This window comes from Phascolarctos cinereus, unplaced genomic scaffold (assembly GCF_003287225.1).
Source record: "Phascolarctos cinereus isolate Bilbo 61053 unplaced genomic scaffold, phaCin_HiC Scaffold_7;HRSCAF=346, whole genome shotgun sequence".
Taxonomy (NCBI): domain Eukaryota; kingdom Metazoa; phylum Chordata; class Mammalia; order Diprotodontia; family Phascolarctidae; genus Phascolarctos; species Phascolarctos cinereus.
Window position 1 is genome coordinate 70,005,766 of NW_027556180.1, and position 238,512 is coordinate 70,244,277.

Below are 238,512 nucleotides of genomic sequence, written 5' to 3' on the forward strand. Positions count from 1 at the left end.
TGACTCCATTTGGGGTTTGCTTGGCAAAGATACTGGAGTGGATTGTCAATTCCTTCTCCAGTGGTTCAAGGCAGATTTAAATGACTTGCCTAGAGTTACACAGCTAGATTTGAACTGAGGTTCAGATGACTCTGGCCCAAGCACTCTATCCACTAAACCACCTCATTGCCTCTTTACAATGTTGCCCAGTGGCTATAACTAGAATATATGTTGGGAATATGCAGTAAGTCTCCTTCTCACACACATAAACTTTCTTCTTGTCATAGATAGCTTCAGAGTAGGTAACAGCTGTGACGATAAGGTGCCCAGGCTGAGAACAGCTCATGGGCACTTGTAGTAACTAATTATCCCCCAGGCAGTGAGTGGTCAGGTTATTCTCCTTACATTGGTAATCAATGGTGTAGGTGTGTTGGAAGCCATTCCTTAAGAGTTTAGGAAGGAGTATGGAGCAGCTGAAGGACAACTAGGTGGCGAAATGGATAGGAATGCCCAGCCTGGAATCAGGAAGACTCATCTTCCTGAGTTCAAATCTGGCCTCAGACACTTACTAGCTGTGTGACCCTGGGCAAGTCACTTCACCTGTTTGCCTCAGTTTCATCATCTGTAAAATGAGCTGGAGAAGGAAATGGCAAATCACTCCAGGATCCTTGCAAAAAAAACTCCAGATGGGGTCATGAAGAGTCGAATATGCCTGAAATGGATTGAACTGTCATCATGGAACAGTTGTGGAGTACATAAAGAGAAAGGGAATAGAATCAAAATGAGGAGAGTGATTAAAGTGGCATCATTTTGTGGAAGTTGAGAGAATGTGGTCTAGAATGTTTGTCTTGGGGGGATCTCTGGGGGTTAATCCTGCCAACTGGCTAATTTAGGAATAGTATTCAGTTGCAGTCCTCATAGAAAGACTTAAGGAATTCTTACATCACTTCAAATAGTTCAGAGGGAAGATAGAGAAAGGTAAGTTCAGAAGTCCAGTGCCTCTTCTTAGACCACTGGCATCAATGCTGCTAGGGTCCACAGCAGCCATCCATGCCCACAAGATAACTATATTTCAATATAATTGATTTCTTTGGTAATGCTATGCATTTTATTTTGTTTTATTTATTATTCTGGAAAAAGCCCCATCAGTTTCATTAGATTTCTGAAGGGCTCCATGATGCAAAAAGAGGTTACGAACCTCTGGACCAGAGTCACAATATGGTGGCTCCAACCTACCTTTCCAGATTCATTTCACATTATTCTCTGTCATCTTAATCTCAAAATAAAGAAGGAATTCCAAGACTCCTTGAGACTATTCAATTCCTACTTCATTCTTCTTTTTTGCTTAGAAAAGGTAACCTCTTCTCAGTCACCTTATCACATCCTGGAAAAACACATTTCATGTATCAGACTCTCCTACCCAAGGGTTGACCTCTGACTCAGGGTTGTTGCATTATCATGAACACAAGCCCCAGCTTTTCAGTGCTGACACTTTGGTGTGGGGCCTCTGCTTAGCCACCAAAGGTCCAATGGAACCAAGGAGTCCATTGCTCACTACTCAGGAACAGGTCATCCAAGGCTTTCCCTCCACAAGTATTAACAAAAGTACACCTATTGTTATCACCAGAGCAAAGATATCTAATAACTACTTTAATTTCAATTTAAAAATATTTATTGAGTGTCCACTATGTACGAGGGGTACAAAGACAAAAATGAAATAATCCCTACCCTCAAGAAGCTTATATTCTCTTGGGTAGAGAAATACATGTAAAGAGGTAAGTAAATACGAAATAATTTGAGGCAGAGGGGAAAGCACTAACAAATAAATGGGGGTAGAGGTGGAAGGAGGTGTCAGGAAAATTGTCTCAGAAGAAGTGGCAGCTGAGGAAATAGAGACGGAGTAGAGACAGGAGCACATTTCAGGGATGGTGGGTGGGAGGTGGACACCAAATTTAGGGAATATCAGCTATTGTTGGTACCCCAGTTTGGCTGAAAAGTAGACTGTACCTAAACACATGACAAAAATAATGTAAAACAAATCTGGAAAGGTAGGCTGGAGCCAGCACATCGCGACTCTAGTCCAGGGGTTCTTAACTTTTTTATGTGTCTTGGACTGTTTTGGAAGTCAGGAAAACCTCTGGATCTCTTCTCAGAATAACAAATAAGACAAAATAAAATGCATAGCATTACAAAAAAAACCCCAATTATATTGAAATACAGTTATCAAACTATTTTTAAAACCGAGTTTACACATGCCAGGTTAAGAAGCCCTGTTCTGGTCTGCCTCTATGACCACACATTTATGATTCATAACTGCCTCAAGCGTCTTTCCTAAGAATAAGCCCATGCCTTGAATTAAATCTCTACATATCTAGCCCTGGAGCATTTGCTCACTGCTTATGCCTACATGCTTGTCCACAAGCCTGGAAGGGCTCTCTACTGGAGGCCGAGCTGTCTGCCACTGTGATTTCTGATTAATTTGCTGGTCTTCCCCTAGAAATTTAGAGGTTAGAAACACCCTCTGACTTGCTTCTTTAGGTTGATCAAGGCATGCAATTAGTTGTGTAGGATCACAGATTGACCTGTCTTCACCTTGTGTAAAGGAGGTGGCCAACAGAAACAATGCAGAGAATTCAAGCTGATTCTAAGCTGTCAGTACTCATTTTCTGCGTTGATGGGGAAGTCCAACTGTCATTCCAGGAGGCAGGCATCATGCTCTCCTGTCTGCACTATATGTACCACACCTAGGAACTATTCATGTGGAAGCATCAATGAGAAACTACATCTGGTGGCCGGGAAATTATTCAGGTAATGAAAAGATGGCACAGGAGGGTAATGTATGTCAGCCTTCTTGGCATACCTGACAAAAGTCTTTATCTTTACATGTGATATGGCCAAAAAGATTTGGTCAAGCATCCAAGTGGATTTTACAGCACTATTCTAGGATAAGAACTTCTTGACTGGTAGACTTCTCTGAATGATCCAAAGTGTTCCTCCTCCCATCTTAAAACTGTGTTACAATACCCATGAGGCTAGGCTGGTAATTTGTAGCACTGTTCCTGCAATTAGGGAGACATTGCAGGTCATCACATTGCAGGGGAGAGAAGAGGAAGAAGGCAGCAGCTGTTGCCAACAGGTCTAACAAGAATACAGTTTCTAACCCATTCTGATGTTGCCTGTAGGGAAAAGATAAAAGCAGGGAGAACTAGGTCTCTAAACTGATATTTAGACCCGCCTATTATGTTACAGGAAGGCAGCTAAGTGGTTCAGTGGGTAAGAGTGCCAGGCCTGGAGTCATCTTCCTGAGTTCAAATCTGGCCCCAGACCCCAGACACTTACTAGATGTGTGACCCTGGACAAGTCACTTAATCTCCATTTGCCTCAGTTTTCTCATCTGTAAAATGAGCTGGAGAAGGAAATTGCAAACCGTTCCAGTATCTTTGCCAAGATGGGGGCATGGAGAGTCAGACATGACTGAAATGACTGAACAACAACAATATTATGCTGTGGGGGCAGAGCTATGTGGGTTTGAAAGAGAGAAAATCTAGAGAACCAGTTGAGACCTCATATTGTCAGAACCATGAAAATCTAGGCATCTTCTCTTTTGGTTAATGTTTCCCTGTATTGGGTGTGTCCCTGAGAAAGTCCTAGAGTACACTCAGTGAATATTGATGACCTTGTGTCATAAGGTCAGCCACAGCTATATCCTTGACAAAATCTTCTAAGGCAGGAATTCTCAACCTAGAGTCCATGAGCTTGATATACATACATACATACTACATACATACATACATACATACATATGTACATACATACATATACACACACATACTGATATACACATATAAGTATATGCATGTATGTATGTGTGTATATACATACATATATTTTTGATAAGTGTATTCCAGTATAATTGGTTTCCTTTGTAGTCCCATGTATTTTATTTTGTGCATTTAGACACATTATTCTAAGAACGGATCCAGACTGCAAAGACATCTATAACACAAAAAAGGTTTCGGAATCCTTGTTCTACCTTTCATTTTCACCCATGTGCCTGAGTCAGAGGTCACAGGATGCTTGTGATGAGCAGGTGTGAAACTCTGACAAATATATGGGTTGCCAGGCACTTCTAAACTCTGACTCCGGGTCTGCATTTACCTCAATTGAGCCTAAAGTTTTTGTCTAAAGGAATCTTATCTGAGCTGTCACTATTCCAGACCTTATCACCCTTGAGCTAATGGTCAGGCTAAAAGGATGGGATTGAAAGGATGCCCTGAAGCAGATCTCGGAGAAGATTGGCCAGTAGGACTACTCAGATTTCTTATCACTCAACCACAACAGGAATCAGCCCAATGGAGAAATATCGTAAGACTTTTCTTGACAATTTCTACCAAGACTTATTTGAGAGTTGCAAGCCTAAAAAGAATGCATTCTAGATAATGCAGTGTCTTTGATATAAGTGACACAGTGGATAGAGTGCTGGCCTGTGAGTCAGAAGGAACTGAGTTCAGATCCAGCTTTAGACACTTACTAGCTATATGATCCTGTCACTTCACCCTGTTTGCCTCAGTTTCCTCATCTACAAAATGAGCTGGAGAAAGAAATGGCAAACCACTCTGGTATCTTTGCCAAGAAAACCCCAAATGGGGTCATGGAGACTCAGATATGTCTAATCAACAACTCTCTCTACACACACACACACACACACATAAAGCACAATATACATATATATTACATGTATGTATATAGTATGTGTATATATGCATACATGTATATATTTCATTCAACAAACATTTTAAAGGACCTACTATGTGCCAGCGACTCTACTTGGTTCTAGGGATACAAAGACAAAAAACAAAATGATTCCTGAAATTCAAGAACCTATAATAGGTAGACTAGGAGAGGCCACAAAACATGTACCCAGTAATCTCCAGGGGAGAGTACGCTATCCATTAGGGGGATCAGGATAGACTTCCTGTAGAAGGGGGCACTTGAACTGAGCTTTGAAGGAAGCTAGGGGCCCTCTGGGGCATCAAGGGGGAGAAGGAGGGCTTCTTTAAAGACATGGAAGTGAGATGGAAGATCTCTGATGAGACCAGCAAGAAGAATGCAATATATCTCTTGCCATACATTACCTTGGAGTCCAGAAAGAAACTCAAAATCACTGAGAAGGAGCCCTGTGAGGGAAGCACAACAGGGCATTCTCTCTCATTTGGCGAGAGCATCGACATTCGGCATAGTGAATTTAGCCATTTTGCCTCCAGAGATTGGTAACACTTGGAGACAGGGCAGAGACATTGGAACCAGGGCAGTGTGGGCTTCTGGAAAGTGAAAGACAAGGCCTGCGACCATCTCATTAATACCTGGCACTGTTCTTGATCCCATACTGTTGTAGACGTTAGATTTATGAGAGGCAGCCTGGGACACACGGGTGTATCCTCTGGTGCCTTCTTATTAAGCCTTAGTCGCTGAACGGGTGTTGCCTCAGTCAACCAGAGACTGTTAAAGACCTTAGTCTGAAAAGACCAAGGTCCCCCATTGCATCCTGGGCCATCTCCAGCTGTCTTGATCTATATCTGGCCACTGGACCCAGATGGCTCTGGAGGAGAAAGTGAGGCTGGTGACTTTGCACAGCCCTCCCTCACTTAAACCCAGTTCACCTGCGTGTCCTGGCATCACTGCCCTGATGTCATGGTCCTCTTTGACAACGAAGGACAAACAAGAGCAACAACAGCAACAAACAGCATTTCAGGGCTGGGATTGCAGAGCCATTTGAATAAAATGAATGAATGAATGAATGAATGAAAAGACATTGTCAAACACAGCAAAGCAAAGCACAGCAAAATTTCAGTGTGGGGAGCTAAATTCCCAAGCTATGAGGGAGTAGCTTCTTCCTGTCCAGTTTGTCTATATAGCCATGAGCAGAACAGGTATTCAAGTTTCTACAGTGACTTTTAAACCAGTTAGCTGATCTTAGAAAAACTGAAACAGGGATAGTTATAACCAGATACAAATTCTGACCATCCTGTGACACAGACCTTGGTTTGTCATGCAGTCATTTCACACTCTTTATGACCCCATTTAGGGTTTTCTCGGCAAAGATACTAGAGTGGTTTGCCATTTCCTCCTCATTTTACAGATGAGGAAACTGAGGCAAACAGGGTTAAGGGACTTGCCCAAGGTCACACAGCTAATAAGTATCTGAGACCAGATTTGAACTCAGGTCTTCTTGATTCCAGGCCTGGTGCTCAATCCACTGCATCACCTAGCTTGCCCCCAGACCTTGCCTATACCTGGGGAGAGGTCCATGGGGAAATGGACAACTTGAAAGGGATTTTTCTTGCTTGTGAGGTTGGAGGAGGGACTGAATGAAAGTCACGTATTGTGACACATACTGATAAAACCTTGATTAGAAACACTTTGAGTCGATACTTTAATGAGATGCAGCTGGAAGGGATGAAACAGGAGTAGCTAGTAGCTGGGGTGGGGAGGGATAATGGGACTGAATCACGGGAATTGATTAGAAGATGCGTTGATAGACACTGCCCTAGAGTCAGATATCAGAACCCAGTATGACCCATTCAGGGGTCCAGGACTCCTCCATAGAAGCCTCCCCATAGACAGCAACAGGTGGCTTGGTTGAGACTAACAGAACCTCTGATTTGGGGTAGTGGTCATTACAGAGGAATGAGAAAAGATGGAAGTGGATGGAGCTTGGAAAGAAGGATGGATGTTGCATCCCTATTCTCTCTAAGACCTTGATTCATTCACAGGGCAGCCAGTAGGCTAGGTTGAACTGGGCAGATATACCAGAAAGGGAGACTTGCCTAATAAAGAGTTTTAGAAGAAAGAGTTTTTGTCAAGATTGAGGCTGAATTCACTGCCACCGTGGCAGCTTTCATGAGATGCCAACATCTTGATGTGGGAGCCCAGAATGAAGATTTTCCTCTAGCTACCCCCAGGATTGAACTCTTGCTATGTAAGCCCAGATCCTGGGGTGCTGGGCCATGGACTGGAAATAAACATTAATTAAGTGCCTACTCCAGAAAAGCACTGTGCTTTGGCATAATGTCCCTGGAGACACCAAGACAGAGACAAAATTTCCTCTGCCCTGAAGGAATGTACTTGCACTGGAAAAATACAGTATGTCCTCAAATAAGTATAGTACAAAGATAATCAAGGAAGGAGAGAATATTAACTGGGCAATTAGGGGAAGGCTTCATGGATGAGATGGCATCTGAGTTGAGTCATAAATTCATGGGGTATGTCTATGTGAAATGTATAGAGTTGGGAAATGGAGTATCAGAGTCAGCCCAAATGTAGCTTTTAAAGGAGTATAATAGTAAATAAGTCTAGGAAGATAGGTGAGAAGGTTGGGAAAGGCTTTAAATGCCAGGCTAGAGATTTTGTATTTTATCCTGAAGGTAGAAGTGATGTGGTTAGACCTGGGCTGTAGGGGGAAAATATTTTGTCAATTTTCAGAGGACACACAGGGAAACCAGCTAGGTGGCTGTTATAGCAGTCCAGTGAAAGTGATTAGGGTTGGGAGCAGCTAGGTGGTGCAGTGGATAGAGTACCGGCCCTGGACTCAGGAGGACCTGAGTTCAAACCCAGCCTCAGACACAAATCACTCACTAGCTGTGTGACCCTGGGCAAATCAACTCAACCCCATTGCCTAGCCAAAAAAAAAAAAAAAGGAAAAAGAAAGTGATTAGGGTCTGCATAAGACTAGGGACTATGTCAATAGAAAGAAGGGGGTGGATGTGAGAGAGGTTGTGGAGAGAGAATTGACAAGATTTGGCAGAAGGAAGAGTAAAGCCTCTGAATCTCTGTAATTCTCTGGTGACATTTTCGAAGTTCCCTGCGTACACTCTCGGAGCCACCTATGCTGGCCATGTCATCTTCCATTCCTGAGCCTTTGCAGTCGTCCCTGGTGCCTGGAATTCTCTCCCTCCTCATCTCTGCTTTTTATTTTCCCTGGCTTCCCTCAGGGCTCAGCACAAATTCCATCTTTGGCTGGAGGTCTTTTCTGGTTGCTGTGGTTGCTAGTGCCTTCTCCTTTCAGGTTACTTCCCCTCTACTCTGAATCTATCTTGTATATAACTGGCTATTTACATGCTCTCTCTGCCATTGGAATACTGCCTTGAAATCACAGCCAAGAGCACAGTGCCCATCATATGTTCAAACCTTAAATACTTGTTGACTGACCAAAGGTAGTTTGAAATTCTCTCATCTGTCTAAAGAGGCAAAGAACACCTAGCTACTTTACAGAGGGACTGTGAGCTTCCCTCGTCTATTCTGGCCATAGTGTCCCTGAATACTCTCTAGATCCAGTCCCTTGAAGCCTCCAAGGGTCTTCTGTTCTTGGTACCAGGTATAAACCTAGGATCTGCTCCAGACAATAGACTGCCCTGGCTGAGAATCACTGTGACAGTGAGCTGTAGCCGGGCACCTTTGAGGTGGAGCTGCCTCTATCATGGGCTCAATGATTGCCCAGAAGATGCTGCGGGCAAAGCTGACAGGTACAGAGCCAGAATTTCTTCTTGAAAGCAATTGTCAGGATTTGGGCTTTTTGTTGTTGTTTTTCGTTTGGTTTTGTTTTTACTTTTTCTTCTTCAACACTCCAATCTCCCCCCTCCCGCCCCACCCCCACCGCCGCCCCAGGGTTTCCAAGTGACTACAGGATAGAGCCTTCTAGCAGCTGTACTTAGAACAGCATTGCTGTCTGCTGTCTCTAGCCCCCAAGAGCCATTTGGCCCTGGAGATGGGTGATAGTCACCTCCCAGCTTGGGGACATGACAGTTGGAGAGGCTCACCAAAGATTCCTGGTCACCTCTGCCAAATGCCTAAAGCTACCTCCAGGCGCCAGTACTGGCTCCCAAGCCTGCCAGACATCACTTGATAAAGCCAGTTAGAGAGAGAGTAACAATACGGAGCTACTGACAATAGTCAAGGTCAGAGTCTCTTTCAGAAAAGCTGTTCTAGTGTAACAGAAAGAACACCAGACTTGGAGCTACAAGATCTGGGTTCAAATTCTGCCTAATGATATGAACCAAGGCAAGTCATCTTATTTTTCTGAGCCTCAGGGTCCTCCTCTGTAAAATGGGAATAATAATATCTCACAAAATTGATGGGAGAAAGATTGGGTAAAGTACTGCAAAAAATGAGCTGTTATTATGAATTGGGGGTCTCTACTGTGACCCAGCCACATGGGAAGCGGTGAGGGCACAAGGCTTGTCAGCTTGTACTGTACAAGTGGCTAGTGCCTTCCCCTTTCAGATTACTTTCCCTCTACTCTGTATATATATCTTGTATATAACTGGTTAATTACATGCTATCTCTTCAATTGGAATATGAGCCCCTTGAAGTCAAGGCCAGTCATTGACTTTGTTTGTGTGCCCAGCAATGACCACAGTGCCCATCATATATCCAGTCCTATTCAGTCAGCACAAGGTGTTTCCCCTTCCATCAGTGAAGACTGACCCTTCTCCAACTTTGCAGACAGTCTCCATGAGTGTCTTCATCATCCTGAAGTCCCCCTGATTACGCTGTGCTCCAAATTTAGCGAGGTTGTTGCTCAGATGACAGATATTCAGTTCATCACTAGGCCTGGGCTTGAAGCATTCTTTTATTTAATTAAATGCATTATTGATGCTCTTTTAAAAAATGTTGTCACTTCCCAAAGACTGTCCACCCCTTTCAGTAGAACACTCCTCTGCAACAAAGAAACAGAGACCTGCAAAATACATCAAAACATCGACACTGACTGGGACAATGTATGCCTCATTCCACACCTGTAGTCCCACACCTCCCTATGAGAGGAAGGAGGCACGCTTCACCATTGACTGGAATTCAAAGCTTTACTAGTTTGATAGGAATCTGCCAAACCTTGCACTCTACTAGCATTTTTGTTATTTTGTGGTTCAGTCCTGTCTGACTCTTCATGACCCTATTTGGTTGTTTGGGTTTTTTTGTTTTGTTTTGTTTGTTTGTTTGTTTTTTGGTGAAAATACTGGAGTGGTTTGCCATTTTCTTCTCTAGCACATTTTACAGTTAAGGAAACTGAGGCAAACAGGGTTAAGTGACTTGCCCAGCTGGGGTCAGACAGCTAGTAAGTGTCTGAGGCCAGATTTGATCTCAGGGAGAGGAGTCTTCCTGACTCTGGTCCTGAGACTCTATCCACTGCACCTAGATGCCCTATTGGCACAGCCTTTAGAAACCCAAAGTCGCCATGACAAGGAACTAGACGAGGACATCAGTAAAGAATTATATAAGGATATGGCAAGACTTATATGGTCTGATGCTGAGTGAAGTGAGCAGAACCAAGAGGACTCTGTACACAATAATAGCCACGTTATGCAATGACTAAGATTGTTAAACTGAACCCTTCTCAGCATTACGAGGATCTAAGACATCTCCAGAGGCCTCGGGATGGAAAATGCTGTCCACATCCAAAGAAAGAACTATGGAAGTCGAATCGCTCTCACTTATTTTTACCTTCTGTTGAGTTTTGTTTCATCTTTCTGATGGTTCCTCCTATTGGTTTTAATTTTTACTTACAACTTTACTAATGTGAAAATATGTGTCATGGGTATGTAAATGTAAAGCCTATATCAGATTGTGCGCCGTCTTGGGGAGGGTGGGGGGGAGGAAGGGGGAGAAAAATTTTCAACTCGAAAGCATATGGAAGTGATTGTTAATAAATCAAAATAAATTAATAAAATAAATACATAAATACATACATAAAAGGAAAAAAAAGAATTATATAAGGATAGAAAGAATGGATAAGAAAAAAGAAAAAAAAATCCATTATCTTTAACTGTCTGAACCAATCGACCATCCCCCAAGACCCAAAGTAGTCCAAGGTAGACACAAACACAATTCAAGGTCTGGTTGGAGTGTAACTACCCAGAGGGAATACAGCCCATTCAAGCCTCATTCATTTTGCGGACCCAGCCTGGTCTTGCCTCATTGACTTTCACTGCTGATTGAGTGAGGCTCATTTGTCTGTTTGTCATAGGTTGCTATGTTTCCTTCATTCCTGTTCATCCTTCACTTCGGCTCTAGCATGTGGTGCCATGATAATCACAATGGCAGGGTGACAAGTCAAGCCAGCGGCAGGTGGAAGCCAGAATGGAGCCAGCCAGATCTGATTCCCTCGGCTCCCCTGTCTGCCTCCTGGACAGGATTGTGTGGTAGGAGAGGAGAAACCAAGAGTAAACACCGTTTTGTTAATAAACACTGTTGACTGAGCAGGTCACAACCACACAGTGGGATTTTGGGTCCCAATGACTTCCTCCTTCTTGCGCCCTTGGGGCCAAATGCCCGTGGAATGGTTTCAAGGTCCGTTACCAGTAGCCTGACCCTGCTCACAATTTGATAATTCGTTTCTCCCAAGCTCTCCTGTCCTTTTTCCAATTTGAAATGACTCCCTATCAATATCACTCCTTCCATTGTCCTCCTCGACTCTTTTTTTTGTTAAAGATTCAGTCTCCCCATCACACACAGGCCAGAAATACAACAAGCATCCCAAGGCTCCATCACAGTACTAATTAGCACAAAAGCTTTAACCTGCTCCTTTTTTCTGACCTTGACTAATTTGCCCCTCTCAGGCAGCTGAGTGGTCCCCTGCTCCAGGAGCTTATCATGGCATGTGGTGCCAGTCTTTCTATAGCCCTACTATAGCTCAGAACTCTTAAACTCAAAGTGATCCGCCAGCCTCAGACTTCCCAAATTGCAAGCACTACATGTGTATATCACCACACTCAGCTCCCCTCATCTGCAAAATTCAGTTTCACGTTCTCTGACGCCTTCCTAAACCAATGACAATTGGCTCTGATCACGCTAATGCTGTCAAAATTCCCTAGCACTACTGTATTGTATGTTATTGTATGTGTGTATTGTATTGTATGTGTTGTATGTTATATCATATATTCCATTGTTGTTTTATATATATATATATATATATATATATATATATATATATATATATATATAAACACTCTATTTATTCATTGTGCCACCTAGCTGCCCGTGTAAAATAATACGTATGTATATAATGATATGCACAACTAGGAGACCCAGTAGATAGTGTTGGGCACAGAGTCAGGAAGACTCATCTTCCTGAGTTCAAATCTGGCCTCAGACATTTTCTAGCTATATGACCCTGGGCAAGTCATTTAACCCTGTTTGCCTCAGTTTCCTTCTCTGTAAAATGAGCTGGAGTGGGAAATAGTAAACCAATCCAGTATCTCTGCCAAGAAAACCTCAAATGAGGTCACAAAAACTTAGGCACAACCGAAATAATTGAATGATTATTTTACATTATATAACATCAATATTGTTTTACATATTACATGTCATATATAATACATGTATGTATTACATAATATAATAGCAATAATTTATATAGTACCTTAAAGTTTGCAAAGCTCTTTACACACATTATCTTATCTGCGCCTCATAACACCCCTGAGAAACAGGTGTTATGGGTATTATCCACACTTTATAGATGAGGAAACTGAGGTTCAGAAAAATTAAGCAATTCACTCATAGTCACTGAGGTAGGTATAGCAGGTATTATTATCCCCACTTTACAGTTAAGGAAGCAAAGTCTTTGAGAAGGTAACTGACTTGTCTGTCCATGGTCACATGACTAGCAAACATCAGAGGTGACATTTGAACCCAGGACTTCCTAACTCTAATTCAGCACTCTAGTCCCTACACTGAATTGCCTCTACTTCACTATAGATAGGTACCTGTTTCAGTTTCTATTGTTTCAGATGTTCTTCTGTGTATGTCATGGTCCCTGGCACCCCATGCCATTAAAAACAAAGGTCACAGCATCTCCACAGTCATCTAGTTGGGTTTGCTATGTGCTTTCCTGTCTCTCCTCATCACCTCACAAAAGGCTATAGGCACCAAAGGATTCAGTTATTCATTTGTGCTCCAATTATGGCACCTGTGACGTGGGTGACTGACTTACAGTTTGGTAGAGGACGTGCTGAATTTTTTAGGCCACACTCCCCAACTCTGTGCCTCAATGCTGTTACCTAAAAAACTGGAAAAACAGCACCTACCCACCTACATGCTTCGTCAGGATTCCATGACAATGAAAGAGTTGTAAAATGACTTGAGATATTTGGAATAAAAAGATTCATCATTGTTTCTAAAAATGATCAATAATGGGAAAATCTTACTTCATTTCAATTACTTTCACGTATGTTCCTTGCTCCTTCTTCCTTGGCTCTGCCATATAACTCTACCTTCTCATGATCGATCACCATTGCATTGCCCTTCCCCTCTTCCTCTTTTTCTTCTTCCTCCTCTCTCATACTTTCCATCTGTTTTATTTTTTGATTCCATACACATATATATTCATGAGGTTATGTAACTATCTCACAATTCTATTTAATCAGTTCCAAATGTATTGTTCCAAGTTCTTTCCTTAGCTAAGTATGTCATTCCCTGAGCACTTGCTCTGTATGTGTGTGTGTGTGTGTTGGTGCAACTGGGATGAGTAAAGTAACTTGAAGAGTAACTAGCAGCCTCTCTAGATCAATTATATTAATGAATTTGGAGACTTCGAAAGAGTCATTGCCAATTATCTGGCTTTTTTTCTAATACCATTATCATAATTGTGAAGGCACCCAAAGGCCTTTTTATTTTAAGTTGGGGCAGATGACTCAAAGGACAGTTGTATTGCTTTTCTGTCTGCATTCAAGAGCCTTCCACGCTAATGGCTCACCCACTGAACTTACAATGAGTATGAGATTGGGGGCAAAGGGGGTGAAGAAGAGGCCTTAATTTTAATTGTAGGGTCAAGGTCAAGACAAGGCCTTCAGGAAGGAAGAGGGATCTATCATAAGACCTCAGACTGGAGGGTTTAGAGCTCAATGAGACCTAAGGGATCGTCTAGCTCTAGTCTAATTTTCTCATTTTACCAGTGAGGAAACTGAGGCCCAGAGAAATGGAGCAACTTGTTCATGTCCTTATAGGTTGAAAACAGCAGAGGTTTGGGTCCAGTTCCTTAGACTCCATATCTCATGATCTTGCCATGATCCCATCCAGAATGGAATTTCTGTGACCTTACGATTCATCTTCAGCTGACTGCTTGCCTACTAGGTTAAGTCCTTGTGCCATAAAATCAATATAAATCAAGTGAAGTGATTCTTATGTAACATGCTTTCCTTTCTATATATAAATCCAGACAATTATGACTACTTAAAGAACAGCCTGTGCCCACGGCCAGACAGAAATCACTTGGGGTCTAAAAGAAATCAGAGATATCATGACTTCAAGAAAGTGTCATCAATTGACTTTTCTTTTCCCATTTTTTCTTTGTCTCCAGACAGTATGGAATGGAGCATGGGATTAGGAGTCAGGAGGCCTGGGTCTAGCCACAGAGTTGCCACTTACTAGCTCTGTAGCCTTGGATCAATTAAGTTGGCTCTCTGGATTGGACAGCTAGGTAGCACAGAGGATAGAATGTTGAGCCTGAATTCAGGAAGACTCTTCATGAATTCAAATCTGGTTGTAGACACTAGCTGTGTCTACCATTAACTCTGTTTGCCTCAGTTTCCTCATCTGTAAAATGAGCTGGAGAAGGAAATGGCAAACAGCTCCAGTATCTTTGCCAAGAAAACCCCAAATGAGGTCACAAAAGGTCTGAAATGACTGAGCAACAACAACTCTGGGCATCAGTTTTCCTTCTTTGCCTTATGTTTCACCAAAATAAAATTGTAGCCATTGACAGACAGATCCCTCTTCAGTACTGCTCTCATCTCATGTCACTCACCAGCTCTCTTCCTTTATCCTTGTCTCACATAAAAAAGCAGTCCTTTCTCCTTGCCAAGGCAAACTCTTCTGTGTACACGAGCGATCCCACTGCATCCCTTTTTCCAGCAAATTCCTCCTCTGTCACCCTCACCTTCTCACTTATCTTCAATCTCTCCCTGTCGAATAAAATAGATGCTTCCCTCCAGCCTACAAACATGCCAATGCCTCCCTCATCCTCGAACATCCTCCCTTGAGCCATGCAATTCTGCTAGCTTATTGTGCTAAATCTCTCCTCCTTTAGGGGAGGGATAACTCCTCAAAAAGGCAGTCTACAATAGGTGCCTTTACTTCCTTTCCTTTCCTTCTCTTCACTTGTAGTTTGGCTTCTGATTTCATCTTTACACTGAAACTGCTTTCTCTAAAGTCACTAATCATCTCCTAATTGCCAAATCTAAGGGCCTTTTCTCAATCCTCATCCTTCTTGACATCTCTGAAGGGTTTCACTGCATCATTACTCTCTTCTCCTCTAGGTTTTTGTGACTGCTCTCTCTTGATTCTCTTTTGATCTGCTGGGTCTTTATCCAGGACATGCCTACTAATTGTAGCTGTCCTCCAAGGCTCTGTCCTGGACCTTCTTCTCTTTTATACTTTTTTATTGGGTAATCTCATCAGCTCCCATGATTTCAGTTATTATCTTTATGCTGATGACTCTCAGATCTGTTTTTCCATTCCTAGCCTCTCCCTGTTGACCTCTCTCACATCTCTGTCTGTTGGATGTTTTGAATTGAATATCATGTAGCCATCTTCAATTCAACATGTTCAAAACTGAACTCATCATCCTTCCCCCAAAACCCTCCCCCTTCCCAAACTTCCCTGGTACTGTCCAAGGTAACACCATCCTCTCAGTTACCTGCTGGACTTAACAACCTCAGTGTTTCCTCAACTTCTCCCACTCCCTCATTTCCCATAACTAATCAGTTGTCAAATCCTGTCATTTCTTCCTTCACAATATCTCCCATACATGCTTCCTTCTCTCCTCTTACATAGCAACTGCTCTGGTACAAGCCTTTATCATTTTACACTTGGAATGTTGCAATAGTCCTCAGGCCTGCCTCGTCTTTCCACTCAGTTCCATCCTCCACTAAGCTGTCAAAATGATCATCCTAAAGTGAAGGTCTAACTATATTGCATGCCTTCCCACCCGCATTCAGTCAACTGCAGGGCCTCCTGTCAAGTCCAGGATTAAATATAAAATTGTCTTTTTGACTTTTAAAGTCCATCATGACCTGGCCTCTTCCTACTTTCTCAGTCTTCCTACATCTTACTCCCCTCCACATACTCTGAGATCCAGTGGCACTGGTCTCCTAGTTGCTCCATTTTTCAACTCCCCAAATTTTCACTAGCTGTCCCTCACTCCTGGAAGTCTCTCCTTCTTCATTTCATCCTCCTGGATTCACTGGCTTCCTTTAGTTCTCAGCTAAAGTCCCATCTTCTGCAAGATGCCTCTCCCAGTTTTCAAGAATCTTAGTGCCTTCCTTTTGAGACTACTGCCAATTTATCCTGTGTTTATCTTCTTTGTACATAGTTTTGGCTGTTATTGTTGGGTTTTTTGGTTTTTGTTTTTGGTGTGTTTCTTCCTCACTAGACTTCGAGCTCTTTGAGACTAGGAATCTTTTGTTTGTTTGTTTTTTAACTGTCTTTGTATCCCCAGCATTTAGCATAATGCCTGGCACATGCTAAGCACTTAATAAATGCTAGCTGATTGACTGACTGATTGTAAAATGGAGACAAGGAAATGGGCCTCACTGTGTTATTATGAGAACTGGATAAGATAATGGATATGAAAATGCATTGAAACTTCAACAGCAATGCAGGAGCTATTCTCAAAGCAAAACCTATCTGAAAGGGACAAGGCAACGGGGAGCAGAGGCTGTCCTGGCCTTAAGTAAGCCCTTCTTACTTAAGTAAGAACTTCTTACTTAAGTAAGAACTTACTGCTGTGAAATAGCTATTGTCAATCTGCAACTGATAGGTGAGATTGTCGAGCCACTTTCAGTGGTCTTTGAAAGATTGTGAAGAATGGGAAAGGAAAAAAGGAAGCAAGGGAGAAAGGAAGGGAGGGAAGGAGAGAGGAAGAAAGGAGGGAAGGAAGAAAGGAAAAAAGGAAGGAAGGAGAGAGGGAGGGACAGAGGGAAGGAAGGACTTGCCAGGGTTACAGGAGAATGCTGCACAAGTACTTTACAGCTAGGTCCAGATGAATACAAATAAATTTCCCTGAAGTGGTCTCATTATTTGAATTTGCATTGCATATTTTAATTGAGCTGTAGTCAATTACCATATTTTATGTAATTATAACTTCAAATACTCTGAATTCTAATACATGAAACCACTTCATGGAACCTTCACATTAATTGGGAGCTAGACTTACCTACATTTTAGCCAAGAATTTGATAGTCTTTCACGTTGTTCTTGTGGATGATACACAGAGATGTGCTTTAGATCAATGGTATCAGACAAATAGGAATGGGGGCCACTAAACTGTACAGAAGGACCCCTGCAGGCCACATATTGACTTGAAAACCATATATTAACATTACCTACGTTCTATTGTATTTCTATATAATATATTTTGTTCATTATTTCCCAGTAACATTTTCATCTGGTTCCAAAGCTCTGGGGACTGTTGTGGTCTACCAGAGTGTTGGACATCTCTGCTTCAGATAAAAATACAGTTAAGTGGTTCAGAGTTGGTTGAATGGCTAGATCCAAAGAGTAATCATCAGTGGCTCTAGGTAAGCTTGAAAGGTTAATAGCCCAGTGCTCCAGGGATCTGTGCTTGGCCCTGTACCATTTAATTCTTATCAATGACCTGGATAAAAGCATAGATGTCACTCTCATGAAATTTTCAGTTGACACAAAACAGAAAGCTAACACACTGCATGACAGTTGAGATCTAAAAAGGTCTCAAAAGGAAAAACTGTCCAGGAAAAATCTAATAAAATGAAATTTAATAGTGATGAAAGCATCACACAGTTTGGTTATAAATTTTTTTTCTTTTTTTTTACAAATGCAATCTATGGAAGAGATAGCCAGATGGCATTTGTTTGAAAAAGACCTTGGGGTTTTAGTGGACAGAAAGCTCAGTATAAATCAACTGTATGAGACAGCGGCCAAGAAGCTAATGACATGGCGGGCTGTGTTAAGAGAAACATAGTGTCCATGATTAAGGAGGTGACTGCCCTGCTGTACTCTGTGCTGGTCAGAATACACCTGGAGGATTGTTTTCAGTTTTGGGCACCACATCTTAGGAAGGGCATTGATAGCCTCCAGAGGGCAACCAGGATGGTGAATGGCCTTGCAATCATGCCATCTGGGGATCAGCTGAAAGATCTGTTTGGCTTCGAAAAGAATAGACGTAGGTGGGGTAGGATGTCTGTCTTCAAATATATGAAAGGGGATTCTGTGGAAGGGGGATCCAACTTGCTCTGTTTAGCTACAAAGGGAAAATCTGGGAATAATGGGAGGAATACATATTCCTGGGATATAATGGGAGTAATGTACAGAGGTTGCAAAAAGACAGATTTAGGCTTGAATGTAAGGAAAACACTTCCAGACAGTTTGAGGCCCTAAGAGGTTAAGTGACTAACTAAAGGTTAGTATTAAGGGGAAGAGACTGGATTTGAATACAGAATTTATTGTTCTAAATGTTTGGCCATCCAATTAGGAAGTGTCAGAGGTAGGATTCAAACTCAGGTCTCTTCTGGCTTCAAGATAAGTCAGTGGTAGAGCTGGCCTTTGAAACTAAAGTCTTCTGTCTCCAAATTCAGTGTTCTCTTGTCTCTGCCACATTATCTCCTAAATTCCCATAGGGAGGTCCTCCAGCCTCCATCCCTTACCTTCAAGAGTTTATGAACTAATGCATCCCAGGGGCCCTGTCCTGCTTCCAGATCATATCCTTCTAACCTTCTGGCTTTCCCAACCATTTGTGAGGGAAGAGAGGCAGGCTCAGACTCAACACCAAAGACTTTGCGCTAATAGCCCCTTTCCCTGCATCTCTCAGCAACAAAGGGACCTCCTAGACTCGATTTATGAAAGGCCATAAAGCAGAAGATCATCAGAGATTTCTCTAAAGCTGGAAATGTCCTGGGCTTTGGCAGCAGGACCCGCTCTTTCTTTTACCAACAGCCTGGGCAACCTCCCACTGAGGGAGCTGTATAATAAATGAGTTCATTACCCTGGCTGCTGGGGCCCAAGACAGCCCATCTGCTGCTGTGATTAATTAAAACTTTGACTGACGATGGAGGTGCCATCTCAGAGCCGGAAAGCAATTAATCGGTGGCATCTTCCAGCCAGCCATGTCGGATGGATCCTAGCAAGACAGATGCCAGGAAGGAGAGAGCATTCTTTCCTTCCACGTCGGTCATATCACATTCTATCATTTCTCCCAAACTCTCTGCACAATCTACTTCCTCTAGGAAGTTTACCCTAATTTAGTGGGGCATGTTGAAAAGGCTTATCCTCTCACATCTACTGAATGAATGAAAAGGCATTTATTAAGTGCTTATTATGAGCAAAACATTATCATGTGGTTGTGGACTGACACCTAATTTATTGGTTTTCAAAATTTAGGTCTCTTTCCTGATGAATAGCTAAATAAGTCTCACGAAGATAGTCTCTTGTCAATCAATCAATAATCACTTATTCAGAAGCAAAGAAAGTCCCCAATCTCAAGGAGGTTACAGTTCTAATACGGGGAGACATCACACATGAGGGAGTGGTATTCAAGAAGAGTTATTTTGGTCTAGAATGTCCTAGGTCTCACGAATGGAGTCATAGAGGGACAGATTGACATACTCCTTCCAGGAACAATGGCAGAGTTGATTTGATTATGGCTCCAGATATGGAGGTTTTGGCGAGGGGGTATGCATGCAGTGGCAAGGCTGCTGCTGAGGCCAAGATTGAAGAGATGGCAGTCAAGGAGTGAAAGGAAAAGTGAAATTTGCCTGCAGTTGTAGGTGCTTACAGGTCTGGACAACATAACCTTTAGGGCAGAAATTCTGAAAGTCAAAGGATTAAAACCTCCAGTTTCTGGTTTTTGGTCTGCTCAGCAAGGCTGCTGTTTTTAGAGAAGAAGCCTGGAGAGTAGGGAGTGAAGCAAGATAGTGCATGGCAAAGTCTCAGTAGGGGTACAGGCTCAGAGATGGAGTCTAAGCAGGGAAGTTTATACCTTGGAGGTGGGCTTGGTTGGGACGGGCAATCAGCGCCAGATGTGGGAGGGGCATTCTTAATCAGAAGTGGTGGGGGAATTCCCCTGGCTTGCCTACTATACCAAATTCAGCTGGAGGGAGTTTCTAGTCAGGTCCAAAAATTGGGTGATGGTTTGAGTTGGCAATTAGGGATTCCAGAAGTGGGTGTTAAGTGAACAGCCATTTTACATCCATTCTGTTGCTAAATTTTATAACAGCCAGTCAGCTAAGTCTTGTCCAAACAGAAACTGAGGCTGTTCCCATGATCAGAATGAGCAAGGGGTAGTGGGAAGTACAGGCCGTCTGACATTGTTTATGGTCATTTGGACCACTTAGTCTAAGGGACACCATATTGGAGTCCTATCACTTATGACTACAATACATTAAAAAAAAATAATTATCACAGAATCCTTGGCATCTTCTGCACTTCCTGTGAAGGAGATAAAGGCTATCCCATTCTTGAGACCCATATTGCACACTGAATACTTATATGAAAGTTGGGGACCTTGTTATCCACATTTGGAGAAACCTAAGCATGTGATATAGGGAAACCTTGGATTAACTCTACATGGGGATAGAGTCAAAGAGAGAAACTGATCTTCTTGAGTATTTGGGATTAGGCTGTATGTGGGCCCAGGGTCATTGGGTGGTAGGTCCTGGTCCATAGGTTACACATATATCAAAAGAACAGAAATCTATAACCTTTTATCTTCATGTGTGCAGTTCACTCAATGACTCCAATGACTAATAACATTTGGAAGCCTCAGCCCTCTCCAGGGATTTCATCAGAGATCAGACCCGAAGGTGAAAATGAAGCTCTGATGATGGAATGTCAGACATCAACCAGCAGGCGTGGATGAATTTGGAGGCAGCAACCTGGACCCCTTAGAGCCCAGTTCTCCTTGCCCCCATTTCCCCATCCCTAATTTCTTTCTTGAGAAGGCAGTCAAAAAACCTACTACTTTTCTAGAATGCTTTCTTCACCCCCTCCCTGCCTCTGCCCTCCACAGCTCTCACTGTGATTACTTTTTGATAAGTCAGTTCTTTTTGGCCCCCAAATGGCATTTGTACTTTGCTGAACTCTGCACAAACAATGTAAACCTAAGAGGGTTCTCGGATGGGAGCATGAACCAACCAAGTCTCACTGCTCTTCCACGGATGAACATGGAGACAATGAACAGAAAATTGAAAAGAGGGCAAAATGAACCCCAAGGAGGTGGGCATTGTTTCCAAGTACAGAAAGATGCATTTGAGGTATAATGAGGTAGAGGGTGAGTCATTGCTATAGTTGAATGCTTAGCAAAGGTTAAGGATGCCCTGCCTTATAGAATCATAGGTTTTGTTCTTAGAACAGAATGGAACTTCAGAGATCATCCAGTCCAATCCACCCATTTTATGGATGAAGAGACTGAGACCCAGGGATTGGGAGCCCTGCTAAGGCTGTGGCTAGATTGACTCAGCCCAGTCTGATGGTTCAGGTTCAGGATTAGAAAGAAATGAGACACTCGTAGGCCGCATAAGAGTTAACAAATGAAAGTTTACTTAGCCATTGCATGAAAAGGATATTCCAAGGGATTCAGTATTGATTCAGTTGAATACAATTTCTCTGACTTCCTATTTGCCAAAGTGGTAGTAAAATAACAATAATAATAATGATAATAATAGCTAGCATTGATATCATGCTTTAAAGTTTGAAAAAACACTTTATATATTTTATTTATTTGATCCTCACAAAACCCCTGTAAAGTAAGTACTATTATTAGCCCTATTTTTTTTGGGGGGGGGCTAGGCAATGGGGTTAAGTGACTTGCTCAGGGTCACACAGCTAGTAAGTGCCAGGTGTCTGAGGCTGGATTTGAACTCAGGTCTTCCTGCAGGTATCTGAGGCTAGATTTGAACTCAGGTCCTCCTGACTCCAGGGCCAGTGCTCTATCTACTGTACCACCTAGGTGCCCCTATTAGCCTTATTTTAAAGACGAGGAAATTCAGGCTGATAAAGGTTAAATGACTTGCCCAAGGCCACACAACTAGTAAGTGTCTTATGTCATATTTGAACTGAGGACTCCAGCACTCTATACATTCAGATGCCTATATGCATTATGCCATGGTCACACAATGAGTACTGAGCTGGCTTTTGTACTTAGGCTGCCAGGAAGGCATGTCAGAGGTTCAAGTCCCCTGGACCAGTTAATCTCCAAAAATGTTTCAATATCTTTTAAGGCAAAACTAGCCATGCCTAGCCTGGGGATGGGGAATGTGTGGTGCTCCTCTAACACCTGAGGCCACAAAGTTAGTATGTGGCAGAGCCAGGATTTAAGGCCTCTGACTTCCCACTGTGCCCTGACATACACCCCATTCCTGGGACCCTCCCCCTTGTCATCTCAGCCTCCTAACTTGCCCAGCTTCCTTCAGGTCCCAACTAAAATCCCACCTTCTACAAGAAGCTTGCACCAGTCCTCCATATCTAGGGCTTCCCTCTTCTGGTTACCTTCAATTTATTTTATATACATATATACACACACATACATACACATATACATATATAATATATACACACATACATATATACATACACATAGTCTCTATCCAACTATCTATCTACATCTATGTCTCTATCTTGTTTGGACATCATTTGCATGTTGTCTCCCTCATTAAACTGGGAGCTCCTTAAGAGCAGGGATTGTCTTACCTTTCTTTGTATCCCCAGCACTTAGCATAGCATCTGGCACATAGCAGATGCCCAATAAAATCTTCTTGACTGACACCTGGCAATGAATTTGGAAAGGCTTCAGGAAGGAGGTGGAATTTCTGGAGCCACTTGAAAACGGACAGAAGATCATTAGTCTGGTGGCCATGGGCTGTGTTGCCAGCTTGGGGAGGGCCGCAATTTCAGAAATTTGATGTAGTTTGGGAGATTGTTTGGAGGAAAGAGAAGGTGACTATAGAGGGGGAAGTTGGGGATGTCCAGGAAGAGCAGAGGAAGTGGGCTGGGAATCAGAAGAAGGTGGGAGAGGTATGGTTGCTTGGGACTGACATTCAACCTGCCCCAAATGGATAAAGAGTTGGATTACAAAGTTAAGTTGTATTTCCTTTTGTGATTCACTGAGACTCTTGGCAAAACCCTTTTTGGATACAATCTCCCCTGTCTTTCTCCTTCCTTCCCCACTGGGATATTGTGAGAACATGGGGAACATGGACTCTTGGAACTCTTCAGGGAAGGAATGACTTATGTCAGTCCACATAGCAATGTAACTGAAGTGAAAGACTCAGAGGCTGGGGGTCTCCTGGGGAACATAACAGCACCATTCATAAAGCCATAGACAGTTAGGAAGGGAAGGCAGTGTTCATATTTCAGATGGGGAAACAGAGAAGTTAAATGGTGAATCCAGGTAACACGCATATTCTGTTGTAGTGAAAGAGTGTCTGGTACTATGAGAGGCCTGAGTCCAAACACAGCCTCTGGCATTTATTAGCTGTGAAACTGTGGATGGTTCCCTCAACAATAAACTTTGTAAAACAAGGTGGGTAATTCCAGCTTTACTTAATTCATAGGGCTGTTGTGATAATCTAACAAGATAACGAATGTAAAATGGTTTGCAAACCTTAAGGCCCTGCACACACTTTCCAGTTATTATTTTTACTATTGCTAAATGGCAGGGCTGGGAGGAGAAGCAGGTGCTGCTTCACCTTCCAGCGCTGTGTCTCCTTCCCCTATGCCACACTGTGGGGGAAAGCAGGGGCTAGGTAGGTCCAGATTCAGCAGGAGGGCAAAGCCAAGTGACTAGACCCAGACTTAAAATATGGGGATAAGACCATCAATCAATCAGCAGGTTTGCAAGTGCACATATAAAACTGGTGATGCCTATGGGGCCTTCCAGAGATACCCAACAGGTAGCTGGTAATCGGCTCTAGAGCTCAGGAGGGAGACTGTGATATGTAGATCTAGGAATCATTTGCAGGAGATGATAATTGAACCTATGGGAGCTGATTAGGTCACCAACAGAGAGAACATGGATGTAAGAGGGTCCAGGACTATGCCATAGGCTATGGTATATCCACAGCTGGAGAAAAGTGAGGCCCAGAGTCAAAAATGATTTGCCCAGGATCATACAGATTAGTAAATAGAGTGAGGAGAGAACCCAGGTGTCCTGCCTCCCAGAATTTGTTCCACCTCACTCTGCCTCCTCTCACGATGCCTACCGAGAAGTATAGACACACGTGTCTCCTAGACATACTGCACATGACTTCAGCCATACCAAGCAGCTTAGCAGCCCACTGCTTCCCACTTATACTGTAGGAAATCTTTTGCAACAGGTACACACACACATACACACACAGAGACACACACGAGTTCACCTATCTCCCCACGAGCCCTGACACCTTAACTGTCCTTTCTGCTAGGGCTGTTGATAAAGAGTCTTTCCTCTGGGCTGGAAGGCTGTTTATGAGCAGTGATAAAGCCTCTACCACAACACTGATCAAGGTTACTCATAAAAGGCATCTAACCTTGACACTACTAGGGGAGCTAGAGACTAGAAGGTTCAAAAAAGGGGGGGAGGTGAGGGGAGAGGCTATAATCATCAGAAGGAAAGAGTTAGAGGGGAGAAACTCATTTAGGTGTCCCAGATAGGTGGGGAGGATTTCAAAGCATGAATAACCATGTCTCCTCCCATTTGGGATTAAGTGGCTTTTTATCTCTTCCATTACCAATTGTTCATGCTCTCAACATTCCCAGAGAGGCTAGTGATTGAGTCTCCTTTTTATAGATGAGAAAATTTAAGAGAACTTAAGTGATTTGCCTTTGATCACAGTGAAGATGAGAGAAGGTGATGAATTCAGATGTTGGGAAGGCAGAATGGCCAAGATTTTGAAATTGATTGAATATGAAGAATGAGGGAGATGAGTCGGAGGATATGAAGCTGGGTGACCAGGACAGCCGTGATCTTGACACACATAGGTTTGAGAGGGAAAGAAAATGAGTTCTGTTTTGCACATTCTTCTCTAGGCTACACTCTGGACTCTTCCAGACTTTCTCTAATAGGTAACCCTAACTTTTATCAGCTTCTTTTTTATATATTATCTTCTCCCAATAGAAGGTAAGCACCATGAGGGCATGGACTGTATTTCTTTATCCTTGTATTACCCAGCACTTAGCACAATGACGTGCATGTATTAAGTAAATACTTAATAAATCCTTTTGATGTTGATTGGCATACTGAGTTTAAGATGCCATTGAGGCATCCAGTTCAACATGTCCAATAGACAGTTGGTGATGTGGGACTGAATTCAAAAAACAGAACCCTGGTGTGTGTGCTCCTTTATTACCAGTTCATCCACTTAGACTTCCATTTCTCAAGTATCTAGTCACAGAAAGCCTTCAATCTGTACTTGGATGGTAATCTCTTCCATGGCATCACTGGCCAGTGTCCATCTATTCTAGTTCCACCTTGAAGAGCTCCAATCCATTTGCAGAGGGGAAGAAGAGAACATTATGGCTGCATTGGAAAACAGGGGCAAGAAAGCAAATTAAATGAAGGTTTGTAGAAGAAACCAAGGGAAAGGGACATACCAGTCTTGAACCCCTGGTCAAGCAATCTGTGACAGCACCCAATCTCAACTCCAAGAGTACTTGTAACTTATTGATTTGAGTGGCAGTAGATCTAATTCCAAGAATGGTTCAAACTCTGGCTCCGGCACTTCCTACCTATATGGGCAAGTCATTAAACATCACAGAACCCCAGAAAAGACCTCAGAAGCCAGATGACCCCATTTTTCTGCACCTCAGTTTTCTAATGAGGGGATGCCTTCCAACTCTCAAATCCTATGATCCCAAGTCACTTAACTTCCTTTGTTTCCTCATGTATAAAATGGAGATAACAATACTTCACTCCTTCCAGACCAGTAGTAAGGAGCTAAATTTGGGCTTATCTAAGAATAGCTTCTCCTCTCCAAAGCACTTATGTCAGCAAAGGAAGCTAGGACTGGCAAAGAAATGGAGTATCTGATATTTGTGGTCATTTACTGCAATCCAAAGCTAAATATATGCAAGTTGTGAATTATCCATTGGCTCCATCTCCAAAGCTGGCTCTTCTCACATTTTGTTTCTCTGCGCTCATGGGGCAATCCAGCCCACTGGCCTACTTGAAGTTTCTTGAACATAACTCTTCATCTCCTTTGTGCTGGCTTATTCCCCGTGCCCTCTCACTTTCCTGGCTTCTCTCTAGTCTCAGTGCCTTTTACAGAAGGCACTCCAAATCCATCCCTTTCCCGTTCCACTCAGCGAGTGACGAGCTAACAATGTCCGTGAACCCAAAGAAGGAGACCTTTCCTGGTCCCCCCTCCCCAGCTGCTAATGCCTCCCACCCAGGATTACCTTCCATCTTCTCTCTCTCTATTTTGAATGGACTAAGTTATAAGGGCATTCCAAAAATCTTAGTAGTTTTAAACTAGTAAAGCTTTTGGGTCACCCTGTACATACATTGCCTCCTCAATCAGAATGTATGATCCTTGAGAGGACTCGATTTTTTGATTTGTTTGCTTTTGTGTTTAGCTTGGCATGTACTGAGGGCTTAATAAATGCTTGCTTATTGACAACCCCACAGTTGGGATATGGCACATACATGCACATGCCAAAATGATTCAATAATTTTAACAGAACAGAATAACGAAAAGAGGAAAGTGCTGTGCGAAGTTCAAGGAAGGAAAAGTGGCTAGAGGAAAATTAGGAGGAGGTAGCATCTGAGTTGGCTCTCAAAGGAAAGGTAGAATTTCTCTCACCAGAGGCAGCTGGGGAAAGGACATTTTTGGCAAAGGGAATAAATGAGATGGGTAAGGATCATAGTGGTAGAGGAGACTATAGAAGCCACTTAGTTCGGCCTTCTCATCTTACATATGAGATAACTGAAGCCCACAAAGGTGGAGTGACTTTCCAGGGTCACACAGCTATTAAGTGTTTGAGGTGGGATTTGAACTCAGGTCCTCTGACTCCAGTGCCAGAACTGGCACTCTTTCCACTTTACCACGCTGCTTTGAAGAGCACAGAAACAGAAAAATGCTGTATGCATTAGAGTATCCTGTGGATAAAGAACCACGATTTGGAATTGGAATGGGCTTTGAAAACACCTAGCCCAACCCCTTAATTTTTATTTTTATGTTTCCTTTTTTCTTTTTGGTGAGGCAGTTGGGGTTAAGTGACTTGCTCAGGGTCACACACAGCTAGTAAGTGTCAAGTGTCTGAGGTCAGATTTGAACTCAGTTTCTCCTGACTCCAAGGCCAGAACTCTATGCACTGAGCCACCTAGCTGCCCTGCTTAATTTTTAAAAATGAGGAAACTGGCCCAGAGAAGCTACGACTTGCTTGAGGTCATACTGTAGTTATGTAGTTAAGTGAGGATTTGAATCCTTGGTTCATCTGGCTCTAAATCCAGCCTACTTTCTGGCTCCACTCACTGAATGATGAACTAACAGTGTTCATGAACCCAAACAGGGCTGTTAAGATAACATGAGATGACAGAGGTGAGGGTTAGAGAATTGGATTAGTGTTAGGGGCTTTTGAATCCTCAAAGGCTATTCTGAATACCTCCTTCCTCTCTTGATGATCTAGCAAATGTCAATTATTATTATTGATATGATAGTGACTTTTCATTAGTGAAGCTAAATCTTGCCCCCCAAAACAACAGGCATCAGGGAATTTCCTGCCACATTTTCAAAACTCAAAGACATAACAAACATAGATGAGGAGCAGGGACACAAATGCCCAGCTGGCAAAAGATAATTCCTTCCAGTCTCTCACTGTTTGCACAGACTTTAACTAATAAAAGGATGCATTTTGCAATCTCTCTCTTTTTTTCCCCTCAGGCTGATTTAGGAAAAAACAGTCCTTTATAGGAGAAATTACAGGTCAAGAGGCTTCTAGAATTACAGGACACCTTTCAGTATCTCTCCCACTGCCCCCAGGCAGAATTGCCCCAAAACAACTGAGCCTCACAGAAGGGGTGGGAGACTTGGTAGGTTTCTTGTTCTTAAAGTTCTCCTGGGAATGAGATGCCACAGCAGTGACTAGAGGACAGAAATACAAAGGAATAAGGTGATCATCACAATATTAGTGACAGAATACCAATCAAGTATAAAGAATACAGCAAAGTGTAGAGTAAATCACAAAAGATGGTGTAGCCAAATAGAAAAATATATGTATGGGAATGCTTGGTTTTATTTCTTCAAAAAAAATTTTCCTCCTGGCCTAGTTTCTCCTTAATCTAAATCAAACTCAAATCACGTAAAAGTCATGAGCAGTGACAAATACGTCTCATACACTCCCCCTTTGTGACTTCCTGGCTCATCTGATATGCTCCGGATCAACCCCTCGTTTCTGACAAGGGCATCTACCAACATTCTATCCATGTTTGTTGAATTAGATTGGGCTGACTTATGTGGCGGCTGGAAGCTGGCAGGTGGGGGGCTCATTGTGACCTAATGGAATTGAGTTTGTTTTACTTGATTTTGACTGGTGTGAAGTGTACTCAACACAGGAAGTCTCGGACTGCAGGTCAACCTAAACGAGGGCAACACTTCCACCACTCAGTGGTTTAGAAATTCAACAGGGGGATCTTTTCCAAGCCAGGGGGATGCTTACATTGTGCTTATAGAATTTTCCTTTTATCAAGATCAAATCCACCTTGTCTCCACCTTTAGTTTTCCTTTAAGAGTCGGTGAAGTCTCACCTTCGACAAGAAACCTTTCAGATCCCTTTCCTCTGTCGATCACCTCCATTTTTATCTCATATGTATCTTTGTACATAGCTGTTTACATGCTGCCTCCCCATTCGTCTATGAGCTCCTTGGGAGCCTTTTACCTTTGTATGCCCAGGGCTTAGCAGTCCCTGGCACATGGTAGGTGCTTAATAAATGCTTGACTATTTGTAATATCCTTCTACTGCTTCCACTCCTGCCCTCCAGTGTCAAGCAGAATACAAAACAGATTTTTCAAGTATTTGAACACATCTCTCACGTCCTCCCCATGGCATCTCTTTCTCAGGATAAAGAGAGCAGTTCCCTCAATAAACAGATCCTTGTATGGTAGAATCTCAAGAGCATTCACCTACTGACTGGCTTGCCAATATGTGTCATCCAGAACTGAATTACACTCCACATGTGGGTGGACCTGGTTAGAATATGACAGAACTATCCCATCCTGCCTGTAGGATCATCATGCCTTTCAATGAAACCAAACACCATGTTAAGAGATTTTTGTGTACTGGGTCACACTGTTTCACACATAGTGAGACTGAAGACCTTAAACTCTCCAAATCTTTAATGAGACAAGTGAACTCATTGCCAAAGTAGCAATGATGGGAAGTGGGGAGGAAAATGACCAGTCAGTCAGCTAACAAACATTTATTACATGCCTACTCTATGCAAGGCTCTGTGGTAAGCCCTGGGGATACAAAGAAAGGTAAAAGATTTTACTGCTCTTAAGCAGTTCATAGTCTACTGGGGGAAATAACATGCACACAACTATGTATAGTTTATATATAGGATAAACTGAAGATAATTAACCAAGGGAAGGCACTAGAATTAAGGATTGGGAAGGGCTTCTTGTAGAAGGTGGGAATTCATCGGGGACTTTGTGACAAGAGAAGTGAAAAGGTGGCTCAGTGGATAGAGCCCTCAGCCTGGAGTCAGGAAGACCTTTTTTCAAATCCTATCTCAGACACTTACTAGCTACGTGACCTTGGACAAATGATCATAACCTCTGCCTCCATTTGCTCATCTGTAAAATGGGAGTAATAATAGCACCAACCTCCCAAGATTATTGTGAAAATCAAATGAAATAAGTGTATATAAAGCACTTTATAAACCTTGAAAAGCCATATATGAACGTTAGCCTTGATGTTGACACTGACCAGCTAAAATCACGGGCCCAATTTAATGAGAAATATATTAGAGACAGATCCTGGGCCGGTGATTTCATTGGTAGAGAGAGCTCTGCAGGTCACCACCTTCTTTGCAACTTACAGCCTTGGAGAGTTGACTCAAACACCGAAAAGTTCAGTGCCCAGAAACTCAGAGGTGAGATCTCTGTGACAAGAGTTGGGACTTCTTGGCCAGTTCTCCACCCACTGCACCACAAGCAGCCTCTAAAATGGAACTGAACAATGATAAATACGAAGTTCTACACTTTGATTTTTAAAAAAATCATTGTATATACAAGATAGGGCAGGTATGGTGAGATAATAGTGAAAAAGCTATAGGCATTTTAGTTAACAGCAAGATTGCAGAATCTCAGAGATAAAAGGGACCATCGAGTGAAATGGTTCTTGAACAAGACTCTCCTCCGTGACCTACCCAAGTCATCATCCAGTCTTTGCTTAAAGACCTCCAATGAAAAGACTGCACAGTCCAGTTTGGGATAGTTCTCATCATTCCCAATTTTTTCCTTACTTTAGCCTAAATTCAGCTGTTTGCATCTCCCATCCATTACTTCTACTTCTGCTCTCTGGAGCCAAAGAGAACGATCCTTTTGAGCTCTTGAACGCAGTTAACATGTCATCTGTATCATCTCTTCTCCATTCAAAGCATTACCAGTTCTTTCAGCCAGTCCTCATATGACATGATCTTAAGGCCCCCTTCTTCATCCTGGTGGCATCCGCTGGAAGCTTTCAGCTTACTAAGGCCTTTCTGATAATCCAGTGTCCAGATTGAATACAGTACTGATTGGAGCACAGAACAGTGGAACATCCCTGATCCTACATACTGAGCCTTTCTTAATGCGGTCAAAGGTTACATTATCTTTTTTGATGAACACAGGCAAAGTTCATATCTGGTCTCAGACATTTAATTGCTGTGCTACCCTAGGTAAGTCACTTTACTTCTCTGCCTCAGCTTCTCCAACTATAAAATGTCATCTACTCAGGATTGTTGTGAGAATCAGATCTGTAAAGCACTTAGCGTGGTGCCTGGCACACACAGTAAGTGATTAATAAATCCTCCCTCCCTCCCTCTTCTTTCCGTCTTTCTACATGGTCTACCCTGGTAAAATATAAGGGTGCTTGAGAGCAAGGACCGTTACATTTATTTTTCTTTCTATCAGCAGTACCTGTCACTTAGCAGGCACTTAAAATGGCTAATTGCTTTATCCAAGTCAATGATAAGACTGTTGAACTTTCCAAGGTCAAGCACAGGTTTGAGGCACTCCACTGGAGACTTCATTGAAGTAGTCATTAAACCGTGCTTGACTTTCCCTTTGGGACTGGCCATTCCAACAGCTCCGAATCTGCCTAACTGCATTACTATCTGGGCTTCATCTATTCCTCATTTCCAGAATAGTATGTAAGAGGCTTTGTCACATCCCTTTCTAAGATCTAGAACTAGAACCCTAGCATTCCTAACCTAATAACCCTGTCCAAAAAAAAAAAAAAAGGAAATGAACTGTACCTGGAGCACTCGATCTTGAAGCCACATGCACTCTCAGCATATACTATGTGAACTGTTGTCTGGTATAGTCTAATCTAAATCTGATAACTTCTAAGTTTTGTTTGCTACCTGTTTGGATAAACGAATTTACTCACTATTCACAATTTGTGATAATCCTTAGTATAGCTAGCATTTGATGGGAAGTTATAAGGCATCTGGATACAGGGCTTGGGGCACCCCTTCCTCTTCAAAGGACGTTGACTGGGAAAGCATCTTAACCTAAGGTGCTTCCTTTTCCAGATGTTGTTAACAAAAGACTGCCTGGCCCAAAAAGGGACTCAAAATAAAACAATATGATCACAGATGACAAAAGTGTTTGTCTGAGAACTTGCAAGAGGCCAGAGAGGGAGAGAGAATTCTCAGCTGCTCAAAGGGGGTATGGAAAAGAGTGAGATATTAATAGTTTTTAGAGGCTTTTGGGCAGGGAGTGGGGGTTAAAGGAAAAGATATCTATAGACACAATAAATCAGGAAGCAGGATGTTTAGAAAGTCCCAAGCAAGGTCTCAAGTCTGCAGCTGCTGCTCAAGGTTGCCTTTGAGCTGGTCAAGCCTGGTTCTGTAGTTTCTGGAAGCTACAGGCATCTCCAAATTCAGCTGGAGTTCACTTGCAGAGGATCCCTGGTATGTCAAGCAGCCCTGGGCTTCAGATCTTTCTGATGGGCTGGTTGTTGTATTACTCCAGGGTCTGCTCCCCTGCAAACAAGGAAAAGCTCTGACGTAGGTATAGTCATTACTAAGCCCACATTCACAATGTTTACTACTAATGCTTTTAATGCACTGTAGGATTTTGTTAGTACTAAAAGTCAAGGTCACCAGCCTGTAGTTGGCAGATTTCATTATCTTCCACTTTCTGAGAACGGGGTCATCCACCTTTCTTCAATCCTATGGAAATGGGCATTGCTCCCATTCTCAGGGTGACTGACAGTGGCTCCGTAACTGTATATGGCGGTTCTTGCAGTACCCAAATGCGTCATTCACAGGATCATAAGACTGAGAAAGGGCCTCAGAAGCTATCTAACCCAACCCCCTCATCTTCAGATGAGAAAACTGAGGGGCAAGATGAAGTGACTTGCCCAGGGACACAAAGGTAGTAAGCTTAAAGACGTGAGATTTAAAAATAGGTCCTCTCGACTCCAGAGTTCACAGTACTATGCTTCCTGCTGACCAGTTCTGCCTTCTCTCATTGGTTAGTTATCATTATCCTACCTACCCTGAAAAGGCATCTTAAAACGCCTTTGATCCTCCTCTTTTCTCTAGATTGACCTAAAAACAAAACAGCCCTTTTTGTTGTTCTGAGTTTTTCCTCAAAAGCCTTTGTTTATCCTGATTAATCTTACAAGGATTGTGACATGACTTCATATTCTTCCTCTAATACGTGCCCTTGCTTCTATGGTCAGCACATAACTGAGTCAGGGAGATCTGGGTTCAAATTCTGCCTTTGACACATTGTCCATGGTGCCCTTCCATTAGTCTACCTCTTTTTGACTGTGACCCACCTTGCATTTGGAAGTGCTATTGATGTAGGAATTCCTACCTGTATGTATGAGGTTAAGTGACGAATTAAGCTTGTATTGTTGTTATTACTGTTGATATTGTGAACATAACCAGGGTCAAGCCTAGATTTGCATAATAAGGTTCTTCTCACTGGTGGAAAGAATGAGAGGCGTCACATTCTTCTTTCTTTGAGAGAAGACACATGGTTCTAGATCCACTATGGGGAGAAATCCAGAGAAAGAAAACAGGTTCTGGAAGGCATACGTGTAGGGGAAAGCTGGTCTGCTAAAAATTTCTCTGATTTCCAGCCTATTTCCCGAGAGACTTCAGGAAATTTCCCTTTGGTTATTATTGGGGATTCTCCCTCACTTGAGCTGAGATATTTCACTCTCAGTGGGAGAGCTTACTCACTTTGTGAACTGTTGTCTGGTATGTTCTAATCTAATTCTAATAACTTCTAATTGTTTTTTGCTATCTGCTTGGATAAATAGGTTTGCTAACTATTCACAATTTGTGATGGTCTTTTGTGGAGCAAGCATTTTACAGAAAGTTGTAAGGCTTCAGGCATCCTTTCCTCTTTAAAGGAAACTGACCAGGAAAGTAGCTTAAACTTGAGAAAAAAAATCATTTCTTTTATACTAGCAATACGGGGGGAAGGGGGAAGGGGGAAGGGGACATTCTTCTAAGGAGAGCAGGTGCCTCATGGCACCTTCTGCTCCTTTCCAGGCAAGAACCAAAGTCTCTACTGGAGAAAGATGAGCAAGATTCCCAAGATATCTATCAAAGTCTTCCCATGAACCACACAAACCTACGTGGACATACACATAACCTACACGGGCAATACACACATACTGCATGGTTATTACTTATTTTCCACCGTAAAACTGCATGTGGCAACACCCTTTGGGGAAACTCCTTTCCCAAATATAAATTTTATATTAAATGATTTATTATAATCTTTTTTGTTTGCATGTTGTTTGAAGCACTGCCTCATAAATCTGCATGTCAAAAGTGAAACAGATTTTTCCCCCCTTTTCTTCTAATTTCTGCAAAATATTTTGTTCTATGCTCCACCCCTCCAACTCTAGGGTAACGTGGCTCCTTCCAAGGTCATTCTTACTATACTTGTAAGTATCCAAGCTGAGTAGACTGATCATTTTGAGATAACCAAGCACCTCCTAATGCCACTACTGTGTAATCATCCTTAGGTCATGACAACCAGTCCATCATCGGCTTTCCTCCAAATAGGTACCTATACCTGAGGTCAATCACGAGTACAGAATAGACTGTCTATAAGCTAGAGTCATGTGCTCTGGCCAATTAACACTGAGAAGATCGTACACAAGCCAAGGCACTTGTAAATGTCAAACAATTAAAAAGCAAGTGGCCTCAAAGATAAGGGCTGACATCAGCAGCAGGCAATTTTCACTGTATGTTGTTGTTGTTGTCTGAAATTACATCACTCCTGAAGACCTGCTGCCACCTTCCCAAAGACACAGGCCTCGTGTTGGCTTGGAAAAGACTGGCTCAGGACCAGAAAAATACTTACAGGCTTGGATGAGGGTGCCCTTCACCTGGAATGACCGAAGTAGCCAAGAACAGCACTTATACTTTGAGCGCTTGCTCACTATCCACCTGTGATCCAGCCTGCTGTAAAGTTCATTACATCGCACTGGAAAATACACAGGTTGGGTGTGTGCTGTCACCTTTTAGTGGCTCAGGGACAATGACAACATCCCTATTTATGCAAAAGGTATTAGCTGTTTACTTTTGGGGAGTGAGAGGGGTTCTCCAATGCTTGGTATTAGCCCCAGGAACTCAGTACATAACCTATATACTGCCTACGTCACTTGGTCAAGTAACTTAAACCTCTCAATGCCTCAGGCAACTTTCTAGGACTGTAAGATGGGAAGCAGGTGCTGGCCTCTACTGAGAGAAAGGGTTTCCTCACTAGGGAGTTCCCTACACCAATGAAACCATTAAGTCTGGACCAATAAAATAAAATAAAATAAAATAAAGGAGAAGAGAGAATACCTATGATTGCTAAATTCCCTGTGCATCTTCACTGCTGTCTATACAAGTTCCTGCCCCTTTTCTACCTCATCAGAATTGTTTCTTTGCCTTTGGTATTTATTTGTTGAGAGCTTCCTACCCCTCCTAGGCTGACCTCCTCTGTAGAGTTATAGCCTATGGGTTCCTACCTTTCAGAACTTTTTCTCTTTTTTCTCTCACAACCCTTTGAAGTTAACCATTCAAAAGTCTAATGTGCATGTCAGACTATGCCTACTTTCCTCATTTTACCCATCACAAAGTCTAAGATGGAGTGGTCAATTTCTTAAGGTTCTGTTCTGGTTTCTACTCCCCAAATTTAACATTCCATACAAGAAATTCTTTGTGCCTATAATACACTCCCTCCTCAACACCTCTTGGAATCCTTTGTTCTTTCAAGGCTGACTTTAAGTATCAGTTCCTATGTGGAGCCTTTCCTCAACCCCCAAGTTGTCAGTGTTCTCTCTCCTTCACCCTCCCATTCTGTCTCTCTCACTAAATTATCTTGTAGTTACTCATCTATTTACATGTTGTATATTCCAGTAGACTATAAGCTCTTTTGCTCCTAGTACAAACACGGAGCTTAATAAATGTTTAATTGAATTTGGCGGCTTATTCCACTTGGAAATTCACATTGTTACAAAACAAGGAGAGCATCTGTTTCTACTTGCAGGAACTATGTTTCCAAAGCCTCACCTTTGCCTCTCTGTTTCTAGGAACTTTTTCAGGTTCCATCAAAATACAAACATGCAGCAGGAATTATATAATTAGGAAGACAATGGCATCTTTTCCTTGGTATTATTTCAAGAAAGCAATGTAAATCTTGTGCCAATAACGTAAGATGCAAGATGACCTAGAATTCAAAATGGAACCACTCGTTCCCTTCAATGTCAAGTGCCCTTCACGATGTCCTCTCTTGGCATCTACCTTGTAACTTCTCAGCACTAAAGGATTCTGCTGTGTAACATTAGTAATCGGCTATAATCCACAGGAGGGGTTCAACTGTCTCACTTGTGACTTTTGCCTTAAGATCACAGAACAGACGGCAGCAATAAGCATTTGGGGGAAGCTGATAAGGACGGCACAGCACCCCAAGGTCCAGGGGTCCTGAGTAAGGTGTCAGAACTGATGGAGAGAAGAGGAAAAGTGAGGATGAAGAATTCACTACTCTGTCAGTTTCTTGTCTCAGGAGACACAGGTGGAGAATCCCAGCAGGAGGCAGAAGGGAAAGGAATGTTGAAAAACCAACAGAAAAACCAATTTCCTGTTAGTCCTGTGTGGTCTATTATCACTTTGGTTTACTGTATTTAGAAATAAAAGGGACCTCAGTAATTACCTAGTTTAGACAAGGAAACTGCAGGAGTGATGTACAATGGAATAAATGTTGAACTTACGAGGCCAAAGACTTGGGTGTGGCCATCACCTGGTGACCATGGGCAAGACTCTCGAGGTTGGGGGGGGAGTCAGGTTCATGTGTATAGCTTGGGGGTGATCCCAGGCGGCCCAAAGGGGCCAGTGACTTGCCTGGTAAACTTCAGATCGAGGATGTGAACTCAGGTCTTCTGATTCCTTGAAAAGTGAGGCTTTTTTGTTTCTGCATTGGAAAAGTGCATGAGTGATTAGTGGGTAGGAACCAGTCTCTCATGATTTTAGCACACAGTATCAGGAGACCGAGTTTTAGTTTCTGCTTTTTGATCTCAGGTAAGTCACTTTAGCCCTCTGGGCCTCGATTTCTGCATCTGCAAAAAAAGGATGAAACCAGATGCTCCTAAGGTTCCATTTAGCCCAGAAGGCGTAAGTTTGCACTCAGCATGAAAATAAATCTCTTCAACAACCACTGTACATGGTAAATCATCTTGGACAACCAGGAAGGTAATTTTTCCTGAAGCTACCTTATCACCAAGTGGAGACTGCTAAAGCTCACTGAAGGTCACATGTGCCCCAGGCTAAAAACACGAGTAGTAGCTGAGGAAAATGACTTTATTTTGGTTGTCCTCACAACAATGATACGTGCACAGCCCAGGTGATCAAGAGTGTCAAGAGTGGAATCTATTCACTTGGAAGTTAACAGGATATTTTAATAACGTTCCAACATCAGTAGTAATGATGAAGATCCAAACACCGAGAAGAGAACTGGCACCATCTCTCTTAGTATACATGAATTATCTCTGCAGGTACATTTTCTGTAGCTTAAGAAAATAATTCACTGACTCATATAGAAAATACCAATGTGTAGTTCAGCCTCTGGGCTGGAATCCATAGGTCATCGTCGGAACTGCAGGTCCCTTTTGGAATGGCTTCCTGGTGGGTCCCCCTCCCCCGAAGACCCTTTGTGGGGTCTTCCTCAGTCCCTGCAGCCACCACAATGCTCTTCTGTTCTCACGCTTTTAGGGTCTTCCATGCCTACATCATGTCCAGCTATAAAACAAAAAGAAAGCATTTGGAAGTGAGCCAAGCCACCATTCTCAGTGTTGCTTCTGTGAACCGAGGGAGGTATGGGAAAGTGAAAGGGATGCCAGATGGGAATAACTTCACGAAAATGGCTGCACAAATCTACATACAATGCACATGCATACACAGTCTACTGAAAACCTTAAATAATTTCACATCTGTGTGAGACTTTTGTGGTGGAATTGCTTTATTGGAGAACTTAGAGAGAAGAGAACTTCTTATGATAAAAACTGAAATCACAAGATGCAGTGTCAGATGCTGCTGCTACCAGTCTAGTGGAAGGAAGTTTTCAGATGGGAAAGCTAGCAACACAACTATCATCACTCTAGTGCTTCCAATCATCAACACTGGAGGGTGATCTAGGCTGGAAATCCTCACACTCCTACGAGCCTTGTTTGTTTGTACTGGGCTGACTGAGAACAGTTAAAAATTAGGCTTTTAAAAATGTTTTTTATTTGTAAACCCACACAAATTGCTATGTGTACATCTCATTTTTGGTTAAGTGCAATTTCAGTAAATGATCCCATTTTATTATCAAAGGAATGGTCTCCCTGGCTCTCTTTTAGCCCTTTGAATGGGAGGATTAATCATTGTAACTAACACAACTGAAACCACAGAACCCAGCACTTGCCATTATGAAACTACCTATCCGATTAAATTTATAATGGACCTGAGTAAGTCATGTAGGGGGACTCTGTTGTGGAGGAAACTCAAATGTAAAGAAGAAATAAGTCTGACAAGCTGCTTCCCTGGCTCTCTTCACAGCTGGGGCAATTTCAGTCATCCAAATGCCTAGTCTATGTTTCCAATACTTACTAAGTCATCCACATCTCCTCCTTCTTCTGCTACATCCATGACTCCGGCTGGTTTTTCCTTTGGGGCCAGAAACTGTGGACATAAAGTCAATCAAATTACTGAAGTGTTGTTCTCTATCTCTCTCTGGCTGAGAGGGAGAGTTCTGCTTCTCTTCATATATTCAAATATACCTGCTCTAATAGCTTTTCATTTTAAAACCTCCAGAAGAGGTATAATATTATCTTGATCTATCTATTCCCCATGTAACTGAGGATTCTGAAAAAGGTTATCTGGGATTCAACAGCATGTATTAAGGTAGAGGCGTCTGAGTTTTGAAAAGACTCCAAAGTGACGGAAAGGACTTGTTAAGTCATTCAACATTTACTGAGAACCCACAGGTTCAGAGAACCCCTACCTATAATTCTTGCCTTTGAAGGCCTTCTAAGTCTTTCTCTCTTCTGACACTGTCACTCCCCTGGTGCAGGCCCTCGTCACCTCACACCTGGACTATTGCAATGCCTGCCTCGTCTCTCCCCACTCCAATCTATCCTCCAGGCAGCTGTCAAAGTGATCTTCCTAAGGACCAGTCTGACCATGCAGTCCCCCATTCAATCTTCCTGTTATCTTCAGGATCAAATATAAACTCTTCTATTTGGCTTCTAAAGCCCTTCCTACCTTTCTCATTTTCTTACATCTTATCCCCCCCCCGCCACCTTGTGATCCAGGGACATGGTCCTCCTTGCTGTTTCCTGTGTTTTCGCTGGCTGTCTCCCACGCCTAGGATGCTTTCCTTCCTCATGTCTACCACCTGGCTTCCTTCAAGTGTCAGTGAAGTCCCATCTTCTGCAAGAAATCTTTCCCAGTCCTTCTTAATCTTAGTGCCTTTTCCCTCTGTCGGTAATCTCCAATTTACCCGATATGTAGCTTGTTTGTACAGAGCGGACTTCCCATTGTCTTCCTCATTAGAACATGACATCCTTGAGAACAGGGATTGTCTTTTGCCTCTTTTTGTATTCCCAATGCTTAGCACAATGCCTGGCAAGTAGCAGTACTTAATAAATGCCTGAGGACTTGACTTGTTAACAAATAAATATACAAAGAATGGGTAATCAGAGCAAATAAGACTGTTACAGAATAATGTATACAGAATGGTCCATGTGTGTTGGAAGTATGTGGAATTGTAGAGAGTTTGGAGATTCCAAAAATGAATGGAACAGGGCCAACGCCTTTGACTTTTGCAACGGTAAATATGATTTGATATCCAATCCTCTATATTTCCTAAGCAATTCTTTTGATCTGTCCACTATTTCACTTCCCACCTGTATAAACTAGGGATGATACTCATGATCTCAACTCCAATAAGATTGTGAAGAATATGAAAAAAAAGCCAAAAACCTGGTTTGAGCTCTTCTGAAGAGAGCATAAGAATAATCTTCATGCCTCTGATGGACTGTCATATACGGTAAAGATCACAAATTCTTCATCTTTATTTGAGACAGGACAAGGAGGAGAGAGATTAGATAAAAGGAAGAAACTGTAGTAGAGTGGAAAGAGTACTGGTTTTGAAGTCACAGGACACAAGTTCAAATTCTGTCTCTGATGCTTAGTACCTCTGTAACCTTGGGCAAGTCACAACCTCCTTGGGATTCAGTTTCCTCATCTGTAAAATGAGGGGACTGGACTAGATGACCTTTTTAGTCCCTCCCAGCTTTAAATCTATGATTTTATGATCCTTCAAAAGGCATGAAAAAAAGAATGAGTTATCATAGGAATCTGGGTAATTTCCTTATTTGAAAGTTTTCAGTGTCAGGTATGCTGGGAAAGTGGTTACAATTATTAGGATGGACAAGATAATCTCTTAAGCAAGAGTTCTTAACTTGGGGTTCATAAAGCATTGTGATAACTGTATTATTCTGAGAAGGAATCCACAGATGTTACCAGATTGCCTCTGGGACTCCAACAAGGCCAGACAGACAAACCTAAAGAGAATCAGAAGTTCTGGGGCAGACCAGGGCACAAGACAGAGGCTCAGAGATCTACAAAGGGAAAGGACTGGTCAGGACCATGGCAGTGACTGGACCATTTTTGTTCCATATTCATCCTGTCCCTCTTCCCTAGACTGCAATATAAGTGCACTAAGAGCTATGTTTCATTATCTATACTGCCACAATCCTGCAAGATGATCTAGGAACACAGTGAATAGTCGATTCTAAATAATTTAAGAGGATGGAAAAGTACTGGTATCCTCAGCAGTTGCTTTCTTTTTCCCTATCCAAAAAGAAAGGGGCAGAGGGAGAAAGCCCCACTCGCCTTGTGACTCATTCTCTCAATGACAGCGCACACAGAAAATTAATTTAGCGAGACTGCCTCCCCCATCCAGTGATGTTCTCATACAGTTGCCTCCACACAAAATGGAAAGGGGGAAAAGAAAAGATTTCATATCAGTCCTAGCTTTCTGGTTCAGCTACAGATGTCTATCTCTCTCCATCTTTCAAAAGGTTTCTGTGCTTTATATAAGTTGAGGACAGAATAGAAATGTTTCCACTGCCTTCCAGCATCAAAATATGGCCTCAACTGCTCATATTTCTTATTGTCTGTTTTTATAAAACAGTGGCTCCCAATCTTGTTTTGCTTTGACACTTAAACTGGATAAAACTGAGGTTTTGCAACCCTAAGGTATAAAAAATAAACCTAAAGAAAGTAGCAAATAACTGGAGTTTTTTGTTACTCTGGCAAAACAAAATATAAAAACAAGCCTTTACGCTCCTCTATGCTCTAGCATCTCTTGACTGTACCATTCTCCCATACTTCCTCCATCTCTCACCCTTCTCCTCCTTCAACCCTCTTTGCTTTCTGGGAGGCCAGAAAGGCACCCAAGGAGTTGGTGATTATCTGATGCACTGTCAGGACGCTGTTGCTGGGGGAAGGTGGAGGAGAAGGGATTACAAGCTTGGTCAATGTTGCCATTGTACTCTCATACAGGCTCCAGAGCAAGTTTTTCTTTCTGCCTGTTGCTGACTCCCCTCCTTTAACAAGTCTGGCTGCTAGGTGAGAGAAACTGTGAAGCCACTGCCACTACCTTGGGTCTTGACCTGAGACTGGGTACCAGGGGAAGTGGAAGAAATACTGGGTAGGTATTATATTCTTAATCCAATCTAAAACCGTGATTAGTATTTCCCAAAGGTCCAAATCAGGTGAATGAAATAAGAGGGCCAAACTTTCATTTGCATATGGCTTATATATCTGACCACGTGATCTGCTTTGTAATTTCCAAATTAGCATTTTTATTTACTCTCTTTAAGCTCGTCACTTTTAAGACCACATCTTTTTCTGTTCTTCCTCTCCCAGTCGCTATCATTAACTTACATCAGAAATGTTCAGCTAAAAGGGAGAAGAGAAAACAACCACTACCAAAAACCTCTGCTGGCCATAAATGTGTGACCTATGCACACGCTCAGCTTAGACATTTGGCTTTAGAATCATTATATTCCTAACCAAATTATAAATTTCACACGGTTAGGTTTTATGTCTACCGGTTCTCTTGTAACTTCCTTATCACTTAGGTGCTAGGCACACAGAAAGGGCTTTAAAAATACTTATTGATTAATATAAAAACTTTGTGGGTTTTATGACATTGCTACCTTTTACAATTCTATTTCCCAGTCTTCTCCCAACTACCAAAGCAAGCCTCAAAATGAAATTAAGGAATGGATCTTAAGACAAGCCTACTCGTTCAGGATGACCCATTGTATATAAAATTAAATATGAGTAATGCCTCTTGGAGCCTGGGCTAATTTTCCAGGGAGAAGCACACAGCAGCAAACAGAAAGTTCCATTTCCATCAAGCACTGAACATCTGCAATTGATTTTCCTGACAAGATCCACTTTGCATTTCTGCGTAAGCAAATTATGTCTAAAAGCTAAGCTGCCATCCATTATCCTTCCCAAAGCCTCTGGCAAAGCTGATATCTTTAACATATCATTCCCCATCCTCCAAGCTCTTAACTGCAAATAATTTCCAGTCTGCACAGTGATGGGGAGGATACAGTTCCAGGAGCGAATATAGTGATGGGCCTGTTTTCTCAATAAAAAAAGAACAGATAATCTGAACGCAGTACAATGGAGTAAAAGTCAACTCTCATTTCTGCTCATTCTCTTTTTGCAATGCACTTGGAAAGTAAAGGATATGCAGAGCACCAACTCCTATTTTTAGAGCTCACCCCTCACTGGCTCCACTCCCTTTCCCCAATTAACTGTCTTGTTATCAAAAAAGGATTCAGTTTCCTCCTCTGAAGATCTTTAAGAAAAGAGTAGGCAGCTATCTTTCAAACGTGGTTGGAATGCAATCTTATCCAAAGGCAGAAGAACGAGGCAGAAAAATCTAAGTTGCCATCCAGTCCTAAGAGCCTCTAAAATTGGAAAACAAAGATGAGCTGACCTTGGTTTGCTCCTCAGACAGCTGCTACTGGAAGCACGAGTCTCCATTAGGAAGTTCTTATGGGGTAACATACAGATGTATGAAAGCGTTCTGAAGGACACTGTGTGTTTGCACGCATTCTGCTTATGCTCAGCATGGACAGGGTTTTATTCATGTCCTCTGTAGGTCATCATCTCACCAGAGGGAGGGAGTGTGGTAGGGAAGCTAACAATTCATCTGTGTTCTGAAGATCTCTGAGGCTCCTGGGAGCTGGACAAGGGCCTCCACAGAGAAAAGAATCAGCAATGGCAGACAAGCACTCACAATGTGTGCAGACTGCCCACATCAGACTCCACTTGCTTAGCGCCACTGCGTCTGGGGAGTGGGGTTGGGGTTGCTACGTGTGCCATGGCCGCCAATGGCTAGGAGCCTGCTGCCTTCTCAGGCCTCCAATGTCCACCTTGATCAAAGACGCTGTCCACTACAGGGGCTTAGACGGATGCAAGAGATGAATGACACAGAACTGCCAAGGCTTCTAGCACCCAAGACATTAACAAAAGCAGCAGCATCAGTGCTGCTGCTGACACTGCCAAATATTTCTGTGGTCTGGATTTTTTTTTTACCACTGTAACTATAGTAAGAAGTGACCAAGAAAGAGAACTGCCATCAGCGCCTCTCTGGTCGGGGCTATTTTCAAGCTCATATTTTGGGGGATGAAATTGGAAATGAATATTGGGAGTCACAGTCTGGAGGTAGCTCTGTGTTTTGTGGTAATTTCCTGCCCCTCTGCTGTCCCAGATGGGTTTCTACTATCTTCTTCCCCCACCTGATCTCTGTGTCCCCATTCACTTCTCTCTAAGCTCCCCAGCTTTTAATCCTTTCCTACAACTGAATTCTCCTTGCTTATTTACTTCCCATTCAAAAGATAACAAGGTTTAGAGCTGGAAGGGGCCTGAGAGGATCACCTAGTGCAGTGCTTTCATTTTACAGGGGAGAAAACTGGAGCTCAGAGACGTCAAACAGCCTGATGGGTGTTTAAAAATGTCCATGGTCACTCGCTGCTTTGAAGAAAGCTGATGACTCAGGAAGAGTTGAGTGCATAAAGTATGATTTTTACGACACCTTGAGCAAATAATCACATGGCCACAGGCCACATTTGTGACTCCCCTCCAAACACTGCTGACCCCCTGTTTTGGCTGGTGTCGCTTCTTCCCTCCCTCCTCTGATGGAGGCCCTCATCGCTTCATGCCTAGGTTACTGCAATAACTGCTGGTGGGTCAGCCTGCCTCAAGTCTCCCCCCACTCCAATCCATCCTCCACTCAGCCTGAAGTACAAATCTGATCATGTCAGTCGTCCTCCCTCCTGCCCCCCCCCGCCTCCCTGAACAAACTCCAGAACCCCCAGGATAAAATACAAAATCCTGTTTGGCATTCAAAGCCCTTCATAACCTGGCCCCCTCCTACCTTTCCAGTCTTCTTATACCTTACTACTTCACACAGTTTTTCTAGCTGTCCCCCCAAGCCTAGAATGCTCTCCCTCCTCCACTCCCACTAATGACTTCTTCTTTGGCTCCCTTTAAGTCCCAACCAAAATCCCACCTTCTACAGGAAGACTTCCTTCCCTGACCTCTCTTCATTCTGATGCTTATTCTTGGCTAATTACTATTTATTCTGTACACAGCCTGTGAGCTCCTTGAGGGCACGGACTGTCTTTTTTTTGCATGCTCAGTAAAGTCTCTTTGACTTGCCCTCGTGATCATTCCTTCGCTCTCATCTTCAGGCCTGGGCCTGCTGCTCATCTCATTATCTTCCCTCACCAAACCCAGCCTTGCCCTAACTTCCTTACCTCTGCCCAGGCACCTTCATAGGGACTCCTCCTAGTCACCCAGGTTTGTAACCTTGGAGTTATCCTTCTCTCTTTATTCAGGCAGCTAGGTGGCACAGTGGGTAAAAGGACTGGACCTGGAGTCAGGAAGGCCTAAGTTCAAATCTTGTTTCAGGTCCTTACAGTTATTAGCTGTGTGACCCCGGGCAAGTCACTGAACCTCTCTCAAATGAAAAATGGGGATAAGTAACAGCACCTACGTCAAGTGTTATTGTTAGGATAAAATGAGGTAACACATCCAGAGCCAAAGCTATATAAACGCTAGCTATTCTCACTACTCTCATCTCTGCAATCTGCCCTGCTCCCACCCCATCCAATCAGGTGATGAATCTCATGGACAACATAGCTCTTACCTGTCCTCTTCTCTTCTCCAGTCACACAGAGATCACCTTGAGTCAGGCCCTCCTTCCAAAATTACTAAAGACCTCTTGACTGTCAAACCCAAGGCCTTCTCTCACTCCCCATCTTTCTGGACCTCGGCAGCCTCAGACACTGTCACTCAGCCCCTTCTCCAGGACACTCTCTTTTCTCTAGGGTTTTCAGATTCCGCTCGCATCTGTCTGACTGCTCCCTCAGCGTCTCCTTTGTTTGATCTTGCACTCACCAAGGATGTCGGCAATCGGAGAGAGCATCTTGGAGCCCTCTTCTCTTCTGCTTCTAATTTGCTTAGTGATCTGATGAGCACCCGGACTCAACTGTTATTATCTCTATGTAAATGACTTTCAGATCTACTGATCCACCCTCAGCCTCTCTCCTAACCTCCATGCTTGCATCTCCAACTGCCTACTGGAGATCTTGAACTCAACATGTTCAAAAAATGAACTCGTGTTTTCCCCAAACTTGTGCCTCTTTCAAACTTCCCTATTATTTCTGAGGGTACTACAATCCTCCCAGTTACTCAGGCTTGCAGCCTTGGTGTTATCCTCTATCCCCCACAGCACCACCCCCCCTCCAATTGTTGCCAAGTCCTGTCAATTCTATAGTCTCAAAAATCTCATGTATATGCTCCCTTTCTCTCCTCTGACAGCAGGGAAGGGAATAAGCATTTAAGTAACACCTGCCATGTGACAGGCACTATGCTGAGCGCTCTTTACAAATGTTCTTGAGTTTGATCCTTCCAATGACCCTGTGAGGTAGGTCCTGTTATTTTCAGTATGCCCATTCTCACAGGTGAAGAAACAAAGGCAAAGAGAGGTTACTTGACTAACTCGAGGTTACACAGCTAGTTCAGTGTCTGAGGCTGAATTTGAACTCGATTCTTTTGGACGCCAGGCCTAGTGCTCTGTCCATTGGGCCGCTAGCTGCCTCACGCTGCTCCTGGCCCCCATCATCTCATGCCTGCACAACTGCCACAGCCTTCTGGTTGTTCTCCTGTCTCCAGCCCAACCTCCACGCAGCTGTCAAGTCTGACCACGCTGACTGACTGCCTCTCCTTGCCCCCGCCTCCAGTCTCTCTTCTCTCCAATGCATCCCCACACAGCTGGCAAGCTGATGTTCCTAAAGCACAGATGTGTGCCTGCCCACACTAGCCTCTAATAGATACTCTCTCTGGGTGTCTCATTACCATCTCAAATGCATGTTATTCGAAGTAGTACTCTTCATCTTGTGCCCTATACCTGAATTTGCTCAAAGAGTTCCTATTTCTATTAATGGAACATCTTCCCATTCACTCAAGTCTGTAAAGGCAGAATCATCCTTGATCTTTCCCTTGCCCTCACCTTCCACATTCAGTTTCTAAGTCTCGTTAATTCTACTTCTACAATATTTCTTGAATAGCCACTATGCGCTGCTACTACTGTAATGATCTCCTCACTGCCCTTTTTGCTTACATGCCCTCTCCTTTCCAATCCATGCTCCACACAGCTGCCAAAAAGTGTCTAAGGGAATATCGCAACTACTAACCACAGTCATATAGGTAAACACTGCATATAAAAATCTTTAGGATTTTCCTATCTATACAAGATCCACAAGAGAATCATATATGCACACATCACAGGTGCCTTCAGTGAGGGTATTAATAGGTAACAAACAGTAGACAGAATAAAAAAATAAAAGAAAATATGAAATATCTCATTGGAAAAACTGATCTGGAAACTAGATCAAGGAGAGATAATTTAATAATCAGTTAGCTGACTGTTGTCCTTCATTCTCAAAGAGGACCAAAATGACATAACTATGTTGAGGTCAAAGTACAGTGTGTCTGACTGTGACTGATCAGACCAACATGAGATTGGAAGGCTTTACCACCGGTTGGGCGCAAATAGTCCCAAGAATATTTGAAAGGGGTATAGGATGTTCAGGGAGGGGTACAGGGTATTCAAGGAAGACTAGCATCTCTTGTGTCCATCTGATTCACCCAACTCTCACCTCTGCTCCAAGAAGCTGCAGCATGTGCAGTGGCCAAACCCTGGTAAACTGTTTTGGTGGATGGGGTAAACATGATTGAGGGTAACCAAGGGATCTCAAACCCATTGTTAAGTTAGGGGAGCGTCTACTTCAAGCATGTGAAAACTTTCCCTGGCAGAATGGGTGGATTTGTTCTAATCGTCATGAAGTTGGCAGAAGGAGGCACTTGGAACTGCTTAGATTTTGGTCAGACATCAAAGATGCCAAGGTCATCCACTGCATCCAGAACCATCATCAGTAATCCTGATTTTTGCCTTGCCACTGGACTTCAATGACTCTAGAAGACAACAATGCTGACAACTTCATGCAACTCTGCCTCACTTAAATCCAACTTATGCTTTTTATTTTTTAAATACTTTTTTTTAAAAAAAATACCAATTTAGGAATTATTGGGCTATCTGAAAGCCATGATTTTAAAAAAAAAAAAGAGCCGTGACATCACCTTTCAAAAAACTTATCAAACTGCCCTGCTATCTTCGAACCACAAGGCAAAACAGAAATTGAAAGGATTCACGAATTACTTCCTGAAAGAGGTCCCAAAATGAAAACTCCCAGGAATATTATAGCCAAATTTCAGAACTCCCAGGTCAAGGAGAAAACTACAGCAAGCGGGGCAGCTAAGTGGTGCAGTGGTTAGAGCTCCGCCTTGGAGTCAGGAGGACCTGAGTCCAAATCTGGCCTCAGACAAAACACTTGACACTTACTAGCTGTGTGACCCCAATTGCCTCACCAAAAAAAGCAAAAATAATAATAATGATAATAATAGAAAAATACTGCAAGCAACCAGAAAGAAACAATTCAAATATAGTGGACCCACAGTCAAGATAATAAGAGATTCAGCATTTCCAACATTAAAAGAGCAGAAGGCTTAGAATATAATATTCCAGAAGGCAGAGGAGCTAGGATTACAACAAAAAATAACCTATCCAGCAAAACTGAGTATAAACCTCTGGGGGGCAGGAGGGGGGACTGAACATTTAATAAAACAGGTCTTTCAAGCATTCTGATAAAAAGAGCAGAATAGAAAATCTGACATTCAAAAGAAACATAAAAAGGTAAACATGTAAGAGTTATTATAAGGGACTTAATATAGTTAAAATGTTTATGTTCCTATATGGAAGGATGATACTTGTCACTCCTAACAACTTCATCATTATTAAACATAATACACAGACAAAAGGCACCAGTGTAAGTTGATTTTGATGAGATGACCTAAAAAAAAATTTAAGGAGTAAGAAACTGGTATGCACAGGGAGAAGAGGAAAGGGAGAGGAAGAATGGGGGAAATTATCTCACATAAAAGAGGCACATAAAGAAGAACTTTTACAAGGGAGGTGAAAATAGGGTGGCAGGTAACACTGAACCTCGCTCTCACCAGAACTGGTTCAAATAAGGAATAAGTTACACACTCAGTTGGGTATAGAAATCTATCTTACCCAACAGGGAGGTTAGAGGGGAAGGAGATAAGAGAAGGGCAAGGATGATAAAAGGGGGGTCAGATTAAAGGAGGTAGTGGTCAGAAGCAAAATAGATTTTTAACAGAGGAGAGAGAGAGAGAGAGAGAGAGAGAGAGAGAGAGAGAGAGAGAGAGAGAGAGAGAGAGAGAGAGAGAGAGAGAGAGAGAGAGAGAACGAGAACAGATTGGAAAAAAACAGGATGGAGGAAAATACACAAAAATCATAATTGTGAATGTGAATGGGATGAACTCACCCATAAAACAGAAGCAGATACAATGGATTAGAAACAAATATCCAACAACATGTTTTTTACAAGAAACACACTTTCAAAAATAGGTCTAATTAAAAGATATAAGCAGGGAAACTAAAAGGTACCACAGATAATGAATTAATATCAATACTAGTCATATATGCAACAAATGACATAGTATCCAAATTCTTAAAAGTTAAGTGAGTTAGAAGAGAAAATAGCCAATAAAATCATACTACTGGAGAGCCTAAACTTTCTCTTCTCAGAACTAGATAATCTAAAAATACTATACTTAAGAAGTTAAAGAGATGAACAGAATTTTAGAAAAGTTAGACATGATAGATCTCTGAAGAAAACTGAATGGGAACAGAAAGGAGTATGCCTTCTTAGTGGTATGGTACCTTCACAAAAACTGACCATGTATCAGAGCACAAACCCTCATAAACAAATGCAGAAAAGTAGAAGTATTAAATGCATCTTTTCCAGATCGTAATAAAATAAAAACTGCATTCAATAAAGGGCCACGGATGGAAACATAGACTAAAAATAAAATAATCTAATTCTAAAGAATAAGTGTGTCAAAGAACAAATTATAGAAACAATAAGTAATTTAATTAAAGAGAATGACAAAATTAGACAACACATCAAAATTTGTGGGATGAAGCGAAAGCAGTATTTACGGGAAAACTTATATCTCTAAATGCTCGTGTCAATAAAATAGAGAAAGAGCAAGTCAATCAATTGGGTATGCAACTAAATAAACTAGAAAAACAAATGAAAAATCCCCAATGCAACACCAAAAGGAAAATCCTGAAAATCAAAAGAGAGATGGGAAAAAAAAACTGAAGGTTAAAAAAAAAAAGATCACTGAACTAATAAATAAAACTAGGAGTAGTTTTATAAGGAAAAAACCCCAATAAAACAGATAAATGCTGGTTAATTTGATTTTAAAAAAGAGGCATAAAAGGAAAAACTGATACAGAAGAAGATGAGTAGGGGAAGGGTAGGTAGTGCTAGAATCTTACTTTCTTTGGGAATGGGTTAAAGAGGGAACAGCATATATATCTCGAAAATACTGGCATGGAGATTACAGTAATATGTCACAAAGATCATAAACTATGACCACATGAATTTATAGCAAGAACTCATGGCTGGTTCAATATCGAGAAAACTATTAGCATAACTGACCACATCATAACAAAACCAACAAAAAAACCATATGATTACCTCAACAGATGCAGAAAGAACTTATGACAAAATACAGCACTCATTCTTATTAAAAACACTACAAAGCAAAGGAATAAATGGAGCTTTCCTTAAAATGATAAGTATTACCTATCTAAAACCATCAGCAAGCATTATCTATAATGGGGATAAACTAGAAACCTTCCCAGTAAGATCAGGGGCAAAACAATGATGTCCATTATCATCATTATTATTCCATACTGTACTAGAAATGCTAGTTATAGCAACAAGACAAGAATCAGAAATAGAAGGAATTAGTTTAAGTGATGAGGAAACAAAACTATCGCTCTTCACAGATGATATGATGATATACTTAGAGAATCAACTAAAACACTAGTTAAGCCAATCAAACTTCCAAAAATTTATTTTATTCATCTGGAAGAACAAAAGGTCAAGGATATCAAGGGAATCAATGAAAAAAAAAACCATGAAGGAAGGTGGTCTAGCTGTACCAAATTTCAAGCAATATTATAAAATGGTAATTATCAAAACAATCTGGTACTGGCTAAGAAATAGAATGGTGGATCAGTGGATTAGGTACATACTATATTATATGTAAATGACCATAGCAATCAATTATATGATAAACCCAAAGATCCAAGCTTTTTAAACAAAAACTCATTTAACAAAAACTATTAGGAATACTGAAAAAGAATATGGCAGAAACCAGGTATAGACCAATATTTCACTCTATATACCAAGGTAAGTCAAAATGGGTACATGATTTACACAAAAAGGGTGACACCATAAGCAAATTAAGAGAGCACAGAGGGGCAGCAGATATAGCACCAGCCCTGAAGTCAGGAGGGCCTGAGTTCAAATCCAGCCTCAGACCAAACACTTAACACTTATTAGCTGTGTGACCCTGGGCAAGTCACTTAACCCTAATTGCCTAAGAGGAAAAAAAAAAAAAGGAAAGCATGGAGTAGTTTATTTGTCAGCTCTATGGAGAAGGAAAGAACTTAGGACCAAAGGAGATAGAGAGCATTACAAAGTATAAAATAGGCAATCTTGATTATATAAAATTTAAAAGATTTTGCACAAACAAAACCAATGCAATTAAAATTAAAAAGAAAGCAGTAAACTGGGGGAAATTTTTTGCAACTATCTCTGATAAAGACCTAATTTCTCAAATATATAGAGAACTGAGATACATTTATAAAAATACAAGTCATTGTCCAATTGATAAACAATCAAAGGACATGAACAGGCAGTTTTCAGACAAAGAAATCAAAGCTATCTACAATTATATGAAAAAGTGCTCTAAATTACTATTGATTAGAGAAATGCAAATTAAAACAACTCTGAGATACAACCTCACACCTATCAAATTGGCTAATAGGACAAAAAAGAAAATGCTAAATGTTGGAGGGGATGTGGGAAAACTGGGACATTAATGTACTGTTAATGGAGTTGTAAACTGATCCAACCATTCTGAAGAACAATTTGGAACTGTGCTCAAAGGGCTATAAAACTGCGCATACCCTTTGATCCAGCAATCCCACTGCTAGGTCTATATCCCAAAGATGTTAAAAAAAAAAAGGGGGAACAGGACTTATATATACAAAAATATTTAGAACAACTCTTTTCGTGGTGGCTAAGAATGGGAAATCAAAGGAATGCCCATCAATCAGGGAATGGCTAACCAAGCTCTGGTGTATGATTTTTGTGACAGAATAATATTGAAATGATACACAGGATGGTTTCAGAAAAATCTGGAAGACTTATATGAATTGATGCAACAAAGTGAAGTGAGCAGAACCAGAAGAACATAGTACACAGGAACAGCAATACTGTACAGTATCAGCTCTGCAAGACTTAGCTAGTTTCAGAAATGCAATGATCAAAACAGCTCCAAAAGACTTAGATGAAAAATGCTATCCTCCTCCAAAGGAAGAATGAATAAAGTCTTCATATAGCAGCATAATTTTTGTCACTTCATTTTTCTTGATTTTTTTTTTCACAGCATGGCTAATATGGAAATATTTCTTACATGATTTCACATGTATAACTGATGTCACATTTCTTGCTTCTCAATGGGTGAGAGAGGAGTAGGGAAGAATCTAAAACTCAAATTTTTTTTTAAAAAATGAATGCTAAAAATAAATAGCACATTAAAAAAAATTGGATGTAAGGAAAAATTCCTTGTCTGTTGGAGTCACTCCAAAAAGGAACAGGCACCCTCAGAAAGTAGTTGGAAGTTGGGATTCCAATATAGGTACAAATGAGACTCAGCACTTCTGAGGTCATTTCCAATTCTGATTCTGTGAAGCCTAAATAGTACTCTTTGCAATTTTCATCCACAGTTTCTAGTGCTGGCCTCTGGGGTGATGCAGAATGTGGCAGTTCTTTATATATTTGGAGGAAGCTATAACGTCACCTCCAGTTCTTTTCTCCAGGCCAAACATCCATAGTCCTTCAGACGATCTTTATATAACATGACCCTGAGTCATCTGTCCTGGTCACCTTCCCCCAATTAGCCAATGCCTTTCCTAAAATGTGGCACCCAAAACTGAATGTAACACTGCAGATGGGGTACAACCCTAGTTGGGTACTCACAAGCTACATCAAAACTATTATCTGATTCATTTTGGATATTACACTTCTCTTAGAAGTTTCTAAGTAAAAATTAGATGACAATTAATAAATAAGGTTTTTATAAATACTGAAAAAATGAACTTTTCTGAATATCAAGTGCTAACGAAATCCTAAACAATAACAATAGATGATAGTAAGAATTTGGTTGAAAGGCTTTAGCCTTTATTGATTTTATTGACAAGCTGTGATAATAATTAAAATGTGATACGTGAGCCTCAGAAAATTAGATGAGAAATAGCAAACTTGAAAGAAATATTAAGAAATGAGTCAACATGTCATAGCAGTTACCAAAACATCATTTTGTCTCTCTACACAAAGTATATTTACTCTTCATTTCTCGAACAGAATGGAGGGAGCCAGTTCCCCTTTGGATGGTACATGAATGCCAAGCTATAATTTTAACTTTTTTTATTTATTAAAAATGAACCTCTTGGGGAAATTATTTCCCCTTAAATTGCCATTATTTAAAAGCAAGAATTTGACAACCTGTTCTCTTTAATTAATTTAATTAAAACAAATAATCAAGAAGAACTGAAATTAACTGTGAGGATTACCCTGCAATCTCTCTATGTAGTCATTTTCCTTTAATTGATTATTTGTGAGATGACCAAACTCAACACTTACTTTGAAGGGAATTTAAATGAATATTTAAAAATAATTACACTTTCCTAATTTGGCTTTGAAGATAAGCTGAAGCATACATTTCCTGCAAAATTCTAGGGAGTGAGCCTCCATGAGCCAAAGTCTCATTGAGGATTCCTGCCTAGTCCTATTTATTAGTTCCATTCACAATACCCTCTCCTAATACCTCCCAAAATCAACAGCTGAAGTTTTCAAAGCCAGTTAACTTTTAACAACAAGGATAAAGTTTCTTGGGAAACTTTCCTATAGCAATAAAAACATTCTATTTCCATTTTCTCCTTCACTAATAAAGAATTCTCAGATAACCCTGAAGGTAAGACATGCTTGAATGAAGATAAGCCAATTAAATTACAGATAAATATAGGCAATGTAGTATTGTGGAAAGGGCAATAGCCTAGGAGTCAGGAGACCTGAGTTCTAGTCTTGGCTCTCTCTCTAACTGGTTTTGTAACTATGGGCAATTCATTTAAACTTTCACAATATTCTTATTACAATGTAATAAATCTCTGAGAGCAAATATTCTTTCATCAAGTACTGTGAAAGCTAACGAACAAATAACAAATTATCTGAGCTAGGAATGTGCTGTTTCACTTAAAATTCTGCTGTGTGAATCTATCCTTTTTGGTCCACTGTGCCATACCCCTTCTCTCCTATTCAAAGACATGCAAACTTCTCAATGTTCTCTTAAAATTCAACATATTTTAGACAATTTAAGTGAGAATTAAGGACATAGCCTCACACTTGGACATGCAGCTTGAAACTCCTCTCTGTAGCACTTCTGTTTAATTAACAGTCTTCTTGATCTACCTTATCTGAGCAGCTCTTAAAAATAGATAAATAAATCTGCATCACATTTCAAAGAGGCAAGGGATGCTCCTCCAGACAGTGTTTTCTTAAAAATTAATTTATTTTGATTTATCAAAAATCACTTCCATAAGCTTTTGAGTTTTAAATTTTTCTCCCCCTCTCTCTCCACCTCCTTCCCCAACAAGGTGCGCAATCTGATATAGGCTATACATATACATTCCTATTAAACATATTTTTACATCAGTGATGTTGTAAGAATTAGAACCGATAGGAGGAACCACCAGCAGATAGTGGTTTTAAGAGAGTAAATAACAAACCCAAGAATACATTATATGTGAATGATCAGACATCTCAGCTTCTATCCTCTTTTTTAGGACATGGTACACAGCTTGTCTTGCTTCTAAAATTCCCCAAAGTACCCAGTAAAGACATTTGCCCACAGGGGGTGGACTAAATGAACAACTGATCCTCAGGGCATCCCTCACAGGCACCTCTCTTTGCAGAAGATCTTGGGGAGTTCTACCTCATTTGTGAGCTCCACAAAAACAGGTATCACCTCTGTTCTTTAAATGTACACTGCATACACTGTCAGACTCGGTTAGTTTTGTTTAAATGCTTTTATTATCTTTCTTTTCTTTTAAAAATTTCTTGTTATGGGCAAGATATACTTTGACTTTCATCAGGGTTATGGCTAAGGTGTCAGCTAATAGTCCATGGTCTGGTCACATTAGCCTCTTCTCTTTCAACAATATTAAAGAGTATTAAGAAACAAACTCGAGGTATGGGAATCTAGACAACTCTAGTTTCTCCTACGGGAACCTTGGAACTACTGTGTGCCTACTGGCTGACTGCAGAAGAGAAATGCTTATTTAGTTAAGGAAGTCCCTTCTCTTGGATGTCACCCCCGTGACCACCCAGCGACCAAAGACACAGTGATCTACCCATACCGTTTTGGCTTCCTCAGCTGTTACAGAGCTCCCTGGAGATTCATCTTTTGTGATCAGAGTGATCCCATCTAAAAAAGAAGCCATATGGTAAAGTTCCAGGAATTATAACAAACTAGTCCTGTCCTCTGTCCACTGTCCTTTCCCCTCCCAGATTTGGAACTATAATATTTAGTAATAATAATAAAAATAACAACAATAATAAAAATAGTAATGCCAAGAGATGCTCTGTCTGGAAAACTCTTTTGAGCAGGGTTATGTATCTTGTACAGTGCTTTGAATGTAGCCTATGCCCTAGAAATCTTGCTTATGAACATGCTGTAAAAAAGGCAGGAGGGCAAGATACTCATACCCATTTCACGTATGAACTCTAATTGTCCCAGCAGAGTATATTGACTTAGTTTGGGGAGATCAATTTAAATGGAGAAGACCTCTTCTCTCAATTCTTAGCCCTTCCATGATTTTCTCCATCCTTAAGTAGCTGTTGGAGGTGTAGGAGGTACTCACTGAAGTACATGCTGGTTTAATCCACATGCTATTAGAAATGGTAATTGTTATGTGTTTTGTCTCAAGAGAATGGCTGTTCTCAGAAGATCAAGGGATCAAGTAATTTCTGTACTTTTTTTGTCCTGGACTCAACATGCTATGAGCATATGACAAATATCTACTGGATCTGTGGTCTGCTGCAAAGACATACAGATGATCTGGATTAAATAAAATGAGATAATATTCATATTTCCAAATGAAATAATATTTATAAGCTCTTTGCAAACCTTAAAATGCTATATAAATGCTAGCTATAATTATTATAGGCATTTAGGTAACACAGGGTATAGCCTAAGACCTGGAATCAGGAAGATTGTAGTTCAAATCCAGGCTCAGACACTTACTAGCTGTGGGACCCTAGGTAAGTCACTTCACCTCTGATTGCCTCAATTTCCTCATCTGTAAAATGCGGATAAGAGCACCTACCTCCCAGGATTGCTATGAGGATAAAATGAGGCAATATTTGTAAAGTACTTTGCAAACCACAAGGTCCTATAGAAATCTTCTCTCTCTACCTCTCTCTCATTATGCCCATTCACTTATTTATTCTAATTACTTTTGCTCCCCAATGCAGAAGTTAAAAGAACTGAAAAATTAACTGTCAAAGAAATGACTGCTTGTATGATGAAGTTCTATTTCAAGGTGAATAGATATATTCAACTCCCTCCACAAATAAGTTGTACAAAAAGAACAAAGCTGAAAATAATTTCCAGTTCTCATTATGAGTGAATACTCTAGCCAACGTCAGCTCCTTTCAAAATACATATTTTCAGAAAATAAACTGAAATTTTAGTAAATAAACAACTGCAACTGGGAACCTGAGAAAAATGAGAGTAGGTCTAAAGGAAATAAGGCAACGGGATGAAAGGACATTTCACAACAGGCCTAAAAGAGATCAATACATTTTCCCTCTCTCTTGTGTCTCGCTTTGTGCACCTTGGTGTCTCTATGTCTCAGAATGGAGTGGAATGATGCTTGGTGTAGGCTTGTATACTCTAAGTTGACTGAGAACAGGAATAGAAGGCAGGACATGACTGGTAGTAAGGGAAGGACAAAATGTAAAGCATGTTTAATCACTTAAGTAATGTCTGTTACGATAGTTTAGCAGCTTCAGCTGCACTGAATCCTGGGCATTTCTTAAATCTAAATGGGAAGCCAACAGATTCCCACATAATATGACTCATTCAATTGACGACTTATGTTTAAAACAACCCACCTGGCTGGAGGAAACATAAAACACTGCTTTACCTTGAACAACAATATCCCAGAAGTCATTCAGGGCTTTATCTTCTACTTTGTCTCGCAGCGCTTGCAGGAAACTGTTAAAGATCTGTTCTTCTGACAACTTTAGTGGGGAAAGGGAAAGAAAAAGTAAACACAAAATATTCCTGTTTCTAATTTTTCAGCTCTTTCCTTGTTATATTTCTGCTAATATACTGAGGTTTTTGGCTTCTGAATCTGTTTTATTCTATACTGGTCATAGCAAATTTTCTCCACATTTTTTGACTATACAATCTTTTTAGGTATCTAAACCAAAAAAGACAAGGCCTGTTTATCAGAAAATATATTTTTGCCTTGTCTGATGACCTGATTTCTTGTATTAGCTTGTTTTCCTTCTAATAAAGAGGGGAGGAACAAAAGACAAAATCATTTTTTCCCCATTAATTTTTCTTTTTTTTGGGGGGGGAGGTTAGGCAATGGGGTTAAGTGACTTGCCCAGGGTCACACGGCTAGTCTGTGTTATGTGTCTGAGGTCCTCCTGAATCCAAGGCCGGTATGCTATCCACTGCACCACCTAGCTGCCCCAATTTTTTTCAGTTTTACTCCTGGGCCTGCAGAGCCTACTCTTGTTTTCCCAGATGACTATTAAAACACTTCACACTGCTGCATCTCTTCTATCCAGTCACAAAATACAGTCCCTTTTTACAATGAAGATTGTGTCTTCACAGCTTGAAATGTTCATCTCCTTAGGAAGAGTATATGATAACTTACTGAAAATATAACATTTTAACCATTCATTCTGTCCTTCCCCTTGAAAGTGACACTACTAGTAAATCAATGGCTTCTTTTCTGCCCTCTGGTCCTGTCCTGTCATTCACCAGGGATGAGAAAAGGAGTGGCTATTCCAAAGTCAAGCATGTTTTACTGATCTTTGGGCTGTTCTGTATATCTCTACCCTTTAACACTGTCCTTGGGTCTTGAAAAGGTCTGGGCCCCAGCCAAGAGAAAAAAAAAAAGATTTCTGCTACCTGAATGGCTTCCTCTCTGAATACTTTGATGCAGTCAAGGCTCTTCATATAGTACTGTAGCCCTTTGGTCTCCAAAAACTGGTCAATGTGGTGTATCAACTGGCAGCTTACTGAAAAATAAGGAAGAGTGGTCATTTCCCTGTATTCATGTCACCTTTCAAGTCTCTCATGGTCATAATATACAACAAATAAGTTCCTTTTGGGGGTAGGTAATATGTAAAATTCATTCCTAAGAATTCAGCATTTTACATACAAACCCCTCGTCACTGTCTATAATATTCACTGGTATTCAATGCTCAGGATGGGTCTGATTATAGCTAACTGTTCCTTTTTGGTACAGAAACCTCTGCATCATTAATTTTTACTAGGACTACTTTAGAATTTAGTGGTCATCTGGGCCATTCCAAGGTTTCATTTTTAGATGAACTCATAATACAAAACATATCTGGTGTAAGAAGTATGATTAGATCCAGAACCAATTTTCCTTGGTAATACATTCAAAGACAATTTAAGCAATGTGTGCTCCCATTCTTCACTAATTAAATATAATTAATTTATATATTTAGAGATGTTGATTGTTAAATCACACTGGCCTATATATTCTGCAAATGTGAATATAACCCCAACTGGTGACCAGGAGTGACAACCATTCTGAGAATACTTCACACATGTTTTAGTTTCCAAGGGGGTCAATGGCTGAAAAATGGTCTGTAAGTCGAGGCTGCCAAACAAGAAATAAACTAGACTTTTGAATGAAGAGCCATCAGAAATAGGAGGACAGACACATAAGAACCACCAGGGATCTTGACTGGCTGAGCAGAAATAAAGACCATCCAATCAGATATCATGTGGGATCATAACTTTTGGAGGCTCTTGCTCTGAAACAAATCTTTCATCATTTATCCCTACAGATGCTTTCCTTGCTGTTTAGTAATTAATGCTGAATGACTGAAAAATTCCAAGATGAACAGTTCCCCAAATCACTTCCTCAGCTTAGAACTTTTGTGACTAAGAATGAGCATGGACATTGTCAGAGGACATCAATGCCACTCTTAATAAAACTTTAAGGTCAAGACACCGCCAACAACAATGGCCTGTGCACTGAACTATGCTTCTGAAAAATAAGAAATCCAATTTCAAACACTCTTTTTTGTGTGTGAAAAGGTAAATTTTATTTCTAGTATATCAACTTGGGATAGAGAAAAAAATTCTATAAACTATTTCCTCTTTTTCACCTGCCTGGTGATTATGATCTTCACTATAAACAAGTTGAGGGACCACTGGAAAGGCCTGTGACTTCAAAAAACTTAACCAACATATCCTGTAGTTGTGAATTAATGTCTATCTTCAGTTCCAAAGAAAGAATGCATATTCAGATGAATCGCTTTTAGTAAGGTAACCAAGGAACACATCCTTGATTAGTAAGCAGAACAGAAAACAATCACCAAAATGCTCCTATTGGCTGAGGTTATCTCTCTTCTACAGCATGAAAAGACCAAGTAATGAAAATATTTGCTATCTCCCACACCAGCCACATAGGACAGCATTCTCTCATACTCCTTGATATTCAGTTCATTCAAAACTAGAACACCGGACACAACTAAGAACTTCCAGAAGAGTTCAGAGAATGTAACTGCACAGACTTAGGGTCCCTGGCTTCTGTTACAAGGAGGTGAAGAGATTCCCTACTTTGAGAAACTGTGTGCAAATACAACTCATAATACAAAATACATAAATGTCTCTGAGAGATAATTAACTCAAAAACTTCCAAGTTATGTTGGGACCTAATGCTACTAAAGCGAAGGCTCAAAAGTGAGAAAACCAGATTAAAACACACACACACACACACACACCACAGCCACCCACCCTATAAGATCTTATTTAAAAAATCTAGTGAAAAAGGTAAGTGGAACCAGGAGATCCAACCTATATTTTCAGATCAAGGTCTTTGTGATCCCTTTTAGATGCGTTTCTTTACATGGGGATAGTATGTATTGCTGTTTTTCATATCTACTTACTGGATTTATATTGCTTTTTTTCCCTGTAGCTTTTGGAAAAGTAGTGAGATAAACTTGTTTTTAATCTTAGGTGTCAGAGAAATAAAAAGCACTGGATTCCATCCCACTAGGAATATCCAGTTATATGGCTTGAGACTGGGCTCCCATAGTCTCTAGAGACTATGTTCTGATCTGCTGAATATAATGAACTATTATGACACCTAAGAAGATCTGTGATGGATGATGCTTTGACACATCAAAATATCAGAAATGGATAAAGATAGCAGATTTCTCTTCCATAGTTTAGTGGCATTTCACATTTCACTACCAGTTCTAATAAAGATGGCAGCCAAAAATAATATTCAGCTTTAGCCGCTTAGGTTTTCACTTTTTTTCACATGAAGAGCCATTCATCATTAGTGTATTTCCCTTGGCTTTCATTTATATCACAGGCCTAGGGAACAGTCCCTGTCGGTTTGGACACCCAGCGAATCACAGCCACAATTATACTTCACCATAATGGACTTCAAAATTAGCCAGTGATTCAATAATTCCCTTTAGGAGTTAATCCAGAAAAATGATCAGTGCAACAGCTATCAATCTCAGGGCACTAAGTTAGCTGAAGTGCCATCATTTATCTTAAGGAGTCTCTTGGAAAATGTCTCGTCTGTAGTTTCCCATTTTTCATCTATTCATCAGATATTAATTCACCACCTTGAATGAGTATAGATGTTGATACACAAAATTAGCCTCGAGACACAAACACCAAGAGTGTGATGCTTAAAATGTTTATGCTACTCTCAGAAGCAACAAGTATTGTTGATAAATCAAAATAAATTAATAAAATTTAAAAAAAAAAGAAGCAACAAGTAACAAGAAAAGTACAAAATCCTTATTGTTAACCTTTGAAACAGTTTCTCACAAAGGCAAGCACATTCCATTTCCTTTCCCCAGAGAAATGGCTACGATGCTAGAAAAAAGTCATACTAAGATAGCTGCATCTCACCACATACCAGCACTCCTGGACAGGTAATGTACAAACATACGTAATGTGCTTATCTGCTTGCCTTGCTTTTTAAATGAAACTGTCTGCCTCTGTTCTAAACAACAAGATGTTTTCAATGGAATAAGGGGAAATCATTTATTAGGTGATTTTACGGTCTGTAGGGCCCAGTAAACCGGTAGGCTGACTACACCTGCCCCACATCATGGCCCATCAAAGGCATCTTGGGTCACCACCCTGAAGCCAAGCGTCACATAAGATATCAAACTTCAGTTCCTTCAGGCTCAGGGCTGAACGCTTAAGTTTAGTTGTTTACAAAGTGTGCACACTACAGAGAGATGAACAATGGAGAAAACTCACACAAGCAGTTTCATCACCTTTAAATGCCAAGGAAACAAATTTTCATTTTAAAAAATAATGTTAAAAATAAATTAAATTAAAAAATAATATTAAACATTTAAATGTCTTGTTTAAATGACACCAATTAATTAAGCCAATTATAGAAGACCAGTTTTATCAGCTATGTCTACTACTACCAATGCTACTGTTGCTGTTATAGAAGAAATGGAAACAGATGTCCGTAATTGAAACGAGCAAATCATCCACCTGAAAAACCATAAACAGCCTATTGTCTGACACCTATTAACAAACACAAACGCTAAATTAAAATCACTGTTCTAAAGTTTGCATTGTGCTAGAAATATGCAAATGCTGTAATTTGCCTGGTGCTGTGAAATCACAGGCATCATGTCAATAAATCCAATCAAAATAAAGTCTGATCATAAAAGTGCTGCTTCTATTCCGTACAATGAATGAAAACGATGAGTGGCTAATATGTTCATATGTTTATATATGTTTCACAATAATTAATATATTCAGACATGGTGTTATACAAAGAGAGATAAATTCTATTTTATAGAACAGCTTAGGACTGAAATGATTTCATAAAAATGGACTTCTCCAAAAGTCAGATATTACTAATATCTGAGGAGAATTTCTTCTCCTTTATGTGAATTCAACAAACGTTTATTAAATGCTTGCTATATGCAAGTCACGTAGTCCTCAACGTTAAAGAGCTTACATTCTACTGGAAGAAAAAAAAACACGTACACAGGTAAGTCAAAAAATACACAAAGTAAAGAGAAGGTAATTTCAGGGGTGGTGAAAAGCAAAAAGGTAACATGTAGGAGAAGCAAAGGAAGTGAAGAGGCAGAACTACAGGCACAGGGGCAGCCTGTGCAAAGCAAGGAGGGAGGAGATGGGATAGAGGGAACAGTCACATAGAGGAACAGCCAACAGGCCTCTTAGGCTAGAACGTGGATCCCAAGATGAAGAATCATGTGAAATCCATTTAGAAAGAGAAGTCGAAGTGAAATCATAACGGACTAAAAGTCAAACAGAAAGGCAATAAGGAGCCACCATAGTTTCTTGGGCAAAGGAGTAAAAGGCTCAAACTTTAGGAATATCAGACAGCTGTACGAATACAAATAAAAGTGGGAAGAATGATTATCAGTACTCTCTCTGCTCTTATTAATGAACTTAGATTACTCATTAGAAAATCATATAGAGATCTTATAAACAACTTTCAATCTTTTATCAGTTATTTTTACTTAAAAATGGCATTTCCACTAACATGGTCCTATTTATATACACACTGGGTCCTACGAATGATGGGAGTATTCCTTATGTACAATCAGTTCAGTTGCAATGCTCGTTCTGAAAATGCAAATTCGTTGTAACGTGACTGATGTATTAGGGAACAACTGGAGCATAGAAACAAATTTCATGGTTGTTTATGTAAGGCTTTGTCTCAAGAAACAAGCAAGAGCATAGACAACTACACAACTTCACAATAACTCACAACTTTCCAATGCCCATTCCTACAAGCAAACACTAGGTCTTTTCTGTGTTAAAGCGCCATATTTATCATGTATCCTCCAGTGCAGTAGGAGCTCTGGGCAGAGGATGGCTGGGACACACTCAAGAACTCTGCCATTGCCTCCACTGTCTGTCAGTGCCCCTGCCCGACTATCCCCGAGTTGCAGCCAGTGAGGTCATCCTCTTGCCTGAAACCACTGGCTTTGCCATCCCAGGCTGGAGTGCTGACAAAGCAGAGGCCTGAGATCTTGGACACCACCACTATTTACTGTAATATTTATCTGTTTCTTAGCCATTTGACATGTCTGCTTCAATGGCAATTCCTGCCATTTTTATTAGTTTCCTGTCTTTTTTGATGTGTCAGTGATGAAGTTTTTGAGTGTCATGCCCCAGCTTCATTTTCCCCATAAGTCTGGTGTTTTTTGTTTTGTTTTGTTTTTTGGATAATTTCACATAGGGAGATGATTGCAGAACTTATTATATGCATGTTTCTATTTACATATCCCTTTCCTGAAGTTCCAAAAGAGAAAATATTACAAATGTTGACAGCACAATATTGGGTAGAATGTATGTGAAAATAAATACAGTAAGTAGAGAAGTCATTTCTGAGAACCCAGGTATGAAAAGCAGATGCTTTCCCCTCAAGACAATAGCAGGAACAAGGGCCTATCTTCCAGACTTCCTATCTGTATCCATTCCATTTATTCGCCCAACAAGCATTTATTAAGCACCTTCCACATACCCAGCACTGTATTAGTCACAAGTGACAGAGAGATAAATGAAACAGCTCCTGGCTTCAAGAAGCTTATAATCCACTGGGGGAAAACAGGCAGACAGGTCAGTACAAAATATGTGAAAAGTGAATACACAACAATTCCTAGAGAAGTGGCACTCGTGGCTGACTGAAATGATTAGGAAAGACCTTATGTAAGAGGTACTACTGGATCTAAGGCCTGAAGGAAGCTGCAGGGCAGAATGAGGAGGGAGTTCATTCCAAACATACGGGACAGACTCTGCCAAAGGCCTGAAATGGAAGACAATATTAGGAATGGGAAACAGCAAGTGGGCTAGCTGAGCTGGAATGAAGAGTACGTGAAAAAGAATCATATGTAATATGCCTGGAAAAGTAGTCTGGAATCCGATAGTGAAAAGCTTTAAAATTCCGAACAGACTATGTCATTTATCTCTGAGATGAGAGCGAGCTTCTGGGGCGGGGAAGTGGCATGGTGTTCTAGGAACATCAAACTAGCAGCTAAGCGGACGATGAATTGTCAAGGGGAGAGGCTGGAATCAAGGAGACCGATTCAAAGGCTGTTGTAATAGTCCAGGCAAAAGATGATGAGAGCTTGGACCAGGCTGATGGCTAGGCGAGTGGGGAGAGAGACGTGAAAAATGTTACGGAAGTAGAATCAATAAAACCTGACAACTCAGTGTGAGGCATGAGGTACAGGGAGAGTCAAAGATAACCCTGAGGGTGTGGACCTAACTTACTAGAAAGATGGAGGTACCTTCAAAAGAAATAGGGAAGTTGGGAAGAGGGGCGCACTGGGAGATGGGGAGAATAATTAATTCAGTTTTGGATGTGTTAAGAGTTAAGATTAAGTGGTCACTGGTCCACCCATATGGGAGGCCCTTAACAGTCCCAAAATGAACAATTTCCCAGTTTCTTAATGATTAATCTCAAAACCTCAGAATCTGTTTAAGATGTTTTTACCTGTATAAAACTTTTCACTGTAAGTCCAGGCTGGCCAGGCCGAGACCCACAAGGAAAGGAGTTTCACAATTTGTTGCTTCCCTAGCTTCAGCCCCCAAAAGTCTCTGGCTGCATTTAAAGTCCTACAAAGTACAGTTACATACAGAGACACACACCAACACACACAACAAGTTGACAGAACAAATATAACACACATTAACATAGTGCACACTTAATGACACAGAGAGAAAGAATTGGAAACCCTTAATGTGAATTGGCTATTATTATTGTTATTCTGAGGAATTTAAAGGGGAAATTGCAATTGTTCCTGTAATTCTGTGTATCTCCCTGTTAGCCCCTGTTCTGATATTGTATTTTACTTGTTCTTGACATTGTTCAAAATATGCTGACTTCCAAATGAAATAATCTCCATATCTTTACTATAGAATACTAGTCATATGGGGCTAATGCTGTACTGGATTCATAATTAACTGAAGCCCGTTTTAATTCCTTTAACAATTGAAATTCAAACTGTCTATGAACTCTAATGTTTGTACCTGGGTTATTTACATCTTTCTCCTCATATACTGGAAATAGCATGGTTTTTGGCACAGCTAATTTTAATTCCATGGGTACTTCCTCTCCCTTTTCCTCTGCTTTTATAATTGCTTCTTCTAATAACCCCTTACAATGCATTTTATGGCTTTTTTGATCTTTATTTATGTCCTCACTATCTTCTCTGTATAAGCTTGATCTATGTGAAGGTGAGGGATGTGGTGGTGCTGAAGGGGTAATAGATTTTGCACAGATAACATCTTCTACAATTCTAAGCTTTTCCTCAAATACTCTATTCATCTCTTCTTCTTCCTCAGTTCCTGCCCCCACATCTGCCTTAAGTACTTTTGTTGTTAATAGCACATGCTCTGGAGGAGTGAGACATATTTTTAGCACATTCCAAATTGAGAATGTAGCTATGGAGAAAGCACCTGGACCTACTTCTCTATAGTACTCACTCATTTGTCTGCCCACCGTTTCCCATATTTCTAAGTCTATTTTTCCTTCTTGAAAGAACCATGGGCAGCATGTTTCTACACATTCCAAAAATTCCTGTAACTGACCATTTGTAATGAATAAACCTCTTTCTTTCACTATTTCCTTGAAAAAAAAAGTTTAAGGTGTCTCCAGAACATCCAGTTTCAAATGTCAAAAAGGCAGCTAGTGAAGAGAGACAGGGGCTCATAGACTTGTAAGTCATCTGTATGGAGACGAATTCATGGGAACTGATGACATCACTGGGCAAGAGTATGCAGAGAGGAGGACCCAGGTCGTCAAAAACAAAACAAAACAAAATGGATTCGCATGTATAGAATACTAAGAGCAGACAAAGGAAAGACCAGAGTGCCAGAAAAAGCCATGAGCTACGTTGTATGCAGGACGCTGTTCACATCACTCGCCTTCCCCTGTTAGCTTCAACCTGACAGGAAAGTAGGTATAGGAATACCCAGACCTCATCTTTAAAAATGTTCTGCTGAACTGTGAGGCTAAATCCTCCTTGTATTATCAGCTTACAACTGCCTACCCTCCATCTCTGCAAGAGGCAAGGTCAGTGGCCATCAGACAGACGGAGTATTCCAGACAGATAATATGCATAGTTGGTGGAAAATGAAAATGAACCAAGGCAGGTAAAGTGCTGACCACTTCAACTGTATGGAAGCACTCACAGTTGTGTATTATTATTATCATCATTGTTTCTTCTTACCAATAACTAACAAAGTCAATTAAAACCTCACCATTTAAGCTCCACAAGTTAAGTCACAGCCCATTTTTTCATGCTTAACGATTTTCTCATTAAATGCTGTAATTTCTTACAAATTGCACTAATAAAAGCAAGTCCTGCTGGGTGTTTTCCCCTCTTTTAAATGCTGCCTTTTCATTGATGTGTTAAATTAAAACCCCAGGCACTAAGAGAAGAGTAGATGCAAAGTCTTTATTGTCAGAGCCCATTCCTGCACACTATGAGTTCTCCCTCACTTTATTTTGTTGTCTGATTTTATTGTTTATCCAATTTTGAAGCCATAGGAGGAATGATATTGCGGGTCACTTCTTGAGTTTAACCAGTGCACATCTTGGAAGTTTCATCTAAGAGGGGACACAAGCTTTATCCAGGTAACCCACTGGTCACTGAGTTCACTTTGTAAGAAGAGGTTTTCCTCCTGAGTTAACACAACTTCTCATCTGAAGGTCTCTGGGCACAACAGTATGTCTATCCTCAGAAGGACTGGAAAGCCTTCAGTTCCAACTCAAAGGAAGTGTTACCAGACAGAATGGTTTGCTCTCTAATTTCTTACCAGCTCATTCTATTTAACCATTAAAACATCCGAGAACAGAACATGGAGAACTTGAAGCTCATCTGTTCATTAGTTAATATTTAATGAGTGTACGGCAGCCCAGCAATGTGTAAAGGACATTAACTCTAGCTTTCCCAATCTTGATCTCCAGAGGAGAAGGATTAAATTGCAGAATAGTACAGTTGGGTTAAACTTCAGTAGCTAAAGGAAAACTTAAAAAATGAAAATAAAAAAACACCCTTTACTAAGTGAGATACTAATTTCTCTGATTAGTTTGTGTGAAGCTTGCCTGGACATGAGACAACAGACTTAATAACCTTTTGAGGTAACTTCCAGCTACAGAATTACAGACGATAATCACTGAAAACAGAAACAGGGGAAAAAGAAACCTACCACCTACAAGAAATTTCAGATGGAAAATGAGAGGAAAGCAGAATGAAAGATGACACCAGTAAATAAAGCAATAAATATAGTTATTTTACCCCTGCTATTGATCATAATTTTAGAATGGATGTTATCAAACCAGGCAGAAAGGAGAAACTAGAGGAACCAAGTAGGTTTTAATAACAGTGCACTTGGAATAAAGCATTCTGGAGTATACTCCTAACTTGGCAATGGAATCTAATTAAAAGTTGGTAACTGAATGGAATTAAAATTCATGTATCACTTGAAGAGATACTAGTGAGTGATAAGTCAGATTTCTCACTCAGGAGAGAACCAGGGCACTAGCTGGATGTGCTTTTGCAAACATTAGAAGGGGAGAAAGAACACATGCAATGTCTCTAATGCAACAAGAGTATTCTTCAATATTAAAAGGAAATTAACAGTTCCAGAGATTCTAAAAAAACTTAGTTTCATTCATAACATTAAGTGCCTACTATTTGCAGGAAACTGTGCTTGTATACACCAGAAATGCAAAGACAAAAACAAGTCCTTGCCTTCAAGAAACTTTTTCTTTTTTAGGCAATTGGGGTTAAGTGACTTGCCCAGGGTCACACAGCTAGTAAGTGTCAAGTGTTTGGTTTGAGGCCAGATTTGAACTCAGCTTCTCCTGACTTCAAGGCCAGTGCTCTATCCACTGCACCACCTAGTTCTACAAGGATATGAGGCATGCAAGCAAGTAAGTAAATAGAAATACTACTACTACTGCTGCTATTACTACCACTGTTACCTAACATAAATAGCACTTTAATAGTTTTCTATTATTAAGAAACAATGATACTATTAATAATAACTAACATAGCACTTTAAGTTGACAAAGTGTTTTATGTTACATATACTGTTTTTTTAAATAATATTTTCCCAATTACATGTAAAAACAAATTTTAACATTTTTTTAAAAAAGTTTTGAGTTCTAAATTCTATCCTTTCTTCCCTACTTTCCCCCTCTCTGAGATGGTAAGCAACCTGATATAGGTTATATGTGTGCAATCTACATAAAACATTTCCATATTAGACATGTGGAGCAAGAGAACTTAAACAACAACAAAAAAGAAAATGAAAAATAGTATGCTTCAATCTGCATTCAGATAACATCAGTTCTTTCTCTAGAGACAGACAGACTTTTTCATCATGAGTCCTTCAGGATTGCCTTAGATCATTGCATTGCTAAGAATAGCCAAATCATTCACAGTTGATCCTCACACAATGTGGCTGTTACTGTGTACAACGTTCTCCTGGTTCTGCTCACTTCATTTTGCATCAGTGCATGTAAGCCTTTCCAGGGTTTTCTGAAATCATTCCTGCTTATCATTTTTTATAGCACAATAATATTCCATTAAAGTCATACATCTCAACTCAGCCAGTTGATGGCCATCCACTCAATTTCCAATTCTTAGCTACCAGAGAAAGAGCTGCTACAAATATTTCTGTACAAATAGGTTCTTCCCTACTACCCCTTCCCTCTTTTTTTAATCCCTTTGGGATACAGACCTAGCAGCAGTATTGCTGATCAAAGGGTATGCACAGTTTGGTTGCCCTTTGGGCATATTTCTAAATTGCTCTCCAGAATGGTTGGATTGGTTCACAGCTCCACCAATAGAGCATTACTGTCCCAGTTTTCCCACATTCCCTCCAACGTCTATCATTTTCCTTTTTTGTCATATTAGCCAATCTGATAGGTGTGAAGTGGTGTCTCAGAGTTGTTTTAATTTGCACTTCTCTAATCAATAGTGTACATCTACTTTTGCATTTGATCAAAAAGTAAGTACAAAATATTTGGAGGAAGGAGAAAGCACTAACTCCCAGGAGAATCTGTTAAGGATTCTTGAAGAAGGTGGCACTCAGGTTGAGCTTTGTCAAAATTTTTAATGTCTAAATAGTGGAGTGAGGTGAGAATGCCTTTCAAGTACAGGGGTGGGGGACAATCTACAAAAGCAGGAGGTGGGATATTAAAGACTAAATATGGGGAACATTAAAGCTTGACCAGAATGTAGAGTTCACTAAGGAGAATAATACAAAACAAGATTGGAAAGGAGTCAGTATCATTTATCCCAGAATCAATGGGCTGCCACTACAGATTTTTGAATGAGGGAATGACATGCTTTAGGAAGATTATTTTGGTAGCTATATGGAGGATGCATTGGAGAGAGGAAAAACTAGAAATAGGGAAACCAAACAGGAAGCTGTGGCAGCAATCCAGGTGAGAGGTGATAAAAGCTTGAACTAAGACATAAGTATGTGGGTTTGAAAGAAGAATCAATAGTAGCCATTAATTGGTGGTGGAAGGCAGCTGAGGGAGAAGAGTCAAGGTTGGCTCTAAAGATATGAACTGCCACACTCTTTCTCTCCAATCATTAAATTTTCCTTATTTCTGGTTCCTTCTCTGCTGCCTACAAATATACTCAAGTCCCCATTATCCTCTGAAATCCTAACTAGACCCTACCAACCCCTCCAACTATTATATTATGTCCATCCTCATTTCACAACGAAACTCCCAGAAAAAAGCTGTCTAAACTCATTGCCTCTACTTCCTCTTCTTTCCCTCACTCACTTCTTAGCCCTTTGTAGATTACCATCTGATCTCATTCATCGTTCAAGTGGAATGCTCTTTCTAAAGTTACCAGTGATCTCTTAGTTGTTACATCTGATGGCATTTTCTCAATCCTTGTCCTTCTTGACCTTGCTACAGCATTTGACACTGTTACTTCCTGATTACACTCTCTCCCTGGGCTTTTGTGATACTTGGTCTTTCTTCCCAAATTTGTCTGAATACTCTATGAATTGATGGTTCATAATCCACATCACACTGTCTTACTGAGAGTATTCTCCCAAGAATTTCTCCTGGAGTCTGTCAGTCAGTCAATAAACATTTATTAAGCACTTACTCTGTGCTAGACATTGTACTAAGCACCGAGGATATAAAGAAAGGCAAAAGACAGTGCCTGCTCTCAAGGAGCTCACAATCTAGTAAGGGAGACAACATGCAAATAACTATGTACAAACAAGTTATTTTCAGTAAGGAAAATAATGAAATAATCAGTAAAGGGAAGGCACTAGAATTAAAAGGGATCAGAAAAAGCTTCCTGTAAAAAGTGGGATTTTAGCTGGGACTTGAAGGAAGCCAGGAGGTGCAGAAGAGGAGTGAGAGCATTCCAGGTGTAAGAAGACAGCTAGTAAAAATGCCAGAGTTGGAAGATAAAGTGTCTTGTTTGAGGAAGAGCAAGAAGACTAGTATCACTAGATTGCAGAGTAAGTATGTATGTATGCAAAGTGTAAGAAGATTGGAAAGGTGTGTGTGTGAGAGGACAGTTATGAAAGGATTTGAAATTTGATCCTGGAGGTGACAGGGGGCCAGCCACCTGAGTTCACTAAATGGGGGGTGGGGAGGAAGGGGAGGGAAAGGTGACATGGTCAGATTTGTGTCTTGACAGCCAAAGCAGAAAGTGGAATGGATTTGGAAGGATGAGGCAAGCTGACCAACCAGATGGATATTGCAATAGTCTAGGCATAAAGTGATGATGGCCTACACCAGGGTGGCAGCAGTCTCAGAGAAGGGTATGTATTCAGACTTTGGCAATAGACTGGATACTGGGAGTGAGAGTAAAGAGTAGAGGATGACACCTAAGTTGTGAGCCTGGGTGACTGGAAGGATGGTAGTGCCTTCAACTTTAATCAGGAAGTTATAAAGAGCGGAGGGTTGAGGGAGAAGGAAAATGAGTTTGGCTTCTGACATGTGAAGTTTAAGTTGTCTATAGGACATCCAGTTCAAGATGCCCAACAGGCAGTTGGATATGTGAGACTAGAGGTCAGCAGGGAAGTTAGGGCTGGATAAGTAGGTCTGAGAACCATCAGCAGAGAGATGATAATTGAATCCATGGGAGCTAATGAGATAATCAAGTGAAACAGTACAGAGGAAAAACAGAGGAGTCCAAGACAAAGAGAATGGCCTCAAATTTTTTTTTTGAGGGTGGTAGAATATGAAGCAAGGTTCTCAGCAGAGAAGGTAGTTGGAGGGGGAAGTTAGAGGAGATCTGAGGAGGAATGAACAGGTCTGGACTCTAGAGCCGGTGTGGTGAGAGAGGTGGTATGTTAATTAGAGAAGTACAAAAGGATTGCCTGGCAGCAGTGAGGACTCAGATGAGGTTTTGTAAAACCTTGGAAATCTGTAATGGACATTGTCAGCATGGTTTCCTGATTTTTTCCCCCTTTTTCAACAGCATGTATATAGCAGCAAAGGCAGTGGATGATGGGAGTGATTGAAAGCTGAGGCTTAGCAGGGCAAGATCAGTGATACAAGAAGGGAGCAGGAGACTTAAGAACCCTGGTTCACCAAGGGGTCAAAATGAGGAAGGAAGGAGAGTGTAGATGGTGCCAGGATGATGGCCTGAGTAAGAACTGAGAAATCAAGACACTGGAGGTCACAATGTGTACCAAAAACAGAGTCTGGGGGTTGTGGGGCAGAAGGGGAGACAGAATGAAAACAGATTGTGATCAGATAAGGGAATTATAGAGTTCATAAAGACAGAAGTGGAACATCTGCGAGGGAAGTCAAGATCAAGGGTACGACCATCTTTGTGTGTAGTTGAGGTGGCGTAGAGGAGTAGCTCTTGGGAAATGTGTAATTGACCAACTGTGAGGTCAGGATACTTGAGAGAGTATTAATATGTATGTTGGCAAGTCTTCTAGTATGAGGGCAGGAATGAGGAAGGAAAAACCGTGAGCAAAGTACCAAATTCATTAAGGGCAGTGTCCCAGAGGGCACTAGACAACAGCCACTAGATTCTGAATAGGTGGTAGATATGGTAGATATGAACCTGAGGAGGAGAGGTTCCTGAAGGATGTTGTTAGAGGAAAAAACTAGAAGTAACAATGAGAAGCAAAGAGTATTCCAACTCTCCTCTCAACCAAAGGGAGGTGGGAGGGGAGTGAAAAGTGCAGTCACTGCTCACAAAGAGATGTGTCATCAGGGTGGAGCCAGGCCTCTGTGAGAGCCAGCAAATGGAAGGAGCAGAAAGGGAAGAAGATTTAAGCTGAAGGCAAGTCTGCTGTCTATGGGACAGCCGTTCCATAGAGAACAGAGGAAGAAGCTTCCCACAAATTTTGGCAGCTTCTTGGTTTGTCCTTCTTCATCTGTCTGGACTGCGGTCACACCTATGCCGTACCTACGTTAAAGGGCTGCTGTGAGGATCAAATGAGATAGTATTTGTAACGCACTTAGCACAGTCCCTGGCACATAGTAGGCACTATATAAATGCTTATCTCCCTGACTCCCAAGATATCTCAAATTCAAAATGCCCAAACCAGAACTCATTTCCTATCCCTACTTGAAACTTCTACTTCCATTAAGAGCTTCGCCACCCTTAGTCACTCAGGTTTGCAACCTCACTGTCTTACCTGACTGCGCACTCTAATTCCACATCATTCTGTACATCCGTGTCCAACTCTCCACCCTAGACAACCACCACCCAAATTCAGGGCCTCCTCAACTCTCAAATGTCCTACTATAATAGCCTTCTAACCTCCTGGGCAGACCTCTCATCGAGGTCTCTTGTTTGATGTCTTTCCTCTTTCAATCCACTCTCTATAAACCTGCCAAAGTGATTTTCCTTAAAAATGATCTGACACTACACTCCTTTACTCAATTAATTGCAGCCGCTCTCTATGGTCTACAGGATACAATATAAGCACTTTTCCAGCCTCAATATGCATCACGCCCTTTTCCATACTCTCCTACCGAGACCAACTTCCCTTGACGTTCCTCTCACAGGACATTCCATTTTTAATCTTCAGGCCATTGCTTGGGCACCCTTCCATGCCTGCAATGTACTTCTGTCCTCACTTTCACTTCAAGAATCCAAGCATCACATTGTACAGGTGGCCCTCCCTGATCCCTCGAGCTGCCAGTGTCTTCTTCCCAAAGCACTCTAACTTAGTTTTGTGTATAGTCTGTATTTTTTCACATACGGCCATATTGTTCCCCTCCACCCCCCAAATATAACTACCCTGAAGGCGAGGACTACGTCATGTTCGTCTTGGTGTCCTCAGAGCCTGGTACACAATGAATGTTCAAAAGGTGCTTGCGGACTAACCAGTGGTAGTGCTCTATAAATCACTGATTAGAGAAATCTGGAGCAGGCTTAGGATGAAAGATAATGGGTCACCTTTTGGATATGCTGAGTTTGAAATGACCATGGTACAGGTGGGCAAAGACACCTGTGTGACTTGAGTTCTAAAGAAAGATGGAGACCGGTCAAACAGACTCGGGAGTCATTTTTGGAAGATGATAATTGAACCTATGGTAGCTGAAGAAATCTCTAAGAAACCTTGTGTTAGTACCCAAAGGGCTTAAATCCCTTTCCTTCCCTATTTTCCTTATTCCTCTCTGGATTTCTTAAATGCTCCACTGATACAGCCTCAAGGCAAAAGGAAATAGCACAAAAAGTGAGTTTCTCCTTTTCTGCTTGAATTAAGCATAATGGATCTTGAGAACTGAAGGAGCAAAATAATCAAGTAAAAATAATAGTTTATGAATTTGGGTTTGGCTTAACTCCAAGAACCCTGCATGTAAGGACAACACCTTGTGATAACAAGGGTTAGGAAGCAATGAAGATCAGAGAAGGAAAAAGACAGAGCTTACTGGGACTCAATGACGATGGGTTAATAATATCAGCTAAAACTGGATAATGAGTCAAGAAGGCAAACTATAACACAGACATATCTACTATAATATAAAGAATTCTCTAGAGAGAGACAAGTGATGAGGCAGACAGTTCGAGGATTCTGTTTCTGCTGCCATTACTAAATAAACAAGCGGTGAATGGAAGAAATAAGGAGATTATTGTAAGTTCCTTGAGGACAATATTATATATCTTTTGCATCTCCCAGAATGTATTATACTGTTAGGCACATAATCATTACTTACTAAACATCTCCTGAAATGAAGACAAGTGGAGTCAGAGAGTGCACAGGGGAGATCCCTGTTTTGTTTTGTTTTTTGCTTACTCATTGTTCAGTCTCCCTCCCCTATTCATCTACAGGTCCTAGACACTGTCAGTCAAATTGCAAGTTTCTGAGCCAGCAGGTTTGGCTATTCATGAAGGAAGATGCTAAGGGACTCAGGAGATTAAGGAATATTCTCCCACAAAAATCACTGATGAAGATTCTTTGGAATAGAGTGAACAACCCATCACATTATAATTGCTAACCTGCTTGTGAAATCTGTCTTGAAAATGGACTCTTAAATGCTGACTTATATTCAGGATCCTGTTTTAGTTGAATGTAAATGAAAAAAATTAGTTCAGACACTATGTTTAAAAGCAAAAGACAGAACTCAGACAAAAGCCTAGTGCTGCTCCAATCAGGTCTCACATACTATGCCTGGAGCCAGAAAATGGGACCCTAGTGCTACCACACTATAGCTTCAGACAACAGACAAAATGCCAACAGAAGAACAGACCTGCCATTCTCAATTCATTCTCACTTATCCTATTAAGCTATTAAAACTTGAGGCTTCCCTAAGATTACTGGGACACTTAGGGACCACTCAGGGACCAAATCTTGTTATATCTATCTCAACCTCCATTTGTCATATCTATCTCAACATCTATTGATGTTGTTGACCGACCTACATTCATATAGTTATCACTTCAGTTCAGGCCCTTGTTACCCCCTTCTCAGATTACTGCAGCAGACTGCCCACATCAAATCCCTACTCCAATCCATCCTCCATGCAGCTGCCAAAGTGATTCTCCTAACGTGCACTTCTGAATATGTCACCACCCTACACAATGAACTCCAGTATGGGTAGGCATTTAAAATTCTTCACAATCTGGTCCCTACCTTTCCAGACTTATTATACATTACTCCTCTCCAGAGATTCAAAGACCTAGCCTTCCAAGCCTTCTCACTGCTCCTCATATGAATGTATTTGTTTCACACTCATCTTCATGTCTTTGTACTGGTTGATACTCAAGCTTAGAAGGCTCCCCTTCTTTACCTCTGCATCTCTGATACCTGGTTTTCTGTCCTCTCCCTACAAGAAATATGCTGTAAGAAATTATAAACAAGATGGTTTCAGAAAAATCTAGGAAGACTTATACGAACTCCTGCAAAGTGCAATGAGCAGAACCAGAACACTGTATACAGTAACTGCAATATTGTTAATAATGATCAACTGTGAAAGATATGGCTACTCTGATCAAAGCAATGATCCAAGACAATTCCAAAGGATCCATGATGAAAAATGCTCCAGAGAGAGAACTAATGAACTCTGAATGCAAATTAATATACACTTTACTTTATTTTTCTTGTTTTATTTATCTGTTTTCTTCTGCAATATGGCTAATATGGAAATGTGCTTTGCATGATTTCACATGCATAATTAATATCAAATTGTTTGCCTTCACCTTAAGGAGAGGGAGCTGGGAGAGAGATTTTGGAACTAAAAATTTTTAGTTCCTACTAAAAATGATTATTAAATTTTTTTACATATAACTGGGAAATATTTAACAAATTAAAAAATGTATTTTAAAAAAAAGAAATTTATTCCTGAGATGAAAATGGACATGATTCAAGAGACTTGAACCTGAGAATTTGCCTGATTTAAATATCTCCATTCTCTATGTGCTATAATCAAGCCTAGACATAGAAATATTTGCCCCTTCCTCCCTTTCCAGTCTTTTAATAGCTTTCTACACATTCCGCAATCCAGTGACACTGACCTCCTTGTTATTCCTTGCACATGACACTCCATCTCCTGACTCCCTGAATTTTCATGGGCTATTCTGGAACTCTCTTCCTTCTCATCTCTGCCAGCTTCCTTCAAGTCTCAGCTAAAGTTCTACCTTCTGTAAGAAGTCTTTCTTAGGTCTCCCTAATCTTTGTGCCTTTTTTCTGAAATGATGTCTAATCGATCTGGTCTATGTTGTCTCCTCCATTAGACTATGAACACTTTGAGAGCAGTAACGGGTTTTTGCCTTTGTTTGTATGTGCAGCTAATTAAGCACAGTGCCTGGAACATGGTGGGCATTTAATAAATGTTTGTTGACCTGTCAAAAGTACACTTAATATCCAATGTGATAATAAGGTGGTTTTATAATGAAGAATTAAAAAATATGTGACAAAATCCTGTGAAGCCAATGCCAAATCATAACAAGTGAATAAAGCAAAGATAAAGATGTATTACACATTAAAAGCTTTTTCAATGATGTAAAACTATCCAAGGTTTACTTTACGTCAGTAAGTTTAATTCTTTTCCCTTGTCTCAATTTGCACACTACTCCAACTATAGAAGTCAATGAACATTTATTAACAGCATACTATGGAAAGGACTGATGTGCTTTTGTCTCTGTAGCCCTAGTATTTAGCACTAACCAGATTCTTGCTGAGTGTCTGAAGTCCACTCTCCACGTGTTCCACTTTGGAAAGGAACCACTGAGTGGGTGTCATGTGTAAATTTAAACTAGGCCCTAACCCAGATGTCTTCACTGAGCCCCTCCCTGTGACCTAGGTTGGCACCTAGGGTTAGCTCCTGCTTTCCCAAACATAGCAAGTGAGAACTGCTATTTCCTAGGTTAAAAACTCCCTTTCTCTGGATGTTTGCCCAATCCTACCATTCCACAGTTCCTGTCTTTCTCCATTCCTCTTTCACACGGAAGCTTCTCGAATTCACAACTAATCATTTAAAAACTTCCCTTCATCCTGCATCTTTTTATGCTCCTTGTGCTCACAGAAACCTGGCTCTCTCCAGAAGACAACGAATCCCTGGCCACCCTTCTTCTAATGCTAGTTGCTCAATCCCACATGTCCCTTGACACAGCAGGCCCAAAGGAGGAATTAGCATACATACTACTTCTCACTACTCTTCTAGACCCTTTGCCTCTCTGACTTTGAGGTTTAACCCCACCATCTATATCAGGAGTTCTAAATCTTTTTCTGTCATAGACCCCTTTGGCAGTATAGTGAAGCCTATGGCCCCTTCTCAGAATAATGTTTTTAAATTCATAAAATAAGATTATGGAAATCTATGATTCTGAAATAGTTAATAAACATTAAAAAAAAGTTCATAGACCCCAGATTAAGAATTTTGATCTATATGATTGATCTACTAGCCTATTCACATGCTGCTGAACAAAGCTATAGAAAAAAAAAACCCAAAAAATATGCTGACTAGGTCCACTACAAATTTATGTTACATAACTTCAACTGGGTCCTCACAGCTGCAAGGCAATCCTTTCATACCTTCCTACTTAATACACTATCACACTCACTACGGTGGCTTTTCCAAACCTTTTCATTTCTTATCAAACATTCCATGGTTTTCTCTGCTCCCACCCTTTCAGCCAGGAACTTTGCCTTATATTTTACAAAAAACAAACAAAAAACTAAGAAAACGAAATACTGAAAATGTCTGCCAAGAGCTCCCTTTCTCCCGTCCTCCTCCTCATCTCATATCACCCAGTACTCTACTGTGTCTCACAAGGAAAACTCCCGCTAAGGCAAACTCCTCTACATGCATAGGTGATCCAATTCCATTCTGTCTTCTCCTGCAAAAATTTCCCCCTTTTATTGTCCTTACTTTCCCACTTATCTTCAATTTCTCCCTATTTAATAATGGCTGCTTCCCCACTGCCTACAAACATACTCATGTCTCTCTCATTCTCAAAAAACCCTCATTTATCCATCTGTCCCCTATCTCTCCTGCCTTTTGTAGCTGCACTCATTAAGAAGACTGTCTACAATATGTGCCTTCATTTCCTTCCTCTCACTCTTCTTAACTTTCTTTAGTTTGGCTCCTGACCTCATAATTCAATGGAAACTACTCTCTCCAAAGCTATTAATAATCTCTTAATTGCCATACCTAATAGTATTCCTCAACTTTCATTCTTCTTGACCTTTCTGCAGCCTGTAACATTGTCAATCACCCTCTTCTCTTTGATAGTGGTGGTGATGGTTGCTGTCCTTTGTTCTCAGAGGACCAAAATGACATCACTATGTTAGAGTCAAGTTAAAATGTGTCCGACTGTGGCTGATCAGACCAAAACAAGCTCAGAATGTTCTACTACAGGTCAGGCACAAATAGTCCATGTGAACATTTGAGGTAGAGTCTTTAAATTTTTGCATCTCAAGTTTCTTTTGAGCTACTTCAATTCTGCTTTGCTCATAGAGCATACCATTTTCTCAGATGAGGGCATGCCACGCTGGGTGGTCCTCTTCTTGACACTACCCTATCTTAAGTCTCCTTTGCTGGACCTCCAACCAGGTTGTACCTGATAATCACTGGTGTACCACAGTGCTATGTCCTGGGCACTCTTCTCTTTTCCCTCTATACTACTTCACTTGACGATGTCATCAGTCCCCATGGATCCAATTATCATCTCTATGTTGATGATTCTGAAATCTACTTATTCAGCCTTAACCTTTCTGCTGACCTCCAGTCTCACTTTTCCAATTGCCTATTAGACATCTAAAACTGGATATCCTATAAACTTCCTGAACTCAAAATGACTAAAACTAAACTTATTACCTTTCCCAAAAAAACTCTCCCTTCTAAACTTCCATATTTCTGTTAAGGGTACCACTCGCCTCCTAGTCATCCAAGCTTGCAAACTAGGTGTCATCCTCAACTCTCATCTCTTACTTCCAATACCTACTGTCTTGCCAAGGTTTGTTAATTTTATCTTCCTAATATCTCTTATGTATGACTTTCTTTTCTCTGACAGTGCCACCACCCTGATGTACCTCATGTTTGGACTATTTCAACAGCCTGCTGGTTGGTCTGCCTGCCTCTGGTCTGCACCTACTCCAGTCCATCCTCCACTCAGCTGTCAGAGATCTTCTTAAAACACAGGTCTGCCCATGTCACCCCCCTCCCCACCAAATTCCAGTGGCTCCCTATCATCTTCAGGATTAAATTAAAAATCTTGTTTGGCATTCAAAGCTCTTCATCCCTTGCCCCCCTACCCCAGCCTCCTTATATCTTACATCCCACTGTGTACTCTGCAATTCAGTGACACTGGTCTCCTTGCTCTTCCTCTTCCATCTCCTGACTCCAGGCATTTTCACTGGCTGTCTCTCATGCCTAGAATGTTTTCCCTTTTCATCTGCCTCCAAGTTTCTATGGCTTCTTTCAAATCCCAGCTAAAATCTCATTTTCTACAGGAAGTTTTTCCTGATCTCCCCTACAGCGAATGCCTTCCTCTCTGTTGATTATTTCCAATGTATTTTGTATATAGTTTGCATACTGTCTCCCTCGTTAAGACTGTGAGTTTTTTGAAAACAGGGACCATCTTTTATATTTCTTTGTAACCCCAGAGCTCACTCAGCACAGTGCCTGACACATAGTAGGCACTTAGTAAACATTTACTGACTTACTGAGTCCAGGTCACTTTCCTTCTTTTCTCAAAGAATTCAATACTTGGTTCATAGTTTCTCTCTCCAACCTGATCCTTGCCCTCAAACTTGGGGGCTTCAATCTAGATATAAGTTAATGTCTCCTCAACTCCTGAGACCTACACTCCTAAAACGTCACAGGAATGGTCATAATGCCTCAGATCTAGCCATCACCTTTGATGGAGCCACCTCCATTATGCTGAACTTTAAAATTCCCAACATAATCTCCTCTATTCACATCTTACCCTACGCCTCACTCCAAACCCTAATTCTAGGCCCTACAACCTTCAGTCTATCATTCCTACTCTAGTTGCACTTTCTTTTATTTACAGTCTTGATCGTATAGCTGCACAATTCAACTATATGATGACCTCTGTGCTTGACTCCTTTGCCACACCATAGTCATATTGTTGTGAGTGAAATTTAACAAAAAGGTAAAACAAGGTACATTTCTCTGAGCAAGCTTATGGTTTGTTAGCAAGGGCACTACCAGCCAATGAAGCAGATCTATGGCTTGCCTCAGTTTCCAGCCAAAGACCCAGATTAGAAGATGCAGCTCATTTTTATAAGCATAGAACAAAGGACACAAGAGAAATCATATCACTGGTGATGGGATTAGCAACATCATAGGGTTGAGGATCATAGTTGATTTACATTAAGGAAGATGGGCATGAATATGTGAGAAGATGACCACCTCTCCTCTCAAAGGAACGCTTTATGAATTTGTGAGGCCCAGCTGCATCCTGCGATCACTGACTATGAACTAGGAGATGCAGACTCACAGGTGTCTGAGAATTAGATAAAACTACCTTTAACTGGCAAGGATGAGGCTAAAGATGGGACAAGGTCAATTTGTTTGTGCCCAAAGATAACAGAGAAACATCATGCAGTTTTCTCAGGAGCTGAAGTCATGAGAGAAGACAAGGATTTCTTTGCCAGGAATTACTTCCCTTAGCTCAAAATTTTTCTTTAACAGTAGTTTTAAGAAAGCTTAAAAACTTTCACATCTAGCTCTGAGAGGGTGGCTGAGCTTTGCACTCATGAGCTTCACTCAGAGACAAAGAAGAGACTTAGGTTATTATATAGAATACAGTTACAGAACAGATCAATTATAGAGTGAAATCAAATAGAAAATACATGAGCAATGTCTGATTTTGACAATGTCCTGCCAATTCTCCTCCTTAGATCAGCCTCACCATCTGCCTTTCTTTCAAGCAGCCAAACAATGCAGTGCCAAATGGGTCCATTACAAATCCATGACATCTAATCTCAGTGGAACCTTCACTGCTGCATGACAACCCTTTTAGTCTTTTCTGATTGACTACATTACTCCCAAAACAGCTCTTTCAACATTCAAGGCCCTTAACCTCTCAAATGAAACACTGAGGTCAATAATTGTTAACTCTCATCTTCCTTGCTCAAAACCCCTCTAAAAATTCATTCTCTCTTCCCTAACTCCTGTCTCTGAGGAAGAGGTAACTTCACTTTTTGAAGGAAAAAAAAAAGCACAAACCAAGGAGGAGCCAAGATGGCAGAGAAAAGGCATGGAGTCATTTGACTCCTCCAAACAACTTCAAATAATGCTTCAGAATAAATTCTGGAGTGGCAGAACCCACAAAAGAACAGGATGAAAAAATTTTCAGCCCAAGACAACTTAGAAGGTCAGCAAGAAAGGTCTGTTGCCTCAGGGTAACAATGGAGCACATTTCAGTGCAGGTTGTACCCCAGCAAACCAGCAACAGGCCTTGGAGGTGCCTGAATCAGTGGTAGCAGTGGTGGTTTCTAGTTCTCTCAGCCCCCCAGATGGAAAGGGGGTCAGAAGGAGATTACAAAGGTCTCTTTGCTGACACCAAGGGTAGGATTCTGTTGCACTGCCCACATTTGGATCTGGGTTGCAGTCCTAGGGTGAGAAGGAGTACTAGCACACTACAGCTTGTGGCTGCAGGAAGCTGGGACCCTGGTCACAGTTCCACAGTGGAAAAGAGTGACTGTGGTCACTCAAAGACAAGAGCACAGGCCAGGAGAGTAGTAAATACACCTCTCCTTAGATCATACCAGCTTGGAAGAACTGAAAACTTACAGGACCTCAGAATTATCTCTGAAAACAGTTGCATAAAAGACCTGAAGCTTGGGACAGTGCCCCATCTACTCTGGAAGCAGAGCCTCACTTTGGCATAGTTAAAAGTCAAGAAACAGGCTGGAAAAATGAGCAAATAGCAGAAAAACATCCTGACTATAGTTAAGTTACTATGGGAACAGGGAAAATCAAAACATGAACTCAGAAGAAAACAAAGTCAAAACTCTACATCCAAAGTCTCAAAAAAAATATGAATTAGTTTCAGGCCATGGAAGAGCTCAAAAGGGATTTTAAAAATCAAAGAAGAGAGGTAGAGGAAAAATTGGGAAGAGAAATGAGAATGATGCAAGAAAATCATGAAAAAAATGCCAACAGCTTGGTAAAGGAGGCAAGAAAATAATGAAGAAAATAACACCTTTGAAAAAAAAAGACCAAACCTACTTATGCTCTATAGTTCAGTCTTTCTGATCTCTTTCAGGAGCCAGACCCATCCATTAGTCCTTCTCCCATCACTAACCCCTTTGGTATCTCATTCTCAGTCTCTCTACTGGCTCTTTCTTCAGTGTCTACAAACATTTTCAGGTGTACCCCATCTTTAAAACACCCTGAACCTATCATCCCTTCAGGTTATCAACTTATATCTCTCCTCCCATTCACAGTTAAAGACCTAGAATCAATTACTCTTGCTGCTTCTATCCCATCACTCCACTAAAACTTCTCTCTATGACTATCAATGATTTCTAAACTGCTAAATCCAGTGGCTATTATCTCATTTCTCAACCTTCTTAACATCTCTGAAGCTTCTGATCTTGCCAACCAAACCCTCCCCCAGATATTCTCTCCCTCAGCTTTTAGGCCAACTGTTTCTCCTCCCATCTATGTCCTTGGCTGGATTATCCATATCCTATCCCCTCAGTTTGAGTTCCAGTCTTATCTCTCTCTATGGTATTCCTAAATCTATATATCCAACCCTAATGTCTCACTAAATGCTAGTCCTGCACACTGGGTGTCCTATAGGCATTTCAAACTCAATATATCCAAAATGGAACTCATTATCTTCCCCACCAACTCACTAGCTCTCCAAATTTCCCTATTTTTGTTGAGAGCATTATCATCCTTCCAGTCACCCAAGTTAATCATTTCAATCACCCTTACTCTTCTCATTCTCTCTATCCAACGAGTTGCCAAATTGTGTTTATGGTTTTTAATCCCTTTCTCTGTCCAACATAGGACTTATCTATACTCAGAAGGATCTGTGATTATTTCCTCATTTAGGGAATACTCATCACCCCACCCCAGACAACAATGATCAAAACCCATTTGTGCCTGCTCAATCTATGCAATTCTTGCCCATGTTCTCTCCGAAGTTTAGCACATGGAGTCCAACCAATGTGCTCGAGGTCCTTCTTGCTTTCTCCCAACACTGTAAGAGTTATGATGAATTATGTCCATCCTACAGTCTTGCCATGTGACCAGCCCATCTTCTCTTCCTTTTATATAGCTCTTTGACAACATCCTTTACTCCTGCTATTCTCTGGAGTTCTTTACTGGTTATATGTTGTAATCTGTTCCTATCTATCACGTACCTCTCCACTAACCTCCATTTCTAGCTCAGAAGCAGTAATGTTCCATATTTTGCTTTTATACAGCAACACTGGCAAAATACTAGCGTTGAAATGATTATCTACACATTCATCTAATATTTACTCACTGCCCACATACAAGGTACTCTGGTACTATGGAGAGGATCAAAAGATATAAAATAAGGGAATTGGACTAGATAACCTCTAAATTCCTATGAATAAAACATTATCCATAGCCTCAAAAAGACAGAAAGATAATATGCAAATGGTTGCAGTTCTATGTTAAAGGCAGCACGGGATATATCACAAAGTAGTGTATATACATGTATGCACACACGTGAAAGGAAAACTACATTTAAGATGTGGCATTTGAGCTGGATCTTAAGGATGAGTTCAGTTTCAGCAGGATGATTTAGAAGGGAAGCATATTTTAAGTAAAGAGAATGGCATGAGCAAAGGTATAAAAATAAGGAAGTTACGTATGGGAAATGAAGATACTGTGTGCCCACAGATAAGTCACTTAACCTCTCTGGGTATGTTTCCTCATCTGTGAAATGGGGATATTAATAAGTATACACTACACCTACCTCACAGGGATGCTATTGTAAGGAAAACTGCACATCTTCAAGCACATAATTATTGTCCAGTTTGTCTAAAATATGGCATATATACAGAGGGGTGCTGGGAATTCAGGTTAGAAGGGTAAGCTGAACTATGAATGAGTCTGCACTGTTTGGTAGACAACTGCAAGGAAGACCATTGAAGACAGATGAGTAGGGAAGTGATTCTACCACAGTTCTATTGTTCTCCATATATTGTTCAAAGTTCTGGAGGATGAAATAGAGGACACAGAAACTAGGTCAGGAAAGACATACATCAAGAAAGACATAAGCTATATGGAACTCAAAGTTTTAAAAACAATTGTTAAAAATTGTTTTTACATGCAACTGGGAAATAAGATACACAGGCAATGGGATACAGAAATCTATGCTATCCTACAGGAAAACAGAAGGGGAAGGGGATAAGAGAAGTGGGGGCGGGTGGGTGATAGAAGGAATGGTAGATTGAGGAAAGGAGTAATCAGAATGCACACTGTCTTGGGATGGGGGGAGGGGAGATATGTGGAGAAAATTTGGAACTCAAAATCTTGTGGAAGTGAATTTGAAAACTAAAAATAAATAAATAAATTTTAAAAAAAAGACATGTTAAAGAAAGGGATAGATGCAAGAGAATTAAGAAGTGAGAAAATGGTAGCATAGAAATGCTTATCAACTATCAGCTCCTGCAAAGAGAAACTCATTTTTGGGGAAAGTCTCATAATCCTAAGAATATGTCATACTATTCCCTCCACTGTACCTTCACTCATATTCTTCCCCACTTGGCATACCACACTTTCTTCCCTTTGTCCGCCTAAACTTTCGATGTTGTTTTTCAGTCATTTTTTCAGTTGTCTGACTCTTCACGACCCCATTTGGGATTTTCTTGGCTAAGACACCGGAGTGGTTTGGACATTTCCTTCTCCAGCTCATTTCACAGATGAGGAACCAGAGGCAAAAAGGATAAAGCAACTTGCCCAGGGTCACACAGCTAGTAAGTGTCTGAGGTTGGATTTGAATTCAGGTCTTCCTGACTCTAGGCCTAGCATTCTATCCACTATGCCACCTAGCTGCCCACCTAAACTCCATCCATTCTTTAAGATCTAGGTCAAGCCCCAGCTCCCCCATAAACTTTCCTTAAATAATTCAGACCTTATTGATTTCCTCTTTTCTCAACTCTTACAGCATTTAGATGCTACACCATATAATTTAGCACTTAATTACAAGGTTTTTCATAAAGTCTTTATGCCCTTTAATAACACAGGTAGGGTATCATAAAAACAAACTATAAAATGTATTTAAAATAACATTTATTATCCTTCAGGACAACTATATGATAGAACTGGACAAAAGTATAGCATTTCATATGTTATGACAAGTGAAAGTGAACTGTGATCAGAAAGTGAAACTGTTACAGAAAGTGAACTGTTCAAATGATGGCAGAATTAAGTCCAACTCAGATATAAGGTGAAAATAAACAACTCATTACTTAAAGGATTATTGATTGTTTTTATAATATCTACAACCCCACTCAACAAGCATTTATTAAGCTCCTACTATGTGTCAGGCACTGGGAGTATAAAGCTAAAACAAATAGTCTCTGCTCTCAGTAAGTTTCCATTCTATAGGGGAATAATAGTATCATGAATACAAATAACATTCATAGCCCTTTGCAATAGACTCATCTCCATCTTAAAAGTTCACAGGAACTCAGAAACTGGCTCAACCCCCTGCACTTAATCTTTTAAAGACTTATTAGAAAATACTTTACCCACTCAGAACTGTGATACAAATACACACTACACACTGGTGGAAGCCAAAGAGGTATCTTTTCTAATCAAATACTCAGTCTGCCTCTTAACACTAAAAGGCACTGTGCTACAGAACAGTAGTTCTCAAACTTTGTGATCTCAGAAATGCTTTACATTCTTTAAAACTGAGGATCCCAAAAACATATGAATGAACAGTTCTCAAAAGAACTGCAAACTATTCGCAACTACCTCAAAAAAAAATGCTCTAAATCACTAATGAGACGCAAATCAAAACAACCCTGAGGTTTTACATCACACCCTGTGAATTGGCAAAACTGACAAAAAATGGCAATAGGCAATGTTGGAAGGCTTGTGGGAAGACAGGTACAGTAATACGTCATTGGTGAAGCTGTGAAGTGGCACAACCATTCTGGAAAGCAATTTGGAATTATGCAAATAAAGTGCCTAAAATGACCACACCCTATGAGACTCCATTATGGGCTTATGCTCCAAGGAAGCCACTGGTTAAGAAGAAAGTTCTCATACTCCAAAACATTTACAGCAGCACTTTTTGTGATAGCTAAGAACTGGAAACAAAATAGATGCCCATCAACTGGGCAATGGCTAAAACAAATTATAGTACATGAATGTGATGAATACAGAGAAGCACCTAAAGATCTATATGAACTGATACTGAGCGACACAAGCAGAGCCAAGAAAACAATATACATAATAACTAACTGCAACAGTCTAAATGGAAAGAACCAAAAAATGAAAAGTAAATAACAAAATTATAAAGATCAAGTTAGATTTGAATGAGAAGACACCCCTAAGTCACTCCTTTGTGGAGATAAGAGGTCCACAGGTGCTACCCACTGCACATATTTTCAGACTTTTTCAATTTTTGATCAGTTGTGCTTACTTTTTTTTCCCTCTTAAAAAAATACTATCTTTTGGGATGGCTCTCAGGGAGGAAGAGGGAGAGGGATACATGGGATACTATGGTGATATAAGAAACAGAAAATATTAATAGAATATCTTAGAATTATTATGAAAATAATTTTGACATCAGAGACCTCTCCCCTTGTCTCAGGGATGCCCCAGGAGTACCTAGACCACACTCTGAGAGGTGATACTATAGACAAGACTAGAATTCAGTACTGGTTTCTACAATTTAGGAGCAACGTCACATAGATATCACAAATTCATTACGTTCAAAAAGGAACTCATGTTTCCCCTCAAACCTTTCTCTCCTCCAACCTCCCAATTTCTGTTGATGGCTCCACCATCCTTCCAATCATCCAGGTTTACAACTTTGTAGGCTTCCTTCTCCTTCCACCCATATATCCAATTAGTTTCCAAGTCTTGTTGTTTCTCCTTCACACAAATTTCATCCCTCTCCTCTCTCTCCATTCACACAGCCTATCCTAGTTCAGGCCTTCATCAACTCTGACCTAGCATACTGCAGCAGCTTCCTAATTATCTGCTGTGTCCTGTCACTATACTCTTTGATCCATCCTGGACGTAGTTGCTAAACTAATAATATTAAAAAAGAGTTGAGACCATATCATCCCCTACTCAAAAATGTTCATTGTTTCCGGGATAAAGTATAAGCCTCAGTTTGTCACTTTAAGTCCTCCACAATCTAGCTCCCAACTATTTTTACAATTTTATTTCATATTATCTCACTCCTCACACACACACACACACACATTCTTTGTTTAAAACAAATAGGCCCAGAACTGTTTGCCATAGACAAAATTCCACCTCTCATCTCAATAACTTTGCTCAAATGTTTTCTGGGATTTTTTTTTGGCTAGGCAATGGGGTTAAGTGACTTGCCCAGGGTCACACAGCTACTAAGTATCAAGTGTCTGAGGTCACATTTGAACTCGGGTTCTCTTGACTCCAGGGCTGGAACTCTATCCACTGCGCCACCCAGCTGCCCCTCAAATGTTTTTGACTGCCTGGAACGCACTCCCTCCTCACCTTTACCCTGTGGAATTACTCTTTTCACTTAACATATAGCTCAGGTACCATATCTTATAGGAGGGCTTTCCTAATCCCTCATCCAGTTATTAGTATTTCTCCCTCTTGAAATTCCTTTGTATATATTTGGCATTTACTTACTTATATACAAGTTTTGTTTTTGTTTAATAAATGTTTGAGGAACTGAAATTAATTGATGTGGAGAGCCTAGAGATGGTATTCACAGAAAAGCCCAAACGTGATTAAAAGACTAGAATAAAATGAGATACCTGAAAGATTTAAAGAACTTTTAAAATTCTGTGAACTAAAGAAGACTAAGAACTTTAATATATGCCTTCTAACAAAAAGTCTCCCATGTAGCAGATGTTGTGAAAAACTCATCTCTTATCTCCATTGAGGCCTTCACAAGAGGAATTTGGTGTAAATCACAGGACATGGAATTCAAGCCAGCTATAAGGAAGAACTTTTTGACAGTTATTTAACACTGAAGAAATTCACTCCAGATATTTGTAAAGTTGATGTGAGAAATGGAATAGAAGTCTCCAAGTTCTAGTTATATGATTTTATGTCTTTCTTGGATTGTAAAGGACTGGGACTTGACTAGTAACAAAAACTTACAATTTTCATGCTGGTGATACGTTAAAGTTAATTTACTGATTAATGACAGGAGGTGTCATTTGTGGATTAGCACTTAGGCAGAGAATCACAGTAGTACTGCCATTTTCTAGCTCTTCTTATTTCCTACTCCCATCATATTTCTCACCCTTTTGTTTTATCCTTTGTGTGACACACACTTCTTTTGTTCTGTTCACTGTTTGTTTCAAAATCTAAAGGTTAAAAAGGCCTTTAGAAATCATGTTATTTCTTCTGGTTCTAGGCAGATAGCCCAAATGAATTTGGGGAGGTTAAAGATACATCTTATTTCTTGGTTTAGGTCACTGACTTCCCCAAAAATTTATAAAGTTAAGAGAATGATCCAGAAGTCTCAGCTGACTTAGTATGCCACTACCTGGCTATAGGAGGAAGAACAGTATAATGTCTGAGATAATCCAATGCAAGAGCTTTGATGTGTATTTCCCTTCTCAGAGCATGAAATAAATCAATAGTAAACACCTCCATCCCCACTCCCACCCCCAGCTCTGCCAAAAGAAAAAAATGTTGTAAAGATATGGTATAAAAGAACAAAAAGAAAGCTGGAATGGTGAATCTAAAAAGCAGTAGCATACATGATTCTTCAAATCAGCAAAATACTCAAGAATTTTATATAACACACTGCCACTGCCAATTTGTGTTCTAACACAAATTAATTCTAACTGCACACTATTAATTATATTTGTAAATTTATGTATTCTTGAAATTATCCCAAATTTTTCTGTATTTGATAAGCTTGTTATTTGGTTGTATAAATAGGCTCTTTCCATGGGGCAGAGACATTTGAAATAGAATGCAATCTTTGCGACACAGGAGACCAACAGATTACATACCTGAATTTAGTTTTTAAAAAAAAGCCCCATTACTTAAATGCCTTTACTTGAAAAATGTGTCCGTTTGAGTAACGGGGCTATACTGCTTCATCAGGAAAAGTAGAAAAGAACTCAACCAGAAGAAACAGCCATTTAAGTTTTTCTTACTGATTTGTGTATTATAGGATATAAGGTAGATGGATATGCTAAACTGCTATATTCTAAAGACCTCTACAGCCCAAGAAATCTAGCTTCCAATCCTTCATGTGAGACAGAAACAAGTATGATTTCTCCAAGAAACCATCTTTGGAGGAGAAAAAATTTCCCACAAAGAGAAAGAAGACACTGGAGATTTTCTGTTAAAAGAATAATTAAGACAGTAAACTTTTTTTTTTAACCATTTCCACTAGGGTCCAAAAGGAGAACACTACTAGAACAGAAAGGTTAGAGTAGAAATTAAAGTCTCTGCACAGATTCTGACTCCAAATTCTTACAATGTAAGTATGGGAATGATAGGACCAAGTGCTCTAGCAGAAGCTCACTGTAAGAAATAAGGAGATGAATTTTTTTTTTAATATAAATTTATTTATTTTTAGTTTTCAACATTTACTTCCACAAGATTTTGACTTCCAAATTTTCACCCCATCTTGCCCCTCCCCCCACCCCAAGATGGCATGCATTCTGAATACCCCTTCCCCTAGTCTGCCCTCTCTTCTATCTCCTCCCCCCTTCTCTTATCCCCTTCCCCTTCTATTTTTCTGTAGGGCAGGATAGATTTCTGTACCCCATTTCTTATATTTCTTATTTCCCAGTTGCATGTGAAAACTTTTTTTTAAACATGTGTTTTTAAAACTTTGGGTTCCAAATTTTTTCCCTTCCTCCCTCCCCACCCACCTTCATTGAAAAGGCAAGCAACTCAACATAGGTTATACATGTGCAGTTATGCAAAACACGTCCATAGTAGACATGTTGTGAAAAACTAACTCTATTTCCCTTAATCCTATCCTGCCCTCCCATTTATTCTATTTTTTCTTTTGACCCTGTCCCTCCTCAGAAGTATTTGCTTCTGATTACCCCCTTTCCCAATCTGCCCTCCTCTCTATCATCCCCCTGCTCTCTTGTCCCCTTCCCCCCCTATTTTCCTGTACGGTAAGACAGATTTCCATACCCAACTGAATGTGTATGTTATTCCCTCCTTAAGCCAAATCCTATGAGAATAAGATTCATTCATTCCCTCTCACCTTCCCCCGTTTTCCCTACACTGTAAGAGCCTTTTCTTTTTTTTGTGAGATAATTTACCCTGTTCTACCTCTCACTTTCTTCTTCACCTAGTATAATCTTCTCTCATCCCTTAATTTTATTCTCCAGATAAGACCCCTTAATCTTCAACAAGGAGATGAATTATTAAGAACTTTTTAGGATCACAGACTTTGTATACTTATTTTCCAGTCATGTCCAACTCTTAATGATCCCTTTCAGGGTTTTCTTTTTTCTGGTGAGGTGACTGGGGTTAAATGACTTGCCCAGGGTCACACAATTAGCAAGTGTTAAAGTGTCTGAGGCTGGATTTGAACTCAGGTTCTCTTACTCCAAGGGCAGAGCTCTACTCACTGAGCCTACCTAGCTGCCCCTGGGGTTTTCTTAATAAAGACACTGGAGTGGTTTGCCATTTCCTTCTCCAGATCACTTTACAGATGAGAAAACTGAGGTAAACAAAGTTAAGTTGCTTGCCCAGGGTCACACAGGAGTAAGTGTCTGATACCAGAGTTGAATTCAGGAAGATTATTCTTCCTGACTCAAGGGCTGGCACTCCATCCACTGTGCCACCTAGCTATCCTTTGTACAGACAAATAACTAATCTGGAGTTTTTCATCTCCCATACTTATTATCAAGCTTATGACCCTCCCAGAAGGCTCCCAAATTTTTCTGATGGAACTTCAAAAAGCAAAGTTCTCTCCTGCTCTCAAAGAAGTCCCTACAACATTCTCATCTCCTACTGGAACAGACTTAGGGACTTGAATCTAAAAAATGGTTTCTTTTCTGGCAAAGGAAGCAAGTACATTTTGTTTCCTTTAGCTCTTCATAAGACATATGTGGATCCAATGTATGGGATTAACTACCAAATTCCTTTTGCTATTTCCCTCTATGTCAGCATATTTTCCTCCCTTTGGCTTGCATTTTGGAGGGGGAGAAATGAAACACTTTTATTGCCTCCAAGTGGGATTCTGAGATGTTTCTAGGATCCTCCTGTACATTTTAGCTGATTAGTGACTATTTTAACAAAAGCCCAACATCTTTTCCTAAACGTCTTCATTAGCTGAGAGTTTCAGCTTATTCTATTTGCCATGAGCAGTCAGTGGAAGTCATTGATTTAATTTAAATTTAATTTAAGCAGTTTGGCCCATCAGCACAATCTCAAATCAGTTTTTTTTCTTTATCCAGCTGGGCCGATGGAACAAGTCCTGAGGTCATTCTCAATCAGGGAGACTAAAGAACTTCTGCCATCAACGTGGCAATGAAGTGGGGACAATACCATATGACAAGGATCTATAACGTAAGGCAGCATCACAGTCACATTTTGTAGGAGGTGGGGAGAACACACTGAACTTCCATGATGAAGATATTTCTTCCCCCGTTTGGTTTGTAAGCCAAGATCATTAGCACTCACTGTAAGTGTGAAATCTCTTAGACTGAACTGTGTGACTGGCTTGTCTGTATTCCTATGATGCTTTTCTGCCTAGCACGAAACGATAAAGATAATTTCAGGGCAAAACCGGTATTTTCAGTGGACCGGAGAGCGCTGTGCAACTGAAATCACACACGCTCTTCAATGCAGGGTTATCAACAGACATTTTTAATGTGGAACAGGACAAGTTCTTTCTTTTCTAAATGACTCTGATGTCAGTCCCTGAAATTTGCATGAGTGTTACATTTTTGGGGGGTGTGGAAGATAGTGGGAGTCTGTGGTAGTGGGGTTTCCTTTTTTAACAAATTCTAAGTGTGTTTAAAACTGGCAGGATTATAACACATTATAAGAAAATAAAGTGTTGGGATAAAATAAGACTATAGTTTTATTTATCAACCTACCTTTAATGCTACAAAGAAGATATGAGTACATGGTATGATTGCTGAGAACATGAGTACAGAAAACATGCTTTTATTTACATAGTACCAGTTGTCTCTCTTTCTTAAGGGATATCTAGGTTTTTCAGGCTCATGTAAGAATGGACTATTTTTTTAGAGATGACCAAATTTCAACATGCTATTAACTCTACTGCTTTTAATACTGTTCATTGGTCCCACACTTACATAACTTAACATCATCTCAACTGCCTGCATAGATACTTTTTATTCAAATCATAATTATGATTTCTGTACTGTGCTGCTATTCTTTGTGTCATGTGAAGAAATGACATAGCCAAAGAAATACAATCCAAAAAAGGATAAGAGATCAGCCCTAGAAAATTTTGATCTAACCTCTTTTACAAACCTTCTACAACTGGAAGCAGGTTACCTACCTGAGGTCTCCTTTGCTTTACAGTTATTTGCTACTTGATCAAAGTTAGATGTGTTTAATTCACAAGTAAATGTGAATTGCACAACCTCATTTCATTATCTGTAGCTGATTTTCAATCAATATTTTCAAGAATGACAGGTTCAGGGGAAAGTATAGTATCACTTTTAAATGCATCTCTTCCTAAGAGAATTAACAGCAGGAATATATAATTTACCTGCTTCTCTATCTGCCCTCTTACTGAAATTATTTTGAAGGAGCATTAAGAGTACAATTACAGCAGGATCCCTTTGTACCCTGGTCTTGCTCACATGTGGATAAGACCAACCATGTTACAGCAGTTTTTTGAGGTTATATTTTAGGGTACATGACTGGGGTTTGCAAGTAGAGACTGGATGAACGTTTGTTGAGAAAGCACTGAAAAGGATTTCTATTTAGGTATAGGCTAGACTACTTTGGCCTCTGAGGTTCCTTCCAAATCTGAAATGCTATGATTCTAATTACTCTGGGACTCAGCCTCCAGATATGATGGCTTATAACAATGATTTGAGTAAGAGGGTAACAAAGGATTATTAAGTACTCCCTATTCATATACATTTATATATATCATGTAAGCAATGAACTTTAAAAAAAAAAGTATTCAGGTGCTCCTTGTACAATTTCATTGTGCAATTCCAAATAAAGTGACTTCTACTCTGGTTTATATCTGTAACTCAGAAATAAGGTTACTTGTTTTTGAAAAATAAGCTATGAAAAGAACCTTGAATCTATTATTAGAGTTTTGGTTTTTTAAAATTAGACAAGGTAAGAAAAGGTTGTGGACAAATTAAACAATTAAAAATATGGCCTTGAGTCCTGCATTTTCTTCTAAGATTATTCACTATTGTTATTTATGAGAAGAACCGAGGAATGGCATCAGGCTGGTAAAAACTCTCATGGGCCTAACAAGGCTGTTTGGTAAATGATTTTAGTATCTTTCTTTCAAGATCCTCAATGCAATTTATAGACCTTAATTTAGTAATTTCTGAAGTAACCAAACTTGTGCTAAGATAGCTAAATGCTATGTTCTCTTACCATTTCTAGATCTTGTAAAAACATCTGTCCATCTGTCTGACTGTCCACATAAGATTAGAAGATCTAGAAAACGAGGTTACAAGGGGTAGGATGATATATACCTAATGTCACACAGAGTAGAGCCAGTTAGGAAAACATAGGAGGAAAGCAGTATCTTGTAGTAGAACCCTCTATGTTTTGTGGACACAATCAAATTAATCCACTCTGTGGATTTATGGCTTTGGAAAGCAAACCCAAGGCCTCTAATAAAGACAGTATGTCCCAGTTGGTACTGCTACATCTGTGCAAATGGAGAGATTAAGTATTAAGCAAATTACCCAGTTGGCTACAATGAGCAATTTTATTTTTTGTTATTATAATCATCTGAAGTTCTTCTTTTCAGGTCACTTCCCTGCTCTAACCCTTTGCCCACTCTGTCCCTTCATACTTCTTCCAGAATCCCACCCCTCAAACAACATCCCCTTCCAACCTTTGAGATACATAATTCACCTTTTCCACAGGGTCTTCCAGAACCAGAGAAAACTAAACTCAAGTATCCCAAAAGACACAACACAGGTCACTCACACCTTCCAGTCTCATGGATTTTCTTGCTACTTCTTGCTATTATGTGTGTTCTTTGTCATCTGAATTAGTTTGCCACTGACTTCTGACTACAACTGTAGACATACTCCATGAAAAACCTTTGGGTCCATTGGCACTACACTCACTCTCTGAGCCTACTGCAATCATTCTCTAAATACAGCCTCTGGCTGCTTGAGAAGGAGTCTTGACTGTGATAGTGATGGTGTTCAAAGGACTGCACCTCCTTCTCTCTGTTCCCATCCTTCACTAATTCAGCTACTATGGCTCAAACTCACCAGAAAAACGGAAGAGGAACGATACTTCTTGGTTCCATGGGAGCTACATTTAACCATAATTAAAGGAATTTTCAAGGGAAACCCACTTCCTATATGATCTCTAAAGGATGTTTAAAAAAAGGGGGGGGGCCTGAAAAGGGTAGAGTAATGACCAACTAGCTTTAATTTAAAGCAGACAAGTGAGATCTATGGTAGATCAAAGGATTTTCCTACCATAGGTGCGCTTTCCCTTGTCCATTCTACCTCCATAATCGCCCTTTGGCCAGTCCTATCATAACAGCTTATCCTATTTTCCCTGACTCCATTATACCTCACACTTCATGCTACACATAAATGCCTGCCACTTTCTCTAGTACCCAGTCCTGTCATGTTTCTCCTCCAAAACCTTCACAGGCTTCCCATTTCCTGCCAGATGAAGTTCAAATCCCTCACCCTAGCATTCAAAGCCCTCCACAATTTGGTTCCAAACAATTGTTTTCAGACGCAATAGTATGGTAAAGTGGACAGAGAACTGGCGTCTGAGCCAGTGTGACCCAACTTCTTAAAGTTCTGCCTTTACAACTATAGTACTGGATGTGTGACCCTGGCCAAGTCACTTAAATTCTCAGTATCCCCAGGCAATTCTCTAAGACTCCATGTTGCAGAACAAGTGTCCATCTTCATTGGCAGAGGAAATGTCCATTGTCCATATCAATGAAACCACAAACCCAGACCTATGCTCTTCACAAAAAGAAAATAACTGACATGACACTGTGCTTGAAGGTTTTTGAAGTGTTTTATAAACTTCTTATTTGATTATCACAGTAACACTGTGAAGGAGATAGTATCAGTATCATCATCACCAGTTTAACATTCCCTACATTCCTTCAAACTGGGTCTTCCCAAAATTGCCCCACCTGTTCCCAGTTCTACGCTTTGGCTGATGCTGTCCCAAAGACCTGGAAATAAGTGACCCATACCCCCAATGCCCACCACAACCTGCTGAAATTTTACTCACCCTTCAGGGCTAAGCAAAGGTGCTACCATCTTCATGAAACCTTCCTTGATTCCCCTAGAAAAGAAATCGTTTCTTCCACATGGATAGTATTTTGAACCCTTCCTATGTACTTATCATTCTCTAGTTTGTCTTACTGCTTTGTTGTGTACCTGTCATCTTCAGAGAAGGCAGGATCAATGTCTTATCCGAGTGTGGTATTTTGCACAACATCTAGCATAATATTCTGCATGTGATAAGATGGAAAAGGACCTTAAGAAGAGACTGTAGAATTGAATCAAGTTAAATTGTATGAGGCACGGATTCTGTCTTCTCTACATCTTCTCTACACCAGATAAAACTTCTAGATTGTTTTACACAAATGTCACACCCTGAATAGATCTCTAATGAATATGCAAATGTCTCAATTATCCAAGGTTCATTATGAAATATGGGAGTTAGTCTTCAGGAACACAACTTCTCTCTTCCACTGATGAGCTTTTGGCCAATAAGTTCATTCATTCACTTAATAAAATCATTCATTAAGTACCCTATTACTGCTAACGAGAAGTTCTGATAAAAGGCTACGTAAGGCAGAGGTGAAAGCAATTACATATATTGACATCAGAATTCCTTTGGAGTTGCTGACTCACATACTTCATATCTCTCATGACAACAGAGAAATAAGACCTATCTATGCTCATACTGATAATGATGATGACAATTTACAAAGATACACCTAAGAGAAGAGTGCCTGATTTTGAGAGGACATGACACAACTCTGACTCACTCTTAGACAGAATCAATTCCATTAGAGCAAGATTAGTAATTTGATAGGATCAAGAAAGCTGCCGTACAAATATAGTCAGTCTCCTTAAACAAAACAAAACAAAACAAAAAAACAAAACCCTGGGATGCTTAGGAATGAGGTATAATTGGGTACGGATACGGGGGCAATCACGAATCAGACCAGCTAACCAAATATACTCACTGCACAAACTTTTAAGTGGTTTGGTTTCTGGAGAGTGAAACAGATCTTTTAATACAGAACAGGTTAAGGAGGTCCTGTAACTTTTCAATCAAAAGAAGTAAACATCTCGTGATTAAAGGCCAAGTAGGTCCTACTTCCCTCTAAACAGAGAAGACAACCTAGTTCACTGGCCTTTTACTGTAGTGACTCTGTTCTTTCCTCCATAATCCTCCCTTCTAGTGAAACTAGTTCTAGCACAATGTGCGACTCAAAATGTCCCTTGTCCATCCTTGAAGACAGGAGAAGTGCATATGAACCTTACTATATTTCTCTCATCATAGCCTTTGGAAAGTGCTATTTATTTGAAAATTCAAACTATCTTTTCTATTTGAATTTAGTTTTGTCTGTCTGCTCCTTTTCCCAGACAATATTATGCTGGCTGTATCAAGTCCCCAGCATATTGCAGAGCCTTTCAAATGATAGTCATAATTACTCATAAGAGCTCATCTTAACAAGCCACATAGGAAAAACCAAGTGGATGAAGAAAGCCTAACGTCTAGCCTGTTAAGCTCACTTCTCAGGACAGATGGATAGATAAGACAGATAGCTATAAATATATAAATATCTAGATGTGTATGTGTATAAGCATGTGCACATACACAAACATATCTTAGATATATATCCATACCTATGTATCTAGATCTACGCCCACCCCGATATATACCTTAGACAGACTCCGCAGATGGACAATGAATGAGCTGGGTCCAGAACAGAGCAGGAAAAATAGCAGAGTGATTTGCACTTGGGAAACTGTATCCAACAATGATGGCACAGCTAGGCAGCCCAGTGGATAGAGTGCCAGGCTTGAAGTCAGGAATATTCATCTCCTTGAGTACAAATCCGGCCTCAGACACTTACTAGCTGTGTGACCCTGGGCAAGTCACTTAACCCCAACTGCCTAAAAATAAAAAGAACTAAAAATAAATAAATAAATAAATGAAATGAGCTGGAGAAGGAAATGACAAACCACTCCCATATCTCTGTCAAGAAAACCCCAAATGGGGACATGAAGAGTTGGACATGACTGAAATGACTCAACAACTTCAAGTTTCTCTTTGAAATAAAAACTCACCTTTTTAACATCAATATTTTTGTGATGATGTTATATAGTAAGATTCACTGAATACCACAATCTACAAAGAATCAAAACTGCAAGTCACCCAAAGGGCAATACAGAGATGCAAGGTGGGCGTACATAGGTCAATGCATAGTACTAATGATTAACTATGTGACTGGCATAATCAAAGAGACATATGACAGAAGGTGGGCTGATCACAGAAGAGCAAGGATAATAGAGAGCCTGTCAAAAATGGTACCTGGTACCCATCTAATGTTAAAAGACCTAAAAGAAGATACTCAGCACATTGGGGGTACCCCCTGTGGAAAATATAAAAGAAGACATGGATAAGAGTCACATGGGATGAGAAGGTATGGATGGCTGTAATCTGTACCTTTGGACATAGTATCCACACAGACAAATCAGAGATCCATTATAATATTTAACTAACAGCTAAAACTCCAATGCTCTCTTTTACAGCAACTGTAAATAAAAGTGCTAGAAACAAACATAAATGCACTTATCTCCATTTTTACACAACCTACAAGAAGAATTCTAAGTGTTTGCCAAGATTCCTAAGGTAAAATCATGATGGAATTGGCATCAGAGTCTTCTCAGGTCAGCCTCTGGATCCTGTACCAAAAACAAAATGGGACTCAAGAGACTGCATGTTATCTGTGAGACTCAGCTGGTCATGATAGCCTTTGGACAATATCATAATGGCATGCCTGGCCATCAGAAACAAAATTATCACAAGACACTGATTTTGATAAGCTAGGTGCTATATAACAACTAAAGAGAAAGTAACCTTCTGGGTATGTTAAATAAATTGAGAGCGCTAAGAAAAGAACACACCCCACTCACACCCACACAATGAACAGAAAAGGCTGACCCTATAAGGCACAGCTGAACACAATGCTACCATGAGCACCAGCCTGCAATGATGGTGAACAACTATCTGTAGAGGGTAGCTCAGCATGAGACAGAAAGCAGTGAGAGGAAAAACTATTTACCTACATCTTACCCAGGCTACATCTGGAGAATGAGCTGGTTAACAGTACAGGAAGACAGGAATCTCTGGACCATACCTGGTCTGAAGAATTCTAAGGATAATACAGCTCAGTTCTGGGAGGAAGACAAGATGAGGGGGGCTTTGGTTTCAAATTCACTCTAAGGCAGGACTAAGGAATTAAATTAGGTGTCAAACATACAAAACTCCCAAGTAGGGCCTAAACCAGATCAAAATGTAATTGGGAAATATTTAACTAAATAAATAAATAAAAGATAGATAACATTAAGTTTTAAAACTAAGTATGCAACACACATAGATCTTTATGTACAGGATTAGTGGTTTCTATTTCTATTTGAATTTGACCCCAGCGGGTGAAACTAAACTGGTTCTTCTAATGTCAAATCCTCAGAATTAAGTCAGAAAGTACCTGCTCCCAGAACTGTCACAGAAACCATCTTGGTGCTATTCTGCATCATTCCAAATTTCCAGGGGACTATCAAGTGGCAAGTTGAAGACTCCAAAGGACTTTGGTGGAAACTGAATTGAATGTTCAAAGTTCTGGTCCATAATTTGTATTAATATGGTGACTCATCAACAAATACTTAGTATATATAGCAGCTTCTGGGAGTTCCCCTTTTTGCTAGTTATAAAGTATGTCTAATGAGGGACAATCTTTGAGATCCTTACAGAGAAGTGCTACATGAAACATCACAATTCAATCTTGCTCCCAGTCAAGATTTTAAATCTTTTAGGAACAGCTAGGTGGCACAGTGGATAGAGCACCAGCCCTGAAGTCGGGAGTACCTGAGTTCAAATCCGGCCTCGGACCAAACACTTGACACTTACTAGCTGTGTGACCCAGGGCAAGTCACTTAACACCAAATACCAAAAAAAAAAAAAGATTTTAAATCTTTTAATGCCATTAAATAGCTACTCTATAATGTAAAACAGATGGGATGCCTCCACTCACCTTCCTTGAAGTTGGCATTCTTTCGTCTCACTAGGACACGGAAGTTTTCAGCTGGGTTCACACTGCCAACCTAAAATACACCCATAGACAATGGCATCTCAGACCAATTTCCTTCTCCTTCTAACATCACCCCAGGAAATACACATAGCTTAATATGGTTCATTTGCTCTTGTGAAATTGAAGACAGAAAAAGGCCTTTCCATTTATTTTCTTTTTCACGGCCCTGTTCAAAAGTCAGAAGTGTTATATGGCCAGTATCCTACAGTCTGGGCTTCCATTTAACTGCCTTTATATCAGCTGGCTGTCTTTCCACGAGGGTCAGAGGCAACTGCAACTCAAGCAACCAACTGGCTCAGCTTGGCTTCAAGACTAAGCAACACAGATTGCTTACTCATCCCAGCACCCAGACAATTAGGAATAAGATGCTCTACAGATTGAGGCAGAAGGCAAAGTTCATGTGATCCTCCAAATCACATGTCAAACAAATGTCCTGCAGGTCTTAGGTTGACCACAACACTCCTGAGTGTGGCTCAAACCAGATTAAAATATAAACGGGAAATATTTAACAAAACAAGTAACAATACAATAAAGCACAGAAAACATTACATTTTAAATGTCAGTATGCAGCCCACAGGGATCCTGAGGACAGTTAAGTGGCCCTCATTTCTGAGTCTGGCACCATTGCTTTACATGCCTGCTTTCGGGGGAGGGTGGGAGATGATGACATGTGTTGACATTTGCAACTGAAACTCTGGGAAAGTGTTTGGCCATGCTGAACCTGGACATTTTCCTAAAGCGGGAATGTCAAAAAACATACTGTATAGACACTTGGAGGGCCATCAAATTGAAAACCCACGCCTCTCCACAGCTTATGGCACTTCGAGATCATGCCTATGTTCCTTTATCTTAGCTCTCAGCCTTAATGATGAATAGGAACCACTCAGCCCACAGAATGGCATGCAAGGTGGAATGCCCAGCTTGGTTCTCCAGCAGAAAAATTTTTACTACATGGTGTTAATGGAAAGTTTCTAGTTTACTTTTGTAGCTATTATTCTAAAAGAACAGAAGGGAAAAAAAATAAAAGAACAGAAGGACAAACTCTCAGAGATTTAAGGTCTAGCATTTTTTCCCTTCAAAATAGGAGTCAAAGTGAATCTACATTCATAAATTGCACATAAATTTTCATTTTTTATAATCATTACATGATATACATTAATTTTTTACTGGTATGGCTGTCCTTGAAGTTAAGAAGTGACAATATTATTTCCCATCAAACATTTTTAAAGCAGAAATGGCTCACAATATACTATAAATACTTAAAAGCTTCTCATTTTCACTGCCAATTTTTCTCTTTCTTTAGTCAATGCAAGTACTATAGAATGTCTACTATTCTTACTGTTTTTTGTGTGTCTGTTCTTTTCTTTCTTCTCAAGAGAATAGTAAGTACCAGCTCCTACTTCTTTCTCTTTAGGAAGCTTCCTTTCATCTCTGTTCCTCATGTCCACCAAACCAAAGGCAGTATCTTCAAACACCAAGTACTCTCTCATTAAACATGGAAAACCTCCAACTTTCAAGAATCCTGAACTAATGGTGTGTTTTAGAAAAAGCAGAAGCATGGCAACCCTCATTTTGCTTAAGAATTCTTCGTATGCTAGAAAACAAGACCAATGTCACTTTCCTCTGGACAGAGTTTATCATTCTAACTATAAGGACAACTCAAAAACAAATCCAGACTCTCCCTCCCCTAACAGGAATAATCTCCAATACTAAAGTCACCCTTCCAAGCAGATAAATGTGTTGTATGGATAATTTTCTAACTATATTTATTAAAAAGAAGAAAAGAGAAGAAGGAAAGATAGAAGCAGAGTATTTTTTTTGTATTTTAAAAGATGAGGAATGAGAAGAGAGCAGGTGATTTGCCAATGATAAGGCTATTAGAATTGAGAGACCTACAACAAAATGAGTCAAGACCTTACACTGGTAATGTTGCCCTCAGCCAGGCTGGAGATACTAAAGTTGCCTTCCTCTTCCTTGGTTTTGGCTTTTTTAGACACAGGGCCATCTTCATGGCTAGAAAAGAAACAAACAAACTGGTTATCTGGGTTTTCTACTTTTGTCTTAAAAAGAATAACTGCACCACAAAGAGGCAGCTGCACAAGGACTTTCTTCCTACCCAACCCACCTCCCCTAGCTGCCAGGCTGCAGCAACCCTGGCTTTGTGTCCCAGGAGTATAGTCACTGCAATTAGCATTCACATCAAGGCTCCCTTATAAAGATGAAAATGCAAGCACAGGTAATGGAAACTTAACTTTTAAGTAAGGAATCCATTACCTTTCAGATATTATTTGCTAGTTTCCATTTCAGAATTGATAGCTATTAGATATCTCTACACAGAAGACCTTTATGTATAATAACCATCCTCTCTATTAGCAGATATGACAGCTTTATGAACTTCTACTTTAAGCTGTTAAAACCTGCTGGACAAACCTCAATTAAATATGCAAGAATACTCTCATAGAGGCCTTAAGCTATTAAAAATCATTTTCAAAAAGGAAATTATAATTTTTCTTTTCCAAACCTAAATACAATTTTAGGTTAGATTCTAACATGATCTTTAAAGTAACTTTACCCTAAGATGAAAAATCCTACAAGTAACACATATACTTTTAATAGCACATCTTAAAGAAAAAGTACCAGTCAATAACAAGTAAAAATAAAATCCAAAGACACTGCCCATAATCTCTTTTCTGCTGCTGAGCACAAAACATGAGATTTTTTTTTAATCCCAGTGAACAAAATCAATCTGGTATAAAGCTTACTGTCAAAAATGGCTGGATGAGAACTGTAATCAGTAACAAAACTATAGTATTTGTAAACAACATACTGTCATCAAAACCCCAAGGTGGAGTAAAAAACTAAACTATCAAAGATATACAGAAAAGTGGTAATCCTAAAAATAACACAAAGGCCACTAGGAAAGCAAGTTACTGACATTTAAATAATGAATCACCTCTTATGGCCAAATAGGGGGATTAAAATCAGAACACCTTTACCCTTTCCAGAATTTGGAATAACAAGTAGAAATTAGAAGAAATGAGGGTGAGGAGACACATAAGGTGAGGAGAGATTGGGTGACGTGATGGGACTATAACAGAGCATACCAATCCTCCTTCCTCCTTGGGTGAAAATAACTACATGAAACCCAAGAACAAATATATTACATTGGAGAAAGCACTAAATTTGGAGTTGGCAAGGCCTGAGTTCATATTCTGGCTTAGCCATAGGAAAATTTTACATCTCCTCATCTGTAAAATGGTAATGTTGTTACAGCTTATACTATCTACCTTAAAGAATTGTGGAGGAAACAATTTGTCAACATCAAATCACCACCTAAGTGTGAATTATATTAGTAAGAATATAATCAATAAGCATAAAGTATCCATTCACGACTACAGAATGGTTTGATCTTGGGAAAAAATGGTGAAAATACAAATGATATTGTCACCTGACTATCTCACAATTGGGTCGATAAAGTTTAATAAACAGCCATGAAATATTTCGTAAACTCTGTCAAACCATTTTATAGTCATTCAATAAACAATTATTAAGCAGCTATAATGAACAACACACTGTCAGGTGCTGTAAAGCATACAAACATAAATTAAACATGGTTCATCTACCCTCAAGAAACTTATAATACAGCAGAGCTGATGAGACAAATGCACAAAAATCACATACTAAAAGAGAATGCATAAGAAGAGCACAGAGTCTAGAATAAGAGGTTTTACTATTTGATGTCCTGAACCCCTTTAACAGCAGGCAGAAGCCTAGAGATCCTTCCTCAGAATCAGTTTTGTTGCTTACATTCATAACTGAAGGAAACATTAAAGTTCAGTTGGAGGTGAGTGAAAATAAAGAGGTTATTTTTGCCCATCCAAGTGGATGGACCTCCTTTAGGTCCATGTACTCTAGGTTAAGAAAGCCTATTCTAGAGGTGAGGGAGGGATTCCTAGAGAGACTGAGAAAAAAGCTTTACAAAGGAGACAGAATTTAACAATACTATCCAGGATCTCTGAGGTAGGGAAGGACAAAGCTTAATTAGCAAGTCCTTTTACACTTGGAAATGCTGAGTGGTGGTAAAGGGGGAAATAAGAATTCTCAAGATCATACTGCAGTGAAACCATTACCAGAACCTAGATATCCTCACTGACAGACAAGTTCAATAAATGGTATTTTTTCCTCAAGGACAATCATATTCATACTGTAAGTAAAGAAGAGAAATTTTACTTTTTCAGATTACAGTAACTTTTAATAAGTTACTAGACCTATAGTGCTGAATAGTATTCTAGTTGTCTTTTAACTTTCTGAAATAAACAAAAGAATCCTAGGATCTATGATGACCTGTATGAACATCCCAAATTCCAAAAGACATTATTATTCGTATTGATGTTAATAATAATATTGCTTTACATTTTGTATAGTGTTTTGCTGACAGAAAGGATTTTAAATGTGTGAGTATCTAGTCCTCACAACAACCCTGTGAGTTAAGTAGTTTAAGTCTCCATTGTTGAGATGAGGACAAACTGAGTCTCAGAAGCAGGACATGATTTGACCAGGATCACAGAGGAAAAGAATTTGGGGAAAAAACCCCATGAGCTCCAGCCCGGTGCTTTCAGACCTATCTTCAGTACCACGCTCTAGAACTAGAAAATGATTTAAGATGGGGAAGAAAAAGAAAGGTATCCCTGAAAGTACCAGTGCTTTCTAAGAGGGTGAAAAATAACAATATAAAGTACAGAGACAAACACAAAGAAAAAAATACTCAAAGACTCTTGGCATTTCTATAAAACACTGGGTTTAAAAAGAAAAAACAAAACACTTCACACATACTTATTAAATGCTGACCAATCCTAGGTGTCAACTGACTGAACATGTATAGCACAACTAATATTGATAAAGAAATATGCTATTGTTGGCCAGTTTTTCCTTTCATGGTGGATGATTCAATAGTTAGTTATGACAAAATTATATGAGCTGCTAATTATAAATTCCTTTAGAGCATACATAAAGGTGTAGAGGAAACAGCATGGGACTAGGAGTTAGAAGACTCAACTATGACATTTACTGCCTGTGTGACCTTGGGTAAGTTACTTGTCTCTCTGGGTCTCAATTTTCCCATGTAAATAATAAAGAGATTGGACTACAGTATGTTCAAAGTCATTTTCAGCTCTAATATCCTGTAAGTCTACGACTGTATCTTCCATAGTACCTGGCACAGGTCCTCGTTCATAACAGACATTCAATAAACAAATTCTTGTTGAATGAATGATTGTACTTCCGGGGGGGGGGGGGAGTGCACACATGCATGGAAAATTCTCTGACATTCATTCAGGAAATGTAGGCAAACAACAGCTCTGTAAATGAGCAGAGAATAAGAATACAAGCATATGAGTTTCTCAAGAGGGAATGGTACAGAAAGATTAGAAGGTGTAATCAAAGCACTGCACTAACGGTGTTTTGGGTAGGTAACGGATTTTTTAAAGTAACTAATTTACATTTTAATCAAAGGAGGAAGAGGAAAAGGCCCATTTTTTTCCTAACAATACCAGAAGGTAATAAAAACACAAACTGAAGCTTTAAAATTTACAAAACACACACTCTCAGATTAATCAAACACATGCCTGAAATGAAGCTAGGTTAGGTGGTCTTGGGAAGGGAAGGAATCAGCATTTCATTCAACTAGCCCCAAATATTAAATCCAGAGGGCTGCACAAGGAAAATATATTCCCATTAAAAGGTCTTACACAGAGAAGAGATCATGAAAAGAATAAATGGTGAGAAATACTGGCATCTTGTGGGAAGATCTTTTGTGTGTTTTGTGGCATATGCAGCACAGACTCTAACACCCCATGACTATTTCTATTCTGGTTAACCCAAGTGCATTAACTACAAAAACTCCTAAGAAAATACAAAGATTTCTATATTAACATGAAAAATAATTTACAAAAAACTGTTAAACCCTTAGGATTTTTGTAAATTGCCCAGGAAAAATGAATCAACTCTTCCTTGGTTGGGATGGGGGAGTGACCAACATGTTTCACTTGATCAGTGGAAAGTAGAAAAAAGATCGGGAGGGAAAGGCTTAGAAATATCTAGGTCCTAGCATGATGCCTAAAGAAATGTAGCACACCAGACAGTACACCTAACTCTGGAAAAGACTGCCAATATTCTGTTCCTCTAGGCCCTAGAGAAACAAATGAATTTATTAGATAGACAATCATTTTGAGATGGTCTAAAATTACTCTGATGATTTACTTTACTAAATGGAAACTATTGGAAGTCTAAACGAGTTTGATAAGGTGGTGGTGCTGGTAGGGGTAGCCTCTTAAAAGCTACTGAAAGGCTTGAAGAAATATATTACTGTATCTGACTTTTTGCTCTCTGCAAACTATGAGCTTCTCATTAATGACATGATTAATACATCCTGGTGACACTTGTAAAAATCGCTAGGGATAGATCACATTTTTCATCCTCCCTTTCTACTTTTCTCCCCCTGACCTTGGGAGAGTCTGTCTTTTCCTGATATCTACCCTCTCAACCAAAAGGGTCCATGTAACACTCAATATCTCCCAAAGTTAAAAGAAAAAGTACAACTTAGGATGCCTTAGAGGGATACCCATAAGTTTTATCTCTGCTTCTCTATTATACCAAAAATTCATGTCACATGTCACACAGAAATAGAGAAAACTATTCCTAAAAGCAAGGCCAAGCAGCTGCTTCGGATACAACATAGTCTAAGGCAGAGACACAGAATCTGGTTGGAATCTGAGACTCGGAGGTTACTAATTCTTCCAGCAGCCAAGGAACACTGATGCCAGATAGGCAAACTCAGAGCCCAGATGTACACAGAGCGAGGTCATGGCTTTGGATCACTAGGGATGAACTATGCATGGTGAGTGAAGAGTTAACTGAACTGCACAAACCAATGATGGTGAGATAGCTGTCAACATTTTAGCTTGGAGAGTCTATTTAAGTCCTAAAAGGACTTTTTATGTGGAACATTTCAATTTTTCAGGCATATTTTCAGCACTTCAATTTTTCAGTGTCGATCTGTTACCAGCCCTATCAACTATAATCTGAAATGAATTATTAAAACAAGGACAGCACCAACCAAATGACTTACTCATCTTGGAAGACATCCTGAGCTGTTATTTGATCCCTTTTCCTGATGGCTTCAGTCAGAGGAAAGAGAGTTTTTATTTGGGAAAGAGGGGCTTGGCACTTAGCTGTCACCTCCTCAGGGGGACCCAGCATGTCCCAGATATGTGGCTGGATTGGAGGAGAGGATCATTGGGGTGCAAAGCTCTATGTAGCAGACACTGTTGGGAAAAGTTAGAGAGCATTCAGTTCACACTTCAACAACCACCAGACAATTCATCTCTACCCTGAAGCAGGGATTCTCAACCTAGAACTCCCCCAAACCATCATATTTCATAACATATGCAAATGACATAAAAAATACTGAACTTCTATAAAACAATTGAAAGTAAATGTTGCAAAGTTATAAACAACAAGCACAGTCCCCCCAAAAAGATATGAGGAGCGGGAGGTTCACGGGTGTGGAACATTACATATATTTTCAGACTTCTTCTATTTCAATGATTGGTTCTGCTAGCTGTTTTGCCCTCTTCTCCCCCTTTTTCTTTCTTTAAAAATATTATTTGTTGTATGGGATGCTTCTCTGGGAGATGAGATATTGGGAGAAATTTTAATGATGCAAAACCAAAATGTATCTGTAAAATTATTATTTTTTAATTGAGTAGTTACTAGCATTATCCCTATTTCCTAGACCACTGGGAGTTGATGCAGGTGGTAGGAAGCAGTATCCCAGGCTCAGTTCAAATCAGGCTCTTCAGTGCTCTTGTGACTAACATCCCCACGACCACATTTGTGATCACTGGGCACAGTTTAGTTGTGTACTACTGTTTGCCTATAAAAGTTAGCACTCTATTCTGAATAAACAGACAAATAAGCCACCATCTAAAAAAAAAATTGAAGAGAGAAAAATCCCAGCCCTTTTGGCCATTGTTTATACCTGTGATGGTAAGAAGTTCCAAGATAAGGCTGGGATACAAGGCTACCTACTTACCATCTCTATCTTAAAGCAGTAAAAACATCAGTTATTTCAAAATAGCATAAATTGGAAACAAAGTCTCGCAATTACAAATGAGTGTTTAAATAATAAAATGTATTTTAAGAATATTCCCCCAGGCAACTTTCCCCCTATAGTGTAGAGTAATTTGTTATGTACTCCTGCCCCCTCCCACCTCAAAGGTCACTAAAGCTAAAATAAAGAGCATTCAAGAATAAACACCCTTTTGCCTAAGCTACTCTTGAAATGGGAGCAAAGTGCTAATTTTCTCTTGAAATTTTACATGTTGTTTCCTCTTCCCAAGACAGCTAATCAACATTGATCTTCTTGTCTCAGAATTCAACTTTCTTCTTTCCTCTTTAATTCCCCCACACACTTCTTAAATATCAATGACCACAGAGCATAATTTTATTAGAAAACAAAAATGACACAGACTCTCAGGGCTTAAAAACATCATCTTAGCTCATGACCTTCAATCCCCAATGTTAGAGTATCCTCTCCTAAAATACTATCTCAAAAGGTTCTGAAGAAACTCTAATAATCTAAGTCTCAACAGAGAATATTTGCCATATATTTTGAAAGACTTTCCCTGAGAAGCTCAAATAGCAGCATTATGAAAGCTAGTAGCAAAAGTTCAGCAGAAAGAAAACAAACGTTTTACTTGGCCTCTTTTAAGAAAATTGTTCAAGAATTACAACATAAACTAGCTAATTCTTTCAAAGACCATTATTTCCCTACCTTCCAAAACAAAGTACTTCTAAAAGAGGAACCGATATCAGCATTAAAGAATATTTAAAAGTAACGTTTTAAATAAAGGGCAGGTGAGTCAAATCAGGAAGTCACTCATACAAAGGAATCCAAGTAGCCAAAAAGACCATTACCTAAAAGAAATCGGGGCAAGAGTAAGATTTAATTAACTCTGAAATCCACCCCACAGTCCAAAATTTCTTCTCTTTTAAGCAGGTACTAGTCTTGGCCACCATGCAAAGCAATGGGCTGAAGGGCATTTTTCAGATTAGTCAAAAGATTATTGGATAAAGAAGTCCAAGAAATTGCCTTGAAGGCACTTCAATGGTGAGCATGGCATATTTTAGTAGCATCTTCTCTCAACAGGGAAGCTGAGATCATTCTCGACCACCAAACTAACCTAAAATAACGATCTTCCCTTCCTCTTCCCCAGCCAAGTGGGATTTCCCAAAATAATACACTGTGAGTGGTACCCCAAATAATACATCCCCTGGATATTAAGCCCCTTTATGATAAAAAAAAAAATAATAGCAATAGCTGGAATAGTTCTTTAAGGTCTGCAGGGTGTTTTAGATAGGCTATCTCATTTGACAACATTTACCAAATTACATTTTTAAAATCATGAAGTTATTGTGTAATAAAAATAGTTAATTGTATAGCCTCTATTCCCACCAAGAAGTTAAACACTGGCAAAACTGCAGGGTTTTTTTTTTTCATTTCCCTATGTCTCTTCTTTCTGCAACCTTTCCTCATCTTGATGACCTATCTCTTCTGCCCAATGTCCTCTTCTGTCACTCTTCATTAGCAAAAAAAAAAAATCCCATTGATTAATAGAACAAGGCACAATGGCAAGTACTGTTTTGTTTAAGAATTCCTTATATGTAGAGCCTACATCAGATTGCACACCTTCTTGGAGAGGGAGGCGGGGAGGGAAGGAGAGAAAATCTAAAACTCAAAAGCTTATGGAAGTGATGGTTGAAAAATAAAAATAAATTAATTTTTAAAAAAAGAATTCTGTCAGAGAATGTGACCCATTTCATTTTCCCTCAACATAATTCATCATTTTGATTAAAAGCACAACTCCAAAATGAATACAGATTCCAGATATTCTTTTCCCAGTAAGAATAATTTCTGATAATGAAAGGTATCCTTCTAAGCAGATCAATGTGCTGTACAGATGACTCTAATAATTTCATCAAATGAAGAAAAGTGAAAAAAGTAACAGGGCAGCTATTTTTCTTCCTATTTGAGTGAATATAGAGCACCTGAGTTCAGGTCAAATCAAATGAAACCAACAAGCATTGATAAGAACTTAGTTACTCTGCATAGGTACCAGGCTTTGGTTCTTACCTGGGACCCAGACTGGCTCTGAGACTCTGGGCAAATCACCTCCCAGTACCCTAGGACATTCACTAAATCTTAAATATATAAATCTTTCTTTGTATCCCCAGCCTTAGTACATAGTAAATCAATGAACACTAGATGAATGACTAACAATAAGTTGCATCAAAGGTGCAATCAGCTTTAGTAGAAAGAAATTTTCTTTATATAAGTGAAATCATAACTCTAGTCTCTATCTCTATCTGGAAAGAAATTCACTTATTTGCTCTAAAGGACGGAGTTCTTAAAAAGTATTGTGGCATGGATTCCCCTGGCAGTAGAGGAAGCCTATGGGCCCCAAAAGATGTCTTTTAAAAAAAATAATATTTTATCTTTTATGTAAAAACAATTTTTAACATGTTTTTTAAAAATTTTGACTTCAAAATCTTCTCCCTTTCTCCCTCTCCTCCCCAATCTGAGATGGCAAACAACTTGATATAAGTTACATATGTTCAATCATGGAAAACAAATTACTTTATTAGTCATATTATGAAAGAAGACACAGACCCAAAGAAAAATAACCACAAAAAAAGACACAGAAAGTAAAAAAATAGTATGTCCCAATCTGCATGCAGATTCCACTAATTCTTTCTCTGAAAGTGGAGAGCATTTTTCATCATGAGGCCTTTGAAATTATTTTGGATCATTATATCGATTAGATGTTATTCACAAGTGATCATCATACAATATTGCTATTACTGTACACAATGTTCTCCTGGTTTTGCTCACTTCACTTTGCATCACATAAGTCATTCTAAGTTTTTCTGAAATATACCTGCTCATCATTTCCTAGAGGAGAGTAGCATTCCATTATAATCATATACCACAACTTGGTGAGCCATTACACAATTGACGAGTGGCTCTTCAATTTCCAATTCTTTTCCAATTCAAAAAGAGCTGATATAAATATTTTCATACAGATAGGTCCTTTTCCCCTTTTAAAAAATGTTTTTTGGGGGAAAAGGACCCACATGTACAAAAATATTTATAGTAGCTTTTTTTGTGGTGGCAAAGAATTGGAAATTGAGAGGATGCCCATCAACTGGGGAATGGCTGAACAAGTTGTGGTATATAATTGTGATGGAATACTATTGTGCTATAAGAAATGATGAGTAGTAAAACTTCAGAAAGACTTGTATGATCTGATGCTGAGTGAAGTGAGCAGAACCAGGAGAACGTTATATACAGTAACTGCCACATTGTGCGATGACCAATATTGACAGACCTAATCATTCTCAGCAATACAAGGATCTAAGACATCTCCAAAAGCCTCATGATGGAAAATGCTATCCACATCCAATGGAAGAACTATGGAGTTTGAATGCAGATCAAAGCATACTATTTGCCATTTTTTTCCTTCTGTTGTGTTTTTTTTCCTCTTTCTGGTGGTTCCTCCTATGGGTTCTAATTCTTACTCAAAACATCACTAATGTGAAAACGTTTAATATGAATGTATACGCATAGCCTATATCAGATTGCGTGCAGTCTTGGGGAGGGAGGAGAAAAATTTAACACTCAAAAGCTTATGGAAGTGATTATTGCTAAATCAAAATAAATTAATAAAAAGAAAATCTCTTTGGGATACAGACCTACTAGTGGTATTGCTGGATCAAAAAGGTGTACACAATTTGGGTGCCCTTCGGACATAGTTCCAAACTGCTCTCCAGAGTGGTTGGTTCACACAAATCCACCAACAGTGGATTAGTGTCCCAATTTTTCCATATCCCCTTCATCACCTATCATTTTCCTTTTTTTGTCATATTAGCCAATCTGATAAGTGTGAGGTGGTACATCAGAGTTGTTTTTGGATTTCTGTAATCAATGGTGTAGAGAATTTTTTCATATGCCTACAGATCGCTTTGATTTCTTCATCTGAAAACTGCCTGTTCATATCCTTTGACCATTTATCAACTGGGCAATGACTTGTATTATTATAAATTCAACTCAGTTCTCTTATATTGAGAAATAAGGCCTTTATCAGAAACACTTGCTGTAAAGATTGTTTCTCAGGTTTCTGCCTTCCTTCTAATCTTGATTGTATTGGTTTCATTTATGCAAAGACTTTATTTTAATACAATCAAAATTGACTATCTTATATCTAGTAATGCTCTCTATCTCTTGTTGGTCATAAATTTTTCTCTTCCCCACAGATATGATAGGTAAACTATTCCTTGTTCTCCTAATTTGGTTATGGTATCACCTTTATGTTTAAATCATTCACTCATTTTGAACTTATTTTGGAATACAATGTAAGATGTTGGTCTATACCTAGTTTCTGTCATACTGTTTTCAGTTTTCCCACAGTTTTTATCAAATAGTGAGTTCCTGTCTCAAAAGCTGGGGTCTTTGGGTTTACCAAACACTAGATTACTAAAGTCATTTACTACTGTGCCTTCTGTACTTATTCCATTCCACTGATCCACCATTCTATTTCTTAGCCAGTACTTCGTAATTTTGATGATTCCAGCTTTATAATACAGTTTGAGATCTGGTACAGCTAGGCCACCATCCTTCATATCTGTTTTCATTAATTCCCTTGATATTTTTGAACTTTTGTTCTTCCAGATGAATTTTATGATTATTTTCTAGCTCTATAAAATGTTTTGGCAGCTTAATTGGTATAGTGCTAAGTAAATTAATTTAGGTAGAATTGTCATTTTTATTATGTTGGCTCAACCTACTCATAAGCAACTGATATTTTTTCCAATTATTTAGATCTGACTTTATTTGTGTGAAAAGTTTTTGTAATTGTGCTCATACAGTTCCTGGTTTTGTTTTAGCAGACAGGCTCCCAAGTATTTTATACTGTCTACTGTTATTTTAAAAGGAATTTCTCTTTTTATCTCCTCCTGCAGGACTTTGTTGGTAATATATAGAAATGTTGATGACTTATGTGGGTTTATTTCATATCCTTCAACTTTGTAAAGTTGTTAATTATTTCAACTAGTTCTTAGCTAATTCTTTAGGATTCTCTGAGTATACCATCATATTATCTTCAAAGAGAGATAGTTTTGTTTCCTCACTGCCTTTTCTAATTCCTTCAATTTCTTTTTCTTCTCTTATTGGTATAGAGAGCATTTCTAGCACAATACTGAATAACAGTAGTGACAATGGGCATCTTTGCTTCACCCTTGATCTTATGGGGAAGGCTTCTAGCTAATTCCCATTACAGATAATGCTTGCTGATGATTTTAGATAGATGCTACTTATCATTTTAAGAAAAGCTCCATTTATTGAGTCTTCCTTAAAATAATAAATAGCATATATCTAAAACCTTCAGCAAGCATTATATGTAATGGGGACAGGCTAGAAGCATTTCCAATAAGATCGGGGGTGAAACAAAGATGTCTATTATCACCACTGTTATTCAATATTGTACTGGAAACCTTAGCTTTAGCAATAAAAGAAGAAAAAGAAATTAAAGGCATTAGAATAGTCAAAGAAGAAACAAAGTTATCATTCTTTGCAGATGACATGACGATACACTTAAGAGAATCCTACAGAATCAAGTAAAAAACTACTTGAAATAATAAACAACTTCAGCAAAGTTGCAGGCTATAAAATAAACCCACATAAATCATCAGCATTTCTATATATTACCAACAAAGCCCAACAGCAAGAGATAGAAAGAGAAATCCCATTTAAACTTACTGTAGACATTATAAAATATTTAGGAGTCTACCTCCTGAAACAAACCCAGGAACTCTATGAACACAATTACAAAACACTTTTCACACAAATAAAATCAGATCTAAATAACTGGAAAAATATTGGGTAGGCCGAGCTAATATAATAAAAATATAATAAAAATGACAATCCTACCTAAGCTAATTTACTTATTCAGTGCCATACCAATCAAACTACCAAAAAATTATTTTATAGAGTTAGAAAAAATAATAACAAGATTCATTTGGAAAAACAAAAGGTCCAGAATATCAAAGGAACTAATGAAAAGAAATGCAGGGGAAGGTGGCCTAGCAATTCCAGATCTTAAATTGTATTATAAAGCAGCAATCATCAAAACTGCTTGGTACTGGCTAAGAAATAGGGAGGTGGATCAGTGGAATAGGTTAAATATGCAAGATGCAGCAGTCAATGACTATAGTAATCTATTATTTGATAAACCCAAAGACCCCAGCTTCTGGGATAAGAACCCACTCTTTGAAAAACGCTGGGAAAACTGGAAAAGAGTATGGCAGAAACTAGGCATAGACCCAAATCTCACACCATATACCAAAATAAAGTCAAAATGGGTTCATGACTTAGATATAAAGGCTGATACCATAAGTAAACTGGGAGAACAAGAATAGTTTACCTATCAGATCTATGGAGAACAGAAGAATTCATGACCAAACAGGAGATAGAGAACATTATGAAAAGCAAAATGATAATTTTGATTACATTAAATTGAAAAGTTTTTGCACAAAAAGCCAATGCAACTAAGATTAGGAGGAATGTAGAAAATTGAGAAAGAATTTTTCCAATCAGTCTCTCTGATAAAGGCCTCATTTCTAAAATATATAAAGAATTAAGACAAATTTATAAGAACACAAGCCATTCCCCAATTGATAAATGGTCAAAGGATATGAACAGACAGTTCTCAGATGAAGAAATTAAAGCCATCTATAGTCATATGAAAAAATGCTCTAAATCATTATTGATTAGAGAAATGCAAATCAAAACAACTCTGAGGTACCACATCACACCTATCAGATTGGCCAACGTGACAAAACAGGAAAATGATAAATGTTGGAGAAGATATGGGAAAATTGGAACACTAATACGTTGTTGGTGGAGTTGTGAAATGATCCAACCATTCTGGAGAACAATTTGGAACTCTGCCCAAAGGGCTACAAAAATGTGCATACCCTTTGATCCAGCAATAGCACTTCTAGGGCTATATCCCAAAGAGATCAAACAAATGGGAAAAGGACCCACATGTACAAAAATATTCATAGCAGAGCTCTTTTGTGGTGGCAAAGAATTGGAAATTGAGAGCATGCCCATCAATTGGGGAATGGCTGAGCAAGTTGTGGTATCTGAATGTAATGGAATACTATTGTGCTATAAGAAATGATGAACAGGCTGAATTCAGAAAAACCTGGAAAAACTTATATGGTCTAATGCTGAGTGAAGTGAGCAGAACCAAGAGGACTTTGTACACCATAACGGCCACATTATGCAATGACTAAGATTGTTAAACTGAACCCTTCTCAGCATTACGAGAATCTAAGACATCTCCAGAGGCCTCGGGATGGAAAATACTATCCACATCCAAAGAAAGAACTATGGAAGTCGAATCGCTCTCACTTATTTTTACCTTCTGTTGAGTTTTGTTTCATCTTTCTGATGGTTCCTTCTATTGGTTTTAATTTTTACTTACAACTTCCCTGATGTGAAAATATGTTTAATGGGTATGTAAATGTGTTATAAAAGGAATTTGGTAGGACTCTGCCTATTTTTCCAAATAGTTTATACAACATTGGAATTAATTGTTCTTTAAATATTTAGCATTCACTTGTGAACCCATCTGGTTCTTTTTTTCCTAGGGAACTCAATGATGGCTTGTTAAATTTCTTTCTCTAAGATACAGTTATTTAAATATTCTATTTCTTCTTTCATTAATCTAAGCAACTTATATATTTTTGTAAATATTCATCCATTTCACTTAGATTGTTAGATTTGTTAGCATATAATTGGGCAAAAGAGCTTCTAATAATTGCTTTAATTTCCTTTTTATCAGTGGTGAATTCACCCTGATCATTTTTGATACTGGCAATTTGGTTTTCTTCTTTCTTTTTTTTAAATCAAATTGACTAATGGTTTATCTATTTCATTGCTCTTTCCCCTCCCATAAAACCAGCTGCCAGTTTTATTTATTAATTCAATGATTTTCTTATTTTCAATTTTATTAATCTCTCCTTTGATTTTTCAGGATTTCCAATTTGGTATTTAATTGGGGATTTTAAATTTGTTCTTTTTCTTTTAAAATTTGCATGTTCAATACGTTAATCTGTTCTTTCTCTATTTTTTTAATGTAAGTGTTTACAGATATAAAATTTCCCCTAAGTACTGCTTTGGCTGCATCCCATAAATTTTGGTTTGTTGTCTCACTGTCATCATTTTCTTTGATAAAATTATTGTTTCTATGATTTGTTCTTTGACCCACTCATTCTTCAGGATTAGATGGTTTCCAATTAATTTTTAATCTATCTTTCCATGGCCCTTAATTAAGTGTAATTTTTATTGCTTCATGAGCTATAAAAGGACGCATCTAATATTTTTGCCTTTCTGCTTTTGATTGTGAGGTTTTTATGTCCTAACACATAGTTAATTTTTGTGTAGGTAACATGTACTGTTGAGAAAAAGGTATCTTCCTTTCTCTCCCCATTCAATTTTCTCCAGAGGTCTAGTATATGTAAATTTTCTAAAATTCTATTCACCTCCTTAACTTGTTTACTTTGCAGTTAGATTTATCGAGTTCTGAGAGGGGAAAGTTGAGGTCCCCACCTAGCAGTTTTACTATTTCCTCCAATAACTCATTTAACTTCTTTAAAAATTTGGATTCTATACCATTTGGTATATATATGTTAAATACTGATATTACTTCATTGTCTATGGTACTTTTTAGAAAGATACAGTTTTCCTTATCTTTTAATTAGATCTATTTTTGCTTTGTCTGAAATCACAACTGTTATCTTTGCTTTTGTTTTGTTTTTTTTTACTTTAGCTAAAGTATAATATATTCCACTCTGGCCTTTTACCTCTACTCTGTGCACGTCTCTCTGCTTCAAATGTGTTTCTTATAAACAACACATTTTAGTATTCTGGTTTTTAATCCACTCTCTTAGCTTCCATCTTATGGGAGAGTTCATCCCATTCACATTCAGTTATCATTACTAACTATGTATTTCCCTCCTTCTTATTTTCCCTGTTTCTCTCTCTCCTTCTGTTCCTCTTCACCAGTGTTTTGCTTCTGACCACAGACTCCCTCAATCTGCCCTCCCTTCTATCAGCCTCCTTTTTTCTTGTCCCCTCCCCTCCTACTTTCCTATAGGATAAGACAGAATTCTATACCCAATTGAGTGTATATGTTATTTCCAGTTGGAGCCCAATCCAATGAGAGTATGTTTCAAGTGATGCTCACCCCCTTCCTTTCTTTTCCTCCACTGTAATAGGTCTTTCGTGCCTCTTCTCATGAGATAATTTACTCAGTCCTACCTCTCCCTTCTACTTCTCCCAGTGCAATCCTCCTCACCCCTAATTTTTTAAAAATATCATCCCAAAGTCAACTTATACCTGCACCCTCTATGTACATTCCTTCTAACTGCACTAAAAGTGATACAGTTCTTAAGAGTTACAACTATCACCTTTCCATGTAGGGATGTAAACAGTTTAACCTTACTGAATCCTTATGTTTTCTCTTTCCCATTTACCTTTTTATGCTTCTCTTCAGTCTTGTATTCAAAAGTTAAATTTTAGCTCTGGTCTTTTCATCAGGAATGTTTGAAAGTCCTCAACTTCACTGAATATTCATTTTTCCCCTTGAAGGATTATACTCAAGTTTTGCTCAGTAGGAGATTATTGGTTGCGATCTAAGTTCCTTTGCTTTTCGGAATATCATATTGTAAGACCTCCACCCCTTTAATGTAGAAGCTGCTAAATCCTATGTAATCTTGACTATAGCTCTTTGATATTAGAACTGCTTCTTTCTGGCTGCTTTCAGTATTTTCTCTTTGACCTGAGAGTTCTGGAATTTAGTTATAAAATTCCTGAGAATTTCTATTTTGGGAACTTTTTCAAGAGGAGATCAGTGGATTCTTTCAACTTCTATTTTGGTTCTAGGATATCAGGGCAGTTTCCTTGATAATTTCTTGAAAGATGATGTCCAAGTTCTCTTTTTGATCATGGCTTTCCTGGATGTATTTTCCATGTCAGTTGTTTCTCCAATGAGATATTTCATATTTTCTTCTATTTTTCATTCTCTTGATTTTATTTTATTGTTTGAATCAAACAATAATGAAATCAATGTCAGTAGCTTCCACTTGACCCATTCTGATTTTCAAGTAATATTTTCTTCAGTTAGCTTTTGTACCTCCTTTTCCATTTGGAGAGCTACTTTTCAAGTTCTTTTCTTCAGTGAATTTTTGTACATCTTTTTCCATTCTTTGTGCTTCCTTTACCAAGCTTTGACTCTTTTCCCATGATTATCTTGCATAACTCTCATTTCTTCTCCCAATTTTTCTTCTACTTCTCTTATCTGATTTTTTTATTAATTTATTTTGAATTATCAACAATCACTTCCATAAGTTTTTGAGTTTAAAATTTTTCTCTCCCTCCCTCCCCAGTGCCCTCTCAAACTCTGCGCACAATCTGATATAGGCTTCTTATTTGATTTTTAAAACCTTTTTGAGTTCTTCCAGGAGTTCTTTTTGGACCTGAGACAAATTCATATTTCTCTTTGAGGTTTCACAACTAGGCATTTTGACACTGCTGTCCTCTTTTGAGTTTTTGGTTTGATCTTCTCTTTTGCCATAGTAATTTTCTATGGTCAGGGTTTCTGGTTTTTGTTTTGTTTTTTGTTCATTTTCTGGTCTATTTCTTGACTTTTAAAGTTGAGCTCTGCTCCTACGGTACCAGGGGTACTGTCCCAAGGTTCTTTTCCCAGGGGTCAGGGCCCTGGCAACTGGCCTGATTCACCAGGGATACAGAGGCCCTCAGTTGCTGACCTGTGCTGGGGGCAGGGCTTCCTGATGACTTACCCAGACACTGCCTGTGCTGGTCTGTGCTCCCCTTTTATCCAAGTAAGACAGACCTTTCCTGTGGTCCTTCTAAGTTGTCTTGGACTGAAAACTGTTTCACCCTTTTGTGGGTTCTGCCACTCCAGAATTTGTTTTGAGGTGCTATTTAAAGCTGTTTGGAGGGGAATTTGGGAGAGGTCTCCACCTCTGTCAAGAATAATGTCTTAAATTCATAAAATAAAATATACAGGATTACAAAGGAAACAAATTATATTAAAATAGTTATCAATTTTTTTTTAAATTTGCAGACTGAAGAGTAAAGACTCCTGTTTTAAAGAGTTACCTTAGCCAGGCCTTACCATCTTAAACTTTTTATCTATATAACTTATGTCATATTTATATGTCATATTTATCTATATGACTTTCCATTCTTAAACAAAATTTCAGATTATCAGCAAACAACTACTGAAATTTGGGGAGAAAAGGAGCTGGGCACCATAGAATCAAACTTGGCTCTCAAGGTATATCTGATATGGTCATTTTAGGGGGAACTGAAGGAACTCTAGTGTTCCTTTATTTTCAATTTTGAAGTCCAAATTCTCTCCCTTGCTCCCACTCTTCCCCCACCTACTGAGAAGGCAAGCAATATATCAATTATACATATGAAATCATGCAAAATAAATTCAATATTAGCTATGTCACTAAAAACAAAAATGCAAGAAAAATAAAGAAAATGAGTAAATTATACTTCAATTTGCATCAGTTCATCAGTTCTCTCTCTACAGGCAGTTAGCATTTTTTCATCATGGATCACTGAAAGAACTCTTAAGAAGGGCAAATATGTGGTTTTAGTCATGCTTAAGCAGGGCCAGTACATGGCTTCATGCCTTCCAGGCTACTCTCTTACTTCTTTGACCAGCATGAGCCTACTCCACTGAGGCTGTTATATATTTAATCCTTACCTGAGTCCCTAGAGAAAAAGAAGTCTACATCCCTATGTCACTGGCTTCTTCCAGTACATAAAATTCCTTCTGCCCTGAAGCATTTCCTTCTACCACTTCTTGAGCTGATTGGTTCTCTCCTTTAATTTTAAACTGCACAACTGTCTTTCCCACTCCTTGTACTTTAGACTCACAAGCACAGATTTTACATATCTGGCATAACATTATTATTAATGCATTTAATGAGTTTGATACTGAAATCACTTTTTTTTTGACACTGGAGCACACCTCAGTGCCTACTACAGGGCCTTGCATATAACAGGTACTGTTAAATTGAATTGAAATGATTATTGAATTTTCACTTTCAATTAAGAAGTTTCTAACGAAGAAGTGTTACTGGAACAGATCTTCTTGTTAACAGATATTACTGTAATACATTTCACTAAAATGTCTTCTTTTCTTTGGATGTAGAAAGCAAGGAACCATATCATTCACAGAAAAATGGCAAGAAAAAAACAGGAGACCCTAGGTATAAAAGGATTTAACTTTTTGTTAAACACACTTAAGAGAAAAGGCTTGGCTACTTCTCTTCAAGTGAGATATATTAATGTTTGTTGCTTTGGTTCTTCTCTGAGTTTTCTCTCTTCCCAGTTTCTGTCAAGGGCACTACCATCTTTCCAGTTACTCAGGTTAGCAATCTTAAGGTCATCAACTCCTCCCTTTTCCTCACCCCACATTTCATCAGTTGCCAGTATGTCTGCTTACACCTCTTCACTCCACTGGCTGCCACTTTTCCTTGGACTACTATACAAACCTAATCAGTCTCTCTGCCCCAGTCTATCCTCCACACAGCTACCAAGGTGATTTTCCTATGAGAGGGTCTGATCATGTTATTACTGATAACTTACTACAATAAATTTCGTTAACTTCTAATGCCTCTAGTATCCAAGAGAACCTCTTATGCTTGTCATTTAAAGTCCTTCAAAACCTTCCAGCCTCCTATCTATTTCTATTCATAATCTACACAGTCTGTATTACATTCATCTTTGTGCTTTCAATGGTCCAGCCAGATTGACATGCTATTTTTCAACCACAAGATACATCCTCTATTATCTCTGGACTTTGCAATAACTGATTCCATGCCCTAAATGCTCCTCCTTCTTTATCCTGGCACTTCAGAATCCCCTTTGTTTCCTTCATCCTCAGCTCAAGCACTATCTCCTACCTGAAGCTTTTCCTGATCTCCTCCAGCTGCCAGTGCCTTCCTCACAATCTCTGCCCTTAGCAAATTACCCTGTATTTATTTTGTACACACTTATACAAAAAGTCCCTTAGCCTCTCAGTGATTTAGGCAACTCACTAAGACTAGAAATTTTGGAGAAGGTGCTGATATGTATCAGTCAAGGGAATTTCTTCATCTGGAAATTCCTTCTGCCAATGAAATCACAGGCCTGGTCCCTGCCTGCATACTTACAGGTTGTCTCCCATGGAATGTGAGCTCCTTGGAGACAAAGGCTGTTTTATTTTTGTCTCTGTATCTCCAGAGCCTAATATGGTGGCTGGTAGACAGGCATTTCTACAACTCTAGGTGACTGATATATAATAGCCCTATGGAGTGCGCAGATCAGGTGGTATAATCCCCATTACGCAGATAAAAAAAGCCAAGGCCTTGGGTTTGTTTCTCACCTGAAACAACCTCTGAAACTGGGGATTTGGAATTTTAGAGGTTTGAAACATGTCTTCAAGGGTATCCTCATCATCATCTTTGTTAACCAAGCTCATGGAGTCAATCAAAGCATCAACTGCAGATAGCTGAGCCTCTGAAATCAAGCACAAAGAGATAGAGTAAAAACAATTATTCTGTTTAAGTTTACTAAAATTCTTCTTTGTTCTCTTCTACTTATGATAACACTAATGTCATTATAGCATATCACAAGAAAGAGCTTTTATTTTAGTAGTCACTAGTATACATTCAGAAGGAATCCAACTCTGGGAAGAGTCCATTCATAAGGCAGTGTCTTCAATGAGCTAGAGACAGAAATGCTTATTAACACATGTTCCAGTGATGTGATAAATCTTTCATAAACTTCATCAAAACTCAGCACCTGCCACACTGCCTTAGATAGAAAAGGTGCTTAATAAATACCTGCTGACTCATTTCTATCAATCTTTTGGGCCTTTCCCTTCCAAATGGGTCAGCCAAAAACAAAATGTACAAAAGGATTCTAAATAAAAATACTTCTGGTTAAATGGTTACATGCATCTGTGATTCTCAGCTTGGTGTGGTCTGGTCCAGTCTGGGGTATTCACAAGAAACAGTGGTTCTGGTGCATTTTAACCAGAAAGTACAAAAGAGTAAAAAGTTAATGAAAACCACTATGTTTCTGTTTCTCAAGTTCTCTTGGCAGAGCTACCGTAAAATGGAGCTAAATATCTACTTATTTAACAAGAAGCATTTTTGCTTCTCCCGTCCCCCTCCCTGCATTCCTTTCTCTCTCCTGCTTCCCTCTTTTTTTATTTTTTTGAGACTGGGTGTTCCCACATCACCTAGGCTAGAAGTATAGGGCTACTCATGGGCCTGGTCCCACTAGGGTAGGCACATGAACTTTGACTGGCTCCATTTTCTGCGCTTGGCCAGTTGATCCCTTTTTAGGCAACCGAGTGACTGCCTATTTCTGAAGGCTCTCTATATTGATGTCAAACTTAATATGGGCACCTGACAGATTTACCTCACTGCAGTTAATAACTCTCGAGCTCAAGATATCCTTCAGGCTCACTCTCTCCCAGTAACAGGGATTACAGGCTTGTACCAGCATGACCAGACCCCTTTACTAAGATAATGTCTGGGCTGCCCTTCTGGCCTATTGTGACTTTTTAGAGCAAGCTAATGTTTAATATTTTAAGTGACAGCACTACCACCATGCCAAGGGCTCAGAGATAAAGAGAACTTGGTGGTAAACAATATTTCTATTTCCATGTAGAACATTCCTTTCACTTTGTCTCACTTCTTTTACTATAAGGTCCTGCCACCTTGCTAGGCACTATATAACCATACTTAGTCATTCTTAATAAATGCCAAGTGGCTTTAATAATCCAGTTTTCATAAAAGGAAGAAACAAAAAAGAAGTCAATTCATAGGACAAAAGATCGACAGGTCAAATGACCTTGGATGCTTTTGGGACACCAAAAGGATTGTGGCACTGAATAAAATGAAATCCATTCAAATGATGTCTCTACAAAATTCTCCTTTCAGGGAAAGCATTTCTATAGCACCTATCATGTGTCAGGAACTATGCTAAGCACTTTATAAGTATTCTTTCATTTGATCTTCACAATAACCTTGTAAGGCAGGTGCCATTATTATCCCTATATTTTACAGATGAGGAAACTGAGGTGAACAGGGTTAAGTGACTTGCCCAGGGTCACATAGCTAGAAAGTGTATGAGGCCACATTTGAACTCAGGTCTTTCTGACGCCAGGCCCAGCACTCTCCTGGGCCACTAGCTGCCTTTTCCTTTTAAAAAGGAAGGAGTTCACAGCTCCTAAAAGACTGTAGTTATGAAAAGCTAACAACAGAATGCAATAAATACACAGGTCTGGTATTCCATAGTGGCGGTTTCTCCTATACTTCCATACAGACACCTGCATCATCATAATCATCATAGCTAACTACTATGTTTAAAGCACAGTGCTATGAACTTTACAATCATTATTTTATTTGGTCCTCACAACAATCCTGGGAGGTAGGTGTTATTATTATCCCCATTTTATAGATGTTAACAGGCAAAGAGAAGTTATGTGACTTGCCCAGGGTCACCCAGCTAGTAAGTGGCTGAGGCCAGATTTGACTAAGTTCTTCCTTACTCCAGGTACAGCATTCTATACACTGAGGCACTTAGCTGCCTTTTATCATGCTTCCTCCTCCTGACCTAGAGAAATCCACATTTAGAGGCAAAGGAAAACTGTAATCTTTAGAGATCTATGTGATTCTTAGCCTCTCAGTTCAAAGCAGTAAGCCCATATACAAACAAAGTTTCCTAAGATTTCCTAAGAACACTTGGTGTTTAGAGTTATTTAATGAATGAAAGGAGAAACTCACATACCTGTAGGAGTATACTTCTTATTTTTTCTCAAGGAGGAAAACAGGTATTGTCTTAAGTCTTCCATGTAGGGCAGCTGTACATACACCAAGCACTATAATACAAAGAAAAGGGATGAGAGAAGAAGTAATTAAATGGTGGGGAAGAGTGTGGCGTGTGGCTAACCCTCACTCACCCTGTAAAAACACTGCTACACACAGAGCAAACCAGGCTGCTACACATACAGGTCATGCCAAGCAAAGTATTTTACTCTTGATGAATGTTGAATGATTTTTTTAAAAGATAATATCACAGAAATACTTCAAAAACAGGACAACTGGACTCTCACAACACACTCGAGAGTCAGGAAAGGCCTCATGGCTGGAATCCCGGGCACCATGACCTTCCAATAGCCAGGAGGGGCTTCCATGAGAGGGCAGCAGTGTCATCTCCATGAAATGTAAGATAGCCCAGGTAGTATTTCAAACACGAGGGTGCTTTAGCAAACAGAATGTAAAAATAATAAAGCATATAATATGTCTCATTCTGACTGGCCAGTCATCATTCCTATTTGCAAAATTAAATAATATTACCTGCTCCCTTATGACCCTAATATTCAACTCAAAAAACATGTATGAAACTTCTATTCAATTTCTTCAACTGTAAAATAGGGACAACAAGAGAAGGATCAAATGAGATAATACTTGTAAGCTTTTAGCCCAGTACCCAATACATACTAGGCAATTAATAAATGCTTATTTTCTTACTTGCTTGCTTCCTTCCCCACTCTGGTCCATCTTTAACTTAGCTTTCAAACTTATCTTCCTTCTTCAGCACAAGTCTGACTGTATCACCCTCTATTCATTTATACCTTCAAGATCAAATATAAAATCCTCTGCTTTTTAAAGCCCCCAATAACCTGATCCCTTACTCCTTTCCAGTTTCCTCACACTCTCTCCCTTTCAATGTGCTCTGTAACCAGTGACCCAGGGCTACTTCACACTTGACCCTTCATCTCCAAGTTCCTGCATTTTCACCGGGGGGTCTCCCAAATGCCTGGAATTCTCTCCTTCCTCATCCTAGCCTCCTAGCTTCCCAAGCTCCCTTCAAAATTCAGCTGAAGTCCCATCTTTCAGGATTCTGCCTTTCCCAGACCTCCTTAATCTTAATGCCTTCCCTCGAACCTTCCCTCAATTCATCCTGTCTATAAGTTATTTACATGTCGTTTCCCTCGTTAGATTGACATCTCCTTGAAAACAGGGCCTGTTTTGTGCTTGATCATAAATCGGAGACATTCTATACACACCTGTTACAAAGTTAAGAGGTGAAATGACAGAGAGATGCGGCAGCATACTGACACAGAACAGCAAAGGAAGGCAGGCTTTTTTTTTAATTGGGGAACCTAAAAATGTTTGTCAGAAGATAGAAAGGAGCCAAGAGAAGGATAAAATGAAAATGAATGAGAGGAAATGACAGTTGAAAAAGGCCCTGGATAGGATGAAAGAAGATGGGATCAAGGGAATAGGTAAGAAACAGACCTTATTGAGGAGTAAGGACACTTCTCAGGAAGAACAGAGGAAATAATGGATAACAATACCGAGAAATTCTGAGGAGAGAAGAGGGAATTCCTGATAGATCTCAATCCTGACACTGAACTAAGAGGCAAGGTCACTTCAAGTCTGCAGACTGCAAGGCTACTTCGGAGCTCAAAAGAGTTACAACAAAACAAAGCAATGCAAGGCTGGCTACCAAAGCGCTCCATAAATACACAAAAGTCCGAAACTGCTACCTACTAATTAACTGTTCAGTTTGGGAAATTTATTAGCTTTTTCAAACCCTTCAGGTAGTTTATTAGTGGCAACCAGGGAGCTAACAGGATGGCCGTGGAGTATCAATGTTAGGTATAAACCATGAGCAAGGAGGAAAAGAAGTTGGAGAAGAGTAAGACAGGTTCTGTCCTCATATATAAGTGCCTGTGATTACGCTGTTTCCTGCTCTAGGAATACACTCCTCTTTCCTTATTTTGCTGCTGAATTCCCTGAAAGCCCACTTCAAACACCACCTCCTCCTGGAAGGCTTGGCCTTTGCACATCGAGGTGGTCCCACAGTGCACAGGGCCTGGAGTCAGGAAGTTCAACTATGACTTCAGATACTTATGAGCTCTGTGGTCCTAGACAAATCAATTAACCTGTTTGTTTCAGTTTCCTTATCTGTAAAATGGGAAATAATAGCCTCCCCTCCCAGGGTTATCGTGAGGATCAAAGGAGTTTATAACTGTAAAGTGCTCGGCACAGTGCCTGGCACTTAGTTAAGTGTTATATAAATGCTAGCTACTATCGTTATTATTGTTATTATTCACACCTCACATAGCCTATTATTTTACATCTCTAATACACTGATTATGTGTTTGTTTTTTCTTACAATTATTGATGTATGTTAACTTTTCTCCTAACCAGATGGGAAGGTCCATGGAGGCAAGGGTTGTAACTTATCTAACTTTGTACTTTCCCCAGAACCCAGCAGGGTACTTCAGGAGAGAAGGAGGCAGACTGGACATAAGGGGTAAATGGGAATGAACTGAATATGTAGACCAAGTTGTGAGCACGGGTGATGGGCAGGACAGTGGTACTGTGAGGAAAGGCATTGAGTTCAATTTTGGTACTGAGTTTGAGAAGCCTACGGGACATCCAGATGTCCAAAAGGCAGTTGGAAATGTGAGCCTGGAGATCAGGAGAGAGGTCAGGGATGGATAACTAAATCTGAGAATCATCTGAATAGAGATGATAACTGAATACATGAGAGTTGATTCTTAGACCTAACCTCTCTAGGTAGACAAAGAGAAGAGAGCCCAGGAAAGTTACTGGGTGTGACCTGGAGGAAGATTTAGCAAAAGACACAGAGAGATAATGGTCAGACAAGTAGGAGGTAAGAGAACAGAGTCACAAAAATCTGGAGAGAGCATGCAAGGGAAGAGGGTGACTGACAGTATCCAAGGCTTCAGAGCAGTCAAGAAAGATGAGGCCTGAGAAGAGACCATCAGATTTGACAAGAAAGAGATCACAACTAATGATTACATGAAATAAAAATTCTTCCACAAACAAATCCAACACAGCATAAAAGTGAAAGAGTTAACAGAGGAAAAAAATCTTTGCGGCAAATTTGTCTCCTAACAGTCTCATTTCCAAGCTATATAGGAACTGATTCAAAATTTATAAGAATAAGAGCCAGTCTCCAACTGCTAAATAGTCTAAAGATAAGAATAGGCAATTTTTAAGAACTGTCAAGCTATCTATAGCTATATGACAAAAAATGCTCCAAATCGCTAATAATAAAAGAAATGCAAATTAGAGCAATTCAGAGGTTCTACCTCATGCCTATTAGATTAGCAAAAATGACCAAAAATTTTAAAAAAAGACAAATGTGAGAGGGGCAGTGGGAAAACAGATAATTTGATGCATTGTTGGTGCGACTGTAAAAGGATCCAACCACTCTGAAAAATAATTTAGAATCATGCCCCAAAACTTACTAAACAGTTCATGCCCTTTGACCTAGCAATATCACCGCTAGGCTAATTTCCTAAAGAGATCAAAGAAAAAGGTAAAAGTCCTATGTGGACAAAAATATTTATAGCCCTTTTTATGGTGACCAAAAAAATGTAAAATAACAGGGTGCCCCTCTACTGGGAAACAGCTTAACAAACTGGTATATGAATGCAATGGAATTTACTGTGCTTTATGAAAAGAAAAAGACAATTTCAAGAAGAAACAGAAAGACTTGTATGAACTGGTACAAAGTAAAGTAGGCAAAATCAGAAAAAACAACTCATACTTTAACATTAATATTGTAAAAAGGATCAGCTCTAATTCCCAAGGTCTGATGAGAATATTGCTCACCTCATGTCAGAGATGATAACCTAACAGACAAAATAAACATTTTCTTTGACATGACTAACGTGGGAATTTGTTTTGCTTGACTGTGTTTATGTGATACCAGGGGTCTTGTATTTCCTTCTATCCTTTTTTCAGGGGAGGGAGAAAAAAAAAGGAATTCTTGATAATTGTTGGTTAAAAAAAAGAACTGAAGAAACTTAATTAGTCCGCGAAACTTTCAGACACATCTTTTTCATAATGTACTATCAGGCATATAGTATTTTCCCAATTTCACAGAGAAATTACAGCATAAACAGGAAACATAATGAAGTGTTACTACCTTCACTGATTCAATTTAATTTTTAAAAACATGCTTTATATCTTAAGTACTGTATATAAATTTTTTCTCTTTAGGAGATCAAGACAGAATAGCATTGGCCTGAGTATTAATTTAACTATTACCTCATAAGCTTGCTTGATAAAGGGAAAAGCTACGCCAACCTGGGGATTAGCTCTTCTGTCATAAGCATACCGGACGATGGCTACCATGTCTAATTCATCCAATGCACGAATCAAGGAGGAGAATGCCACTGCTGCTGCCTGGGAAGAGAGAGCCACAGGTTCTTGAGCACTTGTCCTGAGGTTTTTAAGGTTTGTCACATTACATCTTCTCATTCTCATGTCAGAATCAAAGAGATAAGAAACAGCAAAAGGAAACAGTCTCAGAACTACCCTGTATTGCCTTTTATTGCCCTGTGCCAAATGTCACAGGAGTGGGAATTGGAAGGGACCTCATAGGCCATCTAACAGAACACTGACATTTTGCGCATGAAAAAAATAAGATCAAAAGGAGGGAAGCTATTTGCCCAAGGTCACACAAGAATCAAGACTCAAGGGCAGGATCCTGAGGGAAGGGCAATTTCTGTTTCTTGAAATTATACCTTTAGAAATTTTTTTCTTTATGTACCAAATTTCCTTTTCCACCATTATAATACCCCTTTAAATCTTCTTGGTCTGGATCATTTTGGTCTAATCCTAGTACATCACAGAAATCATAGAACTCCTACTCTGACAGAAGATTCTCTAAAGTGACAAACATGAAAATTCTCCCAGGACCACAGACAGAGATCTGGAAGGGACCTCAGAGGTCATGAAGTGCAAGCCCAACATTTTATAGACTGAGGGAAGAGAGTCCCAAAGAAACTAATGACTGGCCTACGGTAACAAAGGTCTTCAAAGTTGTCAAAACTCCCTTTCCCACACTATGCCCATTGGAGGAGGTAGTAAAAGCACTTTTATTCCAGTTTAACAAGTGAGACAACCAAGAGTCAGAGAGATTGTATGACTACTCCATGGTTTGTAGCAGGATCCAAATCCCAATCTTTCTAAGTCTAAGGTTCTGTTCACTACATTGCTATGCTTCCAGGAAAGGAAAACTCTAAATTTCCCCAAAGCTTTTTCTAGTTGCATTACGTAGGTAAAAGATCCCTGGAAGCAGAGTACGAAAAAAAATCCTTGTTTCAATTCCCAGTTCTAACATTTCAGTTTTACAGTCTTATTGGATAAATCAATTGGCTCCTTTTCTCAGTATAAATTGTAGATATTTGATAATACTAGTAATCAATCAATCAGTATTTATTAAATGTCTACTATGTGCCAGGTACTGTACTAAGCAGCTGTACTTGTAATAGTGCTTTGTACACCTTAAAGTGCTTAATCGTCCAAATAGAGATCTAAAACTCTGTATTCATAAGTAAATTTTTAAAAAGAAATATAGTTGCTTTTACCATTTCTCCTAAAAATGCTCATTCTTTTCAGAATAACAAACTATTAAGAACTAGAAAGACCTTAAGAGATTATCTATGCCAACATCCTCATTCTAGCTCTAACAAATCAATGATTCTATATGTTCAGGGACTGTGCTTATGCCATAACACAATCCATTTATAATTTTGCCATTCTGATAATCAAAGGTCATACAGATTTCCCAAAGGTATTGGGAAAGACAGAGGTTTGTTTTTTTTTTAAATTAGGACATCATTTTCACAAAATGAGACCTAAATTTATTTTTACGGTCCAAAGATTTAAGGTTATCTCACCTCATCATCTTTTGCAGCAAACACTTTTAGAACTTGGTTTCCCATAAAGAATTTCCTGTGTACCTGCAAGGACAAAGTTGGGGGAAATGTGGTTTTGATCTAAAGCAAATGAAATAGAGACCTTGTACATTAACCATACTGAGTATGTCACCAAGAAATTCTATTCACATTACTTCCACCAAATAGAATGTTAACCAAAAAAAAAAATAATAATGTCCAGGCCACCCAGAAGATATTTAATAATGATGGAGGGCTGGAGTTGAGGATAGAAAGAACTGGATGTATAAATCCGAAGATCATCTACATAAAGATGATGCTTCATCTCACAGAAGCAAAGGAGACCAGAGGAGGAAAGAGGGTCAAGGATAGAATCCTAGGAAATACATAGGGGGCAAAGTGTCAGATGGATGATAATCCAGCAAGGGATACTGAAGGGTTATCAGACAAGTAGGAGAACCAAGAGGAAGCAGTGCCACCAAAGAAAAGGGAAAAGGGAGGATCTAGGAGATGGGGTGGTCAACAGTGTCAAAGCTACAAAGAGGCTAAAGGAAGGTGAGGACTAAGAAAAAACCACTGGCTTAGCAGCTAAGAGATTGTTGATAACCTGAGAGAGATCATTTTCATTTGAACAGTGGGGTTAGAAGCCAACAGTTTTCATAATCCTTGAAAAGGTTAAGAAATAAGTAAGTAAGATATCTACATGACTCTGGGAGTGTGGCAGGAAAAGGGAGGGGTGTGTTATGTGTATTTTATTTTTTATTTAAGGGATAGAAATTTTTATTATTTAGTTCTACAACTATGAGCTAACGGCATAGGGAGTAAGTTTTAATAGTCAGTAAAAATCAATTCTACCAATGATTTAAAAATCAGTAAACTAATTAGAGGGCTGAAAGCAATTTATTGTAAGGAAAATATTTAAAATAGATATCTACACAAAATTATAAAGTGCTTATAGTATTACAGAAGCATACAAATTGCTTATAGCATTAAAGCAATAACTTTATAAAGGCGGCAAAAACTCAATTTAAATTATATGGCCAGTTAAAGTTTAAAACTTGTTAAATAGAAATTGAAGTATGCAATAACGTATAAACATTTTACAAAAGCCATTCATTTTTGTTTCTGAGAATACTAAAGCTATGAAACATTAAGGGATCATAGAGAGGGACACGGTTTTTTCAGAACTAGCTTCAAGGGCATTTCCTTTCTACATATTGTTTTCCTCCTCCTTCACACTCTGGTTTGGAAATCCATATCTGTTGAAAGGTAGGTACCCAGCGAAGCTAGAATTGAGCCACCAATCCATGAACTAAAACTGCCGTCCCACAGTTGTGTTATTTGCAATCAGCTTCCATCTCATACTTGGAGGCATCTTCTGAGGCAACTTCTGATTGAATCTCTCAGTAAAACTCTTTATCAGAGTGTTTCCTCCTACCTCACCTCTGTGATACTGCCATAAAGTACTGGTCTGATCCCAACACTTGTGGTAACAATATGACTGACTCCCAACACTGTATTGCCCAATAACCCCTTCACATTAGGCAGGTCAAATAACCCTACAAGATAAAGGACAATTGCTTTAGGGCACAGTAGGTTTACATCATGATTTTTAAAGATCCAGACAAACTAGTTAGCGGTTGTAAGGCAGAAGGAAAGGTAGAATGACAAGAGATGATGATCAGATTGCCAAAAGTACCCTCTTCTTCCACTCTCCACAATGGCTCCTTCCAAACTTTTTCAATCCTCCTCCAATCTCCCATGGCTCCTCTTCCTTCCACCACCCCCCTTTTTTTTTTGACTAGGCAGTGGGGTTAAGTGACTTGCCCAGGGTCACACAGCTAGTAAGTGTTGTGTCTGAAACTTCATTTGAACTCAAGTCCTCCTGACTCCAGGACCAGTGCTCTATCTACTGCGCCACCTAGCTGCCCCCCTTCCACTCCTAAGAATCTTGCCTCATATTTTACCAAAAAAAATTGAGGCCATTCAACCTAAGGCCTCCCCTTCTCCCCTCATTCTGTCACCATCTCCTGCATCATTGTCTCACATAAAAAGGTGGCCTTTCTTGCCAAGGAGAACCTATTCTTGCCAAGCGACCTCATTCTGTCTCCTCCAGCAAACTGCCCTATTACCATGCCTGCTCTCTTATTTTCAATCTCTCCCTGTCTACTGGCAGCTTCCCTACCATATAAAAACTTGCCCATGTCTCCACCATCCTCAAAAAACTTGACCTCCCATTATTTTCCCACATCTTTTGTGACTTACGTTGCTGAACTCCTTAAGAAGGCTATATACAGTAAGTGCCCCTATTTCCTCTCCTCTTCCTGTACTCTCTAGCCTGACTTCTGACTTCAATATTCTACTGAAACTGCTCCTCTCCAAAGTTACTAATGATCTCTTAATTGTCAAATTCAATGGCCTTTTCTCAGTCCTCATTCCCACTGCTCTCTACAGCCTGTGACACTGTTGATCACTCTCTCCAATCTGAGACTCTCTTCTCTTTAGGTTTTCTTGACATTGCTCTCTCCTGCTTCTCCTCCTACCTATCTAACCACTCCTCACTCTCCTTTGCCTGATCTTCATCCAGGTCACATCCGAGTCTGTGGGCTCTCTCTACTGGGCCCCCTTTTCTCCTTCTATACTACTTCACTTGGTGATCTCAATAAGCTCCCACAGATTTAATTATCATCTTCATGCTGATGATTCTCAAATGCACTTACCCAGGCCTAATCTATCCACTGACTTAAGTCTTACATCTCCAACTATTACACATAGTGAACTGGATGGCCTGTAGATATCTTAAACTAAACATGTCCAAAACTGAATTCATTATCTTTCCCCCAAAATTCTCCCACCTTCCAAACTTCCCTATTACTACTAAGGGAGGTATCATCCTCCCAGTCCCCCAGGATGACAACCTAGGTATCATCCTCAACTCTTCATTACCTCTCACCCTCCATATCCAATTAGCAGCCAAGGCCTATTCATTTCACCTTTGCAATATCTCTTGAATAAGACCTCTTCTCTCTTTACACTTAGACTATTACAACAGTCTGCCGGTTGGTCTGCCTGCCGCAACTCCCCACTCTCCCCATCTTCCCTTCAGTTGTGCCAAAGCGATATTCCTAAAGTCCAAGTTTGGCCATCTCACCCCCACCTCTCTAACCCCTCCCTCCCATCTCCTTACACTACTCAATAAATTCCAGTGGCTACCTATCACCTCCAGGATCACATACAAAATCCTCTGATACTCAAAGCCCTTCAAAATCTAGCCTCCTTACCCCACTTTTCCAGTCTTCTTACATCTTACTCCCCACTATGTAGGTTTCTATCCAGGGACATGGGCTTCCTTGCTGTTCCTTGAACAAGACATTACATATATTTTCACTCCAAGTATTTTCCTTGGCTGTCTTCCACGTCTGGAATTCTTTCCTTCCTCATCTACTGCACTCTGGCTTCCTTCAAGTCACAGCTAAAATCCTACCTTCTACAGAAAGTCTTTCCGAATCCCTCTTAATTATACTGCCTTTCCTCTGTTAATTATTTCCTATTTATCCTGTATATAGTTTGTTTGTACATAGTTGTTTGCATGCTGAGTCCCACATTAGATTGAGATCCTTAATGACAGGGACTGTCTTTTATCTTTTTCTGTATTCTCAATGCTTAACACAGTGCCTTAGTATTTAATAAATGCTTATTAACTAACAAAGATAAAGGAATTTCAGAATTCATGAAAATGCAAGAACGCCTTTGGATGCGGGCAAAAATTAAGGGTATCACCATCTATCTGTAGCTGAGATTGAGTGGAGGTATAGGTTCTTAGAACAGACTGAGGAACTGGGAAGTTAGAGTAGTTGAAGGAATACCAATATGTATATTAAAATCCCTTAGGATAAGATCAGGAGTTGAGGTATAGATAAAGACTGTGAGCCAGACACTGAACTCACAGAAGAAGGAAAGAGAATATTCTGGCAGTTGGTAGATAACAACCACCAAAATCTTAATTGGGTGATAAATTTGAATTGAATGAGGGAGATTCCTGTAGTGGTAATGGTAAACAAAGAATATTTCTCAGTAATGGGAGTGATAAGGAAGCGTGCCTTGAAGAAGATGAGGACTTGCCCTGTACTATCAAACCCCACTAGATGGTTACAGCAATGGCTGAAATAGTGATTGATGGAGAAGAAGAGAGAAAAGAAAAAGATATGCAGGCAACAAAACTACTTTCCAGGTCTTATTCAATATTCCATCCTCTGTCTCCTCTTCTTTTCCCAGGCTCTACATGCATAAATAAAACCTGGAAGCATATTGGGCAATGCTGTTTTCTAGTGTAACAGTTAAAACTAAATGCTGAAGTACTGCCAAATACGGAGCCTATCTTTGATAGGACTTTGACAGGACTCATTTATAATCAATAGAGTATATCTCCATATGCTATTAAGGCACTTAAAGACATTTTAAGATGGTTAAATATTTTGTCCTATGTTATTTGTTTGCCTGGCAAACTTTTTCTTCCTAAGTAGTATAAAAGCGAATTTTATTTCAACCAGTTCAAAGATAAGAAATTCACTGAGTTAATTAGGGTTGTTTTTTTTGCCATTTGATTTTGCAACCCTAATATCCCAATAAAAATGGTAGTAAACATATATATATATATAATACACACACAACACACACACACACACACACACACACACACACACACACACACACACACATATATGTATATATAAAAGTAAAATAAAATTAGTTTTGCTTTCAGAGTTTTACAATATCCCTTGAACTAACTGAACACAACCTGGAGAGTCTCAAAGGCAGATCTGGGAATCACCAATACACACACACAAAATGTGTCTGTTCTTGCTGGAAGAATAAGTCACATATTTGGGTTAGGTTTCTAATGATCTCCAAGGAACAGAACACTGAATGGTACTGGATTTGGTTCACTGCAAACTCTCTCACCATCAGGATATTATACACACTTCAGCAGAACTCACATTTTTGTGCAAATCAGGTTTACAGATACACACACAAGACTCTTTCAGATCAATCAAATACTCCCTAGTCCTCACTGAAACATAATTGCAATGATGTATCTGATGGCTATTTGCCTAAATAAACAAAGGTATACAATACTAACACCATGTGGGGTTAGGCAGAACTTTGAGTTTTCCTAAAATGCTTACTAACTTTGGGATATTTTTTAAGCCAAACTAATTTTTTTCATGTTCAAAGGTTATGAGTTTTAGCTAGGGTATATAAGAAAAAGGAAAACCTACATTTATGAATAAATTTATTAATCACACATTTCTTTAGTGCTTATCTGGTTATTAATTGTACAAGTAAATCTGTCAGGTCCCTCTGGGGGTAGCAGGTAAGGAACTCCCACTACTGACGCATATTAGCACCTCCTCTTGTCCATAAGTTCACCACAAGGAACCCACCAAATATATTAGGGGCCTTCCTCCTACCTCGAGGATACCAATCTCTGTACCAACAGAGGCTGTTTAAAAACATGTTATTCCTGGACCAACTTCATATCTGTAACTCTGTGTTAGAGGGATGAAGAATAAGTATAGGCTGGCTTAATTCCACAATTCATGACCCAGAGGGCTCTCTGGTCTTTGAATTGAGCACACACTATCAGAAAGGGAAAGACTGAAGATTAGAGAAAGAGTGAGAATGGTAGAAGGGACAACGTGCAGGAGAAGACAAGATGGAATCATTTGTGCTATGTAGAAGGGTTTGGAATCTGACTCTCCAGTCTGACAGGACAAAAGAATCCAGGGTCACTTCTATGCCCCAATGAGGCATTAGAGGAAGACTAAAGTGCCCATGTATCAATGATAGGTATAACCTCTTAATGAGTAGTTAGGAAAACAGCTTATACTTGCTTTGCACACAAATGCGGGAAAAATACTGTACCTGAGAAGACCTACAGAATCCCAAAACAGAGAAGCATTTTCCTTCTGTTTTGTATTTCATTTGCTCCTCATCCACTTTAGAGAAAGGAACAATATCACTCCCATAGCGGAACCCTGGAGAAGAAGAGAAGAGCATCTGGTAGGCATATGAGGCTACACTTCTCACAAACTGAAATTATCTCTATGCATACATTAACAAAAGTTTACATACCCCAGAGCTAGCCTCTATAGTCTGCTTTCTGGAATTTAAATCCAATTACTTTCCCCTATGACCAAGAAAAAAAGAAAACACATATATACTCACCACAAACAGCATACATATTTTACAGACCACTAAAAAAAAACCAGTCCTACTTCTTGAGTAGCACCTTCTATAATAAAGTTAGTTATCCTAATGACTAACAGACCAAAAGAAAAGCAAAGTAGCAAAAAATACGTAAAATTATATTTCAAAGATAAGCCTCAGCTGACTACAGCACAAGCATGATTTGTAAACATAGTAACAGAAATACATTTTTACACAAATCAGGAGATATATATCATAGAAGATGCCTGTAGTAAATTTATAGAATAGTATCTTAAAAACAAATACTATAGATTGCCAGATACCTGAAAGAAAAAAATCTAAAACCTTCTTTTTTCAACAATTCAAGTGATAATTTACACTCTTTTTTTTTTTCTGGAGTGAGGTTACATACTTTTTTTTTCCTTTTTAATTACTTATGTCAGCTTCATAAAAATAGGCTTATGGTTTCTTATTAAATATGCATCCTATTCTTATAGCCTCTGCCTCAGGAAAAGTTATTGTCCTCCTTTTATCACTACTGGTAGAAGAGAGCAGAGTCACCATAATAAGAGGCTTTTGGCTTTGGATGGAGCAATGAACAGCAGGAATAGCTCCATCATAAGAAACAAGATAACTACATGTCTAGAGGTGGAGTATATGATCACAGAGACTGTTAGTATCATTACTTGTTGCTGTCATATTTTTTTTAATTAAAAAGAAGCAAGTCCCTGGTTCCATGAAATGTCTTTAGTAACTTAACAAAACTAAGGACTAAAATCTAAACAAAACTCTAAAATCTATCTAGGAAACATAGCTCGTGCTACTAATGTCTAAGCAAAATGGCTTTCTAATTTTTCCATGTATCATCAGTCAATCTCTAACTTTAATAGGAACCCAAACATTCAAATTAGGATCATCTTACAATTTTTGGCTAACCTACTTAAAGATCAAATAAGTAGCTCTGTATCTTTATTTTTTTTTGGGGGGGGTTGTATTCGACATGCCAAGGAGTAATATATACTTATTTGTCCTCTACATGGACTCACCTAACCTCCATCCTCTCCATTTGAAGTTAGGAGGTTTGGGGGGTAGGGACAGAGATATGACAGTTGAGAGCAATAAAAAGGTAAGAAAGAGAGTTGCAATGGGACTTTCTGCTTTTGGACCCCACATCAGGAAACACTAGTCAGCAATGGACAGTTGCAGAATGGCAAAAATGGGGTCTATGGCCAGGCAGGAGGAAGAAAAAGTCAATGATACAGGACCCCAGGAGCACAGGTAAACATTTCTTTTTGTTTTTTAGTTTATAAACAAATATGGAATTTTGTACAATGTAGAGTGACAACTGATACACATACCTAAACATCATATCTCTATCTTAAGCATTCATTTGAGATCTAGCAATCCTAGCACTTAAATGTCATCCAGACTTCCTTGGTCTCTAAGGCGAGGGTTAGGTCAGGGTTGCTCTCCATTAGATGAATATATAACATCAAATGGGGACTGAGAAATATGATTCTAAGGACCCTAGCAAATATAAAACACTAAATCAAAGTAAATGATTTTCATTGTCCCTCAAACGAATTTAGAAGCAATTTGACAGGAGGTAAAACCACAGAAAACTACTTACAAGAAACATTCACCACAGAAGAGAAAAAGAAAGTTAAGTCAAAAGCTATATAAGTCTCATGAATGCAAGCACTCTCTTAGCTAGTGAGTCTCAAAATTTAAAATAAACTGAGTATGAAATCCATTCCTTGGGCATTTAAAGTCAGGAAGATAGAACATCAGAATATACTTCAAGTTACGCAGTCCAGGACCTAAGGGATGGGCTGAATGGCCTGGTAAGTTCTTATTTCAAATTTCTATACCTTCATAACTCAGAGGAGCAGACTGCTTTAAAAGCCCACTGAAGGATGCAATGCTACATTTCAAGTCATTCACTTCTCGTAATATAAATCCTAACCTGCCTCACACCCCACTGAATAAAACCTGCTTTGGGCTGAGTTGAAAAATATTCATCCAACTTAGCATGACAGAAGAAAATGCAGCAGCCACATACCTTGGATAGTGTCTTCTTTCTGGACTTCAGTCTCATCATCATCATTTAAGCAGTAAACTGTTTCCTTTTGTATATCTTCTTTCCTTAGAGTTCTAGCATCTACAACTGTCCAATTTTTTTTTACTTTCTCCTGAGTAACCTTATTTCCAAAAGAAAAGTAGAAATGCGTGAGGATTTATAAGTCTTCAAAACCTAGCAATTTTGATCCTTATAAGAAGCATGTCTAGAGCCTTCTCTTTGGTTCCCAAACACAATCTAAACAAACTTCTCAAGTAACCTGTTTCTGCTTTTTATTTGCTTTTGTTTTAGTATTTTATCTTTTTTTAAGTGATGCATTTTGTTTTTACATCATGATTCCAAATACATTCTTCTCCCTCTCCTACCCAATGATAGGATAAAAAAAGTTGATTCAACAAACTTATGTAACAATAATAAATGCATATGAGCATGTCTGATAGTATATACAACGTTCTACAGCCATAAGCTTTGCCACCGCTGACATGAAAAGAATGAGGTACATTTTCTCAACTCTTTTCTGGGGTCAAGGCTGATTATTATAATTATACAATAACTAATTTCATTGGAGTTTTTTTGTGGTTTTTTATTCTTTCTCTGTACACCACTGTAGTTACTGTGTATAATGGTTTCCTGACTGGTACTCCCTTTCCTCTGTACCAGTTCATACAAATCTTCCTTTGCTTCTTCAAATTCTTTGTCTTCTTCCATTACACTCATAATACAATGTATTGAGCCATTACCCAATCAATGGGCATTTGCTCTGTTTTAGTTCTTTGCTACTACAAAAAGTACTGCTCTGAATATCTTGGTGAACATATGGCATCTTTTTCCCTTTTATGCTTTTGAGGTACACATCTAGCACTGGTATCTCTGGGTCAAAGGCAGCTCTTCCAGAAACGGTCAGACCAACTCTTTGCTATTTCACTTACTGACACACGTATGAGAGGAGGTGTCAGAGGCAACTAAAATTCATTTTATCATCAATCAACCAACAGGTATTTAGGAAGGGCCTCATCTGAGTCAAGCTCTATGCTAGGGACTAGGGATTATACAGTCAAAAAATGAAACAGCTCCTGCCCTTAACAAACTTACAGTCTATCAGGAAAGCCAACTTTTACATAAAAATAAAGATATACAAAACACATACAAGGTAACTTAATGGGAGGAAGAAGGTCACCAGCAGTCTGAGCAAACAGTTAAGGTTTCAGATAGAAGATTACCTTTGAGCAGAGTTCTAAAGAAAATAAGGGATTTTAAAAGCTAGAGAAGGTGAGGTATGCATCCTAGGCATGGGGGAAAGCCAGTACAAAGGCACTGACAATTACAATATATGTGGGTAGAGCATACCTCTTCTGCCTTTTCAGTGTTCTCCAATGGTGCTGAATGTGTAATTATTAACAGGTATACCTGTACTTCCAGGTCTAGGGCCCTTAAAAGGGACAGACACTTTCTATTCAACAAGTCAGTAAGGAAAGACTGGAACAGAGCTTGTGTCGCTGATCTTCAGAAACACTCAAAAAATAAAGCCTCTACGTGAATGGACACAAAGACTACTTTTAAGACTTCTGCACTTTGGAAATCTTTCTTTGGATATTAAAAACAAAAAACAAAACATTAAAAAAAAAACAGAAAGAGGAGGGCACCTAGAACAAATAAGAAAAACATTCTAAGTGTAAGGAAATCATTATGGATCAGACTTTGCTTCAAAACAGAAATTACTTCACTTATGAGCCAAGCTGTATGTATCACAGTCATTTCAAAACTTCCAAATAATCAGAGACAGAAACTTACATTGGAGCAATATTATAGTTGAGATTTAAAAGGCAGAAAAAGCAGGTGAATTCAGAGGGGCCATCTCACTGCATCAACCATTCGCTGATTTTACAATGTGCCAATACATTAATATCTCTTTTAAATGTGACTTATTTTCTTGCCTTCCCAAACTTTGGAATTCCTAAATCTGATGAATCTACACTATTCTTTCCCCCAAACTTGCTACTTCTTCTGAATTATTTTTTATTTTTAATCACTGGTAAACCATTCTACATGCAAAAATGATTCCAATTCTGTCCTATTTTCTCCACCATACTGTCTCCCTCTATTATCACTACTCTCACTACTTTTTATGCCTACACTGCCTGCTTTCCTGCTGCCTTACAAACATGTCCATGTCTTCCCCATCCTCAAAAAAACTTCACCTGATCCAACTACCTCCATTATCATCCTATAATTCTCCTCCCTTACAATCACTGCCTCCATCCAATTACTTTCCGCTTATTGTCTTAACCCTTTACAATTTGGTTTCCAACTTCATCATTCAATTGAATCTCCTCTCTCCATAGTTCCCAACAATCTCTTAATTGCTAAATCTGATGGCCCTTTCAATTCTCATCCTTCTTGACCTCTACTATAAGCTTGTGACACAGGGGATCACTGCCTTCTGCTTGATGCTCTCTTCTTGCTGGGTTTTTGCGACACTGCTCTCCGTCATCTAGGTCATGACCACTAACCATGAGTTTCCCCCAAAGGCTCTGTCCTGGGTCCTATTCTCTTCTCTTTCTGTATTATTTTGCTTGGTGACCTCATCAGCTCCCATGCTGTGCAGATGATTTTCAGATCTATTTATTCAGCCCTAACCTCTCTCCTGACTTCCAGTCTCACATCACCAACGCTCTTGCATATTTCACATAGGTGTTCTTTAGACACCTCAAACTCAACATGGCCAAACCTGCTATCATTATCTTTCTCCCTAAAGCCTGCTCTCTTCCTAATAACTTTCATATTATTGTCAAGGGCATTACCATTCTCCCAGTCACCCAGGCTTGCAACTTAGCCATCATCAGTTCTTCACTCTCTCTTCCTCACCACAGCTATTCAGTTGCCAAGTCCTGTGGATTCTATCATTGCAATGACTCTTTTATCTTCCCCCTTCTCTCCTCTGATACTGCTATCACCCTAGTAAAGGCTCTCATCATCTCATGCTTGAACTATTGCAATACCCTTCTGGTGGGTTTTCCTGCCTTGTGTCTCCCCACTATAGTCCATCTTCCAATAAGCTAAACTACTAAAGTGCTCTTCTTACACTGAAGATCCGATCATGTCACTCCCCTACTCAATAAATGCCAGTGACTCTCTATGATCTCTAGAGTCAAACATAGACTCCTATGGCTTTTAAAACCCTCCATATACTGACCTCATCCTACTTTTCTAGGCTTCTTAGATTTAACTCGCCTCTATATACTCTGAGATCCAACTACGCCAGCCTCCTCGCTGCTCCTCACACACGACACAACTCTCCCAACTACTTTTACCTTTGATGGCTCTACCTCATGCCTAGAATACTCTTCCTCCCCGTCCTGGTCTCCTAAACTTCCTGGCTTCCTTCAGGTCTCAGGCAAGAATCCTTTCCCAATTCCACTTAATGCTACTGCCTTCCTTTAAAGACTACCTGCCAGTTATCTATGCATGCCTTGTTCGTACATAGTTGTCTACAAGTTGTCTCCTCCATCAGATTGTGATCTCCTTGAGCGCAAGGACTATTTTTACCTTTCTTTGTATCCCCAGTGCTTAGTGCAATACCTGGCACATTTTTGTGGTTGTTTAGTTGTTTCAGGCATGATTCTTCATGACCCCTTTTTGGGATTTTCTTGGCAAAGACACTGGAGTGGTCTGCCATTTCCTTCTCCAGCTCATTTTACAGATGAGTAACCTGAGGCAAAACAGGGTAGAGTGACTTGCTAATAAGTGTCTGAGGCCAGATTTGAACTCGGTAACATGAGTCGTCCTGACTCGAGGCTCAGCACTCTATTCACTGTGCCACTCAGCTGCCCTGCCTGGCACATAGCAAATGTCTGATCAATACTTGTTGAGCTGACACTCCCATGCAACCAGTCTCCAAAGTTTTCTAAATTTCCAAAATTTGCAAAATTACTTTGTGGAGGCAAGGCACTCTGATATACAAAAAATTAAACCTGTGTCATTAATATGTAAAGAAATGTTTCAAGTAAATCTATTGCTTTCTCTAGGAATAGGCTATCTCCCATCATATTCTAGATCCATCATGCCTTTCTTTAAAACAGGCAGTGAACAGCACAAGTTGTGACTTTCTTTTCTCTTTGCATATTAAATTGTCAGTTTTTTAAAGAAAATCACCTTGAGGTAATAGATGCCAATAGCATTCTTGCTCTCTAAGACAATCAGCTGAGGGAATGTTTTACCAATGTCCTTTCCCCAAAAAAGCACTAGCAGATGAGATCATTTTTATCAATAAGAAGCTAGAGAAGAATATTAATTAAAATATATGCTTAAATTCAACTAAAATATATGCATATACATATGTGTATAGGTCCACTAACAGATACACACAGGTTTTTACTTTTGGTTAAGAAGCTCCTTTTTCTTTTACTAAGCAATGCAAGAGGGAGATATCCACCTGCTTCCTCTCACCTTCAGCAAGAAAAAAACCAAAAACCACTGGACCTGACCATTTGGTCTTGTTAAGGAGAATTTATGCTACAGTGGAGAAAGCACTACACTTAAAAGCCATGAAGGCCTAGGTTTGAATTCTGTCTTGGCTATGTGACTCTGGGCAAGTCATTGAACCTCTCTCAACCTGTTTCTTTATTTGCAAAATGGCACTGACAATAACACCTGCCTCATTGGGTTACTGTGGGGATCAAATGAGATAATCCATGTAAAGCACTTTGAAAATCTTTAATCGCTCCAGAAGTGCTAGCAATTATTATTATTACTTTTTCTTTACTTTCTGTTAAATTTGTCCAAGTCCAAAGGATAAGGGACAAAAACTCTTCTTGCTGAGAACCCAAAACAAAAATTGATAAGATTTTCTGCTAAGTATCATATCAGTAACTTCCAAGACACGTGCAAACTGTATTAGTTGCATGATTTTAATTACTGCCCCCCAAAAAAGGGAAGAAATAGCCCTGCCCTGAAGTAAGGAATACATCAATAACTCCCCAACATTATTTTCAACTGCTCTTCTCTACAAATTCTACCACCACCCACGCTGACCTTGATGTTCCCCAAATAAAGCTGGGTTTGGCATCAAAAGACTTGGGTTCAAATCTTAGTTCTCTCATTTAGTCCACATGTAACCATGGGCAAAGTCAGTAAACTCCATACAGCCTCAGTTTTCTCATCTGAGAAATGAAAGGACTGATGAACTACATGGTCTCTGAGGTCCTTCTACTCTCAATCCTGTGACCCTCAGCAGGTCTAAATTATCTGCACAGATATAGGAAGAATGTGAAATAACTAAGAAAGGATTGTTATTTTATTGTTTGTTTATTATTATTTGTTATTTATGTTGTTATAATTATTATTTATATTATATTTATTGTTATATTATTGTGTTATTCTCAACACAAACTTCACTTGAACCAACGTGAGTCCTTCCCCACCAAGTCTTTCACCCAACAGCTACAGACCGAGAGAATGCCCACCCTCAATATTTTTAATAAAGAGATGTCCAAAAGTGAGGCAGCGAGAGCACAGTCAACAAAGGAAGAAATAATTCACATGTGAACAGCCAATCAAATATACACGAATAGTTACATCTACCATAGGATAAGCACAGCATCATTTCTTTGAACATTCTTTTTCTGTTACTTACTGACTTGTAGGCCACAATTCTTATAGACAGATTAGAGCCAATGGTCAGTTGGCAAGGCCAGGGTATGGGTCTCTTTTCAATTTTCTTGAAGACACACAGCTGCCTTAGACTCTCACTAAGTGAGGGGGGAAAAAAGAGTAATAAAGACAACCATGTGACACCTGAAAGCAAACAAAGTAATTTAACTTATTCTGGAAATGCACTGGGCTTTCTAGAATAAACAGTGTATTCTGTTTGTAATAAACAGAAGAATAGCAGGAGGTAGCAGGAAAACAATTGCCACTGGTTGGGAAAGAGCAGGAGATGAGAGAGACTGGCTCACAGGGAGAATGAATTGAATGTCTTGACTGACCTCACGCTCTCATCCCCGATCCAGCCCTTTCCTATAATTTTTCTTCACGTGGACTACATGTGAGTTAAAACAGAGACATGATGTGGTGGGATGAGGAAGGGAAGAAAGGTCCCAGAAAACAAATGGATATGTTGTGGGGATATTGTACTAAAATGGCTGCTGCCAACCAATCTTTACATAATTAAAGCGTTGGGTATTGCCCCCCCCCATAAAAGAAGTATAACCCTATGATTCAATTAACTCAAAGTCTTGTAAATAAATACTGCCTGTGTGCAGTTAAATGGCGGGGGGAGGGAGGAGAGGGAATGGGATGCGATGAGTAGTAATGCATATGAAGCCTTAGGGTATAAGACAAGAATATTTATAATTCTATCAGGCAAAAGTTACAAGTTATTTACTTAACCATGGAAAAACAAAACAAGAAAAGGGGCTACTCAATTCCCCCCAAAAGGAAAGGAGTTGGCTGCATTCTACCATGGCGGCCCTTACCCAGTAACTTCATAAGACATAGGGGAGCTAGTGACAAGGTCTCTATCTGTGCACTCCCTCAATAAGTGATGAGACAAAGGAATAAATGGCCAAATACACACAGTGTTAAAACTGAAAACTGACACAGAAAGAGGTGAAATGATGCAAGCTACTAATCTAGAGAGGGAACAAAGAACTATCTGACATGTAAAACAAATAGGCAAATGGCTGCCACCCTGGATAGCAGGTTCTCAGTCCTGTAAATAACCTGAGGAAACGAGATTCCATTCTAGAGCCACAGCAGAGCTATTTCTTGGGACTGACTCTAAGATCAAAACCCTTGGGGATCCTCATGTCTATGCAATAGCAGACCTGAGACCCCAGAGTGACACTAGAATTAAACTCTTGCAAAAGTTTTTCATATGGAGTTAAGCCTAAGCTCTTGGCTGATGTAGAGGTCCCCAGGACTGACTGGTGGGGCACGGGAGAAGGAGAGTACAGATTAACAGTCAGTGGATTAGCACAGAAGGGCTTGAGTCTAGAATCCCCACTGTGGCATGTACTACTCATCCTAGGGAGTCACATCCCTCATAGAAACTCTCTCTTTACTCTCCCTGTCTCCCTTAGGGTGATATGCATAAGGCACAATACTGTGCTCCCCATTACAAAACACTTCTAGATAGCAAAAGACCTACTGCAGGCTAAGTAAGACATCTGTAGTCTTGTTAGTTTCAGAACAGAAGCCCCCTGAGAGCACAGGTCATTACATTCTTTGTATCTGCAGCACCAGCGCTTTGCCCAGTGCTTGGCATGTAGTAGAGCTTTAAGTAGTAGAGCCTGTTGAATGACTGAATAAAAGTAATCACATTACACGTTTTGTTGAAATTTATTTCTCTTTCTCCTCCTCCTTGACTAACTTTTCTGTGAAATACAAAAAACAAATTGCTGGAGAGGAAACATACTTGCTGGATTATTTTTCTGATCCCAGTTATCTGAGATGTGTCTTCTCATAAATCATCATCTTTCTCCTTTTAGTAAAACTATCTCATGTAAGAGAACAGAATTTGGAGTTTCCTGGCTTTGGGTATCCCATTTATTGATTTCTTTATAAAGACTGAGGTGAATACACACTAGATTTTGGATAGAATTGTTGCTCTCATGTGCTTTTTGATTCCTCTCAGCTGCTTCAGGAGTAACCTTTTTTGGAAAAGGTCAGGGAATAAAACTTCTGGCTCAAATAATGACAAAAAAAAAGTCATGGAGACAAATCTAGGTCTTAGATATTCGACCTCAAGGCTCCTCTTCCCTTACCTGAAGGAGTAAATCTCATTTAGACCATCTTCCCCCTCCAGTGACATCATCATATCCTTCACCACACAAACACCTTCTCTCTGTTGCTCAGTGAGTCCTTTCTGTGGAAGATATGGTTTGTGTCTCTCAGAATGAAAGCTTCTGTCACCTGTATCTCCAGCCCCATCTTCTCCATCAACTGGAAAAGGAAGACTGTAAGGGAAAGAACAGTATTAATTATTATTATGTCAATAAAAACAGAGCTCCTGCATAAAAGCAGGCTCATTTCTATCAACAGACAATCCACAATTCTATTCTTGAATAGCAATTTTAGTCCACATGTATAAGTCAAATGAAACCAAAGTTAGACCTGGATTTGCTGGGGCTGAGGTTATTTCGTGATCTGTCAATAAGCCCAAACATGTACCTCACACACACACTTTACCATCAACCTTTCAAATCAGCTCACATGAACTAGACATCCAGCACAGTATTTTTAAAGTTGCATCATTATTCTTATTAGTTATGGATAGAAACTAAAGTAAGAAAAAATATACAAGTAAAATGACCACAACAACGTAAACAAAAATAGCAAATGAAGTCAACAAAACTCTAGTCAAACACCAGAGTTAATATCAATAAAACATGGTCAAAAATTACAGGACATGGGCCTCTTTTCTGTTATTAATCAGTAACTTTCTTTTTCAGGGAATATACTTTGTACAGAATTTGTGGGGGGATTTTTTGGGAAGTATCTGTTGTTTAAAAATTAAATTAAATTACCCCAAAAAAGTTACATTGTGCTTCAGACGAAATATCAAAAGAAGAGAAAAGAATGAATGAAGCACAAACCTGCTACAAATTCCTCCCCTCCCCAACAACAGAAGAAACCTCTCCTGAAGCAGCTGAGAGGAATCAAAAAGCACATGAGAGCAACAATTCTACCCAAAATCTAGTGTGTATTCACCTCAGTCTTTATAAAGAAATCAATAAATGGGATACCCAAAGCCAGGAAACTCCAAATTCTGTTCTCTTACATGAGATAGTTTTACTAAAAGGAAAAAGATGATGATTTATGAGAAGACACATCTCAGATAACTGGGATCAGAAAAATAATCCAGCAAGTATGTTTCCTCTCCAGCAATTTGTTTTTTGTATTTCACAGAAAAGTTAGTCAAGGAGGAGGAGAAAGAGAAATAAATTTCAACAAAATGTGTAAAAAATACCCAGAAAAGAAAAGAAAGAAGTTTGAAAGGGGACATGAACAACAGGGGCAGTACTGGTACAGCCATATAAAAGTTGATAAGTTCTTTAAATAAATAAGCTGTACTTGGTACATTCATAGTTTTATATGAAATCCTCCTTTTCTGTCCCTTGCAAATGGAAATGTTCACTGAAGACTGTCAATAGTCTCAATAAAAATATTTATTTAAAGATTTTTAAAACAAAGTAAAATAAAATAAACATTTAAATGACCACTTGCTACAGATGTCGTAAAGATATTGTTGGTCAGTTACAGTTGGATAACATGGCCCTTGAGGTGCTTCCCAACTCTCAGATTCTGTGATACTGAACAGAGTTACTGTGAGGAAAGTGCTTTGCAAACTTTAATGCTCTAAATAAACGTAAACTTTTATTGCCTCTCTAACAAAACTAAAGCCTACATGTAATAGTTTTTTGGTCACCTTAATAAGATGTACTATGCAAGTAATAACTACTCGATAAATGCTTAAATTAATTTTTTTAAAAATAAAGATGATTTTGACAGAAGGTTTAGACTCCTTAAAAGCACTCTCAGATCACCAACAGGAAAGAGAAGCCAAGTGGAGTCCTTGAAATGCCAGGGAAATTTGTACTCAATGAAAAGAAAAATGTCATTTCAACAGCACTTCATTTCTCTGCAGTAAATTCTTGAAGAGTTTTTCCAACTATTATTTTACAAGCCTATGAGAATAAGACTATCCTCACTACTCTTAAGAAATCTATAGAAGAGAAGCCCTCAGCCACATGGGGCAGCCACTGAGGAAGTTACCGTACTACTACAGGTGGAGAGCACTTCTCCATAAATGCAGGAGTCTCCAGTAGATTCCAACAATCCAATCTCTTGGACCTCTTTTCACCAGAAAGGTCAAGAATAACTAAGTTTTTTAACAAAAGGGTATTATAAAATAATTTTCTGTTAAAGCATTACACCACATAAATATAAGTTTTAATCATTATAATTATTATGAGACAAGAGATTATAGATGCCTGGGATAGAAAGCTCTTTTGTTCCTTGAAGGCAGGCCTGTACAACCCGCAGCCCATGCAACCCCAACTTTGGCAAGCCACAAACAAGGAGCCCGCAGGCGACAGGTTGTGCAGGCCTGCTCTAAGACAATAGTTCTCAAAGTTTTTGGTTTCAAGACCCTTTTACACTCTTAAAAATCACTGAGGGCCCATTTATACTTTCAAAAATTAGAGCAGACCCCAAAGAGCTCTTGTCTATGTGGGTTATGACAGTTATTGTTATTTAGCATATCAGAACTTAAAATTGATAAAATTTTTAAATATTAATAAATTTTAGAACAAATCCATTACATGCAAACATAAATGATACTTTTTTCAAAAAAATAACTTTCTAAAACAAATAACTTAGTGAAAACAGAATTTTTTAAATATTTTTGCAAATTTCTTTAATATCTGTCTTAACAGAAAGGAGCTAGATTCTCGAAGCTACTTATGCATTCAATTTGTTGCAATATATTGCTCTGACTGAAGTATATAAAGAAAATTCAACCTCATGGTTATGCAGTTGGAAAAGGGAAAAAATGTTAATAGGCAAGTAACATTTTGCTATTATTATGAAAATAGTTTTTACCACCTGAATTCCATGAGAGGTCTCAGGGACCTTCAGAAGTCCAAAGACCACACTTTGAGGACTCCTGCTTTGAGGCATTATTTGAATGCCTCTTCAAAACTGAGAGGTAAGAGAAAAATATTTTTCCTCTTAATTTACTTGGTTTTTTTCCCCTCCTAGGTCTTCATTTATTTCTCTGAATTGATAGTATAACTATACTAGTAAAGCAAATCATACAACACATTTTTATCTTCCTAAACTAATAAATTAACTTTAGAACTAGAAACAAAGTTTTAAAAAATATTAGAGGCATTACATTTCCCCCAAAATGTCTCTGTCTCTCTCTCTCTCTCTCTCTCTCTCTCTCTCTCTCTCTCTCTCTCTCTCTCTCTCTCCAGAACCATCCCATAATCTCCCTTCTTGCTTTTCATTGAAAAAAATCCTCCAAAACCTGTTTTTTCCATGGCTTCAACATTTCTGGAAATTTTCTTTCTAAAACAGGATTCCTGAGAAATGTTTCTAAAAGGGAGTTAATCTCTCTGCATGACATGCTTACATGAAATAAGGAAGATGGACTAGATTGTCTCTCACAAGATCTTTTCTGGCTCTTGGCTTATTCCAAAAGAGGGTAAATAAGCCACATGCTGGCTCCTCATACAGAAGCAGCAGGAGTGGATGAATGGAATGGATGACTATGGGAAGGACTTATATTCCTTGGATTTACCATCTTATTCCTATATTATGGGACTGCTTCAAAGGTGAGTTTTAGTTTGATATGTTAGACCCATGCTCTTACAAGAACTGAAGGGAGATGGCAGACTGCTTCAAGTTATTGACGATAATGTCCAGCTGGTCTTTGCTGAAGGGGCTACTCAGATCCGTGAATACTTCAATATGCTTCCTCTCAAACTTCTTTCCACTAGAAAAGAGAAAATTATTTTATTAGGAAAGCATTACTTATGTTATTAGGGAAGTGACTGGGAGAAACTGTGCAACTAAGAGACCAAAGAAGTAAATCAAAATGAAATTAATATGATTCTAATAGTCCTGATGGTTTTTAAAGCTATATAACACTAGTTCTTAAGTGAATCTCCAGTAAAGTATCATTTTTGACAAACTGGAGGAGATTATATGCCTTAAATATTGTTCCAATTTCCACTTAATAAGAAATATGGTCAATGTGACTAATTGAGATCTCTTAGCTTCCTCCCAACAGCTACTGTTCCCCAGGAATGTGTCAGAAGTGAATCCATTCTGTAACTCTATTTCTGGTGCTACCAACTAAAGTTACACAGTATCCAGGTAGGAAAGAGAATCTTCCATTTTGTCTTTCTACGGAAATAAGAGTTCTTGTGGACAGGCGAAGAATGAAAATGATGGTATCGTTTAGGATTAATTGCAAAAATCAATTCATCGAGGCAGCTAGGTGGTGCAGTGAATAGAGCTCTGGCCTTCAAGTCTGGAGAACCGGAGTTCAAATCCAGCATCCCACACACTTAACACTTACTAGCTGTGTTACCCTGGGCAAGTCACTTAACCTGGATCACCTCACCAAAAAGAAAAAAAAAACAATTCATCAACGTATCAAGGCAGTGAAATGGATTTGGCCACAGTGAACATGGGCCATGAAACTTAAATTTGCAAGAGATATCAATCTCCTCATTTTATTAATAAAGAAACTGAAGCCCTGAGATACCCAAGTGGTAGAGCTGAAATCTCCCTGGTTTCAATACCATCTTCTTTCCTCCACATTACATTACCATCCTCTGGTGTATACCTGAATCACAACATTTACTGATAACAGCTTGTTAACAATCATGTGTTAAGGTAGAAGGCAACAGTTAAGCCAAAAGCTTCACGTCTCAGGGATATTCTCCTTGGCTCTGGAGTCCTCTAACATTAACAAATTAAATACTAAATACATCTTGTAATGAAGTAATCAACGGAGTTTTGGTGAACCTTACCAAGAGCTAACCAGTCATGCTACTTGGTTAACAAAGAATTAACTACCATACTACTATAAAAGACATTTGCCGATGATTTTCCCAATTCTTCTTAGATGTAATACTTACATGGTTTCCTTTTGTATCACATCCATGCACACAACGAGAGCATCTAGGACTAATTTAGTTAAGGGAAAGAGGCATTACCAAGCAATTGCTTCATCCTGAAAATATGCAACTATTTCCCAGTAATTTCCCAGCCTAAGTTATATAGTCACAGCTTATATTTACATAGTGCTTAAGCTAGGTTTAAAAAGTTCATTACATTTGTCAACTGAGCCTCAAAACAACATTGTGAGGTCAATACTATTATTAGCCCCATTTTAAAGATAAGGAAACTGAGGCTGGGAGAAGCTGAATAGCTTTCCCAGTGTCACAAAGCTATTAAGTGATTGAAGTTCTGTCCACTCACTATTCATGACCCAATGTAAAAATGCTACCACTTACAGACCCCTGGCTTTGAAATGAGTTTTGTTATGACAGTCACGTAGGGCAGCCTCTTTCACAACATAACACATCCAAATCAATTCAATAAAACAGAAAATCCTTCATCCAAAACTGCAGTGTTTTCCAAAGCTGAAATACTGCACACAATCCAGTTTGCCACACTTCCACAGAAAAACAATTGGAAAAGGTTTCAGAAATGGTTGTTAAAAGGACAGGAAGGCAGCCATATGAGAATAGTATCTAAAAAAAAACTTTTTAAAAGAGCCTGCCGGAAAAAAAAAAAAGGCTAAACATATGGGCAAGGTACATACACATGGACTTATAAGCCACATTCCAAAACAGTAAAAGAAAGACACCTTTAAAGCCTAGAAGGAGTAAACTGAGACCAAAAGGTCCTCCCAAAAAAACCATTTATAGATGACTCATTTACAATCAGTTGTTAACAAAACTAGCATTTTGACGATGATGACATAATAATAGCTAACATTTATACAGCACTACGTATTAGGCACTATGCTAAGCATTTCACAAGTATTAGCTCATTTGATCCTCACAACCTTAGGAAGTAAACACTATCATTATCTCCACTGTACAGATAAGGCAACTAAAGCCAGCAGGATTAGGTGACTTGCCCAGGGTCACACTGCTAGTATCTCAGGCAGGATTTGAACTCAGGTCTTCCTGACCCAAGGCCCAGCACTCTATCCACCGCAATACCTAGGTGCTCATCTTTTTAGAAATATCTTTTTGAAAATGACATCAATCAATTAACAAGCTCTTACTAAGTGCCCACGAGCCAGGCAAGTGCTGAGGATCCACAGATAGAAGGGAAACAGTCCCTACTATGCCTTAAGGAGCTCACATTCTGTTGCACGATGTACAAAATGTATACAGGGCTGGGTAGAATATGGTATTTATCAACACTAGTTTAGAGGGGCCAACAAATCTCCATTACAACAGGCAGCATAACCCTGGGTTTTACCTGAGAAGAAAGTGTTTCAGAAGTTATAATTTGATGATCAGTGGATCCAAATGTGCTTTGTATTATGTCTACATGCCTTTCTATTGAGGTCTAATAATACAATTTCTTTTTCAAAGATCACAGGAAAACTTCTCAAGGTTATGTCAGTCTTGTGCTAATCTGATATATTTTCCTCACCAAGTGGAAAACTATGGAAACAACCTAAGTTTAAAGAACTTCTCTTTCCTGAATACTGCAGATTTTACTGAATAAGAACATTATTACTAGATAGCTGCAGTCCTTGCTCATCACTAACAGTATAACAGCACCTCCCAGTGATGAAGCATAACATTACTGAGAGGAGGTTTTCTGGTCTAGATCTGTGATTTCACTACTAGCAGATACTCCCAGTGAGGAAATTTCCTTTACCTATGCAGATCTTCAACCATTCTGTGATTTATAGTTTTAGAGTGTCCTGGGGGCACTGAAAAGTCAAATAGCTTTCCCAGGGGCATGAGTTAGTGTAGGTTAGAGTTGGGACTTGGACTCAGATCTTCATGATTCTGAGAGGACAGAGAGACAGCTCTTTATGCAATGTACTACAATTCCTCTTGCTGATGGTTTAGGAAATACAAAAGCCATTGTGTTTTTGGAATTAACAAAAGATGCTCTTACAAGATGACCAGTTGAAGACCCAGGAAACTATAAAATACAGACCTCAGAGTTACTCTTTACTGCAATAAGGGCCATACTCATTAGAAAAAACCTAGGAGAGATCTAAGAGGAGATACCTCCCAGATACATCCTTTTTCTTTCCCTTCAGCCTTCTCTCACTGCCTTGGTCCTTCCCCTGTGCCTCTTAACTTCCCAACCTATGTATTATTAGTATACAAGGAGACAAATATTATAAACAATGCAGGATTACAGAACTCAGGTCTCCAATTCAAAAATCCTTATTTTCGAGGAAACTAAGACCCAGAAGTCTATTTCTTCATGGCATCATGTAAAGATCACTGCTTTGAAGTCAGAAGTTGAGTTCAAATCCCCCTTCTGTGAGACCCTCGGCATTTCTGGCATCTGATGTTCCTCATTTATAAAATGAGGGGGTTCAAACTGGATGACCTCTGAGGTCCCTTCCAATTTTGATCTGTACGCCTAAGTGCTAGAATTACACACATAGTGGAACCAGCACTGGAATGTGCACCCTGGGCCTCCTCTGACTCCAAAGTGAGCTCTCTCCGTTGTACCCTCTCCATTAGCAGCACTGTCCTCAAAACCAAAAGCTCCTTCACACTGAGCCATGACTCCAACAGCAATCACCTCACCCCCCAGCTTTCTACTCTTGAAGATTAAAGCAAAGTTCTCTTGTGGGAGAAAAAAGGATACAGTCAGCTTGTCTAGAGCCTGGCTGAATTGAATTTTGAATGTCTTCCAACAATTCAAAATCTGGTAGCATTAGGTGTCTGTGTACAGTAATATTCTGATACTGATCCTCAGTGGCAAGGTCATTCTTAGTGGTATCTGTACCAAAAAGAACTACAGCAATTTCATCTTTGCTCTCAGCAAACACCTGAAGAAAAAAAAATTAAGGCACTAAATTATACATTAGATTTGTAAAATGCAGCTTTTAATATGTGCTAAACCTAACCTTTAGGGTTGATGTCAGAAGGAATGATAACCACCTCTGTTCCTACAGCAAGGTCTCAAAGTCATCTGTTGGCAGCAGAGTATTAGGCTAGATGGCACTATCTTTATTCCACTGAGATTATAAGTTAATTTTGGCCCCAACCTAAACATCGGTATAAGTCTAAGAAAAAACACATTGAGTGGTTTTCAAATTACCCAGATCCTATAATTTTCACCATGAACTAGTATTCAGAGGGGAAGTGAAAACAAAAAATAAAAAGAACCCACCACAGCCAGAACCAAAAAAAAATTCCCTTGACCATTTAATTACTAAAGCTGTTTTACTTGGATTTCAAAGGGGGTAAAAAAAAGTTATAACTATGTCCATAATTCAGTCTGCCTACTACCTCACAGGGATGTTAGGAGGATTATGTAAGATAATTAATTTCAAAATCACTTTGAAAAAGCTAAACTAAGGTGGACTTAGCCTTCTCTATAACTGACCCCCTAACAAAATTTCTGTGTTTATTTGGCATTCTAAGTATATGTACCAATGTAGAAAACAATGCTATAGTTACCTGCCGCTGCAAAAACATGGTCATCACCTTCTTGGCTTGTTCAAATGAAGACTCCTCACCAGGAGATGAGTTGATCATGGTAAAGCTCACATCTAGGCATAGCACTACAGCTGCCTAGTGGGAAAATTCCAAAAAGGTATGTATTAGAAATGTCCAGCTGCATACAACTAAGCCCATTAAAAGAAATCTGTATATTGCTTATTTCACTCTCAAACCTGTAATGACATTATGAACACAAACTCTTGATATTTTTATCTTTATCACAGAGAAGACATAATAATCCTGACATTTTCAGAAATCTATCCAAAAAGTCATCTTTTTTAAACTTCTAATTTTAGCACTTCACACCTAAGATTTCATTCATATGGGTAAAGTGATCAGACCTACACCTTAGGAAAACTGCTTTGCAGGTATGTGGAGACTTAATGTATAGACCAATTAGGAGGCTATTAAAATAGTCCAGGAGGTGATGAAGGCCTGAACTAAAGTTGTGACTGAGCTGAGTGACTGAAGGACAGTGACAGAAAAGTTTGTAAGAGGGATACATTCTGAGGGAAAGCTAATGCGTTCAATTTTGAACATGCTGAATTTAAGATACCTAAGGTACATCTGGTTTGAGATTTCCACGAGGCCATTTAATATGTGAGACTGGAAGTCAGGACAGAAATTGTTGTTTAATTGTGTCCAACTTTTTGTGACCCCTTTGGGGTTTTCTTGGTAAAGATCCTGGAGTGGTTTGCCATTTCCTTCTCCGCTCATTTTACAACTGAGGAAACCAAGGCAAATAAGGTTAAGTGACTTACCCAGAGTCACCCAGCTAGTTAAGTATCTGAGGCCAGATTTGAACTCATGAAGATGAGTCTTCCCAATTCCCAGCCCAGTGCTCTATCCACTTCACCACCTAGCTGCCCCATTGTGGAGGAAGAAAAGTTAGGGCTGAACAGGACTGACAGTCACTGACACAGAAATAACTGAATACATGGGAGACAGAGGAGATGACATACGATTATTTGTATATGTTTCCGCTCCCCTCGTCCTTTAGACTATCAGTTACTTGACAATCTAGACAGCCATCTTGGCAGACCAGCTCCTAGCCAGTGATTTGCACACCGTGAGAATTTAATAAATGTTTAATGAATGAACCCTAAGTGCCTCATTAAAGGGAGAAAATGAGTGGGGACTAGGAAACTAAAAAGCCCTTCCAACTGCAACATTCTATGTTTCTGTGACTGTACAAACCCAACTACAGTGGCAAAGTGACTGACGGGACTGATAAGTGCCATACACTCAAGCCCTCTGAGCCATTATTAAAGCTTTTACACAAAAGGTGTAGAAGCATGGGTTTCTCCTGGGTCCCTTGCCAGAAAATGCTGCATTTAGTGGAAATACTCTTGCACTCTTTATTTTAAAAAAAAAAAGCAGGTTCTGAGATAATTTTTTTTCCCCATTCTATTTTTTCTATGGGAATGTCATGTGAAAAGGCATCTAGACTTTCCTATTGACGCCCATTCTAAACACCATTAATCAACAAGCATTTTATTAAAGGCACTTGCTTTGTACCAGCGAAAAGGCAAAAAGTTCTTGCTCTCAAGAAACTCACATTCTAATGGAGAAAAAGGGTAAATAATTAGGTACATTCAAGATATATACAGAGCACATGGAATGGTAGACAGCTAATTCTGAACCAAAAAGAGAGAAAAAAATACTATGGTCTTGGGCAGAATCAGCAAGATTCAGAGTTGGAAGGGATGTCAGAAACTAGCTAAACCGACATCATACAGAAATCATCTTCACAATATCCCCCCAGGGTGGTTTTATCCAGCCTCCACTTGGAGGTTTAACTCTCAATGAGGGGAAACTCATTATCACTAAGGCACCCCATTCCATTTTTGTCAGGAAGTTTTTCTTCCTCTCAAGTCAAAATCTACCTCTCTGCAGTTTACACTCTCTAGACCTGGTTCTGTCCTTCGAAGTCAGAGAGAACAATTCTGATCCCTATTGCTTTGGAGACCTGTATGGATCACAAGATTTCAAAATATAAGCATGTGACCTAGGTCAATCTCCTCATTTTTACAGATGAGGAAACTAAGGCCCAGAGAGGTGAAGTAATTTGAACAAAGTCACATCGGCTAGTGGCAGAGTTACCCTTCAAAAACAGATTTTCTGACTCCAAATCCCGGGGAGTTTTCGGTTTACTTTAAAACAATTAGGTTATGTTTCTCTTCCGGCCTCCCCATCTTTTCTAATGTAAATCAAGCATCCCCCAGGATGTTCCTCTATCAGAAACTCTGGCCGCATTCCACCTGCAGGCAGAAGAACCGCTAGGTTTAGCACAGACCATCAGACTGTGAGCTGCATGAACTGAGAGCTGGAAGTGGCCTTAGACATCACTTTTGGGGATTCTAAAGCAGGGGTCTCTGTTCCAGTTTTTTATATTAAATACTTTACATTTCAATATAATGATTACATAATCTATTTCAATTATGTTTCAACATGTTTCAGTATAATCATATTTCAATAGAATATATTTTAACACATTTCAGTTACATTTCAACATAATCATTTCAGTTCTATTTCAACAGAACCCACTTCATTATATTTCGATATAATCGCATTTCAATTTTACTTCAATAAAATGCATTTTAACATATTTCCACTATATTTGAATATGCTACATTTCAAGATAATTGGCTTTCTTTGTAATTCTACTTATTTTATGCATTTAAACACATCCTGTTGATTTGTCTCCATTTTAGGCCGTTATGTAGAGTCGTCTGCGTGTGGTCTACCCAGTTAGAGAGTGAGCTCCCGGAGGGCAGGGACCTTCCTGAGCCTCTCTTTTGGTACTGAGCCTGGCACATCACATAGCAGGCTCTTCATAAACGCTTGTCGACTGAATGAATGACTGAGAAGGAAGGGGTCCTAGTCACAAAAATGGCTAGGAGGCCCGGCTCTAGGCCCACCTCATTAGAAAGATGGGACACGGACGCCAGAGTTTGGGGGCCCCGCCCCTCCCCCTACTGCCCTTTCATCCCTCCGCCCCCCACCCCGGCGCCTAGGACTGTGCTCTGGGATAGATGAACTGACGTTCCCGGGCCCCTGGTCAGAGGGGACGCTCCGGCGCCAGGAGCATCCTGACCCTCCCGCCCGCCCTCGTTCGCGTCCGCCGAAGCCCCGAGGAAGCGTCGGACTCGCTCTACCTTATTCCCCGACATCTTGCCGCTGCGCGCGAGAGTCTCCCCTCCGTCTCTTCCGAGTGGGAACCGTAACCACAACAACTTCAGTTCCTGAGCACCCGGAACTGGGAGTGAGGCGGGGAAAGGAGGGGAGACTTAGGGCGCAGGCGCGCTAGCTGGAAGCGGAGAGCCGGAAACCGGTGCCCGGGAGGAGGAAGGAGAGAAGCGTCAGGGCCCGCGCGAAAGCGCCGCGCGTGCGTACTGGGCTTTGTCCGCCCCGTCCTCCTCCCCCACCCCCCTCAAGATACCCAGCTCAGCCTTGGTTGAGGAACGTGTAGCAACTTCGTTATCTTTGTTCTCTTCTCCTACAATGAGCACCAGGGAAACAAAGTAAATAAAATAGAGATCCACCAGGACTGCTGCTCTTCTAGATTCCCTCTAAATTTCATTTCTTTTCCTGAGGCAACGATTAAATTCTGAAGGTTCTAGAGCTGGGAACAGCCTTAGGAAACAATATAGAATGGGAAAGGTGCTCTTAGAACTGGGAGCACCTTTAGAACGCAGAATGTAAGAACTGGAAGCAGCCTTAGAAAATAGAATATTTGAAGAGAGACTATTACAGCTGGGAGCACCCTTAGAAAGTAGAATACGAGAATGTTAGAATTGGAAAGACCTTAAAATATAGATCATTAGAACACAATGTTCAAGCTGTAACAAGCTCTAGAATGTTAGAACATAAAATGTTAGAACAAAATATTTGAGCTGGAAGTGCTACTGTTAGAACATACAATATTCTAATAATAATAATACCTCAAAGCATCTTTATCAGATAGAATATTAGAATGTGGAATTTAAGACCAGAAAACTGGCTTGGAACACAGGATAGTAGAACAAAATATTAGGAGGCAGAGTATGGAATGCAAGAATGGATTCTAATGAGCTGGAAGTGTTGCACTTTGGGGTGCTGGGAACCTTAAAATGCAAAGGTACAGGGGATCTGCCACAAAAGAAACTGGCCACTCAAGCCTTCTTTCAGTTAGAGTAGCGAGATTCTATTATAGTATTGGTTAGGAGGGCAAGATTCCTAGTGAATCTTTGCTTTTGTATTGCCAATAGGATCCTTCAGAGTTCCTAGTTTAATGAGGTTAAGATGGGTACTTACATACAAGAAAAGATAGCCAGAAGATCTGGATGGGATTAAGGAGTGGTAAGTAGTCTAGGGTGGGCCAGGTGCACACAGTGATAGGAATTAAGTGGTCAGAGAGCCATAGTGAAAGGGTCATTAAGAGGATTATTGAGTATCTAGGTACTCTGGCAGCTGTCTCTTCTAATATAGCCCAAGATTTCATTAGCTTTTCCAGGCTGCTATGTTCTGCTGCTGTGGAATAAGCCTGCAATCCACTAAAAACCTCAGATCCTTTTCAGAGCAATTGCTGTCTCTCTATGCCTCTCTCATCCTATATTTATGGAGGTGGCTTTTTTGTACCCAAGTGTAAGAATTTATTTACGTTTATCCTTATTGAATCATACCATCATAGATTTAGTCCAATGCTCTAAGCCTTCCAATATTCTTTTGTTGTTGTTGTTGTTTGTTGTTTGTTTTCTTTTTTTGGTGAGGCAATCGGGGCTAACTTACTTGCCTATGGTCACTCAGCTACTAAGTGTAAGTGTCAAGTGTCTGAGTTCAAATTTGAACTCAGGTCCTCCTGACTCTATCCATTGCCCCACCTAGCTGCCCCCCCAATATTCTTTTGGATACTGACTTGGTCGTCCAGGATGTTATCTATCCCTCCTACCTTTGTGCCATCTATAAATTTGATGAGCATGCCATTTTGCCCCAAATATTCTCTCTCATGCTTGCTTCCACAGATTCAACAGTTTCTGTAAAGAAGGATACTTTTTTTGAATTCAGTACTGCCCCCCAACTCAGATTATTTCCTTCAGTTATATAGCCAGAACTTACAGCTTCATTAAATCTAACTGAGGAAGGCATAGTCAACTTCTCTCTTTCTGGTGGTATCCAAGGGTAAGTTGCTTGTTCACCCTCAGCTTTTCCATTTCCCTTAGTCCTATGGCTCCAAGAAATGGGCTTGAGGTGGGTCTTGTTTGTCCTCTTCAATTTGATTGGTCAGGAATGGAGTCTCCAGACTCTGAAGCTGAAGCCAAGGTGACCCTAGAAGCAGGATTCCAGGCTTGATGTTGCTGAAATCCCTGTAGGGAAATCCTGAGAAACCAGGGTGCCTGGGATAAAGCCTAGTGTGGGTGTGGGGTCCCTTTGTACTAGGAATATGGTAGGACTAAATTCTACATATAAACTGAGTTAAACTGTGAACCTAATTCCCCTCAATTTCCCAGAGAGTAAAGGGGTATAGGATGTTTGCAGGTGTTTAAAGGGAATACATGTCTGTTCTTGTTATACTGTTGAAGTAAATATTCATTTGTAGCTATAAATTAATCTGATTGTTGCATGGTTAAATGGAACTGGGGTGCTGGGAATCCAATATCAGGTTGCCAACTGGCTAAACCCAATAGGTAGAAGCTTGGACCAAATGAAAATTTTAGACCCTCTTCAACTCTCTTAAAGGTATTAGAGAACCTTGAAAGAGAGGTGAAATGTGACAAACAGCCTCTAAGCAGTGGGGGCCAGAGTAGTCATTGTTACTAAAATATAGCGCATCAGAGTTCAGATGAAGAACAGAAGCATAGGGACAGCAGATAACAAACATTCTTTACACTCATGAAGACAGGAGAGACATATGAGTGGAATACAGACCACTTACCCAAATAAAAACTCAGAGGTATCTCCAGGTAGAAAACAGAAGGTTTTATTCTAGCAAGTCTTACTTGAGAGTTGGGCATCTCCTACCCAGGACAGACTGGTGTAGAAAGGGGAGGCACAAACAACAGCAAGCAGTATATATAGTCTTAGACAAACCACTCCAAAAAGCCCCCTCTCCTCCTGTCTGTCTCAATCTCTTTATCTTCATTGGCTGAGGCAAGAGACCCCCACAGTTTATTTTCAGAACCCAAGAGATACATTTTACTCAAAACTAGCTTGGGAGCTAGAAGATTGCCTTGTTTGGTAAAGTTAAGGCATAAAACAACAGAGGGGGGTGGTTACAAAACAAGGGAGGGGGTGGGCAGCTGGTGCACAACCCCCTTCCCCAGAAACGAAAGTGAAATTTAGGCCCAGCTCATGCTGAAGCCTTACTACATTTGTGGAGCATAGCTTACATCTTACATGAGAAATTTTCACTTGTCCTATACACATAGATGCCAACAGGAATAGTCTTGGTTTGTGACACCTTTTGTTCTTGACTGAGGATAGAAAACAGGAGTGACTTCTTGAGATGGAACCATGTGGCAGTTTTCACATTCCTTTTGAAGTTCCAAAGGCCCTCAGTATTCACACTTTTATAGCATTTTAGGAGGAAAAAAAAACCCAGCTGGCACCAATAGGAGATTGCCCTGTCATCCATAATCAGGAATATAGTCAGGTTAGTGAAATGAGGTAATTTTCTAATCTACCTATTAAGTGAGGAATAAAGAGCAGAGACACAAGGAAATTAAATCTAACTGCATCCCCAAGGGAAAATGTAGGGTAGCATGCAGGGTAATGACTAATCTCTGGGTTTATTAGCCTTAGAGTACATACCTTCCGAGAGCCTGGGGCTATATCAGTCAAACTAGCTCTCATAAGATGGGGACTAATGCATTAATCTGATTAAATAACCCACGCATCAATCTTTAGGCAAACAAGACAAAAGCACTACCACCCACAAAAGGGCTGAACCACCAGCTCTCTGAGCCAGGGAGACCTTAGCAGTTGTCCTATAGCATCTTTTGATGTCACATGGTGTATGTAAATAGGAATGAATGATTAAATAGGCTCCATGTGTCCCCATGCATTATCTAAATACATAACAGGAGCATGATAGAGCCAGCTCTAACAGGCTTGTGAGTATAAGAGAACTACCTTGATTATGCCAATTATGTAGTGGCAGATTATCCAAGGACAATACTGAAATACAGACGAAATAAGGGCAGACCACACCAGCATGGTTTTATATGTGTAGATTTATTGGGGTTTTTAGACTAACTGGGAGAGTTTACTCACAGTCCAGTCCTGAAGAAAATGGTGGATACTCATACCCACCCTCAGGCCAGACTAGGCATTGTATAGAAATAGAACAAAGAAAGCATAGTGCCCATGGTCATGGATAAGTTTTCCCATGGGATAGTTATTCTTTTGCTGTTCACATTCATTCAGGATAGTTTAAATCAACTATGGAGTCACTGGTGATGTTCTCATGCTCTGGCTCCCACTCTACAGCTACAGCCCATTGTTAAATTTTCAGTGTCAGCATTTATACCTCAGAAATCACAATTGCTACAAATTGGGGCTTGATTTATTGTTTTGCTGATTGTCTAGATTTAAAAGAATATTAATAGATTAAATTTAAAAGTGTATGTGTATACTTTTTTTTTTTTAATGGAGAGCCAGGTTGTTAAACCTGTACCAGCATACCCCTGTATTGCTCTGTAAATAGTGCTTGAGGTCAAGAGTGCCATAAAAGGCTGGAGGCCTGGTGATTGTAATAAGCTAATAATAACTGGCTTTTACATGTACCTTAAAGTTCACAAAGTCCTTTACATCCATGATCTCATCTCCTTTGAGATCATTATGGCTCCCCCATATATAGACTTGGCTCATGTGTTACATAGATATCTCTAGAATCTTCTCTCATCTCTGAGAAAGAATGGAACTTCTGCCCTGAAGGGAGCAGAATAGCCATGACTAGGCATTGGCTTCTTTATCACCTGTCTCCAAAAGGGATATCAGACTAGATTTATATTTATCTGGTCCTTCAAATATTTATAGTTTTTGTTGTTCAGTTGTTCAAACATGTCCAACACTTCTTGATCCCATGGACCATAGCACACCAGGCCTTTCTATCTTCCGCTACCTTTTAAAAGTCAGTCTAAGTTCATATTGTTGCTTCCATTACTATCTATTTTATCCTCTGCTGTCCCCTTATCCTTTTGCCTTCAATCTTTCCCAATATCAGGGTCTTTTCCGATAAGTTCTATCTTCTCATTATGTGGCCGAAGTATTTGAGCTTCAACTTCAGTATTTGTCCTCCCAATGAATAGTCTCAATTAATTTCTTTAACTGTGGACTGATTTAAGCTCCTTGCTGCCTAAGAGACTCTTAAAAGTTTTCTCTAGTAGCATATATTCTGCAGCTATCAGCTTTTCTTATAGTCCTACTCTCACAGTCTGCCTGAGTATGAGAGATGGCCTGCAGTGCGATTCCCACAGGCCTAAGTTTCATTCCTCCAGAAAGCCTTGAGTTAAGTTTCAGTTTTCCCCAATAAGCTTTAATTTCTCCAGCACCATGTCAGCATGGGTGGGGGAGCTCGGTGCCTGGTCGCTCCTACTTCCTAATATACATGCAACTAGTCCAAACATGGGCATGTTTTCTTCTATTGGGTATTAGCTGCCGAGTTTCGAATGTACACCCTGACTACCCAGTCAAAGGAGAAAGGTGTAAGAGAGAGTGGGAGGGGGCATTACATTAGGGGATAAAAAGCCAAGGAAGCAGCTCCCAACTCATACTCTCCCGGCTGGCAATGGCGACTAGGGGTGGTACCCTTTCTCATGAGAAAATAATAAATTCCTTTCTGCTTTCTACCTTGAGAAGCCTCTGAGTTTAATTTGGGAAATAAGGATAGCTGTCCCATGCAAGTATAATCCTGAATGAAAAAAAAAATGGGTATCTGATGAACTGAAAGTCTTTCAGGTATTTGTAACAAAAAGACTAGAACTTAATGGAAAATTCTATATAAAAGCTTCAGAAGAAATATAAGAACATTAAAGACCAATTATAAGGCACTTATTAAGGTCAAAATATTTATTGTATGAGAAAATGTTATCAGTATTCTTAAAACTGTTATCATTACTAAGGTAATTTGAAAGAAAGGTTGAAGCTGAGTTGGATATGATTAGGTGATTCTAAAAAAACAAAACTGGGTAGGAAAAGGTAAAAAGGAACAATTATCTCATAAAAATGGGGCATCAAAGGAAGAATTAATACAGAGGAAAGAGGTGGGGGTGGAGGGCTGGTAATTTTGGAACTTTACTCTCATCTGGGTTGAAGAGGAAACAATGCGTACATCTGGAGAGGTGTAGAAAACTGTACTACAAGCTGGGGGAAGGACTTTTAGAAGGGTATATAGATTAAGATGCGGAGGGTGGGAGGAAAATAACGAACAAGAAGGTAAGGGAAGACGATAAGATAACAGGGATAGGGTAAAAAGGCTGAGAAGGAGAATAGTGAGTAAAAATAAGATGAAGGGAAATTCACAAATAGTCATTATTATCTTTGAATGTGAATGGCATGAACTCAACCATAAAAATGAAAATGGATAGCAGAAAGGATTAAAAATCAGAATACAACAATATGTTGTTATAAGAAACACATTTAAGAATGATGCACACAGAATTAAAATGGAAGGTTGGAGTAGAATTTATTATGCTTCAGCTGATGCAAAAAAGGCAAGGGCAGCAACTATAATCTCAGACAAAGTTATGGCTAAAATAGATTTAATTAAAAGAGATAAATAGGGTAACCACATTTTGATAAAATGTACCATAGACAATGAAATAATATCAATATTGAACCTATATGCATAAAACATTATAGCATCTACATTTTTAGCTTCTTGCAATATTTTCTTCTTGACCTGGGAACTTTGGAACTTGGCTATAATGTTCCTAGGAGTTTTCCTTTGGGGATTTTCTCTTCCAGGAGGTTATTAGTGGATTGTTTCAATTTCTGTTTTACCTTCTGGTTCTAGAATATCAGGGTAGTTTTCCTTGATAATTTCTTGAAAGATGATGTCTAGGTTCTTTTTTTGATCATGGCTTTCAGGTAGTCCAATAATTTTTAGACGATCTCTCCTGGATCTGTTTTCCAGGTCAGTTGTTTTTCCAATGAGACATTTCACCTTGTCTCGTATTTTTTCATTCCTTTAGTTTTGTTTTACAATGTCTTGATTTCTTATAAAGTCATTAGCTTCCATTTGCTCCATTCTAATTTTTAAGGAAGTATTTTCTTCAGTGAGCTTTTGAACTTCCTTTTCCATTTGGCCAATTCTGCTTTTTAAGGCATTCTTCTCCTCATTGGCTTTTTGGACCTCTTTTTCCATTTGGGTTAGTCTATTTTTTAAGGTGTTATTTTCCTCAGTATTTTTGGGGATCTCTTTTAGCAAGCTGTTGACTTGTTTTTTCATGATTTTCTTGCATCACTCTCGTTTTTCTTCCCATTGTTTCCTCTTCTTCTCTTACTTGCTTCTCAAAATCCTTTTTGAGCTCCTCCATGGCCTGGGACTGATTCATATTTTTTCTGGGAGGCTTTGAATGTAGGAGGTTTGACTTTGTTATCTTCTTCTGATTGTATGTTTTGATCTTCTTTGTCATCAAAGAAAGATTCAATGGTCTGACTCTTTTTTTGCACTGTTTGCTCATTTCCCCCAACCAATTACTTGAGTTTTAAACACTTTGTTAAGGTAGGGGTCTGCTTCTAGTGTGGAGAATGTACTGTCCCAAGCTTTGGGGATTTTGTGCAGCTGTTTTCAGAGATACTTCTAGGGACCTCAAATTTTCAGTTCTTCCGAGATGGTGTGATCAAAGGCGAAGTGTTTACTCCTTTCCTGGCCTGTACTCTGGTCTAAGAGTGACCACAAACACTCTTTTTTGCCTTGGAACTGTGAGGAGGATTTACTCTTCATCTCTACTACAAGATCCACAATGCCAGCACTCCTCCTCACCCCAGAACTTCCACCCAGAACTATGACCCAGATCCAAGCACAGGAAAAGCAAGAGAATCCTGCCTCTGAGCCAGCAAAGAGATCCCTGCAATCCCCCTCTGATCAGCCACTTGATTTCCCCTCAGTCTGTGGGCAGAGAGCTCAGGAAGCAGCTGTTGTCCCTCAGCTGGGGCAGGACGAAGCTCCTCTTTCACCAAGGTCCGACAGACTTTCCTACTGACCTTTTAAGTTGTCTTTGGTATTTGTGGGTTGAGAAGTCTGGAAACCACCACAACTGCTAGTGATTCAGTCTCCTGAGGAATACTCCAGGTTTACTGGGTCCCTGTCTTTGCCTGTGGGGCCCACAATGAACTGCGCTCCTCTACCAGCCCAGCACAAGAGACCTTTCCTGCCAACCTTCCAAGTTGTCTTAGGCTGTGAGTTCTGCTGCTCAAGAATTTGTTTAGAGCCATTTTTTAACAGGTATTTGGAGGGGTTTGGGGGAGAGCTCAAGCGAGTCACTGTTTTTATTCTGCCATCTTGGCTCCACTCTCTTTACCACATCTACATTTTTAAAAGAAAAATTAAATAAATTACAGGTAGAGATAGATAGTAGTACTATAATAGTAGAAGATTTTCATCTTCCCCTCTGATTAGTACATAAATTTAACCAAAAAATTAATAAGAAAAAAGTCAAGGAAGTATATAGAATTTTAGATAAGCTAGATATGATAGATAACTAGAGAGAACTGAATGGAAATAGAGAAGAAGACACCTTTTTCTCAGTGGTTCATGATACCTTTGCAAAGACTGATGCTATCTTAATACATAAAAATGTTATAGTTAAAAATAGAAAAGCAGAAATATTAAAAGTATCCTTTTCAGATCACTATACAAGAAAAATTATATTTAATAAGAGACCATGGAAACATAGATTAAAAACTAATTGGAGATCAAACAACCTAGTCTTAAAGAATGAGTGGGTTAAAGAACAAATCATAGAAACAATCAATAATTTCATTAAAGAGAATGACAATAATGAAACAATATATCAAAACCTATGGAACACAGCAAAAGCAGTGATCATACTTACGTCAATAAAATACATAAAGAGCTGACTAATGAGTTGCGTATGCACTAGGAAAAGAATGAATTAAAAATCTTCAATTAAACATTAAATTAGAAATCCTAAAAATTAAAAGTGAGACTAATAAAATTGAATGTAAAAAACATTGAATTAATAAATAAAACTAAGAGTTGATTTTATGGGGGAAAAACAAATAAAATAGATAAACAATTGGTTAATTTGATTAAAAAAAAGAAGAAAACCAAATCATTAGTATCAAAAATGAAAAAGGTAAATATACCACTAAGATGAAATTAAAACAATTATAAAGTTATTTTGCCCAATTACATGCCAGTAAATTTAACAATTTAAATGAAATGGATGAATATTTACAAATACATAAATTGCCTAGATTTGCAGATGAAGAAATAGAATATCTAAATAGACCATTTTAGAAAAAGAAATTGAACAGGACATAAATGAGCTTCTAAAAAAAAAAGCACCAAGATCAGATGGTTTACAAGTAAATTTGAACAAACACTTAAATATCAGTTAATTCCAACATTAAATCAATTATTTGGAATACTAAGCAAAGAAGGGAGGATACCAAACTCCTTTTATGAAACAAATATGATATTGATACCTAAACCAGGAAGAGTAGAAGCAGAAAAAGAAAATTATAGATCAATTTCATAAATGAATATGGATGCAAAAATCCTAAATGAACTAGCAACAAAAAGGTTGTAACAATATATTACAAAGATTATGATCAAGTAGGATTGATGTGAGGAATGCAATTATGGTTTCACATACCAAAAACTATTAACATAATTGATTATAGCAATAATAAAAGTTTTTTGGAAATCATGATTATATCAATAGATGTAGAAAAAGCTTTTGATAAAGTTCAACACTCATTTCTATTAAAAAAAAATTGAAAGTACTGAAAGGACTTTTTAAAGGATTTCTCCTTAAGTTAATAAAAAGCATTTGTCTAAAACCATCAGCAAGCATTATTTGTAATGGGGATAAGTTATATAAAAAATTAAAGGTGGGGAGGGTGGGAGTAGCTGAATGTGGCAGCATGGCAGGAAAATAAGCAGAGTAAAAACTTCCTTGTAAATAATTAGGTCCTTATGTAGTATGTGTTAATTAGTCCATATTTAAGGGGTTGTTTTGCTGCATGGTACAATATTCTCATTTAGGATTTTTTTTTGTTGTTGTTGTATGAATACATGGATGATTGCTTTGGTGGAAGGGAGGGATGACAACTCTGAAATGTTACTGACATATTTCTATGAAAAAGAGACTTAGACATTAATACCAGTCAGTCTTGCTGTAAAAAGTTTTCAAACCTGTTGGCTCAAAGATGATACTCTAATACATGCATAGCATTTTGTATATAACTGGCATCTACATCAGTACAACTATCACAGAATTGTGAAATCTCAGAGCTGGATCAAACCCAGAGCCATCTAGTTCAAACAGTACCTGAAAAAGAATCCCTTCTACAATAGAACCAACAAGTGTTTATATAACTTTTGCTTAAAGACTTTCATGGCGTAGAAGTCCACTAGTTCCTAAGCAGATCATTTTACTATAAGGGAAGGGCTTTTTCTCTCCTTCTCAGTTGATATACTCATACATACTGAGGTTTTAAGGTGCAAACATGATGTATCTATGTCTTGTGATGCTGTTGTAATTTATGAATCTCTTTGACTGGGTCAGGAAGAGAACAACACAATCTAGCCATATTTCTAGGAGCTTTAAATAGCTGTACAGTGGGAGTTTAAGAAATGATTACAGGCTTGGGACCATTTTGTAGAGACAGCTATACCAGAGGTCAACAAAGAGGAAGGGGATTTTGTCTGTTCCCTTCCCACCTATTCACCCAACAATGAAAATGCATCCATCAAGGAACAGACACACCTGTGTACACACATGGAGAGTCACCCAAAGGATGAAGCAGCTCCAGGGAGCATGACTTCTTGTAGCAGAGAAGAGTGCTGGTTCTTGACTCAAGAAGGAAGCAGACCCTAAGGGCACCCATAAGAAGCTACTTGAGGACTCTACCAGAAAGACAAAAAGGACTGCTATGAGTGTCAGGAATCATGAATTAATATTTTGCCACATGAATATCCTACACCTGTATTTCACTGCCATAGTAGGCTAAGTTTATGCTTACTTTTGCCATGAATGCTATGTGTATTTGTGGGAGAGTAAGCCCTCAACTTTTTAGGGGAATGCTTTGTACCAACTGTTTTTACTTTATCATCATAGTAAATGCCTGGGCTAAAAGCTAATTTAGTTACTGGCTGATTGTTAATGGGAAGCACACTGGTGGAAGCTCTTGAGCTAAAAGGATAGGATAATGTCTTTTTTCTTTCTGTATTATATTTCTTTGTAGCCTTGTAGATGTTGATCATTGTTATATAAATATACATAAATAGTATTTATAATATGTGTATATTGCTTACATCGTCAGTGTGTGTATATTATATTTTTGCTTTAGTCTTTCTGTACCACTTCATATATATTTTCCCATATTTTTTGTATCCTTCATCTTGGGTATGTTGTGGGGAACTGGAGGAACCAAAACTGTGACTTTATTAGTGTAGGAAACTCCCTGTGCTAAAACTCCCTTTACCCACACAGATCTCCTCCTGTTCTGCATTTTAAAGTCTTAGAGATTTGTCTGGGGTACTGAGAGATTAAGTAATTGGTCCAGGATCATACAGCCAATATTTGTCAAGACTTAAACCCAATGTTTTTTTCCTTCAAGGAAGTTCCTTGCTCCAGATCCATTATGCCATACTACTCATCATATTATAATTTCTTACATTACAGTAATGTTTCATTATTTTAATATTCTACAGTTTTTAACCATTCTCTAATCAGTGGGAAAATATAGTTTCTTTTTTTTTTTGGCTATTATAAATCATGCTGCTGTGAATGTTTTATATAGCTTCAGTCTTTGTATAGTTATAGTGACATTTTTAGACCAAGGTCATAGTACAAACTAACTTTTATTTTAAGAAATTTGTTCTAAACTTAATGTCAAATAAAATGATTAGTATTTAGTACAGAAAATGTACGTAGAACAGAAAAAGATAGAACATTAAGCTACAAATTGCTATTGTTTATGTCTTGATTTTTTCAAAATTATATAATAAATTCAACATGTTTTCAAATTTGTTCTACTTGTCTATGATTCCTTCTGTTCTTTTCTATGCATTACAAAAAAATGTTTTAATGACCTTTTAAAAATTTTCACGTTTTTTGTCAATCTTATTCCAACTACCTTTACCTTGGGAAAGAGAAAAAAAGGAAAACTCTTGTAACAATACGAATAGTCGAGAAAAGTAAACTTCATATTGGTTTTAAAATATGTTTTATTTTGCTTCTTGAGCCCATTACCCCTCTCTTAGGAGGTGGGCTGCATCTTTCATCATCAGTCCTTTGGAGTCATGGCTGGTCATTGCATTGATTAGAGTTCTTGTCTTTCAAAGTTGTTTTTATAATGCTTTTATTGTGTATCAGCTCATGAAATCTCCATAGTTACAAGCTAACTGTTAACACACATATTGTGGCACTATTTCATATAATTCAAGCTTGAAGCTATTTACCTATCTCACTTCCCATTTGGACAATATAATCTAACATGAATAAACCAGGGCCCATCTCTATAAGCTGAAGGCTATCTGTTTCTTGTAGCAACTGTCCGTCCTGGCAATGTAACCTGCTAGAGCAGTTGGATGTTCTCAGCTTTGGATTCCAATATGGGAAGCCCTTTCTGGAACTTGGGGTTATCCCAGAGATAATCATCCTTGAATCTTTACATAGTTATGAAAAAAAAAAAAACAGAACAAAACCAAACAAAAAACCACCAACAACAAAGGAACAAAGTATTTCATCAGTCAACAACTCCAGAATGTATGAAGATAGTAACTCCTAACCAGTAGTATAGACTCAGCATTGACTTCTGCTCTCTCTAAACCACAGACAATTGTTTTGCCTCCAAATTCTGCCTCCCCTTCTTTCCCTATCACTTTTCAGCCTCCCAGAGTAGCCTGCCTGCCCAAAGCAAGCTGCTAGTGCAGCTCTTTGATTGAACTTAAACTTCACACAACAAATCCCCTTAATAAAAGGATCCCATTAATGAAAGGATTTGTTCTGTGAAATTTGGACTCAAAGGGCTGTACTTGAGGACCTAGAGGGCCACATGTGGCCTGAAGCCCACAGGTTCCCCACTACTGACAGAAAAGAGATGGAGTCCTTACTACCCTTTGAAACATAGTGTAGGACCCTATCTGGGATTATTTTTTTGAACTCCCACTTATTTTGATAAACTGAGTTACCAGAGGATAGCTGACTAATACTCTCTTTAGGAATCCAGGGGTAACCCTGAGGAATTGGGGATTTTCTAGTTATTGCTCATGAGCCTCCACTGGTATGCTTTTCATTTCAATCAGCTAGTAAATATCAATTAACTTTTAGCAAAGAACATTTTCTAAAGTGGCATCATAAGAACACTTGATATAAAATATTGCCCACTAAAGTCTGGGGCACATTATCCCACAAGTACACATAGGTCAATGGGAAAAAGTGGGCTCAAATATAGAGTACTATGTTTGTATATAGTGGTGAGGCACACATATGTAGCGTGAGGAAACATATGCAGCAAAAAGGTAACCCACAGACCCTGGTTACTGGAAGTCCTTCCTTGAGTCCATAGCTGACGTTACTTTTTGATGCAAGAGGTTACACTCCTTGAAGCAGCACCATATCTTGGCTTGCAATTTTGCTATACGTCCATGTCCATCTTTGTGTCTTTCTCTGCTTTTGAATGAATGCATTCCTTCTTTATGTGCTTCCTTGTTTTCCTCAGTGACCCCTCTTACTTTTAGACTTAGCCAGTGTCCTCTAAGGTTCCATCTTCAACTCTTTTCTCAGCACTCTGGAGGGCAATTTTTCTATTTTAAAGATGGGAAAGACCCATAGGAACATAGATCTGGGGCTGGAAGGGACCTTAAAGAGCACCTAGCCCAAGTCATTTGATAAAGAAAATACTCAGGGAAAGATTGATCTCAAGTGATTCCCATGTCAAAATTGTTCTAGAATGGAAGCTTCCTGGTCAGATGTTGTTAGTGGAACCTGAGGAAAACCATAGACTATAGTACATTTTTTCTCCGGCTCATGATTCACACATGAGAGTTCTTTTACTTGTGTTAGCGCTGTAAGTTCTCAAAAGTGCCTAAAAATTTGTTCTTCTGTGAAAAGTGAGGCCTCTTTAAAAATCAAGGATAATAATTATGGTGACTCTTACTTGAGAAGAAGAAAATAGATCTAACCTTCCAGGCTCAGAAGGGCTCTCAAGCCAAAAAGGATAACCAGCCACTTATCTTCTTTATGTCTAAGGAGGGAAGAACAAGAGGGCCTTTGATTGCATATAAAGGAAAATATTCCTGACAATGAGGGTACTTAGTCTTGAAAAGGGATAATTGAGGGAAGCTGCAGCACCATCTTTCATTGAGGTGATCTAAGAACAGGAGCAAAAATCTCCTCTGACTTGGATGGTGATTTTGCTAGAATAGAGGGAGATGGCCTGGATGTCTCCTCTGCATTGTTGTCAGCATTCAGATTCTGTGATTCTAAAGGAGGAATCCTTCACAATCAGTTGACAGGGCAAGCACATGTTCTATTATGGGGGAAATGCACGGAGTTGTGAGACAGATGGGAGAACATGAAGCAACAATGTCTTGGAATGTGAGTACAAGTTTTCCTGTTTCAGTGGTGTTCCTGATAACTGGGTTCCTGAAGGGGAGACGCTGAAAGTGTAGCAGCTACTTTGCCCTTTCCTCTGAACAAGGAGGGCAGCTTGGAGACCTTGTGAAGTCAACAGGTGTTTCATAAGTGCTTTTTATGTGCCAGAAACTATGCCAAGCATTGTAGATATAAAGAAAGGTACAAATCAGTCCCTGTTCTCAGGTGTTTACAGATTAATGGAGGAGACAACATACCAATAATGAAGTACAAACAATATGTATGTTTATATATAAACATACACTTATGCATATGTATACATATGCATCTAGGGCAGCTAAGTGGCGCAGTGGCTATACCACTGGGCCTACAGTCAGGAAGACCCAAATCCGGCCTCAGACACTTACTACCTGTGTGACCCTGGGCAAGTCACTTAACCCTTTTTGCCATAGTTCCTCATGTGTAAAATGAGCTGGAAAAGGAAATGACAAACCACTCCAGTGTCTTTGCTAAGAAAACATCAAATAGGGTCACAAAGAGTCAGATTTGACTGAAAAATGACCCAACAAATATATGTATATGTGTGTATATATACTGATATTTTTGTTTATATGTATGTGTGTGTGTATATATATATATATATACACACACACACACACATATATATACACACACACACACACACACACACATACATATATATATATACACATGTATACGGGGGAGACAGAGAGACAGACAGACAGAGACAGACAGACAGACAGAGACAGACTCTACAGAGGGAAAGGGCCTTAAGTTAAGGAAGATGGGGAAAGACTTCTTGCAGAAGGCGGGACTTTAGGTGAGTGTTGAAGGAAGCTGGGAAGGTAGGAAGTAGAGGTAGGATGGAGAAAAAGGCAGCAGAGATAGCTTGGAAATAGCAAAATCAAGGGGCTTGTTTGATTAAGTATTTAAATGCCATTGTGAAGATGACCTACTACCCACCAAAGGATTTTGGGCAGCCCATGAAAAATGTAGAGGAAAACATCTGAAATCCTTTGGCAGGCCCAGGTTGTTCAGGCCTGCCCTAAGGAGTGATGACAATACATGAGAAGTGGATTATGAGTTATAAACATCCATCCCCCTACCTAGTACTAGTAGAGATGAGGCAGCAGATGGAGGAAGATAATAGCAAAATAAGAGACCATCCCTTCCTATTCTAAATCCATAGCCCTTCACAAAATCTAGTGTTATATCACTCTCACTCTCACTCACAGGAAAAGTGCAGTGATTTCTAGCCTTCATTCCTTATGTTCCAGTTTCAGTTCATTTTTTTCCTGTCTTGGAATCCTTTCTAGGAAAAAATAAAGTGGGTTCACATCAGTGAACTGTTCACCAGGAGGAGCTAAAATTTTCTGTTCTGTATGCATTAACTTTTCCATGGCTGCATTTAGGTGTTGGGGCTCCAACACCCCCAACCCAACATGCTGGCAAAGTCTGAGGAGCACCCAAGTATTAGGGGAATCAAATGGGGGAGGCCCTGGGGATCTAGAACAGGAGACGGGCAGCATCTTAGGCCACAGATCACTTAATGCTCTGTGTTTTATAGGGAAAGGGATTTGAGGTTTTTTTTTTAATTGAAGAAAGTACATCCTGTTACTCCCAAACTGCCCATTTCTTGCCCTGGGTTTCTCTCCTTCCTTCCTTCCTTCCTTCCTTCCTTCCTTCCTTCCTTCCTTCTGTGTGGGATGCCACTCAAATTAAAAAAAACACACTTAGAGATTTTTTTCAAGGAAAAATAGAAAGTTAATTTATTTGCTATTCTTGAGAATAGGGTGTCCCTCCAACCAGGATGCTCTGATGAGGGAAGACAGAGACAGAAACAAAAGAACCAGATTAAATAGCCCTAATGGGTAAACCCTCCCTCCCACCAACTGTCCACTACTTGGCAATGTGAAACTCTATCATAGAACAGAGGAAACAATATACTTATCTATATTTCTTAGTTTACTGAAATAATTTCAAAGAAGCAATTAAAAATGTGCAGTCAAGCTAGACATTATGCTGTGTAGCCAGGTCATTGTGACTGAACTATAGCAACAGCTGTAACAACAAAGTACAAGGCAGGGTTTCAAACTTTAGCTACTGAGACACATTGTACTGTATAGCCAGGTCACCATGACTGAAATATAGCAACAGATACAACAAGATATAGGGCGGGATTCAAAGGTTTCAGGCTTAGCAAACTTTAACTATGGCTCAGAGAAAAGGGGACTTACAGAAATCTATACTTAACTATATCCTGCCTCCTGAATTTATTTCCAAATTTAGGACAGTCTTATCCCAAACCTTAATTACACTGAGAAGTCTTCACTGGGACATCCCATTCAATCCCTCCTCTTGTTTTATACTATCTGAAGACTTCTCACACCCCACTAAATCTTAATAACACCATCAGGGTGGTCTCAAACTGGCACTCAACCCTGACTCTTCAGAACCATCAGCTTGATTTCTTTCCCTTCTATCTTAACTAAAGTGGGGCAGGGAGTCATGCATACAGGGGAGACACACCGGGAGTAGGATAATAATTCCCCTCAAATTTTACAAACTAAATGTTTTAGAAATACAATACAATTTAGAAACAGTAATAACTTTTGTGATACTAACAATAAACTTAAGATAATATCAATTGCATTTCCACATTATCACATATAGAAATTATCATTCTTATGATAGCTTTAACACTTGGCACTCTTGGCACCTTTCTCATTAAATCTGAATTCAAATTCTTCTCAACTCTTTTTCTTCTCTATCACCCCTTCAAGTAAATATAGGCATTGACAAATCAAAGGGGCAGCCCCTTCATCATACAGATACAGAGACCCAAAAGAAAACAATAATGCCATTGTCCCTTTAAGATTCAAAAAGTCTTTTCTCATACAGCTGTCTGGCAGGGAACATCATCAGTGAAGTCCTCTGGTCCTTGGTATTTGCTCCAGCCATCTCCAGCACAGCTTCTCAGCATCTCCTTCTTCTTGTCTTCTTGCAGGAACCAGCTTTTTGTCCATTCTCCTACAAAAGTGATCTTAGCCCAATTTTAAATTCCTATTTTTAATCCTTATAACCCTGATCATTTTTACAAACTCAAAATTGAAATCATGGCCAATTGTCATGTTCAAGAAATTCACATCAGAACCTAGTGTCTCATACTTTACATTAATCCATTATTAATTTCCTCACCAGGAGGATGAGATTCCATTAAGGGATTAACAACAGGCTCCAATACATACATAACAATTTTTTTTAACATGATACATATACAATCTTAAACTTTTAGTCATGCCATGTTTCTTTGATAGCATTTACAAAATAAACCACAAGCCATTCTTCTTTTAATATTATTAATTATAACAAAACTTTAGACTAGTATGATATTATCCAAATAATGAAATAACATTCTCACAAGTCCCTGACCTAATTGTAAAGGACCCTAATACAAAAGGGAACACACACAGGAACACTAGTCCCAGTTTTATAGTAACCTAAGATGTTCCATAATCAATGATTTTAAAATGTAAATTTGTTACTGTACTTATGAAACCTTCTGATTATAGAAACTTGCCACTAAGAGATTAGAGTAAGGGAGCAATATTTCCCCCATCTTCCTGTCAACTCCAGGCAAAGTGTTATGTCAAACTGAAAACTGCATTGAGCCAGACTTAAAGTCTGCCAGGTTTCAGTTAAGGAATCAAATCAAGAGGGTCCCACTGACTCAGCACATGCAGAACAGTTGCCCTCTCAACCTTCCCATGAAATCATTCTTGCCCCTCACAGGGCTGCTGGCATCATGGATCAGTGGCTCAGACAGCCTTCCTTGATATTTACACCTGGAGTTAGACTCAGAAAAATTCGGTCTTTAGTCCCAGCAAGTTCCAATATATCAGTTTAAGCTATGACTATAATCTCACATTGCCTAAGGAACATCTCTAAAATGAGCCCTAAATAGCTTGCATGCATTTCCACTCTTGTTCATAAAACCTTACTAAGTTGGTGTAAAAATCCTTAAGTAACACAAATTCCAGAGTATTATCAAGAAACTGAATTCCTAGTTATCACAAAATCCTTAAATATCACAAAGTTCTTTGGTCAAAAGGTGTTGTAATAAAGTCTCACATTGGTAACAGTAAGAGACTGATTACAGGAAAAATACTACCACTCAGAATCCTTTTAAACAAAGGGAACATCTTAAAGTGAGTCTTTAGCAATTTGTATAAATTTCTGCACATGTTCTAGTTATAGATAAACATATTATTAGATTTCCCAGTAAGATAACACAAAAGAGCTCATATCTTATACTGACTACTTGCTCTGATCATAGAAACCTACCATAGAAGGAAAAAGAACAGGGACAGGTGACATGTCAAATATGACAGGATAAAACATCCTTAGTTTTGCTTAAATTCAGATAGAGTCACAGTTCTCCAATCATGCAGTATCTGTTCCACATCATAGCCAAACTCAGGAATAGTCAAGTGGGAAACATTCCTTTCCAAAGGAACACAATGGGGAAACTGAGCCAGGAGAAATCCCATCCTAGATTGAGGCTAACATTGTCCCCTTGGCTTTTTTTTTTTCCCCAAATGAGTCACATTTCCTCTAAGTAGACCTCCACCTGTTACCAGTACAGAATCACATTTCCTGGCATTTCTCTCAGATACTGATTTAATGCAGACAACTATATCCAAATTCAAACTGAAAGCAAAATTAGTTATAGTCCCAAGAGCCTTTTACCTCAAACAGCAAGTTTCACTAATCACAGCTTAAAGCCAGATACTGTTAATTTTACTCCCATGGAGTTGCAATAAGCAATAAAAATTTACCAGGACTCACATAAGTGATCTCACTTTTACATCTTTCTTTCTCAAGTTTAAACTTGTCCTGTACAAAAGTCAATCATTAGAAATCATTTTTATGTATCTAGGGTACACAAACTTGCAACTTCTCAGCAAGCCAAATTCATTGTTCAGAAACTCCAAACAAGTTCTTTTCTCAGGGCAGATGACCTTGCCCCCACAGATGGTTTCCAGGGATCCTGGCAAGTTTACAAAATAAGGGGAATTGCCATGTGCCCCTCCTTTTCACACACAAGTAATCAATTAACAATCTTAGGTTTGTGTGTGTGTGTGTGTGTTTTTTTTTTGGCTAGGCAATGGGGTTAAGTGACTTGCCTAGGGTCACACAGCTAGTAAGTGTTATGTGTCTGAGGCCGGATTTGAACTCAGGTCCTCCTGAATCCAGGGCCGCTGCTCTATCCACTGCACTACCTAGCTGCCCCAATCTTAGGTTTTAACATTAAAACAATAACCCCAAATAATTTAGTTAACAATCTCATAAATTTCATAAATTATAACAAAACAATTTTAACTGAAAATTCCCTTTAAAAAAAGACAAAATTTGGAAATTTTGTGCTTTCTTAAATTACAATACTTAAAAGGAAATGTTACAAAACCGGATCATATAGAATGCCCCAACAGCCAAATTCATTCCTTTTTCTCTTTTCTCTGAAGACACAATTAATTTAACATTCTAGATTATAAAAGAAATTGCCCTTCTAGCAACATAACTAATACAATTGACCCAATAAAAAAATCTTTCTTTCTTTCTAGACCCCTTCACCAGGTCCAACAGTCTCCTGGGGCCACTCCCACCCCACAGAAAAAAAATCTTTCTTTCTTTTATTTATGCAGCCCATCATTGTCTTTTACTGGTCTGATAACCCCAGGCTACATACAGATTCCCGTTTAGACCTCAATGCCATTCCCAATCAGGATACTTCAAAGCCTAGACTTCCCTATGACCACTAGTCCCTGCCTTAAGAGCCTGGATCATACTGCCCATCCCTCAACAAACCCGGTTGTTAGCCTTAAAAAAGGAACCTAACAATACTTAGATTATGAGAAAAATTGCTTTTTCTAACAACACAAATGATACAGTTGCTTACCAAATTATACCAAATAAAGACAAATTTTAGAAATACAACAATACCATAAACCAACTATCATCTATTTAAACTTTAAAATCAAAACCTATTAATTACCACTCTGGTGACTTTACTTTAATCAGACAGAGACCCAAATTGCCTTACACAGAATCATTCATCTAATCACCATTGACATAAACTTTATATCAAAGAAAATCCACATAAAGTTAATGAATATAAAGCAATTATATTTAACTTAAAACAGTTTTCATTCAGATAGCATTTGTTTTAATGCTAAGCATTGTGCCAAGTACCTTTATAATCATGTCATCTTCATAATATCCTTGGGAATGAATTCCACCACCACCCCCTAACTAAATAGTAAACTAAAGTAAATGGAACTTTCTTGGGGCCACATAGTTGTTAAATTTCTTAATGCCAAATAACAATATGTACTCTTAAAATTATACAAATATACATTTAAGTTCAATACCCTCGACCCTTTATAAAGTAATATTATCCACAAATTCATATATTTCTTCAGTATTTCAGTTCCCCATTCACGTCCACATTTTCTTGCAAAGGTTTTACAAACAGTTTGGAATCACCTATTGTAATCAGGTCAGTTTAAAAGGTGCTGGGCCAGTATTCTCACTACTTCTTTTTGGCCTCGGAAGAAAAAGCAAGCCTAAGGAATTTGAATCAATGCTGACAGAGTATGATCAGCTTTCCCTCCAGGTAGACACCTCTGGAGTTTGATAATTAATTGAACAGTAATAATCATAACTCACAATAACCAACATCTTTATCATAGCCAGTATCCATATTAGATTTAATAGAACCCACCCACGGATCTAGCCTGAAAGGTGGGTGTACATAATTCCTTCTATCTCTCTGTAACTTTATCTATTGGTTTTTAAATTAGGCTAAAACAAGAATTTTATTCTTCCATCTTTCTACTTTAAACAGACCACTTCCTCACACTTTCTCAACTTACTTAAACTATCTAAAGCTATCCCCATCCAAGGGTGGGGAACTTAAGACCCACACCCAAATTATACTCACCAAGACTACTACACAGCTTTTTTTTTTTTTTTTGCAAATCTGAAGGGAGATAACTGAATAGGGCTCCCTCCCCTTCTCTTTTCCCAAACTGCTTTTACAACTTTACTATGCATTCTACAATTTTCCCACTGTTCTCTAGTTTCTTTCAATTTACTTTAATAACATTCAAATTATGAAAAGCTACTTGACATAACAATACAAAAGTTTACCAATTTGAAACAATCACGTTACCAACCAAGTGACTCCAATCCTGTTGAATGCATTTCCAATTGGTCACATCTAATTAAGAAAGTTGTTAACATTTTTAGTGTCTGCCCTCTGCTAGGCGTTGTGTTAGGCACCTTCCAATCACGTGAAATAAACTGAAATAACAAATTTCAGATCCTTACATTTTCAATTATATTTAACTTAGTGCCAAACAGTGTAATAAGTTCTGAAATTAAAAACATCACATTTCATTTCCTCGGCAGCCACCAAACCCAGCCACTCCAACGAGCCTGCCGCTCTCAGCACAGCCCCCAGCTGCCCATAAATTACTTTTGTTTGTGTTCTCATTGCTACTCAATCTGCCTCTCTTTGATCTGAAGGGAAAAGATTCACTGTCCTTTCCTCCTTATCTCTCTCTCCTGCATTCCAACTTAGGAAGAGAATATTTTCCAACAACTCTTCAAGAGTTTCCAAAGCTTTTTACTTTCAAAACCTCTTTTCACACTGTGCAAATAAATTATACCTTCCTTAAGCTTTCTACACATACTCCTCTCTCCTACATGCTTAAATATTCTTGCCTTCCTCCTACCTACTTATCCCTCTGATGGACTTTGATTAAAGTCCCTTTAAAACTGCACATATCTTACTTCTTTCTAATTCTGACCTGACACTTCAAGGATCCTTCTCAACTTGCCTTTCACCAATCATATAACCTAAATAATAAAGTATTTTTCTCTCTTTCCCTCTCCCATCCACCCACTCCTGTTACCAGGGAGGAAGAGGGGGGAGAAACAAAATGGTATTTCAGAGTCTGGAATGCTTTTCTTGCTGCCTGACTGCAAAAGATGTCAGATTACACATGGACAATCAATCATACAACATACAGACAGACACAAACACAGAAAATAAACATATAACAAATTGCTGTAAAATCCTCAAATCCTCAAATCCTCAAATCCTAATTAATCATTTTCTTTTTATCTTTCCCTTTACATTTTGGTGGTCATTCTAATTCTGAAACTTATTCCCTAAAGGACTATTTTCTTGGTATACCTTTTTTTTTTTCCTGCTCCATGGTGCTGGGTTAGGACTGCTCCTTACCCATTCTCTCAGGACCTCACCTTAGGCCTCTGGGGGGGGGGGGTCACCCCCTTCCCTCAGTCTAAAATTTACTTGAAAGTCTGTTGCCAGACCCTCACAGGTCAGTGACCTATGAATTTTTCAGGACCTCACCTTAGGCCCTCAGGACCTCAACCTTCGGCCCTCTCAGAAGGGTCACCTCCTTACCTCAGTCACTTGAGCACTCAACTGTCGGTGTCTCTCCAGCGATAATCTATCTTATCCCAAAGACCCGCAAGTTCTGGCACATTCTCAGGTGATACGCGTATAACTTATGTGACTGCTCTCTCCACCAGCCAGAGTTTTACACACGCACCACTACCGGAGCTTCCCCCCCCCCTTTTTTTCCTTTTTCTTTTCACCCAGGGTAGTTTCTGTTCCTCCGAGTTCCTCTCTTTGGGATGTCTGCTGCCCAGACCAATCCCTAAGTCTGAGAGCCACCAAGAAAATGGTTGGTGGGCTCCTGCTCTCAGCCCTTAGAGAGAGTTGACTCCTGAGGGACTTATTTCCCAGCCAATGCACCAAACTGTGTGGGATGCCACTCAAATTAAAAAAAAAACACTTACAGGTTTTTTTCAAGGAGAAACAGAAAATTAATTTATTTGCTATTCTCAAGAATAGGGTGTCCCTCCACCAGAATGCTCTGATGAGGGAAGACAGAGACAGAAACAAAAGAACCAGATTAAATAGCCCTAATGGGTAAACCCTCCCTCCCACCAACTGTCCACTACTTGGCAATGTGAAACTCTATCATAGAACAAAGGAAACAATATACATATCTATATTTCTTAGTTTACTGAAATAATTTCAAAGAAGCAATTAAAAATGTGCAGTCAAGCTAGATGTTATGCTGTGTAGCCAGGTCATTGTGACTGAACTATAGCAACAGCTGTAACAACAAAGTACAAGGTGGGGTTTCAAACTTTAGCTACTGAGATACATTGTACTGTATAGCCAGGTCACCATGACTGAAATATAGCAACAGATACAACAAGATACGGGGGGGGGGGGGGGGGGGGGGGGGGGGGGGGGGGGGGTGCGGTTTCAAAGGTTTCAGGCTTAGCAAACTTTAACTACCAATGTGGCACTCAGAGAAAAGGGGACTTATAGAAATCTATACTTAACCATATCCTGCCTCCTGAACTTATTTCCTAACTTAGGATGGTCTTATCCCAAACCTTAATTACACTGAGAAGTCTTCACTGGGACATCCCATTCAATTCTTTCCTTCCTTCCTTCCTTCCTTCCTTCCTTCCTTCCTTCCTTCCTTCCTTCCTTCCTTCCTTCCTTCCTTCCTTCCTTCCTTCCTTCCTTCCTTCTTTTCGCTGTCATCAGAGTTTAAAAAGCAGCTGCTACTGGACTGAGGGTGGGGAGAGGATTCAGGGATTGAGAAAACCACATCACCTTTCCCCCAGAAATTAATAGACTATGCTAAAGAAGTCTGGGCAAGGAATTGGTCCCATCCATGGTTTTCCACCCATCTCTAAACTATTAGGGACCTTGACCAAGTAAGGATAAAAAGCTTGCCTAAGAAGGTGGGCAGCAAAGAGATCATAAAAATGGGAAAAGGACCCATATGTACAAAAATATTTATAGCAGTGCTTTTTGTGGTAGCAAAGAATTGGAAACTGAAGGGATGCCCATCAATTGGGGAGTGGCTGAACAAGTTGTGGTATATGAATGTAGTGAAATACTATTGTGCTGTAAGAAATGATGAGCAGGCTGACTTCAGAAAAACCTGGAAAGACTTGTATGGTCTGATGCTGAGTGAAGTGAGCAGAACTAGGAGAATGTTGTACACAGTAGCAGCCAGATTATGGGATGACTGACTTTGATAGAGTTGGCTGTTTGCAGCAATGCAAGAATTTAAGACAACTATAAAAGATTGGTGATGGAAATTGCTATCCACATCCAGAGAAAGAACTATGGACTCTGAATGCAGATGGAAGCATTACTATTTGCTTTCCTTTTCCTTTGTTGTTTTGTTTTATTGCTTCATTCTTGTGGCTCCTCCCATTAGTTCTAACTGTTCTTTATATCATGACTAATGGGAAAATATGCTTAACATGAATGTATATGTTGAGCCTATATTGGATTGTACCCTGTCTGGGTGGGGGGAGGGAAATTTAAAACTCAAAATCTTATGGAAGTAAATGTTGAAAACTAAAAATAAATAAATTTTTAAAAACAATTTAAAGAAGAAGAAGAAGAAGAGAAGAAGGCAGGCACAACGTCCAGCTGGTGTGTGTCAGTTTCTCTGCCTGTCTGTCTGCGGGTCGGAGATTGATTGATCTGTTGGTCAAAGACAAAGCAAGTCATGGGCACAGTAGCAAGGTGCAGGAGCTGCTGGGCTGCAGGGCTGTTACAGAACCCAGTGGCTATTGTCACTGGCAGAGGCACAGGCATCGGCAACGCTATAGCCGCTGAACTGTTGCACTTAGGTGTGTCAGTGTGCCCAACCAGTGACAGAGTGCAGGGGATGGGGCAGAACTGGGGACATTAAGCGGGAGGGGCAGGGTTGTGACAGAGGATCCTGGAAAATGCTGGGGCAGTTTGGGGACCATGGAGGTAAAGGGAACGCTGAGAAAGAAAGGGGAGACGGGTAAAGGCAGAGCAACTCTGGGGGAGAGGGACAAAAGGGTTAGGGGTCTAAGAGTAGGAGCTGGTAGAACTCTGGAAGGAGAGGGTAGAGGGAACATGGAGAAGGGCCTGGAGATGATGTGGGAGAGGAATTGAGGGGACATTAGAAGGAGAGGGAAAGGAGCGGGTGGAGTCACTATGGAAGAAGATCTGGGGAAGACATGTAGAGAGGGAGAGGGGCTACTGGGACATGGACTGGGGGGCCAATGAGAGGAGTGGGATAGGGTTTCAGTAAGAGTGGCAGGAGTCAGAAAGTAGGGGGAGGAACAGGTTGGAGGGTCACTGGGGAGAAGAGCAGTGGCTGGCAGGTGTCCAAGAATTTTCTCTACTGAGAGGAATGTGATCTTTGGGAGAGGCATATTGGCAGGGGGTCCACTGATTGTGGATCAAAGGTAAGAGGCCAAACTGAAAGCATGGAATTACATTGGCATGCTAAGGAAAACCTGCTGTTAGCAGCATCAACTGCAGAGATTGTAAGATTGACTTTTTATAACACTTCAAGCCTATAGTCCAGAGCCAATCAGCAGCATTCCACTCACAATTTAGGATAAATTACTAATTTTCACAATAGAAAGAGCAGTAGAGAAAGGGAGAGTTATTTAAGGGAGGAAAAGGAAGGCTTCTGGGAGAATATTTGCCACATAGCTGGCTAGTGTGTTATTGGAATGAGAAGACATTCCTTGTGGAGGAGCAGAAGAATAAAAGGAGGTGACCAAATACTTTAGCAATTGTGAAAATGGTCCCTTTAGACAAAACTGCAGGGTTGAGGTAACCTTTTAGACCAGCCTTCAGCTATCTCTTATCTAAGAACAATAAATATTTACAACTATGGATCAGACTCTCAGCTTTTCCTCTGTCCTTGCAATGTTCTTCATATCACTTTTCTTCCTTAATAGCTGTTGGGGACTTTCTCTGAGCCATCAAAACCCAAATCATGACCAAGTAAGGCTTAGGCTGAGCCCAATTGGCAGCTAGTTTTGATGGTTTTAATGGCTCAGAGGGAGTGTAAATAACAATTGTTTCTGTTTTGGCCAGAAACTCTGAGGGTCTTCCCCTCCCAGATTTTTTTTTTGACTAGGTAAAAGAGGCTTTTTTTTTGCCTCATTTCTTACCTGCCTTAATTACTGAAGGGCTGTTGCCTCAGACAAACTGAAACCTGGGAAAGACCTTAGCTTTTAAAAAAGCCAGTCTTTCACTGCATTTGGGGCCATCTCTAGGTGTCCTGATCTATATCTTGCCACTGGACCCAGATGGCTTGAGAGGAGAGAGGGAGGCTGATGACTTTGCACAGCCCTGCCTCATGTAAATCCAATTCACTTACAAGTCAAGACATCATCTTCCTGATGTCATTGGTCCTCTTACAGAACAAAGGACAAACTACAACAATGGAAAACTTTCCATTATTGGGTTACCAGATAATGTTGTGGCCTTATATTATTCATTCATCAAAATGTTGCGACATGATTATGGTTTCTTTCTGGGGCCTGAGAGACAGGTTTGACTTGGATTCAACTCTGACTTGGTTTTGAATGATGTTTTGCATTTAATTGCTTATACGGTAATTTGGGCAAGACCCTTAACTTCACTTTAGATTTCTCCTCTGGAACATGCATAAAATTCTTTTAGCTTTTACCTGTCACAGTTGTTGTGAAGATTGAGGGACAGACTGTTTTATTCAATTCTTTTTTTTTTTGGCTAGGCAATCAGGGTTAAGTGACTTGTCTGAGGTCACACAGCTAGTTAAGTATCAAGTATCTGAGGCCAGATTTGAGATTTTTTAAAAATGCTTTGCAAACTTTAAGTATTATACCTTTATTTTCTCATCGCTTTAGAAGAGACAGAAGGATCTGAGAAGAAAATAGGGAGAGGGTCAGGACATAGGTGAGGAGTATAGGACTGAGAGAACAGCATTCTAAGTGTAGCAAAATTGATGGCATGAGAGTGTCACCCTTTCTTGGTACTATATCACTCCTCAGAATGCCTAACATTATATTGATTCTCTTATTTCCTTTTCTCATCCCCAGCTCTAGAGAAATCAGGGCAGCTAGAAGGCTCAGTGGATACAGTCTGAGAAAAACCCAAGTTCAGATTTGACCTCAAACTCTTAAAGCTATGTGATCTTGGGCAAGTCACTTAATATGGTTAGCTTCGATTTCCTCATGTGTAAAATGAGCTGGAGAAGGAAATGGCAAAACACTCTAATATCTCTGCCAAGAAAACCCCAAATGGGGTCATGAAGAGTCGAATACAACTATACAACAACATAGTTAGATATTTTCTAATTAATTAGCTTAAGAATCAGAGATTCATAAAACTGGAGTTGGAAGGCAAATTAGAGACTATCTAGTACAACCACTTTGTTTAATAAATGAAAAACAAAGGATTCAGTAAAACCTGGTCATCTGACCTTAGATCTTGATCATGAAAGATAAGAAGGTTTAGTTCAATTAGGAAAAATGTGTGGTGAACTCTAAGAAAAGGAGACCTCAAAGCATACTAGCCATGTGACCATGGATAAAGCAATTAACCTGCTTGGACCTCACTTTCCTCATCTGTAAAATGGGGATAATGATACCTATAACAGCTACCTCAATGCTATGAACTTCAAATGATATACCGTAAGTAAAGTATAACCTTTAGGACATTTATATAAGTGTCAATTATTATCTTCTAACTATTTCCGTTCAGTCAGTCATCTAAGTGACATTATATGTGAGAAGAACTGGGGTATGTGCAAAAATAAACAAGCTGTCTAACCCCACCTATACCCTATTGGTTCATTTCTTTTCTTCCAGTCCCACACTAATGGGTATTCAATAAAGTAATGCCCTGGGCTTCTCTTCTATCTCTACATTCTTTCTCTTTTGATTTGATCCACATCCCTGCCATGTATTCAATTATCTCTTCTTTGTGGATGACTCCAAACTATACATGCTAGTCTCTCCCCTGAGTCTACATTTCTACCCACCTACTGGCCATTTTTGCATAGAGGTCCCATTAGTGCCTCTAACTCAACGCATTTAAATTTGAACCCATCCTCTTCAACTTCTCCAAACCTGCTCCCTCACTCCCCTTCCAGTGTCCCTAGCTCTGTTGGTGGCATTACCATCCACCTGGTTACTCAGATTGGAAAGGTCAGAAATTAATTCTTTCTTCCCTTTCTTTTAGTCCTAACATCGATTTAGTTTCAAAGCTCTACCTATTCTACCTGTGAAATATTTCTCATGGCCATCCTCTCTAATCAGCTAATTATCCTGACACCCTTATTAGAGGCCCTTTAATTTTTTTTTTTTTGCTGGATTTTAACTGCTCTCTGAATCCATTTTTTTCCTTTGGTCACTTCATTCTTTTAAACAGCTGCCAAAATAGTCTTTCTTGTCCTTAGATCTGACCATGTCACTCCTCTGCTCAAAAATTTGTAATGGCTCCTCATTGCATTTATGATAAAATATATATTTTAACACTGCATTCAAAGCCCTCTGTATTGTATTCCCAAATTACCTTTCCAGTACTATTTATCTCTGTTCCCCTTTAGGTACTCATGTGCCAGCCAAGCTAGCCAGCTGTTTCTCAACCTTATCCTGGCCTTTCCTGTCTTTTCTCATTCATGCAAATCATCCCCCAAACAGGGCGTGCATTTTCTCTGTAGCTCCATCTGCTGAAATCTCTCTTTTCAAGGCTCAGTCTAGATGCCACCTCCTCCATGAAGCTTTCTTTTGGACAATCCAGCTGAAAGGGAGCCCACCCTCAAATTTCTTACAACCCATTATCTGAGTTTTTTCTTTGCGCTTGTCACAGACAACATTGATAGTTATATGTGTGAAGGTCTTATTCCTTTTTTTTTGTGAGCATATAAGCTTCTTGAATCCAGATTTTCATTTTTCTTTGTGTAGCTGTCTAATGCCTTGTACATTTTGGATGTCTTTTTATTTTATTTTTAATTTTTGGCTCTGACCTATGATTTGTTCAACTTGGGAAATTCTAATGTGGAAATTGCCTCTACCCATGAATCTTACAACTCTTCTGTCTGTAATTTAAAGCCTCAGAGAACTGCCTGTGTCAGTGAGAGGTTAAATGATACCCATGGTCACACAGCTAGCAGGTGTCAGAGAACGGACCTCAGTTCTAATCTTTATGATTCCACAAGTTGGCCCTTTATCCATTGCACCACACTGCTTCTTTTGCTTTGCAAATATCAACTACTTGATAAATGTCAGTTGAATAAAACGAGATGAGAGCATTCTTGGGCTGAAAAGTACAGTGTGAGATCAAGACCTATTTTCTTATTTTAAATCAATCAATCATTAAACATTTATTAAGCACCTATTATATGACAGGGCACTATCACAAAACCACCCTGGAAGCATTAACAAGGATTTTCTCTATCACACTTCTTATTCTGGGGCTAACAGATCCCAAAGGGTTCATGGGTAGATTTCAAGGTGTACATGAACTTGTCTTGTAAGTATTTTGATAACTGTATACTTGTATGATTAGTTTTTCCTTTGTAGACCTATGTATTTATTTTATGTCCTTAAACATGTTATTCTGAGAAGAGGTCCCTAATTTTCACCAGACTGCCAAAGGAGGATTCGTGAGAAAAAGGTTAAGAACTGTGTTATTGCAAAGGTACACAAACATATCAATAAACTTTATTGTGAATATAGCAATATAGTAATGAAACCCATGACATAGGTAAGTTTTAATTACCTGAAGAAATCTATACTTTATGGCTATGCACATCACAAGTTTAACACTTGAGCAGAAAAAATACTTACAACTTGCATCTAATCTGCCATAACAAAATAGAGTTGAAGGGTAGGGAGGATCATTATCATTGCTGTATTAGAGATGTTCAGACCCTTCCTGTTTGTGAATTCATGTAGGCCCTCCCTCAGAGGAAGGCTAACAACATATTAGGTAGTTTCTTTATGAAGGGTTTATGGAAAGACAAATAAGAATGAGAATGCAAACTTTGGGTGGGCTTTGATCTGTTGACGGAGTATCCAAACATAATATGTTATAGATTCACTGAAATATATCTATATTATTACTGGCAAAATTAGAAACAACTAATAAGGTTGGGGTTTTTTTAAGTTGATTTTATTTTATTTTCTAATAAGATTGTTTTGTTTGTTTGTTTGTTTTTTTACCAGAGTGTAATATAGTTATCATCTCTTGTAAATTTGACAGATTACAATCTACAGCATAAGAATTGAATGCAGACCACCTGCCCTCCAACTCTGCCATTGTTACTCCCATTCAGTACAATATTCAAAAAGAAGAAGAGGTAAAACCAATATTTCTAATTTTTGTTTCTCTAAAAGTTATGAAAATTATGTTGAGAGTGTAGTATTGTCTTAAGTACTTCTTGGATATATTTTTGCTTATTATAATATATTATTGGTAAAAATGCTTGGGAAATCGTTAATCTTTTTTTTGGCCAATGGCAAATTAATCACAGATTTTTTTTGTTTGATCACTTTTGAAAATCATTTTATAGTGTACTTTTTCTTGTCTGTGTAAGTATAACATTGTCAACACAAATAAATCCAGTAAACATTAAGTGCCTACAAAGTGCAAAGTACTAAGCTACATGCTTGAAATGAAAAAATAAGAATGGAATAGTCCTTTTATCCATGTTTATTGTTATCCTCATTCAAACTTACATATCCAATCCCTTATCAGATCTTGACTTTACTACATTTACAGAATCTCTTTTGTATATCTCCTCTCCACTATACAACCACCACAGTACTGGTTCACCTCACCTCTCAGCAGACTAACTCAATAGCCTTCTATCTGGTCTTTCCATCTTTCCCTTGACCCCCATCAATTCTCACCCAGCACTACCTACATTTATGCTTCTCTTAGGTTTGAGTGATTTTCTTTTTCTTTTTTAAAAATTGTTCAAAGATGTTTTTTTTTCCCTAAGAGCTTTAGTAATAGTGTTGGTCTTAATGAAAACTGAAACTAAGCACCTAAGATGGTTGATTCCTATTTATGTGTTGAAATCAGTGTGTTACCATATCACCAAAAAAACCCCAAAAAAACAAAAAACAAAAACAAAAACCAGTTGAGTAAAGCTCAACAGCTCCAGCTTCTTTAGTGTCTTGTCAAAAAGCAAAAAGGAAAGAAATATGTGTAGAGAGATCTTTTTCAGATGAGAAATCTGATTCCTGTGGTATGACAGGTACCAAAGGATATTTCACACATATAAAGACAGAGGATTGTTCCAAAATAGGACCAAATGCTTCAAGAATCAGAAGACTTCCATTCTGCATTGACTTTCAAATCCCAGATACCATAGAACAAGGATATCTAATTCAAATACAAATGGATCTCTGTAACCTGTATGTTGACTTAGAAAACTGGAAATTAACATTGTCTATGTTGTATTTTTATTAATTTAAAAAAATGTTTCCTAATTAAATCTTAATGTAGTTCCAGCTACACTTAGGAATGCTTTGGGCCAAGTGTTTGACACCTCTGCTCTAGAGAAATGTCTGCTCTTCATGACTGTGTCTTTGAAATGTTACCAACCCACCAGGTTTAGATCTATTACAGCTGGGAGTACCCTTAGAAATAAAATATTAGAATGTTAGAATTGGAAGGACCTTAAAATACAGATCATTAGAATATATGATGTTAAAGCTGCAACAAGCTCTAGAATATTAGAACGTAAGATATTGGGACCTGCAGACTGAAGTATACTGTTTTTTCTTTTGTTGTTTGTTTGTGTTTCTTTCTTGTGGTTCTTTTGTTCTGGTTCTTCTTTCACAACATGACTAATGTGGAAATATGTTTAATATGATTATACACGTACAGACTATATTAGATTGCTTGCCATCTTGGGGAGGGGAGAGAGAAAGGAGGGGAGAAAAAATTTGGAACTCATAATGTTATACAAGTGAATATTGAAAACCATTTTTACATGTAATTTGGGGGGGGGAAGTACTATTAAGTGGAGAAAAAAGGAGTTGTTTTCTAAAGCGCATTTTTCTCCTCTTCTTCCACTTGGCCAACTATGCTTTTTTTTTTCTTTTGGTGAGAGTTAAGTGACTTGCCCAAGGTCACATAGCTAGCAAGTGTTAAGTGTCTAAGGCCAGATTTGAACTCAGGCCCTTCTAGCTCCAAGGCTGGAGCTCTTTCCACTGTGCCACCTAGTTGCCCCTCAACTGTGCTTTTTAAGGAGTTCTTCTCTGCATTGAATTTTTGTGCCTGTTTTTTCATTTGGCCAATTCTGCTTCTCAAGGCATTTTTCTCTTCATTGGATTTTTGTGATTCTTTTACCGTTTGACCTATTCTGTTTTTTTTAAGGCATCATTTTCTTAGTATTTTTATGCCTTCTTTACCAAGCTGTTGACTTTTTTTCATGACTTGCTTGCATCATTCTTATTTCTCTTCCCAATTTTTCCTCTGACTCTTTTACTTGATTTTGAAAATTCTTTTGAAGCTCTTTCATGGCCTGAGGCCAATTCATATTTTTCTTTGAGACTTTGGATGTAGGAGTTTTTACTTTGTTGTCTTCTTCTGAGTTTGTGTTTTGATCTTCCCTGTTTGCATAATAACTTTCTGTAGTCAGGATCTTTTTCTGCTATTTGCTCATTTTCCCAGCCTATTTCTTTAACTTTTAATTCTGTGCTAAACTGGAATTTTCTTCTAGAGTGGAGGGGACATTGTCCCAAGCATCAGTTTTTTTGTACAGCTTTTTTCAGAGATAGTTCTGAGGACCTGTAAGTTTTTGGTACTTCCACGGAGATATGCTCTAGGGTGAGTTGTGTTTACTACTTTCCTGGCCTGTGCTTTAGTCACTGAGTGACCACAATCACTCTTTTCTGCCCGGAATGGTGAATAGGGTCCCAGCTCCCCTGTGTCCACAAGCTCTGGTGTAGTAGTGCTGCTCCTCACCCTGGGACTGAGACACAGGGCTGCAACCTAGGTTCAGGTATGGGACAATGCAATAGATTCCTGCCCCTGGTGCTAGCACAAGGGACTCCTATAATCTCCTTCTGAGCAGTTGTGTGACTCCTTCACCATCTGGCAGCAGGAAAGGACTCAGATAGAATGTAAGATCTATTAAAGTAAACATGTGGTATTGACACCACCTTTCATATTTGGACCTCAGCATTTAAGACCTAATCTCTTAGCACTGAAAACACAAAATCTGAATGTTAAAATTATGTGTATTTTTATTTTCTTTGTCTCTGTTACGCAAGAGTACCAAATTCTGCAAAAACACAAACAGCACCAGTGTTATCATCCTTGCTCTTCAGAAATGTCCAGCTAAGGATAAAACTTTAAAAAGCTCCTAAGTCCCCATGATATGCCAGTCCACCTTGGGTGTGAGTTCAGCACCAGAACTAGGGCTGATATGCCCTAGCACTCTGCACAAATTATATTCTATAACTCTATTTACAAAGTGTACACTGGTCTTTCTTTAGTCCCTCTTTCTGTAATATGAAGCTTAAAGAAAAATCAACACCATCATCCTTTGGGGCTAAACTCTCAAAGCCTTAGGAGAATAACTTACCTATATTTCAAGGTATTTCTATTCTCTGTGAAACGAGATGGTTGTTCCCTTCCTAAATATTTGGTCCTCTAGCCTACCTCCCACCAATGTACAGTCTATCAATGAATTGGTATCCTTTTGCTTCCCCTTCCCTACAGAGTCACCTGAGTCACGTACTGTCCTGGGTTTAAAGAAGTAGACAAATTAGGAACTGAGGAATGATTCAGGCTGCTGTCCGAAAGCCATTATACTTATCTTCATGCCAGCAGCCGGCATGGTGCAAGACAGAGCAATGAAAGAAAAACAGGGAAAGGGAAATGGAGAAAGAAAAGTTGGGCTAGACGAGTTTGAGATTGATGCAAGACTAGCTTATTTCAGGTGTTTCATGATTATATACCCACAGAAAACAGCTTTGTACCATGAGAAATGATCTACAAGTGCTAATTAATAACATAAACAAACTAAGCAGCTAAAGATCCTCATCTTCTCATGAGAAAGTAGTTTTAATGCCAAATTTCAGATCTATCATTTTACTTCCTGAGTCATCCACCTGGCCTCAAGGCTGGTCATGAGCGAGAACTTGGAATCAACAAACTATAACAAGCAGAACTGGGGCAAGGTTCATGGGAGCATTTATCCTGAGGCAAGCCTCTATACGTACTGATGCCTTAAGTGTATAAGGACTTGGAGACTTTCCATAAGGACTTGGCTTCCTACATCTTCCTCAGTTCCACTTCCGGGAGCCAAGATGGCAGAGTAAGAAGTAAGTTACTCTCACCCTCCCTTATTGACCTCTGAAAGACCAGAAAATATCAACCTAGAAAAAACCTTGAGCCAGCAAAAAGACAGGGCACAATAGTCTTGTACCCCAGGAAGCTTGGGGGATTAACAGGAAAGGCCTTTCTCACTCTGGGGGAGGGGAAGCAGATTAGGATTGGAGGCACCCCAGCAAGCCAGGGGCAAGCCCCACCTCAGTATACCAGGGGGAGTTCCTGAGACCCAGGTTAGTGGAATAGGCAAGTGCCAACACCAGGACCTCCAAGAGCCTCAATATAGGAAGGGAAACTGGTAGACTGGAACTTACACAAAAATTGACCTTGTACTAGGGTATAAAAACCTCACAATCCAATGCAGAAAGGCAGAAATATTAAATGTATCCTTTTAAGATCATGATTCAATAAAAATTACATGTAATAAATAGCCATGGGAAGATAGACTAAAAATTAATTGGAAACTAATCTAATCCCAAAGAATGAGTGGGTCAAACAACAAATCATAGAGACGATCAGTAACTTCATCCAAGAGGATAGCAATAATGAGAAAAAGTGCCAAAACTTATGGGATGCAGTAAAAGTGGTCCATAGGGGAAGTTACATATTTCTAATGCTTATATGAATAAAATAGAGAAAGAAGAAATTAATGAATTGGGCATGCAACTAAAAAAGCCAGAAAAAAAGCAAATTGAAAATCTCCAATTAAATATCAAATAAGAAATTTGGAAATCCAAAGGAGAGGTTAATAAAATTGAAATTAAGAAAACTATTGAACTAATAAATAAAACCAAGACCTAGTTTTATGAAAAAAAAATAATAAAATAGATAAAACTTTGGTTAATTTGATTTTAAAAAAAAGAAAGAAGAAAACCAAATTACCAGCATCAAAAATGAAAAGAGTAAATTCACCAACAATGAAGAGGAAATTGAAAGAATAATTAAGAGCTATTTTGCCCAACTGTATGCCAATAAATTTGATAATCTTAATGAAATGGATGAATATTTACAAAAATATAAATTGCCCAGATTAACAGAAGAGGAAATAAAATACTTAACCCCATTTCAGAAAAAGAAATTGAACAAGCCATCAATGAACTCCCTAAGAAAAAATCTCCAGGGCCAGATGGATTTACAAATGAATTATATCAAACATTTAAAGAACAACTAATTCCAATACTATATAAATGATTTTGGAAAATAGGTGAAGAAGGAGTCCTACTAAATCCTTTTTATAATACAAATATGGTGCTGATACCTAAGCCAGGAAGAGCCAAAACAGATAAAGAAAATTATAGACCAATTTCCCTGATGAATATAGATGCAAAAATTTTAAATAAAATATTAGCAAAGAGATTACAACAACTTATTTTGGGGACACTACACTATGACTAGGTAGGATTTATACCAGGAATTCAGGGCTGGTTCAATATTAGGAAAACTATCAGCATAGTTAACCATATCAACAACAAAACTAACAGAAATCATATGATTATTTTAATAGATGCAGAAAAAGCATTTGACAAAATACAAAACCCATTCTTATTAAAAGCACTAGAGAGCATAGGAATAAATGGAGTCTTCCTTAAAAAGATAGAAGGCATCTATCAAAAACCATCAAGCATTATATGCAATAGGGATAAACTAGAAGCATTTCCAATAAGATCGAGGTTGAAACAAGGATGTCCACTATCATCACTGTTATTAAATATTGTGCTAGAAATGTGAGCTGTGGCAATTAGAGAAGAAAAAGAAATTGAAGGAATTAGAATAGGCAAAGAAAAAACAAAGATATCACTCTTTGCAGATGATATGATGGTATATCTAGAGAATCTTAGAGAATCAGGTAAAAAATTACTTGAAATAATAAACAAATTTAGCAAAGTTGCAGGATATATAATAAACCCACACAAATCATTGGCATTTCTACATATTACTAACAAAGCCCCAGCAGCAAGATATAAAAAGAGAAATTCCATTTAAAATTACTGTGGACACTATAAAATATTTGGGAGTCTACCTGCCAAGACAAACCTAGGAACTATATGAACACAATTACAAAATACTGTTCACACAAATAAAGTCAGATCTAAATAATTGGAAAAATATAAGTTGCTCATGAGTAGGTAGAGCTAATATAATAATGAAAATTCTACCTAAATTAATTTACTTATTCAGTGCCATACCAATCAAACTATAAAAATTATTTTATAGAGCTAGAAAAAACAATAACAAAATTCATCTGGAAGAACAAAAAGTCCAGAATATCAAAGGAACTAATGAAAAGAAATGCAAGGGAAGGTGGCCTAGCTGCACCTGATCTTAAATTGTATTATAAAGGAGCAATCATCAAAACTACTTGTTACTAGCTAAGAAATAGAGTGCTGAATCAGTGCAATAGGTTAGGTGTGCAAGACACAACAGTCAATGATTATACTCATCTACTATTTGATAAATCCAAAGACTCCAGCTTCTGGGATAAAAAAATCTCTATTTAGCAAAAACTACTGGGAAAACTGGAAAAATGTATGGCAGACACCAGGCATAGACCTGCATCTTATGCCCTGTACCAAGGTAAAGTCAACATGGATATATGATTTAGGTATGAAGATTGATACTGTAAGCAAACTAGAAGAGTGAGGAATAGTTTACCTTTCAGATCTGTGGAGAAGGGAAGAATTTGCGACCAAACAAAAGATAGAGAACATTATGAAATGCAAAATGAACAATTTCGATTACATTAAATGGAAAAGTTTTTGCACAAATAAAGCCAATGCATCCAAGATTAGGAGGGAAGCAGAAAACTGGGAAAGAATTTTTACAACCAGTGTCTCTGATAAAGGCCTCATTTGTAAAATATATAAAGAATTAAGTCAAATTTATAAGAATACAAGTCATTCCCCAAATGAGAAATGGTCAAAGGACATGGACAGGCAGGTCTCAGAGGAAGAAACTAAAGCTGTCTATAGTCATATGAAAAAATGTTCTAAATCACTATTGATTAGAGAAATGCAAATCAAATTGACTCTGAGGTACCACATCACACCTATCAGATTGGCTAATGTGACAAAATAGGACAATGGTAAATGTTTGGAGAAGATGTGGGCAAATTGGAACACTAATACATTGTTGGTGGAATTGTGAAATGATCCAACCATTTTGGAGAGCAATTTGGAACTATGCCAAAAGGGTTATAAAATTGTGCATACCTTTTGACCCAGCAATACCACTTCTAGGTTTGTATCCCAAAGAGATCATAAAAATGAGAAAAGGACCCACATGTACAAAAATAATCATAGCAGCTCTTTTTGTGGTGGCAAAGAATTGGAAATTGAGGGGATGCCCATCAACTGGGGAATGGCTGAACAAGTTGTGGTACGTGAATGTAATGGAATACTATTGTGCTATAAGAAATGATGACCAAGCAGACTTCAAAAAAACTTGGAAAGACTTACATGAACTGATACAGAGTGAAGTAAGCAGAACCAGGAGAACATTGTACACAGTAGCAACCACAATACAGAATGACTGACTTTGGTAGGCTTGGCTTTTCATAAGAACACAAGAATCTAAGAAAACTACAAAAGAATCATGATGCAAATTGCTATCCACACCCAGAGAAATATAGGGGTGGCTAGGTGGCACAGTGGATAGAGCACCAGCCCTGAGGTCAGGAGGATCTGAGTTCAAATCTGGTCTCAGACCAGACACTTGACACTTACTAGCTGTGTGACCCTGGGCAAGTCACTTAACTCATTGCCTAGCAAAAACAAAACAAAAAAGAAATATGGAATCTGACTGCAGATGGAAGCATACTATTTGCTCTCCTTTTCCTTTGTTGTTTTGTTTTATTGCTTCATTCTTGTAGCTCCTTCCATTAGTTCTAACTGTTTTTACATCATGACTAATGGGAAAATATGCTCAACATGAATGTATATGTAGAGCCTATATCGGATTATACACTGTCTCGGAACTGAGGGTGGGAGGAGAAATGGGAAGGGGAGAAAATTTAAAACTCAAAATCTTATTGAAGTGAATGTTGAAAACTAAAAATAAATAAATTTTTAAAAATCATAATCTTTATATTCCAGATGTTATCACTTTGGGGCAGAGAAGAAAGACTGCTTTGGCACACTTTTTCCACCCAACCATCCAGCCCCATCTCCTTCTCTCCTGGCCACCACGGGATTCCAGATTGAGCCACCAAAGTAGGCAGGTCTAGGGAATGTCTAGGGAAAGCTAAGTTTACTCCGAGGAATAAGGAAGGTATCATTGATCCAGATATTGTTCCCATGTACTCTTCAGAAATTTGAAATGGCACATAAAGAGTAATGCTGTTGGCCCACTCTAGAAGAGAACAAGGGCCTAGGGGGAAATGGGGCAGTCGGACAACAGAAGTTTCTTCCCCTTGTGTGGGATCCTTGGTGGAGAGGCTGCCAGAGATGTTGTCAGACTCAAGCAGTTCCACAATACTGTAGGGTGAGCAGTCTTCCAGGCCAAGCTTGCTACAGAGCCAGCCACAGAAGCCTTTCTCCATGTCCCGGGCAGCCAGCCACCATGCTCCCCAGGACCACGAGAGCTGGGCTACAGCAGCATAGAGGCCCAGAGAAGAGGCCACAGTCATGATGAGGACGGGATAAAAGAGGATGAGGCAGGGGCAGCAGGAGATCTTGTGCCAAAAGGTCCTTTTCTTATTGTACACCATTGTACACCAAAATGTTACACCAAGTGCTTGTACCATAGTAGAAAGAAACAATGAATATCAGGACAAAAACCACAGGCAAGCAGACCACCACCTACAAGACCACGTAGTGACCTCAGTCTGCTGCAATTTGGCAGGCCTTCTTTCCCTCTGGTGCAGCATCATTTGCTAACTCTTTGGACTTGGACTTCCTGCAGCTCCTTCTCTATTAAAGTAACATGGATGTCTGACCCTTTTTCTCCCTTAATGATAGTGCCAGTTAATGTAACATAGCGGTTGTCCTGAGGCATGTTCCTTAAACCTGCAGAAGAGAGGAAATGGTCAATGCCAGAAACAAGAACTTTTCATCCGTATTATTGCTCCATCTCAAATAACAATTTTCCCAAGGCATTGCTGAGCAGTTCTGTTCCTTTGGACCTTTGTACATGCGAGCGAAGAAAGACTGAAATTTTTTGCATCATTTATTTATCTGTTTGCTTATTTTTTTCCCACTTAATAGTGTTTTTTTCCAGTTACATGTAAAGATAGTTTTCAACATTCACTTTCATAAGATTCTGAGTTCCAAAATTTCCCCTTTTACACCCTTCCTCCCTCCCTTGGAATGCAATCTGATACAGGCTATACATGTATAATTATATTAAACTTATTTCCACATCAGTCATGTTGTGAAAGAAGAATCAGAACCAAAGGGAAAAACCATGAGAAAGAAAAAACAGATAAAAAAGAGGAAATAGTGTGCTTTGATCTGCATTGAGACTCCATAGTTCTTTCTCTGGACATGGGTAGCATTTTCCATCATGAGTCTTTTGGAATTGGCTTAGATCATTGTATTGCTGAGAAGAGCTAAGTCTACCATAGTTAATCATCACACAATTTTGCCTTTATTGTATACAACGTTCTCCTGGTTCTGTTCACTTCACTCAACATCAGTTCATGAAGTCTTTCCAGATTTTTCTGAAAGCTGCCTGTTCATCATTTCTCATGGAACAATAGTATTCCATTACATTCATATACCATAACTTGTTCAGCCATTCCCCAGTTGATGGGCATCCCCTCAATTTCCAATTCTTTGACACCACAAAAAGAGATGGTATAAATATTTGGTACATGTGAGTCCTTTTCCCTTTTTTATGATCTCTTTGGGATACAGACCTAGTAGTGGTATTACTGGATCAAAGAATATATACAGTTTTATAGCCCTTTAGGCATAGTTCCAAATTACAGGGCCATATCTTGTAATAACTGACCTTCAAAAGAAGCATGCTTCCTTTTCTGACTAGATGCAGGAAAGACATCCCTTAGACACATCACACAGCCCTCTTAAAATTTCAAGTAGGAACCAGATCAGATCCATTTGCAAACCACTATTGTGTTGCATTCATGAAGCAAGATGAAAAATATAAAGAGAAGAATAAGTATAATCCAACACTCAATTCGACACAAAACACAGGAAAAATAGAGCTGCAGCCTTGTCTAGCCCTCTTGCATTACCCAGGCATAGGTAAAGAAGCTCCTTCTGCCTACATCTCACCCACTTGCAGAGATGGAAACACTCCAGCACGATCCCTCTTTAAGAAGAATCTGTTATCAAGCAGCCAGAGATGAAATTGGCTCAACTCGGATGCTGCTGAATACATCACCCCCTCTCCGCACCCCCCCCCTCCGCCGCCGCCTTTCTTCCCCGTGGGTGTAGAAGATAAGGCATTGGCTTAAGAGAACCGGGAGATACACTCATAATTTTTACTATGACTCTTCCATTATGGCCCAAAGCGTAAGCAGATGCAAACGTCAAGAAACCTAACCAAGCACTAAGCCTCGAACATTCACAAACTGGAAGAAGACCCTGGAATTAAGCCGCTGCTCCTGCCACGTTTCTCCTCCGCAAAGCCTGTTTCTTGCCCCCAATCTGCTAGTCTGCGGCCCACAGGAGCAGCAAGGACATCCGTTGGGGGGATGGGAAAGGGACCAAACCCAATAAATTCTAATCCCAGTTGGAGCACCCAGGAATGCGTGGATTGTCTTTATCCAAGAGTACAAATTGAAATGGATTTTTTTCTTTAATTGAAGAAAGTGCATCCTATTAAGCCCAAGCCTCCCATTCCTTGCCCTGGGTCTTTCCTTTCCTTTCTTTTTTCTTTTTTCACTTGGCATCGAAGTTTAAAAAAAAAAAAAGGAGCCAGAATCTGTCATCTGAGGCTGCATCTGGACGGAAGGCGGGGAGAGAATTCAGGGTTGCTTAAACCACCTCACCTTTTCCACAGATGTTAATAGACCATTCAAAGGGCATCTGTGCAAACAGAATGCGAGGGTGCAGCGAAAAAGCTGGCGGAGTTTAGACTCCGGGGGTGGGGTATCTGCAAGGATTTCTTTTCCCCTCCGGCGATCACGAGGTGCACAAATGGGTGGTCCTGCAGGTGCAGAGAATTGGTGCTGTCCCAGGAATTTCAGCCCAACTCTGGGCTGTTGGGGACCCTGACCAGGTAAGGATAAAAAGCTCACCAGGGAAGGCAAGCAGACTGCTCAGCTGGTGTATGTCAGTTTCTTTGCCGCGGGTCGGAAATCGATCGATTTGTGGGTCAGGGACAAAGCAGGTCATGGGCACAATATCGAGGTGCAGGAGCTGCCTGGCTGCAGGGTTGTTACGGAACCAAGTGGCTATCGTCACAGGCGGCGGCACAGGCATTGGCAAGGCTATATAGCAGCCGAGCTTCTGTATCTAGGTGTGTCCACGTGCCCCGCCCGAGCCATGGTGCAGGGGAGGGGGATGAATTGGGGACGTTGAGCGGGAGGGACAGGGTTGGGGTAGAGGTCTCTGGGAGATGTTCGGGCGGTTTGGGGGACCGTGGGGTTAGAGTGGAGACACTGAGGGCGAAATGAGCAGAGCAGAAGATGCTCCAGGAGAGACCAGTCAAGGCAAGGCGACTCTAGGGGAGGGGGACGGGCATTGAGGCTAAAAGGTAGGGGCCTAATGGTAGGAGCTGGTGGGACCCTGGGAGGAGAGGGTCGAGGGAACATGGAGACGAGCTTAGGGATGATGTGGGAGAGGCACTGAGGGGACATGAAGAGGAGAGGGAAAGGGGCTGGTGCAGTCCACTGTTAAAGAAGGTCTGGTGAAGACATGAGGAGAAAGAGAGGGGCTAATGGGACACGGACTGGGGCGCCACAGAGGGATAGGGTCTGCTTAAGAGAGACAGAAACTCTGGAGTAAGAAAGTAGGGGGAGGAACAGGTTGGAGAGTCACTGGGGAGAAGGGTCAGGTCCTGGAGGGTCACTGGGGGGAAGGGCGGTGGTGGACAGGTGTCAAGGAGTTTTCTCTACTGAGAGGAATGAGACCTCTGGGAGAGGTATACTGGCAGGGGGTCCAGGGATTGTGGGTCAAAGGTAGGAGGCCAAACTGAAAGCAGGGAATTGTATTGGCATGCTAAAGAAAAATAGCATCAACTCCGGAGATTATAAGATTTACTTTTTATAACATTTCAAGCCTGTAGTCTAGAACCAATCGGCAGCATTCCACCCACAATTTAGGATAAATTAGTAACTTTCACAGTAGAAATAGCAGTAGAGAAAGGGAGAGTCATTCAAGGCAGGCAAGGGAAGGCTTCTGGGGGACTATTTGCCAAGTAGCTGACTAGTGTGTTATTGAAATGAGAAGACGTTCCCTGTGGAGGGGCAGGAGAGATAAAAGGAGATTAACAATTGTGACAGTAGTTCCTTTAGACAAAACTGCTGGGTTGAGGTAATCTTTTAGACCATACTTCAGCTGTCTCTTGTCTAAGGACTAAGACAATAGTTACTACAACAGTGGATCAACCATCAAAGTTTACTGTGTTCTTTCATAGTTCATTGTATCATGTTCCTTCTTCAATGGCAGTTGGAGACTTTCCATTATTAGATCACCAGATGGTTGGGAGTGAAGGAGGTCTTTATATTATTATTTGTTTGTCAAAGTGTCGCAGAATGATTGTGGTTCCCAACTGGGTCTAGAAAGTCAGGCTTGCCTTGGAGTCAGCTGTGACTTGGGTTTGAATGATGCTTATTACTGCAGTACTGTAACTGGGCAAGGCCCTTGACTTCCCCTCCAGCTTTTTCCTCTGGAACAAGCAGAAAATTCTTTTAGCTTCTAACTGTCACAGTTGTGAACATTGAGGGACGGACTATATTTTAAAAATGCTTTGCAAACTTTAAGTACTATAGCTTTATTTTCTTATCACTTCAGAAGGGACAGAAAGGGCTGAGAGGAAAATGGGGAGAGGGTCAGGACATAGGTGAGAAGTATAGGACTGAGAGAACAGCCTTCTAAGTGCAGTAAAGTTGTTGGCATAAGGGTGTCACCCTTTCTTGGTACTATATCACCCCTCAGTATGCCTGACATTGTATTCATCCTCTTATTTTCACTTTTCATCCTCACCTCTAGAGAAATTAGGGCAGCTAGCTTGTACAGTGGATAGAGCTCTGGGCCTAGAGTCAGGAAGACCTGAGTTCAAATCCAGCCTCAGATGCTTATTAGCCATTCGACCCGGGGAAAATCACTTAACCTTGTTTGCCTCAGTTTCCTCATTTGTAAAATGAGCTGGAGAAGGAAATGGCAATTTTTATTCTAATTAATTTGCTTAAGGATCAGAGACTCACACAATTGAAGCTGGAAGGCACCTTAGAGAATATCTAGTACAACCCCTTTGTTTTCAGTAAAACCTGGTCATCTGACCTTAGATCTTGATCATGAAAGATAAGAAGGTTTTTAGTTCAATTAGGAAAAATGTGTGGTGAACTTTTAGAAAAGGAGACCTCAAAGCATGCTAGCAATATGACCATGGATAAAGCAATTAACTTGGCTGGACCTCAGTTTCCTCATCTGTAAAATGGGAATAATGATACCTATAACAGCTACTTCAATGTTATGAGCTTCAAATGAGATTCTGTAGGTGAAATGTAACCTTTAGGACATTTATATAAATGTCAATTATTATCTTCTAACTATTTCCATTCAGTCAGTCATCTAAGTGACCCTACATGTGAGAAGAACTGGGGTACAGACAAAAATAAACAACCTTTCTAACCACTCCTATGCCCTACTGATTGTTTCCTTTCTCCCAGTCCCACACTATGGGTATCTTTTAAAGTTCTGCCCTGGGCTTCTCTCTCTACATTTTTCCCCCCTTTTGATTTGATTCATATCCACTTCTCTGTGGATGACTGCAAACTATATATGCTACTCTCTCTCCTGAGTCCCTGGTCCACATTTTTACCTACCTACTCAGCATTTTTGCACAAAGGTCCTATTAGGACATCTAACTCAAACATCCAAATCTGAACTCATCCTCCTCAACTTCTCCAAACCTGCCCCTCCCTTCCAGTGCCCCTAGTTCTGTTGGTGGCACTACTATGCACATGATTCCTCAGGTTTGAAGCCTCAGGAATTAATTCTTTTTTCTCTTTCCTTTAGTCCTAGCATCTATTTAGTTTCAAAACTCTACCTATTCCACCTATGAAATATTTCTCATGCCTATCCCCTCTACTCTACTAAATACCCTGCCACCTTTATTCAAGGCTTTATGATTTCTTCCTGGACTCTTAACTGTTCTCTGCCTCCATTCTTTCCTTTGGTCACTTCATCCTTTTAAACAGCTGCCAAAATAATCTTTCTTGTCCCTAGATATGAACATGTCACTCCTCTGCTCAAAAATCTTTAATGGCTCTTTATTGCATTTATGATAAAATATAATTTTTAAGCTCTGTATTCAAGGCCTTCTGAATTCTATTTCCAAATTACCTTTTCAGTCCTATTTATCTCTGTTCCCCATAGGAATCTATGTGCCAGCCAAGCTAGACAGCTGTTTCTCAACCTTATCCTGGTCTCTCCTGTCTTTTCTCATTCATGAAGATCATCCCCCAAACAGGGCATGCATTTTCTCCATAGCTCCATCTGCTGAAATCCCTCTCTTCAAGGCTTAGTGTAGGTGCCACCTCCTCTATGAAACCTTCTTTTAGCCAATCCAGCTGAAAGGGATCCCACCCTTAAATTTCTTATACCCCATTATCTGGATTTTTTTCTTTGCACTTGTCACAGACAACTTCAATAATTATATCTGTAAAGATCTTATTCCTACTATCAGAGACAGTAATTTTTCTTTGTGTAGCTACCCAGTGCCTTGTATACTTTTTTTTTTTTTGCCTCTGACCTGGGAATTCTTCATTTTGGGAAATTCTGATGTGGAAATTGCTTCTACCCATGAAGACTTACAACTTCTCTGTCTGTAATTTAGAGCCTTGGAGAGTTGCCTGTGGCTGTGAAAGATTAAATGATGCCCATGGTCACACAGCCAGCAGGTGTCAGGGAAGGGACCTCAGTTCTACTCTTTATGATTCCAAAAGTTGGCCCTTTATCCATTGCACCACACTGCCTCTTTGCCTTGCAAATAGCAACTGCTTAATAAATGTTTGTTGAATAAAAGGAGAAGAGCATTCTTGGGCTGACAACTACTGTGTGGGATCAGAGGCTATTTTCTTATTTTAAATCAATCAATAAGCATTTATTAAGCACCTACTGTATGACAGACACTGTCACAAAACCACCCTGGATGCATTTACAAGGATTTTCTTTATGGCCAACAGATCTCTAAGGGTTCAGGGATAGATTTCAGGGTGTCCATGAACTTGTCTTATAAGTATTATGTAATTATATACTCATATAATTAGTTTCCTTTATAGTCCTATGTATTTATTTTATGTCCTTAAAAATGTTATTCTGAGAAGGGATTCCTAATTTTCACCAGACTGCCAAAGGAGGATTCATGAGAAAAAGATTAAAAACTCCTGTGTTATTATAAAGGTACACAAACATATCAACAAACTTTATTGTAGATATAGCAATATGGTAATGAAACCCATGACCATAGGTAAGCTTCAATTACCTGAAGAAATCTGTACTTTGTGGCCAGGCATATCACAGGTTTAACAATTCAACAGAAGAAATATTTACAACTTGCGTCTAATCTGCCATAACAAAGTACAGTTGAAGAGTAGGGAGAATCATTATCATTTCTGTATTAGAGATGTTCAGGCCTTTCTTGTCTGTGAATTCATGTAGGCCCTCCCTCAGAGGAAGGCCAACAGCATATTAGGTAGTTTCTTTATGAAGGGCTTATGGAAAGACAAATAAGAATGAAAATGCAAACTTTGGGTGGGCTTTGATCTGTTAGTGGAGTATCCAAATATAATGTTATAGATTCACTGAAATATATATATATATATATATAATTACTGGTAAAGTTAGAAACAACTAATAAGGTTTTTTTGTCAATTTTATTTTATTTTCCTAATAAGATTGCTTTGTTTACTTGTTTGGTTTTTTTTACCAGAGTGTAATGTAGTTATTGCTGCCCGTAAATTTGATAGATTACAATCTACAGCAGAAGAGTTAAATGCAGACTGCCTGCCCTCCAACTCTGCCATTGTAACTCCCATCCAATGCAATATTCAAAAAGAAGAAGAGGTAAAACTAATGTCTCTAATTTTTGTTTCTCTAAAAATTATGAAAGTTATGTTAAGTGTACAGTATGGTCTTAAGTACTTCTTTGATATATTTTTTCTTGACACAGTGTACTATTGATGAGTGAAAATGCTTGGGAAATTGTTAATCTTTTCTCTGGTCAATGGCAGATTAATCATAGATACTTTTTTGTTTGACCCCTTTTTCAAAATCTTTTTACAATGTAAACTTTCTTGTCTTTGTAAGTATAGCACGGTCAACACAAATAAATCCAGTAAACATTAAGTGCCTACAATGTGCAAAGTACAAAATGCTAGATACTTGGGATTAAAAAAATAAAAAAGGAACAATCCTTTTACCCATCCTTATAGTCATCCTCATTCACACCCTACATATCCAATCCATCATCAAATCTTTACTTTACTACATTCACAATATCTCTCCTATATATATCCTCTCTACTCATACAACCAACACCACGGTATTGGCTTACTTCACCTCTCCCCAGATTAATTCAATAGCCTTCTATCTGGTCTTTCCCCCTCCCCCCCCCCTCCCCCATCAAATCTCACTCAGCATCACCCCCATTCATACTTCACTCAGGTGTGAGTGATTTCCTTTTTCTTTTAAAAAATAGTTCAGAATATTTTTTCTAAGAGCTTTAGTTACAGTGTTGGTTCTAATGAAAGCTGAAAATAAACATCTGAGACAGTTGATTTCTAATTGTATGTTGAAATCAGTGTGTTTCCATTATCACAAAAAAAACCAGTTGAGCTTTTCTTCAGATAAAGCTCAACAGCTCCATCTTCTTTAGTGTTTTATCAAAACACAAAAGGAAAAAAAATATGTGTGGAGAGGTCTTTTTTTCAGATGAGAAATTTGACTCCTGTAGTGTGACAGGTAGCAAAGGATACTTCACCCATGTATAAAGATAGGAGATTGTTCCAAAATAGGACCAAATGCTTCAAAAATCAGAAGACTTCTATTCTGCATTGACTTTCAAATCCTAGACACCACAGAGTAGGAATTTCTAACTCAAATACAAATGGATCCCTGTAACTTTTATATTGACTAAGAAAACCAGAAATTAACATTATCTGTGTTATACTTTTTATTAATTGTACTTTTTATTAATTTTTTAAAAATTCCCAATTACATTGTAATCTGGTTCCAGCCACACTTAGGAGTGCCTTGGGCCAACTGTTTGACATGTCTGCTCCAGAGAAATGTCTGCTCTTCCTGACTGTGTCTTTGAAATGTCACCAGCCCACCAAGTTTGGGATGGATATGGGCTATCCTTTTTCTGGAGAGGTTTCTAGCATCATTTCAAACAGAAGCATTACCCACACCTCAACAAATTTAAACATTTGTGTTTTCTTCCAAGATTTATGTGAAAAACTCCTCTCACTAGTTCTGTGACCCTGGACAAGTCACTTAACCCCGTTGCCTAGCAAAACAAAACAAAACAAACAAAAAACTCCATTCAGTGTCTAGAACAGTCATCTCTGTGTCCTTCTTAAGTCATCCAGGTGTTGAGAATGGATGAAAGTCTTACCTGAAGCTCAGGAAGAAAAAAGGCTGGAGTGATGAATGGTGTGTGATTGAACTGCTTCAGCTGTCTATGTGCAGCCTGCTCTGAACTACAACCTCAAAGGTTATTTTCCCCCCAAATAAGTATTCCTGTGAACACAAATACAAGTGCAACTCTATGAAATACTGAAATATGGAAAGACATGTGACTCTCAATTGTAACTATGGAAACTTGATCACTTGCTTAATTTTTATTGCCCCTTCTGAAGTTTCCAAAGAGAAGCTCCAGTCAGTTAAAATGGACTTATATTCAAATTATTACTGCAAAGCCTCCACTGAGTATATTCCTCCCTTTTGGGGGCTTGAATATTTTACTTGTCTTTTTTTATTGTTGATTTAAAAAATACACTGAATTCATGTTAAAACCCAACTGTCAAAAAAAAAAACACAAAAAACCCCCAAAACCAACTGTCCAAATGGATCTCAACATAGATCTCACAAACCAGCAGGAGTTAGAACCCATTGTGGAGGTATGCCAGTCTTGCTAATCTTCATTACTGGGTCACCAGTAACAGTTTGGGCCCACTGATCAATTTACTTTCAAACTGCTGTTTTAGGTCAACAATTTGGTTAAATCTACATTAGATGTCCATGGTAAGATCAATTTCCTGGTGAACAATGGAGGAGGCCAAGTCTTATCTCCTACTGAACTCATTACTTCAAAGGGATGGAATGCTGTGATCGAAACCAACCTGATGGGCACTTTCTACCTTTGCAAAGCAGGTAGGGATGGGTGAATGCTCAGAGAATCTAGGCCTTTCTTCATTTTTTGATCATAACCCCCCCCCAGAAGTATTACTTGTATTGAGGTACACAGTTCTTAAAAGAGCTCGGACTTCGCAAATGTGAATGTTTCCTCCATTGATGTATGTTGAAGCCTCTCTACCATTTAGTAGCTGGCCTTTGTGAGTAGTTAAAATATTTATCATCTTGCAGCCTTCCTGATGGTGGATACCTCCAGACAGTCTTAGGCTGATCCTCAGGAAATGAACCTGGAGGCCTTCCCCAAAACACACTTGGGGTGGTGGCTTGAACTGTGACCTGTCAGATATCAGAATAAAGCCAAGCACATGTGGAAAAGAGACTTTTATCTAAAGAAAGATTTAAAAAAGTAAACTTATATGGCATTATTTAACCTGGAGATAACAAATTGAAGGGTTAACTGAATAGCGGTCTTCATGCCCAGCAACAGTTTGCAAAGGATTACAGGGAACAGCCATTTGCCATCTCCACTGAGGACTGAAATAGAGCAAAGGAGAGGAGAGAGTGGGAGAAGCAAAGTTCTGATGATAGAAGGCTGGGCTAGATTTGGCTCATAGCCTGTAGGTTGCCAACTCCTGAACTAGGCTGTCAGAAAGCTCTTGTTCTGATCTTTATATTCTGGGAGCTTATAGTTAAAAGAGGAGACTCATAATTCAGTTTTATCTGTGAAATGGCAAAATAATACTACTTGCCTCATGGGGTTGTAAGGATCAAACAAGAAGACACAATGTAGAATACTTTGAAAACTTAAAGCATAATGTAAATGCTAGCTAGCTGAATATTTTGAACAAAGCTGGTGGTGTTTTGCTAATTTCCACTGATCTGGTGTTTGGATATCCTAAAAAGAACATGTTTGACAGGCTGAAAGTCTCAGGATGAAAAATCTGCAGCTGGAAGGATTGTTAGAGGTCATCTCATCCAACTGCTTCATTTTGTAAATGACAGATCTGAAGCTCAAAGAGGTCATTTAAGTAGCAAGTGGCAGAACAGAAATTTGAACTGAGATGATCTGATTTCAGAGTCACCCCTTATTCTATTACCCCATGTTGTCTGGAAATGATTTAATTGGATTGTCTTTTGTCTGTTATATAGCTTACAAGTCCCGGATGAAGGAACATGGAGGGTCTATTGTGAACATGATCACCATAATGAATAATGGATTTCCTGAAGCTGCGTAAAGATTTTTAAAGCCTTCTTTTGTCTTGGGATCCTGCTTAAACTCTTAAATGTAGTTTTAGTGCCTCTTGTGCTTTCAGACTGCCTTTTTTTTTCCTTCTGGGCTCTAAGAAGATACTTTTCAAAGTATTCCTACACACTTGGCACCATGCTTAGGTCCATTTTTGTTACAGGATTGCTTCTTTGATAAGGTGTGAGGTGATGCAATCGAAGCATATGCCAAGCATTGACATACTACTCATAGTCAGGGCTGCCAAAAGCTCTTTACTCATAGATGCCATAGATGTTTCTGATGATCTACTGCATATCCTTTCTGTCTGTCATACCATAGACACATTGTGCTTATCCTCCATCATCTCCTCACCATGATTTTCTTTGTTAACTATCTAGAGAGGACTCTAGGATAAAGCTAGTTTTTTTAAGACTTTCTCAGGTTTTAGTCCTTTCTTGTGTGTTGCAATAGCTGCAGGTTGAATTATCTATGAAATCCTTAGGTACTACTTGGAGTATGTGCCATTTCTCTTGGATGTTTTTCTGCCTTTTTGCCTTTTTGTATTTCAGATGTGAGTTAAAAATACTTTTTTTTTTTTGGCAGGAGTGGGGAGGCTCTTCTAAGAACTGTCTTTTTTAATTTAATATTTCATTTTCCCCCAAGTACATGTAAAAATAAATTTTAACATTCATTTTTAAAAATTTAGAGTTCCAAATTCTCTCCTTCCTTCCCTCTTCATTTGGAAGGCAACCAATTTGGTATAGATTTCCATATTAGTCATGTTGTGAAAGAAAATATAGATTAAAAAAAGAAAACAGGAAAAATAGGTTAAAAAAATGTTTCACTTTACATTGAGACTCCATCAGTTCTTTCTCTAGAAATCGATACTGTTTTCATAAGTCCTTCAGAATTGTTTTGGGTCACTGTATTGCTGAAAATAGATAAGTCATTCACTGTTGATCATTATACAATATTGCTCTTACTGTATACAAGGTTCTCCTGGTTCTGCTAATTTTATGTTACCTCAGTTCATGTAAGTCTTTCCAGGTTTTACTGAGAGTATCCTGCTTGTCATTTCCTATGTCATAGCATTATTACATCACAACCATATACAACCACTTGTTCAGCCATTGCCAAATGGATGGACATCCCCTCAATTTCCAATCATTTGCCACCTCTGAAAGAGCTGCTATAAATATTTTTGTACATACAGATCCTTTTCCTTTTTTTTTTGTCTCTTTGGGATATAGACCTGTTAGTTATATTGCTTGATCAAAGGGTATGCACGGTTTTATAGGCCATTGAGGCATAGTTCTAAATTGCTCTCCAGAATGATTGAATCAGTATACTTCACCAACAATGCATTAGTGTTTTAATTTCCCCACATCCCCTCCAACATTTATCATTTTTCTTTTCTGTCATATTAGCCAATATGATAGGTGTGGGGTGGTAGCTCAGAGTTGTTTTAATTTGCATTTCTCTACTCAATAGTGATTTAGAAAATTTTTCATATGACAATAGATGGCTTTAATTACTATACCTGAAAACCACTTGTTCATATTCTTTGACCATTTATCAATTAAGCAGTGGCTTATAAATTTAGCTCAGTTCTCTATATGTTTGAGAAATGAGGTCTGAATCAGAAAATTTGCTATAACACTTTTTTCAGTTAGGATTGCTATATATTTCCCTTCATCCTGTGTTTCTCCTACTTTCTCTCTCCTTTCACCTGCCCATTCTCAGAAGTGTTTTGCTTCTGACTTTTATCTACACCAATCTGCCCTCCCTATTATCTCCCTCACCCTTGCCCACCCCATCTGCTACCTTTCCTACTTTCCTGTAGAGGAAGATAGATTTCCCTCTGAGTATATTATCCCTCTGTCAGCCAATTCTGATGAGAGTAAGGTTCATGCATCAGACCTGCCCTCTACATTTATCATCTTCTCCTCCACTGTAAAATCCCTTTGTCCCTCTTTTATGTCAGATTTTACCTGATTCGACCTCTCCATTTCCCCTTCCCTAGTGCATTTCGCTTTCTCACCCCTTGATTTTATTTTTTAAGATATCATCACACTTGTGGCCTCTGTTTATATATATACTCTTTTATAACTGCCCCAATAATGAGTAACTTTTTAGAAGATGCAAGTATCATTTTCCCACGTTGTAATGTAAACAGTTAAATCTTTTTGAATCCTTTATGATTTCTTTTAATTGTTTACCTTTCTATGATTTTCTTGAAATTTGTATTTGAATGTCAAATTTTCTATTTGTCTATTTGTCTCTGGTCTGTGTAACAGGAGGGATTAAAAGTCCTCTATTTCATTGAATATTAATTTTTTCTCCCTGAAGGATTATACTCAGTTTTGCTGGGTATGTGATTCTTGGTTGAAATTCTAGCTCCTTTGCTCTCTGGAATATTATATTGTAAGCTCTCTGGTCCTGCAATGAAGAAACTGCTAAATCATGTTATCCTGACTGGGACTCCATGATATTTCAAATATTTCTTTTTGGCTGCTTGCAATATTTTCTCTTTGATCTGGGAGCTCTGGAATTTGGCTATAATATTTCTGACAGCTTTCATTTTGGGATCTTTTTCAAGAGGCTAACAATGGATTCTTTCAATTTCTGTTTTACCCTCTGGTTCTAGGGTATCAGGGCAATTTTCCTTGATAATTTCTTGAAAGATGATGTCTAGGCTCTTTTTTAGATCACAGCTTTCAGGTAGTCCAATAATTCTTCAGTGATCATTCTTGGTTCTCTTTTCCATGTCAGTTGTTTTTCCAAAGAGATATTTCACATTTTCTTCTATTTTTTCCTTCTTTTGATTTTGTTTGATTGTTTCTTGAGGTCTCATGGAGTCATTAGCTTCTACTTGCCCCATTCTAACTTTCAAGGAGTGATGTTCTGTGAACTTTTTAACCTCCTTTTCCATTTGCCCAGTTCTACTTTTTAAAGAGTTGTTTTCTTCAATGAATTTTTGTTCCTCTTTTTCCACTTGGCCAATTCTGCTTCCTAAAGAGTTCTTCCCTTCCTTGGAAGTACCATTTTTGTAGATCTTTTTTGTTTGTTTGTTGGACAAATTTGGCTTTTCAAGGCATTCTTCTCTTCACTGGATTTTTGTGATTCTTTTACCATTTGGCTTATTCTGTTGTTGTTGTTGTGTTTTAAGATGTTATTTTCTTCAGTATCTTTTGTGTCTCCTTTACCAAGATGTTGCCTTTTTTCCCCATGATTTTCTTACATTACTCTCATTTTTCGTCTCAATTTTTCCTCTGCCTCTTTTGCCTGATTTTTAAATTCCTTTTTAAGCTCTTCCATGGCCTGAGCCCAATCCATATTTTTATTTGAGGCTTTGGATATAGGAGTTTTGACTTTGTTGTCTTCATTTGAGTTTATGTTTTGATCTTCCCTGTTCCCATAGTAACTTTCTATAGATACGATCTTTTTCTGCTCTTTGCTAATTTTTCCAGCCTATTTGACTTTTAATTCTATGTTAAGCTGGAATTCTGCTTCTAGAGTGGAGGAGGCATTGTCCCAAGCTTCAGGTTTTTTTTTTCCCAGAGATAATTCTGAGGACCTGTAAGTTTTTGGTACTTCCAAGGAAATATGATCTAGGGTGAGTTGTGTTTACTGCTCTCCTGGCCTGTGCTCTAGTCTCTGATCACAATCACTCTTTTCTGCCTGGAACTGTGAATAAGGTGTCAGCTCCCCTGTGGCCACAAGCTCTGGCATAATAGTGCTCCTCCTCACCCTGGGGTCACATGGCTGTGACTCAAATTCAAGTATGGACAATGCAATAGATTCCTGCCCCTGGTGCTAGCCCAAGGAACCTCTGTAATCTCCTTCTGAACGGTTGTCAGACTCCCTCTCCATCTGTGGGCTGAGAGGTCCTGAAACTGTCACTGCTGCCACTGATATAGTACCAACTCAGATTTACTGCTGGTTTACTGTGGCATGGCCTGTGCTGAACTGACCTGTACTTTCACCCTGCAACAGACCATTCCTGCAGACCTTTTAAGTTGTCTTCGGCTGAAAAATTGTTTCATCCCAATCTTTGTGTGTTCTCATTTGTGTGTTCTGCCACTCCAGAATTTGTTTAGAGATATTCTTTAAAGTTTTTAGAAGAGTTTTTGGGAGAGCACAGGGGGGGTCCCTGCTTTTTTTTTTCTGCCATCTTGGCTCCCAATGCTATTTCTTAATTGTTTGTTCTCTTTTTACAGAACACCTTTTCATCTTTTATTTTCTCAAGTAGGGCTTCTGCTTTTATTCTCAAAATGTCCTTCCTCACATAAAAAGCAATTTAGTGAAACAGGCAAACTTGAGAGACTAATTAGTTATGAAATCTTTCAGATAAAATAAAAGTGGGACAATGATAGACACTTGATACCAGGTTGCAGACTGAGTAAAGATCTTTGGGTAGAATGAAATGTAACAAATCATTAGAAACTGAAGCATCTAGTAATTTTTTAAAAAGATACCAGCACTAAATTCTTTGTTTTCAAAGTGCTACTCGTAAGTTCCCAGTTGTTCTTTATTTCTTACCAGCATTGTCTAATTGGAAGGAAGATATGTGAAGGAGTGTCTTTACATCAAATAACTTTGTATAATCAGATTTCCAAGCTCCAACCATAGTCTGTGCACCACCTCTAAATGTAATATCAAAGTTGTTTTTGTTTTAATTTTTGAGTATGGGTTCCCATGGCCTAACACAATATCTTCTTTTTTTTTTTTTTGGCCTAGGAAATGTAGTTAAGTGACTTGCCCAGGGTCACTTAGGAAGTGTTATGTGTCTGAGGCTGGATTTGAACTCAGGTCCTCCTGAATCCAGGGCTGGTACTGTATCCACTGCCCCAGCTAGCTGCCCCCATAATATCTTTTAAAGAGTGGTTTTGCTACTTATTTTCATAAGTTTGGGTGGTACATAGGGAGTTTTATTTTGGTTTCCAGGATAACTTCTTGGAACTTGCTAGAAATGTGAAACTGTTTCCTCTTATTTTCTACAAGACAATCAGTATTGGTATAGTCCCAAGTATTTCTAAATAGGAGTATCTTGTTTGAACTATTCTTCTGTGACTTAGTACACCAGTTAGTTTTCATGAAAATATGAATCATTAGTGGAAATTGAATGAAGTCTTAATTTTTTTTCTTTAAAAGTCACAGTGGAGCAGCAAGAGCTGGTGTTGAAAATATGAGCAAAACTTTAGCAATGGAATGGGCCTGCCATGGAATAAGAATCAATTGCATCAGTCCTGTAAGTAACCAGTTATGTGTATGCAATTTGTGTACTTATTGTCACGTTTTCCTTGTTAGTCATAGATACATTCTATGTTAATATTAACTACAAAACAGAACATTAGACAAGATACAAGTTAGAGAGAGATTCTATATATTGTCAAAGTATTCTTTGATGTATAACAAAATTTATGAAAAATTTTTCTAGCTCATTCATGTGTTTTGTTTGTTTGGCTTTAACTCCTTGAGAAAAGCTGGAGGCAATGAACATCAAGTCAAAGTGGTAAGGAGGGTGGAAGAGTAATAAGTTGGCAAAACATATGCTAACTAGCAGGAAAATATTCAGTGTATAGTAAAATATCCAGACATAAATCTCTGTCAAAAATGACATTGGCTTTTTTTTTTTAAGTTTAGGCCATACATTCTAAGTGCTACTGACAAATAAAGTTTTTCCTTGTATGCCCTTACTGGCCTGATGGGGCAACTAGGTCAGAGACCCCAGTTGGTATATATTTCCATATTAGTAGGTAATCCACTTGGGGAGAACAAATTGTACATGATATTGCTGAGAAGCATACATAGTAGCTCTAGGGACCTCTATATCTAATCTCTTCTGCTGTTTACATCTCTTTGCTGGTAGTTCTAGCTGAAATTCAACTCTTCTTTGGCTTAAACAATTTTTAAAATGTTCCCTTTTTGTCCCTCAACCTAGGGAGCAATTTATTCCGCAACATCCTTCAGCAACTATGAAGACTTTGGAAAGGACAAAATTATAGCATGCTTTCAACATTGTGCAGCTAAGAGACATGGTGTTCCTGAGGAGGTAATCTCTCTTTCTCTGTCTGTCTCTCTGTGTATCTGTCTCTCTTCCCACCCTCTTCTTTTTCCTCTATTCCCCATGTCTATCTCTCATTCTCTTCCCTCCTTTTCTCTCATCCTTCTTCCTTCTCTCTATCCAAAATTTTTCATATAGCCACAGAATATTAGAGCTTCAAGGAACATTGGGAAAGAGAGGAGGGCAGAAAAAAACTATTGAGGGAACATCTTCCCATTCAACTTTTAAAAGAACTTCAAATAGTTAATGGATCCACTAAAGTTTTGGTTGATACAGTTTTCTGGGATGCAAAGTGCTCAGTTGATAGAAATCAGTTGGAAGATGTTCGCACAAGGCTGTGTGAATAGACAGAAGAAAGGTATTTGGTCTTCAGTGCCTTCAGATGCAGTTAGGGAAAAACTATCAGAACCATATGCATTTCATAACTCATCATTTTGTGGGTAATGCACATTTGCTCTTTCTCAATTAATGTGGTCTTTCAGATTAGTGAGCTCTAAGAAAGGTCTAAGTCATTTAATTATGTATACCAACTAGCATCCAGTTTCCCTAAGTTAATTATCTTGAGATAATGGATTTGGTAATTTGGAACATGTGTGTTTAGATGAATGGATGGAAGACTTTTTACATGTACTGGAGGAATAGTGCCTAATTTGAAGTTTAAAACAGCAAAACTTTTCATCCCAATACATGAACAAAAATAATGCTAATTTTACATTGAGAAAATATGAGCCATACACACACATACATACATATATTTATATATAAAAATATATAAAATATATAAATATATATATGTGGATATTATAGGTTATTCATATGTATGACAAATGAATATTCATTTTATTGATTATATCTAGTGTATTGAATGTACACACATATCTGATTGTATTTAGGCAGTCTGCACTCTGTACTACTTCATATTTCACCATTAATTCATTCCATACAGACAAAAAAAAAAGGAATTGGCCTTTACCTTTTCTACTTTTACCTTCTTGTTCAGTAATTTCCACAATTATTCAGACAAAAGCAATAAAACAATGCATAGTTAGGATGCATAAAGCACATTTGTAGTCAGAGTTTTGCTTTAAAATATGGAATCCAGGAATATCAAGAATAGGAACCATACATATGTATAGGGCCATGGGCCTAGAAGCTATATCTACATATATATATGTGTATGTATATACACATTCACTTAGAAATATATATGTGTGTGTATATATATGGATCTATATGTCATGCTGAACACATGAATATAAAATAGTTATATTTTATTTCTTAGATCTCTTCCATGGTGTGTTTCTTGTTATCTCCTGCTGCCTCATATATTACAGGACAAACAGTGAATGTCGATGGTGGTAATACTTTATATTCCCAAATGTGGGATATACCAGGTGAGTCATAAAGAAAAATGAGTAATCAACAACTTTGTACCTTGCTGTTTGGGCTTTTAAATTTTGATATCTCTCTCTCTCTCTTTCTCTCTCTCTCCCCCTCTCCCTCTCCCTCTCCGTCTTCCTCTGCCTCTCCCTCTCTCTCTCTTTCCATTGAAGCAAAAAGAGAAAACTCCTAAATTTATGCTAAATAATTTGAAAATGAAATTATCTTTTAACATAAACTCTTTGTAGAATTTGGCTATATAGAAAATCAATTTTCTCTCTCTTTTCAGTTTGGATCAATCAGTTAATATATATTAAATATATGTTGACTGTCTTGACTGACTGGGTGGATGGAAATAGAGACCCCAAAATAATTCTGTATGTAGTGAAATGTTTTACTAGTTAGAATAAAGTTTAAAATAAGTACTAAGTAAGAATAAAGGATAAGAATGAGAAGAACTTTGCCTGCAAGGATGATATCATTGTGACCTATTAAAACAAGCTGTTGATGCTGATAATTGGGACATGTGTAAAGAAAAAGACATTATTATTGATCATCACTATTGCGTAAACAAGTTTAGCCAACATAAAATAGAAATCATATCAGGAAAGTCAAAACAGCTCAAAACCTCCTTTGCCAAACAGAGATATCCAGCATCCAAAGATAATACAATTTTAGGATATGATTTCATTTGTGGAATGTTACAGAGGAGGAAGGAGGAAAATTATGAGTGCTATTACCTCACAAATCAGTGTAGAGAGTGGAGGGGGAAAAATCTTGAAGAAAACTTTGTTTGAGTTCTAAGTCAGATTATCTTGAGAGAATTTAGAAATGAAATTAGGAAAACAGCAAAAGTGGAACAGCTATGGCAGTGTTTATATAACAGATTATGTCCATCATAAGCTTCCTCTTCTCTTCTTGCTACTTAGTCAACTCCAGTGTGTAATGTATTGCTTCTAGAATAAAATAGAAAACTCCTTTTTATCTTTGAAACCCCTTCATGAAGAGGCACCAACCTATCTTCTTAATGTCATTGGACATTATTCCCCTCCCACACTCTATTCCCCTTCTCTCTATTCTTCACATATAACATTCCACCCTCTCTTTGCCATGCCTTCGCATTAGCCAACCCATATGTGTGGAGTGAACTCCCCTCCTACTTCTACCTCATAGAGTCCCTCTCTTTCTTTAAGACTTTGCTCAGCCACCATTTGCTGCAGGAAGCTTTACCTGATCCATCTCAACTCCCTCCCAAACTCCCTCATATTCAAATACTTTGCACATATTTGTATTTATTAACTTTATATTTGTTGTATTTATGTATATACTTCCCCATTTAATTACTATTTTGGAAAGCATTCATTAAGCATTTATGTGCAAATCACAGGGATAAGTGTAAGAGATACAAATCAAAACCAGAGGTTGTGCAATGGAATGTACATTCCCTGTGAATAGGGATTCTTTCATTTTTTTTTTTTGTACCAGCATCTGAGATCTTGGAACAATACATCACACGTAGTAGGCTCTTGATAAATACTTTTTGATTGATTAAATGATCATGTTTGGATTTTTCACACCCTTCTCCAATGTGATATATTAGAGAGTGGAAATGGTAGCAAAGCAGGTGAAGATACAAAGAACAGCTGAATCATACCAAGTACTTATGGAAGAAATCTGTACTGAGGGTGATACAATTTTAAAAGTATTGGGGGATTGATATGATAATATGAAAAAGGATAAAAACAACTGGAAATAAATCAAAGTCGCTATTATCACCAACAAAAAGGTTATCCAGAAATTGTTAATAACTACAGACCAATTTGTTTTCTTTCTCATCTCTGTCAAAACTTTAAGAGATAGATCTACACATTTATCAGTTCAATTCAGCAAATATACTGTGGGCAAGGTAAGGTACTTAGTAATACAAGACAGAAGTTCAGGAGAGACATTTGGGCTGGATAAAGAAATAACTTGGGTCCAAACCGAAAGGAATATACAGGAAATTTTTCTGCATAGAGGTGAAAATTGAACCCACACAAGCTGAGGAGCTCCCCAAGGGATTAAGTGGTTAAAATTAGGTTCAGGACAGGCCCTTGTGGGACACTCACACTTAGTGGGTAAGATGAGATGTTCAAAAGATTAAGAGATCTAGAAGTGGGAGGGAGATACCTTAAAGGCCAGCCTAATAGGTGGCTGGATGTCCAAGGTCACACTTGTCCTCTACTTAATAGCCTAGAGTAGCTCCCCACTGACTGTCAAATAAACGAAATCTCCTTATCTTGCCAGACAGAGGTTTCCACGATCTGACTCCTACTTTCATGTTCAACCTCATTTCATAGTATTCACCTTCAGGTAGTCTGCCTTCTAGCCAAACTGTACTACTCTCCATTTCTCAGGTGAATCTTTTCTCCCCTTTCCATGCTTTTGCTCACTCTCTTCCCCATGCCTGGAATGGATTCCTTTCCTCTGAGCCATTTCTATGCCTTGACGTTCTTCCTGTTCTTTAAATGTCCAACTCAGTGCCACATCCTCCAGGAAGCCTTCCCTGATGTCTCCTCTCTCCCACCCCTCCATGAAAACGATGGTTTGCTTTCATGACTTTCTCTAGCAATGTTCAGCACCTCATAGTTAAGGATATCTTTGATGAAAAGAGAAAAAAGAAAAGTTTCCTTGTTTGTGAAAAAAGGGTGGGAGGAGTTTGGAATAGATGACCTCTAGGATTGCTTCTAGCTCTAAATGTATGATGCTATTATAGGCAATCCTCACAACAACCCTGGGAGACAGGTGCTATTATCCCCATTTTATAGATAAGGAAGCTGAGGCAAACTGATTCACCCAAGATCACACTGCTAGTAAGTGTGTGAGACCATATTTCCACTCATCTTCCTTACACCAGGCCTAGCACTCTATGCATTATGCCATTTAGCTAGGAAGCGGTACCAACATCATCAAGATGCTGGATCTGTTGAAGAACTAAAGTGTATTGTTCTGAATATAGGTCACCTTTGCATAAAAGCTGTATCCCTAAAATGAAATCTTTTTTACAATAAAAAAGATGCTATCACAAACATCAAAACCAAACCCACCAATTATAGTCCATAATCATGTTTTTATGTCAGATTTTTGATTATGTAATATTACCTCTGTTCAGACCAATGTCATATAATGCCTTAATAATACGAGTTAATTAAATCATAATTAGTGAATGTGTTCAATGTTCTGATAATGATGGGGTTGCCCCCACTAGTTTTAGGGGATTTGTTGGAAAGACAGTCCTAGGCCTGGGATGGGTTTAGGAATATGTTTATTTCCCAAAAGGAAAAAAAAATCATACATTTGCCAATAACAACTCAAGGGTTATTTCACTCATTTAATCTTAACAGACCATGACAATTGGCCTGATGGATTATGGGACCTTTCCACAGTCAAAAGAATGAAAGCTGCCTTTAAGGAGAAATCCAAACTTCAAACTGAGGAAAATAAGAAAATGGAGTCTTCTCTACTTCCAGCTAAAGAATGACTTTTTATACTTTCTAGGAATTTGTCCTTTTTATGGAAACTTGCTTACTGCTTTTAAAACATTATAAATTACATCTTGACATAAAGTATGCCTTGAAAGAATTTTAAAACAGTGCTTTGGCCTGCATGTTTTTAAATTTTTTTTTTTTAATGTTGGTGTGAATGACTAAGAACTTAGAAAAGCATAAACTTCAACTGATCACTTCTCCTGCCCTGATCCTTACCTATTAAAATTAGGAATATATAGGGAGATTAAATGTACTTGTTTATCCTTTTAAGCAGTTGAGTGAAGAAAAAAATTAATGGTGGTGTTCTCTCTTCCTTCTTAGTTCTATTGTATAGCCCAAAAATGAGAGAGCAAGTCTGAATAGTGATGGAATTGTGGCTTTGCAAGCACTGTTGTATAACTCAGTTAATTGGAGGTAGAGGTATATTTGGGGGGATTAATAAACTTATGTTTAATAATGTCTGTTTCTGTGTTGTTTCTAAAACCAAACTAAGTAAATGCTCCATACATACTTCCACATATGAAAATCACAACCTTGATAGAAATTTTAGATATGTATGAGAAAAGGTATTTCCAGTATCATACGGATTATTGAGGAATGCAGAGTCTTCAGAGGAGAGCTAGATTTCTGACTGCAGAGCCATGGGAAGAGTTTGAGAGGAACAGAACTCAAATGAAGAGCCAGGTTTGCACTTTAAGATTAGTGCATTAAATGACATTCTATTCACTATTTCTTTAAGAATGCATTATTAATATTTCAAAGAAGTTGAATTTAAACTTGCTGGCTTATAGTATTTATTCTACTTTCTTCCCTTTTTAAAAACAAATGAAACAGTATCTTGTGTACTCCAGGTCTGTTGGACCATTCCTTTTCTCCACAATATTTCTCCCATTTTTTTTTGCTCTCTGTTTTTAACTTACCAAACAAAATAAAAATTACATGTATGTTGTATAGTAGAAAAAAATTTACATAAAATTGTAGGCTTATCTTTCATATATCTTAGTTTTCTTTTAAAGTACCATATTTAATAAGTTCAACCTGTAGCTTCAAAGCTGTCCTGCTTATTTGTGGTACTTTTTGGCTTTTGATCTCAGCATTAAAAAAATAAGCCCTCAATGTTCTTTCCTTCTTCTTTCCCTCCTTTTTCTTTCTTCCTTCTTTCCTTTCTTTCCTTTTTTCCTTTCTTCCTTCCTTCCTTTCCTTCCTTCCTTCTTTCCTTCCTTCCTTCCTTCCTTCCTTCCTTCCTTCCTTCCTTCCTTCCTCTCCCTTTCTCTCTTTCTCTTTCTTTTTTTTCTTTCCCATCTTTCCTTCTCCATCCTCCCTTATCCTACTTCCCACCCCTATCCTTACTGGAAAAAAAATGCATAGCCAAGTAGAACAGATTTTTACACTAGCTGTTTCTGAAAATACATGTCTTATTTTACACCTTGAGTCTGTCACCTCACCTCCCTATCAAAAGGTGAAAGGCAATGTTTCATTTGGCAACAGTCAGGGAACAAGTATTTATTTATTAAGTGCTTACAGGCACTGTGCTAAGTGCTGAGGATACAAAGATAAGCAAAAACAAAGCTCTCAAGGAGATTACATTCTAATGGGGGAAGACAACACATGGAGCTAGAAAGGGGAATGAAGGGGAAAAAGTACTTGTTGATGGGCTGTGGTGGCAAAGTCCAAGAAGAATGGCTTCCCTGGACCTTTCCACACAAGGGAGGCCCATGGAAGGAACTCACCAATGGTAAAAGGGAATGACATGGAGAAGGGATTTTCCATGGTTTGAGCTCTAGGTGATGAAAGAAGATCCCAGTTGACTCCAGCAATGGAGTCATGATGATAAAGTCAAAGCAAACTAGGAGGGAAATCATCATAAGTGCTAGCATTTATATCACTTTAAGTTTGGAAAGCACTTTACATGTGTTACAACCTTGTTAGGAGGATGTTGTATCCCCTTTTTACAGGTGAGGAAACAGGCCGACATGTTAAGTGAATTTGCCTGGGTTCACACAGCTAATAAGTGTGTAAGTCAGCATTTGAACTCAGGTCTTTCTGAGGGAAATAGAGGTGAAGAGGGAGTGCATTCTAATCATTGGGAAAGGCTTAGTGATAATGCAGAGGTAGGAGATGAGAAGGGGTAATATAAAATGTCTGGAAAGTAAATCAAAGTCAGATTATAGAAGGCTTTACATGCCGGGCTGAATAGTTTGTATTTTATCCTAGGAGAATTAGTGAGTAGATCACAGAATCATAAGATCATAGATTTTGAGCTGAAAAGGACTTTAGAGGTCACATAGTTTAATCTTTCATTTTACAGAGGATGAAATTGAGGCCCATGGAAGCCATTTGATTTGCCTAGGGTCACACAGGGAGGAAGAGGCAAAAACCAGGTTTCAAATGAAAGTGCCAGATGCAATACTTTTTTTCATTGAGCCTCTCTATCTTTCACTGAAGCTTTTTGAGCAGAAGTGACATGGTGAGTCTTGCATTTGAGAAATATTAGTTGGGCAGTTATGTGAAGAATGGATTGGAAAGGAGAGACTGGTTGAAAGGAGACCAATTTATTAAAAGTTTCTTAAGTGCTAGGGCAGCTGGGTGGCACAGTGGATAGAGCTCTGGCCCTGGAATCAGGACTGACCTGAGTTCAAATCTGGCCTCAGACTCTTGACACTTACCAGCTGTGTGACCCTGGGCAAGTTATTTAACTCCATTTCCTAGCCCCCCCCCCAAATTATTAAGGGCCTACCTCTTATGAGGAGCTGTGCTGATTTGCCCATCTATACTTATGCTTTTACCTTATTGAAAAGACCTTTAGTTAGTCGCAGTTATGTGTAATGCTAGCTCTTCTTTTTAAATAGACACAGTTTGCCATGTTAAAGAAAAGTCAATTTATTCTTATACTTTTTAGTATTTTTTTACCAGAAATTGGTGTTATATTTTATCTGAAAACTTTTTCTACATCTATTGATATAGTCAAATTTTTTTTGTTCTTGTTATCACTATGATTTCTTATGTTTGTTGTTTGCCTGATATTAAACCAGTCCTCCAATCTTGCCATGAATCCAAGCTGGTCACAGCATTTAACGTTTTTGTTAACCTACTGTAATCTCTTTCCTAATATTTTAATTGATTTTTTATATTAATATTCCTGAGGGATATTTGTCTATAGCTTTTTTTCTGTTTCATCTCTTTACCTGATTTAGGTATGAAGAACATATTTGTGTCACTTATGTTGTTTTATAGATTCTCTTTCCTTATTTTTGCACAAAGTTTATGTAATATTGCAATGAATTATTCTTAGAATATTTGATATAATTCAGTTGTTCCAAATCAGGTCTGGTCACTTGACAGGCCTCTTTTAAATGAAATTCTCCTTTTCTGTCTTTTATGTGGAAATATTCATTGATGATGACCAAGCTCTTAATAAAGATGTTTATTGAAAGTTTTTTGAAAAATAAAAAAGATTTAAATATGACCATTTGCCAGGGATGTTCTATGGAGATTTTTGGGTCAGTTACCTGTTGGAAAAGATTGCCTTTCAGGTATCTTCCAATTCTCAGGTTCTGTGATACCTGCACAGAGTTATTGTGAGGAAAGTGCTTTGTCAACTTTAAAGCTTTAAGTAAGTGTAAGCTATTACTGTCTTCCTTATAAAATTGAAGCCTACCAGTAAATAAAGTTTTTATAAGGTATACTTTGTACATAATATTCACTTGATAAATGCTTGAATTATTTTTTGAAAATAAAGATGATGTTAACAAAAGGGTGAGGCTCCTTCAGCTATTCAAAAACACCCTTGGAACATCAACAGGAAAGAGAAGCCAAGTGGAGCCCCTAAACTTCTAGGGAAATTTGGACTCAATGAAAAAAGAAGTATCATTTCAACAGCAATGAATTTCTCTGAAGCCCATTCTTAATCTTTAATTTTCCCCAATCACAGGTAAAAAATGTATACACACACACATTTTAACATTTAAAACATTTTTTAAGTTCCAAATTCCCAATCTCCTGACACTAGGGTCAGTGCTTTATCCACTGTGCCATCTTAGCTGCCTTGCTGAAATATATTCTTGAAGAGTTTTTCCAACAATCCTTTTTCTTTTCTTTTTTTCTTTTTTAAGGCAGACAGCCCATATTGTAAGATGGTTTTTATTTTTTTTATTTTTTATATTTAAAAAATTATTTTTAGTTTTCAACAATCACTTCCATACACTTTTGAGTTTTAACATTTTCTCCCACTTTCTCCCTCCTTCCCTCCCCAAGAGAGCATGCAATCTGATATAGTCTCTACATATACATGCCTATTAAACATATTTTCACTTTAGCTATGTTGTAAAAAAGAATTAGAACCAATAGGAAGAACCACTAGAAAGGAAACAAAAGAAAAGAAAAGAAAAAAAAGAGCAAATAGTATGCTTTGATCTGCATTCAAACTCCATAGTTCTTTCTTTGGGTGTGGATAGCATTTTCCATGATGAGACTTTCAGAGATGTCTTATCCTTGCATTGTGTAGAAGGGCTAAGTCTATAGAAGTTAGTCATCTCACAATGTGGCTGTGTACAACGTTCTCCTGGTTTGGCTCACTTCACTCACCATCAGTCCATACAGGTCTTTCTAAGTTTTTCTGAAGTCTGCTTGATCATCATTTCTTATAGCACAATAGTATTCCATTACACTCATATACCACAACTTATTCATCCATTCCCCAATTGACGGGAATCCCCTCAACAACAATCCTTTTTCAGTCTGATAGGAAGAAGCTATCCTCATTTCCCTTAAGAACAGAAAGCCTCAGCTATGTGGGGCAATCATTGAACAAGCTACCATACTGCTACAGACACCACTGCAGAGGCTACCATACCATAACGGGCTGCCATTGAGGAGGCTACTGTGCCTCTACAGATGGCCATTGAGGAAGCTGCCCTAACACAATAAGTAGAGACCATTTTTTTTTACCAGACAGGTCAAGAAAAAGTAAGTTGTAATAACAAGAAACAGGAATGATTAGGCATTATAAAATACATTTTAATTAAAACTGTACTATGTCAATGTGAATTTTAATCATTATAATTGTTATGAGAAAAGAGATTATAAATGCCTGGGAGAAAAACTCTTTTGTTCCTTTGAGGTAGAAGTTTTCAGAATTTTTAATATCAAGACCCCCTTAATCTCTTAAAAATTATAAAGGACCCAAAGAGTTTTTGTTTATGTAGGTGATGGTGATAAGTATTTACTATATTAGAAATTAAAACTGGTAAAAATTTTAAAAATATTAACACATATTTAAAATATTAAACAATTATGAATAAATATAAATAATGTATTTTGTGGAAAATAACAAATTTTATAAAACAAAAAAAAATTATTGAGAATGGAATCATTATGGGGCAGCTAGGTGGCACAGTGGATAGAGCACTGGCCCTGAAGTCAGGAGGACCTGAGTTCAAATCTGGCCTCAGACACATAATACTCACTAGCTGTGTGACTCTGAGCAAGTCACTTAACCCCAGTTGTCTCACAAAAAAAAAAAGAAAGAAAGAGAATGGAATCACTTTTCAAATTTGGCGAATTTCTTTCATGTCTGGCTTAGTAGAAGGGAGCTCGGTCGTTATTGCTTCTTGTTCATTCAAACTGTTGCAATGTGTTCTTATGGTCGAAGTATATGAAGAAAATCCAGACTCACACAGTTATGTAGTCAGAAAAGGGAGAAGTATTTTAATAGTTAAGTAACATCTTACTATTATTATAAGACTAGTCTTTACCACCTAGATGCCATAAGAGGTCTCAGGGACCTTCAGGGTCTGAAGACTGCACTTGGAGAACTACTGTTTTAAGGAATTATTTGATTACTCCTTCAAAGTTGAGACACGTGGGGCAGCTGGGTGGTGCAGTGGATAGAGCACCGGCCCTAGAGTCAGGAGGACCTGAGTTCAAATGTGGCCTCAGATGCTTGATACTTACCAGCTGTGTGATCCTGGGCAAGTCACTTAACCCCATTGCCTTGCCAAACAACAACAACAAAAAACCCCAACAATGTTGAGACACAGAAGAAAAATGTTTTTTTCTTCCTGATTTGATTTTTACTCCCCTTAGGTCTTAATTTATTTTTCTAAAAAATAATAGATGGCATAATTTTCTTAGTAAAGCAAATCATCCATTTTTATGTTCCTAAAGTAACAAGTTAACTTTAAACTTGGAAAATAAGTTTTTAATAAGATTATATTACGGTTATTATACACTAAAATTACTCATCCCTGAGCTAAGCTTGACCACTTCCTTGTAGCTATAGTTATCAGGGCTGGCTGTGTTATTCTAGGATTAGGCCTGTTAAAAAGTACAAGTAGGACAAAGATTGCTGTTAACACGTCCAAACTGCCTGATGACTTTTGGGACACCTTTTCTATCAGGATCTTTTATTGGATATGTCATGAAGTAACTCCATGCCTACTTCTTCCACAACATAAATTGTTTTTCATGATTATCCGTGCTAGCTAGAAGCCAAAGATCATTGCTTTATTTTCTAAGTGCTTACAAGCCATTTGTCAAATAATGCTTTGTACAACTTTGTTGTTGAACACTGTGGAGCTCATTGACCTGCTGTTCTGGAATTCAATTTTTTTCCCTGAAAATGATGACATCATTTGTTGACCTCACAGTGTTCACTTCCATTCTTCTTGATGTTTCTTTTTTTAAAGAGAAAAACCTAAATGTTTTATCAGTGCTTTTAAAAAAATATGTGCTTGTTACTTCCCCAAGACTCCTACCCCTTGCCTTGCACCAGCCTTTAAAACAAATTTCAGTTGAACAGACAAACCAAGATTTTTGCATAGTGACAGAATGTCACATTTGGCAGCTATCATACAGCACCTCTCTGCCAAGATGAGGAAAGTATCTTTCCTTATTAGTCTTTTGAATTCACAAAATCATAGAAGCAAAGAATTTGAGATTTGAAAGAGACCTCAGTGGCCATGTAGTGAGAGTACCTGCTATAACATACTTTGACAAATGCAATTATACATACTGATGAGCACGTGAAGAAATCCAAGGAGAGTGAGCCCACTAGCTTTTGAGGCAAGCCTCCCATCACCTCCTCATGACTGGTGGCTGTCTCTTCTAACTCAGACCAATATTTCCTTAGCTTTTTTGACATCTACATTCCATTGCTGACTCCTATTAAGCTTGCAATCTACTAAACCCCTCAGACCTTTTTCATTGCAATTTTTTGTATTTAGGTATAAGACTTTACATTTATCCTTACTGAATCATCTCCTATTAGTTTCAGCCCAATGCTCTAGTGTGTAAAAATTCTTTTGTATCCTGACTTGGTCATCCAGGATGTTAGTGTCCCTCCTACCTTTGTGCCATCTACATATTTGAAGAGTATGCTATTTATGTTCTCTCTCATACTTACTTCTATAGATTCATCAGTTTCTATAAAGAAGGAATACCTTCTTTGCATTCAATGCTGCTCCCCAGCTCAGAGAGATTACTTCCATTGACTCTATAGATGGAACTTGCAGCTTCATTAAATCTACCTGAGGGAAGCATAGCCACCGTCTGTCTTTCTGGTGGCATTCAGGGGTAGGCTGCTTGTTTCCCGGCAACATGAGCACCATTCACTAAGAGAGGAGCAGGGAAGGTCCACTCTCCTTTACCCCTTACATCTCCTGGCTCAAAGAAATGGGCTTGGGGTTCATCTTGTTTGTCCTTTTCAGTTCTAGGTGCATGGAACAGAGTCCCTAGACCCAGGAGTTTGAGCTATGGTGACCATGGAGGTAGAATTCTAGGCTGGATGTTGCCATCATCTCTGCAGGAAAGTCCTGAGAAACAATGGTGCCTGGAACCAAGCCCAAGAGGGCTTTAGATTTGAAATTTGGAGGGACTATGCTATATCTAAACTGTGTTAATCTTTGAACCTAATTCCCCTGCTTTCTGCAGAGACTGAAATTGTATGCAGGGGATTATACACCCCAGGTGTTGACAGAAATATTTGTATGATCATTCTGGCTATACTTTAAAAACTTATTTTATTTTTCTCAATTATATGTAAAAATAATTTTTCATCATTCATTTAAAAAAAATTCAAGATCCATATTCCCTCCCTCTGTTCCACCCCTTCTCCTTCCTTGGGAAAGCAAGCAATTTGATACAGATTATTCATGTTCAGTCAAAAAAACATATTTTGGGACAGTGAGGTGGCACAGTGGATAGAGCACCGGCCCTGGATTCAGGAGGACCTGAGTTCAAATCTGGCCTCAGACACTTAACACTTACTAGCTGTGTGACCCTTGGCAAGTCACTTAACCCCCATTGCCCAACCAAAACCAAAACCCCCCACATATTTCCATATTAACCGTGTTATTTGCTATACTTTTGAAGCAAATATGTCTCTAAATGAATGCTAATGCACTGATCTGATTCAATAATCCACACATTAATTTCTAAGAAAACAAGAGGAAAGTAATACCACTGACAAAAGGGCTAAGCTAAAAGGAAGTGGACATTCTGTTCTTTGAGTCAGGATGAATTGAGCAGTTTGCTAGTGCACCCTGTGATGTTAACTAGTGTATATCATAAGAGGAAATGAATACTTAAGTATGTCCCCAAGATTTCTCTAAATAAATACAGAGGTATGCTGGAGCCAACTGGAACGGGCTTTGGAGAGCACCTAGGTAAAATTTCAGTATCAGCATTTACATTTTGAAAATTGCAGTTGCTACAAATCTGGTCTAGATTTATTGTTTTGTTGATTGTCTAGACTCAAGAAAGTATTAATAACATGAATTAAACTTAGAAGTGTGAATGCATGCACTCTTTTTCTGGAAATTCTACTTGTTAAATATTTGCCAGCACACCACTGTAATGCTCTATGAACATTGCTTGAGCTCAGGTGCCCTAGTAATTAGAATAAGCTAATAACATCTAGCACTTATATGCACTTTAAAGGTTTGTGAAATATTTCAGAACCATTACCTGCGTTGAGCTTCATAACACCCCTTAAAATAGATCTGGTTGCGTGGATGGATATCTCTGCAATCTGTCCCACTCATCCCCAAGAGAGAGATTCAAGTTCTGCCTTGAGGGAAGCAGGAGAAAGTCCATGGCTGGGCATTTGCTTTTTTTCCTTACCTATCTCCAAGAAGGGTATCAAGCTGGATATATATTTATCTTGCCCCTCAAATATTTGTAGTCTATGGGCAGAGTTTTTAGGGTCAGAAGAAAAGCTGCTTCTCTAGTTGCTCTTAAAGGTCAGGGTACCCCTTAGCTTACAACCTGTTTTACACCTTCCCACCAAATGTTGATTACATAAGAATCCATGAAAATAGTGAATGGTCAAAAAATACTTTTATCCAAGTACAACAGTCAAGAGAAATTGGAGCTCTACTGATTAGAACATAACAGAAATGACCCAAGAATGAATGAGCTCTTCTCGGGGAGAGGTAAAATTTTGTAGCATCTAGACAGGCAAGCTGAAAATCAGCACATTTTGAGAAGCCAGTTTCTCCTACATATCTGCAGCTTTTCTGTCCTTGTCTCTGTCACCATTTGTATTTCATTCTAAGAAATTCTATGAAGTCTCTTTTCAGAAGTGTTTGCATCCAGTTTTGACCTTTACACAACGACACAGCACAAACTGTAACTCCTATTAGCTAATTATTAATCATATCCTCCTTCCACATGCAAAATGCCTCAGCCTTGGTTTGAAACCAGGTTCTATTCAGTTGACATTACCTGTAATTAGTGATTATCAGTACTGGTTAGAGTATTGCCTAATGTTTACATGTGGGAAATGAATCTAGGTAAATACACATATGCACACACACACACATTTTAAAGCGTGGCTGTTAAAATTAGCTTAAAGTACCCTGTAGATTGATTTTTGGGGAATAATTTTTACTGGTTTTTATTTGTTTTTGGTGTTCCTCCTTCTGATCATAACTGCTCTATTTTGCTTTAGTTGAGTACTTCAATTGTGATATCTATTGCATTGTTATGGAAGCAAAAATGTGCAGAATGGATGTTGACTCACGGGAGCACTGGTGCAAAGCTTTAGAATTGAATGCCTTTTGGAACTGACTCTTGCTAGTTGGAATGTTTCTTGTTTCTGAGGACAATGACACTGAGTATGGCCTTAGCTACAGTGTTGAGAGGCTTCTGTTATTACTACCTGATGTTTTTAGGAAAGAGGAATAGATTCGTCAATCAACTGCTCATCTCCACCTTTCAGACAAACCATCCACTCTGTGGTAACCATTAACCTTTCTCTGGCTCTCAGAAACCTGAGTATGCACTTCATTAATCTCCTAACACAACATATTGTGCAACATTTCATCAGAATATTAGGAAAATATAAGAGCCACAAATAAGCATCCACACATCCATTCAGTTGTACTACCTTAATCTTATGTATGATTCAAATGAGGTAGCCAGAACCTGAAGGTTTAATCCTTCTTTGGGTTCCTCACAGGGACACCTGACAAGGTATTTGCACTGGGTTTTTCTCTCATATAGAAAACCTCTGTCACTCAAGTCTGTTGAGAGATGATTCAGTCCCTCAGAACAATTCTGATGCTCTCTCCTGACCTGAGGCCACACAGGCTCCTGGGGTAGGCTCTGTCTGATGCTGATCTCAAACCCGAGTAGGTGTCATCTCTTCTCCTTCATTCCAACGCTATTCAGGCACACTCCTTTAATTTTCATCTCTGTCCTTTTCTCATTGGGAAAAGGTGGAGATTTTCACTTAAAGGGCATGAAATGTTGGCAAAATCCTCCACAGGCAGATGCTAGACTTTGCTAGAAGGATGCCAATTCCTGTCCCATCTGTCACCTTCAAACATCCTCCTGCTGTTCCCTCTCTGGCACTACCACCTTTCCTTCTGCTGTCTCATCAAGTGTAATGATTATTGAGATTTGAATCAAGCAGAAAAAAGAAAAAAGCTTGAAAAGAAGTTCAGTGTTCTGGCAACTGTTTGTTAGACAACTACTGAAGTCATCCTACTCTCTGTTTTCCAACCAGAGAATTTGTTTTGTCTGATTCTGTCCAGTTTACCCCAGTTCCAGCTCAGCAGGCAATCGATTGTCTCAACATGGTTGGCAGGCAAGAACTAGTCAGAGAATGTCAAAGTATGTTCCATTTCAGGGCGTAGGGCCATTCCATTTCAGGTCATCATGTCCTTGTGGAACCTCCCTAGCCTCTTCTAACTGGGGATTATATCAGGTGAGCTGGTTATGCATGCTGACCATCCCTATTCCTCCTTTCCCACCTTAAACAGAGAAATTTATTTTATGAGTTCCTAGTTAAACTTCCATTTCCAAAGATAAAATTAAACTTCATTTAAGTCTGTCTTGTTTGATCATCTGCTCTGAACTGTGCTGTTTTCAGTAGGAATACAAGAGAAATGTATGTGGGACTTATGTGTATGCTCTGTTCTCTTTTGGCAAAACATGTGCACATCCTTTGGTGAAAAGACAAGCACTTTGCTTTGTGATGAAGAGAGAGACCATAAATGTTGGTACAGTCTTTGTGAGGTAAGATCCAGAATTAGACAATAATAATGGCTAACTTCTATGTACTACCAAGGTCTTCCTAGGGCCATGTGTTGGGTTGGATTTATGGCAATAAATTCTCATCCCCAGAGATGGTGGAGGCACTTATTTGGAATGTAACATCTCAGTGCTTGATCTACAGTTTTTGGAAATGATGTCAGCCATTTACTAATTCATATCACCTACCCTAACCAACCCCCTCCCCCCCAACCAAACTCTACTTAGTGTCAATAAGGGAAAAAAAGTTAGACAAAATAACCAACATCAACTGCATCTGACATCAACATTCCACAGCTGTTGTCTTTCACTTCTCTACTGAGAGGAGACGAAAATAAGTTTCACTCTCTTTCCTGTGGAACCCAGTTGGTCATTTTACTTTGTCCGAGTTCATTTTCCCCCCTCTTTGCATTCAGTCTTTTGCCTTCATTTTCTCCCTCCCACCATAATTAACCCTGTCTTTTGCGACATTTTATAAATGATCACAGGCATTGCTGTTCCCCATATTCAATGTGACAAGTTTATTAATTTAAAACTCTATTATAGAAGGACAGGAAGGACTGTTATGATGGAGGAAATCACCTGACTGACCAAAAAAATCCATTTTGAGACTTCTGGGAGCCAAGATGGAGGAGTAAGCAATAGATTGCTGTTCCCTCCAATTCCCATCCCCAAATAAATACCCATAAAATAGCATCCCCAGAACAGATCCTGGAGCTAGCAGAAGGACAAGGAGGAGCAGTGTTTTGGTCCAGGATACTTAGAGGATCAGCAAAAAAGGTCCATATCACTCAGGTTAAATGGGAGCAAAGTCCAGGACAGGAGGCATCCCAGCAAGCTGGTGCAGCTTCCACCTCAGCAAATCAGTGGAAGATCCTGAGTCCCAGGGTGGTGTAGCAGGCCAATGCCAACACCAGAACCCCCCATGTGCTTTAGCACAGCCTGGGAAACTGGCAGATTCCAGCTCGAGAACCATCACATGTTCTAGCACTGCCCCAGGCAGGCAGGCATTTTCCAGCAGCCACACCTCCCTGTACTTCACTAGAGACCTTGGAAAGCAGGCATCCTCCAGCAGCAGACCTCTACATGCTTCAGAGCTAAACCTCCCTGTGCTTCAGTGCAGCCTACAGTGGACGGGTGCCCTCCAGCAGTGGACCTCCATGTGCTTAAGTGTAGCCCAGGGAAACACAGAAAAACACCACCTCGCCTCAGCACATGCCAGACACCACCACTAGAACCCCAACTCAGCACCAGGTAAGCTGCCAGACCCCTACAGCTTCCAGACCCAGCTAGTGACCAGGTCCCTGACCCCCAGCACAAGAAGCTTGGGAAAGTGCCCCTTGCACTCCAACAGGACAGCTCAACTTTAAAAGTCAAAAAATAGGCAAACGTCATGAGCAAAAAGCCAACAAAAAGCAGATAATAGAATCTTTCTATGGGGACAGGGAAGATCTAAATACAAACTCAGAAGAGGACAGCGCTGTCCATATACCGACATCAGAAATCCCAAAGAGAATACGAATTGGTCTCAAGCCCAAAAACCTTCTTGGAAAAGCTCAACAAGGATTTTTTTTAAGGCTATTGGGGTTAAGTGACTTGCCCAGGGTCACACAGCTAGTAAGTGTCAAGTGTTTGGTCTGAGGCAGGATTTGGACTCAGGTCCTCCTGACTTCAGGGCTGGTGCTCTATCCACTGTACCACCTAGCTGCCCCTCAAGAAGGATTTTAAAAGTCAAATAAGAGAGGGAGAAGAAAAATTGGGGAAAGAAATGAGAGATATGGAAGACAGAGTCAATAGCTTGGAAAAGGAAGGACAAAAATTGACTGAAGAAAACAATTCCTTAAAAAGTAAAATTGGACAAACGGAAAAGGAGGTACAAAGCTAACTGAAAAAAACAATTTCTTAATTCCTTTTTTTTTTTTGGCTAGGCAATGGGGTTAAGTGACTTGCCGAGGGTCACACAGCTAGTAAGTGTTATGTGTCTGAGGTCAGATTTGAACTCAGGTCCTCCTGAATCCAGGGCTGGTGCTCTATCCACTGTGTCACCTAGCTGCCCCGAAAATAATTTCTTAAAAATAAGAGTTGTGCAAATGGAAGCTAATGACTCTATAAGACATCATGAATCTGTCAAACAAAATCAAAAGAATGAAAAAATAGAACAAAATGTAAAATATCTCATTGGAAAAAAACTACTGACTTGGAAAATAGATGCAAGAGAGATAATTTAAAAATTATTGGACTACCTGAAGGTCATGATTGAAAAAGTACCTGGACAGGATCTTTCAAGAAATTATAAAGGAAAACTGCCCTGAGGTCCTAGAACCAGATGCCAAGACAGCCATTGAAAGAATGCACCGACCACCTCCTGAAAGAGATGCCAAAATGAAAACTTCAAGGAATATTGTAGCCAATTCCAGAATTATTAAGTCAAGGATACTGCAAGCAGCCAGGAAGACACAATTTAAATATTGTGAAACTGCAGTCAAGATAATACAGGACTTAGCAGCTTATATATTACAGAATTAGAGGGCCTGAAGTATATTCCGGAAGGCAAAGGAGCTTGGATTACAACAAAGAATCAAGTATCCAGCACAACTGAGCACAATCTTTCAGGGTAAAAGATAAATATTTAATGAAATAGGAGACCTTCAATTATTCCTGATTAAAAAAAACCCAGAACTGAACAGAAAATTTGATCTTCAAATACAAGACTCAAGAGAAGCATAAAAAGGTAAACAGGAAGGGTTATAAAAAAGATATTATTCAATAAGATTAAACTGTTGACATCCCTACATGGGAAGACAATGCTTGTAACTCTTGAGAAGTGTATCTTTATTATGGCATTTAAAAGGGGAATACATACAGCAAGGGCGTGGGTATAAGTTGATTTTGATGTGATGATAAAATAATTAATTAAGGGGTGAAAAAAGGATTGTACTGGGAGAAGAGGAAAGGAGGAGGCAGAAAAGGGTAAATTTCATCACAGTAAGAGGCACAAAGACATATTACAGTAGAGGGAAAGAAAGGAAGGAGGTGAGCATTGTTTAAACCTTACTCTCATCAGATTTGGCTCAAAGAAAGAATAATATACACACTCAATTGGGTGTAAAAATCTATCTTACCTTATAGGAAGAAGGAGGGGAAAGAGGAAAGAAAAGGGAGGGGGGTGGATAGAAGGGAGGGCAGAAGGGAGACAAGAAGTAGTAGGGGAAAGGGGAAGGAGAAGGGAGGTGGCGGTCAGAAGCAAAATACAGGTGAGGAAGAAAAGAGAGAAAGGAGAGAGAAAAACATAAACAGGGGGGAAATAGGATAGAGAGAAAGACAGTAATCATAACTGTGAATGTGAATGCATGGGATGAACTCTTCCATAAAATGGAAACATATTAGAGTGGATTAAAAAGTATAATTTCACAATATGTTGTTTACAAGAAACACATTTGAAGCACAGACACACACAGAGTAAAGGTAAAAAGCTAGAGCAAAATATATTATGCTTCAACTGAAGTAAAAAAAAAGTAGGCATAGTTATCCTGATCTCAGGCAAAGCAAAAGCAAAAATAGATCTAATTAAAAGAGATAAGGAAGGAAACTACATCCTGCTAAAAAACACCATAGACATGAAGCAATATCATTGCTAAACATACATGCACCAAATGGTATAGCAGCCAAATTTTTAAAGGAGAAGTTAAGGGAGATACAGGAAGAAAGACACAGCAAAACTATACTAGTGGGGGACCTCAATCACTTCCTCTCTGAACTAGATAAATCTAACCACAAAATGAGCAAGAAATAAGTTAAGGATATCAATAGAATCTCAGAAAAGTTACATATGGTTGACCTCTGGAGAAAACTGAGTGGGTACAGAAAGGAACATACCTTTTTCTTGGTGGTACATGGCACCTCCAAAAAATTGACCATGTACTAGGGCATAAAAAACCTCACAATCCAATGCAGAAAGGCAGAAATATTAAATGTATCCTTTTCAGACCATGATTCAACAAAAATTACATGTAATAAAGGGCCATGGAAAGATAGACTAGAAATTAATTGGAAACTAAATAATCTAATCCCAAAGAATGAGTGGGACAAACAACAAATTATAGAAACAATCCATAACTTCATCCAAGAGAATGACAATAATGAGATACCATACCAAAACTTCTGGGATGCAGCAAAAGCAGTTCCTAGGGGAAATTTTGTATCTCTAAATACTTATATGAATAAAACAGAGAAAGAGGAGATCAATGAATTGGGCATGCAACTAAAAAAAAAGCTAGAAAAAGAACAAATTAAAATCTCCAATTAAATACTGAATGAGAAATTCTGAAAATTAAAAGAGAGATAATGAAATTGAAATTAAGAAAACTATTTAACTAATTGTACTGATAAATAAAACTAAGAGCAGGTTTTATGGGGGGAAAAAAGAAAGAAAATAGATAAAATGTAGAGGGCCACCCTGAAAGTCAAAGGATGCAGGCCAGGCCTGGTATTACCAGGAGCCTGTCCTAAATCCGATGGCTACCTAATTCAGGGATATATGGCTCACCACCCTCCTTGTACTGGCTCTTGATAACAGGATGCTCTTGGAGATCGCTAGGAGGCAAGGAAACCCCCTGTTCTTTGTGCTGCAGAACAGGATGCCCTTGGAGATTACAAGGAAATCAGAAAAAGGGACAGGATGACTCCCTGATTAATGTTCCCAGGAGATAAGGAAACAGCCAGGATAATGTTGCAAGGAGAAATGTGCTTGTTGTTACTTTGATTGGTATTCCTGCCAGAAAAATTCTCAGTGTTGTCTGTTGGTAAAGATATGTAAACTTTGCTGCTTTGTTTGCTGTTACATTGGGTTATATTCCCTTGAGTCAAAGACATAAAAACCCTAACCCTCAGATGAACAGACAGAGCTTGCTCTTGACTTGACTCCCACCTGGCCCGCGTGTGTATCTCTCTCTCTCTCCATATTCAACTGGCAGTTAATCACGGCCGAGGATACAGGCGTCCGCAGCAGTAAAACTTTGGTTAATTTGATTTAAAAAGAAAGAAGAAAACCAAGTTACAAGTATCAAAAATGAAAAGAGTTAATTCACCACCAAATGAAAAGCAATTTAAAACAATAATTAGAAGCTATTTTGCCCATCTCTATGCCAATAAATCTGACAATCTAAGTGAAATTGGTAAATATTTTTTTAAAAAATATAAATTGCTCAGATTAAAAGAAGAGGAAATAAAATACTCAAATAACCCCATTCAGAAAAAGAAATTGAACAAGCCATCAATGAACTCCTTAAGTAAAAATCTCCAGGGCCAGATGGATTTAGAAGTGAATTCTACCAAACACTTAAAGAACATTTAATTCAATACTATGCAAACTATTTGGAAAAGTAGGCAAAGAAAGAATATTACCAAATACTTTTTATGATACAAATATGGTGCTGATACCTGAACCAGAAGAGCCAAAACAGAGAAAGAAAATTATAGACCAATTTCCCTAATGAATATTGATACAAATCTTTTAAATAAAATATTAGCAAAGAGATTACAGCAACTTATCATGAGGATAAAACACTATGGACAGATGGGATTTATACTGGGAATGCAGGGCTGGTCCAATATTAGGAAAACTATCAGCATAATTGACCATAATTGATCAGCATAACAATAAAATTAACAGAAATCATATGATTATCTTAATAGATGCAGAAAAAGCTTTTGACAAAATACAGCATTCCTTCTTATTAAAAACACTAGAGAGAGAAGGGGGAGTGATAGAAGGGAGGGCACATTTAGGGGGAAATCAGAAGCAAAACATTTTTGAGGAGGGAGAGGGTGAAAGGAGAGAGAATAAAATAAATGGTGTGGGGAGCACATAGGATGGAGGGAAAGGCTATAATAAACCATTAATACCTTAGATTGAAAAAAAACAAAACAAAAACCTTAGAGTGCATAAGAATCAATGGAGTTTTTTTTTTTAATGATAAGGAGCATCTATCTAAAACCATCAGCAAGCATTACATGTAATGAGGATAAGCTAGAAGCATTCACAATAACATCCGGGGTGAAACAAGGATGTCTTTTATCACTGCTGTTACTCAGTATTGTACTAGAAATGTTAGCTTTAGCTATAAGAGAAAGAAAAGAAATTGAAGGTGTTAGAATAAGCAATGAAGAAGCAAAACTATCACTCTTTGCAGATGATATGATATTATACTTAGAGAATCCTAGAGAATCAACTAAAAGCTATTTGAAATAATTAACAACTTTAATTAAGCTGCAGGATATATAATAAACCCACATAAATCATCAGCATTTCTATATATTACTAACAAAGCCCAGCAGCAAGAGAAAGAAAGAGAAATTCCATTTAAATTAAGTGTACACAATATAAAATATTTGGAAGTCTACCTGCCAAGACAAACCCAGGAACTATATGAACACAATTACAAAACTCTTTTCACACAAAGTCAGATCTAAATAATTGGAAAAATATCAGTTGCTTAATAGTAGGCAGAGCTAATATAATAAAACTGACAATTCTACCCAAAATTAATTTATTTATTCAGTGCCATACCAAACTACCAAAAAATTATTTTATAGGGCTAGAAAAAATAATAACAAAATTCATCTGGAAGAACAAAAGGTCCAGAATATCAATGGAATTAATGAAAAGAAATGCAAGGAAAGGTGGCCTAGCTGTACCAGATCTAAAACTGCATTATAAACAGCAATCATCAAAACTGCTTGGTACTGGCTAAAAAATAGAGTGGTAGATCAGTGGAATGGATTAGGTAAACAAGACACAGTAGTCAATGACTATAGCATTCTACTGCTTGATAAACTCAAAGACTCCAGCTTCCGGGATAAAAACTCACTATTTGACAAAAACTGCTTGGAAAACTGAAAAACAGTTGGCAGAAACTAGGCATAGACCAACATCTTACACCCATATACCAAGATAAGGTCAAAATGGGTACACAATTTAAATACAAAGAGTGAAACTATAAGCATATTAGAACAATGAAGAGTTTATCTGTCAGATCTATGGAGAAGGGAAGAAGTTATGACCAAACGAGACAGAGAACACTGTGAAATCCAAAATGGATAATTTTGATTACATTAAATTAAAAAGATTTTGCACAAACAAAACTAATGCAACCAAGTTTAGAAAGGAAGCAGAAAGCTGAGAAACAATTTTTATAGGCAGTGTTTCTAATAAAGGACTCATTTCTAAATATATAGAGAACTGAGTCAAATTTGTAAGAATCCAAGTCATTTCCTAATTGATAAATGGTGAAAGGATATGAATAAGCAATATTTGGATGAAGAAATTAAAGTTATCTATAGTCATATGAAAAAATGCTGTAAATCACTATTGATTAAAGAAATGCAAATTAAAACAGCTCTGAGGTGCCACATTATACCTATCAGGTTGGCTAACTTGACGAAACAGGAAAATGATAAATTTTGGAGAAGATGTGGGAAAACTGGAACACTAATGCATTGTTGGTGGAACTGTGAACTGATCCAGCCATTTAAAGAGCAATTTGGAACTATACCCCAAAACCTATAAAACTCTGCATGCCCTTTGATCCAGCAATATCACTTCTAGGTCTATACCAAATATATCATAAAAAAAGGAAAAGGACCCACATGTACAAAAATATTTAGAGCAGCTCTTTGTGTGGTGGCAAAGAATCAGAAATTGAGAGTATGACCATCAATTGGGGAATGGTTGAACAAGTTGTGGTATATGAATGTAATGGAATATTATTGTTCCGCAAGAAATGATGAGCAAGCAGACTACAGAAAAACCGTGGAAAGACTTGTATGAACTGATGCTGTGTGAAGTAACCAGGACACGGAGATATATATATATATTATATATATATATATATATATATATATATATATATATATATATATATATATATATATATATATATATATATTTATATATACATATACATATATATATATGTATATATATTACATATATATATATGTATATATATATATACATATATATATATACATATATATATGTATATATATACATATATATATATGTGTGTGTGTGTGTGTGTGTGTATATGTGTGTATATATATATGTGTGTATATATATATATACATACATATATATATATATATGTATGTATGTATATATAGTAACAGCGATGTTGTGCGATTGATTGACTTTGTTAGACTAAGCTCTTCTGAGCAATGCAATGATCTAAGACAACTACAAAAGGCTCATGATGCAAAATGCTTTCTATATCCAGAGAAAAAATGATGGAGTCTGAATGCAGATCAA

At 38.9% G+C, this 238,512-nt stretch overlaps 2 protein-coding genes and 1 pseudogene across 2 annotated transcripts; 1 reads left to right on the plus strand and 2 right to left on the minus strand.

The window, feature by feature from the left end:
* Nucleotides 1-36,979: 36,979 nt before the first annotated feature.
* Nucleotides 36,980-157,243, minus strand: XRCC5 (X-ray repair cross complementing 5). Its single transcript, XM_021002776.2, is given in 22 exon segments — nt 36,980-37,435; nt 38,285-38,356; nt 54,918-54,985; nt 56,709-56,805; nt 57,710-57,819; nt 99,406-99,475; nt 101,382-101,475; nt 106,589-106,748; nt 106,751-106,784; nt 121,053-121,186; nt 123,470-123,560; nt 127,777-127,914; nt 129,414-129,476; nt 135,336-135,448; nt 137,683-137,821; nt 143,333-143,447; nt 145,464-145,655; nt 149,078-149,200; nt 150,354-150,402; nt 153,079-153,262; nt 153,897-154,010; nt 157,097-157,243. Coding segments are annotated over 22 exon segments (2,190 nt in total). The 5' UTR covers nt 157,112-157,243; the 3' UTR covers nt 36,980-37,420.
* A 38,601-nt stretch (nt 157,244-195,844) lies between these two features.
* On the minus strand, nt 195,845-196,983 carry LOC110219441 (transmembrane protein 169 pseudogene; annotated as a pseudogene).
* Nucleotides 196,984-199,262: 2,279 nt separating this feature from the next.
* Nucleotides 199,263-219,126, plus strand: LOC110219496 (peroxisomal trans-2-enoyl-CoA reductase-like). Its single transcript, XM_021002887.2, is given in 9 exon segments — nt 199,263-199,379; nt 199,382-199,406; nt 204,045-204,178; nt 206,323-206,488; nt 207,620-207,701; nt 212,850-212,946; nt 213,640-213,750; nt 215,045-215,156; nt 218,526-219,126. Coding segments are annotated over 9 exon segments (963 nt in total). The 5' UTR covers nt 199,263-199,280; the 3' UTR covers nt 218,663-219,126.
* The last annotated feature ends 19,386 nt before the right edge of the window (nt 219,127-238,512 follow it).